Below are 288,358 nucleotides of genomic sequence, written 5' to 3' on the forward strand. Positions count from 1 at the left end.
GCAGAGATGCAGAGGACATCCGATGACAGAGGGAAGGAAGAAGGGACAGAGATCAGTGTTGCCTGTGGCACCCCTGACCATCATTCAAGGCACACCAGGGTGCCATAGCACACTGGCTGAAAACCCCTGCCCTAATATATCTATTTTTGTCCACAACTTTTGGTTGGAGGATGACAGCACAAAATTCAAAGAAAGACCACAACAGTTCAGGTCATGTATTACTTTGGGAAATAGGAATTAGGGAGCTTCTCATTAAATTGTGAACCAAGCAGAATCTCTCCCCTGTACATATCCCAAGTGAATTCTTCCCAATTGTGTAGCTTCCTGTGGCAGCAATATGAAGTGCCTGTAGAGAGAAATGGCAAAAATGTTGAGACAAAGCCAGAAATGAAATGAATCTTTTCTGTGTTTCGTTTCTCTTAATCTCTCTCAGAAGCATGTGCATTCTGTTTTTTATTTCTTGTTCTTTGTACATGTTGCTGCATCCCATTCTGTTTTCTGAGCAGTCTGAGATTCCAGGGATTCCAGGCACTTACCCAGGGTTTCCTTTGGTGAATGAGGCACAGTGGAGGCTGTGGTGTCATTATGATATATGGTTTATTTACACATATGTACACCTATGATGGAGGGGTTTCCAGCATTACACTCCAAGAGAGCCTTGCGTTCTCCATAGGCATAGTTCTGGATTCAAACAGAAATTGGCCGTGGCTCTCTCTCTGCATCTGGCTGACTTTTACAAACTGCAACTTTTCCCTTCAGCTCACATCACGGCCAAATGCAATCCTAAACTCTACTGTGCTTCATCTTTGCTAACTATCTCAAAACTCAGGGAGAGACCCCTCCCATTTTCCATCTCCCTCTCTTTGGCTTTCCTAATGGCCTGTTACCTCCCCTTTGTCTTTGGTTCATGGCTGAGCTTCTGGGCAATTTCCTGAACACAGGAAGCATGGTGGGCTTGTATTTTAACATGTTACTAAATCCAGTGTCTGGCAGCCAATTTTAAAACTGCAAGCATCCATTACATTCTATCACGAATCAGACCCAGAAATTTAGGGGAATCCACCCACAAACCTTGGCACCCGCAACTCATAACAATATATGTTGACGCATAATCTGTTGCCTGAAGCCTAGTTAAGATTTTCCAAATGTTGCAGTCAAAAATAAAATAAAGGTGGGCTTGTTTGTAAAGTGAACATGTGCAAGACCTCTGCCCAGATTAACAACAGGAGGAATTACTCCTCTTTAATGAGGTGTAAATTTTTGCCAGAGGCAACATTTCAGAAGGCCAAAGAGAGCTGGTGGGATGTAGAATTCAACGAAGCCCCCAAGCCTGCCAATGGATATCCTCAAGGTGGAATTGCTAATGCAAACCAACAACCCTTCACCCCACAAAACTGTACTTATAATAAGCTGTCTTTTCCTATTAGAAAAAAAAATCCACATAAGAACAGTAACAGTATACTAAGAATAGAGAAGATTTTGGGTTGGATCAAGACATCCCCTTCTGCAAATGGAAGAGTTCACTCCACGCACAGAAGGGACTTTAAGCCAGTTGAGGCTTTCAATGGGGAAGGGAGGGGGGAATTTTAACAAGTCCCTTTCCTCCTGCAGCCTCCCACACAACTCACTGCACTGTTCTGCATGGTCTCCCAAACCTCAAGTGTATATTTCAGTAGTATAAGTGTCTGTAGGAAGGAGAAAATGGTGAAAATTGCTCCCTGACTTTGTCCAGTGAAAGCATCCAGTTAGCAAATTTCCACTCATTATATAATGCTTGGTTGTATCCAGACTTACTAGGAGTGAATCTCCACCATTATATGTAGGTGTGTATGTGTACCTGTGCATCTGTGCTCGTGTGCGTATCTGTGCATTTTTGTACATATTGGTTGGAGAACTGCATTTCAAAATTCAAAGGATTACTCAGTTTCAGGTTGCACATTGTTTCAGAAAGTGCAAATTTTCTTGTTCTTTTTTCTTACCTTACCTTTTTGTCCTTTTGATTTTATTTGTTCCAGATATTATTTTGCAAATTAAGTGCAAATTAAGGAAGTTTGCCTTCCAGTGCAAACAATCCTATTTTCCCTGCATCTCTAATTGGTGGTGCCACCACTGTGATGGCAATCACAACTGAAACTTCAGCAGCAGAAGGAATGATTCCAAAGCCAACAAGTCTAGTTGAAAGAGAATGCTATACTTGTGTCTTCTGTTGTCTTGTGTGTGTCTAGAGAGCCTCTGAAACCCAGCTTCCACAGTGACAAAAAAAATGGTTGATCTTGTGCAGGCTTCCTCAACCTCGGCCCTCCAGATGTTTTTGGTCTACAGCGCCCATGATCCCTAGCTAGCAGGACCAGTGGTCAGGGTCTCAAAACATCTGGAGGGCCAAGGTTGAGGAAGCCTCATCTTGTGAATGCGCTGTGGGTTGAGAGGGAAGCCATGGGGGTGACATACCTTTCGCCAATGCATTGGTCCTTGTTTTCTTATGCACTGAAATTCTGAAGTGATGCATGCTGTCATCCTTTTCCAATGAGTGATCATAAAGTTTAATCAAATTGTTTGAGTACCTTGCTCGGCTGCTGATATAAAAACTAATCGGAACCATATGGAGGCAACAAAAGGTAACTGAAACCCCACAAATGGTGATTAATCCACCCAATCTGCCACCCGTAAACCAATTAGTGCTCCATGTTTCACAGCAGAAAGCCTCATCCAGAAAAAAGGGGGAAAGGAAAGTCTCCATAATTCAGTTGACAGCACATTTTCTTCTCAAGTGAAAATGTGAAAACTGCTCTTCACACCTTAACTACATTTTTGTAGGTATCTGAAAACCGTGCCAAAAAAATCCCTCAAAAATTTCATTTAAAAAGTTTCTGACCAGTTTTTTTGATGAAGCCCTGCTAGCCTACACAACAATAGTGCCAAGTGTATTTTGCCAGGGAGAGCGTTCCACAGAGGGGGATCCAACACTGGATCTTGAATGAAGTACACAGAGAAGGTCCTTTGATGAACGCCCTATAGAGTCTGGAACTCAATCTAGAAAATCAGACTTGCCCAAGAGAGCCTGCAGTTGGTTTGTGGCCACCTGATCACCCTGCCAGGGAAAGAGAGATTTCTAAAAAGTTGTAGAAGTTTTCAGTTAATCCAAATAAAATCCTCCACATTGCAAACTTAAATATGTTAATATATATGCACTCACTCCAAATCTAGAAGGATTCTGTTTAATAAGGATATGGATTTAATACATTTAAGATGGATTCTGTTGTCTAAAACACAGGGAATGATGCTATTTTAATTACTCCTTTTTTTTAAAAAAAATCCTTTTTATTGACTTTTTTAAGTATCGTAAGAAAAAAATTCATATGCTCATAAGCACAACAGACAAAAATAGACAACAATTTCCAAGCATTCGTGCTTGTTCTGTTTTATGGGTTCTGGCATTCTGCATCTGTAGCATTTGGCAGCAGCCTGATCTCTTTCTTTGTCTGTCCTGTATCATTGTGATTCAATTTGTTATTCCGTATTAGGGGAAAGGCCATAGCTCAGTGCTAGAGCATCTGTTTTGCTTGCAGAGGGTCCCAAGTTCAATCCTGGCCTCTCCAGGTAGGGCTCAACTGCTGTAATGCCTCTAGGTGGATTTGCTACAGATGAAGAGCTTCACAGATAGATGAGGACTATTGGGAGCTGGGGCAGGAGTGCAAGTGATGGTAATATTCCTCTCACCTTGCTCCCCTTTCAAAACAATGGTTCCTCCTCAGTGGGAAAGGGACTTACTTTTGAGTGGACCTGCATAGGCTTACACTGATATATATAAGCAGAAAGCAATTCTCATCATAAAGATTTGCTGAAAATGAGTGTTGGGACTAGCAAATAGAGCTCACTTTCAGACTCTACGACTTTCATATTGATCTGTTAGGAGGGGGAAATCTATGCCAATGAGCCTAACGGGGCAGATTGATCAAAAGAAAAATGGACAGATAGTTGTTTTTATTATTATTCCCTCCCACTTTTAACAAATGTGATTCATTAGAAAACTGAAAAGTAGATAAATGGCAAAATATGTTTTTAATGATGCTTTCTTGAGGCTAAATGCAATTCTGACCACCACCACCCCAGTTAGAGCTATAAGCTAATCAGATCAGCTTTGCCAAAAGCATTTTGAAGCAGTAGAATGTGGGGCAGACAGAGAGGACTATTCTTCATGCCCCACTTCATGTCAAGAAGTCAGTAGCCTCTCAGGGTGTTGTTGACACCTTGACTAGGCTCATTTCTGATGTGAAGTGATTTTATGGCCAGGTGTAAATCTAGGTGTAGACTAGATTTAGTAATTAGGAAATAAGTCTATAGGAAATGGCAAGCTGCAGACAGCGGGAGTCAAAAGCAAGAGAAAAATGTATTGGAAAGGGAAAGCAAGAGTCAAAAGCAAGAGAAAGCAAGGCAATCCTATATATTATATTAATTATATTATATTATATTATGGCTGAGAGGGGCATAATATGCTGCAATTGAAAGATGTGTGGGATAGAGCTTTTGAGTTTCATTTAATACCCTTCATAATTTTAGCATTACTTTTGGGTAACTATTAGAGGTGGTGCAGGGAAGTTCCCGAAAATAAATAGACTCTCCTCCCTTCAACCTATATTCTTTATTTGCAAACCATATCATACCCTCCAACATTTCTCTAATGAAAATAGGGATACCCTGCTGGAGGTGAGAGTTCACAAGGCCCTCATGCTACCAGTTTGCCACCAGGCCCGTGCGCCTCTTTCCTGGCTCAGGTTGGCAGCAGCCACTAAGGAAGCCACCATTGCTGCTTCCCCTTCCCGCATTGTTCCGGCTGCCCAGATTCTGAAGTCTGTGAGTAGCAGCAGGGCTGAGAGCACTAGAGAAGGCAGTGGCGGGGGACTCCTGACAAGAGACCTGGGTGGCGGCAGTGGCTTTCGGGAGCCACACTGGGACTGGAGCTGCCAGAGCCCATCGTGTGCCCAGAGCTGCCCCTCTGCCTTGGGTAGGTGGGGGGTGAGCAGGTGATTGTCCCCCCCCCAAGCCCAACAACTCATGGCAATCACCCCAAAAGTAAAGCTCAACAACTTCTTGAAATATGGCAATCCTAGCTGGGGGGATTTTCACTGGGATCACAGCTGGGAAAGGAGCATTACACTTCCTCTCCCCATACCCTGGGGTCCCAATCCTAAATGCCTTCCATGCTTGCAAGTAAATAAAATGAACTATTGATGTCATTGCATGCTACACATTTAATGTTATGGGTAGTTAGGTCCTAAGATTTGCATAGAAGTGACTGAGAGGGTATTCTCCAAGGTGAGCTCAGTTTATTGCCCAAGACAAGACTAAGGAGACTAATTTTGCTCCCCTACAATAGTTTGGTCTGTTGATCTGTTGCCATGACCCAGTTAGAAGAAAAACAACCAGCTTGATCTTTTAATTGGGCAAGAGCTGAGGAGTGTTAGAACCATCGCCTTGTTCTCTGACAGTAACACACAAGAAGTCAGCAGCAAGGTTAACAAAAAAAGAGTACTATTTGGAATGGCTTCATTCCTAGGCTATTAGCTTGGTAAATTAGAATGCAAGACTCAGTCCTAACCCTTAGTTCTGCGAGATGCCATCTATTTCCCAATGTCTATGCAGTTATAACCTTTTCAAGAAAAAGGGCCACCTCTATAGAATCCTAGCCCAAAGAAAATTCGTATCTGTATTTACATTATCTCAGTGCCGTACTTAATATGCTATGTGCAGTGTCTACATAAGAAGCAGAAATTTCAAAATAATGTACTTCTTTCCTAAAAGAAGTAAGGCACAGAGAGATTATTAGTGTGAGGTGCAGTGCAAGGTCATGCTGACAATCCTGGCATGGGGGAAACAGGGATTGCCCAGACATGAGCATGGTAGGACTCAAGGCTACTTATTGACAGATATTTGTTTGTTGTGGTACCTGTGCAATTTGTGCAGTATGTTCATGCCTTGTTCATTCCGTATGCACTGTGTGAGTACAAGAGTAATTTTATTTTCATAAGGGAGGAAAATGTGTCATTTTCATTTAGACTTTAAAAATATTTTAAAAATGGATATGCTTTGATTTACATTTATTAAATGATTTAAAATTATGCCTCTTAAATGCTTCATTGATTAAATTGCTGAAAATGCATGGGGAGAAAAAATACTTCTGCTGGCATTTCTGCTAACAACCGTTTGCCACCTCAACTTATAAAAGTACCTGAAGAATCCAGATTGCACTTGTATATTTCTTCAGCTGTCAAAATATTCATTTATAAATATGAATGGGCTTGTTCTGAGAGCTGTGATTGAAATGCAGCTCCATTTTAGCAAACATAATTTTAGTATTCATTTGTTAAACCAACTTTCTGGATTCTCAAAAAAAAAACGTGTGTAGAAAATGGAGTAGAAACCACTTCACTCTTCCGTGGAAGCAAATACCTGATTTTTTTAAGGAGGAAAAATGTATCAGTGGAAAAATAAATGCACTGCTATGTTTTGTTCATCCAATCTATTTGTATTTGCAGACTAAAGATCCTTAACCTGGACTTAGAAGATAGTAATAGACAGGAATCATATATATTTAGAAACAAAGATAAGCATTGCTTATAAGGAGCAACCTTTACTTTATTTTGCCAAAAGCTCCACTCGTATGGAAACTCCAGCACTGGGTTTTCATCTATTCATGTTGTGTGTCTTCTTGTAAAAGTCAATATGTCACTATTTTCTGTATGTCAGTATGAAGGCTGATTGGAGTGTTGACTTTAAAGACAGGTCAAAAAGTCATAGAGAAGAAAAGCAACAACCTTTACTAGAATGGAATGATGCTAAATGTCACAGAACAAAAGATTTAGATGCAATTTGGTGAAGTGACATGCAAAAATGTTTAGACGGCAATGCTTACAGGACATGCTTTAAATCATGTCAGACTTGAGGCTAACATTGCTACCCTGCAAAAATCACACCCAACACTGAATGCACAACTAGGCCATGCACTAATATATAGTGTTGTTAATTGATGACTTTAAAAAAATCAGCATTCCGTCTATTTATGAAGACTGAAGAAAAGATTGGCAGCACAGAGTCAATGGTATTATGCTTCCAAAGAGTGCCTGGTCCAAGCAAACCAGACCTTTCAATTTGCTTAATCCTCTGTTCAAACCATTCACATCTTGGCTGTGACCCAATAGCAAATTCAACTATTATCTTTCACTACACCTCTTTTTTGTCCTTGAAGTTGACTTAGCCCTTTTCCGCAACACCTGAACTGCCACCTGACAACTGGCCAATACAGATACAAGCCATAATTAGAACACTGATCCTTGATCTGTCTGGTTCACTGGGTGGAATCCTGACATATAGTATTTTAAAACCATTGCAAATCCTTGACCTGCAAATTGATAATCTCCCCCCCGCCCCCCCGGTTGTGGTTTGATCAACACCTTCATGCCATTATTTAGATTTTTTGGGTTTTTTGGTCCACTGATACAAATATGTTGAGAATATATTACATTGTGTTTAGAAAATAGAGAAGACAGCTGTTTACTTTTATTATAAGCCTATTCGTAACATGTTAATTGTATCCGCATATTTGAAGCTACAAATATACATAATAATAAAGGTAAAGGTAAAGGACCCCTGACAGTTAAGTCCAGTTGCGAACGACTCTGGGGTTGCGGCACTCATCTCGCTTTATTGGCTGAGGGAGCCGATGTTTGTCCACAGTTTTTCCGGGTCATGTAGCTAGCATGACTAAGCTGCTTCTGGTGAAACCAGAGCAGTGCACAGAAACGCCGTTTACCTTCCCGCCGGAGCAATACCCATTTATCTACTTGCCCTTTGATGTGCTTTTGAACTGCTAGGTTGGCAGGAGCTGGGACTGAACAACAGGCGCTCACCCTGTCGCAGGGATTTGAACCGCTGACCTTCCAATCAGCAAGCCCAAGGCTCAGTGGTTTACACCACAGTGCCACCCACGTCCCGTATGCGTAATAATAAGAGAAGATAAAGTGTTGGGATATACTTGGAGCACTGTGTCCAGTTCTGGGCACCATAATTTAAGAAGGATATTGACAAAATGGAGGAGGGCAACCAAGATGATCAAGGTTCTGGAAACAAAGCCTTAGGAGGCATGGCTGAGGGTGGACACTCCTTCAATGGAGGTTTTCAAGCAGAGTTTAGACATGCATGATCTAGTTGAGATTCCTGCATTGCAGGGGATTGGACTAGATCAGTGTTTCCCAACCTTGTGCCTCCAGCTGTTTTTGGCCTACAATTCCCATCATCCCTTGCCACTGGTCTTGCTAGTCAGGGATGATGGGAGTTGTAGGCCAAAAACATCTGGAGGCACAAGGTTGGGAAACACTGGACTAGATGACCCTCACTGTACCTTCCAGTGCTATAATTCTATGGTTCCATGGGTTTCTCTTAGCCATGGTGGATAATTTGTTTGTGTGCAAGTGCTAAACAGAGCAAACATAGTCTTAGGGTGTTGGCTATTGCATGCCTAAATTTCCAACTCTAGGCCAATGAATCATGAGCCTGAACTGCTGACATGCCCTGCTCCTACAGACCCCTTGTCACCCAGGGATGCTGTTGCCAGGAGGCCAGGTCTATGGCGCTATCCTCCTTGTTGGTTTCCCATCTAGGCACTAACCTCACCAGACCTGCTTAGTTTTAGTATAGTTTCCAAATCAGGTGCTCTCTGACCATACCCTTAAATCTAACCATAATAGACTGTTACAGCCAACACATAAAGGAGTCCTGTGTCACCTTAAAGAATTAAGGAAAGGTTACTAGATGTCCCCGTTTCCCTGGGACAGTCCCCAGATTTATAAATCAGTCCCCTGACAAAATCCATCTATTTAGTAGGAAGTTGAAAAGTGTCCCCGGATTCATTGAAAAATCTAGTAACCTTAACTTAAGGTCTCTAGTCTATGAGCTTTATGCCACACAACACACCTGTTGATTCTTAAACTGCTATCTGTTAGATAGACCAATGTAAATGTGAATTATGCAATACCATTTGAATGCAGATATTTCAAAGCTAGTTTTCAGAATTCTGGAAAAGTTTAGCTAATTTGGAGAGACAACTGCAATTATGCAAGATATTGTGCTGTGTACTCACATTTTTAAGTGGTATATTTTAAGGAAGAATATGTGCAATGTATTACCATAAATCTAATTTACTTTGCGAAACAAAATGCAAATCAATGTACCTAAACTGTAGGAACTTTATACTTGACTGTGTTGTGTTACTACAGCTGAGAGTTAACCGACTTAATATGGTAATAGATGCAGGAGTAAACAAATTCAGATACACATTCTGTGCTAGACTCAGAAAGCATAGTTTGGTAGCATTGTTTTTCATCCTGCCCATTCTAAGTAGGCTGTATTTTTGCACATGGATTTTTTTATAGCATAACTCTAAAGGGACTGGGATTTGAAAATGCACATTCAAACTTTTAAATAATTGTGGCAGCTCTTCTGCTAAAGGGGGTAAGTATTCAGAAGATCCAGATTGATGGAGACACTAAGCAATTTAAAAATCTATTAAAAATCATGAGTGTTATTAAATGAAACTATTTAGGCACCCTATTTAGACAGCATCTTAAAAAGTAGAGAAATCACCTTGTCAACAAAGGCCCGTATAGTAAAAGCTATGGTTTTCCCAGTAGTGATGTATGGATGTGAAAGCTGGACCATAAAGAAGGCTGATCGCTGAAGAATTGATGCTTTTGAATTATGGTGCTGGAGGAGACTCTTGAGAGTCCCATGGACTGCAAGAACATCAAACCTCTCCATTCTTAAGGAAATCAGCCCTGAGTGCTCACTGGAAAGACAGATCCTGACGCTGAGGCTCCAATAGGTTTTGTTTCATTTTGAAAAATAGAATTTTATTTTATGGTTTATTATTGTTTATATTTTGAATTTGATATATTCAGGACACCCAAATCTTTTAAGTACTTAGGGCCTCTTAAGGTCTTAATCTGGCCCTGGTCTACCTTGTCTAGCATTCTGTTCCCACAGCATCCAGCCAGGTGTTATTTGGAAGCCCATAAACAGAACACAAATTACAAGAAGGGAGATTCCAACTAAACATTAAGAAATACTTTCTGACCATAAGAGCTGATCAACACTGGAAGAGGCTCCCTTCAGTGGTGATGGACTCTCCTTCATTGGAGGTTTTTAAACAGCTTGGATGGCCATCTGTCAGGGATTCATTTGCTGTGATTACTGCATTGCAGGGGGTTGGACTACACTACATGACCCTCTGGGTCTCTTCCAAATCTACATTTCTATGATTCTTTGATAAGTCAAATACCCAGCAAGTGGTAGAGGCATATGGCTTCATTTCCTAAAGATAGCATGCAGCCATCACGACTAGTAGCCATTCTCAGTCTTATCCTCCATGAATTGTTCTACTTCCCTTTTAAATCTCTCCAGGTTGGTTCTAAAACCCTTCAGTAAGGAAATAAATCAGTAAGTAAACAAATAGGAAGCTGATTTAAGGAAGATCATAAGCACCATTCAATGACATAAATCATTGTATAAATGCACTCCAAGGCCAGATTTGTTGGGAGACAAACAACACTTGCAATAACCTGAGCTGATGGGGAGGGGAGCAATAGACAAAAGGGAAAACTATTCTTCCTTTGCTGATTCCTTCTTGAGTAAACTACTTGTAGATAATTTGTTTCTCGGGCTTTTTCTCCCTTCTTGCTTCTTCTCCAAGTACGTTAGGGTTAGACCTTGCTTACATTAAACTCATGATTCCATGTTGGCCGCATGGAAGGTTGTACTCAAAATAGCTCTGTTTTCCAGGAGTGATAAATCTTAAGTTTCTTTTCTTTTCTTTTTTGCAACCAGCAGTCTTACCAGGCTATTTATGTCTGCAGCCTGCTGCAATATATATGCCAAACTCCAACAAGATTTCTACGTGTGCTGTGGTGTGGTTGCTTCTTTGTAGTATGGTTTCCATTTTGCAGTTTTGATGTCTGCAGCTGGGAGTATCAGAAGAAATGAGCTGGTCATGTGGCAATTTTAGCAAACTGAGACAGGTACAGCTGGAATAGGGGATTCCAGTGTGGGTCACCTATCCCAAAGTATTGCAGATGATATCTCTATAGCGTGGGGAACAAATTGTCCCAAAGAGAATAAAAAGCCACATGTTGGAGGTAATTCATTGCTATTAAATAACTATAAAACAGGTTCACCACTGATTCTAAGCAATACCGAAAACAACTATTGAAGAGTTTGATCCAGCGCCCCTCAAAGAAATTTAACGCCTGCATGTATATCAAAGCTACTTTGATGAGGACTTAACATCACTATACTGGAAAATGGAAGCAAATTCTTTCAGATACTCTGCTTGGACCAAATCATGGTTGTTGTTTATTTGCTTGTGGGTTTTGCCATCTTTGCAACGACATATTCAAATGTAAATTTTTGTAGACATTGGAAGTTGTCGTTAGCAGTAGTCCTTTGAAATACGATGCTTTGAAATAGTTCCTCATTTAATTTTTCTCTTGGAAAAAAAAGGTGACTTTAAACAGCTCTTAGAACTTTAGCGGGATCTGTGAAAAGTTTCTTTTCAAGGCAATCAAAGGCAAGAATAATGGGTGTGGGAGAAATAATATATGTATGATATACTCTTTCTATAATTCGTATATATGCTACTTCACCAATCTATGGATATACAGGTGCAGAAGCAATTATCAATAGAATGAATCATATGTTTGAAAGAAGGGAAGAGAGGACTGAATTCAGTTCCTCTTACTTTCCACTTGTCATACACACAGATGGCTGACCTGACCCTGATACAGTGGTACCTCGGGTTAAGAACTTAATTCGTTCCAGAGATCCGTTCTTAACCTGAAACTGTTCTTAACCTGAAGACCACTTTAGCTACTGGGGCCTCCTGCTGCTGCTGCGCCGCCGGAGCATGATTTCTGTTCTCATCCTGAAGCAAAGTTCTTAACCCGAGGTAATATTTCTGGGTTAGCGGAGTCTGTAACCTGAAGCGTTTGTAACCTGAAGCGTCTGTAACTCGAGGTACCACTGTAATATGATTCTAAGGGACATTCTCACTCCTCTTGCCAGACACACCATTTATAGTAATAGCCAGCACAGAGAAAGCCGGGTCACACGGACAAAATGCAAGGATGTAAAAGTTCCTTTAAAAAATATATATATATTTATTAGAGTTTAACAAATACAGTAAAAAATACAATAAGAAAAAACACCAACAGTACATCAAAACATTAAAAAAAAGAAAAAACAAAAACATTTAAAAGGCAAAGACATTTAAAGAAGAAAAAGAAAAAATAAAGAACCAACAATTTCATATCCTTATCTTTCATTTACTTCTTTCCTTGACTTCCTCGCACCTCCCTTTTTTGTATTCTAGTTCAATTAGTTGTTTCAGCAAGTCCTTTTCCTCTTTCAAATTTAGTTCCATAATTAATCTTAACGCAATTTAGCTTTGCATTTTACACCTTTACCCATTATCAATCTATACTTACTTAATTCTTTATAACATTTCTACTAAAGCCATATAACTTCTTTCCAGCATCCTTCTAGCATTCATGGATGTAAAAGTTCCTCCCTCGCTCTGACCCATAGTCCCCTTCATTATTTTAAATGTTCTGTCTTGCTCCTTGGCAGCCTTGCAGACACCCCGTTCCATCCCACCCACTGCCAGCTTTCTTCTCCTTAGTTCCTCATCCTTTCCAGCTGTCACACCTAACCACCTCTCCCTCCTTCCCACATTCCCTCTTAGTCCTTCAGATGTCCTCTTTACTCCCAATCCATTCCATGTGCTTTTTCTCCTGTGAGTCACCACTTGATTTAACTTGTCATATTAACTTGCCCTTGCTCGCTTTCCTCCCTGCTCCCCTAACATTGTTCTCAGAGAAACCTTGCCCCACCCCTGCCCTTATACACTTGGGAAACAGTCAATGAGAACAGTGGTGATAGTCTTACATTCTTATTATATGTAAGACAATATCTACATTGACACAGTTAACATTCAAAAATGACTCACATCCCAAGAAGCAGCAACTAGGATCAGGTTGTGAGCCAAGTTTGGGAAGGTGGGGAGCAGTGAAGAGGATTCACATTTGGATCCAAAAATATCTGATTTGGAGGTGTCCCATATGGGACAGAATGGATGGATGTAGGATTGCTCCTTTGGTGTTCTTGAATACCAGCCTAGGACTATTCTTCCTTTAGTTGCTCACTCACTCACTCACTCACTCACTCACTCACTCACTCAAGGAGTACCAAAACGGTTTAGGTACTTGATAGCCCTAATTCTATACACATTATCCGAAGCATTCTAATTTCTAGAAAAGTATGGGACACTTTTATACTGGCACATACAAATCCCTCCTGAGATTCTGTACATTATGGAGCTATTACATTCGGGAAAGTGATGAGGTGTCTTTCAAAACACCATGTGAAACCTCCTTAGTTTCCCATTCTTGAAAAAAGATATGCTCCTTCGACTTGAATAGATATTTTATTTTTAAAGAGAGGGGTGTGTTGGGGCTCCATAGACAACTTTGGGTAACCTATAACTTGCATCCCCTTATTCTTATATAGGTTGACAAGGAATTTCTCTCATGGAAGAGGGAGTCCCATATAGATCATCTAACAGGGACTCCCTCAGGGATGATGTTAAGATCTTAAAGTGAGAGTTACTGAGACCATATTTTATATGCCACCTCTGAGAATACAGCTAAGGATAAAAGATGGATTTAAAACAAACAAACCAAACTGTATCTGTGTCTGCAGGACCATATGTAGGAAAAGCTTCAGTGAAGTTTCCCCATGCAGGCAAATTTCGAATGGGTTAGGGTTGTTGTTGTTGTTGTTTAGTCGTTTAGTCGCGTCCGACTCTTCGTGACCCCATGGACCAGGGCATGCCAGGCACTTCTGTCTTCCACTGCCTCCCACAGTTTGGTCAAACTCATGCTGGTAGCTTCAAGAACACTGTCCACCCATCTCATCCTCTGTTGTCCCCTTTTCCTTGTGCCCTCCATCTTTCCCAACATCAGGGTCTTTTCCAGGGAGTCTTCTCTTCTCATGAGGTGGCCAAAGTATTGGAGCCTCAGCTAAAGGACCCCTGACAGTTAAGTCCAGTCACAAATGACTCTGGGCTTGCAGCATTCATCTTGCTTTTCTGGCCGAGGGAGCCGGCATTTGTCCACAGACATTTTTTCTGGGTTATGTGGCCAGCATGACTAAGCTGCTTCTGGTGAAACCAGAGCAGCGCACAGAAACGCTGTTTACCTTCCTGCCAGAGTGGTACCTATTTATCTACTTGCATCTTTGGTGTGATTTCGAACTGCTAGGTTGACAGAAGCCCCATGTAAATTGTGCTGCAGTATCCACTTTTGAGGTAACTAAAGGATGAGCTTCTCAAGGAACAGATGCAGTTGGGCAAAAGCTCTACTGGACACTGACACCATCTGTATGCATCCTGCACCAAAGCTGGGCCAAGGAGCATGCCAAAACAGCATGCCTGATTCTTCAGGGACAGTGCACCCCATTCTAAACGCTGTCATCTAGTTTCCCACATGTCTACCAGGGCCATGCTTGCCTCATGTGGATTCAACTTTATTATTATTATTATTATTATTATTATTATTATTATTATTATCCCACATCCAGTCCTTCACTGTTTCCAGGCACTGCTTTAGAAATCACATAACCACCCTGTCATCAGATGGGAAGGCGGAACAGAACCAATATTGAAGGAAGAGACCACGTGCTGATGTTACTGAATGCCACATCTCTGAATGATACGTTTTTCATGTATTAAAGAGGGCAAGACTGAAACTTGCCAGATATTGCAACCCAATGAGCATGGCTTCAAGCAAAGCCCACTGACTCCTGGGCCATCCTTTGAAACTTACTCTCCAAGAGGGTGTGGGACCACTTTCTCCCAATTCCAGAAAATAAGTGAATATTGTGGAAACTGGGCTTTCTCACAACCTGCTGTTCACTTGGAGCACCTAATTCTGAACAGAAGCTACCTGAAGGGTGCAGGGACTTGCAACACTCATTCACCATGCTACTGCTGCCTGTTGAGTGTTAATGCTGGCACTTTTCCTTTCTCCACACGCCTCCAGTCCTTTCTTTATGTGTGTTGCTGTAATTGGTTTTGCACTTGTCAACCACTTAGAAGTCACCTTGGCAATTAAGCAGGATGATGATGATGATGATGATGATGATGATGATGATGATGATGTAATGGTTGAGCTTGGCAGCTCAGAAAAGTATTAAAGCACCTACCATGTATGGCTGTACACTTTCCATTTCCTTCTCCTTTCTCTTTCTTCCTCCTTTGCGTCTCCTTGTCAACACACCTGAGATAGGAAAGGAGAGGGCATCAAAGCTTTAGTAACACAGGATTGCAACATGCTCTGCTGACATGCAGCTTTCACCAACCTGGTCCCCTTCAGATGCTTTGGACTACAAGTCCCATCATCCCTAACTGTTGGTCATACTAGCTCAGACTGATGGGACTTGTAGTCCAAAAGATGTGGAGGGAAACAAGTTGGAGAAGGTGAAGATAGAGCAATCCACTGAGGCTTTGACTGCTCTATCACTTTCCAAGGCCAAGCAAACCTTATTTGGAAATATTTTCCCCCTCTAAAAAATGAATGTGCATATAACTTACACTATTGAATCTGTCCAAAATGACTATATATCAATATTAATGCTTTTTGATTGTTATTTTCCAGGTACTTTCATATAACCTGTCTTTCCACAGAGGGCTCATATAAAGTCTTATTTTGTCATTTTCTAAGAAGTTCTAGTGCTGATTCATCTTCTTTAAATCTTCTTTTCAACAGATCTTTGGAATTAAGACAAATGTTACAAATAAGGGATTAAACTAACAATTTATTTTAGTCTTCAGGGTTTTCCTCCTCCCTCCTCCTTGTTGGTGTGGTCTTTTTTGCTGATTCCCTCAGCGTTTGAAGATTACCGAGCTGCACTTGCAAAGGCTTCCGTTGTCTTTTAAATCTTTTCATCTCATCTCATCTGCATTAAAAATTTAAACTTCCAACATTTAATAATGATGAAGAAGATTAATACTGGAGCATAAAGTGTGCAAGGAAATGTGTTTCCATTGTAGCCACTGATGGGCTAATAGTTCTAAAGGATATTTAAGCCATCATTTTTAATCACTGGGTTTTTAGAATATGTTCCTCCTATTTGTCACTTATAACATACTTTTGATGAAAAGAGACTTTCCTGTCATCTCATTCATCCTCACAACAAATCTACAAGACAATTTGGTTTCAATGCTATTTGTGATTAAGCCAACGCTGACAGCTTTGAGCCAAGGCCTCCCACCTGCAGTGAGTCCCATGTGTGAACTGACATTTAAAATTGGACCAGTCCAAAAACTTGCCCAAAAGTTGTTGGCCTGTGGTGTGGGAGAGAGTGTGCCAGACTTTTAAATCCTTTGATCTTCTACTTTCCTATATATACACATAGCCTGGTATTGAAATGCTGGTAAGTTTGTGGTAAACTATCCTGTTGTGAAATTCTAAATACTGAAGTCCTGAACAGGCAGGGACAATGGACAAGCAACTGCTAACCCCCACCCCCCACCCTCTAATGGCTGTTGGAGAAAGAAGGCTGAGTTTTTCCATTGCCGAAACATACAGTATGAGCATCAAGGTTTATAATTTGGTAAGAGGAAATACTTGAAATTTGTCAATTGCTTAGGGACTGCGTTTGTCCCTGCTTAAACCCACTTTTGTTCTGAGTGGTGAAGCCATGGATCTGTGGGGATGATCCGATTATTTTGATAAGTAAGGCAGGCATCTTTGTCCCTCCAAAAATATTCTGTTGGCAGAAGAACAGGCGAATACACAAAATTAAAATGTTCCCTAGACTAGCACTGAAGAACTACAAAGAGGGATAAGAACCAAAATAAACAAGAGCTTGGAGAAATAACAACCTAAACATCGGGCAATGTGCTGCTGCTGTGAAAGAGGAACTGAGCCTATGAACAGATGAAGGCTTAGAGGATACAGTAGCCAGGAAGCTAGACAAGAAGTGTATGGTCTCTCCTAATCAAAAACACAACAACAACAACAACAACAACAACAACAACAACAACAACAACAACAACAACAACAACAACAGGAAACTGGTCTCCTCTCAGATACGACCGAGTCCTGGGATACCTTGTTACTGAACAATATATAATGCTATAACTGTATTACAGTAGTCACACTGCTGCTCCTCTTCTTTGCTCCTGTTGAGGCTTCCTCCTTTGGGGCAAATGAACAGTGAAAGCTATGAGAGTGAGGCGCCTTTTAGAGTTGGACTAGAAGAAACAAGAAATGAAGAGGTACGACCAGCTTCAGAGAGGCAATGGAATAGTACAGGCTGGAAGGTTAAATCACAATGAAGGTCTCTTACTTTAAAGCTCAGTAAAACAATTGTTGTTAGCTTATAACATAACGCAAAGGAAAACAGAAACAAGGGGTTGGAGCAGGAGGAACTTGGACTTGGCAATGGGCACTCCACTGATATGTGCCACACATCAGCAGGTGCCCAAGAATAGAAATCCTTGGCACCAGCCAAAGCCTTTCTGCTTCAGTCTTCCACTAGCGCCAGCACTTTCAGAAGGCCTCGTGTACTGTTCGGACATCACACCTACCTTTATGTTCCTCTCATGGGGCCACTTGACACACATCACTTCATGGTGTCAATCTAACCAATCTAACCAATATTGTCTATTCTGGCTGGTGGAAGTTCTCCAAAACCTCAAGAACACCTCTTGGCCATCCTTGCTACCTCAAATTCTGTTTTTAACCAGAAATTCTAGGGACTGAGCCTTAAGTCTTTCTGTGAGAGAAGGGGGTACTGCTTCATTTTTGTTTAAAATATCTATTTTGTGCTTTTATCTTGTATTTTATCTTGTGAACTGCCCTGAGATCCTCAGATGAAGGGTGGTTTGTTTGTTTGTTTGTTTGTTTGTTTGTTTGTAGGAGTAGTAGTATGGAAAGCATGTGCTTCAGAACTATAAGCCCTCCCATTCAAATGTGACTGCAATGTTCAAGCTAGGCATATAAGACAGGAGTTGGGATGTATTCCCTTATTGGTAACCTTCCATGGGGTATGTGCAAGCGGTGGCAAGAGGCAAAACTGGGCAGAACATCTGATGATTGATGCCTTTGGACAGTGGGCTACATTTCCACCATGCAAAAGTTACGGTGTTTCTGCAAACACACTCCACATGCCTATCTCTCCAGTTGTCACATCTAGGCAAGCATTACTGCAGTTCAAGGAAAGATTTCAGTCAATCAAGAGCACTAAGAGCACTCATAGAGGATCCAGAGCAGGGCCTGGGAAGAGACCTGAGGGCCAGTTAGAGTTATCTTAGAAAAAGAGAGAAGGAGGACAGAGACGTCCTAGTGAATAAGAAGAGCTTAGTATTTTTATTCCTGGTGTAGATTTAAGTTTGAACACCAGACTCTGACCATAAACTGCCTCAGTTTAATTTTAGGGGGATTGTTTAATTTGAACTTTTATGAAATTTTGAATCTCACTTGGGTTCTGTTTCCTAGCTGGTACTTGTATTTCATAATTTATGGTGCATTCATTATTAAATTTAGCCCCCAGGTGCTCAGGAAGGACTACATTTACAGGAAAATGATCATTGTCCAAAATATATATACTCTTGAGTAGCCAAACTAAAACCAATACAAGTTTTCCTGAGGATTACTGCCTTCCATGGAAATATCCAAAAATGAACGTTAACCTTCCAAGAAAAGGGATGGGTAAAAGTGTTATTATATATCCCAAAATGTGATTTAGCTTTTTCAGATTTGGAGCTGAATTATACAATGCAACCTTTCATACATTCTTGCAGAACCTCATATCTTTTACATACATTTTTAATATAGTGACACTTCATAATTTTCCTCACAGTGCCATTATTACTTTATGCCTCCATTTCAGAGGAATATCAGACCAGTTATTCAGGAAAGTACATGTAGATGACAATATTTTATGCTATTAAATGTCATGATCCCAAGTACTCTGGGCAGCATTCAGCTATGTTTACTCATAAACTGAAATTAATGAATATGACATTAATTTCAACAGGTCTACTAAGAAAAACCTGGTTGAACGCCACCTTCTTTCTATTGAGTAAGTAGCATTATTTTTCAATGGAGTTTTCTTTTAAACGGTTGTGCTTAGGACTGTAGCTTACATATTGTATAAACACTTGGGGGACAAAATACATGTTACAAAGAAGACACCTGACAATCTGCCAACTTTTTAAAAAATCTGAAAAGCAATTACATGAAGCTGCTACCACGAGCAGAGAAATGATGCAAGTTAGTGGGACTTCTTAACCCTTCATTTCCTGTTAAAGTTGTTTAGCTCAAGTTGTCTTTGCCAACCTATTCCCCCCCAACCCCCAGAAGCTAGAAGTTATGAGATCACCCTACGTTTTACATGATAAGTAATAAAGCAGTAGGAGAAGGCGAGGGTTAAGCAGCAAAAATGGAAAGGATCAAGCAGTCTCTCCCATCAGTACTCTTTATTATGAATCACAGCCCAAGGCTGTCTTTCAGGTTTCTTTTTTCAAAAAGTCAAAATATTAGACTCCTTGTGTGTCTTCTGTGTAATATCTGTATTTACCATTATATTCCCTGCTCTCTGTTACAATCTGCAAGGTTGTGCTCTATGTGTAGTGGAAAGTACAGGGTTTGTGTCCTAACTTTCTGTTTCTCAAATAAATGTTGAAAGGGTGCTGCTTCTGTTCTGGCCCACTTCTCTGTTCTATCACGGATGACTATGCATGCCTATTATACTCTGGAGGTAGTAAATTCCAGCTAATTAAACATTTATCACAACCCCCGATGTTAAATTAAACCATCTCCTGTGTGCTTTTCTTGACCTGCATATCAAAGAGAGTGCTGATAGGGCTAGTTTCTCACCCCCAAACCAGATTTGACACAATTTTCTGTAGATCATTTGCCGTGTACTGAACACAGACCTAGAGGGAGATTGTGGACTTGCAGAAATCATTATATATTATTGCCATTGTTATCATTATTATAACAGTGGGTTACAGCAATGCAAAATGTAAAAATACAATATTAAAATAAGTTAAAACAATTACAGTCCTAGTGCCTTTCTTATCAGGAAAGGGTGTTCCACGTTACCGAAGGCATGTTACCGAAGGCACCTCTGTCATTCAGGCTTCCCTGCCCAGGCCAAGAGACATTTGGCAATCAATATTATTGTTGTTTTTGTTGTTATAGTATGATATAAGCCATGTGGTCCCCAATTGGCTTACAACATATCTTCATAGCTATATAAACCTGATCATTCCTAAATCAGATACTGTATGCAATCAAAATCTGTATGGGATACACAGGCAGGACATTTGCAAGTACAAGCAACCCCCAGTTTGTGTGGGTGTTGAGTTCTGGGTCATCATGTGTGACAGTGGAGTGGGCATAAGCCCACTCCACCTGGTTATGCCCCCTTTGCCAGCAACTTCTGAGTTGCCACAATGCACACAAACATGGTTGTGCATCAGTTGGATCCGCATAAATTGGCCGTTGTCTGTATAGTGATTCTATAGAATGTAGGTGTAAATCACGCTGGTTCCAAAATCCATTCAGGAGTGGGGCTACTGCTGGCCCGACAGGCCAAAGCTTAGCAGAGGGGAAACAAGCCTTTATAATAGATTTAGTGCAGGCATAGGCAAACTGGGCCCTCCAGATGTTTTGGGACTACAACTCCCATCATCCCTGACCACTGGTCCTGTTAGCTAGGGAATGATGGGAATTGTAGTCCCAAAACATCTGGAGAGCCGAGTTTGCCTATGCCTGATTTAGTGTCTTAATATCTTTCCCCCCATAAACTAGGGTTGTTGAAAATATTATTATTATTATTATTATTATTATTATTATTATTATTATTATTATTATTATTCCCCAGCCACTCTGGGTTGCTTACAGTATATCTAAAAACAAAACAAAAACATCAAGCATTGAAAACCTCCCAATATTTCAGCTATTTCTATGGAAATTCGCCAAAAACTAGACTTCCGATATGGGTTGCCCTAAGTCCAGATTTTCCAGGACCCGACTGTCATATTCCAGCTCTGTGCAGGAAATTCCGGACATATTGCAACCCTAGCATAAACTGTAAACTGTGAGGGCACATGACTGGTTTTTAAATTTTTATTTTAATAGATGTTTTTAATTTTATAAAATTTAAAATACATTTTTATTTTATTTTAATTGTACTATTTTACTACCTTGTTGTTTCCCACCCTGATCTCCTTTGGGTGGGTGGGGGGGGGGGAGTGCAAGAGAGAAAATCATAAAACAAACAAATTGATAAAAAAGCTAAAAAAACAAAACTACAGGGACAATTCCTGTGGCCTTCTGCCCATAGGAAAGTTGAGTGACTTTCTTTTCTTCTGTTCCTTCCTGCCTTCCAGGCAGCTAATTCCTTGCGGTGGCAAAGATGTGCTCACTGAGAGACTGTCCTCTTCTACACCTGTGCTTCCCCGAAACTCTAAAGAGTCCTTAGTTCTCTGAGAAGTTAAGAAAATAATTTTATTGCCTAACAGGAGGGAAGGCTGCCTTAATTTTGTTGTCACTGGGAGTCTAAATGTGTAAGGACAGCTGCTGTGCTCTGGCGACAATGCAATCAGTTAATGCTTTCAGCAGGGAGACATTAGCCTTCTCTGCCTGCTAGGCAAGGGAAAAGAACTTACTCTGGAAACTTTTTAAAGAGGATTTATCTTTTTCTTGTGTTTCTTTAAACTGGAGAGAGATAGGAGGACCCCCAAATAGGACGGTCTAACACAATCTCTGTAATGTAGAGACTCATATTAAATTTGAAGAATAATTTTCCAAAAGGGAATAAGGGGTTGAAACAAATTCCTCCAGTTCTACAATCCCCAGGCACTATGGTCCAAGTCCAGTGCCTCCCCCCCCCCCCAATTTTCTTTGGTTGTAATGTTTGGCAGAGCATCAGTTTTCTGTAGTCCCCCTATCATTTCCCACGCTTTCACACAACAAGTTGTGAATGGGGGTGGGGAGAAAGAAAGGTTTTAACAGTACGGTGGTACCTCGGGTTAAGTACTTAATTCGTTCCAGAGGTCCGTACTTAACCTGAAACTGTTTTTAACCTGAAGCACCACTTTAGCTAATGGGGCCTCTTGCTGCCGCCGCGCCGCCGGAGCACAATTTCTGTTCTCATCCTGAAGCAGAGTTCTTAACCTGAAGCACTATTTCTGGGTTAGCGGAGTCTGTAACCTGAAGCGTATGTAACCTGAAGCGTATGTAACCCAAGGTACCACTGTAGCTGAGACTGAAGTCAAAGGCTTATTCCCTTTTACCAGCTTGCCAGGAAAATGGTTCCCCCAATGGGGGAGGGGTGTAGCTCACTGACCGAACACATGCTTATGCAGAAGGTTGCAGGTTCAATCCCCAGTATCTCCAGGAAGGACGAAGGATAACCCTGCGGAGACATTTTGAGCCAGTATAGCTCAGGGGTGGAAAATGTCAGGCCAGGAGGCTCAAATATGGTATTTCTAATTGGTCCTTTGAACCCAGTTCTCCATCAAATTCAGCACTGTCCCCTCTGCATGCTTGCTCTGTGAAGCCTCCAGGATTCACACAATATCGCTTAACAACATAAACAGATGCCTGAAAAATTATTTAGGTGTAATTCATGATATTTTCCAAATTGGAAGGAAATTCATCTCTACCCCTGCCATTTTTAGTATTTGATGCTCTCTTATTGTTACTCTCTTCATACAATATAGACTCTCAATATTTGGAAGGAAAGCGTGGCTGAAAAGGATATTTGATTCAATACCAAATGAATAGACCTAGTACTGCTAAAAACACCCACTCTTATTAATGTTGAACACTGCTGCTGAAGTATGGATTTTAGATCTAAACCTTTCTATAGACCAAAATAAACAGGTATCTCACATCTTCTTTTACGTATTACAAATTGTAAGTTCAAGACACAAACACACACACAAATGCAACTGCATTCAATCAAAGAAAGAAAGAAAGAAAGAAAGAAAGAAAGAAAGAAAGAAAGAAAGGGAAAGTATTCAGAAAGCTAATGAATTAATAGGTATTCCCAAAAGACAAGGTATCTGGAGATAATTGGGTGTGCTATCACCCGAAAGGTGTATTGGGGAGATGAATTAATCCTTAAAAAGCATATGTCAGTTAGAAAAAACTATAATTTAGGAATGCTGACACTTGGGGCACCCGCTGAATAAGAACCTGTCATACTGAATACCAAAGAGAGGAAAAGCACAGAGAAGAAGTACAAAAGAGGGGCTTATGGCTGTCTAAGGACACCTTTCCAAATTTTGCTGGAGCTGCGGTGACTGCTATAGTTCCGTTCCTTTCCACACCAACAGGTAATATGAGAAGCTCCAGGAAACTTCAGATGAGGACACACTGTAGCTCAACCACTAGGAACACCACATACTGTAAATTAGATTCACTTTGCATTTAAAAGTGAACTTTCCTAATTGTTCTTTCCATAACATTACTCTCACAGCTATCCTCCAGAATTCACTGAATTCTCTGAATTTTGCAATGGAAGTCTCCAGTCAAGTAAATATACTAGGGTGAAGTGTGCATAAAACACATAAAATAACATATGTAAATGCATTATATATGGGGAAATGGCTCGGCAAAATGTGTCCATTAGGCAAAGTGGCATACAAAATTGTGTCTATTGTGAGAAATCCACACTAAAATGTCAATGAGGACTTTTACAATCATCATCATCATCATCATCATCATCATCACAAAGTGTTGTGAAAATGTGGGGAATTGAACTGAAGAGCGGGGGGGGGGGGGAAACAACTGAAAGAAATCAAAATAATTAACTGAAAGAAATCCCCATGCCAAGAGTGTAACCCCCACCCCCAATATGACCAAGGTTTTTCTCCAGCAATGAAGAAAGGAGTGCAAGAGCAGCAGTTTCCTTGTTACTAGTGTAACTTCAGAAGCAGGTTGTAGATTTTGTAATGGGAACTTCTTTTCCGGGTTGTTGTTGTTTTTAAATCATAGGTAACCCTTTAAATATAACAGGTAGGAAAAGAGGTAGTAAGTGCCTACCTGATCCATAGTAAGAGGAACTTTTCGTTCTTCGCTTACCTCTGCCTTGCTTTTCCTCATCGCTTGCTCCCATTGCGCATCAACAGTAACAGAATTACAATTGCTGAGATGCCTTTTAATATACAGTACAGAAACACATTTAATACTTTAAAGAAACAATAGGACTGATTTATACTCTGAAGAAACAATAGAAGTGATTTAGTGTCCTTTCCTGAGTAATATATGGCAAGTACCTCATGGCTGTGAATTGAAAAGGAAAGTCTTTAGGACAATTATATGGAGTGCTCCTACAGCAGGGACTAAACTGTAGGTGGGAAACTGAAATTCTTTCCTGTATGAAATCATACATATCTGCCACAGCAGGGTATGCCACCTATTTTCTGAAACACTTAGTTTAATTTTCCCCCTCTTGATCTGAACTTAACAACATACTGTGGAAAATTAAACCTCTGTTTCCTGTAGCACTCCTGAAAACTGGAAGGGGAAGTAAAGTGCTCATCTGAAGTCATTTTAAGTCGTTATTAATGTTGAGGTGGAATTCTAAAACATCCTTACTATTATTATATTTATTTATATTCCATCTTTTCCCCTCAGACAGGGATTCAAGGAAGCTTATAGATAAAATAGAAACAGATAAAAAAACCAGGGAAAACATCATTAAAAAGCAATTATATATATAGTTTTATATGTTGAATTATTAGAAAATTGTATTAAAACATATAGGTAATTACAATTAAAACACCACAGCAGCAGCCCTTTCCTTAAAAGCAGTCAATTCCCAAAAGCCAGTTGGAATAAGAAAGTCTTCACTGGCTGGCAGAAGAACAGAAAGGAAGGAGCTAGTCTAATTTCTCTAGGAGGTCCTTCCTGAGGCTTAACTATCTAAATGGGAATAATAACTATTTTTATTAATACTGTTACTGATAAGTAGATGTACTTCCGCCCTGGTTCTGGAACAGCAGATATTTTCAACAGGGACCATGATACCTGAAGAACTGACATGAAAGCATTTGATCTACTTTGGAGATTCTGCTTATATCCTGCCTGCCAAGTCAATTCAGTTTTTTTCAGTGGTGGCCCAAAGACTGTGGAGCTTCCTTGCCACATTAATGCAGCCATCAATGCATTGGGACCAATTTCTGGTGGTTCTCTCTTAACTTATTAGGTAAAGGTAAAGGTACCCCTGCCCGTACGGGCCAGTCGTGTCCGACTCTGGGGTTGCGTGCTCATCTCGCTTAAGAGGCTGGGAGCCAGCGCTGTCCGAAGACACATCCGGGTCACGTGGCCAGCGTGATGAAGCTGCTCTGGCGAGCCAGCACCAGCGCAGCGCACAGAAATGGCGTTACCTTCCCTCTATAAAGTGGTACCTATTTATCTACTTGCACTTGGGGGTGCTTTCGAACTGCTAGGTGGGCAGGAGCTGGGACCGAACGACGGGAGCTCACCCCGCCCCAGGGATTCGAACTGCCAACCATGCGATCGGCAAGTCGTAGGCGCTGAGGTTTTACCCACAGCACCACCCACGTCCCCTTAACTTATTATTTTACTACAAATGTTGTTGTTGCTTGGGTGACAGATTTCATTGAGTTAGATGGATGTTTGAAAATTATTTTTAGTGTCCTAGGGTTTTTGGAATATTTTTAACACCGTATCTGCACTTCTATGTTGTTTTTGAAATTTGTGCTGTTTTATGACTCTGCAAGTGAGCTATGCCCAGAAAGGCAGCACACAAATGATTTTATAAATAGATAGTCATGACTGGTGTGTCTGAAAGTTCTTTTAGTTGAATAGCCTCACAAATCTGTTTGAAGCAGCAGAGACTGCACTGGACTGATGTCCAAGTTTAAATTATCTGAGTTCACAATCTGGGTAACTGCTTACTATTCAGCCTTCAAGGAGGCAATAATTGGCAAAGTGCTTAACAATATACCCGAACCCCCTTCAGATTTCCAGAAAATAATAATAATGAAATGATTTCTTACTACAGACGCTTAACAAATTAGATTTTGGGGAATGCCAATATGGACTGACCTGACCGGATTTACAAGCCCCAGACTAATGTGAAGATTATAACTCCATTTGTCCACGGGCCCTCACATTTTCAGCATGTGCTGCCTCATAAAACAATCAAAATATATTTATAAAGTATGTTTAAAAAAAGCAACAAGCCCCAAATCCTGTAAATAAATATTTTATAGTATGTTACATAAACTGTTTAGATTTTTTTTTTAATTAAGTGGTATAGAGATCTTGTTAAATAAAATAAGTAAATAATAAATATACTGCGTGTGAAAATACATACAGAAATTCAGGGATGGCCTTTGAGAAAGATTGGGCAGAAGACAGGGAGCCCAACAGTAGGTGGCGCTAGAGCCAATGACAGTGTTGCCCTATTCTAGTGTTGCCCTCATCTTCCCAAGTACTACATGGAGAGGAAGCTGAGAATCACGGCCACCTGCTGCGCTAGATGCAATTAGGAAGGCAGGCAGGTGAGAGCTGGCTGAGGTTGGTGGGGCATTGGCTCATTTGCCTTAATGGACCAGGCTCCAATGGGAATAAGTAGCTAAATATGTTTTTTAATTAACTTCTTTGGTACTGATTTTTTAGTTTTTAAAAAAGTCACAGATCCAGCGCTGGGATGGAATGAGCAAACACCTGAGCTTGTGACACAGATGAGAAATTCTCAGATTCACCCAGCTCTTTTGCTTACAACTGTGTAAGATGCCCGAGTTGGAAGTTTCATTTGGTGTGTTTTGATTAGTCTGGGAAGGTGCAATGGGAGTGTGCTGTCGCTACATTTTCTTAATCTTGCCACCGCATAGTGTGCATTACCGCAGCTCTCATTTGTATGCCGTTCTGAGGACAATGTATTTTACAAATTACCGCTGTAAACAACTTTTCTCTTCAGCGGTGGCGGCTTTCTTATCTAATTTCTCAGTTATGTACTTGTGCTACGAGGGAAACTTTAAAAACATAGCTGCTAAACAGATAAAAGTGAGTTAAGAGAAAATGCCTTTTAGCCAATGAAAAATTGAAAACATTACTTAAGAGTCTTTGATATTTTCACAATATGCACGCAGCAAACACATTTTTACCTCTCTTGTCTGGTTCTCTCAGTAAGGTGCTTTTGGAATGTAATAGAGACATTTATTTTCTAACGCAATCTGTTCCTTTCTGCTTTAGATGAAAATGTGAATTAACGGTGCTATTATAGCACATTAAAAATTGGTTATAATAGAACATGCTCATAACATTAATAACCATCATATGTTATTCACCATATGAAAGGAATACTGTAGTAAAGGAATGCATGTTCTTCCCTGCCCATCTTCACAGGAGTCCATCTTTGTAGAACAATGTTCCAACATTCCTTTGGACAACTTTGATTCATTTGCAATACAATTCCTTTGATGACTGAAGACACCAGGATTGGATAGGCAGGACTTACTGCATCAGGAATATTCAGTGGGAAAATAACCCATGGTTAAAACATTTTCCTGGCAACCACTGATTATTCATCTAGTGGTAACTCAGCCAGTACATCCCATGGCAATCATTTGCAACCCAGTGGAAAATCGTGGGGGTTTTAGGCTGTAACTTTTCAACTGTTTTCATGGATCACACCATGTGGTGAAACGTTGGGCAGTTTTTCGGCATACAGTTCTTTTCAGCCATTTTCATGGCTTGAATAAAGGGGCAGTGATCTGTTCAGTTACATCCACTGTTGTATCCCACCACACTCACTGCTATAAATGAAATTTAGGGTCACAAACGTTAAGTCCCTAAACTTTTAAAATTAACCCCCCCAAACATTTTCCCCAGTTTAAAAAAGTAAAGGTAAAGGACGCCTGATGGTTAAGTCCAGTCGCAGATGACTCTGGGGTTGCGGTGCTCATCTCACTTTAGAGGCTGAGGGAGCCGGCGTTTGTCCGCAGACAGTTTTTCCGGGTTATGTGGCCAGCATAACTGAGCTGCTTCTGGCAAAACCAGAGCAACGCACGGAAACGCCATTTATCTTCCCACTGCAGCAGAACCTACTTACATTTTTGGTGTGCTTTCGAACTGCTAGGTTGGCAGGAGCTAGGACCAAGCAATGGGAGCTCACCCCGTCGCAGGGATTTGAGCCGTCAACCTTCTGATCAGCAAGCCCAGGAGGCTCAGTGGTTTAGACCACAGCGCCACCCCTTTCCCCCAGTTTAGCAGCTCCTTAATGTTGACTTTTTGCTGCATCTCCTTGCATGATTTTAAGGAGTTGGCCAGGACTTGATGTTTTAGTCTTATCTTCTCATTAGCTTTCTAATAATTCTTTCTCTCTCTTTTTTATAACAATAACCAAAGTGCTTTGTGGCACCTTAAAGACACATTTATAGTGGAATAAACTTTCATGGCCTATAGTACACTTGATCAGATGCCTCTGTGTTTGTGTGTCTCTGTGTGTTCTAACCGAGGAAAACTCCCAGCTGGATAATTTGAACTCTAGTTTTTGCTTCTTATTTCTTTCTAAGAAATGTCATGATGGGGTACCATTCTGTTTGTCTTTGAGGTGCAATCCTATTTGTCGTACTTGGTGTAATATCAATTTATTTTAAACACAGAGCTCTTGGGGTAACTTACAGCAATTTAATAAACTACATTAAAAATACTGTAAAAAATACATCGATTAGCTAAGAAACTAAAAATAAAACATCAACCTTAAGCCAGTGACTTGCCTAAAATGTTTAGGGAAGTTTTTAATATTTAATGCTGTATTGTTTTTAACATTCGATTGGAAGCTGCCCAGAGTGGCTGGGGAAACTCAGTCAGATGGGCGGGGTATAAATAAATTATTATTATTATTATTATTATTATTATTATTATTATTATTATTATGACATTTAAAACAATTGAGAATCTTATGTCTGTTACAAAGGATCCATGACCTCATATACAGACATATGGTAGTTTGTTCCTGATGTAAGAAATGAATTCCCCTTTCTACCTTTCTAACAGAGGTTCAGCTCATATCAGGAGTGTGACAAACTGAAGGCAACCTGAGGGCATGCACTACTTTGTAGAAACAGATTGTATCTGGAAGAAAGCCCAGCTGAATGAAGGGATGTGCACAGGTGAAATGATGGAACCTAGATTTCTTTTTAAAAAGAAAAATATGTAGAAGTCTGTCCCAAGTGTTTATCACATTATTATTATTTTTATTTAACAAAATGTCTATATCACTTGGTTGCAATAAAAGCGATTTACAAATCCTATCCAGTGATAAGATGTTGTAGCCTATCCCGATCAGACTTTCAGATTCCTATTTGTGAGCAAACTCTGAGGGGTTATGCACCCCCAATCCTATATGGGGTGTAAGGAAGGATTGATCACGATTCTTCCAGAGAGAGAAAGACATGTTTAAGGCTATCTGGTAGGATATCAGAGCTATCAGAAAATTAAGTGCACATTTCATTTTGCAGTTCTAGTGGGAGGAACTGACAACTAGGAGTACAGTGGTGCCTCGCAAGACGAAATTAATCCGTTCCGCGAGTCTCTTCGTCTTGCGGTTTTTTCGTCTTGCGAAGCACGGCTATTAGCGGCTTAGCGGCTTAGCGGCTATTAACGGCTTAGCAGCTATTAACGGCTTAGCGGCTTAGCAGCTTTAAGAAAAAGGAAACAAACTCGCAAGAACTCGCAAGACATTTCGTCTTGCGAAGCAAGCCCATAGGGAAATTCGTCTTGCAGAACGACTCAAAAAACAGAAAACCCTTTCGTCTAGCGAGTTTTTCGTCTTGCGAGCCATTCGTCTTGCGGGGCACCACCAGTTAAGAGGCCCATATGACAAAGGAGTTACATTTATACAGATGCAAACACAGATATCATTTATCCCATTCTAAGCAAATGTTATGTGAGAGGTGCTGCAGGAAAATCTTACACGGGAGCAGGCTGTATGTTGTTAGAGAGACAATATGAAAACTATTCATAGGGTTGCCATACATTCGAAATTTCCCAGACACATATGGAATTTCCCAGACACATACTGTGGTTGGCAGCAGCATCCGGGCAGAATTTGGTCAAATGTGTGGGAAATTCCAGACATATGGCATCCCATGCCAGCACTGCCGTTTTTGTTGATTTTCAATAAAAAATAGCTCAAAAACGCTCAACAACTTTCCTGTCCAGATGTTCACTGTTTGAAATATGGCAACTCTATATTCCTGAATGATTAAGTAATGCATAGTGGGCTGAAACAAACAGAAAAAGATGGGTTCAGAAGGAGAGGCAAAGAGGAGAGTAAGGGGTTTAGAAACTATATAAAGGTAAAGGTAAAGGTACCCCTGCCCGTACGGGCCAGTCTTGACAGACTCTAGGGTTGTGCGCCCATCTCACTCAAGAGGCCGGGGGCCAGCTCTGTCCGGAGACACTTCCGGGTCACGTGGCCAGCGTGACAAAGCCGCATCTGGCGTTTACCTTCCCGCTGGTAAGCGGTCCCTATTTATCTACTTGCACCCGGGGGTGCTTTCGAACTGCTAGGTTGGCAGGCACTGGGACCGAGCAGCGGGAGCGCACCCCGCCGCGGGGATTCAAACTGCTGACCTTTCGATCAGCAAGCCCTAGGCGCTGAGGCTTTTACCCACAGCGCCACCCGCCTCCCTAGAAACTATATAGGAGCAATTAAATCAAATGTTTGATTTTATTGATATTTTAAATAAATATTTACGTTGTTTTACAGACGCTGCCTAGAGGTTTTTGTTGGTGTTGGTGTTGATTAAGCAGTATATAAAACTTGTCAAATAAATAACTGGATTTGGCTCCTCAGAATAGTTAATCTTTTTATTGATTGTGCTTTTATTTATAAGATTAACTAAGGCTGAACTATTTCCTATTGAAGGAAAGCAATGTTCAATGTCATTTTTCATGAATGAACTGAAAATATGTAAACTTTGATATGGCCAAGCAGTGAAAAAGCTACAAAACTGCTTTGCAAAATTAAACTCACTTCAGCATAACCCCTGGTGTTACTCAGTTTTGAAAACTCAAGAATACAATGAAGACTGATTGGACCATTCCCCCCCATACCTTTGATGTGAAAATAATACCTGTCAATTTTTAATGACATTGATATTTGGAGTTTAGCCCAAGCTCCAGTTCTTAAATGATAACACTAATCTATAATCTGATTTTAGGTGGGGTGTGTGTGTGTGTCAGAGACACACAGAGAGAGGAACTTATCACGAGGAGCAAAACAGACGTGTCCCCAGCCCCCTCATACACACACACACACACACACACACACACACAGTGGTACTTCAGGTTAAGTACTTAATTCGTTCCGGAGGTCCGTTCTTAACCTGAAACTGTTCTTAAACTGAAGCACCACTTTAGCTAATGGGGCCTCCTGCTGCCGCCGTGCCGCCGGAGCCCGATTTCTGTTCTTATCCTGAAGCAAAGTTCTTAACCTGAAGCACTATTTCTGGGTTAGCGTAGTGTGTAACCTGAAGAGTATGTAACCTGAAGCGTATGTAACCCGAGGTACTACTGTATTTGAAACTCTCTGAGAAACAAAATGATGGGTGGCGAAAGCATTTAAACTTGTGGCAAATCTACACAAAATAGGTAAAAGCCCAATTTCTTCACAGTGTGTAATAGTTGTCTTCTGTACTTCAAACACACTTCAATTTCTGTTAGTTCCAGAAATATCTGACAGTGAAATGGTAGGTCTTTATATGATGTAGTGATCCACATGGCAAGCTTCCCTCTGCATGAGTGCTGCCATGTGGTGGTCCATTATGAAGAGGGCGTTTCAAGTGGTCACCACATGGCTCTTAGTGATTGAGTGGGGATGGGAGTATGTCGCAAGAGCCTAAAGAAGAGCCCTACTGGATCAGACCAAAGGGCCAATCAGTCCATCATTCTGTTTCCTGCTGTGAGCAGCTTAATGCTTCTCGGCAAGCTTGATGGGAAGGCAAGAACACCCTCCTGTTGTTTGTCTCCAGCATCTCATATCCAGAAATGCCATGCTTCTGGACACATAGCTGGAGTTACCTTCAAAGGAAACCAGAGATCTGAATTCAAGAAATGGGAATTGGAAAGGATTGGGTCTGAAATGACTCTAGACACCTGTTCGTAGATGATGGTGGTGGCCTGACCTGGATTCTGAAATAGTCTGTCAGGAATCCCGCCTCCAGCTCGACAACACAGGGAGTGTAGTTAGGTAGAGAGAATGATTTATTGACCAAGTACACAGATAACACCTGACGGCATTAACCCAGCTGCAGCCCTCATGAATTACGATGACTCTTCTGCTGAGTACCTCCCCTTCCTCCAACTTAAATGGGATTTCTGCCCCTTATGTTTCTGCTTCCACCTCCTATCACACACTCTCCCTCAGCGGCGACTCCATGGGCTCATTGGATCCCCTCCAACTTCTTCCTGAGAAGGCAGTCTGTCAATCTTCTCTTCCTCACCTTTTCTCTCCTCCTGAGAGGCCTGGCGGAGATCCTGCTGTTCAAGATAGTTCCCTTGGCAACCTGCATTCCTAAGGGTGGGGAAGTTGGCGCTCCTCTAGGCTCCTCTCTTCTGGTAGTTGACTCTATCTCTTCCTGCCTACTTTCTCCACTGAAAGCTGGCTGGGCTGGCTCAGTCATGACATAGTCCTCATAAGATTACATTGGCTCCAAACATTGTTTTCCATTTCTACATGGCTTTGTCCATATTTTACAATCGGGGTGGCCTTAATAGCTCATCATAAATTAAGGGTGCTAGGCAACTTATAATCATCACAATAATTTTACTATTTGTATCCTGCCCATCTGACTGGGCTGCCCCAGCCACTCTGGACAGCTTCCAACATATATAAGAACTAATAAAACTTTTTTTTAGTCAGAGTAGACCCCATTGACTTTAATAAGTATGACAGGGGTAGGTTTCTTAATATCAGTGGATCTACTGTGACTAAAATTGAGTACCAAACCCAGTCTATAGAATTCAAGTTGTTTGGGGTTGTTGTTTTAATCAAAGCTCATTGTGAATTGCCTGTGTCTCAGGCAACAGGAAACTCAGAGGACATCAGGAGTGCAGCACTGTCTCTGTTGCATACTGACCAGCCTTCAGATAGTCTTCAGTGTCAGTCCTAAATAATGTTTGCTGCGGTGGTCAAGTCTATTATTACTCCCTCTCTCAGATTAGTGAGAGATAGATGATAGATAGATAGATGATAGATAGATGATAGATAGATAGACAGATAGATAGATAGATAGATAGATAGATTAGATAGATAGATGATGATAGATAGATAGATAGATAGATAGATAGATAGATAGATAGATATAGATAGATGATAGATGATAGATAGATAGATGATAGATGATAGATAGATAGATAGATGATATATAGATAGATAGATGATAGGTGGATAGATGATAGGTGGATAGATGATAGAGTAGCCCAGAGTGGCTGGGACAACCCAGTCAGATGGGTGGGGTAATGATGATAATGATGATAATGATGATGTCAAAGTTTAATTGTGCAAGCTGCCTTGGAACTAAGTATAGAGGTGCCTCGGTTTTTGAACATAATCCGTTCCAGAAGTCTGTTCGAGTTCTGAAACTTTCGAAAGCCGAAAGCGGAAGCCTCAAAATGCAAGCCTCAATATGGAAAACTCAAAACAGAAGCCGTGTTTCCTGTTCGAGTTCCGATGTGCTTTCGAAAACCAACGCATATACTTCGAGGTTCTTGGCGTTCAAGTTCTGAAACGTTCGACTTCAAAGGCCTTCAAGAACCGAGGTACCACTGTACTATGAAGTGTGGCATATAAAACATCTAGAAAATAAATAGAATGATCCCTGGGTACTGTTAGCAGAATGCAGTTCAGCAACATCAGTTCCTGGGAACTGCAGGAAGGGAGACAGCCCTTCTACTCAAATCCTGCTTGTGGTTTCCCACAGGCATGTGGTTGGCCACTTTGAGATTGCTGCACTAGATTGGACACTGGCCTGATCCAGCAAAGCTCTGCTTGTTTTCTTATGTAAAAGTACTGATAGGATAACGAGGTTTCACTAGCTAGTAGTAAAGAGCACTTTTTGTTACAGCAACTATCTGAAGACCTTTGTATATTGGAATAGATGTGTCATATGGCTTTAATTTATAAAAGGAACACATACCGTTCTGTCAGATGTCAGCATCAAGATCCTTCTCAGGGTGAGATGCTGAAAGGAGCATCTTGTTCACTGTGAATAATAAAGGAAACCTTTTTAAACATTACGCACCATGTTCGAGATTTGATTTAAAACAGACAGCACGAATTTGGTCCAGGATACTTAATGTTATTAAATGCCAGGCTATGTACCAGCACAGTTTGTAGAGCCTATGAATCAATAAGTCTTGGCAGCTTTATTTGGTTTAAAGGAACGAACTGCCTCAAAGTGACCAAATCATGGTTAATGTCTTTAATTTAGAGTAAAACAAAACTAACCCCAAAAATATTTGGCTGGCATAATAGTAAGCAATAGCCCCTGATTTAATATCACATTGTCTCTTAGAAGTTTTATTAAAATGTTTTCCAAACAGTTATTAAAGTGCAGGACACATTGTCATTTTTAAAATGTTTCCTTCCAGTGACTCAAAAAGTCACTGCTGTATTTATAGAAGAGATTTTCTAAGCGCTGGGGGTGTGAAAAGACACACACACACACACACACACACAGAGAGAGAGAGAGAGAGAGAGAGAGAGAGAGAACGAGAGAGAGAGAGAATAATGCTTGGAAATGATTGGGAGTCCATACTCATGAGTGTCATGCCAGAGATAAATTAGATAAATTATTACGCTGGGTATTAGATACAAATGTCTGCTGCTATGCACTGTCTAATAATTCAACTCCGTTTCTTTGATTTTCCTTCACAGGGAGAGAGGAATAATGAATAATTTATTCATCTCTTGACTCTGTGCATCTGTATACTCAGCTTCCAAAATATGCTTTTCTTTTCTTTTTTTACTTACTGGCTTTCCCCACCCCTAGGGAGGGGTGTTCAGGGAGGTGTAGCACCTCTGGTGAGGAAACGGCATGCTCCTTCTGGGTAGTTTGTTCACCTTTGGTCCCCACCCTGCACTCAGCTGTCACCTGTAACTTCTAGAAGCTGTCAGCATGAGACAGCGGCCACACCCCAGGAAACGGCTTTGACCGGCCAGCTAAACCAGGTGATGGCAGTTGATGGGTTTCAAACCCTTGATGAGTAAGGGACTGCCTCTGCTTGGAAAGACAAATTCTGGCAGATTGAGCAGACAAGACCAATAGTAGGCCCAATGGCCAAGAAGGCGGTTTCTGCAAGTGCTGTAGAGGGAAGTGAGGGGCAGATGGGGCTCGTCAACCTGGGAAGGTAGCCTGCCCAGGAGAAGGAAAACTTTGATCCTAAACCTCCGCTGCCTTGTGGAATATGTTTGGGAGAAAAAAGGCTAAGGAGTAAACCCTGCAGAAGTCCCAAAGACGTTGGATGACACCTTCTATGCCCCATTCCAGCAATTGCTGCCGCACAGCTGTACTTTGAACCACTGTTTATTTGCTGTTATTCTTTACTCTGCTGTTATTCTTTTCTAGGCTGGAAAGGAAATTGTTGCATATTTATGCTATAAACCATTGTATAGATGCATTGTGTAGATTTAGATGCAGACGTAGATGTATCTGGTTCTCTTTCTAATTGCATTGCATACAAAATAATCACCTTGCTAAGTAAGGTTGATCATAGGAGGTGCCAGAGCTCACTGAGAGATGGTGAGGATATTTGTTTCACGGCAGAATACATAGTGTGCATGCATGAAGTCAAAGGATCAATCCTTGGCATCTCTGGATCTTTGCTGATCCCTGGCATGTCCAGGGAAGGCTCAGTAAAACAATCTGTAAGAGACCCTCAAGAGCAGTCAGAGTTCACAGCACTGCACTAGATGGCCAAGTATAGGGTTTGTTTCCCATATTCCATTATGCATTTGGATAATTTTGCAGAATAACAGGGCTGGGAAACAAGTGAGGGGTGCTTATCTCCCTCTTGCTCTGCCAGTGAGTTTTTCAACAGTTTCTGCTGGAGAAAGTGTGCAGAGCTAAATGGACTATTGATCAGATCCTAATATAGACAGCTGCTGCATTCCCCTGCTATAAGGAAGGACCCCCTTCCCAGAGTGCTGTGCACAGAGAGTGGATGAACCCCAGAATGGCATTTGCAGAGCAAATGCCCCCAAGATGACCTAAACAAGTGAAGCAAGTTGCATACTGCAAAGCAAGGCAAGAAGAAGCCAAACAATCAAACCACTACAAAATCTCTGTGCATCCTCGCTTCGGTCTGGCTGCTGCGCATACACAAGTTTCCCAGTAAGAGTACATTTTGCAGAGGTTCTTGTTCGGTGTGAGTAGGACCTTCAGGGTGAACCGAAATGAATATTTATCCCCGCCAAAGCAAGGCTCTAGTCTAGAAGCTCCACGAACTGTTTGAAACAAGGGTATGTAAGATATGAGCTTGTAGTAATGAATGAAGATGCTTGCAGTGGGCGGTTGCGGGGCACAGAGGACTATGACCAGATGACCCTCAAATTCCTTCCAGCATTGTAACTTCATAATTATGCTGGCCCAGGCTATCTTAAACTCACATCCAGATCCCAAATATGAAGTGCACTTTTTATTCTTTAGTGTCAAATAGTTCTCTCTCTCGTTGCTGATTCTGCTACTGTATATGGAAATAGCACTCATTAAGACAGACATTTGGCTGGAAGGGATCTTCTTGTTAACCATAGACTAGCACCTGTTGTTCCCTTGCACCCCTCTTGACCTTGAGCTATTTTTATGAAGTCCCAATATGTTTCTTTCGGCAGTTTTAAGACAGTTAAAATTGACACATCTATAGATCCCGAGGCTTAGCAATGTTCCCCCCCTTTCTTATTCCCCCCTCCCCATGCCATAAAATGGGCAAATTTTAGAAGATACATTTTTTACTGAAACACATTTACCCTAAGTTGCAATGTTTTCCTTGTCCAAAGACTTCAGCAATCCACACAACACTTGCGATGGCTGGTCTAATATTTCATGGATATCTGCAGCATATTTGGCTTTCATGGTAACCGCTTTTCACTTCTCAAAATGAACTGTAGGGACAACTTTCATATGTCCCCCCCCCAAAAAAAACACATGAGCAGCTAATTTCTAAATGCTGTCAAGGACTTGATCTGTGCTGATTGAGGGCCAGGCCACTGATGGCAAAGAGTGTCGGAGTCAACAGGGATAGGAAAACCTGGGTTCAAATCCCCACTCAGTTATGGAATGTATTGAGTTACTGTGTGCCATTCAGTATCTCTCAGTGCAACCCACCTCACAGGATTGTTGTAGGGCAGTCAAAACAACCCTGAGGCCCTATGAGAAAAGGTGAGAAAGAAAATATGCTAAGTAAAACAAATAAGATTTGCTGTTTATTACCTTAGCTGCACTGTGTCTATCAAGGTGTGTCATTTAAATTGGTACTAAATTTTATTTCTTGAGGGAATTTGAAGGTTTGTTCTTGTAAAACTTTTCTGAGAAGTTGGGTCCTCCATCATGGAGGGCACGTGTTGCGGTGAGATCACCAGAAATTGCCTCCCTGTTGTGGGGCAGGACCGTTTGGATGGCCACAACACCCCATTGGTTGTCCCTCTGTTGCTGGGGCAGAAATTTGGTCAGTTGGGTTGGCTATTGGCTGCTGAGGGGCTACTTAAGCTGCTGCACGTCGCTGGAGAGTTTCACTTTCTTGCGACGTGCAGTGGATCACCCACCCACCTTTCCCTATATTTAGGGTTGTCCTTATGGCCTTGCTACGCCTGTCTAGGGGTCATCTGTTTTGGAGCAGGGCCCTGGTAGGAATTTTGCCATTTGGCTGATTGGCTGATGCCACTTTGTTTTTGCCTACCGTGTAGCTAATCATCACAACTTTGTACGGTTGGCAGTTAGGCATTTGGTTCAATGTTTTGGGGAGGGGACGTGGTTGGCTGTGCCTGACCCTCCATTGCTGCTGCCAGGGAATTCTATTAAAGGAATCCAGGGGCTTGCCTTGCTTTTGTCCAAACCCTGTCAAGGGGCTAGGGCCACGCCAGAGCCCCTGGGAGCATGTGGGGTGAGCTGTGAGATCGAAGGAGTTCTCGCTCCCCCAGGATGCTTTCCCTTACTGACATATGATGGTGCCCAGTGTCAGTCCTGTTCCTGCCAGGTTCAGGTAGTCTGGAACCAATGCCTAGGCAACCACTCACATGCTGTAATCAATAAAGTTGTGGCCAAAATTTAATGCCAAAAAACCTTAAACTAAAATCTGTATCTATTATGTCTTCATTTGGAGGTGATTTTGGGGGTCTTCACATGCAATAGCCAAAGTAGAATTAAGAAAGAAGGGGTGGAGGAAGAGAGGTTTTCATTCAATCAGGGAAAAAGCAGTGTGATTTCACACATCCCAAAACATTACTATTACCCTAAGAAGTTTTTCCATTCTTTAGCCAAATTCTACCTTGCAAAATTCATTGATTTTGTGTGCGTCTGCAAAATTCATTATAACTCTCATCTAAGCAGGAACCGGTGTAGATTTCCCTTAACATTTTACTTTCAATGAAATTCAGATGATTTTCAAGTCTTATCGACGTTTTTCTATTTTGGTGGAGATATGATGCACAATACTGGGGAGCGTGCCCTTGCAGAAAATATATTTTTAAACTCAAACAAAAAAGTAGCCAGTCCAGCTTAGACCTCTGAGGCCTGTGGCAAGTGTAACCAGCTGCCCTCTTCCCTTTGCATGGGCCTGCACAATGCCAGCAACAGTCTAGAAATCACATCATTTGGGGGGGGGGGAATTTGACTGATTAAATTTTGTCTCAAAATCTGAACTGAAAATTGATGATTATTCTATTGATATGCATCACTACATTGATAATATTATCCAAGATTATATGTGTCTTGTGGGATTCATGGGAGTTGTAGTCCAAATCGTACAGAGAGCATCAGATTGAGAAAAGCTGCACTCTCTGTTTCAGTTCCCCAGGTTTGATATGGAAATATTGCCAACCTATTCCAAGGGGTTGTGACAATGAGTGGAATTAAAAGGTCAATAATATAAGAATAAATTATTATTATTATTATTATTATTATTATTATTATTATTATTATTATTAACTCATTAAGTTCACACTGTTCTTCATGGGTTTAATACATTTATGTGAAACATAAGGGGCTAGAAACTGGGAAGTAGGAGACCATTCAAATTATATTCCATCTTTTCCAGAATAATACATGCAGACTGGACATTCAGTTGCTACTGGCGACTATATATATAAATATATGTATAAACAGTTTGGCTGCAAAAATGGTGAAAGTAAGACTGCTACATTATACAGTATTTTGGATCTTGTTTTCTGTTTCCTTCTGAGTCTGTTTTTCTCTTGCAATCGTTGCGGTAAAAACTTGGAATACAAAACGGTGGCACTTGCTCACTCAGAAAGCCGATCTGTATCAGCTCATTTTTGTCAATAAAAAAAGAAGTCAATCACTATTGGAACACAGCCTCTTCCGGCATAGCTGTACGCAGCTGGCCAGCACACTCAGAGTGTGGCTCAATATCCTCACTAATCAATAGGTTGTAAAATGCTGATTTCGGTGGATAAATTGTGAAGGATGAAAACATGTCTTCAAATAATTCACTGATCATTGGTGTCCTATTTACTTAGGGCAGAGCACTGATGATGAAGTCCTTGCCTACTTGAAATGCCAGGAGATGCAATTGATGCACCCTGGCAGGCACCTTGAAGAGTGGTAAATCCTAGTATTCGTTGAATTAGTAGTTAACTCAGGTGGTTGACTCAGGTAGGGGTGACTTGGATATTGCCTTTACCATGGCAGAGCAAATCCTTCAAAAATGAGCATTGCCAGTGCATCTTTAACTTTTGTTAAAGAGCAGGCTCCTGAATGGGATCCTGCTATCCCGGATAAAGGCAAGAAAGCACTCTGGTGGCTTAGAAGTCTTGCTGGTCCAAAGGCAGTCCCCTGGCCACCCATCCAAAATACAGCTTACAAGATCTGACCCTGACATCTGAACCTAATGTTGAAGGCTTAGCACAAATGAGTCCTTAAACATTTGTCTGATCTCACATTAAAGGTAAGGTGGGTGACATGGGAATGCTGTGATATGTAAATCTCAGCAGGAAAATCCATCATGCTTTGGGCAACAATTCCACCTGCTTTTCACATGGATGCAGACCTTCTTTAGATTATCTTTAAATTGTGTTTTTAATATTTGGTTGGAAGCTGCCCAGAGTGGCTGGGGAAACCCAGCCAGATGGGCGGGGTATAAATAATAAATTGTTGTTGTTGTTGTTGTTGTTGTTGTTGTCCAGTCAGGACCAGTCCCTTTCTGTTCCAACTTCCTAAGCCTTCTCTTACTTGACACACACTGCAGAAGTCTAGGCTTACATTATTTCTCTGTAAGAATCAGTGTGTTCATAGACATGAGTATGTATATACCATTACAATATATGTCAGACTGGTGTCATTCCACAACCATAATGCTTTGTAAAATGGTGCTAGCTTCTTATTAAAATGTCACCACCCAGCAGAATGAAAATCTATTTTCATTTTTTGTGTCTGCTGTCCACAGTCCCTTTACCTTTGAAAACTTCATCCCCACTCTACGGATATCGCGGTTGCATCCTCTGTCTCACTAACTCTTGTATAGGTTCATTGCCCTGAACATGTCTAGAGATCTGTGGCAAGGTCATTCTGGACTGATTAGATGCATGTCATTTTAATTCCATAGACGAGTGTGCAGAGAAGCAACTGGAGCCAGTCTGCCAAACGCTGATGTCCAGGGGGAACGTGACATGCAATTAACTGGCACCAAACCATTCTGATGTGACATTGACATGAATTTTAAGATATGGTAAAAAGTTGCATCAGAAATGGCCCTGAGCATAATCTGGAAGCCACATGAGGCATTTCAAAGAGGGATGGAAATTAAGGGCTATATAGCTCATACACAGGTACTAAGTCAGCTTTTGCTAACCTACTGCCCTCTAAATGCTTTGGACTGCAATTCCAATCAAACCCAGACAGCATCATCCTCATATTCTAATGTAGAGCAATGTAACCAAAAAGGGTCTACTTGGAAAGAAAAACGATATACCGTCACTTCAAAGTTTGGAAGTCAAAAATTAACCGTTTCTAATGTTACGAGTTTGTGGGTACCAGTTTGGGGTGGAGGAAGTAGGTTGTATGCAAAACCCTTCTAATTCCTGGATCCAGCACAGATTCAATTCCTGGAATAGCCAGGCCAGGCTGGGTAATAGGCTACTAGGAGAACAGAGGAAAGGGGACTCTGTGCCAGAGAGTAAGTGGGTGGGGCCCCTGTCAATCACAGGTCCTAGAAGGGGAAGTGCTCCTAGAAACCTGCATTGCTTGGAGAACGAGGCGGCATGCAACAATATTTAATTTCATATTGCAGTAGATTGTGTGTGGGTGTGTGGGTGTGTGGGTATCCTCTCCAGACTGGAGTTTTATTGTAGGTGTATTCAGCAACATGTTCTTGACACAGTAACAGTGCAACTCATCATGGGTTTATCAAAAGCAAGTCATGCCAGACAAATCTCATTTCATTTCTTTTTCTTTTTCTTTGATAAAGTTACAAGCTTGGTGGATCAGGGGAATGCTGTGGACATTGTGTATCTTGATTTCAGTAAGGCTTTTGACAAAGTCCCCCATGATATTCTTGTGTAGAAGCTGTTAAAATATGGGCTGGGTGAGGTTACTGTTAGGTGGATTTGTAGCTGGTTGACTGATCTCACTCACCAATGGTTCCTCCTCATCCTCCTTATTATTTATTAAATTTATATACCTTATTTTATCTGAAGATCTTAGGGCAGTTCACAACATAAAAATACAATCTAAAAACACCAAATACATGATAAAAACAAGAGCAAAAAAACAAATTGACAACCGCTCCATGAATGAATAACTTGTACATTGTCCACTAATAATGAGCCATATGTTGAGATATTACTGCAATTCTGTTATGTTATTTTTTGTGATGTACAGTTGACATAGACATATTTATTTGTATCATTTATTATTCTAATGATCACTGTTTATAAAACCCAACTAAATAGTTGTTGTTTTTAAAAAAGTTACACTCTAAATACTCAGTGGCGTTGTGGAGGCAGGTAGTGGGAATCAGATCTATCCAGCTTTCATATTTCATATTTAAACCATAGGGCACCAGGTATGCGACAGAATCATCAACAAGCCTTTTGTTGGTATGGAAAGCTGATTCTGGCAGCATATTATGCCTGAAACGGCAATGAGAGGTGATAGCTGGAGGCCTGGCAGCTTGGTAAGACAGCCTTGAGCAACCCAGACCCTTAGGAAAGCTGAGTGTGCAGCACATGCTTAGTTATAAATGTCAAAATGTGCCAGGAGAAAGCCTGTGGCAGATAGGCACTGAGGAAAGGGACATATGTTGGGGAGGGCAGCCAAGTTGTGTGGTAAGATTCCTTCAGCTTTATTTCTGGAGATGCATCTCATACATACCGTTGACAGCAGAGAACATGCAGTGCAGATGGAGCCTGAAGAGTGGATAAAGTTCCTTCCATACTTTTTTCTTAGCCACTTTCAGGAAACAAACCTTCAGGATTTGCATGCTTATTTAGTTGCAATATTTATATGCTGATGCTCCTCCTCTTCCTCCTTCCCACATCATTGGTTCCAGGTGGTTTCCAGATATTGAACCACACCATAGTACAATCAAAGTAAATGTATAGAGCACAATTGAAAACATCCTCAAGACAACAGGCTGCTAACCGACAACAATACCCAAGGTAGGATTCACCTAATGAACCCCATCATCAGAAGCCCTTCCCAGGGACTTCCACTTGTACAATAGGGTTTTTCCCCCCCTCCGCCCACCATTGCTTTCTTGGCAACAGGGGTGCAAAAGTGAAATCAGTGGCACACTTGGGGTTACATTCTGTTTATTTCCCCCTTTCTCCCTTCTCAATCCAGTCTTATTTTTACTGTGCCTGGGACACCTCAGGGCAAAATAACAAAGGTATCTATGACTTAGTCATTATAGCTTATTTATGAATAGATGGATGGATGGGTGCACATTATTTTGATTAGGAGGGAGTCAATTTTCAAGAACTGTTTTAAAAGATGCCCACCCTAGTGTTGGCAATTAATCAAAATAAACTTCTTGGTGAGAAATTCTCATATCTAAATCGAGAAAATTAAGAGTAAGTTGTTTGTAGACACAGACACAGACACAAACACAAACACAAACACAAACACAGAGATACGTCCATTTAATAACAAGTACACAGTATCAAAAAGTGGCTAAATAAAGGCATTCAAGTGGTTGATGGAAATATGCCACTGTCAATCTTGCTAGAGCTATGTTTAATGGCTGGATGGGAATGTAGGAAGGATGCACAGACCTGCCAGCCTCCAGGTGCTGCTGGTGTGCTGCTGGGTCAAGTCATTGTCTCCAGGCTGCCTTGGTTCACAGCTCTGCAGACTTTGGCCATGACACGCCGCTGGTGTGATTCAAATTTTATAAAGGCACCAGTCCCTGCTACTTACTTATGTGCTAATGCAGACTTAAGGGACTCATGGCAGGGCAGTGCTTGTAGGAAATGCTCATTATTGTACAATGGTACCTTGGGTTACATACACTTCAGGTTACAGAAATACCCAGAAATAGTGCTTCAGGTTAAGAAATTTGCTTCAGGATGAGAACAGAAATCGTGCTTCGGCAGCTCGGCAGCAGTGGGAGGCCCCATTAGCTAAAGTGGTGCTTCAGTTTAAGAACAGTTTCAGGTTAAGTACGGACCTCCGGAACGAATTAAGTACTTAACACGAGGTACCACTGTATTTCTTTAGCAGTTAAAATATTCCTTTTTTTATTATTGGGCTTGTTTTTCCCACCAGGGCAGTAAAAATGGCACCATGTCACCACCATTTGCTATTTTTTTTAGCACCACCACTGTCGACTCAGGTTCATCTTGGGATCTAGATCCTTTTCATGCCTGCTGCAGCCAAGCCAGGTCACCCCCATCCTATACTTGCTGCTTTTCATTCTTGGTCCCTGAATGCAGGACTTTACAGTTATCTCTTTTGAATTTTGCCCTGACTTGCTAATTTTCTTTGCGCAGCGAAGGATATTCCCCTCCCTTCCATAGGAAAGCAATTCAAAGTTCAGTCCCCCAAACTTGTTGTTCAAGTGCTATAGTCTATGAACAAGGTTATCATGTAACCTCCTGTTTGAATAGTCCAGTTTTAATTATAAAAAGCCCTTTTGCTTCATGATCTACCCTTATTTTGCTGCAATTATAGAAAGACCAAAAACCTCTTCAATTGGAAAAATGTAAAAAAGAAGAAGAAGTCAATAATGTTGTACTAGAGAACAATATTTCTGATTCTAGGTTTAGACAGACTTGAGAATGCTATCTTAAAAGAAAATCTAACAACTGGGTGCACAGATTTTCAACTTAACACACCCCCATATATGTTTTCCTAAAAGTTTGTGACACATTGAGATTAGAAAAACCTGAAATTGTTATTAGCATGGGAAGCTATGGTGTGAATTGTAACCTGCCTGCTGTGTCGATAAATTGCCAGGCATAGCACCAACACCGACTATTCAAATTTGATGGAACTAATTTCGCATATCTTCATTTTTCAAATGTCAACTATCATGAAATATTAACCAGTGCTAAACAGCGTTCTCAAGGCTCTTCGAGCTTAGCGTCTGCATTCAGATGCAGTCATTTCATTGCATCAGATTCAGATGCACGGAATTGCTTTTATTAAAGTATACCAATAAAGGGGTAGGGAACCTCTGGCCCATGGGCCTGATCTGGGCTCTTCATTTGCCCCCTCCCCCAGCCCATTTTGGCCAAGCAGTGCACACCTGCTCTACAACTCACTTCCTAGAACATGTCATTAGACATTTCTATGCTTAATGCTCATACGTTTGGCTTGAATTTAGATTGTAAATCTGACTTCAGTCACTTCCTGCAGAAAAACAACAAACGACAATTCTTGTTAACAAGCCTTCTCACCACTTTCTTTTGAAATCCTTTCTTTCTGGGGCACTTTTTGAGGGAGTGGGGAGGACTAGCAGCTACTGCATGGAGCATAGAAATGAAGGGGGAAGCATGTAGAACGTTGTTTAACCTACCTGATTATCTCCTTGCCCTTATATTCCTGCCTGATCACCGAAGTCTTTGGAGGAGTCACTGTTAGTGACCCCCCCATGAATGGGATGCACAGCTCCTATACACCTTGAGCAGCGTGTTTAGTATTATGTGGTCAATTTTATGGAGCACCCTTCCACTGCGGTCAGACAAGCCCCTCCCTACAAACTTCCAATGCCTACTGAATACTTTTTTATTATTCCAATAGATTTTTAATTGAAGCTTGATCTTATAGTTCTATTTTTGGTACTGTGTTTTTGTAAACAGCTTAGTAAATTGTTTAAATAAATAACGTAACATAACATAACATAACATAACATAACATAAAACATAACATAATGAATGCACATTTATAGCACATGATAGCTTTGACTGCTGGAAAAGTATTAGTTAACATACATGTCCTAGCTGTAGGCAGCTCTGAAACCGAAGGAAGGGTGCATTAAGGGAAAATGCAAACGGACAGGATTCTAGGTTGTTCCACTTACCCCCCCCCCCAAGGTTGGGATTGTTCTTTGTGTAACCTAGAGCCTAGATCCAAATCTGGGGTTCTTAGACAGTGCTCTGGTATGACAAAGGGTTTGACAAAGTCAGTGTTGGGGTATCAGTGGACATTTGTGTGCATTCATGTTCCCTCTGATTTTCAGAAACGTGAAATACAAATTTTGTGATCTGTTATTGGAATTGGAATGTCAAGTTTGCACAGCGCCTATTAGAAATTTCCTGAAGAAAATATTTCATTTCGTATCAGAATGTGATGGTAGTGTTACTATTATATTTATTTCACTTGAATGCCAGTTTCAATTTATTCCAGGCTTTCCTCATTGTATTATGAGAAGTCTGCTAGCTCTGAATTTTCAGCAAATGGCTCACCATCGACAAGCCCTAGGCTAACATGTGTGCTGTGAGGCAGTGGTCAGAAAGAGCGCTTCCACCCTGCCTTGAGTTCACCTGGGATTGCTTTTAATCATGTCCTTTACTATTTGCACATTTCTGCTAATTCATTTGACAGCTTATAGTCAATGCTTGAGGTGATGTGCTTGAGATGATATATTCCAGTGAATGACAGAAAAATGAGCCGTTTGTCAATCTAGACTTATTTCTGAGGAATTTTATATATCCACTTATTCAAGGTCTGAATTACAAACTCAGTAGGTCAAGAGGTTTAATCAGATTTGCACATGCGAAGATGAAGATGGAAATGAAAAGCTCATTTCTCTTTCCTACCAGAAAAAGAAAGAAAGAAAAGGTTATTCCATGGAGGCTGCAGCTTAGAACAGTCAGCTGGACTCTGTATATTACTGCCTCACTTACCACATTTGCTCTTGAGAGGATGAACAGATCTGTTGTTTTTGGCTTCCTGATATACTAATGGGAAGTGTTAGGGGAAACGATGTAGCTCAATTGTAGAGCACATGTTTGGCATGCAGGAAGTACAAGGTTTAATTTCTAGCATGAGTGGACGGTCCACTAGATATTGCATTCTTGGAATTTTAAAAAGCTTCTGATAAAGTCTCTCACCAAAGGACTGGGTAAGAGGAAAGAGACCCTTATGGGTAAGTAACTCACAGAACAAGAAGTAGCAGAGAGTAGGAATAACTGGAGACTTTGCACAATAGATGGATGTAACAAATGGGATCTGCTTTGGGACCAGTGCTTTTTAATATGTTCATAAATGATTTGGAGTCAGGGATAATCAGTGACATGGCCATGTTGGTTGGTGACACACAATTATTCAGGCTAGTAAAAAACAAAAAGTGATTTCAAAGAACCTCCAAAAGATATTTCCAAACTGAGTGAACAGGCAGCAAAATGGCAGATGCAGTTCACTGCAAGTGATTATGAAATGATGTACTTTGGAGCAAAAAATCCTACTGTCACTTCTATGTTAATGGGTTTGAACAGGCACCGACAGACCAGGAAAGAGATCTTGGGCTTAATGAAAATATTGACCTAGTCTGTTGCAGCTGTGAAAATTCATGTTTGGGAATTTTGGAAATAAAATTGATCCCTTTTGCATAATACTGGAACTTGAGGTCATCCAATGAAAGTGAATATTGGAAGATTCAGCAGGAAGGACTTCTTCAACCATAGTACAGTTAGCCTATCATCCATGGAAATATCTGATGAAAATCTTGTATGAGCACCCTTCACAACTACACTATGACTAGTTTTCAAACTGTATTTTCAAAATGCAGGCTACGGGTATAATCTAGAGAAACAAAACAAGCCCATCCTTATGTGAATATGTCTATGGGACTTCAGTATCCTTAATATTCTGATTTTAATGTTTATCATTGAAAACAACATCCATGTTAATTCATTTGGCATGGCTTCTTCATTTTAAATTTTAAATCAGAATATACACATGCTACGAATGAAGTCTTCAGTTAGTCCAAGATACTGATAAAAATGGGGGAAATTGTAAAGAAATATTTTTTATTAAATCTGAAAATGCAGTAAACAGTGTTTCATTACAGACCAAAGTGAGAAATACAGATCAGCTAATGTTATACATCACAAACAACTGCAAGCCTTTTTCATATTGATCACTGGGTTTTGTTGTTGTAGATATCTTGTACATCTGCAACTCATACAGATATACTGGATTTTCACAACAGATCCCTGCAATACAAACTAGCTTTCTTTTTCACAATTTTGGCTCTGTTCTGTTCAGTTTGGGGACATCTTAAACGCAAATATGCTTTAAAAAAAGAGAAAGAAATCAATTATATTTACATTTTAAAGGGCAATTCATTATCTTTCTCAATAGAATCCATTTTCAGAGATGACAGGTGCCAATATGTGAAAGGGAGGAAAGTCTCTGACCATCAATGGCTGCTTTGTTTTCAAAAGTCCAATGGCTGCTTGCTGGCTCCATTCAACAAAATACTCAGGAGCTGAGTATATAAACCAGAATCATAATCTTAGTTGTCATTATGTAATCTTCAGAGCCGCAGGTATACATCCCTCTGGAGCTTAAACCTGCAAAAAGAAACAGAGATAGAAAAGTACACTCAAATCCACATACTCGAGGCATTATTGATAAGAGCTGGTTTTAATGTGCTTAATAATCACCATGCTTTGCTTTGCATGTTTCCCTCCACCCATCATGTTGATTATTTTTTTTCTTCAGGAGGATGAGGTCTAATACTATTAGTTGACTATGACGGCACTTTGAGGAGCACTGTTTCATTGTTCTGTTTCATTCCACCGTTGGTGAAAGACATGCAACCGTACAGTTCAATGCATAAAGTATAAAGTACCTAGGACAGGCATAGGCAAATTCTGCCCTCCAGATGTTTTGGGACTACAACTCCCATCATCCCTGACCACTGGTCCTGTTAGCTAGGGATCATGGGAGTTGTAGTCCCAAAACATCTGGAGGGCCGAGTTTGCCTGTGCCTGACCTAGGACATTCAACCCACAAACCAGTTAATATTTTGTGTTTGGATTTCAGTCAAGGAAAGCAGTGGGGCAATTAGATTATTCTGAACTCTTGACTTAATTATATTACAAGGGAGCCCCACCCCCCTTAAGCTGGAAATGTATATCACTTTGCTTACAGCATGCTTGCCAGGTGTTGAAGTATTTGGGGCTCTCATGTTTATCCAGCTGTGTAGGAACCTGGATTTCTGCCCCAAAGTCTTGTCCTGATGGTACCATTCAATAGAACAACACCAGCTTTGCAACCTAACTCTACCCATATGAAACTGCTCACCCACCAAAGTCGTTGGAGGGTCTGTGGTCGGGTTACTTGAAATGGGTCATCATGCCTCCTGCCTGGGGGGAACGAGCCCTTGCAACTGACTTTCTCAAGATGCACATTTCATAACTTCTATTTACTTTTCCTAGTGGATGGCCATGTACTGCCCCCAGGCCTTCTATGATAGTGGAGTTGGTTTTCAGTGCCCCTGATGCTGTATATTTTTTTTAAAGAAACCTTTTAATGCACTATTATTTATTTAATTAGACCATTTGCATCTGCCCTTCATCCAAATATTTTAATGTGGCAAGTAGCAGAAATCCATACAAAGTGAGATCGCTGCTTTGAATTTGCATTTTGTAATGTGCCTCTCGTTCCTTTACTTACATTTTATGCTTGCATTTAACTTTAGTGAGCCACTTTGGTGGTTCTTTGGCTGAAAAGCCACCCAGAAATAAACTTTGGCATGACATGACATTGATGTGCAGTGGAGAATGACGGCTAAGCTCCCAGCCCTGGTAACGTATTATCTCCTTATTCCAGCGCTCTGTGCATTCTGATTCCCTATGCGGAGGCAGAACCAGCCATCAGTACCAGACTACTAGAGCTGGTTTAAAATAACAACTATTTAAGAATCATTGGAGGGCAGGGAGGACGTGGAGAGGACACCTGGATTTGCCCCCATGCTTTGCACCATATCCTGCCCCTGCCCCAAATCCCCTTAAGGCCCTCTTCAGTAGCTTTGGTTGAAACATGTACTGATTAGTACAGTGATGTACCCTACCTAAAGCTCCGTGTAAGGGTGTTCCTTCACCTCAACGAACTAAGCTCTCATCTCACTTCTGTACACTCTTTCCATTTCTTCTGCTTTTTATCTTTCTAGTATCAATCTTGAAATCATCCATTTTCTATCTCTTGTTTCTTGCCCCTTTCGCACAGATTTGCCCCCTAGTCTCCATGTTCATGTTATTCCATCTTTATCTTTTGCAATACCCTCTCATTGTTTCTCCTTTCGCCTCCCTTTTGTTTCCTTTCCAGTTGAACGACTCCCTGTTCCCACAGTTCACACATGCCTGTTGATAAATTGATGGCCGCAAGCAATGCTTTTTTGGGGGGACGGGATGCATACCCCTAAACATTTTGTGAATCTAAGTTTGGTCTCAATATGAGTAGAAAAATGAGAGTACCCCCTAAACATTTTTTAGCACTGGCCGCAGGTGTGAATAGGTCATGAGATTTTTTTCAGTTCAGTTAGTTCACAGGTGCAGGTGCCTATAATTGTGTGGGGGGAAGGAAACCAACCCCTTGTTTTGCATAGGAATAGGCAAACTGTTTCTTCGTCCCTCCATCTCCCCTCCCCTTCAGTTAAAATAAATAACTGGGAGCCTGTGGGCAGAGACATTGGCTGTTTAAACCTATACACAGTCCTCAGTATATTTTAGGAACCTTTAAAATAGTAAATAACGAGGATTATTATGCTGAAGAGTTTAATTTCAACCCAACCCAGTAACTGATTTCCACACAGCTGCAGCCTCCACTTAAATCAGCAAGCCGCAGATCCGCAGCCCCCTGAAAATTCTGCTGCATTTCCCCCCTCATGTTAATTGGTTTTCCTTTTTCCCAACCAGGCACGTAAGAGACTGTTCCCAGGTTTACCTGGTACCATAATATCAAGTTAGTGTCAAAGGTCTATCCAGCTTTAGTTCTTCCCAGCAGTCAAGGGACCACAGCAACAGTGTTGGGGAAGGGGGGGGGTGAGGTAACTCACTGGACATGGTTGGAATCCTAATTTCCTCACTGCTGCTCCCTTCCCCTCCATCGCTCACAGTTCTTATTTCTACGAGATAATCTTCTTCGAAAGGTACCAGCAGCTCAGCGGATGTACTGTTTGTCTCCAATATATGAGTGGTGCTTTGTCGGTTTTGCCTATACAGAATCTAAATATAAAACAAGAGAAGGGCAGGACCTGTTATATTATTGCTGCTTGCTTTTGTTAAGGCTTCTCTGCATGGTGGGTTGTGTTCTCAAACATTTCTGCAGTGTATTTTCAAGCACCCTGTGGGCACATTCAGCAAAAACACAGACCGCTCCAGTTGCTTACAAGAAATCCCTATGGAGATTCCCCATGTGGAATCTGAAGAGGTGCACGGATATGTTCACAATGCCTCCCTGTCTTTCATGCAGCGGCACATCTTCAACCTTATAATCCAGCACTTCTCGCTGTGTTCCTTGGAGCTTCTGGGTCCCTTAAAGCAGCCCAAAGGGTTCCACAATGTAAAAAGTTGCCGTTGTGGACACATTTGCATAATGTGTGATTTCCATTGCGCTGCAGCCATGAGAGTTAAATGCACTTATTTCCTTCCTTCTCAGAGCTTTCCAATGGCTAAATCAGTAGCAGCCAGATGGGCTGTGCGGGCAGAGCAAATCTGCTTACCTGCTTTGCCAGTGCTACACCAATCTGATGCTCTCCACCACTTCACCCCTCTTAGTAACTGGCAGTGGAGTGCAGTGTTGAGAAGTCAGGTAAGCAATGCAACTTTGCCTGCCCCATTTGCTACTGAGTTGAGTGTGCTGCTCAAGCCCTTATCACAGGAATTCCTTGCCTCCTTGTAAGTGCCTTCCATTGGAGCCAACTCCTAGGGACCAAGGTCCCTTTGAACCCACCCATAAAATGTTTCAGGGGGCACCCCTCCCCCAAAGTTAATGGCCATTGTCATTCAAATGGTGTGTGTGATCAATGGTGTGTGTGATCATCTTGTGATCAATTATGTGGGGTAGGGCTTACCTTCCCCCCAAATAATATTTCATTCAAGCTGGCACCAGCTCAGCTAAATACATATATTTCACGGGGCCAGATACAGGAATACTATTTGCAAAGTAGTAGAGATTTGTTATTGCCCCATGTCAGAAAGAATGGGGGAACCAGTTCTTTGATAATGGCACCATTTTTATGTTGTGATTAAGAATTAAAGAAGGCAGGCACAAAGTCAACTTATTTATTGATCTCACAGCTGACCTGTAGAGAGGGATGTGGTGACAGATCATTTCTCAGTTGCCTAGCTGACAATTCCATTTTATGGAAGGTGGAATAAACAACAGGGAGAAACTGATTAACAAAGTGGAACTACTGAGAACTTTTGGAGGAAGTGATCATGTCTTCTTGGGTTTCATTATACCTGTGGTTCTCAAACTTTTTTCCTCTGGGCCACACTTTCAGAATAAAAAAATGGTTGGGCTACACCAGTGTTTTTTTTAATGGATAAGAAATATATTGGAAAACCAAAAGAAGCAACTCCAACAGTACTTGATTTATAACACAGAACATAACTACTTTGTAATATAATTGGACATCCAGAAAGTATAAAACATGAATCGTTCCCAAAATAGAATTATAACCAAGTCTCTTACATATGTACCTTAAGTATGTATACAAACTCAATAAGAGATGTGAGCTTGTAGTATCACTTGATGCTCTTGCTCTCATTTTGAAAAGTTTTCTATTCATATTTTACAAATAAAAACAAATTTATACTATACTACACTGAAATGTTCAAATGTTTCTTTGATTATCTTGAATCTTCCAACCGCACGTGCCATCCTCTGCTGCCTCACCAGTGTGACACACCACACTCTTTGAAAACCACTGCATTATACAGAGACAAGGGAAAGCTGAGTGAAGTCGGACACACATTCTGGACTTTAAGAAGGCTGATTTCAAAAATCTTAATGGAACTACTGGGTGAGATCTCATAGTCAGAAATACTGAAAGAGAAGAGAGTCCAAAATGATGAGAGTTTCTTAAAGCTGAACTATTGAGAGCAGAAATGCAGGCAATTCCAACAAGAAAAACGGAAGGCATCTGTGTCTGCATAAGGAGTTTACAGATAAGCTGAGATTTAAGGAGGACATGTATAAGAGGTGGAAGAAAGGGGAATCATGAAGGAATAGTATACACGAGTAGCCAACAGTTGCAGGGAGAAGGTCAGGTGGGCCAAAATTCAGAATGCGCTTAGTGTTGCCAGAGAGGTTAAAAATAATATTAAAAGGTTTATCCAGCTATGTTTGAAACAAGAGGGAACAACAAGCAAGTAGTAGGTTCTCTGCATGGAGAAGATGGAGAAATGTTAATGGGTGTCAGAGAGAAGGTGGAACTGCTCAACATCTACTTTGCCTCTTCATCCAAAAGGAAAGCAATGCCCAATTTGGTGATAATGGAATAAACAGTGCAAGGAGGAAGCTGCAGCCCAAGATTTGAAAAGAGGTAGTAACAGAACACGTAGCTACTTTAAATGAATTTGCAGATGACACCAAACCGGGGGGGGGGGGGGTAGTTAATGCCACAGAATACAGAATCAGAATTCAATATGAACTTAACGGATGGGAGAACTGGGCTCAAACTAACAAAATTAATTTCAGTAGGGAAAAATGTAAGATTCTAGGCAGGAAGAACCAGCTGCACAAATACAAGATGAGAGACACCTGACTTACTGAAAAGGATCTAGGGATCTTAGTAGACCATTAACTTACATGAGTAAACAGTGTGATGCAGCAGCAAAAAAGCTAATGCTTTTATAGGTTGAATCAACAGAAATATAGTTTTTGTATCAAGGGAAGTAATAATACCACTCTATTCTGCCATGGTCAAATCACATACAGAGTAGTGTGTCCAATTTGGGGTGCTACAATTTAAGAATAATATGGACAAGCTGGAACATGTGTAGAGAAGGGCAATCAAGATGATCAAGCATCTGAAAACCAAACTTAGGAGAAGTTGTTAAGGAAGTTGGGTATCTTTTGTCTGGGAAAAAGGAGATAGGATAGCCATCTTCAAAAACCTAAAGGGCTGTCACATGGAAGATGGAACAAGCTTGTTTCTTCTGCTCCAGAAGGCAGGATCTGAACCAATGGTTTCAAGTTACAAGAAAGAAGACTAGACATCAGGATGAACTAATAAGAGTGGAATGGACTCCCTTGTGAGGCTGTGGACTCTCTTTCCTTAGAGGTTTTTAAGTAGAGGTTGGATGACCATGTGCCATGGATGCTTTAGTTGAGATTCTTGCATTGTAGGGCTTTGGATTATATGACTCTCAGGGTCCCTTCGAACTCTACAATTCTATGATTCTATTGGGTTAGGCAATGGTAGCAGATGCTGCCGCAAAGGCTTAAGGCATGTTGGATGGAGAAACAGCTGAAGGTACGAAGTAGGTGGCATGGAGGGAGGGCAGAGTATGAAAAAACAAGCCATAGTTACTTTGATAATCTGCAGGTGATCATTAGACCATGTCTTAGGCATGGTTGAACCTGATGTGCAAAGCGAGCCGATAACCAGTCCATCTAGTTCAAGAGAGGAGGCAGAGATAGAAACCATACCCTTCCTTGTTCCCTCCCTTTCCATAGTACATCTCCACATGGCAACTGCAGGTGATAGCCATGTATCAGAGACAGAGAAATTGGTCAGATGTTTCCTCAGCACACTCTGATCAGATCATGCATAGGGATAACAAGAATAAAGGGATCACTTCCCTTCTTATATTTGATGGCTTTCAACCCAGTTTGACTAACATGACTAACAAGATAAAGAGTCACATGATAAAGATCCTGTTATTTTGAACTGATTTACTTATCTGATTCTCTTATAGACTGCCCTTAATCCATTTAGGATCATAGCATGGTTCATAATACAATAATGCAATAATATAAAATACCATCCATAAAACCACGGACTACTAAACTGTAGATAAAATCAGGAATTTACAACTCCTCTTGTGTTTCCTTGGGAAACCCAGCCAGATGGGTGGGGTATTAATAATAATAATAATAATAATAATAATAATAATAATAATAATAATAATAAATGTTGCCAAGTTCTCATTGCAGCCTTAGATGGCAGAGTGGGGTGCATATGTATGTTCTACAAACAAACAAACAACCTATATATGTAGAGAACTAGATTCTCAGGGGAAAGGGTTCTAGCCTACATTTACCATTCGAGTTTTCTACATGGAGCAGTGATGGATTTTTTTGGAGGGGGATATAGAAGGCCACTTAGTCAAGTTAAGCCCGCAATCTGGAGAACTGGTACAGCCTCATAGATTCACCTCAATGAAACCTATGTCTTCGACTGATGTGACTGATGACATAGGATATCTGTCTGATCTTCGATGTATAGATGTGATGATGAAGAATAGCCTTTTGGTTCTTAATTTACATTGTGGTCAGTCATCTCCTTTGTGGTTAAAGCCTCTGCATATACCATAGTCTTTGGAATGATATTTTCCATTTCAAAAATAACATTTGTGGCAGCATGATTTGCATAAGACTCATTGACATTTTGTATTTACGTTCACCACTTATGTTTCATGTGAAAACAGTTTTCTGCACTGACTACAGAGTCAGTTATCTAGATTCTCTGGGATCTCAGGATAGTCCACTTTTGTTATCTGAGTGCCCATCAAACATAGCACATGCTCTGTACTTCAATACATTTCACGTAATAAGATGATGAAGGAATATAATTGCTTTTTAGATCCAAATAAAAAATAGCAATACTTTACTTAAAATACAGCCACTCACAGGAGTTCCTATGTTTAACATACTTACTTTGTAGCCTAGTACTTCAGACTCATTTTCCATTGTTTTCACATGCTCCCAGTTCAAGCATATCTTCGAATTTGTCAGTTTCCAGGCAATGTTGGCTGGGCGTTGACTTGGGGCTTTAATAAAAGATAAGGACAATATGCATCATTTCCAGACAGAAGCTGCACAAACTGTTAACATGAAAAGTACTCAGATATGACTGATTCAAACTCAAAGTAACTATTTAAAGACTCTTATTGCAATCGCCTTTCCTATGTGAAGCAAATTCTATTCATAACAGGCGGGGAAGAACAGAACCCACTGATCAAAAAACTGTATTAACAAATTACATTATTAATAGAGCCCACAATCTGGCTAGCTGTATGCTTTTGCACCCAGATGCTGGGAAGATATTTCATTTCAAGTTCCACAGTTATTCCACAATCATTGGCCTGGGATGTACCATGTAGCTCAAACCAGCTAGGGAATGTGATGCTTGCCACACTCACCAAAAGCATTTGACTCATAAAACCCCGCAAGTGTCAATACGTTATGATGTTCTTCCCGGTCCTGGGAATTGTATAGTGAAATAGATGCCAACCCTCATATACCTATGTGGGTACCCTTTCTTTTTGTGTACAATGTCCCTAGTTGGTTTTCAGGGGTGCCATATGCAGAGGGAGGGAAGGTGGCCACCCCCATAGGCATATGGAGGTTGTCATCTTTTTCTCAAGGAATGTCTTTTAGAAAGAACAGATAAGAGGAGAACCACCTCACTAAAAAAATAAAAGGGGGGGGGGGAGAGAAAGCAAGCTGGAACAAATCATGCCTGGAAAGGTTGTACACATGTGATCTAAACTGCATGTCCATGTTTCAATCTGAGCATGATTGGTGGGCTATAAACCATGCAGGCTTGCTACAAATTGTGGAGGAAACCAAAATCTTCTCCCATCTCTAGTGAACAGAAGTGCCTGTTGTGGGTGGGCGCAGGGCAGGGTTGTTGGTTTTCAGGGAAAACTAGTAGGGTGGTAGGGACAGTGGAGGCATCTGGAACAGATGATTTGGAGCCAGGAACTCTTCTTCAGGTCAGACTTCAACAGAGATGGAGAGGGGCTTGTTTAATCCTTTGAGCACCTGTTGCTCATTTCCAGGCCTGACTCTGGTAAAAAAAATTCCTTAAGCTCTGAATGCCCTGTGTGTGCCATTTCTTGGGGTCTTGGTTCAAGAGGTACCGAGACTAGATTCTTACTGGGTAGCCACTGCCAACTGGTGAAATATATTATCTACAGTACATGCCTGTGTAAGTGGAAAGGCATAAATATATCTTATTCCATAAATATTTATTTCACAAAGATAGCTGGAAAATTCTAGACATATTTCTTAGCTCTGATCTGATTTTATTAAAAAAGACACAGAAGAGTTTTGATGAGCAACAACTAAGCAAATTATTAAAGGCAATTGAAACAGTTTCTTTTTGTCCATATAAAGACTGACCACAAGTTCACAGCTGGAAAAAAATATACAAAGTATAACCAGATTTCTTACTATCTCCAAAGTTATATGGTGCACATTCCCACACATCATTGTTCTGTGAAGTAGGAAGATAGAACTGTGTGGAAGGATACTTATTTGAGCCTTCTATAGCTGGCATTTCAGCCAATGACAAGCTTCCCTCAAGATGCCTAATTTTATTTCATTAAGTCCTCTTCAGAAATTTCCCTCCATCCATTCCAGCTCCACCCTCCCAACTTCCTTCCATTTGGTGGAGGGCCTGCCCACCTATATGCATTCAGCTGTTCTCCATGTAATTTGGAATCCCAGTGGTGCAGATGAACCTTAATTGTGTATTCAGTTAGAGGTGTATAGGTTCTCCCTGCTGAATATGTGCAGTTCAAAAGACAGGAAGAAGATCAGACTGCATGGAGATTAGCAGATGGTCCACATTGTCCCATTCCCACACAACTCTCCCATCAATGCATCCATGAACATGTGAGAATATAGTTCTTTCTGGAGAGGACTATATTACATTCTACTATGTTATACTGAACTTAACTATCCAATAGAAGGATTGTGATGCAACAGATGACCTTGTTAATGAGTCTTCTGCAATTTCAGGTACCATCTTGTATGAGAGGTACACTTCATATACCTGTGAAAGACTAACAGCACAATCCTATGCATGCTTCCTAAAAAGCAAGTCCTGCTGTGTTCAGTAGGCTGATTTACTAGCAAGTGTGTTTAGGATGCAGTCTAAAAATATAAAGCTAGAAAAGGTGAAATCGAAACAATCCATAGTTCACTTTGCTATGCAAGTTAGTCCACAAGTAAAATCCATTAGTTGTGTTGTTGTTGTTGTTGTTGTTGTTGTTGTTGTTGTTGTTGTTAATAGTTTGATTTTTTTTGGTCTGATTCTCACTTCCATGTCCTTACTAAAATGCAATGGGTTGCATCTGGGAGTGAGAATATAATAATAATAAATGTAAAAATCACAATTTGTTGCCCTTTCCTGATGTCAAATTCAGGTTCCTGAGGTGGCCATCTCATTCTGCCCAATGATAGGGCTGGGCCAGGGAGAAGGGTATCACCTCCCACACTGTTCCAGAGTATCCTCCAACCCCACAGAACAGTTTTTCTGGACATACAGGGGGCTGCAGGGGGAAGAAAGAACTTTCCTCTGTTGAAGCACCCCAGAAGCAGCATTTGCTCATGGAGACTCTGAAGCCAACCCATTTTATGGATTTGTTGTTCCCCCATTTTATGATACTTCCTCCACCCAAATTCTATATTCTCTTCTATCACTGAGTGTAAGATATGGAAAGTGTTTGAAGTCCTCATCCCGTCCACTCCCTCTTTGATGTGCACTATGCAGAAGAGTGTTTATAAGGATTCTGCATGCATTAAAAATGAATAACCACAAAACACCCTTTACCTGTGCATTAGTGGCCACCTCTCCATACGTAACCTAAAAAGGAGAAAGAGTTAAACGAAAAAGGGCAAGGTGATGTTCCAGTTAATTAAAAGGTATTACTGGGGACTCACTATTTCTCGTAAACCCAAGGTGATTTTGAATGAGAAGGATGAATTGTAGGCTCATCAAATCAATGGAAGATAGGTGGAGAACATTGAGATATTTTCACAGAGGACTATGAACACCATTCCAGCTCTCATGCATTTCCAATGATGCTTAATCAAAGAGGGAAACTGAGGGAATATTTACACCATATTCTAATTTTTCCTCTGGAATTTTAAGGTATGTCAGTTTAGACTCCTCACAATACATCACAGTTCAAATGTGATGTGATTCTTCTTGACTGCTAGGATATTCTCTTTCCACACTATTTTGAAGTTACAGGTTGTACCAGGCTTTTGTCTGGCACTACTGGGAGAAACTGAAAACAGATATATACTCATTAAACCCCATAAAAACAATCCAGCATTCAGGTGCACAAAGGCCTATTGAAATGAATGAGTGTGGAACACTTCTAACCCTTTGATGAACTATAGATTTTCTGCAGTAGTGCTATAATGAAGCAGCCACGCTCCTTGAGCCAAAATGTTATTTTCCTCCATTTTTAACAATGGAAAGGAAGAACAAACAAAAGGACCATCTCATATCCTCACCCTTTTCTTTTTCCTGCTATTCTTAAGGTGCTGAAATTTCTAATGTTACATGCACCTTGTTCAACTGAAGGTTAGTAGAAATTCCAGCTGTAAATGTGATCAAGCCTTCAAAATGACAAAAGGAGTATTTCCCAAACAAGTAACAAAATCCATCAAATGATACACATACTAGATCATGGGTAGGCAACTTAAGGCCTGTGGGCTGGATGCGGCCCAATCACTTTCTCAACCCGGCCTGGGAATCAGCGTGTTTTTACATGAGTAGAATGTGTCCTTTTATTTAAAATGCATCTCTAGGTTATTTGTGGGGCCTGCCTGGTGTTTTTACATGAGCAGAATGTGTGCTTTTATTTAAAATGCATCTCTGGGTATTTGTGGGGCATAGGAATTCGTTCATATTTCCCCCCCCCCCAAAAAAAATATAGTCCAGCCCACCACATGGTCTGAGAGACGGTGGACAGGCCCATGGCTGAAAAAGGTTGTTGACCCCTATACTAGATTCTATTAAAAGGATTGGACTTAATTCATTGATTTAGAACTGCTTCCTGTTAGCAGAGGTGGATTTAGGGGAGCACGACCAGTTTGGTCACACAGAGGATGCTGCAATTATTATTGAGAATGGAGCATGAGAAGCAGGGTGTGTGTGCCGAATGTTGGTGTTGTATTATGAGACCCCCTAGTCTGCTGCTGCTATTAAGTGCACATATCTTCCATGCAGGAATTTTGTAACACGAGGTAGCCCTCAATGAGAGTTGTGCAAGAGAAGAATAGAAGAGTATTCTGGCCCATGCTTTCGAAAAGTACAGCTCATGACACAATCATTCCCCCACCTCCCCAGAGGTGCATCTGTAGAGAGCTTTTGCAATAATTCCTTTAGAGAAACTGCAGACCTGTGGCAACTCATTTCCTAGACAGGAGCTGTTGAAAATTAGTCCAAGACTCGAAACAGACAGAGGTGCCTGGCATTTCCATCTGAGTTGGTTGTCTCCCAATCCAAAGTGTTGCTTTCTTAGGGGTCTGCCTTGCATAGCTGCCTGTACTTCCAGGAAGCAAGGGCAGCACTTGGACAGCAAAGAAATATGGTGGGCTAGGCACTTCATGGTGACCCACATTAATCCCTTTGAAATTTTGTAAATTGTATGGTTTACTTCATGTGGTGAAGTGAACTGACTGGTTTACTGCTTGCGATTATTGTTTTAATTATGTTGGGAAAGCTGGGTGCCCAATCAGTCTCTGAATGAAGGGGAGGACTTTTCATTTAGTAACACACAGACATATATCCAATACCCATGCAGTACTTAAGCACTGCATTTTTTTTTAAAAAGGTGGCAACTTTATCAGTTATTGTAGTTCAGCATCCAGTATCATCACTTCCTTTTGAAATATAGGACAGACATACTAGTTGTGGAACTTTATGATGCTTTTCTACTAGGAAAAGTTGTGCTGCAGCAGGTTACTGTGAGTCAAGTGCACTTGTGCTTTTTTAAAAAAAGTCATTGGCTGTTTAAGATACTCACGTGCTTTTTTTGTAGTGACGTTAACTGGGACACTGGATGGTCCAGTCCCAGCTGTGTTGAAAGCCCTCACTGTGGCAAAATACATTGTATTGGCCCTGAGGCTGGTGATATTTTTGGCCGTGATGTTGCCATTGACTCTGACTTTGCCAGTTGCAGAATCCTTTGAGTCGTCCGTCCAGTACAAGACCTAAAGTTTAAAAGCAAGGGTTCATTGCTTTTTCTCCAATTACAATCTTGATTGGAAAGAAGACAAGCAGACAAGTAATGCTTCAAGAGGGACACCTGATTTTGTAATTGAAGCTGTCAAGATATAACAGCAGGCATGAATATTTATAGCATTTCTTGCATCCTGAATACAAACCACAGGTGGGGGGAAACCTACACATAAACAAATTAGGACTCCTTTGCTTTTATAGCTATCCAAAGGGGAAACTTTGATAAGGTGAGTAATGCTTAAGAGCTTGTCGATCTATAATTAAACCATGAAGGAAAAAGGAAAAAGAAATGAAATGAAAGAGGATTCCTAGAGAGATCTTAATTATTATGTTTCTTGCCCATGTAGTTACAATTCAATAACTATTGACTTAGGCCTCCCTTTGAGCTCTAACAGTTGTTTGATGTGGAAGAGCATGTGCTTTCTGAACTAGACCATCCACTCTGAGGTTCAGCAGCAAATGTAGTTACAGTGGCACCATCCCCACACAAGAGAAGGTTTCAGCAGGCTTGGGAACATAGGAAGCTGCCTTATACTGAGTGAGACCCTGACAGCAGCTCTCCAGGACTTTAGACAAGAGTACCTCCCAATCCTACCTGGAGAGGCCAGGGATTGAACTTGGGACCTCCTGCATGCAGAGACCATTAATTAGTATTGAGCCAAGACCCTTTTGGGCCCTTTTTGTGTGTGAAGTCAAGGTTTGCAAAACTGCAAACTATCTTTCCACAAACCCTGCAGAACAGCTCCCCCTGCCTTGGGGTGGGGGGAATGGGGATACAAGAGAGAGGGAAATCATTCCATGAGTGCTACGACAACATTGGATGCAACCCATAGCTATTAAAAGCTACTAAAGAAAGGAATATAAGAAAGAAAATGGTTTATCTGGTTTGAGATAATAGAATGCACAGACAGTGCAATTTGCTACCTCCCATTGCCAATCTGTAAGCTGCCCTCCAGTGAATCATGGAATATTTAAAGGTAAAGGTAAAGGGACCCCTGACCATTAGGTCCAGTCGTGGCTGACTCTGGGGTTGTGGTGCTCATCTCGCTTTACTGGCTGAGGGAGCCGGCATACATCTTCTGGGTCTGTGGCCAGCATGACTAAGCTGCTTCTGGTTTGGCGAAACCAGAGCAGCACACGGAAACGCCGTTTACCTTCCCGCTGGAGTGGTACCTATTTATCTACTTGCACTTTGACATACTTTCGAACTGCTAGTTGGCAGGAGCAGGGACCAAGCAACGGGGGCTCACCCCGTCGCGGGGATTCGAACCGCCGACCTTCTGATCGGCAAGTCCTAGGCTCTGTGGTTTAACTCACAGTGCCACCCGTGTCCCCATGGAATATTTACAGAGATTCTAATTGCACAGGGCGAGTTTGTCTAAAAAACAACAACCCCAAAATGTTATTCAAAGTTGAAAGGAGACCAATCTGTCTGAAAATAATCACATGCAAGGCATTGGACTAGAGGATATGTATACAAAAGCAGGAGAGGTTGAGGTTGAAAAGCTGTGTTGCAAGAATGCTGGTGCTCAGGAGGCAAGAAACCAGAAAGGCTATTAATGAAATAGCAGAGAAGATGGTGTGTTGGAAAGGAGGAGTCAAATAGAATAATGGGATGAAACGATCTTGAAAATCAGGAAAATAGCAGTTAAAAGTGGAGCTTGACTGGGAGGCTGGAAGCAGAGAGGGACAAGAAAGAATGGACATGAAATGTTGGCATACAGCAAGTGAACAGAAAAGGTTACAGTAGAACCTAGGGAACTGTGGGGCAAAAAGAAAAAGGGACAGAAGGGTAAGGTAGTATATATCTATATATGAATGAACCAGCTATATTTGACTACAAAAATTTAATATGAAGTGTCCCACCTCATAGCCAAGAACCCTTCCAGTATGTCTGTTCCACACAACAGGATTCCAAGAGACTTCTATTTCTGAGGCTGAGAAACTTTGTACAATGGTTCCAGTTGGTGCTATCTGTGGCTCTGGGAGAGCAATAGTGGCACAGAAAACATACATTTTAGAGACCACAATGTAATACCAAGTTGTTATAATGAAAAATAAACAGAAGGGGTTATAAATCTGTAGAAATCATGAAAAGTTTGATATCTCACAACTAAAGACTTCCTGTGGCAACCAACTTCTTATGATGTAGTGAATTTAGCTATTGAACCACCATGACATTATTGCACAGCAATGCATCCATGCCACTGTCTAGGATGTGATGTCAAACGCTTCACAATATGCTTCGGATATCAGTTACACCAAAGTAAGAAGACCCAACAATGTCAAAAATGGTAAGACATGGATGATTTTGCTTACCGTCTTCTCCAGAGTACACAATATATATTGGGCTCATTGTGCCTACTCCTTCATGATTGAAGACTCCCACTTTCACTTCAAAAGGGAATAAGGGTGTGATGCTTTCATTTCTATAGATGTATTTGGATGCCTCGACTGAGGCAACCACTGCCTTTGTCCAGCTTGCAGAGCCCAGAGGCCGGAACATAATAATATAGCCAAAACCTTCCCCGTATTGTAGTTCCTCAGGAACTGACTGCAAGAGGCATAAAAATCAATCAATAACCACTTGCAAGCACTGTATATGCTGTTTTAATTGAATCTTCTCTCTATCAGTATATTTTAGTTGTATTGATTTGGTTGACTGTGCTTCCAAGAAGATAATAATGTTTGCTCCATCAGTCAATGTAATATTGAAAATAACAATAAAAATAAATCAATTGAGGCAATCAATTTAGAAACAAAAGACCTAATCAGCAGCATTAAAAGCATGCACTACATTTTAAAAATTAGACTCATTTCATTATCATCTTAGTTTGCTTTTGATTTTGCACCATCTTACACACACTTTGGAGTGCTGAATTGCTAATTTTTAAAGAATGACAACAGAATGGAAGTGGCTATTGCTATATAAGTGTGATTGCAACTTTGGGCCATGCTACATGAGGCACACTAGATTCATGAATGGACCTCCTGGTATTTCTATTTTACTAAAAGCTCACATGGGAATGCGGTCCAAATTGGCAGGTCTGGGGAAAGGGTTAATCATTTTCCCATTGCCATTTCCCAGATCATAGTGCCCCGATATTTGCATGTAAGTTTAGTGTGTGCCACCAGAATATAACCAGTATTTTTTATTTTATTTTTGTAGTTTTAACATTCTATAGTTTCAACATTGCCATGTTTCTGTCTGTAAGTATGGCCAAAGCAATCTTTCTCTTAATAAACCAAATGGACAAAATATGCACTGGTGACTATGTTGATATTATTTTCATGAGGGCGTCCTTTTCCTTATACATACTTTATGGAAAAAGAAACACTGGTGGAATATTGGAGCCATTAAGGCTTCATCTGTGCTCTTTAGTCAAACATCATACCCATAATCACTTCAAAGGAACCACTGCTTCAAAGGTAGAGGAAGAACATTAAAAGCCAACTAAGTTGGTGAATTCCGAAATAAATTAGAGGAACTAATCATCTTTAGGGTTCATATAGACACTGCGGAATATGAAGGTATGTTCATGGGGATCAATATACAATGATACAATAAAGCACTGAGATATTATCACAGTAAGAAAGTACCAATACTATGCCATTGAGAATTGGATATGGATGGAAGTAGCTAAATGCATAGATAGAATGTTTTGTTTTGTTTTTAATTGCTTTTAGCATTCACTGCTTACCCTTGTGACAAGAAGTGAGTATACAGCAGTAATATTTATTTATTTACTGGACATACCAGAAAGGTAATCACACCTTTGTGGTTTTTTGCTGCTGTTCTTTGTTCAGACTTGCAATATATAGCAGTGATTGATATTAGAGAGACAGGAAATGTGCATATCTATCATCTGCCCATCTACCTAATGTCTCATACTACTTGCTGGATTATTTAATTTTGGAGAGATGCTCCTGTAATATTGAATTTATCCTGGCTGGTTGATCAATTAATCTCAGTAAAGCAGAATTGTGGTGTTCTGTTTTGCAAAATAAAAACTCAAGTGTTAAAATCCGATTAAAGTGCAGCATTTTTGAAACTTGCATGTGCTCTGAGTCACTTTTCTAGCATAAAGCAGTTAGAGAAATATGATAAAAGAAATGCTGCAGTGTGCACTCTGGGAAATACATTTTTTTAAAAATAACCCATAATTTATAATGTGGCACAATTTTTCGGTATTCATATTCCTTTAAACCGAAAGGTACAAAAGTTACTGAATGCTAAAGAGAGAGAGTCTTTTTTGTCATTTCTGGAAATCTTTCTGAAACCCCAAAAGTCCATCTTCCTGCCTAAGCTCTTTTCCTTTCTCTCCCTAATAAGTCAAAATACTCTCTTTGTTCCTGGTCTCTTTTTCTGGAGTGATGCACAGAAAGCAACTGTCAGTTGTCAAGTCAATGGGAATAAAGGACTAGCACATTTTACATGTTCCCTGTCACATGCTGACAGAGAAACATTTTCTCTCAGAAAGTGGGGTGTAATGCAGCTGTTTGTTAAAAGAACACAGCTCAAATGATGCACTGGACTCTTGCCATACCGATCTTTGTAAAGTAAATTCCGAGAGTGAGGGCAGCATAAGTGAACTACGGACAGAAAAAGAAAAAGTTTGCCACTTTATTTGTGCCAATTTACACATTTTGCAATGAAGAGTGTTCTTTTTCTTTAACTTTGGGGAAAAATACTTGCAGAAAGAACCTCTTAGGTTGGAAACTCAAGTATTTATCATCTCCTTTTACTATATTTAGTGTAGTCAATTTTCTGGCTTAAAAAACTTGACATAAGAAGAGCCCTACTGAATCACCCCAAAGGTATGCCTAGGCCATCATCCTATTTCAGAAGCAACCAGAAGCTTATGAGGTTCCCATAGCCAGAACATGACTCTTGTGTTCCCCAGCAACTGGTATTCACGCACAAACCATGAGCAGGACTAGTAGCCTCTGGTGACCCTCGCCTCAGTTAATTTGGTTAAATCCCCTTTTAAAGCCATCCATGTTGATCATCTTGCCATTTTGAAATCTATAGTTTAGTTATGTGCCGTTTGAAGAAGTACTTTCATTTGTCTATACAGAAAATCTCCCACCATTCAAACTTACGTGGTAAATCGTATTCTCCTCCCAGACAGCATGTGTTGTGGTGAGATCATCAAAACTGACCTCACTGCTGTTGTGGGTGGGAGCGATTGGATAGCCACAACAACCCAATTGGTGGTCCCTCGGTTGCTGGGATAATTCTGGCCAATGGGATCGTTTCATGCATTAACCGAGGGACCTATATGTACTGCTGCACGTTCCGTTGAGCTTTCTCTTTTCGCCCCGTGCACTGGATCACCCACCCTCCCTCCCTATATTTAGGATTCATTATCACTTTGCTATGCCTTTATGGGTTGTCTGTTTTTGGGACAGGGGCCCGGTAGGAATTTTCCCATTTGGCTGATTGGCTGGTGCCACTTGGGTTTCACCTGCCGCGTAGCAAATCATCACAACTTTGTAAGGTTTGGTGGTTAGGCATTGGTTCAATGTGGAGTTGAGGGGAGGTTGTCACACCTGCCCCTAACAATGTGCGATAGCATATTCCGTTAAAGGAATCCAGGTGCTCCCCATTCTTTTGTCTGATCCCCTTCCAGGGGTTAAGGCCAAGCCAGAGCACCAGGGAGCATTTTGGGGTGAGGTTGCGTCTGTGGTAAGACCAATGCTCCCCCAGTCTGTTTACCCTTACTGGCTTCTGCCAGTGTCCAGTTGTCAGTGCTGCCCTGCCAGAGGTGTAGGTGCAGCTAGTCGAACCAATGCCTAAGCAAACCACTCACATTCTGTAATCAATATAGTTGTGGCCAAAACTATGCCAATAACCTTAAACTAATATTGGTGTCAACTGTGTCTTTCTTTGGAAGGTCTTGGGGGTCTTCACACGCAACCCTGGGTTCTCGGTATGATGAGACAGGAAGAAAAACTTAACCTTATCCATTTTCTAAGCCACACATAATGTTATAAACCTGTTTTGTTCAAGGAACACTATTCAACTCAATATAGAATGGCGTTACTCACTGTATGATGGCAAACACTTTAGTTTTTTTTGTATAATTGTGTATTACGTTGTCATAACCCACCCTGGGTAAGAAAGGGCAGGTGAGAAATCCTATCAATAAATAAAAGACATGCGTGCTTGTAGTCAGACCAGCTTTGGGCCAAATGAACAGTAATTCATGTACCTGGATAACAGTAATTCATGAGCCTGGATAGCTCAGTTGAGCCTGGATAGCTCAGTTGGTTAGACCATGGTGCTGATAACACCAAGGTTGCAGGTTCAATGCCTGTATGGACCAGCTTCATATTCCTGCATTGCAGGGGGTTGGACTAGATGATCCCCAGGGTCCCTTCCAACTCTACAGTTCTGTGATTCTGTGATTCTACCTTGTAATGTTTTAAGTGAAACTTGCTCAAGGGGAGTGCCCACATCCTAGGCATAGCCTGTGACAATTCCATAGCTGTCAACTTTTCCCTTTTCTTGCGAGGAATCCTATTTGGAATAAGGGAATTTCCCTTAAAAAAAGGGAAACGTTGACAGCTATGGACAATTCCCATTTGAACATTTAAAGGAGATCCACCTCTGGACTGCAGAAGTGATTGTGCATTTGGTTTGGGAACTTCTCCAGCTACCTCCAAAGCCACTCTTAGTTGGAACTACGTCTCAGTGATTTCAGCTGAACTTATTTCCTTCAGCATGAATTATCCTTTGGGTATTTGATTTTGCCTTCTAAACATACACTGAGTGGTATTTGATACTGAAAGGCCATGTCTCCTTTTATGCATGACAGGGTATGCCTTGGCAGCATAATATTCCAAATGGGAGAAAACAACAGCAAGAGACATGCAAACAAAACTGTGTGGAATGTTTAATGTGCAAAATACCCAAACAGATTAGAGTGTTAAGCTGCCTCCTGCATAATGATGATAAGAGGGCTACAGATGACTTCTAAACATCTTTATAACATGCTGCTCACAGTTTACTTCTCTAAATTGCTACCAGTGGTGCAACAAAACCTGCTTTTGCTACACCTGTATTGTAATCTCCCTTCATTATATTGAAGAGCTGAAGCTGATTTACAAATTACCTCCCATGTTATGACGAGCTCAGACCGGCTTCCTCCACCTCCACTCACATTTGCTGGTGCCGCTGTAGGAACTAGGAGGGTAAAGCAAAAACAAAAACATCACAAATTTGCGAAATTAAAAAGGCATTCATAATTTTGTAAATCCTTCTTTGAATGACCATATGAAAAGAGAAATCAATACATGAGATCCAAAGTCCATAGCGAGGTTTAGCAGCATGGTTGGCAATGGTTCCATTGCTCTCTGGACCAATGCAGATAAGTTCCAAAACTGACCATGGCTGAACTACAAATAAGTTCTCAACTGGGCTATGGGTTCCCTCAACATTTGGGGAGTGGATTCTATAGGGATGAAACTAATGTGCCTGTATAGATCATCTCATTATAGTGGATCTTGAGATAAGCTGGCAGTGGCTTAGATATGTGCAATGCCACAGGAACGATCTACATGGTAAGCCACTAAGTACTTTAAATTAGTAGTAGGCTGACCATAATAGACTCAACTAGAAATCTACACAGGGTCGCTGACTTCTTGTTTTGTTGAGTTATTTTATTTTCAGATATGCCATATTCATGAAAATAGCACATTATTTTGGGAATGGGGGGGCAGCCATTATCCTTTTTCATTGCTGCCGTTCACTTCAATTGATTTGTGTTAGATCTGCAAAAGTTTATGAAGGAAAAGGAAATGGGGTGGTTAACTAAATGAAGAATTAAAAGGAGACTTTCAAGCCAAGCTCAACTAACATTCCACTGTTCCATGAACCAGTTAATGCTCAATTAGTGCTTGTGTTAAATGAGTTCAGTATTTACTGTATTTGCATGGGAAAGAAATTTATACTACTGCTCAACAAAGCCTCAACTGGGTCATAGTTGAGAAGCAGATGAAAATTTACGGTTAACTGCATCGGCAGAAGCGCAATTAATTCTCAGCTCCATTTTAATGAAATGAGCAGTGGCTCATTTGCCTCCAGGAATCTACAAATGCTCGATCGAGTTTTAGCTGGCAATGTAGACCTTATAAGACAGACTTTCTCATTCACCCTTTCATTGCTCTTTATTTGCCACACCTGTTACTCTGATGATGATTTTAATTAGTAATCTAGAATCTTAGCAGCCAGCTGCACAACAGAAATGTTTCCCTTTTGCCTATGGGGCATCTGAGTAGTGAAGTGAGTAGAGTTTATCCAAATCTGCAGGACTCTTTGGTTCAATACTTTAACCTGTACACAACACCAGTGACTCTGTTCTATTTCTGTATCATCTACTCTACAGAATTTGACAGTCCTAATGAGGGGATATCGAAGCCACATGAAGCTGTCTATGAAAGGTCAAAGTTTAAAGGAACTTTGAAAACCCTATCGTTTTGAATTCTACAGTGTATAAAATAGTCTGTGCAGCATAATAAGAAACATACTTTCCTTATCCATTCATTGTACAGTGATAGAATTATGCTCTCCCAGTACTTAGCAATAAAAAGCTCTGTGCATCATTAAAACAGGGATGAACTGCCTTCTGACTTCTGCATTTAATGGGGCTTACTCCCAGGACAGATGCCTAAGGAAGTAAAAGCTAATCGGCAGGAAGGGGTGATGCATCCAGCCATTCTTCCTTCACACCTGGACTCTTGGGAATCAGTTGGGAACCCCTTCAGAATAAGAGATCAGAGGGAGGAGAGGCTACTGTCAAACACCCTTCCATTGTTCCTGGACACCCCCCTCCCGCAAAAACAAACAAACAAACAAAAAAAAACCCCACTCACAATATTTTGAATTGCAAGTCAATTTTTAGCTGATAACAGGGATACAAAAATACAGAAGAACGTAACATTTGAATAACGATCTCCAAAGCCAACATCACTGAGCAGTAGAGGTGAGCCACTATGGCTTACAGTGGTACCTCAGGTTAAGTACTTAATTCGTTCCGGAGGTCCGTTCTTAACCTGAAACTGTTCTTAACCTGAAGCACCACTTTAGCTAATGGGGCCTTCTGCTGCTGCCGCGCTGCCGGAGCACAATTTCTGTTCTCATCCTGAAGCAAAGTTCTTAACCTGAAGCACTATTTCTGGGTTAGCGGAGTCTGTAACCTGAAGCGTATGTAACTTGAAGCATATGTAACCCGAGGTACCACTGTACTTTTGAAATGAACAGTGTTACATTTTTTAAGGAGTTTCTCAACCCTTCAAGACAATTTCAGGAAACCTACTGGATGCTTTAGTTCTTAGTAGCTCAGATGGTGTGCTTGGCTCTCCAATCCCAATACTATTGCCAGCCACAACACGAAATTCATATTCAACCCAAGGGTTCAGATCAACCACTGTTGCCGTGTGGGTCCTTCCATTAATAACTTCAGGAACTAAACATAAAAGCGAAAAATGATTAGCGATGGAAGAATGTGAAACTATAGCATAGAATGTAAGTCAGAAATGTGGCTGTATACCTGTTGAAGCTGCTTGCCACCCAACTGAAAAAGGGGTCCTTATCTGAATAGTGTATATTTGGATTGGACTATTATTATCTGTTCCTTGTCTCCAGTTTAGCACTGCCGTTGTACTGGAAACATGTTCAATGTTAACATCTTTAGGAGGACCTGGAGTGCCTTATTTAAAAAGGAAGAAAATGCACATTTACTTTAGCAGAATACTTTGAAATGTATTCGGTGCGGCTCTTTAGGGCTCTGTTGTGCATTTGATATCCACTACTAGATTGATTAGAGATATTTTTAGAAATCAGAAGTGAAGTAACCCGCTGGTTCAACCCCCTGCTCTAAGGCCATATGGCACAACACAGATGTCTGTCTAGCCATTCCTCCTAGATTACAACCTAAACTATACAAAATACTTCTCTCTTCACTTTCTTAATAATCCAAAATAGTTCTCTGCCATCTCTGGCCCCAAAGGCCACCAGCTCCCAAACCCAAACTTCTTTTCCTATTTTATTTAGCTTCTCCCTCTAGTAGGAGTGTCCTGTGAGAGGAACTCTTGAGAAGTCTGACGTCAATCTATAAAGCACATATACTGTGCAAGCAACACCCCTTACAATGCTATTCTCAGAGCAGATCTACTGGAATTAATGGGCCTAAGTTCATCATATCCATTACTATGAATGGGTCTACTCTGAGTAAAACTTTGTAGAATAGCACCCTGTATTTCTAACCTGCCCTTCATCACCCGATCTCAGGATGGGATGCGCACAAGACTATGTGCCAGTTCCTGCAAAATTAAAAAAACACCTGAATCCAATTATAAGAAACCAAAAGAGCAGGAAAATATTCAAATCACAACCACCAAGCTTTAAAAACACAGTGTGGTTTTCACACTCCTAATAATAATAAGATTAACTAAAATTGAGTATTCTACAGATGCCTGGAAAAACTAATACATTTTTTAAGCGGGCTCTGAAATGAAGAAAGTTTGAGATCCAAACATACCTTAGAGATATATATTTGTTTATGATATAGGATGCACAAACTAAGCATTCTCCTCTAACAAGATTATTGAGCAAATAATGGATTCGGTTTAACAGCTATGATATGCTATAGACATATATATCCTAGATTTTTAGAGTGTGAAAAAAGTGTGAGGAAGAAATAATGTCTGCCGGCTTTTGCATTTGAGTTGCTTAGATGCCCACTGGACAAATTTTACTCTGATGGGAATATATGGTGGTAAGAAACATATCTGAGATGTAGATCATGAGTTATTTACATTTCATTCAACCTCTTCTCTGATGCTGATGCATATAATATCATTCCCTGTGTTACAGTTAGCTGGCGTTTTATGGATAATAGACTTACCCCTTACAATAATTTCTGCTGTTTCAGATAGGTTGTCCATAGCTGTTTGTACTGTGCATCTGTATTTCCCAGAATGATTTAACTGAATGTTTCTTATCATAAGGTCCCCTACTGATTCCTTGAGATAAGAGGAGGAGAAATAGACAGCTAATGCATTTTCTATAGTGGATATTTCTGTAATTTGCGAAGCATTAATAAAATACGTAGTTTTAAACCATATACTGCTATCATCTGTTTATTTCATTTACATGCCTTTAATGCACCTTCACAAATAAAGCAAGCATTGAAAGCAAAAATATAAAGCAATAACACTTCTGGTGGGAGGATACCAGAACTGGGAGACTTCATGAACGCGACTATCAGATGTCAAAGAAATAAACAACTATATGACATTTAGAAGACATCTGAAGACAGCCCTGTTTAGGGAAGTTTTTAATGACTGATATTTTAATGTATTTTTAACCTTCTGTTGGAAGCCGCCCAGAGTGGCTAGGGTAGAAGTAAATTATTATTATTATTATTATTATTATTATTATTATTAGACAGAGTAGTGAGGCAGCCACCCCGGGCAGTTGATGCTGTGGTAGTGAGTGACAATGAGGCACTGGAACACAAAATTTGTGTGCCACCAAGCCTGCCCTATGCCCTATTAACTACCCTGCTTTTCTCAGGTGGGGTGAGGACAGTTGTCAGATCACTAGTGTTGAATATTCAGCTCCACGTTCAATTGCCATCCGCACATGGAATTGCTGGTGTGTGTGTGTGTGTGTGTGTGTGTGTGTGTGTATCCTTGTCTTTTGCCCCAGACAGCAGCTTCTTTTTGGTCACCTAAGACTTAAAACCAAGTCTTTTAACCATCAGAAAAAAACGCCATAGGAAGCTGCAGGCCCATAGAAATATACTCGTACTTGAAAGGACATGTTCCATTTCTTCTGGTGGGTTGAGAAATTTGGATTCATCCTCAGTTGTAAGAAAGACATTTCCAGATACCCAGGTTGTTAACCCTTTTAGGGATTGTTGTTAGTTAGAACTACCATGCTGGGAGCCTTCTGATTTTGATGTATATCCTAGTAGCTATTTCTTACTGTTTTAATATTTGGCCTTAACTGTAGACTTTGAGGAACCTTAACCTGACAAATCATGTCCAATAGGAACCAAGGGACCGAGGGACATGCATCCATAGCCATTGTAGGAACAGCACAGCGCAAGTTGGTGCTGACACACTGCACATTTATCACCAACTATTCAGCAATGGGCATAAATGGTAATGCAGATTTAGATCTATCATCTTTTTAAACACAGAGACAAAAACAAAACGACAACACTAATCACAAATTAAACAGACATAGCTTTACGATTTCCCAATGCATGTTACTAAAATATGTCATTTAGGGCAAGGGGACCCATGTGATTTATGAATGGTTAAACACACACACACACACACACACACTGATTATATGAAGAAGTGTCTGTAAAACTTACTCCTCCGGCTCTTTCAAAATGACTCATTCTTCTTTTAAAATCTATAACATCTCCATTGAAAGACCATGAAAACGCAACCTTGATAGATGGATCTTTGGATACCTGACAAGGCAGGACTACACTTTCTCCAACTGTAACATCCATATTGGAAGGTGGAGTAGTAATGATAGTCCTCTCTGTTGAAGGCAGAACAAGTCATTCTTGGTTGCATCAGTAGTTTACAAAAAATCAGTTACTTTAGAAAGAACTACCAAGATCCCAAAGGACTTGTGTTTACCCCCAAAAGCATCGGTTGAAAGAAGAAAAAAAACCCTTTCAAGTAATTTAGATTACACTCCCAGCCACTTAATTAACGAAAATTATAGTTTGCTTAAGGGACAAGGGAATGAGTTAGAGCTTTGATTCCCGAACCCCTCCATTCTCATTGGCATGATTGTCAGATAAATTAGAGATAACAACTTCCCTGTTATAAGCAGTTTAGGCAAAAACAGCTTTTGTTGATGAAAGCATTATACAATCATGAGGATCATATGCATACAAAAAAGAAGAAGCAACATCAAGCTTAGTCAAGATGATAAATACTGTATGAATTAAGTACTGGTAGCTAGTAGGGAGAAAGAGGTGTGAAATGAAGATATAAGGGATGTATTTTTTTATGATTAAAAATAGCGTTAAGGTCTTTAGAAAAGTGGAAAAAGTAAGCAGCAGGCTCCACTGTTCCTAATTTGTAGATGGTATGAAATAATTTGTCAGAAAATACCCAGATATAATATATCCTGCATGTTTTGGGGGGACAGGCTAGAAAGTGCAATGCTTTTCTCTCCAAATCTGTCATTCTGGGTGCCTGAATTGGTATTTTGTAGGAAGGACTGAAGCACCTAGTGAAATTTTAGGTTAGTGCATTTCAAATGGATCAAAGGGCTCTGATACCTTAGTGCAAAACATCCACACACACACAGGGTGGGAAAGGGGTGGGGCAACGTATAGAAAAGTATAGGAGGGATGAATGATTTAACACTCCACAAGCAAATGAATGAGTGCTTGTTGTTATATAACAGAAGGAACCAGTATTGTCAAATTAGCCCATCCCTATCACCATGTAAGCTTTGCGCAAAGAAATCAGGGTGGATCTTGAATGAAATGGTCAAGGCAGCCTGAACCTAAAAACTACAACGAAAGCTCCATGTAAATGCATGAATATGAATTGTACCCTTCTGTCAACCCTGATTCCAAACACAGTACTTGTGGACTTGGCCTTTCCTTCCTCCCTTTATGTAACTGTACTTTTGGTGCAGAGCTTCTTAAGCATCTAAGCATATTCTGAAACACAACATATCATTTGCCACAACGTACCCACTTAATACCTGGCTCCAACACCCTGAGTATATCTCAACATGGAAATATGAGGACCCACTGGCTAAATTGACATACAGACTGCGGGACAAGGACAACTGTGACTTTAAGGAAGAATGGGAGCTTTTTACAAATTATCTAAAATGACAACAAAATGAACTGGACTCCTTGGCAGGTTCTGAATAAACATACACAAATTTATTGGTTGATAACATGGTAGATAGATAATGTAAGGATATGTATAATTTTAGAACATGCAGAGAGTAATATGTGCTGAGAAATCAGAGAGAGGAGCTGAGGGAAGTCTCAGAGGGAGGGAGGGTTTGATGGGGGATGGGGGAAAAGGGGGGCAAATAATGAATATGATATGTTTTGATATTTTGTTATGTTGAAATTGCTAATAAAAACAATTAAAAAAGGGGAAATATGAGGACCCACAAAATCCTGAAGCCTAAGCCCCCATGCAGGTGTTGGAATTCAGAAAAGAGTAAATATGTGGGGGGTGTGGGTATGTGCAGTAGCTCCCCCCCATCATCGTTCCCATAGCCCTCTGTAATTAGAAAATGATGGGTCCATGGGTACAGGAGAACTCCCCACTTTACATAGATGCCCTCCATAAGTTATGGGCAACAGGAGCAAAAACAGAAGTGGCACAGCTATAATGCTCATCCCTACTGAGCCTCTCGCATTTACTCCTCGCTGCCTTGCAATGTGTGCATTGAGCTCCATTGTTCCATTTTGTTCTGTTGTTCTGCTTTGTTAAGCAGTTCAGCCATGCATTATCCAGAGTCTACGTGTGCATTCTTGCAGTCTTAGCAAAACAAAAAAGCATATTTTATAGAAGGCTGATGCTGGGTCTCTCTGGGTCTATCAGTCTAGCCAGATCACATCAAGTGCTATGAGTGATGCTAAGATGTTTGTTTCTCTTGGTGCAAGCTGTTGTCTTTATGAGGTTTTCCTTAAGATTTCCATCTCAAATCTTTCTAAATGCTTCTTAAAAGCTCCCACGTTCCCATTATCTATCTGTCTTGCTTACTAACTGCAGACATGCATTATGGAGCATGCCCCGTTTCCAAAGAGAAAAATAGACAATGCACTCAGCGCACTTGAGGTATAATAAAGACTTCTTATCATAAGGAATAAACAACTCAATAAGCAGCAATAAACTTAATTTGCCCATTAGATATGCTTTTCGGAATTCTGACATTTCAGTTGAATATAATGCTGAAGCAATGAGGCCTATAATTGAACAGCCAAAACTTATCCAGAGGGGAACCAAAACAAATGCTCCCTGCAAACACCACCATTATGATAGCATGTTGTTATTTTGATTTTTAATAAATGTTGCAATTGTCAAATTAAGGCTTTTCTTTACGTTTGAAAAATTTAATTGTCACATCATTCACAATTAGGATACATGTCCGCTATATGAAAAAATACAACACTTCAGAATATTTAAATGCTGGGAGGCATGCAAGTAACTTTGGGCACAGAGAATTGCTTGCACATATAACCTGGGGCTGGATTTTTTTTATTGAACAAAAATATACATGTGTGCACACTTTTGCAATGCCACATCTCTCACAGCATTTAAATCTGGTTTTAAAGTGTTTGCTACATAAAGTTGCTAGAGCCACCAATGGATAAGACAAAGATTCTAAGCATAAATGCATACATATATTTAAACAATTCCTGGTGAGATGTTATATACACAATCCAAGACCTTATCTGTTCCTTAGCTGACTTTATAAGCCCCAAACAGTTTTCTTAGGGAATAATAGACATTTAACAAAAAGGGGAAACTAAAGTTTGGATTAAAAAAAAAGGGAAACTAAAGTCTGGATGATAGTTTTCTAACTTCAGCAAATATATACAGCATATTGCTGAACATATTTATGGTGCTTGAAGAAACAGGCATGGCCATCTCAAAAGGAATGAGTAACAGAGCACCACTGTCCCTCCCTCCCTCCCTCCTCCTCCTTGCATGTGAGAGGAACTGGGAGGGGTTTGGATTGGACTGAGATGTTTCCCTCTGCCAGTCTTGCCAACTGGCAATGAGGCCAGGCAGATCACTCTTCCATCTGCTGCTGAATGGGCAGATGGGTGAGATTGCTGCTGGTGAGCTTCCTGCTAGCAGCAGCCCACAGAAAGCCCCTCATTGGAGGTGGCACCTACTCTCTGCCCCAGCCACCATGCCTAGCATGGCTGCAAATGAGGTGATGGCCTCCTGCTGGGTGGGACTTGGGTTTGCAGCCAAAGAAGGGCATGTCAAATACTGCCAATAAATATTCTGACTTTTGAACAGCAAAGACTGCTTATGTTTGCTGGACGGAGGGGAGACAACTCTTTTGCAAATGTTAAGCAATGAGTACCACATATTGTATAAAACAAGGGCCAAAGCCAAGTAGTTGTGGAATGCCTAGAGAGGTGCTCCTGTCTCCATCATTATTAACTTTCAGGATTCCTGTTTCCCCAGGCATTTAGTAGCTGAAGAATACTGTTTCCAGTATAAGTTTGGTACTCATTTTCATATTATTTGCGAATAGATTTCCCCCCCCCCCCCATGGAAATGAGCAGTAGACCTGCACTATTTTCCCCTATCATTCCAGAAGTGGCTTTTATGTTGTGTGAAAGCTCAAATATAATGTAGACCCTATCAAGGGAAAGTCATGAAAACAAAATATACTGCCATGTAAATGTGGCCTTCGGCCCTGACTCTACTTTGAGCTGTATTGGGGGGGGGGGGATTCCCCTCATTAGTGTCATTTTGTGTGTTATCTTTTTATGCATTGTGTATGAGCCTGCAATGCATTGTGTATGAGCACTGGGACACATGCAGGGTAGAAGAGTAGTAAAATGAGGCTGGGTTGTTGTTTTTTTATAAGAAGAAACAACAAAATTCCTTGGTCAATGGACTTAGCTGCAGCATTCCCTGGATCACAGCTACAGCTTAAATGCGGGCAGTTTTGCTCTATGCTGGCCAGGCTATAAAAGATATCCAACCTGCACTGTTACCACTTTCATAACAACCAAGTGAAATGTAATTCACTTGACTACTGGTGTTACAGTAACATGGCTGCTGGCAAGGTAAAAGTATTTTGACATTATAAAAATAAAACTAATCAGTGTGTATATTGGCGGGTGGGCGGGGAGAGACACGCAACTCTGTTATCACAAGCTATAATGGCCACTCCATTTTTCTTCAAAATACCATCATTGTTAATGTTATCTAGTGTCACCCTTTTTTTGCAGAGGGCTGATAATTACATTTAAAGCAATTTGCCCCTAAAACCCATTCCTCATTAGTTATAGCCACAATTTAATGTCAGAATGCAGAGCTTTCTGTAGAGAAAACCAATTATTTTAAAATGCCAAACAAGATCAGATTGAGGAAAAACCACACACAAATACTTAAGTTGCCCCTCTACAGCTGCTGTTTCCTGGCACTTAAACAACCTCTTCATGGGTTTATCACTGGGGGCTTAACCCAAGCCCTTAAGAATGCTTCTGTATCTTTTGAGCTGTAGGAAAATCTCTATTAGCTGGCAGCCATGAACTGCCCCCACTCTCCTATCTTCAGGCACAGCAGCCATTACAAAGATGACAGGATATATTTTAAGCCCGTCTGCAGCCAGAGTTCACCCATAGCTACAGAGCTGCAGAGTTCTTGTATGGCTACGCTTCCTATCTGCACAGTACAAGCTATTGTACAGAAGGCTGTCCACAGGCACTCCATATTTTGCTACACAGATACTTGTCACATCAGCTGATGAAAAGCTCATGTCGGCCCAAACCTTCATTGATATGGGTTGGATACAGACTACCTGTGCGCAGAAATCTGCCCTGCCCATTAAAGAGCTGCTCCAAATGGCTGGTACATCCTTGAGAATAGTGTGAGAGTGGGAGGGAAACAGGCTGAATGGAGAATTAGTGAAAAAAGCCTCCGACCATGCATGGGAATACACCTCTAGCAGAAACGTTCCCTTCATTGAAATGAACGGGAAAGCCATGGCAGGCAGATTTGTGGTGGTTGTATATTGTGGGATTCACCCCTCATGTTTAGGAGCTATTCATCAGAAAATAGGCACCCCTGGCTTATCCGCCCCCCCCCCCCCCGGCAGCATGATTTGTTCAGGAAGCAGCATAGCTCGGTGGTGCGCATGCGTTGCAGACAAAATGTACCAGGTTCAGTCCCAGACATCTCTCATGAAAACATGAAAGACCTCCATTTGAGAACCTAGAGAGCTGCAGCCACTCAGAACGGGATATATTGGCCACATGGAGAAGATGCCTGATCTGGTACAAGGCAGGCTCAGCAATCACAATGTAACTTCTCATTGTGTTGCCCTCATAGGGTCTCTGCTCTTGGTGCCAGATGCTCCTTGTATCTCCCTGATATGTTATTGAGTAGAACAAATCCCTTACCAGACAATTCAGAAATACAGTCGTACCTTGGAAGTCAAACAGCTTAATTCCTGGCAGTTTTGGCTCCTGAACGTCGCAAACCCGGAAGTGAGTGTTCCAGTTTGTGAACTATTTTTGGAAGCCGAACATCTGACGGGGCTTCCGGGGCTTCTGATAGGCATTCAATTGGAAGCCGTGTTTTGGTTTTTGAACGTTTTGGAAGTCAAATGGACTTCCAGAATGGATTCCGTTCGACTTCCAAGGTATGACTGTATGCAGTTACATGAGAGACATATACTCTATTCAGGCACCAACTTTAAATATGTGAGGGTGGATTGTGTGTGCTCCTCATACCAGTTCCTTCATGCCCTCTGCATGTCCAAGTGTGACCGTATGGATAAGGGAAGAGTCCTGAACTCACCATGGAGGATCCCACATATTATAGAACTCAGATTCCCCCCCAGGGTTTTGCACTGCACAAAAGCCTCAATGAGTTCAAGAGGCTTCCCCACTGAAGAACTATATCTTGGGAGTATGGAAGGACACTGGGAACTGGGATGAGGACAGAGCTAGTGCACTCATTCACACCCTTCTCTCCTTGTGTCTTTATTTATACCCCATTACAAACACCTACGTAGGGCTGGGTGTTTAAATTCTGAATCTGAGTTGTATTTCACCGCATTATCTCTTTATACTTTATCACATGTTTGGAAGAGAAGCAACCTATTTGAAATGCACCAATATCCAGACTGGAGCCTGAGAACTGATTGTGTATTTGTTGTCAGTATCACCATCTAAGAATGATATCAAAGCACTGGCACCTCCTGTAGTTTGGCCAGGCACCCTCCGGTTTGCCAAAGGCATCTCAGCAGCCCTGTTCCAGACAGGAGATTTGGTTCAAACCGTGCCTCTGACAGTACTATTATATTCTCTGACATCTCAGCATGGTTAATCAAATATGCATGTGCATTTTCAATATGCATAAAGCGCAGATGAAGACAATAAAGTACCTTTCACAATCAGGTTCCCTGAGTTCCTAGCAACTCCAAATTGATTCATTGCTATGCACGTGTATACACCTGCATCTGATTTGGTAACATTATATATCTTCAGGCTGCCATCCTCTAGGGTAAAGATTCTGAAGAGAAGGGGGAAAGAAAAGAACCACACAAACCAGTTATTAACAGGATATTGTTCTGAGCATTAAATGTAACGTTACTTTTAATATTTGGACATTAATCATAGTTGATGTTGTCTACAGCAAACTGAGCACAATCCAGATAGATTTTCATCTCGGTGTATCATTCGTCACTGTACTAGACACAACAGATTAGGCATACCAAAATTGACTAATAATCTATCAACACCAGTAGCCTGAATTCTTCTCTGCTCAGCATCAGATTCTTCTGAGGAAGGAATAAATCCACAACAAGAAGTCTAATTACATTGCATTTCCTCAGGTGAAGAATACTCCTGATCTGAGATAATGAACTATTTACAATATGAAGTATGTGACCTGTGTAATTTTCACAATATTAGAGAAAGTTATTAGTCATCTGGCATTGCTTACAATCTGACCAGTTAAATAACAAAAACAACACAAAATGATTGCCATAACTTTGGTGCATCACTATGAGCCAATCTGTGAATTTCAGCTTCACGTTTTTCCTACCCTAGTTCAGTTCTTCACGGTCCCACATCAGTTTGTGAACTATTGTTTTGTAAATCCTCGTGCAAATTCAATAGCCTTTTACTGTGACATTCTCCAAACAAGCACATTATTGAGTCCAGTTGTGCCTAATATACACATTTTGCAAGCAATATCTCCTAATATATTTTCGTATGTTATTTTCACTAATATGTGCATTTTTAAAACACATATTACTTAAGAATATAAGAAGAGCCTGCTGGATCAGGCCAATGGTCCATCTAGTCCAGCATCCACTTCTCCAAGTGGCCAACCTGCAAGTAGAATTTGAACACAAGAGCACTCCCCCCCTCCTGCGGTTTGCTGCAACTGGTATTTGGAAGCATTACAGCTCCCAACAGTGGAGGCAGAACATAAACATCATGGCTAGTAGCCTCTCCTCTATCCATTTGTCTAATCTTTACCCTAGTGTGTGCAGTTATGTATACATTCCTGGGTTGGAGAACTGCACTGCAAAATTCAGAGAAATTTGTATTTTGAAAGATGGCTGCTTTTCAGTTCCTGTATTGTTTCAGGAAGTGTAAATTACCGTAACTACAGTGGTACCTCTGGTTACAAATTTAATTCATTCCGGAGGTCCATTCTTAACCTGAAGCACCACTTTAGCTAATGGGGCTTCCCGCTGCTGTGGCTGTGCCGCCGCCGCACAATTTCTGTTCTCATCCTGAGGTAAAGTTCTTTACCTGAGGTACTACTTCTGGGTTAGCGGAGTCTGTAACCTGAAGCGTCTGTAACCTGAAGCGACTGTAAACCGAAGTGTTTGTAACCCAAGGTGTTTGTAACCTGAGGTACCACTGTGCGTTCATTTTTAAATGAGAACCAAATTAATTTTCCACCCTAATCATCATAGCCATATTCAAAAACCACACTGGGAGTTGTTAGGTTTGGCATAAATTTGTAAGAGTGCTCATGCACTACAGTTCCCACTCATTATTGTACCACGTCAGAGTGCATTATAATGGACAACTCCCCATCACAGTGCTATTTCATTCTAACTCAAACCCAAATACTTGTGGGTTGTTGTTGTTTTGTATTCATCCACAGAGGAACCAATTGCCATCCCTTCCCCTTATTTGACTGCAATCCTAAAATGGGAGAGGGCAGAGTCAAGTGACCCAGAGAAAATAATCCAAGCCTCATTTTTTCTGAAGAGAGAGAAAATTATTACTACTATCCATTGTATAACATTGTTGTGCCAGCTGCAAAATGCAAGAGCAAACTATAACGTGAGCAGAGCCAGAGAAACTAATTTGGAGTTAATTATCACAGGCTGTGTTCAACCAACTGTCAAACACAAGAGAATTCTCACACCTGTGCTTAGTGTTTGAGGTGATCAGGTGTCAGATTTTTTTATTTTTATTTTAAAAAGCTAACTCCCTGGGATTTGCTTTTCATGATGGCATCCCCTCCTCTATTTGGTCCCATTGCTGAATCAGTAAGTTGCTTTAGTACCTCCGCTTTGTTTCTCTGCCTAGACTCAACTTAAAAATCTATACCGTCCTCAGTTAAGTTTTAATACATTTATATAGGTAGAGAATTGATCAAAATGGGAAAAAGAATTGGTTTGGCACATGTCTTCTGCTATGATGCTATGTATTTTGTGATTTTATGTTGTAAAGCAACCTGTGAACTTTGGGTGAAGAGTGGGATATAAAATTAATAAATAATAACAATGACGTCTGTGCTTCAATGAATGCAGGAAAGATATCCCAAGCCCTATAACTAATGTGCAGCACTAAACACTAAATGTGCTTTGCTTCCAGTCTGTTCAATGGGGAAGTGCATTGCAGGGAAATTAAAAGTTGTGATGGCGCTGGTGAGTCCAGTCACGCAGACCCAGTTCTTGCATCAGTGCTGGGGGAGTTTGTATGTTTGTTTTTTTAAAGTGTGTGCTAGAGACCCAATGTCAGCTATGGCTGTAATACCTCCCAAGAACTCCAACCATGGTAGACTAGGTGCTGGTGCCCAACCTATCATTGGACTTGGCATGTGATCAGTTGCGCAGAGCTCTCTAAGAAGAATACCATTTTATCTATTTCCAAAGGATGGAAGTCTAGTTCCAGCCAGCGGTGGAGCTTCAGGCTCCGGCACCGGGGGGTGGAGAGCAGGCAGGGCTGGGGCTGGTGCACATCCTGGGGGCGTGGCACCCAGCGTGGGCGGAGGAGCAGCCACGATGGCACCCCACCGGGATCGCACTCCTCTTCCTCCACCAGTGGTTCCAGCCTGCATCTATGTGTTACTTGGGTACTGTAATGAAAGTTGGTTAAAGATCAAGGGTCTCTGGATAATAGGGGAACCCTCTTTCAGGAATGTGTATTTCTCTGCTGGGTGAAGAAGCAGGCCTGGCTGTTCACAGCAGTCACCTGCTCACACAGGCCCAACTCACTTCAGTTTGCGGCCTACCATAGTGAGCAAAACCCACTAAGCTTTGTACGGTGGTCTTCTAGGTGTTGTTCCTGGCAGGCAGCAAACAGGTTTACTAAGGCCCTGGTGGAGCACTGTGTATGGCTGATGGGCTGCTTTTGGCCTAGTGGAATCACAAATGGTAAAGAGCTGTATTACCGCATGGTTATATTTCATAAATAAATAAATGGGACCCTCAGAACCATTACTTAGGGTGACCTCAAACACACCACACCAGAACAGGGAATACATCCCTAAGCCAGAGGGCAGAACAGGCCAGAGGGCAGAACAGGCCAGAGGGCAGAACAGGCCACAGGGCTGCTTTAGTTGAGATTCTTGCATTGAAAGGGAATTGGACTAGATAACTCTCACGGTCCCTTCCAATTCTATAACTATGTGATTTTTAAAAATTTTCATAGAATTTATATGCCGTTTGATTGAAAAACAACAACAGCAACCAACCCTGAAAGCGCTTTATATATGCAGGTGCAGATTTAGAAAGAATTACTGTAAGTTAGGTATAAATCCAATACAGTGGTGCCCCGCAAGACGAATGCCTCGCAAGACGGAAAACCCGCTAGACGAAAGGGTTTTCCGTTTTGGAGGTGCTTCGCAAAACGAATTTCCTATGGGCTTGCTTCGCAAGACGAAAATGTCTTGCGAGTTCCTGCAGGGTTTTTTTCCTCCCCCCCCTTTTTCCCAAGCCGCTAAGCCGCTTATCAGCTGATCCACTAAGCCGCTTAACAGCTGATCCGCTAAGCCGCTTAACAGCTGATCACTAAGCTGCTTATCAGCTGATCCGCTAAGCCGCTTAGCAGCTGATCCGCTAAGCCGCTAAGCCGCTAAGCCGCTTATCAGCTGATCCACTAAGCCGCTAAGCCGCTTAACAGCTGATCGCTAAGCCGCTTATCAGCTGATCCGCTAAGCCGCTTAACAGCTGATCCGCTAAGCCGCTTATCAGCTGATCCGCTAAGCCGCTAATAGCGCTAATCCGCTAAGCCGCTAATGGGCTTGCTTCGCAAGACGAAAAAACCGCAGGACGAAGAGACTCGTGGAACGGATTCTTTTCGTCTTGTGAGGCACCACTGTACACAGAAATGCATTGTGGAGAAGACTGTGCCTGCTCAGTTTGCTTTCCATGTGCTAGCTATTGATGGGGCAACTCTGAGGAGGCTGCTGCTCTCCCTCCTTGGAATTCTTAGTCATTGAACAAGGTTTGGACCAGACAACACTTGAAAAAGAGGATGCCTTCGCATAGAGGAATGTCTTCCATGAAGCAGGACCAAGAATCAGCATATCAGATGGGAGATTAGTGACCAATTGTATGAGAAGCTGGAAAGGTAGACTTCACAATGCTATCAGCATGCTGGCATTTCCAGATAAGAATGTCTATGCTCTTCAAAGTAAAGTAATACTTTTTAATTGGCATCACTGAGCTCTGCATCAAGCCACCAAGATAAAGGTTTCTGTTCCCCCAATTTTTTTTTTTGTGTGACATCCAGTGACTAAAATAGATAAAGAAAGGAGCTTTTCAAACACTTCACATTGTCTGAAAATCTTGTATGGTTACCCTTGTGGAGTTGTCTAGTGCTTAAATGCTTGAATTAAAAGAAGATAAATGATACATTATCATTGGAAAGAATCACAGATTCTTTCTTTTTTTTCCCCTCTGAAGATGCCCTGTTTGGGATGCCATAATATATAAGGGTTGAACAAGGGGGAGGGACAGAATTATTAATATTCCATAAACTGCTACACACTGAGAGAATTACTGTAAGTTAGGTATAAATCCAATACAGTGGTGCCCCGCAAGACGAATGCCTCGCAAGACGGAAAACCCGCTAGACGAAAGGGTTTTCCGTTTTGGAGGTGCTTCGCAAAACGAATTTCCTATGGGCTTGCTTCGCAAGACGAAAATGTCTTGCGAGTTCCTGCAGGGTTTTTTTCCTCCCCCCCCCCCTTTTCCCCAAGCCCTTTTTTCCCAAGCTCAATGAATGTGCATATTGAGTGAATCTCTTATGGATAGAGTTTAGACCCTGCGGTCCTTAGAGTAAACAGTAGATAAAAGGCATTTTAATAACAATGATAGTTAATGTGTGAGTGACAAGATAATATAGATAAAAGGAGGAACTAAACTGAGTACAAGTAAGTAAAACTGGGCCAAAACTAACAAAATGAATTTCAATAGGGACAAATGTAAGGTTCAACACTTGGGCATGAAGAATCCGCTGTATTAATATAATATGGGGTACAACAATTTAAAATGGATGTTGAAAAGCTGGAAGGTGTGTAGAGGAGGGCTACCAAGATGAAAAGCTGGAAGGTGTGTAGAGGAGGGCTACCAAGATGGAAAACCAAGCCTTACGAGGAATGGTAGAGGGAGTTTGGTATGTGTCACCTAGATAAGAGGACACTGAGAGGAGATACAATAGCCATCTTCAAAAGGCTGTCACATGGAGGATGGAGCAAGCTTTTCTCCTGCTCCAGAGGGTAGGGCCTGAATCAATGGCTAAGTTATGAGAAAGGAGATTCAGACTAAACATCAGGAAGAACTTTCTGACAGAAAGAGCAGTTCAGCAGTAGAATGGACTCCCTCAGAAGGTGGTGGACTCTCCTTCCTTGGAGGTTTTTAAGAAGAGGTTGGATAGCCATCTGTCACGGATGCTTTAGTTGATATTCTTGAATTGCAGGGGTTTGAAATAGAGGAGCCTTGGGGAACTTTCCAATCCCAAGAATGAAAAAAAATAATGAAATATTGTGTAGTGTAGTAGTGTAAGTAGTTTTGTGAAAGGGCTCAGGAGTCCAGAGTTCAAATCCTCACTCAGCTATGAAGCCCTGGGCCAGTCATCCACTGTCAGCCTAACCTAACTCACACAGCTGTGAGGCTAAAGTGGGAAGTGAGAGAACCATGGACTAAATAAAGTCTATTTGTGAGGTGGAAACAACAAATGTCCCTCAACTTAGAAATGACACCTGATGTTTAGAAAATAAGGAAGTTTAGTCCACTTTGGTGCTGTATAGAAGTGGATGAAATATGCCAAAGAAGTGAAACAGACCAAGAAAGCAAAATACAAATATTCGTGGGGATATGCATGAAACATTAAAACATTGAATTGTTGTTAGAATACAAAATAATCAGCTTGTTTCCCATCTTTTTTTTTAGTTACAACATTTATATACTGCCTTTTCTAATGCATATTGCGTGGCATTTGCAATATCAGTTTTAAAGAGAGGGCGTGGTACCCAGTGATGACATCCTGTTTGTGCAACAGACATCTGTTCTACCAAATGGAGCTTCCCTTTTTTCTTCTCCATCCCCCAAGCCCCCTGTATGTTTTCCCAGAATTGCTCAGGAGGGATGGGGGACCCTCTGGAGCAGAGTGGGGGGAGCACAGGGGGATGCGGGGTGGGGGGGGGAGGGGAGGAATAAGAAGTCCCATCCTGGGGGAACTTTTCCTATAAATACAAAGGCAGAGAAGCACTAAGATGCTTAAAACCAACAGTGTGAGCTGCCTGACAAAACTGCCAGTGCTGAAAAAGTGTACGAGAGATAAAAGTAAGGACAATCAGCCATTCTGTCCATCTTCTATCTCCATCAGCAGAGTATGTGACGAGTTCATACTATGGAGTTTATAGAAAGGCCAAAAGTCACAGAATAGACTGCTCGATAGAAGAACAAAAAGTGGCCGATGTGAAGAGCCTGCTGAGCAGGAAATTAGGGTGGGCTCTGATCCTGGGAAGGATATGGTGTGTGAGAGGATAAAAGAGCAAATAAGTAAGTTAGAAGAGCAGTTCTTGTCTGCAAATCAGTGCAGAACTTGGGGGTCATATTCAGCCTGGGTCAACTTTGTAGGTCAAGTCTGACTGACTATTTTCAAGGTGAAGCAACCTTATGAATGCTCCAGCATGCATTGATATCTTAAGTAATTGCACCAACAAAAGTGATTTTTGTTTCTACACTTCTTTTTAATGTTTATCATTGTACATTGTGTTCAATTTCTATGAAATAATAATAATGATCCTGATCTTCTGACCAGTTTCTTAGATTACTTTTCTCACAAATTTAAGCCACTTACACTACAATCCTACATACAGTAAAATGGGAATGAGGCCCACTGAGCTCAGTGGAGCATGCATGTTTGTTTGTTTGTTTGTTTGTTTGTTTGTTTGTTTGTTTGTTTTGTCAGCTACTTTATCTTGCCCTAGACAACCCAAAACAAACAATCACACATAGATACATTAAAACAAAGAGGAAAAAGAAATACATATCCTACCCACTTCTAAAAGGCCACAGATAGTTAAAGGCCAATAGCTTGGTTATGGAGGAAACTTTTTGCTTGGCACCCATAGATACATAATGATGGCACCAGGCGAGCCTCCCTGGGGAGAGCATCCACAAATGAGGAGCCACTACAGAAAAGGCTCGTTTTGTGTTGTCACCATTCGGACCTCTTTTGGAGGGGGCACATGAAGAAGGGCCTCAGATGATGATCACAGGGTCCAGGTTGGTTCATATGGGAGAGAGGCAGTCCTTTAGGTATTGTTGTCATGAACTTGCATTATTTAGGTGTATGGGCCACATCTGACCTGCCAATGTTTTTCTGGGATGGAGGGGAGCATTTTCAAGGAAAGCCTTGGTGGGTTGATTATAGCCAGGTGTATTCCACTGTCACTTTGATCAGGTGTCAGTCAACTCTAGCTGGGGACAATTATTTGATTTAAAAAAATCAACAGTTCTTATTTTGCAAAATATATATCCATACAAGACAAACATGTTGCTCACAAAAAGGACTTTAGAACGGCATTTTCACCACAGTTTTTCTAACATAAATTCACTTTGGAACACTACATGGGAAGTTCTATGTTGAAGTCAAAGGTGCAAGATTTCATTATCAAGACATTCCAAACCATTCTGACAAATTTAATAGAGTTGAAAAGTCACCCTAATGAAAATTTTTCTTAATTTAGGAAGTCAGTCCCACTTAGAGATGGATTACTGATGCTGACTTATTCCCTGAACTTTAGCTTAGATTTTGTTTTTAACTATGCTCACTTTTACAAAGCCATGGCTCAGTGGATTATAATGACTCGGGCATTCAGGCATACAGTGGGCACTCACGTTTTTGGTTACCCTGCGCCCTTTGAGAGGTTGAGAAGATAAGTGTCTTGCTATGTTTAAAATCAACTGGTCCAATTAGAGGTAGATCTATTATCTTTGCTCCTGAAATAAATGTTTAATAAATAAAAAAAACACCGTGCTAGCAGTCAGAAGGAGTTCTAAAATTACTCCAGAATAAGGAGCTTTCTCTTTTTTAAATGTAAACATTGACAGTGAACCCGAGAATGGAAATACTGTGTTGCATGCTGCCAAAATTAACCACCATGAACTCTGCAGTAGGCTACACTTGCTGATGATTCACATTCTTCTGTGGATGCAAAATACAGCACTATTGAACACTCAGGCTCTCGCATGGAAAAGGCTTTCTATCGATTTTGTATATGACCAAATGTGTTCTTGTAGACCTACTGAGTTTTTGGTAAGCCCTGCATACTGATACAGTGGTACCTCGGGTTAAGAACTTAATTTGTTCCGGAGGTCCGTTCTTAACCTGAAACTGTTCTTAACCTGAGGTCCCACTTTAGCTAATGGGGCCTCCTGCTGCCGCTGCACCGCCACCACGCGATTTCTGTTCTCATCCTGAAGCAAGGTTCTTAACCCGAGGTACTATTTCTGGGTTAGCGGAGTCTGTAACCTGAAGTGTCTGTAACCTGAAGCGTCTGTAACCTGAGGTACCACTGTACACTATTGTTCTGTCTGCTTCTGCCATTTATATTCATGCAGATATTTGCTTAATTCCAAACTAGACCCAGACAGTATGTTATTTTAATAGCAGTTCCAATGGGGCTGCTGAGAAAGGCTGAGGTTTTTGGTCCATGAGGTTAAATCTCCCTCCATGCTACAGTCCAAATGCAGGGGCGGGGGGGGGGGGGGGACCTTACCCGAATAGGGGAACTGTGCAAATAGACCTTATTATTAAAGCTTGGATCTGTAACAATCTCTTGACCAAGCCTATCTCATACTGTCGTTGTGAAGATAAAAAGAACAGGGGGAAGAACACTGTATGCAATTCTGAATTCCCTGAGGGGAAGGGGAAGGTAAAAATATTAATGTCACAAACAGTTTATATGCAATCCATGTTTGGAAGGCAAGAATGTGGTAGAGAAGAATATTTTCATGACTATCCTTATAACTGGACATTACCCTCCCCCCCCAAATGAAACACCTAAAAAGAAAGAGGCTTAGGCTTTTGCATTTGAGGTTTAATTCATTTAGGGGCAAATATTAATTTTGAATCTGTGTTCTTGTTTATGTTATATGGATGCACTTTCTTCCACTGGAGCCATTGAATTAAAGAACCTTTACTCTTTCAGACACTGCTGCTAGTTTAGTAATGCAATATGGATTATGCAACACTACATCGTGCTAGGTTGACAAACATATTGGTTTTCGAATGCCGTAAACCCGGAAGTAAATGCTTTGGTTTTCAAACACGCCTCAGAAGTCAAACATGCCGCACAGTATCCGATGAGTGCAGGAACCTGAGGCCTAGCTGTCAGCTATTAAGTTTTTGGTTTTTGAACGTTTCAGAACTTGAATGGTCTTCCGGAATGGATTACGTTCGAAAACCGAGGTACCGCTGTACTTTGGACAACTGGGTTCAGGACCCACTTCCATTATGAATTTACCACATGAGCTTAGTATGATAATGCATGTTGAAACAGGTTTTTTAAAAAAATAAAAAATAAACTGTTTAATATTTAATATTTTGAAAATAAAAATATACTATCATTGACAGTACTGTGCATAAATGTATTTATTAGTAGAAACACTTCTCTTTAGACATTGCATTACCACATGGAAGAAATGTAGCATGACATTTCCCACTTCCCTTTCCTACAGTCACCTGTATATATATGTGTGTGTGTGTGTGTGTGTGTGTGTGTGTGTAGAGACACACTCTTTCGCTGTCTTTGACATAAGAGACCTTTGCTCGTACTATGCAGAAACACACCTCTGAAAAAGAACAACTGTGTTCATTTGGAAGAGTCACACACACATTTAAATGGAAGTGTGAAAGAAATCAAGCTGTGATCATATGTTCACATTTTAATTAAAAATGGGCCAAGCATCCCATCTGAACAAAATATTGTTAATGACCGATTCCCTTGATCTGCAGAAAATGAAAGCATTAGATCTGTTTAGTAAGGCTAATGGGAAATTCAAAAAATAGAAACTAATCAGCATGTGCTAATAGATTTTAAACAAAGAAGTTAGCTGGTATTATGCTTCTTCTACTCTGTTCTAAGCAGTGATACAAGTTTAATGTAGTCTGTGTTATTATTATTTTTTTAAAAAAACCTATAGAACTCCTCGTACAAAATTAATTCTTTAATAGCAAGAATGAAGAACCCGTGCAGCTCTCTTCAGGCCCAGCCAACATGGTCAGGGATGATGGGATTTGTAGTTCAACAATATTCAAAAGATCCCTATCCCTGCTATATAGAAAAATACTCCAGTGAATAAAAGCCCCCTGCTGTTAGGCAACCTAGTCTTGGCTCAGGGGCAGCTCAGAGCTCATCCAGCCATGAGTGCAATAGGAATAGGAAACCCCAAACTCCAGTGTTTCCTACAGAAACCATGTCAATGATTAGACATCACATTCTGGGACCAGGTTTTTCAGACTAGTACATTCTGGTGTCAAATACATATATGTATGCTCATCTGTGATATCCACATTGTTACCCATGTTAGCTGTTCTGAGAAGATAAACATTTATTAAGCAGGCATGTTACAAATAAGTTAAATAAATAAATAAATAAATAAATAAATAAATAAATAAATAAATAGTAATTTGTCTGCTGCAAGATACACTGGTATTTTCTGAAGCCATTTGTAGTATGTGGTGCTGCCCTTAGATGGAAGAACTGGTCTTTAGATACAATAGTATGCTTTTTTCCCTGAATCAAACTGCAGTGTATACTTCTCTGAACAGAGGCCAAAGACTATACACAGCTTTCATTCACCTCTCTTATCTCGGTCATTCTTCTGCTCATACCCCATTCAGTACATCTCATAAAAGAAAAGTCTACAAACAATTCACACAAAAGCATCTACTCTTACAGAAAAGAGTGAAAAGGAGAGTTTAACCGAATTATAGCTTCAGCCTATAGGCCAACTATGGGGAAAAAATAAAGAGAAGAAAGCAAATACAAGGGTAGATTTCATTGTACTCAGTCCCTCCAGTTTTCTTTAGAGGAATATTAAAATCATTAAATGAATTTATTTGTGTGCTTCTGAACTGACAGCATAATTAGGTCAAGTGAATTAGGTCCGCCTAATGAAGTATTTGTCAATAGTGCCGCTAGAATACATCTTAGACTCTTATGATTTTCATTATATTGTTGAGTTGGGGGGGGAGACCCCCCTGTAGTATCTACATTCAGTGAAGGGTTGAAATTTGAGCAAACTCCAAAATTCACCCTAAATTGTTTAGCAGGGGCTGGGAATAATCCTGGCAAGCTTCCTCATGAGGCCAGCCATACAATGGCTCTCTGGTGACTGTGTGGTTCAAGGAACAAAAGGCTGATAACAGCCTGGTTTGGCTGATAATAGTGTTGTTGTTTGGTCGTTTAGCTGTGTCCAACTCTTTGTGACCCCATGGACCAGAGCACGCCAGGCACTCCTGTCTTCCACTGCCTCCCGCAGTTTGGTCAAACGCATGCTGGTAGCTTCGAGAACACTATCCAACCATCTCATCCTCTGTCGTCACCTTCTCCTTGTGCCCTCCATCTTTCCCAACATCAGGGGCTTTTCCAGGGAGTCTTCTCTTCTCATGAGGTGGCCAAAGTATTGGAGTCTCAGCTTCACGATCTGTCCTTCCAGTGAGCACTCAGGGCTGATTTCCTTAAGAATGGATACGTTTGATCTTCTTGCAGTCCATGGGACTCTCAAGAGTCTCCTCCAGCACCATAATTCAAAAGCATCAATTCTTCGGCGATCAGCCTTCTTTATGGTCCAGCTCTCACTTCCATACATCACTACTGGGAAAACCATAGCTTTTACTATAAGGACCTTTGTTGGCAAGGTGATGTCTCTGCTTTTTAAGATGCTGTCTAGGTTTGTCATTGCTTTTCTCCCAAGAAGCAGGCGTCTTTTAATTTTGTGGCTGCTGTCACCATCTGCAGTGAACATGGAGCCCAAGAAAGCAAAATCTCTCACTGCCTCCATTTCTTCCCTTTCTATTTGCCAGGAGGTGATGGGACCAGTGGCCATGATCTTCGTTTTTTTGATGTTGAGCTTCAGACCATATAGTAAGCCATCAGCAAAAACACAAGACCCTCTGCCCAGTAGCTTTTGTGGTAGGATGCCTGATGCAAGTAACAGGGGACACTGTCTTTTGCAATGTGCTTGAGTTACAGAGGTTGCTACAGTGACCAGAGGTGGCAGGGGGATGTTGGAAGTGTAAAGGGCGGAGCTGTTTTGGGCAAGTGCTGCTGGGAAGGAGAAGGAAGAAGTGGGGAGGACTCCTTGTGGGGACTGATGGGCAATAGCCATGCTTGCCGGCTGGAGCAGGCTGTTAAAGAGAAACATGGGGATGGTGCTTAGGATGCCGATGAAGGACAAGCCCCTCTTGATGTAAATTCTGTCAACTCTCTCCATCTAATTTCCCCCTTCCCCCCCCCGCAAAGGAAACAGAAACCCTGGTTAATGCCAAGACCCCTGGAATCTTGCATCGCACAGCAGATATTGGTGTGGCCTGTAACAATATGTTAATGATCTTTCTACTTATCTGCATGTAATTTGTATGGCAATAATACCACAGTTTAATAAAACCCCATTTAACTATGTGTAAAAGAGTCTTCTCCCTATCTCAGAGCAGATTTTAATGAGCTTTGAAATCAGTTGCCACAATTTCACTGCCAATAAAATATATACCATTAAACCTGAGGTTAATTTGGATCAAAACAGAATTCCAAATTCCAGTTGAACAGGCTTATTAAAGACATTTGAGTAAATAAAATTATTAGCAACAATAAGTGAGAGAGAGAAATATTCCTGCTAATTAAAGAGGCAATTATATTCCATTTGTGTGTTTTTTTCTAAGCACACCTTGGGGTGTATAAACTAAAAATACAAATATTTGTCATTGGGGAAACACTGTGTAGATATGAAATGTGTCGTCCTTTGTGATTATCTCCTTCGCAATTCATTGAGAGGATTAAAGTGTGTGTATGAGAGAAAAAGGAGGGGAAGCGTGGAAAGAGGGAGTTAGACAGAAACAGAAAGCACAACATGCAGATGGTGTTGTCTTAAAAATAAAAAATAAAAGCACACAACAAAACATAAATCCTGAAGTTTAAAAGTTGAAGGCAATGACTTCCTATATCCAGCTATTAAGATCCTGATTTAGATTCATGGAGCAGCATTCAAAGAACCACACAACTAGGGAAGCTCTGGGTTTGTGTTCAAACAGCAGCAATCTCATGCCACATAACAACTCAAAATGGAACCCAGGAAGCCTTTTAAAAGGGGTTTATTATGGGAGACTACTGTTCAAGGGGGGGGGATGTCACTGGCTGTACTCAAATTCTTAGGCACTCCTAAATTAATCTCTTTAGATCCCAGTCATGATGCCCAGCTTCAAGAAATGAATAAAACCATCCACTTAGTAATGTGCAGTGAAATATTAGGAGTCTGGAGCTCAGGTACATTTCTTTTAGGTTTTAAATCTGTTTACCTATATATTTTATTGTACAAATTTAAAAAAACCCCACTAATCTCAGATAGTCACAACATCATTAGTTTCCAAGTCTAATATTGGTGCTGGTGAACTGAAATACCATTAATTGTGAGCCATGGTAAAAGACTCAAGTCTTCAATGAAACAATTAAGAGGTTTAAAGAGAATTCAAAGGGATTTTGATGACCCTTCTGCCTAGAGTGAATCACTCCTAATCTATCTTTATTTAGGAATATAGGAAGCAGGTGCACACCAGTCAGAACATTGATATATTTAGCTCCTTATTGTCTATGCCTATGAGCCATGGGATCTAGACAGAGGTATTTCCCTGCCTCCCTGGAGAAGCTGAGAAGGGAACCTTTCACATCCAACATAAATAGCATGTGCTTCAGTCCTGAGCTTTAACTCTTCTATAACAGTATCCTCAACAAGGGGGTGGGGTAAAAAACAACAACAAACAACCCACCTTTCTGGCTCATAAATTTCATATTTTTTGGTGAAGAAACCTTGTATGTAAGAAGTTACTGCCATGAGCACATCAAGGAAACATGAAGAACTGTGCCCATATTGTACAACCACGTCCTATAGTTCAGTCCATTCCCACCTCAGAGCCATGTTACTTATGCACCATGACTTCATGTGAAAGAGGCATCAAGCATTTACTGGGGTGTGGGGCTGCACTCTTCGCCCCATCCATGGTCCTGGCCCCACCTCAGACGCCACAAGTTTGTGTGGTCATCTGCATTTGAAGAAGCCCATGTGCAAGCAGTGCAGACATCTTCAAATCAGCCAGTCATTCTGATGCATGGACATGTAGCAACATGGCAAACAGTTGGGCCAGGGCCCCAGGAACATGGCTCCACTCCCCACATTTTTCCTTTGCAGGTCAGTTTGAATTCAATCCAGTCTGTAAAGGGAAATGTTTCATCTGACTTCATGATGATGTCATGTGACTGAGAGGTGGGCAGTTCACCTTGCACACTGACCCGCTGGGGATAAGTGATATTGTATATGGCTCTCTTAAGTCCTGTGAGCTGCTTTCTCTGTGTGTAGGTACTAGACATGGACACACCCATTTTTCCTGTTTGATAAGTGTTTCACAGTTGTCAAGTTAAATCTCATTCCATATTCTCCATGTATTGGGCAGTTAAATTATTTCAATAATAGGATTATATGACGCTTATATCACAGTTAATGTACATTTATATGTATATATTTACATATTCTTTTTTGCATCTTAACATTCTTTTCTGGCAACATCTTTAACTCCCTTGGATAATTGTCTGTGTCTTCTGATTGCTTTTCCTTCCTGGTCAGCCACGCTGCCTACTTTCTCTATGATTGCAACCCAATTACTGTTGCTGTAATCTAAGTTCCATAAAGACTATCTCTGCATATCTATGTACATGAACTTATAATAATAATAATAATAATAATAATAATAATAATAATTTATTATTTATACCCCGCCCATCTGGCTGGGCCTCCCCAGCCACTCTGGGCGGCTTCCATAAAAACCAAAAATACAATAAAATATCACATGTTAAAAACTTCCCTGAACAGGGCTGCCTTAAGATGTCTCTTGAATGTCAGGTAGTTATTTATCACTTTGACATCTGCTGGAAGGGCGTTCCACAGGGTGGGCGCCACTACCGAGAAGGCCCTCTGCCTGGTTCCCTGTAGCTTTGCTTCTCGCAATGAGGGAACCGCCAGAAGGCCCTCGGCGCTGGACCTCAGCGTCCGGGCAGAATGATGGGGGTGGAGACGCTCCTTCAGGTATACTGGACCGAGGCCGTTTAGGGCTTTAAAGGTCAGCACCAACACTTTGAATTGTGCTCGGAAACGTACTGGGAGCCAATGCAAGTCTTTCAAGACCGGTGTTATATGGTCTCGGCGGCCGCTCCCAGTCACCAGTCTAGCTGCCGCATTCTGGATTAGTTGTAGTTTCCGAGTCACCTTCAAAGGTAGCCCCACGTAGAGTGCATTGCAGTAGTCCAAGCGGGAGATAACCAGAGCATGTACCACTCTGGCGAGACAGTCCGCAGGCAGATAGGGTCTCAGCCTACGTACCAGATGGAGCTGGTAAACAGCTGCCCTGGACACGGATTTGACCTGTGCCTCCATGGACAGCTGTGAGTCCAAAATGACTCCCAGGCTGCGCACCTGGTCCTTCAGGGGCACAGTTACCCCATTCAGGACCACATAATTATGAACACATAATTACATTAAAAAGAAGTGTAGACTCAGCAAAAACCTTTAGTGGGTAAAGAACAAGGGAAAGAATTCAGGTTAGTTTTGTTGTTGTAGTGGTTATCAAAAAAGGTTTATTTTTTTAACAATATATAGAAGTTATGTATAGGGGAATTTAACATTTTCTTTAATAATTTAGCTTGCTACTGTTACTTGCTGGCTGATGGAGCCTAATGTTTGAGCAAAATCTGTGCTGAACTTTCCAGAGGTGCCAATGGACCATGCAGAAGTCACAGCTCTGAGAAGGTGCAAGGGCACTCATTAAAAAAGTTTCGTACACTTTCACATCCAACAAAGGAAAACTATGAAAGTTTTGATAAATTGAGGCCAGCAAATTGTCACTTTCAGCTGAAAAGTTACAACAAAGGAAGAAATGAGAACTAAGAATGATAGGAAAGGGAGAAGTGCAGACCTTCACCTTTCTTATTGTTACCTTGAAGAAAGAAATGTTTTGTTCCTCTCCTATCAGAATTTCTCTGTTAATGTTCTTGTCCACCTTCTCACATTTTGATATTCAGACAAAAAATATGGAACTTTCCCTTAAGATCAGCCTCCATACCAGTGGACTCGAAAATGATCCAACTAACACAATTTTTATATAAAAAGGGGGGATATTAGAAATTACAGGCCACTTAGCAGAAACCATTGTTAAAGACAGAATTACCAAGCATGTAGAAGAACAAGTCTTGCTGAAGAAGAAGCAGCATGGTTGCTGCAATGGCTAGTCATGTCTAGCTAAACCTTTGGAGATCTTTGAGGGTCTTACTAAGCATATGGATAGGGAGGATCTAGTAGACACTGTGCATTTCAATAATGCTTTCAATAATCTGTGTTTCCAAAGACTCAAGAGTAAGCTTAGCACTCAGGGGAGCAGTAACTTGTTAAAGACTGGGAAACAGTGAGTAAGTAGCAATACATTAACAGTTCTTACAATGACAGGATGTAAGAAGTTAAGTTCCCTAGGGAACAGTATTAAGACTTGTGCTTTTTAACTTGTCTATAAATGATCTGGATTTAATCAAGAATAATCACTATGTGACCAGGCTAATAGCTACAGCTGTAAATAACTATGTGTGTAATGATAGGGTACATCACATGGCACTATACATTAATACAAGTATTTGTACACAGGTCTGCTATTTTAATATAGAGCATATTAAAAAAAAATGCTACTGCATTTCACTTCAAGTAGAAAAAATATGGGCAAAACTGGAATTTAACAGAAGCAAAAGAAGTTAATAAGAACGTTGGAATTACTCAAATAAATTTTTCACAGCCTTGAAATTTTTAAACTCATGATCTTGAGAAGTGGAGAAGGAACTGATAGAGCAAAAGTGATGCTGCCTGTTAGTTCTACATAGTGTTAATGTGGTTTCAGCTGATGTGAGAAGCAACAAGAAAAAGATATCCAAGCAATTCTGCTGAGTGGCCTGAAATTTTGCATGCATTTTCATATCTCAATAGATACTGCAAAATGTGATGACTGGAAGCATGAAGGGAAATCTATGCCTTTGATTTCTGTCACTTCACCCATTAGCCAGAAATAGAGTTGAAGTGATTAATTAAAGTTAGCAGCTAAGGAATCAATCTCATTGGTCCACTAAGTAATACAAGTACGTCATCAAGAGAAGAGATCAATTTTTATTTATTTTGCTTTTATGGTGAAACTGTCTTCGAAAGCTTGTGTTGTCCTGATAATCTTGCATTGTCTCAGCTCTAAAAGCCAAAGCCCACAGAGGTCTATTTAATGAAATGAAAATGAACATGAACTTTCTGGTTGATGAGGACGTAATACAATGTTTAGGTAGGAGGACAACTTGGGTGCTGGGGGTGAGGAGGGAAAAAGGGGGGTGAAGATTCCAACTGAGATTCAGAACAGAAGGCAGTTTAATGTTTCACATAAGAGAAAACTAGGATCTGAAGGACCAGTATCAGATACTACTTAAAGAAGGTTGTAATAACTATGGTCTGGTTTGCATGACACTGTAAGCCGAAGAACAATCTTAAGGTGTGTTCTTGGATAGAATTTTTAGTTAGCAAGGGGCTAACTTAGTTAGTGGGACGCGGGTGGCGCTGTGGGTAAAACTTCAGCGCCTAGGACTTGCCGATCGCATGGTCGGCGGTTCGAATCCCCGCGGCGGGGTGCGCTCCCGTCGTTCTGTCCCAGCGCCTGCTAACCTAGCAGTTCGAAAGCACCCTAGGGTGCAAGTAGATAAATAGGGGCCGCTTACTAGCGGGAAGGTAAACAGCGTTTCCGTGTGCTGCGCTGCCTCGCCAGAGCAGCTTCGTCACACTGGCCACGTGACCTGGAAGTGTCTGCGGACAGCGCTGGCTCCCGGCCTCTAGAGTGAAATGAACGCACAACCCTAGAGTCTGTCAAGACTGGCCCGTACGGGCAGGGGTACCTTTACCTTTTACTAACTTAGTTAGTTAGAGCTTAACCAGCAGCCCAGATTCAGATGACATGCTAAGCCAAATGTTGGCTTAGCTCAGCATTGTGCAAGGGTAAAAAAGGTTGGGAAGCAGCAGCAAACAACTGTCCAGGAGTCTGCACATTCATGCTGTCTTGATAAGTCATAGTTTGGTATACTCCGTGGTATGAACCACTTCACTGTCTAAATCTGGTGCTTCAAAACGCAGAGCTACAACAACAAAACTGTTATTCACCTAGATTGCTAAAGTGCCCGTTTAAAAATTATTATTGCAAAATGATTTAAAATATTTCCAAGTATTGCCAAATTTACATTCCGCCTCCAATTCTACACCATTCTTATCTGTCTAAACAGAAAGCATAAGACAAACTGAAGCACTGGAATAGGCTAATGAACTGGGAATGAGAAAACGCTTCTTGTTTAAAGCCCGCTCTGTGGACTTTTATACATCTCTCCAAGGCATATATGGCCTTTGTCTTTATTATATTCAATTCTATAATAGAGAGCATGACTTTACTGCGTAGGAGTATTTAATTTTCTAGCTGAGGTTCCACCTAGCCCCACTGAAAGGCAACGACAGTGGAAACAGTTGCACATGACACTGTACTGCCATGAGAAACTTCCCAGATGAGTTTTACCACAACTGTATGATTAGAGTTTCTCTCTAAGGTCTCTCTAAAGTCATACTCATTTCTTAGTATGCACAACACCAGCTTGGATTGCTGCAAACTCTCTTACCTATTTTGAGATAGAAAAACTCACCTCTGAGAAGTCTGTCAATCAAGCACATTCCCCACCAGATTAAAATTAATTACAGAACCAGAACCAGAACCTCCCTTCAAAAGTAGAGCATCCAGCCCCTAGTTACACCTCATTAATATCAAATGTGGAACTTCTTCAAGTTTTCAAAGAGAGTGAAGGAAAGGCTTGAGAGGCATCAAAACTAATCCCCCTATAAAATAGACTTTAAGCACTGCTGTTTTTCTAGAAAAACAGGTGCCTGAACTCATCATGAACTTCTCTCTTGTTCTCTCAGAATGGCAATAGCACCCACCTGAGCTCCTGTGAGCAATGGCTGGAAAAAAGCCCTGGCTTGAGGTATGGTTAGGAGACCACCAACAACTTTCTGAACTACAGTGGTACCTCTGGTTATGTACTTAATTCATTCCGAAGGTCCGTTCTTAACCTGAAACTGTTCTCATCCTGAAGCAAAGTTCTTAACCCGAGGTACTATTTCTGGATTAGCGGAGTCTGTAACCTGAAGCGTATGTAATCTGAGGTACCACTGTATTTAAAACATGGGGTCATTTGGTGATACAAGAAGTTATGAATGAAAGTCTCCTGTGGTTCAAAATTAGGATTCAAGATTTTTTGCTACTAACAATGCATATCATCAAACTAAATGAACCAAACAACAGAAGAATTGTCTGCTGAATACATTAGTAGAACATTTTAAATGCATGTGACACTTTTCGGATAATAAAATATTTTGGCTTAACATTATGCACCACTTTTAATATCCCATATAGGTCATCTGTTAGCAATCGGTAGATAGTCTTTATTTGTTAGTGTGTAATGCAGCAGTTACAACACCAGTTCAGTCACTTAGGTTTAGGTAAAGAGCTTCTACTGTTTGTCTTGTTTGATAATGTACCATGGAAGAAAAATAAAAGAGGTGACACATGCAATTTTCTCCTCCACATCCTCATGGGAGATGTACTTTTCTGCTGATGATGCTGGAGCTCCTGGCTCCTATTTGTGTTTAGTAGCCATCAAACTCAGAATTCAGAAGTTTTCCAAATCTGTATTTCCAACACATATCTGGCCCCTGTAGGTAAAGGGGATACATTTCTCCTCAGATACCAAAAGATGGACCATTAGGTAAAATTATCATTGTCCAGTTAAAGAGTGGGATTCAGGTTGAATAAACAATGACCTGATTTATTTAACCTAATATATTAAAAGGTGAAAATAATAGGCTTAAGTTTCCCTGTAAGACTGACAAACGTACAACTTAGAAAATATTTATGCCATTTTGGCATAAAAGCGGTGTACAGATTAATAAATAAAGACAAAAAAGTTAGAATGCTCTTGTACATGCAATAGCCAGATTACCTAGAGTCAACTTCAACCAGATTTATCATTTTGTATCATTTAATTTATCTGATCCAGCAGCTCTACTTTATTTTGGCATGTTTCTTCAATCATCTCACCATTTTTGAAATGATTTTGCTTCTACTTTCCCAGGCTTCTCCTGCAGGAGAAAATAACAACCATCGGATACACCCAATGATCTTTAGACTTTTTTTCTATTAATGAACAGCAGCCCACTATGTCACATGGCATTGCTGTTGATACTTGAGGGGTTTGTGACATGACATGGATTTCAGCCGTTTGTTTTTTCAAAAAAAGTAAAAAAAAAAAAATCAATGAAATAGTGAAAGCTCCTTCCAGGTGCCCCAGTAGCTCCTTGGATCGCGCCAAGATTTGATAAACAGTGTTCCAGCATTAATCACTTAGAAATAAACAAAAAAGGGGTTACCTTTTGCTTTGCCGTAGTGTTTCAGTGCCTTTCTTCCAGCTAATGACAGCCTTGGGAGAGGCCTCTGGCTTGCATCCAATCGCAACTTGGCCTCCCACTTGGACAACTGACGTTTTTTTCACAGGATGTTTGGAAAAGTCAGGGGCTGAAACTACAAGTAAGTTAAATTGAAAAGTGGGTGTAGAAATATGTGGCATAGCAGTTCAAAGAAAATGAACTAATGAGTTTTTATTCTTTAGCTTTGAAATGTATGGGTCTTTCCTCTTGGCTTGTCTCCTCCATGACTCCCTGCCCCCCTTTCATTCTCAGAACTTAGTTGTTTACATCATTCCAGTCTTCCCATTTGAAGGAATAGTTAACTTACCTAATACTCTTAACTCGGCATTGGAATAGATGGAATCGTATTGGTTTTCTGCAACGCACTGATAGAAGCCAGAGTCTGAAATGTTCAGCATAGTTATAGTAAGAGTTCCATTTTCGATTTGAAATCTTTCCTAAAAAAAAGAAGGAAGGAAGGAAGCCAATATTAATACCATGAAAACCATGTTTAAAATGTTTTTATTTTATTTAGTTTAAGGAGAAAGAGAAGTTGTCTCTGCTAGAGTGAAGAAAGAGCATATGTCTGTGTACACAGCCTCTGTGTCAGGGTTGTCAAATTCAAATCCCCAGGGGCCACACCTGTAGTTCTGCCCTCTGACACATTAGGTTTACCTGAATCAGCCGCCAATACAATTCCAGTGCACCACCCTGTATTTCCGTCATAGATACCAGACATTATTCCTTTTAACCTGGGTTCCAGATCAGCAGGAAGGCTGGGAGTATGATGACATTTTGTACAAGCGAACCCCTGACATGATTCAATATATTTTAGGAGTCGGCATGGGGTGTTGCAGGTTGTATTGGGGATCCTTTGAGGATCTGCTATATGTGGCCTGAGTTATGATAACTTTGTTATATGTGTTAAAAGACTTTCTGGCCAAAGAATGCAATAGCCTTTTGACTGCTGCTGATGCAGTAATCAGTTTTGTGTGTGAAAGTCTGGATGTGTACTCTGAACTTATCTGAATACAAGAGCTCCCACGTACATTTGAGCAAGTGGTATTTCCAACTCAATTGGGCACTGTGGAGTGTTCCAGTCGGAGGCACCGATGTTTCTGAATACCAGCTTCTGGAGGCTGCAGGAGGGCATAGGGGTCTTGTACTTGAATTCTGCTTGCAGGTTTCCACAGACATTGGGCTGCCCCCGAGGGAACAGGATGCTGGACTAGATGGGCCATTGGCCTGTTCCAGCAGGCTCTTACAGTTTTAAACCAAACTATTAGCCATGCTTCTTTTGGAATACGCCATTCTATCTCCCATCTTCCTGGTTTTCTGTTTCATTCTCCTTTGTCAATCAGTCAGAATTCTATAGCCCCTGAGCTCAAGCTCTGGTAGTTTTCCCACCCTAAATCAAGGGTGCCTCTTGTGCATGGATGGTGCTGTTTGGCTACATCAGGTTTCACACTCGAGAAAGTGTGTTCTTCTTCATGGAAAGCACGTGTTGTGGTGGGGTCTAACAAGACACCCCCTCTAGGTTACTGGGTGGAACCATTTGGATGGCCATGATTGTGATTGGGCCAAGCCGGGTTGTTGGGGAGATTTTGATGTTACCATTTAGAGGGGTGGCCAAAAGGTTATATATTCTTGGCACGCAGTTTTTTCAGCCTCTTTTGCTGCGTGATTTATTTAGGGGGTGGCTTGGGGACCTCAACACGCAAATAAGGACAAAGCGTATTTTCAATTCATTGTTTTGCATGAGACAACAGTTATGTTCACCCAATGCCACACACACACACACACACACACACACACTGCTGATCTCTCTGCACCCTACACAAGTAGTGTCTCCAAGCCAGTGAGCACCCTAATTCCACAGGCTCCAAATATAGGAATGTATGGAATTGTCTTATATCGAGTCAGATCATTGGCCCATCTAGCTCATTACTGTCTACACCAGGGTTTCCCAAACTTGGTTCTCCAGCTGTTTTTGGACTACAACTCCCATCAACCCTAGCTAGCAAGACCAGTGGTCAGGGATGATGGGAACTGTAGTCCAAAAAAAGCTGGAGAGCCAAGTTTGGGAAGCACTGGTCTACATTGATAGGCAGCGGTTCTGCAGGATTCCAGGCAGGAGTCCCACACAACACTATCTAGAGATGGTAGGGATTGATCCTGGGACCTTCTGCATGCAAAGCAGATGCTCTATTGCTGAGTTACAGTCCTGTCTCTTTACTTGTGGAGATTGTATTCACCAAATATGCAGGCATTGGGGTCAAGGCCAGCATCTATCTCTCTCTCTCTCTCTCTCTCTCTCTCCTCTCCTCTCCTCTCTCTCTCTCACACGTTTGTTTTCTAACTGTTGGTCCTGCCCCTCCCCCCATGTTTTCAAGCTGTTTTTATTTTATCTGGAAGCCAACTTGAGTCCCTTTCAGGGAAAAAGGTGGGATATAAAGAAATATGATAATATTGGCTGGCTCAGTCCCGCTGTCTCTTCCATGTGTCAGATTTGTGGAGGGATTTGAGTAAAGACTTCTAACATTCCCTTCTGTTGAAATGAATAGAAAGGACCGAATGCACAAGATGTCTGTGTGATCATCATGATGTGTGTAGCTCTGGTTCTGGGCATATGTGTTAAGAATCAAATGTGCATAACTGCAGAGTTTTTTAATAGTTTAAGATGATGCCAATCGAGAGAGAGAGAGTAGGGTAGCTGAAGAAAGGGTGACTCCTACTGATCTTTTTTAAACCGATTCTTCAGCACTCTGGATTTTCCTTAGAGGATTCTCCCTCAAGTATTGACCCATCCCAACCTTGCTTAGCTTAAAAATTTGATGAGGACACAGCCTCAGGTTGTATGGATGGTACACAGCAATCTAATTAACAACATTCCATTACTTCTCCACTTTTTACTTCCACAGAGCTTGCTGCAAATATCTTCTGCATACTTAGTTCAACCTGCAGGCTGTTGCTGTCCTCAGAGTGAATCTTACTCCTTCTCTCTATTTTCCACCCACCGACCCACAAAATCATATGAATGTGAAACACATCAACATAGGCATTTTATTTCAAATGGAAGCTCTGTTTCCCAAGCCTTTTCAGCTGCTTTTCTTTTGAGTCATATAACCAATCTGATCAATAATCACCCACAAATAAAAAAAGCAATGGACAAATGAATGGACGTTGTACTCTGGCTTGATAAAGGTGTGTAAAACACAGATATTTTGTTGCAGTGCTACTAGGCATTCTCCTTCAAACCACGGAGTGGAAATGGTGGATGGTGAGATATTGTTCACCTTTTTTGTCATGCTAAAATTTGGAATCACTCAATGGAACCAGTTGCTGATTGATTCAAAAGAGAGTTAGATTTTCAAAGCGACAAAAGAAAAGCAGGAAAGCTTCACAAAAAGCAGAATTGGTTACAAATTTTGAGCTGAAGCCAAAATGAACCCCAGATCTTACCTCTGATGCAAGGGGCTGGCCATTTTTAAACCAGCTATATGAGGGGCTTGGCTTCCCAGTTGCTTCACATTCCCAAACCAATGTGTCATAAAGAGAAAGAGAGGCATTCTCAATGCTTTTATTCCATTCAGGGGGTGCTGTTATCAATGGGGAAAAACCACGAAATTATTGTAACTTTATTGTAGGTGCCATTACCCTAAAACTTTGGAACAAGAGACAAATTAAAAACATAAATTCAAATAAATAAGCTTATTAGAACAGCCTACTGTATACTTCTTCAGGTGAAATGTTGTGTGTTAAAGACTTTGCATTATGAAGATGGTCATTTCTCTGTTGTTGACTTTCTTTGTCTGTGACATTTATGTGTTATATGAGGAATTAGTACAGAAATATACATTTAACAGTGGATATACAGCATAATAAAACTTAAAACCCCATTCGGAATGGCAGCAACCAGGAAATCTATGCTAAGACATATGCACACGTTACCCTTCACTCTGACTTTAGTGCATTTTCACCCTGGTCTTTGAATCCATGTACACAACGTCACCCACAATTACCCACAGTCCACTGGGATGTATCATGGAGGAGCATCCCACTTCCCACCCAGCTACCACTTGCAGCCTGCCCACTACAATCCCCTTCATGTTTTCTTAGAATTCAGCCCCATTAAATTCAAATTCAGCCCCTTGTAAGTAGGTTAGGATCTCATTCATTTTAAAAACAAGAGGAGGCAGTGAAGGGGGTGGGGGAGAGATGCAGACTAATCTCCGCAAACAAGAATAGGGGGGATCTGTCTCACTCACTCATTTTGATTATGGGAAGTGCCAACACCAGATGGAGTGGAAACACATCATATGTGACGTGTGTACTAGGATTTGTAAAATCAAAATGAAATGCGGCAAGGTAAAAAAAAACAGTCTCAATGTATTTTAAGGCTGTGATGTGTGCTACCCTGGGTTGTATCCCATTGTGACACCTGCTGATATAATGTGTTCCTTGATCAAGCAGAGGTTTCTGTTAGCGGAATGAGGCAGGGGTATGATTTTTGCTCATCTCCCTTCACTCTGCAGTGCCCCTGCCCTCCAAAATCTGCTCCATAAGGCTGGGGGAATCTTTTAAACAGCATGATAGGTAGGAATAGTCTAATAACTGAGAAGGAAAGGGGAGATTCATGAAAATTGCATCCTACACCTACATTTTTTTGTCTCATTACCCTTCTACTGAAAGATCCTCCTTTCCGTGGAGAAACACAATTGGAGAGTATCTTCTTTGTAAGCATTTGACCTTAGCTTTGCTTTCTGGCATATGCAACATAATTTTGGAGTATAAGGAAAGAGCATAATTTTAAAGGTTTGAATACAAAGTGATTTCCTATACAGTGGTGCCCCGCAAGACGAATGCCTCGCAAGACGAAAAACTCGCTAGACGAAAGGGTTTTCCATTTTTTGAGTCGTTCCGCAAGACGAATTTCCCTATGGGCTTGCTTCGCAAGACGAAACGTCTTGCGAGTTCTTGCGAGTTTGTTTCCTTTTTCTTAAAGCCGCTAAGCAGTTAATTGCCGCTAAGCCGCTAATAGCCGCTAAGCCGCTAATAGCCGTGCTTCGCAAGACGAAAAAACCGCAAGACGAAGAGACTCGCGGAATGGATTAATTTTTGTCTTGCGAGGCACCACTGTACATCAATTGACTTTTATTGGTTACATAGAATCATAGAATTGTAATGCAGGAATCTTTTGCCCAACTTGGGGCCCGAACGCATGACTCTGAGAATAAGAGTCTCATGCTCTATGAACTGAGCTATTATGTTCAGTAATGGAGCTTTATGGAAATATAAGCCTGACCCATAGACTGTGGTGGGTGGGGTGGAAATAGAAAATCAGAATACAAAAGTGAATGCTCTTCCGAATACCATGCCCCCTGCAATAATTTCCCAGCTCCTTCTCCCAGCCCAATCATCAATCCATCCACTTCTTTTCCTTGCTTTGAACACTGAACTGTTTTAAGCATGGGTGGCTCTGAATGGTGGCAAATGTGGGTATTTTCTCAGGTACCAATAAAAGGTCCACTGCCACAAGGTTTCTATTTCCATTTTGTACCGGTTTCGCTCGACCTTTCCAAATCTTTATATAATTATCTTGAAATAAAATATATAAAGAAATAAAAAAATTGTCCAGTAGCATCTTAGAGACCAACTAGGTTTGTTCTTGGTATAAGCTTTTGTGTCCATGCACTGAGAACAAACTTACTTGGTCTCTAAGGTGCTACTGGACATTTTAAAAAACATATACCCGTATTTTTTGCTCTATAAGACGCACCAGACCATAAGACGCACCTAGTTTTTGGAGGAAGAAAACAAGAAAAAATAATATTCTGAATCTCAGAAGCCAGAACAGCAAGAGGGATCGCTGCGCAGCAATCCCTTTTGCTGTTCTGGCTTCTGGGATAGCTGTGCAGCCTGCATTCGCTTCATAAGACGCACACACATTTCCCCTTACTTTTTGGGAGGGAAAAAGTGAGTCTTATAGAGTAAAAAATATGGTATATATTTTGACTGTGTAAGACCAACACGGCTACCTACCTGTATCTTGAAATAGATTAAGATTCCTTGCAGTCAGCCATATCCCTAAATATTTCACCTTTTTGCCTAATTCTTTTTTTACCTTCCCCGTTTCTAGAAGGACGTGCTGGCAGTGCCTTTTCCAAGAAGCCCACACCACCACCACAAACCACTGGGATCTTCTTCCTTGTTTAGTCCTGTCTTTCCCAACCTGTTGCCCTCTATCTGTCTGGGAACTCAACTTCCATAACCCCCAAACAGCATGGCCCATGGTCAGGAGTCATGGGAATTATAGCCTGAAAATCTGCTGGGCACAAAGGGAGCTCTGCCACGGATAAACAGGGGGAAGAGGAGATGACAAAATTTCTCTCTGCCACTTAATATTTTCTATGTATGAAACCACTTTCCCCCTCCATTTTTCTTTGTATTTACCTTTGTAGCCCTAGGATGCTATGAGCTACATTTTTAGTCTACCACTGATGCATAATATTTCATATTCACTGAATTCTGAACTACATTTTAGCTCACCAGTCATTTTATTATTTTTGTCCTTGATTTCTTCCTGTGAGGACCTAAATAAAGGGTGTAAATAGTATTTCTCAATAATGCTGGTATTCTATCTGGAAATAATTCAATTTTCTCACCATATATAAGCAGCTGGCCTTTTGCAGCATTCCTTCCCCGAATGTTTCCTGCAATGCATTCGTAGGAGCCTTCATCTTCTTGCTGAAAGTCTGGGATTTCAAGGATTCCTTTGGATGTGTGGATTTTTCTAGCCAATGGGCTACCATCAGGTTTCCTCCAGATGATACTGGGAACTGGACTAAATGAATATAAGTCATTAGACAATGTAAGAGCCTACATAATCCCTTTTATGTGAAGGGAGAATGTAAATCCTTGAACTTTTGAAATTATCAGCAACCACCAAAAAACTTAAGAAGTTATTGTGCTGAAATGATCCCAAACTTTTCTGTGAGTTTTAGCCTTTTAGATAATTGTGGGATTAACACTATATATATGATTTTTAAAGATCATAAAGTCCTTTCTACAGATCAGTCATATTTGATGTGAGACTTTGCTATTATATACAGTATAAGGTGTGTGTGGGGGGGGTTCCATTTCAAACTGAAATACACAACTAGTCCTAAAAGCTGTCAAGGCTCCATTTTCCAAATGTTTGGTGCTACTGAGAGCCTGTGAGGTGTAGTGATTAGAGTCTCGGCCTAATATCTGGGAGATACAGGTTTCAAATATCCCCCTTGGCCATGAAGCTAACTGTGTGACCTTAGGTCAGTCACTGCCTCTCAGCTTAAACGACCTCACAGTGTTTGTTGTGGAGATTACATAACGATGGGGAGAACCATGTGCCTCATTTTGAGCTCCTCAGAGAAAAAGGTGGGATGTGAATGCAATAAGTAAATAATTTGTAGGGAAATTGAAAAGGGAGAGCAGCTGTTTGCAGTCATTGCACAAAACAGACTTGAGAAGGAATCCAGAAATATACTTTTACCCGTATGGTAGAATTTCCAAAAAGCTCTAACATTGCAATTGTAAATTGCCAAAAGGTTCTAACACAGTAAAGACTGTAAATTGTAAAGACAGTTGACGTTATCCAGGCATGAGATTTGATAGGATACAGCTTACTTTGTCAGGTGTAAACTGCAATACATGGATTTCCACACACACACACACACACACACACACACACACACACACACATGCTTGCAAACATCACATGAAGCATGATGTTTTATTTTCACAATAAGCCTGCTTAACGATAAGATCTAGGAGTAGAGATCCTAGAAGCCTTGCTACTGTTGCTGAGATGCACTTGAAATGTCTAAGAGGAAGCAAAGCACAGCGTTGAAGGTGCCTTAAAGATAATCTAACTCAAATCCATCCCCTCAGGCAGGAACAAGAAATGTGAATCTGCAGAGAGAATAGCGCAGAGAAGGAAACCACACACAAACTTGCCTCATACTGGTTGCATTTTACAACAAACAAAAGCTTTACTCTGTTTGAGTGGATCACTACAAATCAAACCTATGGAACATTAGACATGACACTAAAAGAGGAAGCTGAGAATTATAAATTACAAGCAAAAGGCAAAGGAGTGATGAGCAGAAGGAGGGGACTAGAGACACTGGAATAAGGAGAACTTTTATCGACTAGGGAGAGCAATGCTTTGTTTTGCATTTTTATAGCTTTTTATCATTTTAATTTATATTTAGATCAATGTTCTTTATATGATAAAACACTCAAGTGTGAACATGGCTATAAATACTTCTAGAGTTTCTGGCAACATCAGAAAACACACAAGGCTCACTTTCTTGATTTATTATGTCACCAGAACACTTTGAAATATTAATAGTCTTGCATTTCACGGCAGCCTTTCATGCTCCTGCAAAGGAAAATAAGCTGCTTTGCTGCAGCAGAAAGACTGAAAAATGCCTTCAGAACAGCTTTTAACAGAGACTTTGAGGCAGTGTTGGCAATAACGCTGTTGCCGCCGCTGCCACCACCACAGAAAGAGATATGCAAAGTTTCAGATGCGATTCAAATCTATCCGACACAAACTGTTCTGATTCATGTAAATAATAGCAATAAAAGGTGTTGGTTGGGTAGATGGTGGCCATTGTCTGGCTTTCCATCTTTTATTGAGCAACTTGGGGCTTTGAGTTTGCACAATCCACTTCCAATGTGCAGTAGGAAGTAGGCACATGGGCCTGTGTCCCACTGCATGGAATCAGCTGCAGGTTTTACCAGTGTTTGAATCCTGAATAATATTGTATAGAAGAAGTGGTTCCCAACTGGTGATTCATGGACCACAGGGGGGCCTTGTAACCCACCCAAGGGGGTCTGTGGCACCATTCACATAATAAAAACTACCATAGAGATAACAAAATTTTCAAAAGCAGGAGGTCCATGGCTTTGCTTTTGAAAAACGGGGGGGGGGGGGTGTCAGCCTACACTTGAGTAGACATGTTCTCTCCCTCCTGGTCGATTGTTCGGGAGCTTCAAAAACTTTCTTCAGCCCGAACATCACAACGGCCGATGCCAACAGACACCAGCACACTTAGGAATCCACAGAGTTTGCGCATCTTGCGTGACAGACCTCAGCAACTAAGCATTTTGGCTAATCTACTTTATTTACATATAAACACAAACGGAGCACTGCAACATGGCTCCCTCTCTCTAGCATCAGACAGCAAAGAGAAAAAGAACAAAGGACAATAGTCCCACTTCATGGAACACAGTAATACAAACTTCCTGTCTTCGTCACTTCCCACTTTGTGGAGTCAAAACATATACCGTCATGTGAAAGACAACAATCCCATGACTGCAATCATGGAGCAGGACTTCTAACACTTAGCTAATTGGGAACCACTGCTATATGGAGATAGAAACCAATAAGCAGAAGGAATATTATTCTTGTAGCAGGTGTGCATTTGTTTTTCTCCTTCCTCAAGGAAGACTGACTCCCAAAGGGAGCAGGTTGAGGGGAGGACCATGTGGGGGGCCTGATGGATCTTCATCCCAAGCTCTTCAACCTTTGTATAAGGAGTGTGGGCAGGTGAGGTGGTTGGGGAAAGAAACAGCAGGTTCACTGAGGCATTATTGGGTTAAGGATACCCTTTAGTGATCTGCCAGATAGTAGGACTGGTGGGACTTATGGGGATGTCCTTTAAGGCCTGACATGCACATTTTGTGTGAATGCGGGACAGTAGCACCCAGATGCATGTGTGGAATTCACATTCAAGGCTCACCTAGTAATCAAGCCCCCCGCTGCTGCCCAGTTTGCTGGGGAGTCACCGTCTGCAACTGTATGACATGCTAAAGGATCTGAAGGGATGCTGTTCTACCAGAATTAACTAAAACTCTCACTTGTCTGTACTGTCTGAATTTGGTTGATTGGTTAAACTGTTTGCAGTTCTTCCAAGCTGTTATATTAAGAAATATGGCCATTATCTTAATGTTTCGTCTCATGAGTCTTCTTGGCAGGTGTGATCCATTGTAAGTACAACATCTTTCCCTGAGACTCTGCAGTTTTGAAGCACTCTGATATTTAAACTATCGGAAGTACTATCTTCCTATCAGTTTTGTACAGTGGATGCTCGGATTGCGAATGTGATCCATGTGAGATGCACGTTCGCAACCCGCGTCTGCTCATGCGCGGGTTGCGATTTGGTGCTTCTGCACATGCGCAAAGTGCGATTTAACGCTTCTGTGCATGCACGACCGCCCAAACCCGGAAGTAACCCATTCCGGTACTTCCGGGTTTCGGCGGTCCGCAACCCAAAAAAACGCAACCTGAAGCCGCTGTAACCTGAGGTATGACTGTATAACATTTGAATTATTTGTGTTTGTGTTATATTTTAGGGGGGTGTTACTGGTTGCTCTGAATGCTATGTTATAGTGGAATGATGGGGTATAACTTGTTTTACTAAATAAAACAAATACAGTTGCTTAACCTTTTTGCTTTTTGCTTGTGGAAATCCAAAACACCTTTCCACTGGAGCACTGGGGTTCATGCTACCTTGGCCCAGACCTAATCAATGTCTGCAGAATTGAAAAACCCACAACTCTACAGTATTGTGATCCTACAAAGCTGCTTTATACTGTGCTAGACAACTAGTCTATTTCAGGAGCAAGGAACCTCCAACCCACAGATGAAACTTGGCCCACCAAGAGTTTGAATTTGGCCCAGAAGGCCTTGTTCCATCAACCATACCCATGTATCTCACACCTGACACAAGAGCATTCTCTCCTGACGCGTCCAGTAGGATCTATTCTGACTGGCAAACATTTCAGACAGACATATTGTTAGCACCGGTACCTGCAGGGACAACTCAGATAATATTGCAAACTTGGGTAACTATTATGCTGCCCACTGAGTGGAAGAGCTGCTACTCAGAAGTAGGGCACTCCATGCAAAAGGTCCCGGGTTCAGTTCCTGATATCTCCTGGTAGGTCTGGGGTAGACTAATGCCTGAAACCTAGGAGAGCCGCTGGGCTCTTCCTTAATCCATAAGTGGATGGAATGAGGGGGGAAAGACTGCAGTATCTGAAAAAATGGCAGGGGAACTGTTCTTGGGTTCTGTGACCAGGGAAACTCTTCCGTCTGTGAGAGTTTTCAAGAATAAAATGGTGCCTCTTGAATTCTAGCATTTCATGCCATTGTTGGTACTACCTATTGGGTGTGTTTGATCAGTCCCCAGCTAACGCTTTAACTAGAGATCCTGGGGACTTGGCTTGAAACTTGATCTGTGCAAAGTTTGTGTTCCATCCAGCCCTTCACTGTCAGTTGTTATTTTTCATTTCTAATGTAGACTTTGGCATCCATACCAAGAAGCGCTGCTCTAATTGGAACTCATTTTTCAAACTTCTATCATCTCTTGTATGACTGTGAAACGTTTTCTGATCAGGTCAAAGAAGAGATGTAATTGGAGTAGACTTGTAGTAGATTGATATAGATCATGGGTGGCATTCATGAGAGTATTACAGGCTTTTAAACCAATGTCACATATTTTAGCCATAGGCAAATGACTTCTTCTCATTACAACTGGTTACAGAATTTGATTCCAAACCCATCGTTGATTTTGATGGTGTTTTGTTTTGTTTGTTTAAAAACAGCAGGAACTCTTCAACAATTAAATTAAAAACACTCATTTTAGTAGAGGATGGGGGAAATTAAGAACTCACCACCTACACTTATCTTACCCAGAAATGAACCATTTACATACTTTTCTAAGTTCTGTAAACTGCAGAGTCTTTTTTTAATGTAACTTCTGGAATAAGACAAAGTTGGCAATGAACCACCAAAGCTAGAGGCAGCACTCCATGAGGAGAAGCCTCTTCTGTCAGGCTGTCAGCTCAGGTTTACTGTGTCCTGCGATGAGGCTGTCCTCTTGTTTTCCTTTTCCATATCAAATACTCATAATTACTTCCTCAGGGATCTTTCCCAACAAGTCCTTTCCTCCTCCTCCTCCTCCTCTCCCTTCTCCCTTTCCTTCTTTTGTGTGTGCCTCTGTATTTTTATTCTTTTCCATGAGACTAAAGCTGTCTGACACATAAAGGCAGTGTGTGCATTACCATTGCTTTACTTAGATAAGTTGTTGCATTAAACACTTAGCTGTGCTTTATTCTCTCCCAAGGATAATGGCTTTGTGCTGAGCTGCAAGAAATGATACAAGAATCAAGAGAGTGATAAGGAATTCTAGGCAGGGGTGGATTATCAATTGTGCTGCAGAGTAGGGCAGCCCCAACTAAACCAGGACACTTTGCTGTGGTATAATATCTGGAACTCCCATTGCTGCCTGCATTCGGTTTCATGAATCTTTGCTGCAACTCTCCATGTGTTCCCTTTGCGTTAATAGGAGGCAAGCAGAAGCCATAATCCCAGTATGACAGTGTATAGAGAAATGGTAGACTGCTTATCATGAAGAGGAGAATATCTTTTGTACTGCAGAAATATTTAGGTCAGGCTGTAGTAGACAGGAACAAAGAGGATTCTCTCTGAATGTGTATGGATATGCCCATTTGGCAGGTGAAGGCTAGCAAATGAGAACTTGTGGTGCATGCTGCAAAGACAGGAAGCCTTTATATATGGGTCAACAGATGGATCAACAGCTGATCAACAGCTTTCAATATTATCTTGCTGAAAAGAAACCAAATCCACAGGTTCCACAAACTTCTTGTTGCCCCACAACATCACACCCAAAATGCAGCGTTCACATGTTTTCGTGTGTGGAGGAAATGTACAAGATGCTGACAATGAGAAAGCTTGTGTGTCTCCTGGACAACATGAAGGCTGTGTTTTAGTTCCAAACAGCTGGGGAAGAAAAGAAAGTGAAATGTATTTGTTCGTGCTGTTCAAAGAAAAGCCCAAAGCCAACACTACGTCACTTAGCCAATCCTCAGCATTTCTGGGTAGAGACTATTACCACAGAATGCTGTGTGGGATCAATAAGGATGCCTTAGGAAGTTGATCTTTATGAATTTTGATATGAATTGACCTGATCTGGTGTCAGGTAGCCAGGCAAGGCTTATCTTTCCCCTCTCTGTAGATAACAGCACAAAGCGAAAGCGGTCTTTTGCAGCAAGAGAGAGGTTTCTTGAACACAGCACAAACATTCAGCGTCCGTTCTCCTCACCACGTGATTCCTCCACCACTGAGCCTTCCGAGAAGCTACCCTATCCAGATGCCGGGCTCTAGGGGCTCATGGCCTGCACACTTTCTAGTGAGGGAGATTCAACCAGCTCTCTCTCTTCCCGTTCCTCTCCCCTTGGTTGTTCTTCTCCCAGCCCAGCCCAACTGTCAGTTTCTGAACTGTGTCCTTCCGCAAACCGTTGCTCTAGGTCGATACTATCCTCCTGCTCCAGAGGAGCTTCAGGATCAGGCCCTTGCACGGGGGGGGGGGGGGGGGGGGCTCCCACCATTCTTCCTCAAGGCAAAACCCTTCAGTCTGGTTCCTGACATCTGGTCAGAATCTATGAACTGATCTTCTGGGACTAATGTACAGATCAGAACTGAATCTGCACTTCTAAGATGTTTCTATGAAGTTCTTGACTGATTATATATAATCAAAATACACTTCATAATATGTATTCTGTGAGAAAAATACAGTTAAAGATGCTTATTTTGAAATTAAAAAAATACTTATTTAAAAGTTATTTAAAGGCACAATTTTGACAAAAAATAAAGAATAAATAAACCCCATGTTAATGCAGAAATGGGATGGAGCCAAATTATGCACACAGGTCATATCTGCACTATACATTTAAAGCAGTATCATACCACTTTCAACAGTCATGGCCTCCCCCAGGTGAGAGCCAGTGTGCTGTAGTGGTTAAGAGCGGTAGTCTTGTAATCTGGGGAACCGAGTTCGCGTCTCCGCTCCTCCACATGCAGCTTCTGGGTGACCTTGGGCCAGTCACACTTCTTTGAATTCTCTCAGCCCCACTAACCTCACAGAGTGTTTGTTGTGGGGGAGGAAGGGAAAGGAGAATGTTAGCCGCTTTGAGACTCCTTAAAGGGAGTGAAAGGCAGGATATCAAATCCAAAACTCTTCCCCCAAAGAATCCTTGGAACTATAGTTTGTTAAGGGTACTCTTAGAGTTGTTCATACATTCCTAGAACAATATAAGAACAACTACGAAAATAATGGCATTCACCTGGCCTCGGGTTCATGTGAAGAGGTTACAGTCATTTATACCCTTACATGGAAATGTCTTATATGAATCAATTGGGCTCCTGAGTAAACATACTTGGAATGAGATTTTGGTTCTGAAGCTGTGGCGACACATGACTCTCAATTCATTATGAAAGGCCTGCTTAGCAGTGATCCATTGCAACTAAGAAGTGGAAATATTTTAACAAGGGGGAAAAAAAGAACTCTTGCAAAAAGACCACATTAAAATTTCATATCCAAAGAGAGAGGTTTTGCTACTGTTCATTTTAATAAGAGTCCATGTTTTATGTGATAATTTAAAGACACTGGAAAAATACAGTGTTTGAGTTAAGGGCAGATTTCACTTTATTACTTCAGTTCTACAAATACCCATTAGTAAGTAATTCCATACTCTAGTGTTTATACGTTGTGTCTAATAATATAATCAGAAAAAATAACCTTTGCTAACAACAGTATATTGTATGTTTCCCCCCGATACTGGATGGGATAGTGATTCGGAAGGAAAGCATATAACTGGGCAAAATATGCTTGAAATAATTATGGGATGCCTTTTGACATGAAGTTAATATTTGCAATATTCAAACTTTACAGGATTTTTCAATTATGCCAGTCCATTTCTTTTATGAGAAATTCCAAAGCAAAATTTCAATTCCCATTTTGAAGAACAAACCCTGAAGACATTCAGAACTGGAATTCTTGCCAGAAGCTTGACTGCTTTGATTTAGGCCAGCTTCAACTTGAATTTCCCACAAGCTGTCAACTTTAAACACTAAATTGTTATTGCAATGTACCCAATGCTGGTGAAGTCTTGTTCGGCCACCCTAAGAACATTAGGGGGTTTCCCTGAACCCTATGTAGTATATTTGGAGAGGAATTGGGAGGGAGGGGACGCACATGAGAAGTGGGAAGAGAAATTTTGTTGCATAGCCAAAAGTCCCGGTGCAAGTACTTCTAAAATCTTAAAATGGTAAATGGTATACTCCTGCTCCAGAAAGGACTCAACACACCTCTCGAAAACCTGTTCCCAATTTTGGCAGCCATTTTACTCACCGAAATATTCCACTTTATCACTTAAACAGTTTGGTCAAATCTTTCCCAACCACACCAAGCTGCAAGAGTGGCACAGCTGTATATCTTTATTTCCTACTTCTTGCCTTAAAGCACTAGCTTAAGACTTTTAAAAAAATAATTGTAATATTGTCCTGCCATGTCCAGTCCGTAAACTGTCAATATGGGTAGAATCATGTTTCACTACTTTCCTGGAGATAGCATACTTTCTCTATGGTAATTTTTGAATAATTTGGGGCATTTTGCAACTCCTTTGTAGTGGCGCAGTTGTACTACCATAACTTGCTTCATTAGTGTACTGTACTTTTTTATTATTCCCTGTGACAACACAGCACATGATGCCCTCTGTCCTCAGTCTGACCTGGTTTTTGCATTTGCATTAGTGTAATCTGTGGTTTGGTTGCAAGTTGGATATAATTGCAGATGTCACTGTGGTACTGATGTTTGCATTATGCTAATAATAGTATTAATGAGGCCATGTTTCCTCACTTAAAAGATGCAGATAAAGGGGTGTTTTTTGGCATGATAGCCACTGATGCAAACATAGCTTTGTGTAAAAGGAATTACAAGATCTCAAATGTGTTATGCTTCACAAATAATTAAGACACCCCCCCACACACTTCAGCATGAATAAGTGGACACAGTGCAGAAATGTGCATCTATGGCAGTGAAGATAAATCTATAATTTTTTTGCCTGAACGCTCCAAAGCATTGAAAGAACACTGGCTGCAGTCACTATTTTATTTATATCCTACAGAACAGGCAGCAGGCCCAGGAATCCATAAGCTACCAAATTAAAACAGAGAAGAAGAAAAATATTTTCTTCGAAGTGACAAGTCTAGTCACACTGGGCATCAATTTCAGTTTGACTGGAACAACGCAGGAATAGCCAATAAGCAAACCTTGTCTCTCCCTTCAAATGAAGGCGCATGCAGAATAACCCTCAGTCAATCATACAGTATCTGTGCTGCATCATTCATGTCACTCCTCTCAGGATACTTCACAATAAAATTAAATTTGCAGCTCAGATAATTACGACCATGCCTGGTTAAACAAATGAGACAAAGCAGAGATGAGAAAAGCTGTGCCGGTGGCTTTTGGCACCAAACACTGACATGGGGTGGGGGAAATAAGTTCCAAAAGGGCATAATAATTAAGTGGTTCTGCCTTCCAGTTTTCCTGCTTGATTATTTAGGTCTCGGCCCTGAGCAAAATTGCATGTTTGCAAAGAGCTCTAACAGAATAAGGGTACTTAAGGGACTTCCTCACACTGCATACTCCTGCCTAGCAACAGTGCTCCTATGCTAGGACACAGTTAGGAGGGCCGCATGCAGAAGAAGCAAGGCCAACACACAACAACACAGGAAAATGAAAGTAACCACAACAAGCTAGAAGGTAGAGTCTTCGCTCCAACCCATAATAACTGGATACAATATTTAACTCTACAGTTACCAATTACTACAATAACCAAGTAAAAGAAAAGGGGGGGGGAAAGCTGTCACTGACCTCCCACCCTGGCCAATGCGCCCAGCAGGACTTAGGACATTTTATCCAGCCTGGACTCTCTGCCCAACCTCCAAAGGATTGTTCTGTCCCTTTTTTCGACTGAACCAAAACCCTAGGATTGGGTTAATTTCAAGTTTATCTCTGTTGCTACATTATATTCTTGGCAAATTCAGCTCCAGCTGTGATTTCTGTGGTCTATTATGACAAATTGTTGCTTTCTTTTTAAAAACCTAAACTCTGCTGTGGTTGTAATTTGGGTAAGTCTCTCCCCCCCCCCCGCTCCCTAATTGGTCTTTGTTCTGTCAGGTATTTCACTATAATTGTGTCTTCTGCTGTCAAATAATATAAAAGACAGCAAAAGCTAAATTAATCCTTTGACCTTCAGCTTTTGAAACTAATTCCACTAAGAGATAATGCACACAATTTGTGTTTTCCCTCATAACAAGGAATAAGAAGAAGGCAGGGCTGAAATAGCATTTATCTGCTGGACTCTCTTTCCAAATATTCCATCTAACACTTATGAAGAAACTTTTATGAGGAAAATTTACTCTCTAGAAAATGCTCATTGTGGAGTTTTTGTTTTTTTAAATCAGACCAAAATATTTAGTCATAATACTCTAGAGAAGTCACAGTAAACCTAAATATATCTAGGAATCGGAACAGGAACCTGACATTTCAGATGTGGTGTTTTGCCAAGAGGATTGGAAAGAAGCAAGCTAGCTGGTGAGAAAATGCTTCCTTATTTATTTTTCAAGCATTTCACATCTTAAAGATGTGCAATTTAATCTGTTTCCTCACCCCAGTTTAAGCTTTTCATAATGTGGGTCAACTTGAAGAGCTGACACTACATTTGCAATGATGTTTAAAAAAACAAAGCAAATTGATTTTATGGTTGCCCTAATTATTTCTTATTTTAAAAATGAATAAGAGATGGGCACATTTCCCCTAAACCCAAATGAAGATGTGAGACAATATATGGGTGAATACGGCTACAACTTTATTAATACAGCACATTTGTAAAATAAATAAGGCCTCTTCACTGCTGTTAAAGGTGATGACAAGGATGGGTCTCATCATCCTTGTTGGGTACCCATTGATGGTTCCTGGCCTGAGAGAAGTCGCTGTATGATCCCTCCTCCTCACAGTCCTCTGCTCCTCTTTTTCAAGGAGCTGAGGATGCTACAAGTAACAGCATTAACCACACACTGCCAAACCTTTGCGGGCAACAATGCTACCTATGCCTAGGGACATGCCTGTCCCAGTTCCCTTGCACCAGGCAACCATGATGGTTGGGTCAGACACTCCTCCCTGTACTGCAATGATGGACCACACTTTCTGCCTGTTGTGTAGGCCAACAATTTCTCTGCTTAGAAAACCCAATGGTGATAATATACCCATCCGTCATGACAAGAGGTGGACAGACTATTCAGCACAATTCAGAATGGCACTCAGGAGCTTTCTTAGCGCTTGGATAAAGCCACTCCCGAACTAAGGAGGGGGGAGTTGCGGGCTCACACCCCCATCCACATTCTCGCGGGGCTGGCGCCAGCCCCGCAGGACTCAGGGATCCTCATTAATATTCATATCCGGCAGTGCCAGCCAATGGGGGCAGGGCTACCTGAGGGCACTTAGGGTCAGGGCAGCCCAGGCTCGCCCCTTTTCCTCCTTTGCAGCAGCCGCGGTTTCCCACCCTCCCACCCTTTAGGTGTGCATTTGGACTTTGCTATGGGCTTCGGCTGGTCGCCGCAAGGGGCCTGGTCGGAGTTTTTCCATTTGGCTAATTGGCTGAATTTTGAAGCCACTTGGTTTTTTCGCCTACCTCATAGCAAAACGTCACAACTCCTTGGTTTTGGCGGTTAGGCATTGGCCGGGGTATTGTTATGCAAATGAGGTCAGGGTGGGGAGGATCGCCATCACCTCCCCCAATGCTTGGAGGATAGTTCGTTAAAGGACTCCGGGGGGCGTCGCCTCGTCCGAAACCTACGGAGGGTAGGGCCTAAAGCGCGCTCCTGAGCGGTAACCCCTTGGGGAGCGCCTAGGGATGTGCATCTCGGGGGTTCCCCCTGTTGGTGCTTAACCCTCCCTGGTTAGACTGGATAGTCTGTTAGGGCCAATGCCTAAGGCCAATACCGCTCTTACCTGTAATCAATAAAGTTGTGGCCATTTTTCGCCCATCAACCTAAATTCTGGTGTCCGGTGTCTTTATTTATTCCATCTGTGGGAGGGGGCGGGTATCGCCACGCAACGCTAACAGCTCTTTCCCAGCTTGTTTGGTAAGTGTATATTTGCAGGTGATGGAGAGACAACACACATCACAAGCGTCCAGAACTCTGAGTTGTTCCTCAGAGTGAGGAAGAGGAAAAGAGGTAAAGTCAAGGCACAGGCACTTCTGCTGCATATCAGATAACAAGTAAAGTGCTGGGAAGGTGAGGGAAATTAGATGTAGGAGCCATGGCAAGGATGGAGAGAAGGAGTGGAAATTTGTCATCCCCTCACCCACTGCCTGAGGCAATTGTCTCCTCTTGTCTCATGACAGAGCTGACCGTGATTTTAATGGCATTGACTTTCACTCCAAAACTGTAATTCAAGATGGAGCGGTTTCCCTTGAGAAGTTGTGGACTCTCGTTCCTTGGATGTTTTTTCATGGATGCTTTAGCTGGGTTTCCTGCACTGTAGGGGGTTGGACTAGATGATCCTTGGTTCCCTTCCAACTCTATGATTCTATGATTCTAAGATATCCCTGTTTAAGGGATTAGTTACCTTGCTTAGTTACCTTGCTTAGTTACCTTGATCTGAAGAACTAGTTTCCATATTGTAGTTATTTGGATCAAATTATCAGAAATTAAGCCTTATATGTTGAAGCATAGGTGTACTCTGAAGTTTAAAAGCCACCAGTTTTGCCTAAATGGAACATAAACTGGGACAGCAGAAGCATTTGCAGTAGTTTGCATAAGTTTCTCATACTGAAGGATTTAATACCATTGGTAAAATGTGTACACACACACACACACACACACACACACACACACACACACACACTTAAAAATCAGCATTCTTTCAGAAAGATATATTATAGTTTTGTGAGAATGAATGCTTAGCTGGAGGAGCTTGGTTATCAGGAAACTGCTAACAACCTATTAAAAGTTGAAATGAAAAACCAATGACTTGGTGGAAAATTCACGCATTCCCCACAGCCTAACAGCAGGGATACAGCAGGAAGGGTGTTTGGGCAGCCTCCTGCTCTGGTGAGATGGTATATTTGTCCTCTATAAGGCAGACCTGCAGGATTTCTAGGTAAGGTAATTTAAAAAACCTTTCTATGACCATGGGATATCACTCAAATCCAAATCAATACCCATTTGGTAGACTATTTGAGAAATGTCCTTATTTTATTACAGCAAACAAGCATTGCGATTTTTTATTTTTATTTTAGAAAAAAAGAAGAAGAAGAACCTTACTTTCCAAGGGCAAAGCATTCCAGTTTAACGGATGAGCCTTTTGCTGCCAGTGTTGTTTCTGGAAAACGCACTTCAATCTTTGGTTCGTACTCCCCCATCACACCTGTTGAACATCAAAACAGGGAGTGCTCCAGTTGTGCCTCAGACCTGTCTTACTACAACAGATTATCAGTGTGACATTAAAAATTGTGGCCTTACTTCTTCTTATGGAAGCTAGTAAATGTCTTCCAGTGAGAACAAGAGCAGGCTACTGTGGAAAACTTCATCACCATGCAAGTGCTTAATATGAAGTCTACAAATCAAATCATACAAGTGACTTCCTCTTGACCTCCTGAACCATATTGTGAAAAAGAAGCTAGCATTCGGCAGTTGTCATGCAGCACGTTACATTCTTTTTCAAATTCCTAAGATGGCTTGATTTCTGTAAAAATGCAGCCCTAAAGTCGGATGTCTTGCACACTCCAACCCTCGTGAGAAATGGGTTTCCATCTGAGAAACTGGGCAAATCCCTCATTAGATGGAATTGCAAAACACATTTTTTGTTCACACCTTCCACCGCATATCATTTTAAGCTTTTCTTCAACAAAACTAGCTGAATAGATCCCATTTCCACTGAATTTAAAGTATTTTTTATGCTTTATTCTCTTTTTAAATACATATTCAAATGCTTTAAAAATATTTTTTTCATATAGATGTAACAGTATGCCACCAGGCTGCACAACTTATTACTCACCAACCACATTAACCATGTAATATAGATGTGCTGAACAAACACCTATACTTGCAAGGGACGCGGGTGGCGCTGTGGTCTAAACTACTGAGCCTCTTGGGCTTGCTGATCAGAAGGTCAGTGGTTCGAATCCCCATAACGGGGTGAGCTCCCTTTTCTTGGTCCCAGCTCCTGCCAACCTAGCAGTTCGAAAGCACGTCAAAGTGCAAGTAGAAAATAGATACCACTCTGGCGGGAAGGTAAATGGCATTTCTATGCGCTGCTCTGGTTTCACCAGAAGCTGCTTAGTCATGCTGGCCACATGACCCGGAAAAACTGCGGACAAACATCGGCTTCCTCGGCCAGTAAAGCAAGATGAGCACCGCAACGCCAGAGTCGTCCGCGACTGGACTCAACTGTCAGGGGTCCCTTTACCTTTTTATACTTTATGCAGGTTAAAAAAGAGGAGATTACTCAAACTGCTGGTAAGAAAAATCTCTGGCATCTCAAGCATCTGGTATATATCTGAAGGGGGAGCACATCAGTGGGCCTGACAGATCTCCAAAGGTGTAGGCCTGGTGTTCTGCAGCAGGGAGCCAATGCTACACATGTAGACTTCCTGTCTGATTTCAGGGTTCTGACTCACGCAGGTAGTCTATACAAGTTTTGCTGCTCCCTACACCACATACCTGCTCCTGCTGCCACCACCTGTTCTGCCACCATTGCATGCCCTGCCACGTCCCCTGCTGGTGTAGAAGTGGCACCACCATCGGCACTGATTTTGGGCGAGATTGTCAAGATTTTGCATGATATCTTTCCCAAAATTGTGTGAGATCTTGCACACTCTGCCTCAAATGGCTCTCTCCTCCACCTTTGGGTTTCAATCCTCCTGAGTCATCTTTGAGGAAAAGGCAAGGGGCCAAATATGCCCCTGCTACAGGAACAGAAATGATTTTTGTCCTCCTGTAATGTAGCCAGTTGTACAAAGTCACATACATTGCTTTTCCCAGTTAGGCCAATCGTCCTTGCCACTGTTGACATGTGGTCCCTGCAAGGTCCCCACAGGAGAATGTGCCCTTGGGCTGAAAATGTCCCACAGCTTTACAGTATGGAACATAACGCCTTGCAATAGTTGTTGCTATTTTATGAGAGCCCTTTTGGCTACACTTAAGAGGGGCCATGGCTTGAAGGAGCCAACCCATTTCAAAAACACTTCACCAGAAGATTTCTCCGCTACGTATTTTCAACTGCAAACAATTAAAAGCTTTTTTTAAAAATGGAGTGCCTTTCACTTCAGTGACTAAACTGGATTAAATCTAGTGTTCTGCTTTGTAGCTCTAAACAATGAAAGCCTGTCACATCTGAATCTGAGCATTCTTGGAATAATAACATTAGCATGTGGATTAGGATTTATTTTATGCCTCTTTCCCCTGCAATGTGCTTGGTTTACTGCTGACATATCTTCCTTACAAACTGACTGGCCTAACAGTCATTTGCTCTTCCCAGAAATCCCAGGGACTAGCAATCTCTAACAAAGGATTCCTAGCATGTCACCAAAATAAAATTCATTTTAAAAAAATCAATGGCATTTGAAAAAAAAAACTTTTGCAATGTATTTAAGCCACTCTATTGTCCTTTGCTTATTTGCTCAATTATTTCATTTTAGCAATGGTGGGCAGACTCAAAGTATAGACTCAAAAGGAGCTCTTTGATTAATGTAAATGGGTAACACAAATGTTGCGATAATCTATTGCCCTTCAAAAATATCAAGGTGATATCATATGCAAGTATTTATAGTTCACTCTTCATTCAAGAGTCCCAGTGTGGCAAAGGGTAACATTAAAATCACAGTTAACAATAATAAATAATAAATAAATAAGCAAGCAAGCACCATAACATTAATAACAATCACAAATTACGCAGGTGGGAGAAGCAAATAAGTGCATCTAAACCTGGCTTCTGAATGAAAATAATATACAGTCATGATTCACTCATGAAAGGAGGCCATTCTAAACCTGCTTTTCTACCACGGAGAAAGCGCTCTTTTGGACCCCTCGACTGCAGACTGTGTGGGATCACCAAGAGAGAGTCCTCTGTAGACCTTAACAAGTCGGCAGGCTGCATTTTTAAGGTGGTTTAATCGAGATTGTATGCAAAACAAGCCTTACCATCACTACGGAGTACAAGGGGTGTGGGTGGGCCCTGCACACTTTGTTTGGCTTCTGTGTTGGTTACAACACATGTGTAGTTGCCCACATCAGAAGGTTCCACTTTGGCGATGTATAGATTTCCTGTCTCTTGAGATACAAATCGACGACTGTCCTCCTGAACATATAAGGGATTATCATTGAAAATCCAAGCATAGGATAAATCTGGAAAACATCAAACACTTATTACACATATTTTCCTAGCAAAACTCTGAGAGATAGCACTATTGGAGGCAAACTGTGATTTCAGTTTTTGAGAAAGTTAACTAACATAGAAAAGCAAGGCTCTAACGGTAAATCTTCAAGTAGTGTTTCATTCATCCTGATTCATTCATTGTCCTCTTCCTGTTCAAGTGGTTTTCTCCCCACTCTTTAAATAAAAATAAAATGCTGAAATAACACCACTCTCTTTGCCATTTGCAATGAGAGTGCCTTAGGGTTAGGGAAACATATAGATGCAGTGATGTCAACAGTCAACAGCAAATCATGGATAGCAGAACATTTTAAAATCCAGCCAGGGTTCTAGGTGGCAGGAAGACCACCAGTTGACAGATACATATTCTACACCTGTTGAATGCAAAATCAGTAATGATTTGAGCCACCACAAATCACCCATTTTCATCTCCAACGGAACAGTTTTTAATGGAAATGAGTCACACACTAGAATGAGTTGTCATCAAGTATAGCAGGTTCGAGAGAAGCAGCCCTGGGGATAATGTGGATAGCAGTGTAGAGGCAAGGAGCCTATGTGTTGGGCTACTTTAATAGCTTCCCTTTCTCCTTCTAAGTTGCTAGGTACATTGCAATGGAACACATTTTTATCAGATAGGAGGAACTGTATCCTCAACGGGTTAATATAATACTGTCAGTCCTTGGACACACGTACATCTGCAAGTACAGCTGATAATTATATGTAACAACTGATTTTGAATTAGTTCTAAGGAAGACAAATACAGCAAGTGGGTGGATTACATTACCCTTGAGAAAGCTCCAAACATTGTTTTCCAGTTCTAAGTCTTCTGTCTTCACACTGCTTTCTTTGGAATGACTTTATAAAGTCTGGCAAAACTCACCCTTCCCTTTCTTTCACTACTTCCTTTGGAAGGACTTCATCTAAGCAACTCAAGACTAAAGGGTGTGTCTGGAGGAGGCAAACTTTTTCACTCCCTATCTTGGCTCATATGTGTGGGACAGGAAGTATAGGGATAGCAGTACTTAAATTCAGGCCCAACACAGTCCATTTAGAAAGGGGCCCACTTTTGATAGACCTTTGTCTGTACAGCACAGTTGCCTTAGATCATCATATGCAAATAGCAATGCCAATTTGCAAGTGAAAACAAAGGCAAACAAAAGTGGATGGTTTAGGCTCAGTATGCTGCCTCAATTAGCCGATAAAAGCCATTGCACTTGTGCGGACTCGGAAAACAGTGAACATACTTAACACTCAAAAAAGCAAAACAAATCCCAAGTATTATGTTCCGCGTGAAGGGTTCTCGCTGTCATTGTGCCAACCACAGGTCGTTCCCCCATTAAGTTATGAAAACACTTGACCAGACTAGTGGGGAAAAAGAGTCCTTCAGAGTCCAAAACCAAAGAGGGCTCCCTGCCTAAATTAACCCCATCTTCTCCAGTTCCATCCAATGAGCTATGGATTGGTTTTTAAAACTTTGACCTGATAGACGACAGTCTGCATGGGCATTTTAAGTGGGTTTATACAGTACTTTTAAAAAAGGCTATCATAGGCATTCAGAGTCTGCACAACCACACAGGTGATGGTAGACATTCACAGACACCCTCTGCACTTCAAATACTTCCCTCTTTGGGAGTTACACTTTTTATTTCTTTTGCACTGCTGTGCTTTGAGGACCGACAATTCATATGCTAACTTTTCCTTTTCCTCTTTCCCCAGTAGCTGCTTCCTAGTGGGCGCTGGTAGCTCACCTCATTTCTGATCCCCCAGCAGCTCTGATCTGTCTGACTCACTGCTCTTCTGTCCAGTGGCTTCTGTTCACCTTCTGTCGCAATTGTTCCTTCCTGCTGTCTGCAGTTTGACAGCTGACTGCCGAGCTCTTTCTATCGGGCTCCGGCAGTGGCAGGAGCGGCATGGAAATTGTATTTTTAATAAAACATAGTAAATCAGAAGTTTTGAAATCTAGCAGTTTAGCATCCCTTAATTAAATGTATAATTCATGAGCCGAGCGACACTCTCTGCCAACTGATTCATTTCAAAACGTCGACTCTTTCCCCATTCCAGCTCCTTGCCATCATCAATGCCATTTTACAAACATTATTTATGTTCCAGTTGCAACATCAGCGTAGTATGATAATGAGTCTGTAAACACTAGTGGTTTCTCTGGAACTTTATGCTGACTTCCTATAATATTATGTGACTATAATTAGAAACAGCATGTCACTTGGGATCTATCAAAGATGCTTCCCTTCTGAAAGTATCCCTCCCCCTATAAGGTAGTTAGGAAGTTAATAAAATCTAGGGAGGGAAATGGAGTATGTGAAATATTGAAAAGGTGTGTTAGAGTAGGGATGGGGCTAGCACAGGAAGCTGGCATCCTCAAAGAGGGATTATGTCTGGGAAGAGAAACAAGATGAGGAAAGGCAGTGCGATTTTCCTAGAAAAAGACGTCGGAACTCACAATGAATGCCTCGTTTGTTCTCTTATAACAGCAATCGCACCCACCTGAGAGGTGCCGGAACTTAGTTCCGGCAAGTTCCAGCTGAAAATAAAAACCCAGAGGAAAGCCAACTTGCACCCCCCCCCTTCTCAACACACACAGTTCTGCGTGCACATCAACTCTGGCCAGTTCTTCCACCCATTCCTCCTGTCTGGGAGTCTGCAGCAATTTTAAATCTGCCTGTTACAATCTATGGAGACCTCTGCATTCTGTCAATTTAAACTGACACATTAAAACCCATTGAATGCTCCGAAATGGCTGGTGGGGGATTAAAAAGTGATAAAAGGGTATTTGGGGTAAGTCACTTTCTCCCTTACCCCACCCCCTGCTCTGAAGAAAAGGACAAGCAAAATGATCAAGGGCCACACCCCATTACAACAGTTGGGCTTTGTAGGTTAGAAAAAAATAGTGAGGGGGTAGCTGTTGTTGGAGGAACTGGATGTAGAGGAAGGGGTTAATTTCCTTCATGAGCACAAATTACTCTAAGGTTGAGATAAGCCAACAGGTGGATGGTCAGCAAAGCCAGTTGCAACAGTCCTGTGATGACTATAGAAGTGATTAAGGCGCGTCAGTTTATCAATCCGGGGATTTGTGCTGTCTGTCAAGGTCAGTCTTGAGAAGTGAGCCAGAGTCTGTATTATGTCTTGAACTGCTGGAACAACAGAAATACTTTATAATTGTCTGTATCTGTATCTGTATCTGCAAAGCCTACAAGCTATATGTATATTTCAACTTTCAGAACTGTACTACTGAAGCCTTATATTCTGCAGCATGGTAATGGGCAGGTTCTCTAGTTCTGATCATAAACCCTATGCATACTGAATCTGCATGAGGATAAATCATGCCCCCATAATGTGTTGCACATTCATCAAATTACAGTATACAATTACTGGGGGGGGGGAGCAATAAGAATGTCGTATACTACCTCCATAGTGTGGTGGGGGTCCACAGAGCAGAACGACTCCTTGTCCTTCTCTGACTGATACGGTGCTTCTTGCTTTGGTTTCAAAGTTTTCAAGATCTTAAGGAGAGAGAAATAATTAAAAATCTGTCAGGTACTTCTGTTTCCAAACCATGGAGACCATTTTGCTGTTCATACTGGGAGGAGTCTGGAAGAATAAGCATGAAAATGATTTGCCTAGGTCCTTATTGGCTCTTGGAAAGTGCCTGCTGTCTTGGTAAGCTTCATTTGAAGTATGCCAGCACCACACTGGTAAGCTTCCTATTAGCTGAAAGCTGAGAGCTTGGCTTTTTACAATTTTTGTGTTCTCATCTCCTTGAAGATATTGTCTACTCAGAGGTGGCTGAATTGAACTGTAAGCAGTTTCAGTCTCATAAATACACTGTGCATCGTCTTAGGGTCGGAGATTATAGCTATGTATTCATACAACAGTTAACATGTTTAAAGTTTATGCTCATCCTCAGTTATATATATATATATATATATATATATATGCAGGTTTTGGTGTCCTCGGGTATCTTCCCGTGTAAAAGTTGGGGTGTCTAGGCGACGTTTCGACGAGGTCTCACTCGTCATCTTCAGGCTGGTGCTTTCGGCTTCTTGTTACTGGAACAGAGCTCTGTTGAGTGAGACCTCGTCGAAACGTCGACGAGTTGACGAGTGAGACCTCGTCGAAACGTCGCCTAGACACCCCAACTTTTACACGGGAAGATACCCGAGGACACCAAAACCTGCATTCCTGTACCCGTGAAAATCTACGAAAGCATATATATAGAGCAATTTGGAATCTTTAACATGGAACATCACCACAAGAGAATAATCATGGAAGCCATCGAGATAGAGAAACACCCTCACAACATGAACAAGCGTGACGACACATCCCGCTTGCCAGACATCTGGAAATTAGCCCTCCCCACAAAAACTGACACCAGAGCCAGAGGCACACAGAACGCCATCACCAATCAACCACACCAGACCCAAACCCAGACCCTCTCCACAGATAAATTACAGACACCATCCAGTAGCCAAACCATGGTGGCACCTCCGGATGCTGCACCCCCCTGCAATCCCTACACAGATCTGGCTGGCACAAGCCACAAAACCACAGCTCGCCCCTATACTCGAAGCCAAGCCAGAGCACAACTAAGTGCAGTACAGCCATCTTCTCAGAAAAACTCTTCACAAAGTTCAAGAGGTCAAGACACAAAGGCCTTAGCAACTAATCCACACCTAATGACCCACCTAAGTGGTACTCAGGATATCACTCAAGAAATCACTCAAGATATCCCTCAAGTAATTAAGGAACAAAAGAAGAAAAGGCACACTAGCCTGGGAACTTCCTCTCTGCCCAGAACATTGGAGGCTATACACCACACCTCCTCAACAGTATTTATAGGAACTCAAACACTGAGATCCTGCTCTGTTCCAGTAACAAGAAGCCGAAAGCACCAGCCTGAAGATGACGAGTGAGACCTCGTCGAAACGTCGCCTAGACACCCCATCTTTTACACGGGAAGAAACCCGAGGACACCAAAACCTGCATTCCTGTACCCGTGAAAATCTACGAAAGCAAATATATATATATATATATAGATCATCCTCTACCACCTGCTTTGAACATTCAGCCAGTTTTGCAGGAAAAAATGCTAGTCCATTTCTCCTAGGCACACTGAAATCTGAGCATGACCTCCCCCCTCCTTTTTACCATATTTTATTGACAAAGGAAACAACAATAACATTATTACCAACTCACCCCCCCCAAAGTATAGAGACAGCGTTAAAGAATAGTACATTAGAATCAAGGCATAAAGTGATGCCGTCCAGTGAGAATAAATCAAACAAATGTATTGTTCCAGAGTGTCATGTGAGAAGCTGAAGTATGGAAGCCATGTTCAATAGATTGCACATATTCAAGTAAATTAAACCCTGTCATACAGAACGTTGTGGTGTCCCTCCCCCCAAAGTACAGTGTTCTCTTTGAGGTGCTGCTGGCTTATCCATAAGAATTATGTCCCATATCTCTACTACCATTCTTCATAAAGGTCTGTATTAAGAGTTCTCCAGTATCTGGCGAAAAAAAGTTATGAGCCGTTAACAGGTGAACAATAAGATCTTTATTAGACAAACCTGATTCTCCCTTTTTATTCTCTGAGATACTAGTTTAGACCATACTAACTTCCTTCCCATAGCTTTTTGCCTGCCCTCAATGGAATACTTTACTCTTATGTTCATATTAAACAGAAATTGGAGAACAAAATGAAAGGCTCAATATAAAAGGTAAAGGTAAAGGGACCCCTGACCATTAGGTCCAGTCGCAGATGACTCTGGGGTTGCGGCGCTCATCTTCCTTTATTGGCTGAGGGAGCCGGCATACAGCTTCCGGGTCATGTGGCCAGCATGACTACGCCACTTCTGGTGAAACCAGAGCAGCACACGGAAACACTGTTTACCTTCCCGCTGGAGTGGTACCTATTTATCTACTTGCACTTTGACGTTCTTTCGAACTGCTAGGTTGGCAGGAGCTGGGACAGGGCAAAGGGAGCTCATCCCATCATGGGGATTTGAACCGCCAACCTTCTGATCGGCAAGCCCTAAGGATCAATATATTTTATTATAAATCTAAATTTCAAATAAGCAGATCTAATGGACTATATGGCCCATTTTAATCTTGAAGAAAATCAAAATACACTACTCCTATATGGAGCTGGACCCAGACTTTAGTTCTACTAATATCAAGAGTCATACTCCATATACCAGTAAGTATCAACAATCTGGATCCACAATAAAATAAAAGTGAAAACTAAGTGAAGGAAAAACTGGAGTAAATGTATAAACTCAAGTCAGACCAAGATAATGATGCAACCAAGCTGGTGAACTCAAATGCCCTTGTTCTTCTAGTAAAGCAAAACGTTTGGATGTGTCTAAAGATTAAAAGGAAATTTCCATTAAGGGAATAAATTGAACAGTGTTCATATAAAACAACTTTCTACAAAACAGGTAGAACAACACATGCTTACATTGTTTTGTTTTGGACTTCAAACTGGTACAGTTGCTCAAAAACAACTTCAGGGGGGTGGATATGTGTGAAGTCTAATGAGGCTACATACTGACAGTAATTTCACAAGTCCCAGAATCACATGCCCATTGGCTGAACATGGGTCTAATTTATTGGATTGCTTTGGATGCACACATCATGAAACAGGCATTGGTATTCCTCATGCTGGGACAATTGGGCTTCAATTTACTAACACAGGAAATACACCTAGAGACTGATCTTTTATTTTTATTTTCCTGCAAAAAAGAAAAGTATTCCATGCAGCTTGATATTTTAAAATAGAAAAACCACTGTAGGTTAAGAGTATCAGAAGAAAGCAAATAATTAAGTAGTATTGACTTTTACAAAAATACAGCCACGCTGAAAGATGTGCATTCCTATTACCCCCCCCCCCCAGCTAAAAATGTTTACTATGACATATCTGTTGGAAACAAAGTTGAAAGCCAGATTTGTAGCATATTGAAAATCATTAATCAGCTTTTTAATGGCCAAAGTGTTAATGATGTAATGGGCTCCGGAAAAAGCAAAAAAGAAGAAATCTACATGATCGTTTACAATCTCATATTGTTATTGCATTACCTAAAACGATACTATTACATAACATTACATAAGCTATTAAAGCAATAATGGTTTATTTTGTTGTTGTTATCAAGGAGTGTGGAGCAGAGATCAGGTGTTCGGAGTGGATTGCAATTGCTAATAGACATTTAAGGAACGCCAGCTCTATTTCACAGATGGTATATTTGCTAACTGTGCTTTCCACAGAAATCTATGAATAAGTTATCACCTGACTCTCCATAATTCTCCTTTTCCTCTGCCTGCATTTGTCTTACGTTGTGAGCATCGACTTTGCTCACATTGCATTTTGCTGTCGGCTGCAATTCTGTTCCAATTGCCCCTTCCTCTCTTTCCCTGGCAATCCTCTTTGATCATTGCATTCTGGCATGTGGCTATTGGCAGGGCGCTGGCTAATCAGTCAAATCTGTAACGGTATCATGTAGACTGAGCAGAATGCTCAGGTGCGAATGTGATCCTTCCACGTGTGGCATGGCGACGCCAGGGCTCAGCTGCACAGGGTGGCAAGTCATCACCATCTGAGGAAAGCATTCGCAGACCACAAGATATGCTTATGGCAGGGAAAACATATGTTTCCTTGTGTTAACCAAATTAGATTATCGCAAGAACATTACTGATATACACTGAACCATATGGGGACAAAGCTAGAGAAGGCTGGGAAGCAAGTTGACAGAACAGGCAAGTTGTTCAGCTGGCGTAATTGAATCTTGCCAACTCTGGAAATTTCACTCAGGGCTTTCATGATGAACATTGCTTTTCTTAAAACAACACGACGGGTTTCCAATCAGAGACAGGCGCAGCCAGAGTTGACAAAGAACATAAGCCAGCGTTCTGGATGCTAACAACAGTTGAGCCCCATTCAGACCTCCCTCGGAAAGCAGGGAGAAGAGACACAGGTGGTGACCGAGTGCAGTTAGGCTGCAAATGCATTACAGTGGTACCTTGGGTTAAGTACTTAATTTGTTCCGGAGGTCTGTTCTTAACCTGAAACTGTTCTTAACCTGAAGCACCACTTTAGCTAATGGGGCCTCCTGCTGCCGCTGCGCCACCGGAGCACGATTTTTGTTCTCATCCTGAAGCAAAGTTCTTAACCTGAAGCACTATTTCTGGGTTAGCGGAGTCTGTAACCTGAAGCGTATGTAACCCGAGGTACCACTGTACTACTTTAAAATGCAGCCTGCTCCTTGTTTTACACAATGTGTATCAAAGCTGGGGTGGGGGAAAATGCACTGAAACAAAGTAATTTGTAATAAACGGCAGGATAGGTGTGAATTGAGTCTCACATTGTGCGCACACTACTTCTTGAACCAGAGCTGGGAGCACACTGGATTCAGAGCCAACAGGAGTGTTTACACAGCTTTAGAACCACTACCCCTTCACTCCTTGCATCTCAATGCAAGAAGATCCGAAGTAGAGCTGGCAAGTGTGCAATGAGTTAGGCATGGGGTTTGAATGTGTGCTTCTGTCCTCTCCACGCACCATACACTTTTATCTGAACATGGCTTTAGAGATGGGGTTGTAACCTCTTTCCTGAAAATTGCCACAAAGAAGTCAGATTTGCCACTGGCGCAAAGTTACGGACTTTAGACCCATACCCATTTTATAGGATGGGGATTGTCCTGGGCCTTTTACACGGAGAGGTGGGGTGCATTATCACTGATCATCAATATTGATCGGTTAACATTGCTGCATTGCTGCCTGCTTCGTCACTCCAACTCAGATCCCACTCCATAAATCTCATGGGGGGGATTTCAAAACAAACTCTGCCACGCTAGCATCCTTTTCTCACAAATAAAGATACCTTAGAAGCACAGTTAGTGCATCACAAACCAGATTTAATGTCTTAGAAGTGGAATCAGTAACTCTCAAACCTTGCCATTTATGTGTCCCCCCCTTTTCTTTTTGTTACCAAGGAGTGCCTTTCTCCCTTTGCTTTGAGGAGTCACTTCTTAGATACTACAGAGGGATGTGATGGATCTAAGACTACTACAAATAAGATTTTGAAGATCAGTTTATAATAAGGTACTTGTTGAAGCTTTCAGAAATGTTACTATAGCTTCTTGCTTAATCTAACTCTTCTCATTCCAAAGTGAGAAGGAGAAAGAGCATTCTCCAAATTACCCTTTATTAAAAATAAATCATGGCGAACAATGCTGCCATTGAGACTGACATCTTTATCTGGTCTCTCTATAGAATGGGATCTTCGGAGAGAAATTACTTTTGATAAGCGCATATCTGGATATGCTGCTTAAAAATTGAAAAATGCCTAATGTTAGTCATATGCATTCATTTCAGTGGGCCTACTCTGAATATGACTTAGTTGGATATCACCCAATATAACATTTACAATAACCTGAACACAGTTTGTCATTATGTGTGTGTGGTTTTTTTAACCTTCAATTTTCTCCCTATCTACATAAAAATGTCAAGATGTCATTGTGAAGCCTCCATTAGAGGACCTGTAGTGTTGCATCACAATCCCGGATTTGCATGAAGTTGGGGGTGGAGGAGAGGGGAGCAAAAGAGGAGGAAGATTGTGCAACAACAGCAGCCAAGGCATGAGAATACGAAAGAAAGGACACTGGCAGTGGGAAAGGGCAGGGGGGAGATTAAAACAACAGCAGAAGTTGGAGTAAAGCAGGTATGGGGGAAACTGAGGGGAGGAAACAGTGATTCTAAACAACAGCAGAGGTTTGAGTAAAGTACCTTCATACAATGAAACATTTGAGGGCTTCACATCCTTTATGACTCTCACATGAGGCAGCTGAGGAATTGAAGAGGGAAAACTTTGAGTCAAGCAGTGGTGGAGACCAACGGAGAGGGAAACTGTTGTTTTAAACAACAGCAGAGGTTTGAAGAAAGCAGGAATGGAAGGAAACTGAAATGGGAAAAGTGGTGATAATATTTTAAAAAATGGCAGAGGTTTGAATAGAGTTTAAACTGAAATGGGAGTTAGGGAGTTAGAGAAAGAATGCTGTGTTATTTCTCATTGTTAAAATTGGTTTGTTTTAGGTTTTTTATAAAAAAAAACTTCAGTGTTAGCCCATCTCTGCTTTACTCAAACTTTTGCCATTGTTGAAAGTTACAATTTGCTGCAGAATAGATGAGAGATGTGGCTTCAGAAATGGGGTTGTAAAGGTGAAAAGTGAGATTAGTAGTTGGCATGGGGTGGGAAGAGGAAACTTTCTGGGGTTAAATTGGGGGGTGGGGAATGTCAGAGGGCTGTTGAGTGGGATGAGAAGCGACACAGACCCTGACCCCTCAAAACAGTACCCAAAGTTCTGCTTGCCCTTTTTGAAGCATTTTTGCTTCAGCCCCACTGCCCTTCAAGGGATTGCAATAAGGACCATTTGAAGGTGTAGCACAACCTTGTGGAAAACTGAATGTCATGCTTACAATTTGGCATCTGAAAGGAAGAGTGAAAATATAGACTCTTGTGAATATTTGTATGCATATGTATACACGAGAAATGAAGCACACATGAGCTTTGCATTTTGTTGGACATGCATTGGCCAGTTTAAAACTGGCAGTGGAACCCTCCCATTAAAAGGGTTTCTTGTGCTAAACTTAAATATTCAAAACAGCAACACTTTAATAAAAGAAATGGCAACAGTAGTAAAGTGAGAAAATAATCAACAATTTGAAGCACTCTAATTGCCTTGAACTGCAATTATCAAAAGATGGGCAAATCCTCAGTGATTGCTGAGGTGTTTGGTTAAGGTGATAAACAACTGTATCCCAAGAAATGCTCTAATGTAACGTAAACAGACATTTCCCTTTTCTCTGTGTTGGTTCCATTAGTGTTAATGGGAATAACAATCTGCCACAGAGTAGAGAATATATCTTTTCTACCTCCCCATCCTCAGCACCAGGAGTTTATCATTCAGACTTAATTGGATGACAAAACATTAAAACAATAAAACAAAGTTTGTTTGCTTTTAATTTGGAAGAGTAATTTTTTCATACTGCCTATTAGCACCAACTTTCTTCTACTAAGACATGGGTGGGGAATCTCTGGCTCTCCAGATATTGCTGGCCTGGAACTCCCACGACCTATGACCATTGACTGTGCTGTAACAAAAGTAGTCATAAACCATAAATAAAACTGTAAAAGTACACAAATTGAACAATTTCCACATAAATCATAAAGGTAAAGGTAAAGGTACCCCTGCCCGTACGGGCCAGTCTTGACAGACTCTAGGGTTGTGCGCCCATCTCACTCAAGAGGCCGGGGGCCAGCGCTGTCCGCAGACACTTCCGGGTCACGTGGCCAGCGTGACATTGCTGCTCTGGCGAGCTAGAGCCGCATACAGAAACGCCGTTTACCTTCCCGCTAGTAAGCGGTCCCTATTTATCTACTTGCACCCGGGGGTGCTTTCGAACTGCTAGGTTGGCAGGCGCTGGGACCGAACAACGGGAGCGCACCCCGCCGCGGGGATTCGAACCGCCGACCTTTCGATCAGCAAGCCCTAGGCGCTGAGGCTTTTACCCACAGCACCACCCGCGTCACACATAAATCATAGTAAGATCTAAAATATAGATGCAAAAATTAATCTAAAGAATAGCAAGAACAGCTCCTCTTCCTTCTGGCAACAAACCCTGCTAAAAAATACCCCAGCCCAAGAGTCTGTTCAGCAGCCTCAACTTTTGTAGCTGGAGTCAGTCAGGGCCCTAGCCTTTCAGGTGAGGTGGGAAGAGGCCTGCAAGGCAGGGAGGAGGTCTTCTGGGATTCACAGCCAAGATGGTCTCTGGCATAAGGTACCTTACCCAGGACCTCCTCAAACTTGGTGCCAGCCCAGCAGAAATGCAAGAGGAGCTTGAGATGATCTCCACCTTCAGTGGTGCCCTCAACAGAGCCTCCTCTCTAAGATCAGTGACTACCAATTGTTTCACTGGTTGAAAACTTGGTTAGGAGATACTGTGTGGGACAGAAACGCATTTGTGGGAAGACATGGTCAGGGCTGACCCAGGACACTTTTCCACTTCAGGCAAAAACCCCAGTGCCACCGCCCCACCCTTAGCACCACTTTTTATGCTGCCCTGAGCTCCTTGGGTGTAGGGGCATTTAAAGATAGTAATGGTTGATTCAAATAAATGATGGCAGAATCAACAGAACCAAGCTATATGCAGGGTGCACGTCCCATTGTGATGTTTTAAAATTAATGAAATAAATATGTTAACTTATTTTAGGAAGGACTTTTAGATAGCCATGTCTTCCTAAATACCAAAGATATAACAACATTCTCATACATGTAATAGATAATTAGGGGAAGGCAAAATTCATCACCTTGCATAATTACTAACAGTTCTTTGGAATTAATGCAATTTCATGCTTTCTTGAACTTTTGATTCCATCCCACAAATGTTTTGTCATTATATAATCTTAAATATTACTGTTGTAATTATAGTCCATTATTGAATAATGGGGGGGGGGGGAGCATTAGGAGCAGAGACACTTTTCAAGCTAGAGACATCTCCTAAAGGGAATGGGAGTTGGGATGGGGGAGATCAATTCCTTTGAAGAAACTCTGCTTTATACAATGTGATATATTACAGCACAATGACTAATGCAACTGGTTATGATGGATCACAATGCAGTTCTTCACCCAAGCAAATATAACAGGAAATTATGAACTTAGCAGTTTTCAAAGTGCACCCATTGTTAAGATTTGCATAAGTAACTGCACCGTCTGTGTTCAGGAGATTAACAATTTGTTACCTATATTACCCTGTGATGCTAATTACACACAAATGCCTTCCAGTCAAGGGAGAACTTCTTTTCTGTCATGCTTCTTTTGTTTCCTGACTTGTTTCTTAAGGCTATTTCCCTGTCTTATGTTTACTAATATGCCTGGATTTACAGTTGGGCAACTGAAGCAATTGCAAGGGGCCCAGATTCTGAAATTTCTGTTTATTTATTTTTTAAAGAAAGCCCACTTCAAAGAAAGTTAGAAAGAGAAATGTGCAGAGAAATGGCCCAGCCTGCCTTTTCCTACCTTTCACTGTTTTAAGCCAATGAGTGAAGTCCTAAGTTGTGATTGATGGGTGAGTTATTTTACCCAACAGGATTTGGGAATTTCTGGGTCCTAAAAAGCTGCTATTTTCTATTTTCTTTTAGTGATCTTTCTAGCACAGTTTCTAGTCTGGGGAATCTCTGTTGTTTTTCCAGAGCTAGCAGGAGGGGGCAGCTGGTTAGGAGGAAAATTAGTACATTTGCAATATAGTGCAGACTTACTTTTCCTAATTGCTTTGGAAAACTCTTTCCCTGCCCTCCACCCAAAGTAATTGAATAAATGGAATGAAAGTTTGAAGTTTTGGAAATAGGAAGTGATTTATAGTGTTCTGTGTGAATGAATAAAATAGTTTGGCTAAGTATGATCTGAATAGGGTTAGACTTTAGATGTTCAGGTTCAGGTTTGATTTTTGTGGAAAGTGACAATTTCCCACAGAGGTACGTAGGGAAAAAAGACAGCTAATTTTAAAGGTTCATTGTTTTATCACTGCTTATTATTTTCCTTATTACTGATCTGTATAAGCCTGGAAGAGAGGTTTTTTTTGTTTTCTCGTCAGTTGTATAGCATGCAAAATGACAATATTGCTGCTTCAGGGCAATGGACTTTGCTTGGTTTCTTGAAGCAGTGTGTGTGTGTGTGTGTGTGTGCGTGCATGCATGTGTGTGTGTGTGCATACCCTCAACATTTTTCTGATGAAAATATGGAATAATAATAATAATAATAATATTTATATCCCGCCCATCTGGCTGGGTTTCCCAATCCACTCTGGGTGGCTCCCAACAGAATATTAACAATAATAAAGCGATAAAACATCAAACATTAAAAACTTCCCTAAATAGGGCTGCCTTCAGATGTCTTCTAAAGGTCAGATAGTTGTTTATTTCCTTGACATCTGATGGGAGGGCATTCCACAGGGTGGGTGCCACTACCGAGAAGGTCCTCTGTCTGGTTCCTTGTAGCTTCACTTCTCACAGTGAGGGAACTGCCAGAAGGCCCTTGGAGCTGGACCTCAGAGTCTGGGTTGGACGATGGGGGTGGAGACACTCCTTCAGGTATACTGGGCTGAGGCTGTTTTGGGTTTTAAAGGTCAGCACCAACACTTTGAATTGTGCTCGGAAATGTACTGGGAGCCAATGTAGGCCTTTTAGGACCGTGTTATATCATAACAACAACAACAACAACAACAACAACAACAACAACAACAACACCCCACTCTGGGTGGCTTCCAGCATATGTAAAACAAAATAAAATATTAAACATTAAAAAAAACACCTTTGCTATACAGAGCTGCCTTCAAATGTTTGCTAAAGGTTGTACAGTTACTTATCTCCTTGGCTCAAGGGTCACACAACTCCATACACTCCAACATTTCTCTGATGAAAATAGGGACATCCTAAGAAAAAGGAGGACATTCCGGGATCAAATCAGAAAGTGGGACGGCTTCTATAAATCTGGGACTGTCCCTGGAAAATGATACTAGTAGCCTGACTACAATTTTTCTGCCTCCACAATGCCCCAGAACTACCATGGTTCCAGGTCATGTTGAAGGGGCTCCACATACAAAATGGTGGTGAATACTGAAAGGAAATTCTACAAAGTGACCTTTTTGTTCTAGAGGAGGTAATAAAAGCAGAAACAAAAACAGCACAACACATTTTTATTTTGCAAAAAAATGTATTCTGAGCAATTTTAGCTCAGCTCTACTCTAAGCCTCTGGAGTTGAAAGCAATGGGCTATGGAATAATTTCTCCTATTTTAAATGCAGATTCCTGGCATGTACATTAATGACACATACCAAGGAGTATTTCCACTGTATTTCCACTGAATCCTGCTTTAATATTTAATAAGCTGTAGGCCATATAGGTCCTTTGATTTATTAGCATAGCTTCAATACATTGATTTAGGTCCAAGTCTAACAAATTGCTGTATCCCCCTCTGCCCCTTATTTCATCAGTATCCATGAAATCCAAGGGATTTCAGTGTCAAGCTTTGCACCGATAAAGCCAGCCTTGCTCCATGTTTTTTTATGATGACAGGATAACAAAGAATATCACAGTATATGTAGAAAATCCGTGTAGTCAGTGAGGCCTAATGGTAACTACTCAAGGATTCTGAAGGTGTTAGCTGGTGAAAGCTGAAAAGCCTAGGGAAGAGTGAATATATTATCTAGGCTTTAAAAATGAAAGGGAGAAGACTCAAGGAATTACAGACTGATTAGCTGTTCTTCAATACCAGAGACAAAATTAGACCAAATCATACACACTATTTGGTTTTTAACCACTAAAAGAAAATATGGGTGATGAGTAGTAATCAACATGGATTTGTTAGGAACAATCAGGGCAAACCAAAATAGTTTTATTCTTTTATGAAACTTCCTTCTGTGAGGCTTTAAACTACTCCTAAATGACAAGCTCCCGCAAATGATTGAGCAATGTCTATAATAAGATGCTTTCTATGGCACTGATACACACGTGATAGGAAAGTTATATTCAAAGACCAACAATTAACGCATCATCACGAAAATTCAAAGAATGATCAACTGGAATCTCTGTTGTTGCTCAATGCTTTCGCCAATTGACATGTCTCAAAAAATCCTGAGGGAGCCTCAGCTGTGGAGCATTGGAAATAGGGTAATGGGTAGGAGATCTTATCAAGCAAGACAATACTACTACTTACAGGAACATGTGTAAATTGCTCCACTTGGTGTGAAACTAAATGTTACAAGTTTGCTCACTGTGTCCAAGGGCTGCAGTGAGCAGTGGAGAAACTCTGAAGGATGACTAGCTCAGTGTTAAGAGCACACACTTTGCATTCAGAAGCAGTGGTGTAGCGTGTGGGGGCCCACAGGGGCAGTTGTCCCGGGCACAAAAAAATTGTTAGGAGGGAAGGAGGAGGGCTCTCAAAGCATGGGAAGTCAGCTAAAAAATAACAATAATTTATAATTAGGCATAACATTGGGATTTGTTTGATTATTGGATAATTTGTATAATTTGGAATATATAATTTTGTTTGATTGGAAAATTTTAATAAATATTATTTTTTAAAAAAAATTGGTAGGAGCACAAAATTTCAACACCTGTGCTGCCTCAATACAGCTACACACTTCCATTGCTGTGCTCCGTTGAAAACGGCTTTTCCATGCAAACAGGAAGCAACCTTTCCAGACAACGGAACAACTCTTCTTTTCTTATCTATGCAGCTATGCTCTCCTGGGTAACATGAACACCTTAGGTAGTTGAATATGCATGCATACTCCATCTGTTTTCCTTCCTCCCGCCCACCATGCAACCCATGTTACACCACTGTCAAGGTCAAGATTTCAATGCCTAGAATGTCCTAGGAAATTTCCCTGTCTGGAACCATGAAGAGCCACTGCAGTACAAATTTCCTGGTCAATTTACCTTTAGTCTAACATAACTCACTAATAATTTCTATATTCTTTGGTCAATATGCATACTGTCCAGCAGGCCTTTTGGAATGTGCATACCTCACATGTTTGTATATTCTCTAGGCCCTGGAAAATGTGCATATTATGATAGGTTTTGTTGAGCCTCCCCCATCCTACAGTCCTCCCTCCCAATGCTTCCCCGTTGACTAGCAGGAAGGGACACCATAAATCACATGAAGTTAGACAATGGGATGCATGTGGCTTGTAGGTGACAGGTTGCTCATCTCTGACAGGAACAAAGGGTATGCTTATTGGAGAGTATGCATATTGCCCTGAGAATGTACAAGCATGCAGCTGAGCTATTAGGATTCCATTTACTGGGAAATGTGCACATTTCCCTTTTCATTGGCAAATTATGTGCACACTGGGCTAGATGGACTTGGTAGAAACCATAAAGTATGTTTCAACGTTCCTTTCCACCCACCTATGCAATGATCCATAATAGTAGAAGTAAAACTGAAAATGGGTTTCAAGTCTGTTTCAGTTGTATAGCAGACAGACATGCTGCAGAAATTGGGGGCAGAGGAAGGAGCCTGGCCAGTTTCACAACCGCTCTTTGCTGGTTTTGAGTTCTTTGAGTTTGTCCACACACTATCCAAATCAACAGGCCAAGAGCCTGCACATCCAGCAGCTGATGATAGTCTGTCATGATCTTGGAGTCCAACTTCCCCTCTTGAGGGGACAAAGTGGGGAACTTGGAGGAAGAATCAGAGAGTGAGGAGGAATTGTCCACACATTCAACCACATGGTCCCTACTGCACCAAGAGCTCCAGCACAGGAGGTCAGTCTTTTAGCAGCAGTCTGGCAGAAGGTGATTGCATTGCCATTCCAGTTTTGAAGCTCCAATGAAACCACTGCCTCCTCAACACTGTAAGAGTTGAGAGCCACTGAAATAGGCAAGTCCCCCTTAACTATAGGAAATTCTGCTGCTGGGAGTGAAACTAACTACCCAGATTAAGCTGCAGCCTTATCTGAGGCTCAGTCTAGGACATGCTAAACTTGCATCCTTCATAGAGCTGACTACCAACATGGTACATCTTGCCTGCCTATTAGAGTCATCACAAAGAGCAGCACGCAGTTGTCCCTCTACCTCTTGATGGAAACTAAATGAGAAAGTGGCAGACATGAGAAAAATGCAGGATACTTCTCAAGACCAGCTATATGGCAACATATACATAGGTGATCAGGCTTGGCAGATTACTGTGACATCCCTGGTTGCACCCCAGAAACATTTGGACACTGATTTCTGTTGCTGTTTTGGAAGATTGAGATCCAGGAATGCAATGACCTCTTTCATCTTCCTCAGCAGCAACAAGAAATACCTGCAATAATGTGTGAGGGTCCTTCACTGGGTCATGGCCTGCACAAAAACGTGCTGTTCCTGCTTACTTTTGCAAGAGGAGTGTTCCTGATGAAACCTTGCTGTTAAATATATTATTACAGGAAAACCTTCAGTTAAATATATTTATATATGATTGTAGAGTAGTAGACCCACCTAGCTTTCAAATATATATATATTTAAATCTATTGCCATCTATTGATTTTTCCTTTTTTAAACAAACCTTTCCAATCTTTTGTCTGAATTGTACCAAAAATAAAATGAAAAGCTCTGGTGGATATGGTAGAAATTACATTCCATAATTTATTGGAACCTTGGACAGTAAAGGGAACTTTACCAACACTGCAAATAAAGAGACTGGCTTTAACCTTCAAAAATATTAAATTTTATCAATAAAAATCTAACTGCTTTGAGACCTTTATCTGTTTTCTGCCTAACAATATCTTGCTAACACATATTGCTTTTCTAAGAGCACTTTCTGGAGGCTGTATATGACTAATATTATATGTGAATGTTACATATAGAATACATATCACTCACAAAAAAGGCCTCAGGGCCGGTCCATGCTAGGGCTGCTTTATGTCCGGAGTTTCCCAGACATTACTGGGATTTCAAAGGTAGAATTGACATCTGGGGGAATTTCCAAAAGGCGGCGCTTTGTCTTGGCTCTTAGGCAAGTCAATCGGAAAATCACATTTTCTGGGTGCTTTTGTAAAGAAAAATGTTCAACAATGTCAGGGGTTGTCTTAAAAAAGCTCAACAAGATCGAGGTATTCCTAAGAAAAGCTCAACAACTTTTGGGGTTACAGATGGGTAGCCGTGTTGGTCTGCCATAGTCAAAACAAAAAAAATTCCTTCCAGTAGCACCTTAAAGACCAACTAAGTTAGTTCTTGGTATGAGCTTTCGTGTGCATGCACACTTCTTCAGATACCTGAAGAAGTGTGCATGCACACGAAAGCTCATACCAAGAACTAACTTAGTTGGTCTTTAAGGTGCTACTGGAAGGAATTTTTTTTGTTTTAACTTTTGGGGTGTCCTGGTTTTTAACTTTTTGAAATATGGCAACCCTAGCCCATGCCATCTTGCTGTCTGAGGTGATGGAGAAGATGGTGTCCCTCATCACAGCCAATTGGACTGGCAGTTTAATCTTATTTCAACACTAGAGATGGGAGAGCTACTTCCAGTGCACCTATGGAAAGCAAGCTAACTTAAGGGGTGCAAGGCAGGCTGTGTGGTATAAACAGCTTTGTTGTCCAACATTGTCCTCACTGCTGCTTCTGCACCACAGCATTGGCTCCCTCACTCTGCCTGATGGGAGGGCCAGCAACGAAAACTGAAACTTAAGTAGGGCACCCCAAATTACATTGAGATGAAGTTCGTCCATGGTGAAGACTTTATTCTTTTTGATTTATCATGTTTACATTTAGTGTTTCCCCCTGCATGTTGTAATGTTCTGCATGCGCCACTTCCAAATCTGAGGTAAAATTTCATATGAAAATTTAAAATGTTGTCAAATTATTCATGTTCGTTAAAGAGAGATATTATGGAAGGAGGCATATATATATATTTATCTGAATCCGATTTATCAGTCCAGGAAGCGCTTTAGGCTCAAAGATTGTGAGCTGACTTGGCTGTGGCTCACTTGGATAGTGGATGTGATGGAAAACCCAGGAATAGGAGTTAAAGACACCCAAAATTATTGTTTCTGCTCTGCAAATGGCTGGCTGTAAACAAACAAGCAGGAGTGGTCCAAGTCATTTTGCCGCCTGAGACAGAATGACAAATGGAGTCCCCCCATGTTAAAGTGAACAGTACCCCTGAAATAAAGTGACTAGTGTGTGGCCAGTCATTAAGTTTCAGAGTAAGGATTTGAAGCTGACTACTCAACATCCAACACCTTGACATTTTCATAGGAGGACTGGAATCAGGATATATACATAACAAATTAAAACAAATGGATGGATGGATGGATGGATGGATGGATGGATGGATGGATGCTTCTTCATTTCCCTTTCCAAATTCCCCAACCACATCCAATTGTCCTGATGGGACTTTACCAGTAAAGATCAGTATACAAACTCTTGTAGAGGATTAGCTTACCATGACTGTGATAGCACAACTTCCCTACATACATGAGATCTTTAAATCGCGATGAAATAACAGCACTAACAATAATTCCAAACCAGAACTAGTGTGTAACGCAGCAGGATACCATCTGAACCAGAGACAGAGAAGCCAAGAGGAAAGAAATTCATGCATCCTCAGCTTTTGTACATTTCAGAATATCTGATCTGATTTAGCTGCATTGATTTTCCCATTTTCTGCTTCCAAACATATGCTACAAGTTTTTAAAAAAACACACCAAAAAAACCCAGGGTTGTGACATTCTGAGCTATGCTGTATTGCTTTCTGGTACTCATGCAATTTGTGTGCACTCAAAGGTAAACAACATGATGAAATAATCAGGGGGAAAGTGAGCTTTTATGTTTGCTGAACAATTCAAAAGCTCCATCTCTGCACATACACATTTATTCAGTACTTCTACATTGCCAGGCTATGATTCAGCATCAACTGCAACAGCTTATCAAGTGACTTGTCCAACTGTGGATTGACCAGATCTTACACTCTCAAATTCACTTGGCTGTTGGAATGCAGCTCCCACTAAAAAGCATCTCTGAGAGTCATCCATTATTATATCTTTAATACGCATTCCCTTTTTTATATATTGCCATTGTTCCTCCTTAGTCCCATTATTTTTAATAAACAATACTTGTTTGCTTTTTTACAGTGCCTCTTGAAAACCCACTAACGTTGTATTTATACCACATATGTTTTTCTTGGTATGAGCTTTCGTGTGCATGCACACTTCTTCAGATACACTGAAACAGAAGTTGCCAGATCCTTCTATATAGTGAGAAGGTGGGGAGGGGTATTACTCAGAAGGGTGGTGGGAATAGGTGATTGGCAGATAGCTGTGATGAGCCTGTTGACGACTCTTAACGACTGCAGTAGGTCTTACAGGAAAAAGCAAGGGGTGAGAAGGTGAAAAAGAGAGACATCAAGAATCACAAGACAGAGAAACCAGTAGGAGAACACTTCAATCTCCCAGGACATTCTATACAAGATCTCAAAGTAGCTGTTTTACTACAAAGGAATTTCAGAAATAGACTGGAAAGAGAAGCTGCTGAATTGCAACTTATTACCAAACTTAAAACCATGGAGAGACCTGGTCTGAACAAAGACATTGGATTCTTATCTCATTATACATGACAAAGCCATTTTTCACCTTTTCACCCCTTGCTTTTTCCTGTAAGACCTATTGCAGTCGTTAAGAGTCGTCAACAGGCTCATCACAGCTATCTGCCAATCACCCATTCCCACCACCCTTCTGAGTAATACCCCTCCCCACCTTCTCACTATATAGAAGGATCTGGCAACTTCTGTTTCAGTGTATCTGAAGAAGTGTGCATGCACACGAAAGCTCATACCAAGAACTAACTTAGTTGGTCTTTAAGGTGCTACTGGAAGGAATTTTGTTTTGTTTTGACTATGGCAGACCAACACGGCTACCTATCTGTAACTGTGATTTAAGTGTACTTTTTGTGTATTCTTTTTTTTAAAATCCATGAAAAATGGGACAGAACAGACCAATGACTGGAAAGTGAAGCTGAAATGGAACAGAATTATGCTGCTCAGTACCTCCCTAGTTTCCTGTGATTTATTTCTACACTCTGGGAGAGACTTGGGACTCCTACACGCTTGGAGGCTGCATGTGGCTCTGCTACAAAACCAGGCCTGATACCTGGAGGTGTACTGGACCCAAGGACAGGAGTTTTGGTTGCCTAGAAAATTCCAAAGGTTATGGCTAAATATAACAATTAAAATATCACTCAGTATCTGGGCCCACTGGAACCCAAATGAGAGCCAATGGAGTGGTTAGAGTGTTGAACTAGGACCTGGGAGACAAAGTTTAAAATCAGCACTCAGCCATAAAGTTTACTTGGGCCATTCTCCATGTCCATGGCTTCTGAATGTTGTGAGGGTAGAATGGGGAAGCAGGAAGCTTGTATGCCACCTTGACCTCTTCAGAGGAAAGGTAGGACCCTTTTGGCGATCCCTCCACCCTCAGAGGCTCAAGGGGTGGGTGGCCCAGAATACAGCATTCTCTGTGGTGGCCCCAAAGCTTTGGAACTCCTTCCCCATAGAGGTGCATCTGGTGACTTCATTGTACAGCTTCCTGAGTATGTTGAAGACACTTCAGGTGTACAGTCGTACCTTGGTTCTTGAACAGAATGCATTCTGGGAGTTTGTTCGACTCCCAGAACCATTCAAAACCAAGGCATGGCTTCTGTTTGGATGCAGGAGCATCCTGCAGCCAATTGGAAGCTGTGGTGGACTTTCAGCTTCCAAACATCGTTCAAAAACCAGAATACTCACTTCTGGGTTTCAACCGTTCAGGAGCCGATTTGTTCAGGAGCAAAGGCATTTGAGATCCAAGGTACGACTGTATATATTTTATGACCCATCTTATTTTTATGATTGTAACTTGTTTTAAACTGTTTTCTATGCAGCCCTGGAACATTTGGGTAAAGGGCAGGAAATAAAGAAATGAAATATTCTCAGTGCTTCATCGCTCAACATTAACAATCAGTTCATTTCCCCATTTGCAGAATGGAAAGTCAAGTCCTGAAGAAAGCGCCTCATTTCCCTATAAGCCACCATTATCAACATGCTTTCTGAGAGATACCTGCCGTGGCTAAACCGCAAAGAATACGTCAGGGCACTCAGGCATCCCAGGTTCCTTGCAGCGCTTCTGATCCTTGGTATGGATCCAAGCTTCCTCAAGCATGCTTGCCAGCACAGCACTTTATTCCTGGACAAAAGGATGGGGAATTATTGTGGAACTTCATCGGCTTTCCTGAGGAGCAATTAGCAACAGGCTTCAATGCAGCTCCCTCAGCGAGGAATGTTTTTGCTTACTCTGCAAGCTAGCCCATTGAAATCTCACCCTGAGATGCCAAACAAAAGCTCCTTTATTAACAGCTCCAGCCCTGTTTACAACAGGAGGGAAAGCTTTTTACAATGTGGACAATTTACAAGTGTGAAAGGGCTGTCTGACTCTGGGGTATTGCTTCCCTATGCAGCCCATTAATCTTGTATGTGAATTAAAGCGCTTGTCAATATCTCTTGAAATTAACAAGCTAAAATCACAGTTGGTGACAGACAAGTGACTTTCACGTGGCAATGGAAGTGAACTGAGTTAAATAGGAACCATCATCCCTTCCTCTGATTAGTGACGGAGCCTGAGACAGAATGATTTGCATGTATTAGAAGGAACCTCATTTCACATCCCAGACAAATTGGTTATTTTAAATAATATTTGGTCTGCTGTTCTTACCCTCCATGAATAGTTATGAGTGGTATTTTTGTTTCATGCCTGCGCTCTTCCCCACTTCCATCCGTTCCTCAACATTATTTTCCTTCTGTTTCTTATCATATGAAAAAAAATATGTCTGAATTGAGGACTGAAGGTTAGGTTGTTGGTTGTTGTTTTTAAGCCATCTATAAAACAGACAAAACGTATGTCTGCTTAAAAGTAAGTCCCACTGATTTCAGTTGAACTTACTCTAGAGTAAGTTAGTATAGAATTGGATCCCACAAACCTTTACCCTGCCTTTCATCCAGATCAGCCTATATGGAGTCTTGTAGTCATTTAAGCAGTAAAACATGAACAGGAGTACATCCATTAAAACTGATGAACATGATTGGCTTTGAGTCATTCATTTCAATGGGTCTGCTCTGAGTAGGGCTAGTATTGGTCACAACCCCCAAATAAATATCCCAATATAAAAACAGAGAGCTGAACAACAGAGCCTGCAGAAAATATAAGTGGAAGGAGGGGGAAAACTTAACTGGGGAGGGTGTTCCACCACAAACCTAGTATACAAATGTCTTGTGACTACAGAGCCTCTGATGCCCTTCTGTTCTTTGATTTCCATGGAGGAGGAAATTTGAAAATACAATATACTCTTGACATTAAAATAAATGCACAACTGACCCATTTATGAACCTTATGTACCCATCAAAGTGCAGATTTGGCTCTGTGTGGAGAAGCATGTTTACTGTACATTAACTTCAGCTATCAAGTCACCGCATGGTTGTGAAAGACCGTTACCACAAGCAAGTGATCATGGGATGCAGTGCTCATCCCAGGAGGCAAGCTTATGAAAGGTGCCAAAAATGAACACAACTTGTGACCCACCAATCTGGTCTGCCAGTACTTAGCAATCTTCTTGGTTTTGTCACCCTAGGGCAACTATAAATGGCTGGTGGCCTGTATTTAGCTGGAAGGCTTGCAACCTTTGTAATCTTGAGCTATCTTTAATTGGTAACAACAGTGTAATTACATATAGCCTGGCTATTTAGGACAGTGGAAAAAGAAGTTGCGATGCCCCTGTTAATATTCAGCTCGATGAGGATATTTCCCTTACACCTATTTATTTACATTGACTTACTTTTACATAAAAGTGGTGCAATAATGAAAACATTCCCTAGCATTCTAATGAATTTTTGTGCGTTTAAAAACACCATTTAAATTTGAGTTATGTAAGCTTCATTCATAATAATAGGCCTACATTATGCACAACAAATTAATATTCATGAAGATTGTGCCTCTCAACTGCATTTCAGACTAAGGGGGGGGGGAATCTACTTTAGAGTTCAAATATTCCCAGACCCTTTCTATTTTCTTGGCATTGTTGACGTCAAGAATGCATGGCTACTATTTCTGACAGTTTGAATACTGAATCTAAATGGGGCCTTTTTGTTTCCTCTATGACATTTATATTTAATACCATTTTCCTATATTACCGAGGTAATACTGAAAACAGCAGGCCCCTAGATACAAGATGCCTGTGGACAATGCCACTGTCGTAATCAGGGAAAGAAGCTAACAGGAAACAAAAAAATGCCTGCGAGTAAAACCTGCAACATTGCTTTATCTAACACCTTTGCTATAAAAAAATAGTTACAGTGGTACCTCGCAAGACGAATGCCTCGCAAGACAAAAAACTCGCTAGACGAAAGGGTTTTTTATTTTTTGAGCTGATTCGCAAGACAATTTTCCCTATGGGCTTGCTTCGCAAGACGGAAACGTCTTGCAAGTTTGTTTCCTTTTTCTTAACACCGTTAATACAGTTGCGACTTGACTTCGAGGAGCAACTCATAGAACGCGGTGTGGTAGCCTTTTTTGAGGTTTTTAAAGACTTTGGTATTTTTGAAGCTTTTCCAAAACTTTCCCGACACCGTGCTTCGCAAGACAAAAAAAATCGCAAGACGACAAAACTCGCGGAACGAATTAATTTCGTCTTGCGAGGCACCACTGTATTGTGCTTTAGGTATGCATAGCTGTTCAGTACTCTACACATTAATATGAGTTTTGGATTACTCACACAGCTATGTACCTATGTATCCATATACTTTAATCTGCAACTGTACCAAATTAGTGCCTCTGTCTTCCTTCCCCTTTTTCTCCTTCTCCTTCAGATTGCATGATGCAAGTCCTGATACGTTCTGCCTTGGTCAATGTCAATGCCAACATAATCTAATGCTGAGCCATTTAGGAGAGCTGCTGCCAATCATAGAATTGTAGAGTTGGAAGGGACCATGAGGGTCATCTAGTCTGACTCCCTTTCATCACAGGAATCTTTTGCCCAAGGTAGGGTTCAAACCCATGACCCTGAGATTAAGAGTCTCAGGTTCTACCAACTGAGCCATCCCAGTAGACAATACTGCCTGAGATATCAGAGGTCAAAAGTGTAAAGCAGCTTCCCATGCTCTTGTCTCCATGTTCCAAAGAGGTCACTGGAGGCCTCTTTGTTTTGGTGCTCATTCTTCAGGTTGTCTGTTTTCTGTGCAGGAATCCTAGTTTATTTCAATCCAGATTGCTGGTGACCTGAAGCTTGGTTTCTAGATGTTTCAGCAATAAAGGCCATTTCACACAGAACAGTTTTGCTGTATCAAAGTGATGTCCATGTAGGAGACCATCTTGTGTGAAGAGTTCTTGATGACAATATAACTCTGGTAGCCAGCTGACAATAAGACACCCTGCTATTATATGTGGACAATTTTCTTCTTGCATATTTAATGTATTCTAATTGTGTTGTTATGAGTTTGGTGGGGTAGGCTGTATACTTCTGCCCACCTCTTGTGTTGAGGTGATCACCTGGGTGATGGGCCATTAAGGCAGCAGGGAAAGTGGGTTCTGTGTAAGACAGCAAATGGGTGAGGCCCCTCCCACAAGTCAGAGATGGTTAGAAGGACAAAGCATGAGTTTAGAGTTGAGTTTTGCCATGGTGTGACTGAGAAGCAAAGCTGCAAGTTGGAAAGCCAGAGAGAAATAGCAGTGGTTGATTTCTGTTTGAAACCAAGGCTGCAGCTAAGGGAGAAACAAGACTCTTTTGGGATGTTAATGCTGTTAACCCCTCCATTGCAGGCTCAGGTTGTATATATGTGAAAATAACCCAAATATCATAAAGACACCACAGTTTCAGCTGTGCCTCATTCCCAAAGAAAACACAGATCCTGGGTAAGGATTTAGGTGGCATGCAACAGTATTTTCAAGCTCTTACTATGCAGTCTACATTCCCTTATCTATTTCATCCATTTTAGTGTGTGTGTGTGTGTGTGTGTGTGTGTGTGTGTATTACAACATTTCTAAAATACAGTGGTACCTCGGGTTACAGACACTTCAGGTTACAGACTCTGCTAACCCAGAAATAGTATCTTGGGTTAAGAACTTTGCTTCAGGATGAGAACAGAAATTGTGTGGCAGCAGCAGCACCGATTCAGGTTAAGAACAGTTTCGGGTTAAGAACGGACCTCCAGAATGAATTAAGTTCTTAACCCGAGGTACCACTGTACAACACTTGAAAACAAACTCGATTAAAAGGCTTATGACCCAGGTTTGTTTGTTTTTTTCAGCCGGAACTCGCCAGAACTCAGTTCCAGCACCTCTCCATTGCCATTATAAAAGAACAAGGGAGGCACTCATGGTGAGTTCCAGCATCTCTTTTTCTAGAAGAATAGCGCTGCTTATGACTGAATTTAGCTGAAACCAGAAATGGAGGTCTTATGCACTACTGGGATAACACTGAAAAAATCTTCCCTCTGCGAAGTTTAGAAAAGCTTGCCATATGCTCTGCTGCGCTGTCATCATATTGCACATTTATTTCTGCAGTCTCAAACTTGCTTACTGTGTAACAAGTAAGCTTTACACAGAGCTATTCTTGAAGAGTGTTCAGAAGCTTGAAGTGATATCAGAACACAGCAGCTTTCACTGAAGGAGGCATACTGCCAATACCACATAGTGGCATGGCATCTGCATTGAATGCAGAAGGTCTGAGGCTCAGTTCCTGGCATCTCCAGGTAGGGTTGAAAATGTCCCCTGACTGAAAGATGCTAAACACTGCAAGTCATTGTAATCAACACTGAGATACATGGATGAGTTGTCTGATTCAGCATAAGGTAGCTTCCCACATAACACCACTTCTAAAGGACTGGGAAAGGATCTGAAGCTGGTCTGCCAATGGGCCTGGTGCCTGAAGTTAGCCCACCGTAGAGCACGTCCTTGGGAATCCTAAGACACAAGTGCAAACATGCTGAGAATGTGGGCTTGGGAGAGCACATCTTTGTTTGAGATTCTGTCCTGCCATGTGATACCCAAAACCTTCCTGATGCAGCACATGTGGAAGGTGTTGAGGCATCGTTCCTGCAGGTTGTAAGTTGCCCACAACTCACTTCCATAAAGCAGCATGCTCAACACACAATCCTGGTAGACCTTCATCTTGGTATTGAATGTTAGCATCACATTCTCCCATACCCTTTTGAATAGACGAGCCATTGCCTTAGCTGCCTTGCCAATATGCTTGTCAAGTTCAGCAGGGATGGAAAGATTGCTGGTTATGGTGGAACTCAGGCCAACAAAATCGTCTACCACCTCAAGCATGTGGTGAGCATTGCTAATGTGTGGAGTGCAGGTGATGTTCTGACCCAAAATGTTGGTCATCGTCAGGCTGATGGTAAGGCTGAACTCCTATTAGACCATTAATATAGTATATGCTAAATATAATATAGTACAGTGGTACCTTTGCTGTCAAACATAATCTGTTCCGGGAATCCGTTCGACTCCCGAAACCATTTGAAAACCAAGACACGGCTTCCGATTGGCTGCAGGAGCTTCCTGCATTCAATCAGAAGCCACATCAGACGTTCGGCTTCCACAAAATGTTCACCAACAGGAACACTCACTCCTGGATTGGCGGTGTTCAGAGGCCGATTTGTTCGGGAGCCAAGCTGTCTGAGTACCAAGGTATATGGTAAATGGCGTTTCCGTGTGCTCTGGTTTCTGTCACGGTGTTCCATTGTGCTAGAGGTGGTTTAGTCATGCTGGCCACATGACCCAGAAAACTGTCTGTGGACAAACGCTGGCTCCCTTGGCCTGAAAAGCAAGATGAGCATCGCACCCCATAGTTGCCTTTGAATCCAGGGATTCTTTACCTTTACCTTATATGCTAATATTATTATTACTACTGTCATTAAAATTATTTTACTATTTTAAAGTATCATTTAAAAATAGCTCTCTGGTGGTTCTATTTTATGACAATACAGAAAAAAATAAAATTAATATTAAATAACAAATCCCTCAAAAATGATGATGAATGTACAAGTTGAAGTTCAGGCAGACATAACAATTTTTAATTACACTACTACAAGACACAATTGGGAAATGTGACATCAGAAATGTTGTTCTGTCTTCAAAAGCTCAAGCTTCTTAGATATGCAGACCTGAAGATTTTGCTCTGAATGGTGCAGTTTACATCTAGTTGCAGAACGTCTACAGTTGTCATCTATAAATTCTCTTGATCTTGTGACCATAAAGATTATTAAGAAAGCTTAGACTCTGCCACAGATGATATCATTTAATCCAGCGCAAGGGATCAATGTGCCCATATATTTATATGGCATTTGAACATTATTGCACTGCAGGGGACAGTTACTGTGATCCTGGCTTCTGCTAACCAACAGTTTAGGAACTAGTACTTGAAATTAGCTCCAAGCTATACTTTTACCAGGCTTCTTGTGATTTAAAAAACATTAGTAAGTCCTTCCTTCTATGCCTTTTATCTAAACTAATATCAGTTCGTTCTAATCCATTGGCTTAAAGCCTACAGTACATGAGGGATTCATGGATGATCGCCTTGGATTTCCTTAACCGAGGGGACCAAACTGCAGATAATTGAATGTGGTCTGGTATGAACAGTAAATTTGCACAATGAGTCCAAGGCTTCTTTCCTCATCAGAGACAGACAGACAGACAGACAGACAAAGAACTGCATAATTTTTTGTTTTTCCTTTGCTTATAATTGATCCTCTCTATTTATGTGTCACTTCTCTCCTCCCCATACTAGCTCAAGATGGAACCTGGATCCACAAAAGTGGATAAGCTTTTTGCTCATGGAATGTACAGGTTATAACCAAATAAGCCATATACAGAGTATATATAATTACCCCTATCACCATGGCTCTGTAAGAGCCCTTAAAGCAACATGGCAGTACCAAGAATGAATGAGCAGAGTGGTAAAAATGGCTCCCTCTTTGTTTTCTTTCTGACAGCAGGCTAAGAACTTCCTGTTCAGAGAGGCTTTGGAAACATAGGCACAGATGATGCTGTCAGGACAAATTGTAATTTAATTGCTGGTTTCAACTTTGTTGTGATGTTGTTGTTTTAATTATTGCTTATAACTAGTTTATTTTTATTCTTCTGTATTCTATAATCGGTGCTTTTAAATGTTGGAAGTTGCCTTGAATTCTGACTTGGGAGAAAGGCAGGATATAAATATAATAAGTAAAATAAATAATTACAAATAAATGAACTGAAAGCAAACCAGTGCAGGTAAACAGCAACAGAAGTACCAGGTTTTGGTTTTGGTTTAAGTTTTATGATGGGCAATATTGATTACTTTTAAAAGATTTTAGAAAGCTGCAGAAAGTGGCTGGGCCAATCCAGTAGTATGGGCAGGGTATAAGTTTAATAATAATAATAGTAATAATAATAATAATTTTTAAAAGTAATAAATATGCCAGCTAAATGTCTCCAATATCACAGATCCACAACTGGGGTACTGCTACAGAAAAGACCCTCTGTCTAGGAGAAGGGATGGGAAGATCTGACAATTTTGGTTCTCTAGGTTTCTCATTTTTCCAATCCTAAATTCAGTTCTTCACATTTTGCAGAAAATCGTGTTTGTCTAGTGTTTTTTAAAATATATATATATTTATTAAAATTCATCAGCATGCAAATTTCTCCTAATAAACACATTTTTATATGCAGTTTTGGGTCATGTACATATTTCTGTAAGAGTTTCCCCTGATACAATACATTGTGGACTCCCATTTGGACTAAGTCATTCAGTCTCATATTGCATATGTCAAAACAAACCCAAGGATTTCTCAGAATGCATTGATAAAATGCATATAAATCTCTTTCGTAATAAGAAACCTTTCAGCTTCTTGCCAGCTTGAGGTTTTTCCTTTTTCTCATGGCGCATGTTTAAAAAGAAGCCTGCTTCCTAACCCAGGATGACTGGAAACCACCACCAACCACATATAAATACACTCACTCTCGAGTAAGCGCCTGGATACAAATTTATCACCACTTGAATACTTTGAAGTGGGCTACACATTATAGTCTCCACAGGAATTGACATCCCCCTGACCAGCTTTCCACAAACGAGCCATAATGCTGAGCAACACGAGTCATAGTGTGAATTATGACAGTACGTTTCCCTACAAGGGATAACACAGAGTCGGGGGTAGAGAAGTTCATTCTGTGCTGGTTCCACAGAGAGCATTAAAGCAGACTGTTCACCAAGCACTTCATGTCTTGATGGCTCCAGTCCTGCTTTGATAGCCATTTCCATCAGTCAGTTTGCTTTTACCTTTGAGCAGTCAGAAGAAAAATGACTTAAGACCATGGCAGAAACAGACAGGAATGACCACCTTTGCACACATGCACAAGTCTGTGAACCATCACCGCTTCTACAGCCTCCTTTCTATGACCTCTGTGACAGGCAATTTGTAATAGGAACAGAAAAGGATTAATAATTAATACCAGCACCGATGTCTGAAACAGCTCCATGAGGCTGCCTTTCGAAGTATATTTTATTAATGAGCATTAAAAACAATTGCTCTCTGAGTGCGGCAGCCAGCCCAGATGGAGGACGACGAAAGGAGGATGGCAGGGAGGTGGCGGCGGGGTGGGGGGTGGGGGAGGTGCAACTTTCTCCAAGCTGCTTTTTGAAGAAGAGCTGCTCTCACAAGAGATGCAAGAATAAAAGGGCAAAGGCTGTGATCTAGAGCCGTCCGCAGCGGAGAACCCTAACGGATCGGTCCAATGTGTTGTTTTCTCATAAGCGACCGAGTTCAGTAGGGCTTTCACCCTTCTGAATGTGTTTAGAATTGCAGTCTCAAGCTTCCACAGTGGGGGGAGTGCCCAATTTGATAGATGAGGCTGTCTGGCTGGATTGCTGCCGATGGCTTGGATCAGACGTTTGCCCCCCATGAACACAATAGCCTTCTATTCAAGGAAGAGCTCTACACACTGATGTGTCCTCTAAGTAGAACAGGTTCGTCCATGAGCAAAGCTCTCCTTTCGTGAACAGTGCCTTGTTCTGTTCATGGAACGGAAACTCAGGACCCAGTGTCTGCAGCAGCGCTATTTGACTTCCCTGGCTTATACTTATACCTAGATATGCTTATACTTCTCTGGTATAGGGAAGAATGTGGCTGCATAAATTTCTTCTATCTTTTCCATCTCTCTCTGTGTTTGTGTGTGTGCGTGAGTGTGGTCTACTGGATTTTATTATTGCTTTCACTATGTGTGGGCACACATACACCTGTGCTTAAAGGACAGCTACATATTTTAGGTGCAAGCAACAATGGCATGCCAATTACAAAGCAAATGTGCGGAGGTGTATATTCCTGTTAATGCAACTAAATGTCAGTAAGGTAATTACCATGTGTGACATTTCTGTGACTCTGCTGGACATCATTATACTTTTGTGATTACTTCATTTTCCAACCTAGATCGGGGTGAGGAGCAGGTATCTTACAAATAGCAATCGGACCATGAAAAAAGGCATCCCAGGGGGTGGGGGTGGGATGAGGGAATAGCAACAGCTCTATTAAGCAAAACCTAATTGTGTTCATCTTTCTTGACCTTTCCCTTGATTGTAGATAATTGTTGTGGACCAGTATATCTGTCTCATTATTGCAGTTTACTGGGGAAAGATATTGGAATTCAGCATGAAAAGGGAAAGATGAGCAAGTTCAATCATTTCATAGCAAATTTCATTGATGTTTTAATTGCCTAATACATTGTTTGCAAAAACAAAATTGATGAGGAAATAAAATATCCATGCAACTTACATGCAAACTGGAGTTTTGCTTTCCTGCTCAGAATTGTTCCAAACGAATTTGTGACCAAACACTGGTATGTTCCAATATCCTGTTTTTTATGTGGGTTATTGATTGCCAAGCTGCCTCCAAGCAGCCTGTAGTGATAACTCATGGTGAGATCAATATCTGTGCCATTTTGCTTCCACCTTTGAAGGAAAAAAATCAAATTATACTTATAATTTACGGAGGCTATTCAGGTTTCTTTTTTAAATAGTGTGCTGTAGCTTACCTGCAACAATAAAACCATGGTTAAAATATTAGAATATCATACCATATTTCACAGCAGACTGGTTTTTATATCCATCTTGTAAATTCCCCTGTAAATTTTACTGTTTGAAAAATCCTCTCTATTTAATGCTGTATCCTAGGCAAGCATCCAAATGTCTACAAAAAATAATTATAACTTATTCATACATACGAAGTTATACATTCAAATGCAATAGGAGGATGACACAACTACATCCTTTTCTTACTATAAAAGGCACCTAGAAATATTTTACAGTCTTTGCCAGTGATGTAATAAATTTGCTTATAGCAATGATTTCAGAGATATAAATCAGAACAAATTATACTTCAAAGGGCAAGAAGAAAGCAGAAAAGGAATGTTTTTATACCACTAGTTTGAGATTGATAATGTAATAATGATAACACTGTTATTTTAAAACATGATTTGTCTCTGTTAGCCCGTTAGAGAGAAAATGAATCGTGTCTGCAACATATCACAGCTATTTACAAATGCCAAAATAAATTGTGTTTCATAGATAATCATATTTTCCACAAGAACAAAAATGTCCTGTGGATTAACCATTTGTTGTAGCAAAACAGAATTCTCATCACTTATGTAAAATCACATTCCTGGCACTGCTGACATTCACAGACACAATCCTCCAAACAACTATGCATGGCCAGTGTAACTTCTGACCTGGGTATTATTATTTCTGATCATCCTGGTGTCTTCCAACACTATACCAGAGACCACCTCAGCTAGCTCGGTCAGCAACAGAGTGCTCTGCTGAGCCACAGAGTGGTTGATAGAACAACTGTTTCCTTAATCTGGTCCAACATCAAGTGCAGATCTGCTAAACAGCCCAATATCAAAAACTTTTCTGGTAGCAGAAATAGTGCTTCTATGGACAATAGCAACACCCCACCACACTTGACTCCCTGTTCTAGTCTGGTGCTGCACAGAGTACCCAGATGGACACAGCTGATGGACACCCAGTTTACCCACCTAAGTCTTGGTAATACACATCAGGTCAGCCCCTTCATCCACAACCAAGTCATGGATGAGAATGATCTCATTATGGACTGACCTGACATTCAATAACACCAAACCAAAGGGATCAACAGGTAAGATACCAGAAACCTCTGGGAGAGTAGGAGGGCTGAAATGGGGATATGGATCAAATATCTAGGTCTCTGCCCCAGATGGAGGTCAGCCACTCCACTCCAAGTATAATTTCCTCTGCCTATCACTTCTGAAACTGAGGCAACATCTTCACAACTCCTTGCTACCTGTCCTCCCTGCTAGTATCATCATCCAATGTCACACTATACAAGACAGAGATTAGGGCCACACATAATTAAAAAGGGTCCAGGAATAGGCACATCCCCAGCTTCTATAGACCATTAATGATAACCACACAAATTCTTTCCCATCTCAACCAACTCTCACAGGCACACAGAACTGTAGCCTTCTAGTATTGGTAGTTAAATGACCTGTCACGAAATGTAAGGGAGATCAGATCCCTCCTCCAGCTCTTCCATGTAACTGGAGCCCTGCTCTCTTGCAGGTTGGAGCGATATTAGGATTGGGCATGGTTGGCCACCTGCTGAGAGGCTCACTGGTGTTTCTCCTTTTCTGTCAGTGGCAAAAAAAAAGAGATGAGGAGAGGTACACTAAATAAGTCTTTCCGAATTCCCCTCCTGAAACCTTGGAATGTCAATGAATGTCTGTAGCCTAGTTGTATTAGTTCCGCCATCACTTCTGTTTTACCTGGATTTATTCCACTAGAAACAAACCTGAATTAAATGTTTGCTCCTCACCACTTTTGTAGCTTAGAATGCATTGTTGTCCATAAACAACATCACTCATGAAGGAAATGGTCTGAGCTGGTCAACAGCGAGTACAAAATTGCTGGGATATATGACCTCATAAAAACCACCACTCTCTAATCTACTGTGAAACTGGAAACCCCTACTGATTTATGAATGTTGGAGCATCAAGCAGTCATAAGGTATCTACAGCTCATCAGTACAGTGGTACCTTGAGTTACAAACACTTCAGGTTACAAACACTTCAGGTTACAGACGCCGCTAAACCAGAAGTAGTACCTCGGGTTAAGAAATTTACCTCAAGATGAGAACAGAAATTGCGCAGCGGCGGCAGTGGGAGGCCCCCATTAGCTAAAGTGGTACCTCAGGTTAAGAACGGTTTCAGGTTACGAACGGACCTCAAGAATGAATTAAGTTCGTAACCAGAGGTACCACTGTATTGTAATAGTTGGCTGCAGTTGCTGATCATTTTGACTCCTCTCCCCATTTATTTCAATATATGTGCAATTAACATGCCCTGGACCCAAAACTTCTTCTCAGTTTTCCAGCTCTAGATGTACTGGTGTTTAATTTGCCAGCTCACTTTAATTTCAGAATCAATCACTGAAATAACTGCTGTCATCATTACATGGGCTCCCAATTAAGGTCTATAATTGTTTCTCAACACAGATGCAAAGTTGTTGGCTTATTCGCGGCAAATGAATTTTTCACAGTGTCCCCCATAATCATTCTAATCACACAGTATGATTATTATTAAACTGTGCATATAGATCGGGGAAGGAGCTCCTGGTTAGGGCCTTTTCTTAATTAATATGTTTCAATCAATGAAGGAAAGCTATTAATGGATGCCTATGATTGCCAGGTGAGGTTTAATCATATCATGCATACTCCGGTGAATTACTTAAGATTAAAAACAAAACAAGAAATGGAAACGATTTCAGTTAATTCTTAGCTCAAGAGTAATTCAGTATAGTTTAATTATTTTAGACATGATTTTTAAATGCGAATGTATAGCTTTCTTACTTTTATTTGTGCAAACTGTGCTTTAGAAAGAACATAAATCAGACATGAGGCAACGGGATACTTTGAACAATTAGAGGGACATTGGCTTAAATCTAGCAGAAAGTCCAGTTTGCTCAAGTTTATAATACAATTTAAAATTAGACAATGAACAATGTTCAGTTTTATTGAAAAGAAATGTTTAAAACTGACATTTGATGGACACGTGAGAAGTTTTAGAATTTTTCAGAACTGATCATTGAGAAATGGTTGAATACTACATACATATGACATTCTTCTAGGATAACTTTAAAAAATGTGGCATCAGAACAATGAAATTTATTTTGGGGTTCTATTAACTGCTACCAAAAGCAAAGCAAAAAAATTAAAAACGATTTCAGAGCATCTAAATGGAGTGTTCCAATAGTCCCAATACAACAAGAATGGTTTAATGCAGTTTGATATCTTGACACAATGAGCAAATTAACAGAAATGGTACACTTAAGGAAAGGTAAACAAAGAACAATTTGAGAACCTTATCATCTCCCTTTATTAAATTTATGAAACAAGAACATCAACTAGTATAATTAAAAACCTTTTAATACATTGCATTAAAGTTATGCATTTAAGGCTTGATGATTTAGAAATAAATTATACATTTGATGAATATTAGAGTGGAATATGGAATATGTCATTTTTGGTCTTTGTATGTTTATAATTAAACCTTTTTAAAAGCTATTATTATCATGGATACATTCTCTTTTAATAAACTGTTCTGACTCATCTTGAATCTATTGGTGTTCCTCATTTCTGTCATAGAATCCTAAAGTCCCACAAATTTCAGTTTCAAATCCATATCCATGGTTGGTTTAGGCTATGTTTAAAAGATATGCTAGGAGGAGTGTTTACTTTCCCCAGAAATTATTATTTATTACAAGTGGGCCCCAACAACAACATGGAACGATGAACCCATGGTGTGTTAGGTGTTGTTGTTTTTCTACCTGAGCTTCTGACTATTGGGGTTGATAAAACACAAGTTAATAGCAAAGATAGGAATTCCTCCTCTAACTTGGGTCTTACTTAATGGGCCAATTTTATTTTTTACTTTTTAAACTTTTAAAGGTGTCACCAGAAAGCATGAAATGCATGCAGCCGACTGCCTAATATTGCAGGGCAGTTGTAAGCTGCTCGCTCTCAGCACAGTTATTCAACCTACAATTGGTATGTAAGAGTGAACTCCACTACCGGGTTGTTGTATATTGCTCTCTCAGCCCAACCGGCAATTGGGGTGTGGGGTAAAACCAAAACATACAATTGCACTGTTGTAGTTTTTCAGCTTCTGTTGAAATTCCAATGCCGCTTGACAACACTGCAGGCTTGTCATAAACCACTCAGAGCCTGACCTGCAGCATTCAGGACCTACAAAGAAAGGCTCTCACTCAGGACCACAGGCAATTCCAATGCGTAATGTGGAGAATGAACTTCATTGTTGTGAAATTTGTCCCAATATGTTTGGTGGTGGGTTTTGTGTGTGTGTGTACGCGGGTGGCGCTGTGGGTTAAACCACAGAGCCTAGAACTTGCCGATCAGAAGGTCGGCGGTTTGAACCCCCACAATGGGGTGAGCTCCCATTGCTCGGTCCCTGCTCCTGCCAACCTAGCAGTTCAAAAGCACGTCAAAGTGCAAGTAGATAAATAGCTACTGCTCCGGTGGGCAGGTAAACGGCATTTCCGTGCGCTGCTCTGGTTCGTCAGAAGCGGCTTAATCATGCTGGCCACATGACTGTACCCCGGCTCCCTCGGCCAATAAAGCAAGATGAGCGCCGCAACCCCAGAGTCGGCCACGACTGGACCTAATGGTCAGGGGTCCCTTTACCTTTACCTATGTGTTCTAAAATGTTTCACACTAAACAAGAACGGACTATGAAAGAACAAGAATTCCTTCATTTGATGTTACTCGGTGTGTTTTTCTGGGGGGCTGGGGGCACATACCCCTAAACATTTTGTGAATCTAAGTTTGGCCTCATTGAGAGGCAGTATTTCAATATGAGTAGGAAAATGAGAGTACCCCTAAACATTTTTTTAGGAAGGGGGAAAAAAAGCACTGGTTTGTTTTACCTCTTGGTTTGTTTGTTTATTGTGGGTAGGTGTAGAGTACTCAGCTACATTAAAGTCTTGGATTTTTCTACTGATTTCTATATCTATACAAGTCCTCACGTTTCTATTCCAGGAGAAATTTAAAATAACTTCTCAGTGCAAACCTGGAAACGACCTATTGAGACAATGAGATGGCTATTTCTGTACCCTTTTTATCTCCCTATGTCTCATATCTGCATTGCACGCTGAAGGTGCAAAGTTCAGTCTCCAACATCTTATACTGGGACTGGTGAGGTTGCAGTAAAGGAGGAAATTCCTTGCATTAGGGTTTTCTTTTTGAAGATGCCAGTTCCTTTCCCTTGTGCATGGCTATCGCCAGTTTAGTTACAAAATGGAGGACTTTCCCCTGAAGTTTAAATATGGACTATAAAATGTATATACCACCAATACTCTGCATGGTGCTCTACATAGTACAAGAAGACACATCCTTGCCCAGAGAAGCTTGCAATCTAAAATCTAAAACAGGTGAAAACATAGCAGAGGATGGGTACCAATAACAAGATCCTAAGATCTTTCCAGGCAACTGCCTCAGTGCAGCATTTCATAGCACAAAATTGAAATAGCTTTAAAATCACTCTGATGGGAGATGCTCAGCTTGTTAAACTGAATGGATGGTTGGTATTGAAGAATAAATTGTAGTTTATGCAGTTTGCTCACAAAAAATTATTATTTTTAGTGATGGATGAGATGAATTGCCTTCCACTAGATTCAGAATTGGACTTGGGGGCAGGGCATTTTCTCAAAAAACTGGAAACAGACAGATTCTCTTTAGCCAAATATCAAATTTTGAAACCCTGCCCCATTTCTGATAATGTTACCAGGTGCATGAAGGAATCAAAACACCCATCTATTGCCTCCTATATGTTTCCCCAATTCCCAGTGAACCCTTAAATCAGAATTTTGGGACCTGTGACCCTCCAGATTGTTGCTGGATTCCCACTCATATCAACCCTTAGCCAGCTTGGGCACTGGGCAGGGATGATGAGAGATGTAGTCCAGCAAATTCTGGAGGGCCACAGGTCCCCCTTCTCTGCCCTAAACCCTTTCCTAATACCTTTTTCTTACACAGTTACCTGAGGGTGGCAGATCAATAGTGGCCAAGGGCAGTAAAAACAGTCTCTCTGGATGCCTTCATGCAAGGCTTCTTTAATTCATTTACACCTAGAAAGCTGCAAACACGAGTGTCCCATGGCACTACTAGATAATAATAATGGTTACAAAATAATTTTACAGGGTGCCTGGATCTGCCATCATGACTACTGCCCCACTCCACCATCAGATGAGTTGGGGGCTGAGGGAATGGGGTGGCAGGACAAGGAAGGAAGGCTAGCTAGCTTGAGGTGGTTGAGGAGACTTAAGCTAAGCGCACACTATATGTTTAAAGTACATGAATTCCCCAAAGATACCAGGGAATGATAGTTCAGCCTGCACAGTGCCAAGCTCCCAGCATGCTTAACAGTTCCCAGGATTCTTGGTTGCGGGGGGGGGGGGGGAGTCGTCGTGTGATTTATATGTATGGCGTATAAACAGCCATTTTGAATGAAACGGGTCCAGACTGAGAAGAAGGGGAACTTTATTTATGTGTAGCTTACAAGGGTCAGTAAAACACAATTAAACCCAAATCATTAAAACAATTTAAAAATGTGCCAAAATAAACCACAATACAGCAGGAGAGTATTGCCAGAATAGGAGTCATAGATTAAGTCAATATCCCTGAAAAGTCTCCTTGAGTAAGCATGCCAGTTGCACTTCAGGCTGAGTACCTCAACTATGTGATCCCTGCTTTTTGCCCTTTTGTTTTGTGGCACAGAAGAAATGCACCACAATAATAATTTCTCCAATTCATGGGTGGTGTGGGCATGTGGATTTATACACCCAAATTGGAAGGAAATGTGTTGTTTTTGCATGCAGCAAAATTTGTGGCCGGGGTGGGAGTGGGAGTTCTTTGAAAATTTTCTTCCCTTCAAAATGCTTTCTGCACCCAAATCCCATTTGTACAATAGAAAAAAAGACTTCAGCCAGCTAAGTTGACCTGTAATTGTCTTTGGTATGTAGTGAAACAGCAATCTATTAACTTAACAGGATGTGGATTGCACCCATAAAGGCCAAGTTTGACTGAGAACAATTTTTTTTTTTGCAGAGTTCTCATATGTAATAATATATACAGTACTTTATGCTTATAGTTTGTCTTCTGTTTTGTTTTCATTCTAGTCAGCCCTTTTATTCTGTAGTTTGTTGTACAATGCAGGATTTAATGATTCATTTTTACTTATTCTCCCTGTGCTCACTTCAGTGCCATATTTTTTTGTAGTAAGGTCGTTAAGCATTATGGGTTTTTGAAATGAAGTTGCAAAAAAATTATTACTGCAGTCAATAGGCTTTCCTTAAATGTATAGTATCACCACAGAAAACAAACTTTCATCCTCACTCTGCAAAAACATAGTGGGATGGAACTTCCCAATACAACACTTTCTGCGTATTCTGAGGGATTCTACTGCATGCATGTAAACCTAGTAGGATTAGGAGGTTTTGGCTTTCCCCTCCAAAGTTTAAAATTACGGTGTCAGGGGTTAGTGATGGTCAGACCCAATGGCTGCACTGCTCAACTCCTGTACCAGTTGGAAATGAGCACAGCTGAGTTGGAGGTGGAATCAGGTACTGATGAGTGAAGCTGATGGATACCTAAGCTTCTTCAGCATATAGTGAGGCAAACAGGCTGAGAGAAAAAGTCAGCAGCAGCAGCAGTGATTATTCCAGAGGGAGGCTTCATCTTTCTCTTTGCCTCAATGTCACCAGCAATGGCAGAGGGCCTTCTCAGTAGTCATGCCCACCCTGTGGAACTCCCTCCCATCAGAAGTCAAGGAAATAAACAACCAGCTGATCTTTAGAAGACATCTGAAGGCAGCCCTGTATAGGAAGTTTTTAATGTTTGATGGTTTAATTGGTTGGAATTATCGACTGGGGGAACCGATTCAGATAGGCAGGAATATAAAATATATAAAATATAAAATATAAAATATAAAATATAAAATATAAAATATAAAATAAATATAAAATATAAAATATAAAATATAAAATAATATAAAATATAAAATAATGGCAGCCTGTGAGGCAGTAGGGAGGGATTGAATAGTTGGGCAAAGCTCGGAGTGAGGAAACCACATCACTTTGATAAAGTGCTTTGAGATGGTGGGGCAACTTAACTTAGTTAATATTCCCTGGCTTTTGGCAGGGGTCCTAATAGAAAAGTTCCAGGTTTCCTTGCTAAGGGAATAAGGCATTCACCAGCTTTCCCCTGGAGTAAAGACAGCAGATTTGGGACTCTGAAGGAACCCTGTAGGGCTGGTGCCACTGCTGCCCTGCTCCCCCAATCAATGCCCAGCCCAAACTAAGTGCCAGGCAGGATTCAAGCAGTGCTCTAGGACCACAGAATTCTGTAGTTGAAAGGAACAGGAGGCCTTGTCGTCAGCAGCAAAGCCCAGCCTTTTCTGGTAATCTCCTACTGTGACACACTGGGGCAGGCTCAGATCTACCTGGGTCTTTTGCAGTGGAGTGTTGGGAGTCAGAAAAAGCAATGCCACATCCTTGAGCCCAGCGGGTGGGGCAGTGGCTCTGCAGGTTCATCTTGTAGCAGTTCATCTGGACCTGGGTCTGCATTCTCTTCTGCTTCAGATTCCTGGTCCCTGAGACCTCCTACATTTCTTTTTGGAATTGTTTTCTAACTAGGTTGTGGGTTTGGGCCGTGGACTTGGCACTTGATTTAAAAAAGATAGTCCAAACCTTTCCCTCCATTTTTTCATGAAGGTGTACCCCCACCCCCGCTGCATTGCTGAAAGAAAAAAACCCCTGAAGCCACATCCCATAAACCCTGTATTTCACATCTTGACTCATTTGACTCATAGCCAATTATACCTGTACTTAAGTTTTAAAGTAAGCTTTTGTTATTTTGTGGAACACCAAAATGGAATTTAAAATAACTTTTGAAAATTTAGCTTAGTGTTGTAAATGGGCCTTGTCATTATCACTTCACTACTGTTAAATGAACATATCAAATTATGCTTTTCTACAGAGAGAGAAATGAAGCTAGAGTAAGAGATGAGAGAGAAGGAATGGGGATGATGCATAGAGAGTTTTTGCATGCAGAATTTATGACAGGAATTCCTTGTTCCCATCACAAATGCCTATTGTGATTAAAACTAAGAGGTTCAACCTTCTTTCTTTTTGTCTGTCACCACATCAATGTTCATTTCTTACATTTTTGCTGCTGAGTCTTCATTTGAAAAATTGTAGAGTGGAGTGATATTCCATTAACCTCTTCTCAAAGCCATTCAAAATGGTAACAGTTGCAAAACCAAAACAAAAACCTTACCTGTAGATTGGCAAAGGATGTCCTTTAGCTGTACAGTTCAAAATTACTTCTGGATCTTCAGAACTCACTGAGTAAATGACATCAAATGGCTCTTGAATAAAAATAGGTCCATGCGAAGTTTCTTCATCTGTGAGATGAAACAACAATTGAAAATAAATATTCTTTTTCCAGTTAAAGCCTAACTAAATGTGGATTCTGTGTTACACCCTTGAGTTCCATTGGCCACTTTTTACCAAGGAAATACTTTCTGCAGAAAGTCTCCCCCATTGCTTTTGATGCATACATTGGGGTGGTACAAAAAGAAATGACTCTTCAACAGCATACAAGCAATTGCCTCATTTTATTATCACAACAGCTCTGTGAGATGTTAGGTTGAAAGATCAAGTACAAGTTGTTTTATGACAGTCAATGACCAATATCAAGATAACCCCTCCAAGCTTCTAAATTCAATGACTGGACTTTTCTGGTTGAAAGATAATAACTAGCTTCAAAACCATGGATTTGGTGAGGTGAACAGCTGATAAAGCTTATGAATTCTCCCACACTCTGTTCCCTGACCAGGGGTAGAAAAGCTTAAGCTGGTTTGAATGTGACCCTCCAAACCACTCTGTTTGGCCCTTAGAGTTTTTCCCGTGTCACATGCCTATACTGACCCTGCAGTGCACTCTCCTTGAGTTTTTGCCTGGCTGAAATGTCCTTGAGTTCTCATAATGTCATAATGCTTTTTCCTTCCCTGGATGAAACATAGAGAGGAATAAAACACCCACCACTGCTATGCGACCCCTGGAAAGTTGCCCAAAAGGGAATGTGGCCTTCTGGATGAAGAAAAAAAAAATCTCTACCCATGGGATGCAGGTGGCGCTGTGGTCTTAACCACAGAGTCTAGGACTTGCCAATCAGAAGGTTGACGGTTCGAATCCCTGCGACGGGGTGAGCTCCCATTGCTCAGTCCCTGCTCCTGCCAACCTAGCAGTTAAAAGTACGTCGAAGTGCAAGTAGATAAATAGGTACCACTCTGGCGGGAAGGAAAATGGTGTTTCCATGCGCTGCTCTGGTTCGCCAGAAGCGGCTTAGTCATGCTGGCCACACGACCCGGAAGCTGTACGCCGGCTCCCTCGGCCAGTAAAGCAAGATGAGCGCCGCAACCCCAGAGTCATCCGCAACTGGACCTAATGGTTAGGGGTCCCCTTTACCTTTACCCATGCTCTAGTGTCTTTCAATATGCTACAAAAAAACATAAATAGGTTGGTATGCTGTGGGCAGAATGGGGATAGATTTCCATCTCCTATATAGATAGTATGAGAAATCTGTGCCCCCCCCCGCCCCCATTATTGGACCTCAGCTGCCATCAGCCCCAGCCAGCATGGTCAATGATTGGCAAGATGGTCCAACATAATCTGGAGAGCCAAAAGTGCCCAATCCCTGCTGTAAGAACTTTATAGCTGTGCAGAAGTCCAGGCAGGCAGGCAGGCAGGCAGGCAGGCAGGCAGGCAGGCAAGCAAGCAAGCAAGCAAGCAAGCAGTGTAAGTCTGAACACGATTCAAATATCCAACATTCATGTGCCCTTAATACCACATCACCTCCCTGCTTTCATAACCAAGGTTTTATAAATATATGGCACTCAATGCCCTTTATTTCAAAATCTTACATGGGGAAATTGCCTCCGGCCTATCCTAGATAGTCTGCCGGCAATTTCCTCTTCCCACACAGCAGCAAACATTTCATGTCTGATTGATAATAACACCTCATTTCTTGAAGATTTGTGGGGCTTATTTACATAATGAAGGTGAGGAAAGGCCCTTGTTTGTATCCCTGCTTCGTACAGATGGCTCTTACCTCCACCTTGCCCGTATCTTGCTCGAGCAGAAAGATCCTTGAGCAAGTGCTGGAAGGCAAGGCAAGGGGCTTGCTCTGTCAAAATGAGATTGATAGAACCAGCCAATCAGGCAATTATGCCAGCGTAGATTGTCATGACCTTAAAATCCAGTGTTAGCAAGCATCCAATTTTGTTTCCTGCATGCATATTTTGAATTCTGTAATCCACACTATAATTTAAAATGTTCAAAAACCAAGCAACCTGTTGTTGTTTTTTCCCTGGGTTTTTCACAAATCCTGTGTCAAATTTCATGGAATTTGTAACTTAACTCTCTCTATATTTACTTTAAAGTAGAACTTACTAATTACATAGGACTTACTCCTAAGAATGTATGCCCAAGACTACAGTCTGGAAGCCATAGCGTTCCACCGTTGCTCAATGAATAATCCACAGACCAGGTTGCAGCATCCCTGCCTCTGCTTAAATACCACTAGCGAAGGAAAGCCTGCCACATACTGAGGCTGTCATTTCCACTGCTGAAATGCTTCTTCTAAAGCTTAGTCAAAATCTAATTCCTTGCAATTGTGTTTATTGTATGCTTATTCAGGAATAAATTCAATTGGGTCCTTAGAATTTGTAAATAGGTGAGCAAAGAGTTCCTCATCTCTCAATGATTTTTTTTCTACTGTACTAACAACCACATTCTGCATCCCCAGTTTGCCCCATGGGAAGACTTGCAGCAGTAACTAGGACTTGCCACTTAATCTGTCCACCTTTGGCTTCTCCCAGTTTCTCATTTTTTCCTTTCTTAAGTTCAGTTCTCCACATTTCTGTATCACTTTGCAAAGTTTTTTCTTTTTTCTTTTAAAAAGAGAAGTGTGCATGAAAATGAATCAGCCTTTTATGTGTCATTTTCTCCTTATACACTTTTTGTATGCAAGTTTGCCTAAAATACACATTTTCGCAAAGCACATTTCGCCTAATATTTATATTTTCTCTAATATATAACATTTCCCACTAATATATTCATTTTACACACACTTTGGCCCAGTATTTGCATTTTGCACATATTACTTGGCTGGAGAACAACACTGCAAAATTTGGAGGAGTGTGAATTTCAAAAGATGCCCATGTTTCAGTTCACATATTTTGGAAATTGTAAATTAGGTATATTCATCTTGATATGTGAACTGTTATTGCTCTGCAAAAATGGGGAAGGAAGAGAGAGTCCTCTGCTTTCACCACCACATTACAGAAAGCAGAAAGCAGATGTTGAAACACCTTCATAATTTTGAAACAGGTACGGGTTGAGGAAATTAATGGGTATGACCAAAGGAGTAATCATAAGTACGGGAGGAGGGCTTAGGTTATGCCAGTGTAAAGGACACCAGATCCAAACTCCATGGAGGAGCAGGGCTACTTCGGGCTGAGTCTAAGTCTGAGTCTTAGACTTGGGCTGAGTCTAAGTCTGAATCTAAGTCTACTTTGGGCTGGGTCTAAGTATGGCAGAGGGCTTTAATGCTGGTTGAGCCCACAGACCTGCTCCATCCTAATGGCATTATGCCTTAGTCCCCCACTGTACTTAACAAGCTTGTTATTGGAGGCTTGAGTGCTCCATTTCCAAATACGGTGGTAATTTGTTTCTTTTTTTAACATTACTTATATCAAATGAATACTTACATCAGTGAAAGATCATTCAACGGCCTTAAAAAAGCTAAAAATTACTTGTGTTCTACTATATCTCCAGAGCATTTAATGAGTTCAGAAATTTTAGTGACTAAAAGTTCCGCATTGGAGGATGTAGATTATGAAAAGTTAATTTACCTTTTTATTTTATTTTTTGCAATGGAAGTGTCAAAGAAAATATGTGTGAATTTTATGAATGTTTTATGAAAATCTTTGAATTTTCATTCCTTTTGTTCCTTCAAAGAGAGTTTACTTTCAGTTGGAGGTGTTTTCATTTTTACTTCTACATACACATAAATCATTAATTAGAAATGGAAAAGTATGCTTTAATAATATAATAGTTAAAAAATATAACCCATGTTAATAGCGAACTCATTCTTATGCATTTAGTTCGGTCATATTTTCAGACAGTCACATTTATGTAGATGAATGATTATGCACCTCCTCAAGGGCCCTACAAACCATAAAGTTGCCAATGTTGTCTTTTTTATACTACATTTCTTATCCTTGTTAAATTTAGCAATCATTTGGTGTACCTAAGCCCATGTGTATAAATCTTGATACTACAGAACAGAATACTTCTGAAACTCATTTATCTAGTGGCCCTCTGTAGCAACTGAGCATTTAACAATGTCCACAATCCATAGAGCTACTGCATTATCTTCTTAAAGAAGAAGCCAGTTAAGAACAAATACTTCATTAACTATTGAAGTATTGAACTGGGGAGAGGGAGCAGGGACCACAATAACTTACTATCTTAGACCTGGATCTGCCTTGCTGTGAGCTACCTCATCTATGTGCCTCTTCAAGCAGGAAGTGGGTGACTCTGTCACTGTGTGTGAGACCAGCTTGATGGTCCAGCAATTAGTTCAAATGTATCCAAGGGCAACAGAAGTTTTCTTAGGTGTCTTCAACAGGGTTGCCTTTCCCAAACTGGACAAGAGACATAATGCCATGTGACAAACTACTTTGGATTCTCTGCCCCATAGTTTTAAAAGTGGTTTGTCGTGTAGTATAAGAAACTAACATTTAAGAAGCATAATGCTAATGCACTAGTGGGTGTACACTGCTAGCGTTCTGGGATTGTGAGATATGATTAATATCCTTTATGGAATATATGGTGAAAGTAATGTTGACTATGGCCCCGTTTAGTTGTCTTCTTGTATGCAGTAAACATGACAGTCAGGAGCAACTTCACCAGCTGACATTGATGTGTCCCACTGGCCCCACCAAGTAACTGAAAGGGTTGAAAGGGGTAAACTCAGAAGCGCCTCTTTTAGAGCAGGCATAGGCAAACTTGGCCCTCCAGCTGTTTTGGGACTACAACTCCCACCATCCCTAGCTAACAGGACCAGTGGTCAGGGATGGTGGGACTTGTAGTCCCAAAACATCTGGAGGGCCGAGTTTGCCTATGCCTGTTTTAGAGCTTGCTTCCAAAGCACAGGGGTCTGTGGGTCAATTGGGCATGGCAATGTTGGCCAATGCTCTCCCTTCCATGCATTTGGTGGATTTATTTTTTATTTACTTCATATAATTTATTCATGGTAAGAAACATCAAGGCGGTTTATAAAAAGATAACACTATAAAACCAGGGGAAATTACAATTCATTAAAACATACAAGAAGTTTAATGTTAAAGCAAATTAAAATTCACATCATGTGTGGGTTGTAGCTCAATAGTAGAGTATCTGCTCTGCCAGCAAAAAGTCCCAGGTTTGACCCTGAGCATCTTTAGGTAGGGCTGAGAACGTCACCTGCCTGAAACCATAGAAAGACCCGGTCAGTCAGTGTAGACAATACTAAGCTAGATGGAACAGTGGTGGACTTTCGTGTCTCAAATTTCAGTGGGGCCCTGTGTGACATCATAATCTGGCGTCCCTCCCCTTCCATTAGTGGCCACACCTGCTCCAGCCACCTCACCTGCCGCACTCCCCTAGTCTGGATGGACTAATGATCTGATTTGGTATGAGACGTATTCCAAACAGGGCATTAGATATGTGCTAATGACAGCATTAAGTTATATTCAGATTCGCGATGGCAGATTTCTATTAGATAATGCCGGAGAACCCATTTGTGTTGCTAACATCTTCTTTTAAATGTAGAAATCTGCCCATGAACAAACTCTAGATATTCTAACTAGCTTTGTTTCTGAGAAGAGAAGCATTTAACAAACTAGAAGGTGGGATGATGCCTGGCAATCGTATTTTCCCTCATAATCTCAGAGGATATTGGAAGAATTCTGACTAGGCACATGAGAAGAAGGTCTAAATCCAGAAGGGCAATAATTGCTGCAGGCCAAGGGTGGGGAGATTATGAAGAGAATATCAAAACATATATACGTTTGTTATAAAATAAAGAAAAACCTGTCTAAGGGGAAAAAAAGAGAGCTGCCACCATGTAGTGTGTCAGATCAGTAAGAGGCTGAGATGAACTAGAGGCTGTAAAGATATAGCATTAAACTTGTCTTAACAGGATGGCATGTTGTAAGTGACATAACAGGCCATAAAATGTAGTAAATCATATATATATTTTAAATGCTGTCTATTTCCATAAAGTCTCTTTCAGCCCACCAAACTCAGAAAGCTTTCGTTAACTGGAATGAGAACTCCCAAGCATTTTCTGATTTATCTTTAACTAATGGGCATGAATTAGGTCTACACTGAATCAAGTTAGGTTGCCACCTTGATTCTGGAAATTGATTTGTGGGCCTTTAACAAATGCGTAACCACCTGAAATACTTTTCTTCTCTCCCTCTCTCGCCCAAGAGCAGGATAAGCCCTAGTTTGAAGCTGCCTGGTTTTCCCTTCGGGTCTTCATCTGCTGTACTCCAATCCAGGGAGATGCAGAAAATCACACTTAACATTCATATCAGCTCACCAGAGGTCTAAACACAGACTACTACAATAATTCAATCCTGTAACAAAACAGCCCTAGTCTGCTCCCTGCCTTCTTCTTTTAAAGCAGCAGCAGCACACACACACACACACACACACACACACACACACACCCTAATTGTGTGTGTGTGTGTGTGTGTGTGTGTGTGTGTGTGCATGTGTTTTTCAGCAAAGTAGACAGGCCACATGCATCACCAAAAATAAAAATGCATATACTAATTTTTATATATAGGTGCATATTTAGAAATAATTGCTATAATTTAATACTATAGTTAATAGAAAACACTATAGAATGGAACACTCAACCACACTGTAATAATACAGTGGAGTATATTGCCTCCTTCTGGCAAATCGTGCAGCCAAGCTGGTGCCAAATGTATTGCTCTGCTTTCCTTTGGACTACATCAGCGTGGCTAAGACGGGGGTATTGTCATCTGGGCAACCCAAGACTTCTCATACACACTGGCCAGGCTTGTACCCTGAGGAGGTCACAGCCACAGCAGGCGCTGTGATTCTCCAGCGGTTTGACTTCATGCCTAGAGGCACCCTCTATTGTCTCTCGAGACAGATGGATGCCAACAACAACAATATTGTGGGGGCAGAGGGACAAAGGGGTGCACGACCTGTTCCCTAAGCTGTGGATTCACACCCTCCCCCTTTTCCTTTTGGAAAATTGCCTTTTTAATTTGTGAAATAAGAGACAATGACAACCTCCATTTCAAGAATGGCAACTTGCTTTAAGAACAGGCACAGCTTAAGTACAGGACCTCTTAAAAGTTCGGTGAATAAGGCAGAGCAAGTACCCAACAAAAGCCTCACCATTTGGAAAAGCCTTCAAGAGTCTGCTCATTCAAGACTTTCCCTGATGATTTTTTCATTATCACAATCACCCAATAATTACTTAAGTGGTCCTGGAAATACAGCAACAGCCTGTATAGTACACTCAGACACATACACACACACAACAGCTGCCAGCACAGCCTCCGTAATGTTCCTGGACTTTTAATGGACAAATTTGGAAACCTGATGGACGTCAAACAGTGTAGAAAATATAGGAGCATATGGACAAAAGAGGACATCTGCCCATTCTTCAACAGTGGTAGACTCCAAATTAGCAGTAGCTTAAACTATCGTAATTGCACTTCAGACAAACCATGTTTCCTTGTCATCAAAGAAGAGTTTCTTCTCGGCTTCCGTAGGGTATAATATAGAATGGATTCTGCAAATGAAACATTTATTTTAAAGAACACGTTGGGGTTTTTTTTTTAAGAAGAAAGCAAAGCAAAGCAAAACACCTGCGTGGAAACTAGAGCTAAGCTGAAAGACTCCCTCCCGCCGAGTCCCACCTCTCTCTTTGACAAGCCAGAAAAAGAACTTTCTCTGAGCATTCTCACTGTTGTTTTTTTAAGAAGCAGCTGTCATTTCCCCTACACAGTGCCCTGGAGTGATGCCAGGTCTGGGACATTGTGGAGGATGCGAAACAGTTACCGGGCTGCCAACACTGTCGGTGCTACTGCTGGTTAGAGTGGCAGCAGGGAGGAACCTCAGGAAAAAAGAAAGAAGCTGTGCAATTGCTAAGGGTAGGTCTCACCCCTGAGAAACTGAAAGAGCTTCTCCCCCTTTCCTGCAAGAAGAAAAATCTGCCCTCAGATAGGGGAGAGAATTTGTTTGTTATATGAAACCGTCTTAAACCAATATAAAGATTAACAGAGTGAGACTAGCATATGGAAAATCGCATTTTGTTTCATAATCATAAATTGTCAGAGGATTTAATTATGTTTATATTCCCTTTTTGTTTTGTTTTTTGCATAGGCTGCAAATTTTTCTTTTGTATGCAGTTGTGGGAATCAGTTCCAGTTCATTTTGGTTTTCTGCTCCGTTGCTATTATTGGCGCCTACGATACAGCAAAAGCAAATGTATGCAGTACTAAATATACTCATATTCAGGCATTCATATAAACATGACTAACTGGTATGAATATGTATGTTGTACACTCATTCGGCAATGGCCATGCTGGGCTCAGACAACAGTGGGTCCCTATGGGTCAGGTTGGATGGGGAATGAGGCAGGCATTAGGAGGAAAACCCACAAAAAGCCTGAGACTTACCTCACTGATGGCTGCATCTTCCCAGGAGAAGGTTGGCAACCATCAATGTGTAACTTTCCCACTTGCCTGATGCCCTACCCTGCACTGATCCTGTGGAGCAGAGGGATTGATCATCTGGGGTGCATGCTTAAATAGGCTTTACCCTAATTAAACATTGCTCCCACTTCCTGAACTAACTGGAACTGGATCTGAGGTGGAACGGGTGGCCCCTGGATTAGCCAATTTTAGGGTAAACAGCAGGGGTGTGAAATTTCTGGCAGGCCAGATGTTGTGGGACTCCAATTAGTCCCAAGGGAATGTGGTCAGTGATCAAGGATGATGGGAGTGTTTATTAACTGCACATTTATAAAGCATTTTTGCAGTCAAAAGTTACCAAAATGGTATACAATACAATGAATTAATAGAGAAAACATTGCAAGCTTGGTACGCATGTCACCGTGAGCTCCTTGGAGGAAAAGTGGTGTAAAAATCAAAATAAAACATACATTTTGAAAATAGTTTAAATATAACTTAGAATAATCCTTTTATCATCTGATAGCTCCCTGGTACAAACAGGAGCTATTGTTGAGGTGCAAAGTGTAATCATAATTATATGGGGAATATCAGGAAACAATACAATTTTTCAAAACGTAGCCTTAATGAATGTCATCTTTGCAGTTCAGGCAAGCTAGTCCCTATAATGTGGTTTGCTGATTGAGAGAAGATAAAGAACACCAGGAATAGCTTTCTAACATGTTCCATAATGATACACTTTGTAAAAACATAACAGAAATGGAAGCTTTTACAGCTGCCCACAATGACCTACAGGTTACGTAAATAAATACCTAATACACTCTCAATAATTGTTTCTGTTCCCTCCCCCCCCCAACAATGTCATCTTTTGAACTTTTGCCCATATTATGAATAAAAATAGAAAATGATCTGTTCAATTGATTGTGTTGTATTTTTTAACAGTCGCCATATAGTAAACATTTACTAATAAAATCTAATAAAGGGAGAAAATGCTGCTTGAACATTTTTTTTATTAAGTGAGTGTAAAGACGACAATATAGCTTTGCAGTGAAATTTCAAGAGCTCATTCTCCTCCATCTCCTTCCCCAGTAGTGGAAGATTACCAAACAAACTAGGTGCTGTGCTGAAAAATTCTCACACTATCCCACCCCCTGCCCCAGCCAGTCACCCCTCCACCGATTAATGGGAAAAGAAATAGCATTAAGAATGATAAAGGAGAAGAGAAAATGTTGGTTAAATTCTCATCAGCAGAGTATTTGCTGACCTTACCTTACCTTTGAGTTGCCCAAGAACTGTTTGTGTCAAGTCTTTCATTCTACAAATCATCTTACCAGCAGTCTGTACTTTCCTAGGTGCTTGCCCTTCAATTAAAGCCCATGGGAAGCCTGTGGGGTTTTTTCAGATCAGGAAATGCACACCCACCCCATTCTTGGCCACCTTGCGTTGATATGGTACATTTATGAAAGTATATTGGTTAATGTCTATGAATTCTACCTCTGATATAACCCATCTAAGTGCATCCTGTGCCTGTTTAGCCAGAAATGTGCACTAAGACTAACTCTTGGATAAAAATGCACAGGACTGCAGCCTAAAACTTACATTTGAATTTCACAAAAGTGTTTGATATTCATGTCCAGGAAGATATCAATTTTTCACATCCTCAAGGAAAAGGTGTCATAGATCAGAATCTGGTGATGCAGTGCTGCAGAATTCCACCAGAGGGCTGGAGCCTCTCTCTGATTGGCTACCCAGGTAGAGATGGCACTTTGGGAGGGAGAATAAAAGGAGCAGTTTCTGAGAGAGGGTTCAGATAGATGGTTTTGAGAGAAGAGAAAGAGTTAGAGAGTTGGTTCTGAGTGGTCCACTCTGAGGAGAATATCTACAACTAGAGAAAGGAGTCTCTGAACTTAGAAAGACAGTATGCAGTGCCTTGTGAGAGTGCCTTGAAAAACAAGAGTTAGCTGGAGGGCTGGGTTTGAGCCAGGAGACTGTGAAGATGCAGCCTACTAGGGTCTCATTTCAGTCAGGAGGGCGTGATCTTCTAGAAAGAAAAGAATCCCAAACCAGAAGAGTGGTGTGGTGATCTCCTGGGTCTGTTATACTGCTAGGGGTACCTCACTTACTAGTGTTTGCCTCCTCCTTCTCATGAGTAGGCTGAGGAAGGAGAAGTCAAGCTCTTAAATGGCTAATGTGTCCCTCGTGCCTGAAAGCTTTGTTACCTCTGGACCTGTGTATACATAACTCAGGAGGACACTTCATGCGTCTGCTGAAGTGGAGTGGAGTTCATGAAAGCTCATGTCATAATAAATGTGTTAGCCTTTAAGGAATCACAAGGGTCTTTGTGCTTTCTGCTGCAGCTAAGTACTGATTTGCACCACATAGTTAAAACACACCCAGCACACATTTAAAGCACATAACACCCCCCAAAGAATCCTGGCAACTGCCGTTTCCATTTCACAGAGTTGCAATCTTCAATACTCTTAACAAACTACAGTTCCCAGGATTCTTTGCAGGGGCCAGGTTGTGGTTTCAGTGTGCCTTGGATGTGTTTTAAATGTATGGTATGGATCTGCCCTAACACTAGCACTGCTCTGGAAATTATTTAATATATGGCTGCAAGTAAGTTTTGACTATCCGTTCAGCAGACAAGCATGCATGCAAACTGTACATATGGAGCAAAGATGAAATAATATAGGATTTGTTATTATTATTTTTTTAAAATCTTGTAAGACCACATATAAGAAAGCCCAAAATGATATTTCTAGCTACAATGAAATTCCATGATATCGCTACATTGACTGCACAGTCCTTTACTACTATTGTGCAAGATGCATGAAAGATAAAGTCTTTTCTTTTGTGCAGGTGATTTGTTTTATGTCATGAACTTGGCCATGTCCTTCAGACACCAAAGTATTGCTGAAGCAGACATCTAATTACAGAGACAAATCTTCACCAGCAAGTTAGGGGGATGTGTCTTTATGATGTATAGTAATCCTGACATGAATTCTTCTCAATGGAATGTCATTAGTTTTGTGTTCCCAGTCAAGACAAATAAATAATAATGAACCCTTTTTCCAATCTACTGCACAAGCATTTTGTTCCCTGCAATCCGACTTATAAGGGAGACCTAGATTTTGTGGCAGATACTGTGTGCTGCATTGTACTGTCGTAATATTCATCTGCCACTATTGCCAAACTAACTGAAGGTTTAATTCAATAATTTACACTGCAGAAAGAGATAATAGCTATAACATTTAATACCCTGTCAGTTAAATAAATCCCACACTTTATACTTCAGTTACTTTTACAGAGTAAAAGACAATTGGGTTTAGTAATATGAGAGGGAGGATAATTTAGCATCCCCTCCCCACCCAATAGAGTGCATCTATTTTTGATTAAGGTTGTCAGAATATCCTCTAGCTAAGGCTAAACAAAAAACCCCTCCATGGTCCTGGAATGTAACCCATTATTTCAACTTCTTCCAGTCAATGAATAAGAAAGGAGCCATAACAATGGAAAGCAAAAACATGGGATGCTGTCCATCTTGAAAAACATTGTGTGTAGCCTATGATCACAGATGTAGTTGCCATCAATGACTACTTGGCTGGCAGGTGAGAAGTGAAAGCAAAGCTCCTTGAGGGAACTGGAAATGTTGAGGGAACTGGAAATGTGAAGAATTAGAGCCACATGCAAGAAGAAACAATGGGCTGCTGCCAAAAATTGGATGCTTCTGTCATACTGTCTCCTTCTCATCCATAACAAGTAGTAAACAATATTCCGGCCTAGTTCATAAATATGGCAGCATTCCCAATTACAGCCCCAGTTTGCACACCATGGTAAACCACAGTTCGTAGTTTACCTCAAATGCTCAGACAGCATCCTCTTCTCTCCAGCCCATGGGGAAAGCAAACGCCAATCCCTGGTTTAGTGCTAATCCAAAGCAGGGACTGAGGATTGTTTCATTCCAAACAAAGCTACTAAACCAAGAACAGCTTTACATTATTGTTGTTTGGAGTGACATAAACCACAGTCCCTGGTTCAGGGATCATGGTGTTTTGCTTCTTCTTACACAAACAGGGTGGAGCAGGATCCACCTGCACATTCAGAGTATTTATCCAACAAAGTCATCTTGTTGGTGCAATGACTTCCACCTGCACAATGAGACTTCTCCTTGCTCTGCATGACCCTGTTCTGGTAAAGGTAAAGGTAAAGGTACCCCTGCCCGTACGGGCCAGTCTTGACAGACTCTAGGGTTGTGCGCTCATCTCACTCTATAGGCCGGGAGCCAGCGTTGTCCGGAGACACTTCCGGGTCACGTGGCCAGCATGACAAAGCTGCTCTGGCGAACCGGCACCAGAGCAGCACACGGAACGCCGTTTACCTTCCCGCTAGAAAGAGGTACCTATTTATCTACTTGCACTTAATTGTGGTTTCGAACTGCTAGGTGGGCAGGAGCTGGGACCGAACGACGGGAGCTCACCCCGCCGTGGGGATTTGAACCGCTGACCATGCGATCGGCAAGTCCTAGGCTCTGTGGTTTTACCCACAGCGCCACCCAGAGAGTTGGGGAAATCCCCAGACCAGATTTTGAGAGCGTGCAGAGAGCAAACAGGAAGTCCTATTGCGCAGGTGGAAATCCTTGTGCTAAGGGAATGATTTCAAATGAAATATGGAATTGTTTTTTTGTTGTTGTTTATTGCCAGTGTTTCTACAATGTTCCCATCAGTAGAATAGTGATGACATAAGGCTTGTCACTGGGCCAGTTCATTAACCAAAGTCAGCACTGGCATGGAGTTTTCAGTGATTCTAGTGTTTGTATGAGTTCAATATAACAACCAGCTTTTGAAATCTTGAATAAGCCCTCCATTTGGAGGCAATTAATTTTGCAGCCCAGAGTACCGTTCAAGAAAGAAATCATCAGAATGCACAAAGATACATTAAAGATTTTTCAGACAGTAAGTCGTTGATTGCTTGTAGATAATTGACAACTGGATGTGGAAGACTTGAAAAGTAAATCATTTCAAGCAATTAGGGCAATGTAAAACCAAGCAATATTAAAGGCAAGCCTGCATTTTTTTACATCTATAATTGGGGGAAAATGCAAGTGATATTAATTTTAGAAATAGTACAAGACCCTTAAGATTAATAGTTAGAGTGTTCTATGAATATTTATCTGAGCAATGGGATGCTTCATATGATCCCATTGATACAAGATAAAGATTGATTACTCATTGAAAAATAATTGAACCAAAGCAATTCAAATCTTACGTGTCAAAAGGAGGAAAGGAACAGAGCAGAAAGGCGCCCACATTGCAAACTACTCTAGTAATTTGAATGCTTTGCCAAATATGCCAAAGCATAATTGTGTACTTTTTCATATAATACATAATTAATATATGGGATTTATTGCCACACAGTATACTAATAGCCATTAGTTTACTTTGGAGAAAGGCCTAAGGCTTATCTATGGGTCATAGATCTGAAGCAATAAGCTGAGTCTTTTGCTGACCGTTATCTTACTAGAATCACAGAATTGTAGAGTTGCAAGGGACGACAAGGGTCATCCAGTCCAATCCCCTGCAATTCAGGAATCTTTTGCCCAACATGGGACTTGAACCCATGAACCTGAGATTAAGAGTCTCGTGCTCTACCAACTGAGCTTACCCACCACCCTCACATATGGGAAGACCTGCGACCTCCCCAAGGCAAATCTGCCACTCCCGCAGTGGGATAAGGTGAAGCAAAGTCTCCATTAATCATCATGATGGACTCAAGGGCATCCTGATCAAATTTGCAGATGACACCAAACTGGGAGGGGTGGCTAACACCCCAGAGGACAGGATCACACTTCAAAACGACCTTGACAGATTAGAGAACTGGGCCAAAACAAACAAGATGAACTTTAACAGGGAGAAATGTAAAGTATTGCACTTGGGCAAAAAAAATGAGAGGCACAAATACAAGATGGGCGACACCTGGCTTGAGAGCAGTACATGTGAAAAGGATCTAGGAGTCTTGGTTGACCACAAACTTGACATGAGCCAACAGTGTGACGCGGCAGCTAAAAAAGCCAATGCAGTTCTGGGCTGCATCAATAGGAGTATAGCATCTAGATCAAGGGAAGTAATAGTGCCACTGTATTCTGCTCTGGTCAGACCTCACCTGGAGTACTGTGTCCAGTTCTGGGCACCACAGTTCAAGAAGGACACTGACAAACTGGAACGTGTCCAGAGGAGGGCAACCAAAATGGTCAAAGGCCTGGAAACGATGCCTTATGAGGAACGGCTAAGGGAGCTGGGCATGTTTAGCCTGGAGAAGAGGAGGTTAAGGGGTAATATGATAGCCATGTTCAAATATATAAAAGGATGTCATATAGAGGAGGGAGAAAGGTTGTTTTCTGCTGCTCCAGAGAAGCGGACACGGAGCAATGGATCCAAACTACAAGAAAGAAGATTCCACCTAAACATTAGGAAGAACTTCCTGACAGTAAGAGCTGTTCGACAGTGGAATTTGCTGCCAAGGAGAGTGGTGGAGTCTCCTTCTTTGGAGGTCTTTAAGCAGAGGCTTGACAACCATATGTCAGGAGTGCTCTGATGGTGTTTCCTGCTTGGCAGGGGGTTGGACTCGATGGCCCTTGTGGTCTATTCCAACTCTATGATTCTATGATTCTATGATCTATTCATGTGCAAAGCCAATCTTTGTCTGAGTATCAAATTCTAGGGACAGATATCGGGGAATGACCAAGACGCACACAATCGGCACCATAAAGACAGCAGAAAACCTAGTTCAAGAAGAATTACCGTACTTTTTGCTCTATAAGACTCACTTTTTCCCTCCTAAAAAGTAAGGGGAAATGTGTGTGCATGTTATGGAGGGAATGCAGGCTGCACAGCTATCACAGAAGCCAGAACAGCAAGAGGGATTGCTGCTTTCACTGCTCAGCGATCCCTCTTGCTGTTCTGGCTTCTGAGATTCAGAATATTTGTTTTTCTTGTTTTCCTCCTCCAAAAACTAGGTGCGTCTTGTGGTCTGGTGCGTTTTATAGAGCGAAAAATATGGTAACTTCCTGTGGTCCCATTTCTTCTCTTCAAAGAAGGTGACATCAAGGAGTGTTCCTGACTCTAGTGCAGTGTTTCCCAACCTTGTGCCTCCAGCTGTTTTTGGCCTACAATTCCCATCATCCCTTGCCACTGGTCTTGCTAGTCAGGGATGATGGGAGTTGTAGTTCAAAAACAGCTGGAGGCACAAGGTTGGGAAACACTGCTCTAGTGTTACCCAGCACATAGTTAAACTATGGAACTTGCTCCTACAGGAGGCAGTGATGGCCACCAACTTGAATAGCTTTTAAAAGAGGGTTAGACAAATGCGTGGAGGATAAGGCCATCAACAGCTGTGAGCCATAATAGCTATGTTCTGCCTCTATGCTTGGAGGCAGTAATGCTCCTGAATATTAGATACTGGAAACTGCAGGAAGGGAGACTGCTCTAGTGCTCATGTCCTGCTCGCAGGTTTCCCACAGGCATCAGGTTGGCCACTGTGAAAACGGGATGTTGGATTAGATGGACCATTGTTAGTCAGGGAGATAATGATATACCCTCTAGGACAGCACTCATAGAAGACACCCTCTAAGCTCAAGAAGCACTAGTTTCATCTGCAGTGAGTGGCACAATTCCCATTTATTTTCTGAGAGCTACATGGCACATCATCATAGCTGGAGTCCATCAATGAGCTGTAAAATTGTGTCGAGAAAAATTCAAATGTTGTATTCAAGCTGCTTTCAAAAGTCAACTACCCATGTGTCGCTCTGATGCTCCTTATTAAGATGGTTGTGTTGAAACAGCATTTTGGTTCATTTCATTTGACTTGTTACATGACATGATGACTTGAACAATGGCCATCCTAAAAACTAGAATGTGTGTGTGTTCATATATCTCTATATCTATCTGGCCCTGTGTTTAGAAGCACCTTAAAATGCAGACCAATACTTCATAAATAATAGAGCTTATTAGACAATAAAAAATCTACTACATTTGGCAACTGAATATTGTTATATATATATATGCATTACTGCTAATTATACAGCAAAGGCCAAAATACAAAGTTTATAAATCATTACACAAAGAAAAATTAAAAATCTAAAACGCTACTTTGCTTAACATATTACTTTGCTTTTATATGTTTCACCATAGACAACAAAGCTTTATTTCTAAGATAATTAAAAAATATAATATTAATGATCACAAATATAATTGTTTCTCACAAACTATTAGTAGATAAAAAGCAACTTGAGAAAACCATAGATTTGTATGGTATTTCATTTTAGTCTGAGTGAAACAGGATGAATATCCTTTTATCAGGCACTGTATTAAAACCTTAAATTTCAACTGAAGCTTTTATTCAGCTAGGTATATTGCATTTGCTCCAGTAAGTATGTAGGCTGGACTCTTTACAAATTTTGACTGGTTTATAGAGCTGAATTCCTTCAACAAAGTCTATGGTGTGTGTGTGTGTGTGTGTGTGTGTGTGTGTGTGTGTGTGGCAATTAGCAAAAAACAAAAAGTGGGAAGGGAGAAATATACAGTGTAATCCAGCAAAAAATAGGCTTCCCTTTGTGTATTGTCCTCAGGATGCTGCAAGGGGAAAAACCACAAGCTTTTCCCTGCCTCATCCCAACAACCTGTGGTTCACATGGTGCTTCTGTTTTCTGATCACACACTGGAAAAGGTAATCCTCTGTGTGACAGGGAACACAAGCATATACACATGGACACAGACAGACAGACAGACAGACAGACAGACAGACATGAACACCTCTGGCAATACGTGCCTGCTCAACCCTTTGTCAAAAGTAAGCCTCTCAGATGCATATAGGGTTGCTACATACGGTAAGTCCTTCACATCAGAGTCTTTATACATATCTGAGCAACACATCCAATTATGTCTCCCCATTAGGGCAATGACTTCTGCCTGCACAAGGGGATTCCTTTTCACTATCTTCTCCCCAATTGCCCATTGTGCCACCTCCAATCAGCTCTGGAGGCTTGTAGGATCCCAAATAACAGATTGTAGCATTCCGGAATGAGGAAAGGGAGAGGGAGTCTCATTGCAGAAGCAGAAGTTTTAGTGTTAACAGGACGTCTTTGTTCGCTAAAACCCATGGATTACCAAGCAAGGTATGCATGCTGAAAGGTGGCTGGGGAGACAGAAAAATGTGCTAAAGCTTCAGCATTGATCCAGGATAAATTCCACAGATGGAAAAATAAGGTGTAGGATTCTTCTTCTACCTCTTTCTCGTCCTCGTGTTGTTGTACCAGTACTAGGACCAGAAAGTGGGTGAGAATCTGCCTTCTTCAGCATATGGGAAGGATTAGGCGTTCCTCAACCACAGGATAAAACTAAAGGAACAGCCCTCAGTTGGCCTGATAAGTTCAGGAAGTAACTTGGTTTGGCATGGCACTTTCATTAACCATAGCAAGCAAAGTGATAGCCATTGGCAGGACCTATGATGTTAAGTTTATCCCAGTTGAAAATGCTGATTATCTGCATATGATGGAGAAGCTCTTTACATTTGAAATGCCCATTTTAAGGAAAGCATGGGAGCATTTTGAAGAGTGTACATTTGGTGCTATACATATCATTAAATGGCTTCAATTTAGGTCAGTAATGATTCCAGTATCTAAGTTTTATTACAAATAAGGGCAATAAATTATTGACTAAACCTTCTTAAGTAATAGATTACCAAAGCTGTGTTAGATGCACAATAAAGATCTTAGGCAACTTCATTTTCTGCTTTAGATGATTTTTAAAATGCCTTTAGCAAAATGGGTTAATTAATGTGATTGAATGTGATCCAATTCCTCTGAAGTAACTTTTTTTAAAAAAAGAAATTGCTCAGCAGTTAAAAGAAACTGATATAGGAGTTAGGGGCTTTCTTTAAATCTTCATTTTCTGAAGTGTGTCAAAGTACGATCTGGGTAGGCTTGCATTTGTTAAGTGTAATTAATTCCATGCTACTGCACAAATTCTCTCAAATTAAATGGTGTTCCCTCATTGTCTATTTCACGTTTTGACTTTCAATCTATAGAGGAAGAGAGAAGGGCATTCTGGTCCCCTTGCATGCAACCGGAAGGATGATCCAGAAGGAGTGAGGCGAATATTCAGGCTGCCTTAACCCCCCCCCCCCGGCAGCCCCACCCATTCACCACTCACCCCCCCCTTTTACCTGGAGAATGGGATTATCTGGTTGCCTGACAAGGCTGAGCAGGATTTTAGGGAGGTTCCCCCCACACCATTTTCACTTCATGATGTATGAGTTTTAGGGGAGGGAAATCAAATTTGGCTGATTAGGCAAACTTTGATTACAGCAGACAGTTAAACTTGGAGACTAGAGCTCCATTCCTACTGTCATGTTGCCAAAACCACTCCAAAACAATTAAAGTTAAGATGGTAAGAAGCTCCTTTTCTATTATTTTTTTTTAATGAAAATTTATTGGTATTTTCAGCATACATATAAAAATCAAAAACAAAAATAAACAATATAAAAACAAAATAAAAACCACCCAAAAAACAAAAAGTTCAAAACTTAACAACAATTAAAAACACATAAAGTTTCAATTACTTATCTTCTTTAACCTTATTTCTCAGACCTCCTCACACCTCCCCTTCTTGTATTCCAATTTAGATTGTCCGTTCAGCAAGTCCTTAACTTATTTCTCCACTTTAACTTAATAATTTGTTCTAACATGCTGTTATTATACTTTCCTTTTTTCTACCATTTCCTCAGTTTACTTTTACGACCCTTATTTCTATTTGATTTAAAAAACCAATTTTAACTTATCCAAATTTACATCAATATTTATACCTCATTCATTATTCTTAAACTTTTTTCCTGAAGTCGACCAAAATTTCCCTTCCACGGTTTTCCCAATTTCCATACAACTAGCAAAAATATAAAAACAAAACAGATTATATTTGTATACCCTTTGGATTCCCAAACTCCACCCCCCCTTTTCCCGGTTCCAGTCCCCAACCAATATCCATCAGTCTTTATATGTTATTTAGCCTGGAGATCTCACGTCCGAGGCCCTTAAGTCTCTCTCAGTTCCTCTCTGCCGGTCTTTTTGATAGTCTTTGATATTAACCCCCAAATCTCGGAGAGGCTCTGGCCCAACAGGATCCATGTTGCTTCCAGCCAGACCTCCATATTTGGAAACAAAGCCTATGGGGTACTCCAACACTTGTTTCATATTCCTTTCAAATCCAAAAGTCCCCAAAGCTCCAACTTTCACCTTCAGCAAATTTGTAATCCTCAGGTCTTCGGATCTCCACAAAAGGAGATCTCTCCATTTTTCAGTCACCAATTCAGGCCAGGCTTTCCATATCAAATTTTTCTTTTCCTCTTTTGTCATCCTGTCAGGCCTCAAATTGCAGTTCTCCTTTGACATCTGCAGAACTCCAGCTCCTCCTTCATTTCCTTCTAAAGCGACATATTGCTCCATCTTGTCAAAACTTTCAGTTTCATCTATTTGTTCAGTTTCATCTACTTGTTCAGTTGAATGGGCTTCCTGTTTCAAATCCTTATCAAATTCAACACTGTTATTTACTGTCAGGCGTAGTGCTGAAGCCTCTGTAGCCAAAACATTGTATTGATCTTGTAACTTTCCCAAGAGAACAAATGCTCTGTCCAGCTCTGCTTGAATTTTCCATCCTCCGGCCATTCCTGTAATGTCACTAAAACCCCTCTAGGGGGATTTTAGTTCCTTAATATTCCTTTCAGCTCAAAACCAAAAGTCTAGTTATTTTGTGTCAGCCCTTCCTTATTTTCAGCAAATTGTAACAAATAAACCAGCAGAGGCAACAAAAACAAAGTTCTCTTTTTCCGACTGACAGCTAACTGTCTGACAGCTAACTTGACAGCTGTCAAACTCTCCAATGTTACATCAGCAGGCTTTCTTGCGGGACGCTCCCGGGTCTGGGGTGTGTGTGAAATTTCAGCTCCCAAAATTTATCTTTTATCCTCCAGTAAATCTTCTTATAATGTCAGAACCGTGAAGTTAAAATCTTGTGCAAAAACAAAGAAAAGTTCTCTCGACCTCAGCTGACAGGTCCTTTGCTTTAGATTGTTTACAAAGGGGGGGGTGTGGACTTCCTTTTTAATCCTTCCCCGCTCGTTCCTGATCCCAAAAAAATAATTTTAAGGTTCAAATCTCCGTATTACTCACGGGTTGATGTTTTAAAGTCCGATTAATCCAAGGAAAAAGTCAGCGCTCTCCGTCAATGGCTTGCGGCTTCACTCCGTAGACGAGTGAGTACTCTCAGCACCACACCTCACCCCGTCCCCATTCCGAAGCCTTTAAAAAGGCTCCTTCACGGATTGGGGGGGCGCAAATGGTGCCCGCCGAGTCTCTGTGTTCACAGGCCTTCGCGCCTGTGATTTTAAGGGTCCCCGCTTCGCCGCAGCGGCCAGACCCAAACTCTACGGAGCCGATTCCCTCCGGAGCTCGGAGGGAATCCGCCATTAAACGATGGTGCCAACCCGGAAGTCGTAGAAGAAGCTCCTTTTCTAACCCCTCAAACTCTTTCAGTGGTGAAATCATGATCTCTGAAATGGCAACACCTCCTCTATCCAGGGCCGTAGGAAGGGGTGTGTGGTCCACCCTGGGTGTCATCCCTGAGGGGGTGACAAAATGGCACACTGTGGGCACTGGCAGAGGAAGAGGAGTGCGGGGGGAGCGCCCCGCCCCTGGCAGCACGATCCCGGTAGGGTGCCATCGCGGCTGCCCCCCGCCCGTGCTGGGCACCTCGCCCCTGCAGGTGGGGCGCTCCGCCCCTGCCTGCTCTCTGCCCCCCCCGGTGTCGGAGCATGAAGCTCCGCCACTGACTGCGGGGGGTGGCACTTACCACTGGGCCTGGTCTGTAGTGTGCCCGAGCCACGTGTCTATCCTGGGAATGAAGCAGTGGCTCAGGGCCCTGCACTGCCCAAAACGGCAGCGTGGAGTTTGCGTCTGCCAGGTGGACTCCATGGGCAGCTTGCCACACCACCTCCCTGACGGATCACCGTGCTGCCCTGTGTGCCGATCACCATGGTGCCCTTGAGGGTGCCAGAGCAGCTAGCTACGTCCCTGCCTCTATCATTGGTGGAATAGTGTAGCAGCTTGCTAAACGTAGTCTATGCTTTTTGTCCCAGTTGTGCTCACAGAAACTGGGCAGGGCTGCTTGCCTTTATGAGCAGCACAGTATCTCATGGCATTCCTGGTGGGGTCTGTGTGTCTGCAGCATGATGCTAACGAAAGGAAAAGGTGCAAGGCAATGTTACATTGATCATTTAGAGTTTTAGAAATGTTGAGGCTGAGATATGCTCAGAAATCCAAAAAAAACAACAACCATTTTTTTGATTAGTCAGTGCCATTAGTGTAAAGAAAAACAAATAAACGTTTCCCCAGACAGTGAAAAAAGAAAGGCTCTCTGTGGGCAATCCGCTTCAAACAGCAACGGAATTCTGTTGGGGTGAATGATCATGCTGGAAACATTAGGAATAAATCTCTGACAGAATGGTAGGATCTGTAAGGTTCTGTGGCAAAATACAAAATTATGACAGAATTTCCAAGAATTTCATCAAATCTGTGATACAAACTAGTATATGGAATTACCAGAAGGTGTGAAAATGAAGTATCTGTTAGCTGTGGAAGTATGCGTTGCCCATTTTTGTGGGAAATGATTGCGTCTGTTGGGGATTTTAGCCACCCTACAGCAATTACTCATAAGGAACACTGCATCTTATCAACTGGGTATTTTGAATCAGCTCTAGACTGCCTGTGGTTCCTATGTACTTTAACTGTAAATCCTGTAATTCTTTTTTTTTAATGTATCGCTATAAACTGCTTTTGAAGTTCAAGAAGGCCAAGAGCAGCATCCTTGGGGCAATCATTAAAACACTATCAGTGGTATATGGACCTTAAACAAATTTCCAACCCACTTACCTCGGGTATCTGAAACTTCAACCCCTTCTGCCCACATAAAGGAAGAACTCACCAATGTAGCAGGAAGTGGAGAGTTTCCTTGAAAACAGGAAAGACCTCTGTTTTCTGGATTGAAGGTAGTAAAGGCACTGCCGGAGAAGCAGCAGAGATCACGTGGGTCAAATTTACTGGCTTCTCTTTGGCTGTAAATGAGCTCAACCCACATAATCTTGGTCAAAATTGAAAGAAAGAAAAGCTGCTGCCAGAATCACGGCGCCTGTGTCATTGTAGTGACATTCTGTAAAGAAAAATGGTTGCTGAAGCTCTGTTCCAGCTGCCACAGGAGTGAAAAAAAGAGAGGTACCACAACTATGAGAAGCATCGTTTTGGAAAGCAGGGGTAGAGAGCCTATGGCCCTTTGGATGTTGCTGGACTACAACTCCCATCATCCCCACTTGTTGGCATTGCTGAGTGGGACTGATGGGAGTTGTAGTCCAACAACATTCAGCAGGTATCTGTTTGTCCACCCCTGTGGGTTTTTTAAGCCACCACAGTAAATTTCCCCTCTTTGCTCAAATTCATTTGAGCCAATTTGAGTCCTGTCTCAGATACACATTGAAATAAGCCCCCTGATTCTCCACCTGCAAATGGCTCAGCCCTAAGACATGCATATCAGTGTTGGAGGAGGAAGAAAGGAAATGGAAACCTGCAGCATAATGGGGACACATGTAAAGGTAAAGGTACCCCTGATCATTAGGTCCAGTTGCAGACGACTCTGGGGTTGTGGCGCTCATCTCGCTCTATTGGCAGAGGGAGCCGGCGTTTGTCTGCAGACAGTTTCCGGGTGGCCAGCATGACTAAGCTGCTTCCGGCGAACCAGAGCAGTGCACAGAAATGCGTTTACCTTCCCACCGGAGCGGTACCTATTGATCTACTTGCACTTGACGTGCTTTCGAACTGCTAGGTGGGCAGGAGCTGGGATCGATCAACGGGAGCTCACCCCGTTGCGGGGATTTAAACTGCTGACCTTCCGATTGGCAAGCCCTAGGCCCTGTGGTTTAGACCATGTAACTCTGTACAAAAACTGAATAATCTTATTTACAAAGTTTGCACCTAAACCATACCTCTCCTCCTGTTACCTCTCCCTCTTCTTCTTCATCTTTTACAAGGGGTTAGGAGGCCATGCTCACAACAAATATCAACAATTAAGGTATAGGAACAGCTTAGAGAAAGCTCCTATTTTCAGAACCTTATTTTGTTATTATTGTTTTCCTTTTTCTTATGCTTTCCACTTTTGCAAGGCTGTTGAAGACGGGAGATAATGCCTTTCTTCCTGATTTGTTTGTGAAATAAATACGTGGCATACTAAACAAAAAAATCCCCTCGGTTTATCTTTATCTATGTAACTCTGTACAAAATATGGATAAGCACACACAGGGAATAGAACAAACCAAATATTCCTAATGCACCATTTCAGAACCATGAATAGGTCATACAGAATTCCAAATGTCAGATCCACATCAGCATCCCACATGGTGTCATTTGAGAGTTTTCAAAAAATAAATAAAAAGCTGTTCTTTTTTGTTGTGGTTTAGTTGTCCAGCAGTTCTTTGAACCATGTTGCCAGATGGTGTCACAATGTATAAGAGTCTGTAGATGAATTTTCAAACATATATTTATCCCGGAACTTTCAGAGAACAATCCCAGTACTAGTTGAAGCCTGAGGGTATAACTAACCTCCATTATGAAGGCAAAGTGTGTACTATGACCGTGATGTCTTACTAGAGCAAAATAAATGAGGTAAGCAATTAGCATTTATAAACAGCTGAGCATCCTTCCCAAACATTATCTGCATAATCCTAACACAAGTACCATGAAAGGCAGAACAGCATTATTAAGTGTAGAAGAAGAGCCCTAGTACATCAGACCAAAAGGTCTTGCCAACTAGTCTTGTTCTCTTCAATGCCCACTAGATGCCTCTGGGAATCATACAAGTAAAGCTTGAAGGTAATAGGCCTTTGCCTACTACTGTTCTCCAACTGCTGGCATTCAGCGCCATACTGTCTCTAAACTTGGCAGTCCTATATCGCTATTGTGGCCAACAGCCATGGATAGGCATGTTTTTCTGGATTTGTCTCAACCCCTTAAGGCTAGGGGCGATCACTGCAAACTCCACAAGCTAATTCTGTATGAAGGAATACTTTCTTTATCCTTCCATTATACGTTTTCTTTCAAGGTAGAAGAAAGAAAGAATGAAGAGGTTGCTTAAGGCCCCACCTTGTGACTCAAAGCCATCTAGTGAGATTTGCCACTTACTCTTGCAAATCTGAGGTGAGATCTGGATCGAGGATTTTCCAGCTCATGACTCACATTTCTGAGCTACTACACAACACCAGTCTTCTCACTATTTCCTCTGACAAATGTGTAACATTTAGAGGGGAAGAGAATTCAAAAGCAATTCTCCCCCCTTAACTGCAGTTTGAAATCTGAAGGGTGCTTCTTATCATTGCCGTGGTTGTACCCCAGGAAGATCAATCCCTATATTTTAGGGGCTTTTGCTTTCTCGGTATATGGGGTTCCTTTGGTGGTTTGGGATTTATTTTAAATTTTTTTTCTGGGTTTGTTTGTTTCTAAACCCCTTTCCTGTGTTTTCTTTTCCATACATAGATGAGGCCCTAAGCACTTGTAAGTGGGAATTGCTAATAGACCGGGTTTCTTTGTTGGTGTTATATTCATGGATTCTCAAAGAATGTATTCTCTCCCTTGAACTGAAGCAGCTCAGTCTGGCAGAAGCTGAGAATTCCTGCTGCAAACAGCTGTCAGTATCTACAGGGCCTTTATTCAAACTGACTGCGTCTCTTTCCCCCCACAAACAAAAGGACGTTTCATCACCTCTCCCATCACAACAAGCATGCTGTCTTCACTAAAAGGTACAACACAGAGGGAGCTCTTTGACCTGACTAGAGGGTGAGTTTGTTGATGAATTATCTTTCAACTTTTCAAGGATTAGGCAGTACACGCCATAGCAACACTCACAATAGCCTTGTTCAGGTGAAATCAAATGAAGTTGATAAAGCACAGTGAATAGCCCATATGGTGATGGCAGTGAATGAAGAGGATATTCAAAAGGTTACAAGCTAAATAGTACCAATATTCTTTTAATTAGGAAAAGGAAGAGACTTTAGCTGGTTGCATGTAGGGAGGGGTGGTGGTGGTATTCTCAAATAGATAAATTCCTGAACCCTAAGATCCTCTTCAGAGGTCACTTCTTTGGTCACAGCCATTGTATTTCCCACCACAGGGTTCTGGAATAGACACATGGGCATCTTAGCCAATCAGATTATGTTTAATAAGTGAGTTTAGCACTTGGATGAAAGTGAGTAGCTTGGTTTTCCCAGGAAATGGAAAGCAGTTTGCTTTAGTTAAGGCAGGATATGCTTCTGAATGGCTCTATTGCCCACAAGGGATAATCAACAACACCCAAATTAGAGGCTTTAATTGCATTAGGTATGGCATTGAGTTCTGGGGACATCATTAAGCAAATGTGATCACAATATTGGGCACTGTGAGGAAATTCCTCTCTACAGTAGGGATGGGGAAGGGATTTGTTTGGCCTACGTTTCACAGTAGACCCACCTGAGTTGATACTTCTGAACTTGCTTCCACAACAGAAGACAACTCCCAGTCAGGTGACAAGCTCCTCCAGTTTTTGCCACCAAGGTTTGGTGTGGCAAGTAGGAAGTGCATAGACACAAGGATAGATACAAAATGCACATTTCACAGATAAATGCATCAAAAGCATTGAAAAGTGTGTGCTTTCCATTTACAAGTGTGTACAAAATGTATACAATTTAAATATGGAGCTTTCATGAGATCTTTCAGAAAATTCTGCACAAAATAGGACAGGAAGGATCTGTGATTGAAAGCCAGTGAGATTGAAACAGGATGGATTTTTTTTTTTTTTTTTTGCCAAGTCTTTCCCTTCTCTATAGAAGCTATACTTGGTAGGACCATTGGTGGGAATCTCTGGAGCTTACCCAGTTTTAAAACAAGAAAGCAGCTGAACTGCCCAGTCCAACTTGTACTATCTGGTATGATATACTTGTATCATAGTATCCTCTCAACCAGCGATAACAGCCAATGATGGGGAAAGGGGGCAAAGGAACTGCTTCATGTCATGACATCAAGATATGGGAAAACTTCAGTCATTGGGTGGTGAGCTACATTCATGGTCACTATTTCAGGCACCTTAGAGTTCCCTATGAACACTTTGGCTGGTGCTAGTTTTTCCTCAGTTAACTGCACATTACCTAAAGATGTTCAGATTATTACAGATTTAATTATTTAAATTTATTTTTCCTCTTAAAAGCAATAAAAGTTGCACCAGGTATTTCAAATACTTGATCACCTGTGCGTCTCAGCTTCATAAAAAGAGATAATAAAAGCAAAATAGAATTTTTCTTTGAATCTGTTATGTACCTAAATGAAAACATTAAATTATTTCTGAACTGCCCGAAGAGTATCTCCTCAAGTTAATAAGCCTTTCATAAGCAGAGGTGAAATTATTTGATATTTAAAAATAGGAGAAACCTATAAAAACCCAGTAGTTGGAAGACAAAAATGTACTTCCTCTTACATAAAGAAATTCATTGGAGAGGTCATGAAATAATAATGGTGTATAGGTTTTGAAAGGATCTCAAAATTGGATAAATGGAAATACACCAGGCACCAATGGAGGAAATCTTTGCGTACGCAGAAGATGTTAGAATAGAGAAGTTCAAGGACGGGGTCAAGACATTTCAGGGATGGCTCACTTAACTTTTAAAAATATACATACAATTGTTCTGACAGGTGACTCAATTCAACCCCAAAATATGAGAGAACTGAGCCTCAACAAAACAGCTGTTCTATTACCTACCTATACACTCTGTGAATAAAAGGGATTTCATGTTGAAATGAGATAGTTTTCTTTTAAATGAACTATGAGGAAAGGGTTGTGTTGGAACTGCAACTAATTCCTTTATGGAGTGGGTGAACTGGAATTGGAACTAATTTGTTTTTAGAATGAACTTTCCAAGCACTGGCAATACTCCCTTCCCCTCAGCTCATCTACATGGATAAGCTAAGGAGGGGTGGCTTTGGGTGTCCTGTGTGTGAGACAGAGAATGCAAGTTTATGTAGTTAGCCACACCTACCACTGTGAATTTAGTCCTCAGGCCAAAACAAGGTTTAGCCAAACCTGCCATACAGAGTTTGTTTTGTTCAATTTCTGGAGCTGTTCAGGAAGATGAAAAGGGAATGTTCGCTTCTGAGATTCAGTGCCTGTCTTCCCGTTACAATTGGCACCATGTGATTCTGTTGTCCTCTCCTTATTCTCGAAATGTTTCTTTCTTTCTTTCTTATGCAGCATTAATATATAACACTGCCATTTTACCAATAGTGCAAACGGGAACGATGAATCCAAATAACAAATATTCAGATTTTCAAATAATGATCTCAGAGTTTATCTTCATCATACGCCTTGCCTCTGGTTATATGTTTACATCAGATTATCTCATTTAAGAAGCACTAGGTTATTAGAGGGGGAAGGCAGAAGAAAAATGGGGTCCATTCTGTTTCCTTACAATGTCATTATCCATGGATGCATTATTTATTCCTTTTGGCATAAGCAAAAAAGACTTGTTGAGACATAAAAAATAAGTGCTCTTTGAGAAAATGAGAAGAATAGAGAACATCAGTTTTAATGGTATGAGATGTACATTTCTCGGGGTTGGGGGAGATCTAGTCATATTAATTGAATTAAAATATCCTTGAAAGATTTATTTCACCTTATTTTTGCTTCATTGTGCCAGTTCTGTGGTAATGCAGTTCTTTTCAAGGAATCAAAAGCCTTTTCTTTTTCTTTTCTAATGGCATATTTTATGGCCACACAATACAGATTTTAGATCAGACTGGGGGGGGGGCAAACTTCTGTATTATGACAGCAATCTCAGCATCTAATATCCTTAATGGTTCAACCCTATAATACTTACATGAGAGTAAGTTGCATCAAATTTATTTGGGGCTTCCAGGGTCCTTATGTGATGGAACAAGTTGAAGTAGATATCCCTAAGCTGCTTCATGGCACATTAGCAACCCAGACATTTTTTTTAAAAAAAAAATGCTGTGAAAAAGGATCTGCTGAAATAAAAAAATAAGATTGCAATAATGACTATCACAAATGTAGGGTGGTGGGGCTTTGCAGTGAGCCAATGGTTTTATCAGTGTTTTTCAATCACAGTGCTTTGCAGGAAGGAGTAACTTTGCAAAATCAAAGTTTAAGGAGGACACCAGGATGGAGAGGGGAAACTTCCTTGCGTTGGACCAGTCAAGCTTCCAATAAGAGGGAATTAGGGTGTCCACAGGGTGAATCCCTTTGGTTATTCCTATTCCAAATCAACTGTACAATGTGCCTAGAACAAAAGCCTATGGTCCAGGGCCGGATTTAGGTTTGATGAGGCCCTAAGCTACTGGAGGTAATGGGGCCCTTTATATGTCCAGCTGTCCTTTGTCAACAACAAATTGTCACTGGTTTTTTGTGTTGAATATATGCTACATGGTAATTTAGGGACCTAATACACAACACAAAACACTGTTGCTGCTGTGTGTAGATTTTATTTTATTTGTTTTTTATCTTATATTTTGGAAATGTACATCCAGTTTTTTTCTTTAATTATTTTGGGGCCCCCAAGAGAGTGGGGCCCTAAGGTATAACTTGTCTAGCTTATATGTAAATCCAGCACTGCTATGGTCCCATTTGTCTGAAGTTTGGCAACTTTCATTTCCGGGAAGGAACCCACAACTGTGAGTCTAATTGTCCACAACATTCTAAAGGAGATTAAATGATTCCTCTTTCACCCTCCACCACGCTGAAAAAAGGTGTAAAGAAAATAACTGCATCTCCCCCTTTGTTGCAGCAGGGTAGAATGACTGTTGATTATGACAATTCTGGGGAAGAAAGTGTGAGTCAAGACATTTGGGTGCCGGACTCTGCTGCCTCACTCTGCCTAATAGTAGGACTATTCCTAAGAAAATCTAAAGGGGAGTTGGTCCTAGTCAGGCTGAAGAAGGTGCTTTTGCAAGAGCATCTCTCCCACTGAGGTAGCCATATATAAAGGCAGTTCCTAGGGGAGCACAACCAGCTCAGTCGCACTGGGTGCCAAGCCTCAGGGACACCACAGCAGGCACTGCAGCTATGATGTCCAATTGAACATGAGAGGTGAGGGATGGCAGATTCTGGTGTCGCACAAGGGCTGCTGAAATTTAAGGTACTAAGGTCCACCACTGCCATGTAGAATGTTTGCTGATGGAGGAGGCCAAGCAAGGACAGTCGCTGTGTCTCCCCTGAAAGATCCAGTGGAATGGGTGTTTTAGGATGTTGTTTAGTAGTTTAGTCGTGTCCGACTCTTCATGACCCCATGGACCAGAGCATGTCAGGCACTCCTGTCTTCCACTGCCTCCCGCAGTTTGGTCAAACTCATGCTGGTAGCTTCGAGAACACTGTCCAACCATCTCGTCCTCTGCTGTCCCCTTCTCCTTGTACCCTCAATCTTTCCCAACATCAGGGTCCTGTCCAGGGAGTCTTCTCTTCTCATGAGGTGGCCAAAGTATTGGAGCCTCAGCTTCAGGATCTGTCCTTCCAGTGAGCACTCAGGGCTGATTTCCTTCAGAATGGATAGGTTTGATCTTCTTGCAGTCCATGGGACTCTCAAGAGTCTCCTCCAGCACCATAATTCAAAAGCATCAATTCTTCGGCGATCAGCCTTCTTTATGGTCCAGCTCTCATTTCCATACATCACTACTGGGAAAACTATAGCTTTAACTATATGGACCTTTTTAAGATGCTGTCTAGGTTTGTCATTGCTTTTCTCCCAAGAAGCAGGCATCTTTTAATTTCGTGACTGCTGTGATCGTGGAGCCCAAGAAGGTAAAATCTCTCACTGCCAAATTTAAACCAAATTGATGCTGTAATTAGAATTATATTGTTTGCTTACTTAGGTTAGTTACTTTGTTGGTACTTAGAAGAGATTTTCAGTTTTGCCTAAACTCTACTATGAACAATATAGCTTAGCTTTGTTTTAAGTTTTGTCCACCCTGTATTTTGCATTATTTTCTGATTCATTATTCAAAGAAAAGGCAGCTGCTGAGTCATGAATCATATGATTAATTTAAGGCTCACTTGTAGTTGCTATAATTAGCATAACCATATCATGAGAATATGACTAAGATGAGACCAGGGTTGTTGTTTTTTGTTTTTGAAGTATAACAAGTTCAGTACATTAGTTAGAGGCCGATGTCAGACAAATGTCTACACTTGGGAACTGGATAATGACCCTATAAAAGTCAAAGCAGCATTAATTGGAGAAAAGACCATTTCTTCTGAACTGTCCACACAGAAAGCAGTACATGTTTTATTTATATCTGAATATTTATAAGCCTCCTTTTTGGATCATGTCCTTACCATCATGTAAGCAGAAGCGGGGCACATTGATGCACGGGGCACATTGATACACCAGCAATATTTCAATACTGAGAAAATTTTTTAGTTGGCTGTGCTAAAAACACACCTACTCTCGTCAAACGCCAATGGCTAACTGGCGGGCGGTGTGGTCACAACTATTGCACTCACACATGTATAGACACGTTTTAGTGATGTTGCGACATGAATAACGTGTCTATACATGTGTGAGTGCAATAGTTGCGACCACACCACCCGCCAGTTAGCCATTGGCGTTTGACGAGAGTAGGTGTGTTTTTAGCACAGCCAACTAAAAAATTATGTGAAATGTAAAAGTGTTCCAACACTGTTTTACGTCATTTAGTTAAGATTTAAAAATACCAAAGGTAAGTTATTCCACTCAGTAATCAGGATTACACATGATTTTTAAATAAGTTCAGTGGTTTTATTAATAATTGTTAGTTTTTTTGAAAATGTCTGTTGGGGAACTTTGATACACTAAGACACGGGGCACATTGATACATATAAAACTGTCCCGCTAGTGTACAATAGTGCCCCAATATACAAGTATGCATGAAATCTCTAAACTCATTAAATTTGAAAAGCAAAAAACTATTATTTACAACAACAACAATCTTTATTACGGTCCAGAGACCCAACAAAACATTAAATATGTACTACGTGGCCAAAGTCACTTCTAAATATAATATGTCCGATGATCAAGTGTCATATCTCAGGAAAAAACCAGGATCTTGTCTTCCCCATTGTAGAAGATAAGGCAAGCATTGGTCACAGGGCCTGGCTCCTGCACACACACCTGACAGCAGGAATCTCAGCTAAAGCATCCATGACAGATGGCCATCCAACCTCTGCTTAGAAACCTCCAAGAAGAGAGACCAGCACCTCTCGTGGGAGTCTGTTCCACAGCTCTTACTGTCAGAAAGTTTTCTGAATGTTTAGTCGGAATCTCCCTTCTGGCAACTTGAAGCCATTGGTCTGAGTCCTACCCTCCAGAGCAGGAGAAAACAAGCATGCTCCCTCCTCCGTGTGGCAGCCCTTAAGATATTTGAAGATGCTGGATGATAGAGCTGTGTGATTCCCATGCCCTGCCTTACACACCCTTAAGTCAGCCTACTGTTCTTGGGCAGGGTTAAGGCTACTACCTCATCACAATTAAATCAGTGTAAAAACCATTTCCAGAACCATAATGGCAAAACATAGATAAAACAGCAGCATTACCAATGAACTTAACTTTCAGTTATACATTTCTCACTGATATTTTCCACGGAACATAGACACTATCCTTCATTACTAGTTGAGAAACACCACAGGATTAAAGAGCTAAAGCCCAGGAACCAGACGGTTATCTGATCAATTTCCTTATACCAAGACAGGATCAAATAATATAAAAATTGCTGTACCAAGTCAGACTAATGGTCACTCAAGCTCAAATATTGTGTTGCTTGAAGGATGCCAGTAATCCTTGGCACAAGAAGACTTCCGATTTGATCTCATTCTTTCTTTCTTAACAGGGACCTGCCAGGTGCATATGGGAAGTTTACTAGCCAGTTATGCTTTTGAGAAAGTCCCCCATGATATTCTTGTGGAGAAGCTGGTAAAATGCGGGCTGGACAAGGTTACTGTTAGGTGGATTTGTAGCTGGTTGACTGACTGAACCCAAAGAGCAACTCACTAATGGTTCTTCATCATCCTGGGAAAAAGAGACATGTGGGGTGCCCCAGAGTTATGTCCTGGGCCCATTGTTGTTCAACGTTTTTGTAAAAGACTCGGATGGAGAAAATTAAGGAATGCTCATCAACTCCTAACTCTAAAATTTGATGATTCTATGACAAAGGCAATGTGTCCTAGCATCTGCATTCATAGCTACAGTGCCCTAAATTTTGAACTTTATCTACCTGGGGTGATAACTTTTCTAGATCTATTAACTGTGACTTTTGGATGAATGAGCTGCATACAACTAAATCATAGTCCTGGCAGAAGCTAGTGCAAGGAAACCTAGTAGTACAACATGATTTGTCTTCTCTCGTTTCCCCAGGCAACCCTGCATCCTCCTCAAATCTGCTCCAGAGGCTCAGGAGAATATTCCATGGAGAGGGCAGGTGATAATAGTTCCACCAGGAAGGAGAAATGCTTGCGATGATGGAATGATCTCATTACCAGTACTTTGCATACAAGCCACAAAACAGTGTTTCCCACAAAACTGACAAGTGGAACTGTTTGTTGAACATATCCAACTTCAGAAATAAGCTCATTCTCTGCCTCCCCTTCAGATGTTAAGATCTTCCATTTAGGGCTTTTCTCCTTAGATAAACCTTCCATTAGAGGGAAGATGAAACTGGCAGGTGGTTTTTCAGTGCCAGTTACTGAACTCTTTCAAAGGTGCTTGTTTAAATTTTCTGAAAGGAACACCCTTGACGCCTGTTGTGTCATCTTTTAGATGCCAGGCAAAAATACTACTTGCCATTTTACTGTGCAGTGTACTCTGTTATTTTAAAGAGTATTTCATGCTTTTCTGATTTTGCTTTCATAATTCTTTCATTGAATTTTAGAGTTCAAAGGGGCCATCTAGTCCAACCCCCCCCCCCTGCAATGCAGAAATCTCAGGTAAAGCAGCCATGACAAATGGCCATTCAACCTCTGCTTCAAAATCTCCAAGGAAGGAAAGTCCACCACCTTCCACGGGAGTCCGTTCCACTTTTGAACAGCTCTTACCATCAGAAAGTTATTCCTGATGTTTAGTCAGACTCTCCTATCATGAAACTTGAAGATATTGGTTCACGTCCTACCCTCTGGGGTAGGAAAAAACAGAGCTTGCTCCACCTGGACATGGTACACCAGGTGTCGTCTGACCAAGGCAGAATAGAGTGGTACTATGCTTTCCCTTGATTAGGACACTATACTTATGTTGATTCAGCCTAGAATAGCAATAGCCTTTTTTGCTGGTGCATCACACTGTTGACTCATGCTTTTGGTCTACTAAGACCAGTTCTCTAATATGCTAATGACATGCCAAGAAGAGGTAGCAGGGAGGGGCAAAGAAAGCACATTGTCAGATCTCCAAGGGAGTATTTATTAAGGCTCTGTAAAACTAATCATGTCAAGAATTGCAGAACAAGATGAGCTCCTAAGAAGACAAACCAGAGAGGAATTTTCTCCTAATTCCAAACAGGGAATCATCACCTCCCAAATGCATTAGATGCATACTGTTTTCTCTTGCTCAGTATAGTTTGGACTGAAAATGTTCAATTTCCCACTGTCTACTGAATTCCTTTTAAAATATCCTTTCTAACACTTAAAGATCAGAACACCTGGAGCTGTTGATGGCATACACACAGATCATCCTCACTCAACTCAGTCCTTAGCAATTGGTGGCTTTCACATTCCCGGCTCAGCCCACAACAGCTTCAGTAAAAGTCAACAGAAGCTCACAAAAAGCTGTAGTTGTGCCAGAGTTAAATGGCTTTGGAATAAGTAACTGTAGCTGACATCTTAATGACAAGGTGCTTAGACCAGTGGTTTGTGCAGATTAGTCCTCTTAAGATGCATGCATTTCTGTTAAGAAATAAAACACAGTGATATATTTATCAATCGACTTCTACAGAGTAATAATTGAATACTTCACCTGCAAAGCAGCTCAGAAGTAGTAGCAGAAATACGAGTTTCCATAGCAACATCATCTCCACGTTCCAAGGTCAGAAATTCTTCCCATCCAATCATCAGAGAAACTATGTAGATCTTCCTGTCACTACTTTATAGCCTGTAAAATAGTGAGATAGGTTGGTGGTATACATGCCAAACAAATATGTAGACTTGTTTTATTTAAATCCACCTTAAGGCCCTAATATTGTATTTGTCCTCCTTTTTTTGTGTGCTGTGGGACGATGAGTTCTTTCCTTGGAGGAAAAGATGTCATGATTGTTTGTCCCAACTTACATCTGTTTGTAGTTACCTTGCTTTTCACACGGCTTATAAAACCTCTGATTGCTTTCAAGAGGAAAAGCTAAACGCCCATCAGTTCATTGGAATTTCATAAGCTACACTCCTACACCACCAGCCTAGTGGGGCTTTATGGAATCGCAGGGCCACTTCTGCATCTGCAGCCTTCCTGTGCACAGTGGATGGGTGGGAATTGGAAAACAGGTAGATCAGGCCCAGCTGGGGGCCTATGTTATCACGCGATGGCAGTGGGGCTGGCTTTGGATCCAATGGGTCCTGGACTAGTGAAGCTCCACCCCTTCCCTGCCCCAGAAATCTATACCCCACAGCTTTTTGGAAACAGCATTTGTAATATCAGTTCCAAGAACATAGCTAGGATAACTTCCTAAGCTACAAACCAGCATGAAAAAGGCCTCTGGAGATATAAGGAGAAAAACCAAATACATTGCCTGAAAATAAGAACTAGTATCCAAATGAATCATTTATTAAACTAGGGGGGAAATGAGAAGGGAAAAGAGATTCTGAGAACGAATGGTATTTTAACTTCAGTTAGGAACTCTGAAATGGAAAGCGCAAAAATAATAATCAGCTGAACCATTGGAGGTCACAATTCCATGAGTAACGTCCCACCAATGCCAACAATGCAGTTCTTCAGAGCTACAAAAATTGGGGAAATGCTGAAACTGAGCTATGGCCTTACTTGGTACATTCCTCATGTGGATGGGGGAAATGGTTTCAATGCAATGTGTCAAAATCCAATTTAAATCCAATATGTTTTGAATATTTACAGATGAAGGAATGTTAGAGTGAGCTTGCTTGATGAAATCTAGTTGAAAAGGGACCATTTAGGTGTTCCATCTAGGAGGTCCCATGTCAGGGGCTTTGCCCAAATATTAAATGTCATAACTAGAGGTGACTCCTCTCCCCGAAAGCCTGAAAAAGCAATGGAACTTCCACAGTCCAACTTTCTGCTTCATGGACACCTTGGCTTGCCTTGTGTGGAAATGCTGGCCTCTGTTATATATGCCCAAGTTTTAAAAGCTGCAAAAAACTGTAACTTTCAAACTCTTCTAGTAATTAATTTCCACTTGGGCTAGGTATGTTGCAATACATTGACTTTTGACAGCGCAATGATGAACAACAAAATTCTGTATGCATCTTTACTCTGACGTAATTCCCATTTCATTTCAAGAGGTAATCAAGTTTAGGATTGCAGACTATGTGGACATCTTTAACTATACAGATGTGTAAGCAATGGAGGTTTTGTGGTAGTGGAAATCACTTCTACTCACATTCAGGGAGCCCCGTTTTTGCTGAACCCCACCTACTGCAGCTTGCTATTTCTTCTGAAAGCTTTTCCTGAGGGTTGGGACAATATGGAGTAAGGAGTGAACTGCTGAACTAGATGGGGGCAGAGGAACTGACAGAATCAAATGTCCCTGTCTTGTGTGTGTTGAAGTACTTTTCATCATTGCAAAGCGATGGTTGAATGCCCCTATCAGATAAAAGTGCTATCCTTAAGTAAGCAACATGTTTCCCAAGGGTTTATATAACAAGTTGCTCTAATTTCCTTTGACATTTCAGCCACTGTATGATTAAGTAAATCAAGAAAGGTGTCAACTTGGCCTTTACTCCCAAAGGGCAAACTAATAATTTACTGTTGGGAGAAAATTTGTACAAGGCTGCAATGAGGAAGCTTTGATCACACAGACCTATCAAACGATAAAACTATTTTGGATTGACTCTTGGTGCACATGGAAAATCCTCATTAAGGAGGATGGATCCATTAAATCTTCTCTTGATTCAAATTCATTTGGCCACAAAGCAAGATAAAGGCTGCAATCCTATATCATACTTGGGAGTAGATCCTATTGAAGACAATGGGATCACTTCTGTGCAACTTTACATATGATTTTGTTCTAAGACTGGCAAAAGAGCTATTGGGTGGTCAGATTTTTGGGAGTGACTACGATGAAGAACCCAAAACCAAAAGTGATTGTTTAGTTCAATGCAATACAAGAAGAAAATAAATGCAGTACTGTGCAAGAAAGTAAGTGTAAAGCGGTATTCAGTTGAATGCATTCCATCAGTGCAAGGATTTCTGCTTCCACAGCAGGACTTGCCCCTCTCCTGCCCCCATACATGTCCTGTGCCACCCCCAAAACTGTTGGGGAATCCCCTAGAAGAGATTTAGGGAGCTTGCAGGGGAGGAGAAGGGAAGATTGTTCCATCACATAAACAGAAATGTTTGCAAATTTACAATTTACTTAAGGGAACACTGCAAACAACTAAAAACTTGGGCAGGATTTGAGTAACACTTGTAATGTACTAAAAACTAAGGTAAAAATGGATTATTTTAAGAAAAATGGAGAAATTATATGATGAAGTTGAAAAAGTTTGAAAATGGAAACCATGGAAGGGTGGAGGGAAGTCTAAGGATTCAGGGAATACTAAATGTTGATGATTATGACTAATGTTTGAATTCAAATGTGTAGTGTAAAACTGAGTAAAAAATAAAGAAAGAAAAGAAAAAGAAATGTTTGCACTGAGGGAACATTCATATAGTGCTGCATTGGATACAACCCATAGTGAACATTCAAGGAAATGACCTGATTGTATCTTACTGAGGTCATTCAAAGTTACTGCAGGGTGTGGGATGACTGGGTGAAGTGAAAGAAAGACTGAAACATGCACAGCATGTGCAGAAGAAGAAGGCGGTAGAATCCTGAGGTATTAAAGTGAGTACTAATCACTTTGGCATGCAAGTGAGGAATGCCATGGTTAATATTCTTGCACAATAAAATAAAGATCCCTGTTAATAAAAGCTAGGATAATGGAAAAAGGTCTGTCCCAATTTGTTCCTTGCTATATCAGTTTCATAGGAGTAACTTTTAATGCTGGGCAACCATCAAAATATGAGTGTATACCTCATGCTAAAGTGCTGTACAGTGGTACCTCAGGTTACATACGCTTCAAGTTACATAAGCTTCAGGTTGCAGACTCCACTAACCCAGAAATATTACCTCAGGTTAAGAACTTTGCTTCAGGTTGAGAACAGAAATCACACAGTGGTAGTGCGGCAGCAGCAGGAGGCCCCATTAGCTAAAGTGGTGCTTCAGGTTAAGAACAGTTTCAGGTTAAGTATGGACCTCCAGAATGAATTAAGTACTTAACCTGAGGTACCACAGTATCACCTAGGTAGGAGATAAAGAAACCTAGTGTCTTGGGGGTCTCCAGCATCATTCTCACCCATCCCATATTCCTCATAGCACCTTCGCCCCAGTCATGGTTTGCAGAGAAATAGGGTTCCAGAAATGTTTCACATTTGGCATATGACACCAATCAGGAACTAAAACTGAACAACCACCAAGTATCCATTCTACATCCTTATATTCAACCAATATCCAGTGAGCATCCACCACATATTCACAGAGGGTGGTTGTTGTTTTTTAAATCAATTTTTATTTGATTTTACATATCTATGTCATCTTTACATCGTTCACATAACAAAAAACAAAAACAATGCTATCCTCATAATACCCCCCAACGACTTCCCTCAACTTCCTCTTTTGGTTTTTTTTTTACAGAAAAATTTCTTCTGCTTGTTTTTTTATTCTTAATTTGGAGTCTAGTATAATGATTATTGTTTTCTTGTTGTTTTGAGATCATTGTTGTATTTTCTATATTTATTTTGATAGTTTTGTTTAATCAAAACCTGCTAAAGAGTCCATTTCACTACATTGTTTCTGCAGGTATAACATAAATATTCCCAATCTTAAAGTCTCTGTTGTCCTTATCTCGTAGTCTTCCAGCTAGTTTTGCCATTTCAGCGTATTCCATCAATTTTTCTTGCCTTTCTTCTTTTGTTGGTATTTCTTTGCTTTTCCATCTTTGGGCTAGCAGCTTTTTTACTAGGCATTTCAGGTCAAGAGTTGCCAAAAGAGAAGAAAAAACATTTTATGTATGCCACAACAGCAGCTAGGATGCTGCTAGCCCAAAGACAGAGGGTGGTTTTGATCAGATTATTTTTTTTTGAATTTTTAAAATTTCCCCCTGTAGTTTGTACCAGCGCAATCAGTTTTTAAGGTGAACACATTGACTTGGGAGGCTTTTATCTTCCATTCTGTATCATTGATCTAATACTCTGTGTATGTAAAACTAAGCCATTGTGCTGGGAACATCAAAATCCATAATGCAAAAATGTGCTGATACTATCGAACTGTCTATTTAAATTACAACTAAGCATGCGCCTTTTGTGATCAAGACAATGCATGGTTCTGCCACTGTGCAGCTGAATATTTAAGCCACATGTTTTTAGTGTACTTGGTGTTGCTTTTAATTCATCCATTCTGACAAAGAAAAGGGCAGCACAGTCCTATTTTATGTCTACACGGAAATAGAGATGGGAGAGAAATGTGGCTCGGTTCACATTTTTTATGCAAACCTATGTAATCTGCACTTCCCAAAACAATGTGTGAGCTGGAAAGCAGCTTATCCTCTGCCATTCAAACATGTCTGAATTTTGCAAAGCAGTTCTCCAACAAAAACAAAAAAAGTACAGTATTAGTTTGCATAAAGGACTAGTGCTAGGGAAAATAACATCCAAGATGAATTATGCTGCAATGCCTTGCTTGTAAAAAATACTTTAGACACAATTCCAGGCAAAAATGTACATATTATGAGAAATGTGTACCAAAATGTTGGTGAAGTTGTGAGGCAGATGTTGAAATATGGGGAGTGAAGAAAGAGGAACAGAGAGGAACCACAATTTGTCTATCCTTGCTCAGAGTCCGGTATAAAATTATGCCCAGGTATAAAATTGCAGCTTGTGACAAGAAAGAATAAAGATAGATGTTTTCTTAGGTATTATTGTAACTTTATTTATTAAATGCCAGCAGACCCAGAAACCTTTCTGACAAACATAAATACTTGTTAGTATTACAGCTGCTAATACTGTCTTTCATATGATAATTTACTGTCAAACTACACCAAGAATATTTTTTTTAACAAAAGACTGGTAATATTTATTGTATGAGAATGCCTGGTTTAAATTAGAGTGTCTTGCCTGTTTTTTAATTCTGGTGAAGTATAAAGATAAATGGTGCTGTCAGATCCTTTGTTTTCTGGATATAACTATTGCTTAAATTAATTATTATTCTCTAGCCATCTTAAGCAAATGGACAGGGAGACAACAAAATGAGTTAATGGGAGTAGAAGTGCCTATCTTGTGTAGAACAGTTTAGATATTTACTTCTTAATGGAATAAAATGTATACAAACATATCTCTTTAAAAGCAGCTATTAAAGGTGTTGTTGTTTTTTTCCTGTTAAAGATGCTCCCTCCATGATCTTTTCAAATCAAACTCATTCCCATATCAAATTTTCCTGTTAATGTGGCATTCCCACTGTGAAATTTCCTTTTCTTCCTCTGATTGGATGGCACTCCCATGAGAGGGTACAATCTGCCTAATATTGCTGGGGCGAAACATTTTCCGAAACTGGTATTCATCCAAGGGAAATTTGGTGTAGCAGATATGCTATGGTTTGGATGGATGGGCAGATACCTCCTCTACTTTGAGCATTCAGTAAATCCCCAGCTTTAAAAAGTCTGCATGTATTTTCCCCATTTTGTGCATGTCTGTGTGTGTGTGTGTGTGTGTGTGTGTGTGTGTGTGAGAGAGAGAGAGAGAGAGAGAGAGAGAGAGAGAGAGAGAGAGAGAGAGAGAGAGAAATTAAGGAGCCATTCTTCTTGGGTGTGTGTGGAAGGACTCTTGTCAGGCTATCAGTTGCGTGCACAGTGCAACAGTGTTAGCAATTTCACTCCTCCGATGCTGCAGTTGTAAATCGCATGCCTGTCTGGGAGCCTGTCTGGGACGAGTCTGGGAAAAGAAGACAGTCTTATCTCTTCAGATGCGGGTACTATTACACTGCACTTTCGCTTTTCTTTCTTTCTGTCTGTTCTCTTGGAGCTGGGGAGAACGGACGACATTATGCTTTTGTCTGTACATAGTGTGTAAATAAATACAGTGGACGATTGGGCTGCAAACGTGATCTGTGTGGGATGCACGTTCGCAACCCGCAGCATCCGCAACCCACAGTGGCGCATCTGCGCATGCGCAGGTTGTGATTCTGCACTTCTGTGCATGCGCAAAGCGCGATTTAGCGCTTCTACGCATGTGCGACCGCCGAAACCCGGAAGTAACCCGTTCCAGTACTTCCAGGTTTCGGTGGTCCGTAACCCGAAAAAATGCAACCTGAAGCGTCTGTAACCCGAGGTATGACGGTAGTAGATTAGCTCTACAATATCTCATTCTTCTTGCTGTGTTATGCCAGAAGATTAGTGTGCATATACCAGCTGGTATATGTCGCTAGGAAGCGCACTGGAAGAGAAGGGAGATGCCTTTTCCAGAGCTGCATGTACCAGAGGATGCTCAGAGTTTAGGGGGCTTGCAGGCACCCCCAGGGCATTTTTCCAGTGTGTTGAGTTGTGAGTGGGGCTGTCCTTTTAGCCCCACCCCCTGCACCTGCTTGTTTCAACAACTATGTTGTGTAGGGTAGGGAAGACCCCAGTGCAGACCTCTTGCACACATGTATGGGCTTCACATCAGTGGGGCACTGGCGGAACTGGGTGTCCCAATCACATGGAGCCCCTTAGCCTGCACCTTAGGCTCTTCTTAGACACAGCTGTAGGCGTGGTGACTGAAAGAAGCAAATCTAGTAACATTGGCAACATGGACCCATTCCCAACTACCACACCATTGACCCAACTTATGCATGGGGTTAATGCCAGGACCGGCCCACTCATGAGGCAGGCAGCTGCCTTGGGTAGCAGATTCCCACAGGGTGGTGCCCCCATACAAGTTTCACCTGCCCCTGCCACCACCTCGCGAGAGCTTCATGAGAGCTCTGCAAGATCTTGTTAGAAGCGGATCAAGACACACGACCCTGGTAAGCAGGGGGCAGGGCAGAGGGGGCACCTTCCTGATTTGCCTCAGGTGGCAAAACAGGACACGACACCCCTGGCTAATGCATAGGTTGGTTCCAAACTTCACTGCAAAGAAAATGATGTGATACTGGAGGGAAGGAAAAGCACTGCTTCAATGCATGAATATGGTGAAAATAAATGATTTAAGGAAGGGGTCAATGGGGGATGCAGTCGGTTCAGGGTTTATTTTGTCCTTCTTAAAGCCTTGCAGATATTACAAACCTGTTTTTCCCCACACCCATTGTCACCAAAAACCGCGTTTAGCCTCTGATCCCTGCCTTTCTCTCCTTCTCTCATGCTCATTCTTTGCTGTCTGACACTACAGTATCTCGCAAAGTCCCAGCCAGGGATACAGCAAACCTCTATATATGATCTCTCTATTCTCTGCTGAACACCTGATTTGCAGGCAGCTAATGTGAGCTTCCTCATGAATGCCAATTGTATTCAGCGAGTATTTTTCTTTTCAAACTTTTTTTTTATCCCCCAGGCAGTCTCTGTGCAGTTTGACTACTTGAACTTTCTGTATGCCCATAACAGGGTGAATTGCAAATGCTTTTAGTGGTGTAGAGTAAGGCAGAGGGCAGCTTGACTGTGTCTGAGATTTACTAGCATTTTGCTGCTTTTCAAATTATTTCCTAGGCAGTCTTGGGAGAAAACACACTTGCTATTTATCTCAGCTTTCTTGATGCAGATAATTTCTGCTTTCTCCTTGTTGTAAATACTATGGCTTCACCTCTCATACGATCTTTTATGTAATACCCTCAACACTGAACTGAATCCTGTTAGTCATGCTTAGAACAGACACGTTGAGATCTATAGAAATTTAGTTTAGTCATTAAGTTCCATTGATTTTAATGATCTGCTCTAAGCATGACTAAGTTTGGACCAACCCTATGAAAATAGTTCAGCACCAAAGCTTTGCACTTTTGTGTCAAGTGAGCCTTCCACATTCAGAAGACAATGAAACCCTCTATTACCACCTTATATATTTCTTAGATTTGTCCGTTTTTATTTGAGGAATGTCTATGGTATTTATGGAAGCCAGTCAAGGAGTCCCATGCTTGTGGCAACTGTGGTCTTGCAATACATGCTAAACCAAAAAATCAGGATATGTTAACACTATTTTGTTAGTTGCTTCATCAAGGTATTTTGCACATCTACAGCCAGTTTAATCAAGGTCCTCCAAGGCTAGAAACTTGCAAGGACATTCTCACATGCAAACACCCTGATATAAAGACACAAATCTCAGAAAGTCTTCAACATCCTTCAGTTAATTATGCTCAACTGTGACATAACTAGTTGGTGATTTTTTTAAAGTGTAGATGACTGGTTACCAACAATGCCTCTTCTTCCTTATTTGATCAGTAGTTACAATTATTTGCACTGTTTACCAGTACTTTTTTTAAAAAAAAATGTTTAGGGGTACTGTCATTTTCCTACTCATATTGCCCCTCAATAAGGTCAAACTTAGATTCACAAAATGTTTAGGTGTATGTGTACCCCTGCATCTTCCCAGAAAAAAGCACTGATGTTTACTGTACGTATACAGTGGTACCTCAGGTTACGAACTTAATTCGTTCCGGAGGTCTGTTCTTAACCTGAAACTGTCCTTAACTAGAGGCGTGCTTTCGCTAATGGGGCCTCTTGCTGCTGCTGCGCCACCAGCACACAATTTCCATTCTCATCCTGGGGCAAAGTTCTCAACTCAAGGTAACTCTTCCAGTGGAGTTTGTAACTGAGGCGTTTGTAACTCGAGGTACCACTGTGCCTCAGTGTCATGTCAAATAGGTCACGACTGCATTTTCAGTACCAAGCCAGTATGCCTTAGTGAGGTCATCAGGGTCCAAACCTGAACCAGGTCCCAGGGCATCCAAGCCAGTAAGCAGTGAGAAGTCTTTTGATCTGCAAAAGACTCTTTTCACCATATAACACCTTGAGAGCTCACCAGCATACTCTGTCCTCACCCTGCTCTCTGACTTGCCTGCTGTGATCAAATTTAAGCAGTGAATTGTTCCATGCTAACTGGATGTTATATTTTTTTAACCTCTAACCTAACAGTGAGGAGCCACAGTGAAAGACAAGGAACACCAATCCCCAAACTGTTCAGAAGGACGAGGAAATTGGATCTTTTCCAAAACAAGCAACTGGATGTCTTGGGAGGGAGGCCTTGCATTTCCCCCCTGCTGTTGTCTCAGGGGTGTTTCCTGTTAAGCACCTAGTTGGTATAAAATACATGCTAAATTGTTAATATGAAGTAAGTTGTTTTATTCAGAATAATATATAAAGAGGCAATTTCTCTGCTGGGAAATCATTTACAGACAAACCATAAAACCTGTTTTAGTAATAAGTCATAATGAATATAGTTGTCATAAGCACAGAAAAACCCATATCCTCTGGGCATAAGTAATTCCTAGAAAAGGCACTATAAAAATACAGAGTTATCTCCTAAAGTACAAGTTCTCTGGAGCTGATTCATGGCTGGCGTTGCCATCTCTCTCTCTCTCTCTCTCTCTCTCTCTCTCTCTCTCTCTCTCTCTCTCTCTCTCTCCCTCTCCCTCTCCCCCTCTCTCTCCCCCTTGCAGTTTATATACAATATGCATGATCGTAATCATTCTGAACATGACGTCTCTTGGGCACAATAACAATTTGCTTCATGTACTTGGAATTCATTAATACAACCAGTGTTAGATTGCCCCTCCCACCTGTATTTTAGGCAACGGGCATGATCAACGTGCCAGCATGTAGCTTTTCACAGTGCCTTCTTTCTCCAGGTGTAATCAGGAAAACTTGAAGATGTATCAGCATTGACGTCTCACTGTGATTTTTTTTTTTTAAAGGCTAAACAATATCTGAGGTGTCTAGAGCAGAACAGGCCAGCTAATTAGTCATGGGTACACGCCTAATTTTAATCCAGCCTTCAAAGCAGAGCATTTGAACATGGATTGGAATAATCTACAAATAATGCAAATTGCACATGGAGAGCAATATTTGGGACTCCTGGGAAATCTAGACCTTAGAGGGAACGAAGTGGATACATACATTTGTTGGAAGTTCACACACACACACACACACACACACACACACTTACTTCAATCCAAGAAACCACACACAACTTAACACACTCTACTTTTTCACAAGTTGAATCTATGCATTTTACTCTCCCTGTGTATAGGAACACAGAAAGCTGCTTTATACTGAATCAGACCCTTGGGCCATCTAAGTCACCCCATTGGACCATCTATACTGACTGGCAATGGCTCGCCAGAGTTTCAGATAGGTTGTCCCAACCCTACCCGGAGATGCCAGGGTTTGAACCAGCAGCATAACGTGGGTCCCTGGCCAGTGTCTAATCAAGGGAATCTTTTCTTGCAAATTAGGCCCAACCTGGGAGCAGAGATAAGGCAGAGAAACATGAAGCCAGGAGCACCACCATGTTGCCTTGCCCTCTTGACCTTACAGTGAGGCACTCTGGGCAACACACATGGCTCAGGCAGTGCTTTCTCACCTTCCTTTCCCTCCCTATTCATCCTCAGCGGGCAGTGGAAGCAGACTCCCCCCCCCCCTCTTGACATGCAAGTGTCCCTTTGCCAGCCATGAGGAGAAGGAGGCACTGCCGCCACCTCAGCAACAAAGGCCCAGTCGGACATGGCTTGCCTCCCCATGGCTCCTGCTGTAGTGAGGGAACCTGTTATGTGGGCCCTCAGAAGTTTGCACCTGGCGGTCCCATGCCCCCCCCCCCCGGCTCCCCCACAATATGCTTTGGTTTGAACCCAGGGCCTTCTGATTCCAATGCAGTTGCTCTACCACCAGCTACTCAGAAAGACATTATTATCATTATCATTATCATTATCATTATCATTATTATTATTATTATTGGTAGTAGCAGCAGTAATGTATCCTACTCTTATATCGCTTCACAGTGAAGGGCAGGCGACAATTTCTTAAAAATAAATAAATATGCATTTGCACCACTGTTCCAATTTTCTATACTTCTATACCAGCAGCAAAAATTATTTGTGTAGTTCTTTACCTTCTTGACATCTGACGGGAGGGTGATCCACAGGGAGGGGTGCCACTGCTGAGAAGGCCCTCTGGCTGGTTATAAGAGGCAGAGAACCAATAGAACACAGTCCCATCCACCGCATTGCAGCTTGGACTCTCTTCCTTGCCTGAGCAGCAATTGTACTTGCGCCCACATACGCATGCCAGCTCCTTAAACAAGCCTTAAGTGTTGCTTAAGTGACACCATCAGTGGTTCCCTACCCCTTCTTTGTCTTTGGATCAGTTAAATAAAAAGCAGGATTAAAGTGTCATTGGCCTAGACGGTGGGTTTATGGGTTGCAGCTCTCTCAGTGAAGTCAGATGGAACTGAAGTGAGGCAAAACACAGTAATTATATACCTGAGTTTGCTTGTTACGAAGAAAAAGAATAGGCACGCAGTGTCACACAAAAGCTTCCCGGGGGTAATGTGAATAACCTTAATGACCATTTCACAGTGGCGATTGCAGGTGTTTAGCCGTGTCGGCTGCACTTTTCGCAACTGAAGGAAGACAAAACAAATTCAGGCCCATGATGGCAGTATTACGGTGGTTTAAGTCACCCTGTGAATTCTTGTTAGCTTCAGGCACTCTGAGACTGATGTAAATCTTAAGCCACCAGCGTGGCCAACACCTTGAGAAGTTATCTAAAAACCATAGTTCTATAAAAAGAACCGTGGAGAATATCTTACTATCCAGCGGCAAAGTTTGGAAAGTGAAGAGGCCAAGTTTTTGCTTATCCTAGGTTAAGGTTTTCTCTCACTCACATGTTTTTCCATAAACTGCATGTTTCCCCCCACTTTACAGGATGATATTAGAGCAGGGGTAACCAATGTGATACACTCCAGGTGTTTAGTGCTACAACTTCCATCAGCCTCAGCAGTCAGGGTGTATCTATTCTGCTATTTGTGTAGGAACCTGCTGCAAGCTGGGTTAATGGTAAATCAAACTTTCCTCTGGGTGAGGCCTGGGATGGAAGTTGTAGCTGGCAGCATCTAGAGGGCACCCTGTTAGCTAGTTTGTATTAGAGAGACTGGCTACAAACATGGATATGTGTAGATGAGAGTGAGGGCCAGAGAATGAAAGCGAATTACATTCTTGAGAAATGAAATATTAGACATTGGGATTTCCATTTAACAGCTACAATTTTAAATCCATAAAGCAATGCATTATGGTCATACTAATGCTGATTCAAGTCACGTCATGTTTATGTGCATGTAACCAAAGTCACACTACTCATGTGGAGGGGAGGAGGGACTCAGAATAACCCTGAGGTTTCCACAACACACACACCAATATTGCACATTTTGCTTGTGAATAATAACTGCATTCATCAGTTTTGTGGTCCCAGATCCTCCTTCTTCAGATGATGATTATCTGCTACTTCAATACACAAGAAGCAGCTATTTATGTATGACATTAACTTCTCAGAGTTGCAATTGAAAAATGGTGATCATTTTACCGAGATAAGTAATTATCCCATCTTTATTTCTATTTTTGCTGCGTTTAGGAGCAAGGAAGTGTAGCTCGGCAAAGAGGTAAAGAGCTGTAAGTCTTTTGTGGCTATTTTTAGATGCAGTCCTTTAGGTAGACTAAACAGGACTAAGCAGATTGTGTTTTACATGCCAGTGATCCCACTCCCTTTGATTTGCAATTTATTCAGCAAACCACACCAGCATTTGCCTTCCACCCTCCAGCCATGCACTGAGCTAATGGCTGAAGGGGATTAGCTTGCAATAAGTCACAAATCTCCAGTTCTGAACAATGTGCAGAAGACATCTCTCAATTATTGTGGCTCTTCATTTTTATTCTGGGCACGGGTGGCGGGATGTTTCTTTTGCAGGACCTCGTGCTGTTTATTATTCTTACTTCTGAAATGTTCTTTCTGGCTTTTGCAGTTTTTTTAAAAAAAAAAATTAATTATGGTTCCTTCAAAATACAAAATGTAACTTAGATACTCCACTTTACATATGCATTATATGGGCTATGGGACAAATATCAACAACACTGAGCTTCCCCCACCTCCCACCTCTTTCTCTCCGTCCAGTAAGCACCAGCAACACACTGTGTTTGGAAACTGGGAGAGCAGCGGTGCCTCACCTGTGTTGCTGCATCAGTCACCTCTCTCTCTCTCTCTCTCTCTCTCTCTCTCTCTCTCTGTGTGTGTGTGTGTGTGCACGCCCAAATGTGATGTTCATTTTAGCAAATGGCCTCTGAGATTCTAAGAGGCATTGCTAGGGTTTCTCCAAGTGTTTCTGAGTGGGAAATTAAATTAGAGAAAATGGATCTGGGAATGATCTTGGCTATGGGCAGTGCTTTTTTCGGGGGGGGGGAGCAGGGGTATGCATACCCCTAAACATTTTGTGAATCTTTGTACTTTTGTCCATTTACTGTATTTATTTTCCCCGATTTGAACTATAAAATGGTGATTTTCTTGAGTCAAAATGAGAGTGCCCCTAAACATTTTTTTTTTTAGAAAAAAAAAGCACTGGCTATGGGTAAGACATTAATTTGGGGAAATAAATTAATTTCCGACGATTTTATCCAGAGATGATTTGGGGAGGTAATGAATGGAAGGTGGTGTTTGTGTGTTTGTTTGCTTGCTTGCTTGCTGTAAGCCACCCTTTGATCATTGGATGAAGGGTGGTATAGAAAATTAATTATTATCAGTGATGATAATGTTGATGATTAGGAATTGTACCAGGATCAGTTGGGAACTGGGAATAATTGAAGTACAGTGGTACCTCGGGTTAAGAGCTTAATTCGTTCTGGAGGTCCGTTCTTAACCTGAAACTGTTCTTAACCTGAGGTACCACTTTAGCTAACGAGGCTGCCGCACCACCACTGCACGATTTCTGTTCTCATCCTGAACCAAAGTTCTTAACTCGAGGTACTATTTCTGGGTTAGCAGAGTGTGTATCCTGAAGCGTCTGTAACCTGAAGTGTCTATAACCCGAGGTACCACTGTACAAAGGAACTGATTTGGGGTGATGTATATTAACTGAAGAACTTAGCTGGCATTACTCAGATGTAAAATTGTTGACTTTCAAAGCCAAAATTTGCATCTAGCAGATAAATAATCATTTGCAAATTTTAGTCTATGGGGTTATGCCCCATATCTTTTCAGTAACTAGCAATGCCCCGGGGACTTCCTTTCTGCCAATAAAACATTTAAATGTGTTATAACAAATTATCAAGGGCTTAGTTATTTTTTTCTACTTTTTTGTTATTTCTTCAATGAGTTGCCTTCTGTAAACGGAGTCCTTCCCTTAGAAGTGGGATCAGAAAGGCCACGTGTTACTTCTAACACCTGCAGTCATGGCTCATAGTCTTTATTTGCAAATCATTTTTTTAACAATGAAATGAAGGGGTGGGCAGGTCAATTTTTGCTTCTCAGACAAGAAATTGGAAACCTGCCAGCTTATTAACCACCAGAACTTCAGCCTGGCAGCCTTAATTCCAACATGAATACAAATTCTAAGTCTCAGATTTCCCCAGAGAATTGCCAGGAAATACTCTGAGCAAAAATAGAGCTTAAAAAAATGAGTCCATTTATGCATTGGAGAGGATGACTCTCGTAGAGCTTTAATCATCTGTCAGCTGGGATGTGCAGAATTGTAAACCAAATATTAGGTAGCTGTACATATTTTCTTGCTAGCTAGGATGCTTTCACTGCAGGGTTAGACTACAGTCAGTCAGCATTATGTGCAATGAAAAGAGCTATGTAAATAATAATAATAATTAATAATAATAATAATAATAATAATATAGAATTCCTAAAGAAGTCTTTGTCAATAGTTATACAAAGAAGATAAAGTTTGGCAGGAGGGTTTACCTTCTTTTGATTAAGTCTGAAGTTGGTGCAAGATAAGATCAAAAAGAAAGAAAAAAGCATGTGCCAGCTTCTAAATATGTCCCACATGTTAATCAAGTTTGAAAAATCCAGCTTGCTAAAAGCATAGTGATGGTAGACTCTATTTACACTGTAGACACTTTCAGACAAACTCAGCCAGTGGATCCAACCAGATAAAACATTAATCTCCAGAACTTCAGAGGAAATGGCCTTTAAAATATTGCTTGCGAGCATTTTAGACTATACAGGGTTGATCCTGACATCGGGTCCAGTGAGATGGCTGCATCAGGTGGCAAATTGCTTTTATTTTATTGAAAGATTTACATTCTGCATTAATAATTTGTTTTTCCCCCTCTGCCTATCGTCTGACCTATTGATTTCAGCTTTAATTACCACATAATATCCCAAATATTTAGTGCTGAGTAATGGACAGTGGGCAGAAATGAGTTACTCAGGAAGCTTGCCTGTGTCACCTGGAAGGTTAACCCCTATAGGGCAAACCTTGTGTGGAAATGATCTGGTAGAGTATCTAAGCCCTATTCATGCATTTGAGTGAATGTGTATGGGTTTAAAGGAGGGATAAGGTGTGTATGCAAGCATCACTTCCCCCATGTCCATTCATGGGCTGCCTGCACTTCAGACCTTCCTGTGATAAGTAAGAAGGACTAAAGCAAAATTCTCTCTAGAGGTACGCAACAAGCATAAGATTTGCCTTGTCTCTAGATCTGTAACCTTTGGGAGCAGCCAAACTGATTTACTGAATTACACTTTGTCGTCATTCATTATTTGGGTACAAACTTGATTAGTTAAATCCAACACTGTTTCATCCCATTGACTACAATAGCCATAACTCCCCTACCCTGTTTACAGAAGTGGATGAAATGTGCAGGTAAGCGAGCCTTTCCAGAGTGAAGTAAGCCTGTCAAGTTTTAAGCAGAGCTATTTGAGTGTTTTCATGCAGCAAACTTTTTAATAAAAAAAAGAAAAGAAGATGAAAAGTCTCTAGCTTTTAAAGTTTCTGCTAGAGTTGGATGCAAATTGTAGGCTTTTTAAATCTCTTTTAAGGGGATGAAGCCGGGTCTATATGAGTAAGTTAGATGGAAAGGTTCTGCTATCATGCTAAGTGATTTTACCTTTGTTATATTAAAAAACCTGGGGGGAAACTGTTTTTTCCCCTTTCCTGGAAGTATCCTCCATTAAGCAAAAGGAAAAAAATCCTGCCCTTAATGCCCAAAACTAAAGAATTCATTTAATTCCTTTAGAGAAGAGACCCCATCATCATGAACAAAACTGATTACATCCAGGAGGCTCACAGACAACTTTCCAATACCGCCTTTACATAAAATTGGACTCAGACCCCACACAACAGTGCCCTTCAGCTCTCTATATTGGACAAACAGGCCAAACCCTACGCCAAAGGATAAATGGACATAAATCTGACATCAGGAATCACAAGACAGAGAACACTTCAATCTACCAGGACATTCGATACAAGATCTCAAAGTAGCTTATTACAAAAGAATTTCAGAAATAGACTGGAAAGAGAAATTGTTGAATTGCAACTTATTACCAAACTTAAAACCATGGAGAGACCTGGTTTGAATAGAGACATTGGATTCTTATCTCATTATACATGATAAAGCTATTTTAGCTATCTCACCCCTTGCTTTTTCCTGTAAGACCAATTGCAGTTGTTAACAGTCGTCAACAGGCTTACCACACCTATCAGCCAATCACCCATTCCCACCACCTTTCTGAGAAAAACCCCACCCCACCCTCCCACTATATATAAGGGTCTGGTGACTTCTGTTTCAGTGTATCTGAAGAAGTGTGCATGCACACGAAAGCTCATACCAATCACAAACTTAGTTGGTCTCTAAGGTGCTATTGGAAGGATTTTTTTTGTATTTTGATATAAAGGCATCTTCATATGTTCCAATGTTAAAATGAGTATGTTTAGAATAATTTGGGAGCCCTCTGAATCAGAAGCCTGTAAATTAGAGAGTCCCAGTGTTGAGGTTAATCTCTGCCATGAACTCATTCTTCAACTCATTCCCCTTCTCAATCTGCAAAATGAGAAAAAGAAAATCTCCTTTAAAGGGTTTTTGTAAGGGCTATAACACTCCATGCGAATATTCAAAAGTCTTACATAAGTGTATAATACCATACCATACCATATAATAATTATATTGTATATAAAAGTCTTACATAAATGTTTATAATACAATACAATATTATATTGCCACCAGATGAATTGCCCCTTTCACAATTCACTTTACTGTTCACTTTCACATTCTTGCTGCAGGATGGCTAAGGGTCCCCTAATTAATATTAGAATAAATAACTTTCTTTAACAACTTGTCACAGACTGTCTTGTCAAAAAGGCAGTTCTTTGTAGCTAATTTTAAAGCAAGTGTCACCAAACATATGGAAAAACTTACAGATAACACTCTTGTGTCTTACTGAATATTTTTGGAGACACGTTGTGAAACATTTCCCCCCCCAGTTCAAAGTGATATTGTTAAAGTTACAGCAGATTGTGTTGTTTCAGAGGTGAGCAGAAAAACATGTTTAAAAAATATGCTGTCCCCAAACAGAACCAGCTGTGTGTAGTGCTTACCACTGCCTCTCTGTCCATCTCAAGATGCTGAAAGTCTCATGCTCCTGTGCTAAAGGACTAGAAGAGGAGCACACTTGGATTTGGTGCAAATGCGGTTCCAGGTGTGCTAAAAAAAAGTTACCTGTTTAGGAGTCTATAAGCCAAACACTTGGTGTGCTAATGCTGGAGAAGCATACCCTAGCTGTGTTGCTCATATGTGACCAACAGGTAAGTTTTTAAAAGATTCCCATCACTGTGGCTAATCTGGATCCCTGTTTATGCAAAGACTTGAAATATATTCTACTAGGTGTTTGGGAGATAAGAAGGGAGAGCTCTACATGCTGTTTTTGAAGTTGACAGGAGAGCTAGCCCTATCAATAGGCAAAGTGATGAAATAGTATTGAGCTATGAGCTATGAAATAGTATTGTTATAAAGTGGTTTGGGTTATAACTTTGTTTGAAAAGTTATCAAATAAAAGAAAATTGGCTAGGGAGACAAAGGAATAGTTTGGGGCCACGTTGGAGTGATTTTGAATAAGAAATTGAATAATGTAATGCTGCCATCTCAGTATGCCATTTGTGGAATCCATAGTTGTTTGTTTTTGCTGTAGGCTGTAGTAACATTAAGAACATCTCTGAGTCGGTAAAGCGTGAGACTCTTAATCATAGAGTTGTGGGTTTGAGCCCCATGTTGGGCAGAAGATTCCTGCTTTGCAGGGGGCTGGACTAGATGATCCTTGTGACCCCTTCCACTCTAAGATTCCATGGAGGGTGGAAAAGAGGAACAAGAGTTGTGACAGGGTAAGAAATGAACCTATCCATTCTTAAGGAAATCAGCCTGGAGTGCTCACTGGAAGGACAGATCCTGAAGCTGAGGCTCCAATACTTTGGCCACCTCATGAGAAGAGAAGACTCCCTGGAAAAGACCCTAATGTTGGGAAAGATGGAGGGCACAAGAAGAAGGGGACGACAGAGGACGAGGTGGTTGGACAATGTTTTCAAAGCTACCAGCATGAGTTTGACCAAACTGCGGAAGGCAGTGGAAGACAGGAGTGCCTGGCATGCTCTGGTCCAGGGGGTCACAAAGAGTCGGACGCAACTAAACAACAACAGCAAATAAATGAAGTGCTGCATGTATTTTTAGGACCCATCTTATTTTTGTGATTGGAAGTTGTTTTAAATTGTTTTTCATATTGTGTTGTGATATTGTTGCCTGCCATAGGGACGTTAGAGTAAAAGGAAGGTAAATGATAAAGATGATTATGAAGAAGAAGAAGAAATAAGTATAGCTTTAAAAGACTTACTCTGTGCCTGGACTGACTCTGGACATGCACAAACAGCAGGAGAGAAAAAGCACAGGAAGGGCCACCAGAACTGATGTCAATCCTATTAGCCTTCAGCAGCTACTGCAGCTAGGGATTGCTTTGTGGATTGCTTTGCTAGTTACTGGGGAGACAACACAGAGTGCAAAGGAAGGCTTCAGTTATGACTGAGCAGCCACAGCTCTTCTTCAAAGTCACACACGGAAGACCACCAGTATGAGGTTTGGGAAGCTCTGTTCTCGGTATATTTGTGGAGAGTAAGTCTTGGGCCTATTAGTCTCTGGAACCGAGTTACATTTATGTTCAGAATTTTGTTTAAATTTTGAGCTACGTTCTTTGTTTCTATGGAGATATAGATATTAAAACACAAAGGTCTACCACTTAAATGTAATTCAGTTGGATCCAAAAAGCTTTTTCCCCTTTTTTTTCTTTTATTTTCTGTCTGCCTAGTTGGTTTAAGTTAATAGATTGAAAGCAAAACAATTAATTTACTGGAATCTTTAGGGTGTTTTTCCATCTGGCATATTTGGTTAATTTAGGCTGCATGCAATCTACGGCTGCATATTTGGAAGTAAGTTCTTTGACAATAATGGCACTCCTCACACCATGTGAAAGACTGGAATGTCCACATATTACTTTGTTAACATCTAAAAAATGCCCACATTCTGTTGTTTTGTTATTGGCATCAAAGGCATTTCAAATGCCATTGTGTTTTCACAAAGCTCTTCCAAGGCTGTCGTTCCATGATGAATATCTGAATGCTTCAATACATCAGAGATTTGTGGGTACTTTGGTACTCACTGGGCAAGGTTACATTACATGCTAAGTGCAAGATGCATTCCAGCAAGTATAGCCATGTAACTATGTTCTGAATAATGTCTGCTTGATATTAAATGGGTTTCTTCAGTACTTTTTCTATAACACTAGTCTTTCCAAATGGCTACAGTGTTCATAAAGTGGCGCCATCACCACCACAATCAACAATAGGGATATGTTTCAAAATGTAAAATTATCCACCATGCACAGAACAATGGTTTTATGGGTTCATTCACTCTACAAACAATTCTGCACAATTTTATAGGGACCCTAAATCAAGAAGCAATTTTCAGCTTTTGACAACAACAATACTGAAAAGTACCCGTTCCCCACCTGATCACTTTCCTGCTCTAAACTGTTTGCTCAATCTAAAATAGTCCAAGCTTTGTTTGAAGAGTTTGATGTGGTTATAGCTAATCTTTTAACAAGACAGGAAAGATTTATGTATCCTAAATCAAATGCAATCTTTGTCTTTCAGCATTACTGTTGAAATGTTTCTCCATATATCCCGAAAATGGTTTGTTTAGGCACTACAGGTGCAGCTATCTTCCACTTCTCTGATGTGTGTTTGTGCCTTTTTATATGTGTGTTTAAGCAGCTAAGGGAGTGCATTGTGGTCAGAAAGACCCCAGTTCACATTTCACCCAGGCCACAAACTCAGTAGGGTGGCTTTAGGCAAGGCAATAGTTGCTCTACTTCTTTATTTTTTATTCTGCAGTTGGGGTCCATAATACTGGCTTACTTTACACTACTTATGATCATATGGCTAAGGTGCTTTAAAGACTTAAATTCTGCTGTATAAAAGACAGGCTATTATAATTATTATGGGTTAAAATCGCATGCTCACTAGAACCTGGAGTAAGTCCCTTTGCATACAGTGGGCTTACTTCCATGTAAATTTGCACATGATTGGACTACACATTTAGAAAAAAACATAAGATGCAAACATAGAAACTAACAATCTGATCACCAAAAGGGCATCATAATTTTTCTGTCAAACATAAACCATTGCTAAATGGTTTGATTAGATATTCTGTTTATTTCTGAATCAATAAAGCTCTTCTCGGATGAAAGCTTTAGCCCTGATAATCTCTCTTGAAAGTTTCCAAGTTCATGTTCATTCCTATTTCGTCACCAATTTATTTCAAGTTGGTAGTGTTACAATTTGCATGCCATGGTAATTTCAAGAGATAAGCAAATATATCTATGGCTACAGCAGCAGCTGTGGATGACCAAGAAGAGCAATGAGCCAGTGTGTGTGAGGCGTTTTGTGTGTGTTTTAACTTTGAACACCAAAACATCTTCATTGCAGGGAATAGCCACCAAATTTGGTTTAAGATGGTAGACTTAAATAACCCAAAAAAGGTTTAAGGGGAGTGAAGTCTGAAGCATTTGCTCCCTCCATTTCTTGTAATGCGATCTTCTGAGACCCCACAATGTATTTGATAAGACACCCAGGCCCTGTCAAAATTATACAGTACTCAACCAGTTGTCAGAGCTGAATGCAACAGCTCTAGTATATATAGTCAGTTCCCTGTGGAGATTTATTAGACAGTGTAGTTGCCATGACCCCATCCTTAAGGCTCATGGAAGGAAGAGTGTGATCCAGTTTTCAGAAAGGTTTTTCCTACCAAGCGAAGAGCAGAACCAGGTTTCGGCTGATGGCTGATGGCTGTGAACCCTTGCTAGGGACTTCACAGACATGTTTCACTGAGCCAGATTCACCTGAAAAGCCAAACACCTACAGCTCCACAATGCCTACCCAAGGACACAGGGAGCATACCAGATGAGAAACCACAGAGAGGAAGAGAAGTTCTCACTTTAAGCTCCAGGAATTGTCCAGAGAGAGAGAGAGAGAGAGAGAGAGAGAGAGAGAGAGAGAGAGAGAGAGAGATATCAGTGTTCCACCCCACTCCATTACAGAATCAATGACCCTCCATATATTTGTGTGCATGTGAGTGTGTGGAGGGGAGGGGATAGATTTCATAATTCAAAAGCTGCCCAAATTTCCTTTCAGCAGCTTGTACAGAAATCCTGACTTTATAGTACATAACTCTTCTAGTCAGTGCATGATCAATTTGACCATAAAAAAGAACAGTTGAGGATCTTCTCAAACTTGAAAATAGATTGAGACCATTGGAGGATGTGAACCATATGTACAAGAAATAAATCTTTATGAAAACACACGAGAAAGGAACAAAAATAACGTTATGAGAATGAACACAAAATCTGTTTTATTGATTCAGCCAGCTTTAATAATGAAGATATGCAGTCTGTGATCAGCTGAGAAGAAGCATAGAACTAGATTTTTTTGTTCATCACAGCTTGTTTGTAATGTTCTAGTGACACCAAGCAGACTTAAATGGGACATATCCCCTAGAAATTCTTGCCGTTTCCCTTGCTTAAAATGCAGTATGTTTCCATCCAATAGTTTACTAAAGAGTGATGTAATGCAGATAGAAAATTTACCAAGACTGATCCTCTAGCCTAAATAAAACAAGCACTTCCTTCTTATGAAATATATGTCCTTATGGAGGCAATGCACATTATATATTGTTCTGTAATGCATTATAAGCGGCATTAGCATAGCAAATGGCCTGGTACTGTACAGAAATAATTCTGACATATCTGATCCTCCAAATGATCATCCTTCATGATGGAGTGACAGCAGGAAACAAAAAGGAAGGATATGAACCTCAAAAAGTGTGATATATTAGGTACTCGTGCACTGTTCAAAACATCATATTGAATACAAGTAACCCAAATTACTGGCTCATATATATACTCCATTGTCAAGGTAATGGTTTTGGTTGGCTGTACCAACCTCCTCCAGAGCATCTCCAAAGAAGTTGCTCTGTGCCAAAGAACAAATTGCTTTCCTCCCACCCCTAAACACCTGGCTGGTATATAGGAGAACAATAGCCAGAGCTGTTGTGTGTGAGAGCTGGAAGCTTGGGAGAGAGGCATGTCTTGCTTGCTCTGTGCTGGACTTTGGGGGTCCCCTGGAAACCTAAAGGGGAAACATGATCAATGGGAATGTTAACACAGTGAGCCCCTCCATCCTATGCTCAGCTTGTATATGTGTGTAAATAAAATCATATATCCTAAAGACACCACAGTGTCCATGGACCTTCATTTGAAGAAAACTGAGCCCTGGGTAAGCACAGGACCCCCTGGAGTCTCTCACTACTTGGATATTAGGATGGCACGTTACCAGACATCCCCGTTTCCTGGGGACAGTCCCCGGATTTACAAATCAGTCCCCTGACAAAATCCATCTACTGTATTTAGTAGGAAGTTGAAAAGTGTCCCTGGATTCATTGGGGGGGGGGGGAATCTGGTAACTTTAATTGTAACAACACATTGCAGTTCTACATATCCTTAAAAGTAACACTGAAGTAGCATCTTGCACTGCAGTTTTACACATCCTGAAAAGTAACACTGAAGTAGCATCTATAGCACATGGAATACCTCTAGCTCAGGGTTTGAAACAAGCCCTCGGGGCTTCTCTATCCAGTCCATGGCACATGACCCAGGCCACGCCCAATTCTCTCAAGCTGCTGCCCTCACCACCCCTGACCTGCACCCTTCTTGAATGTTTTTGCCTGGCTTGGATGCACCTTTGAACTGCGATAATGCCTCCTGCTTGCCTGCATGGAGGCTGGAGAGATGTGGTGGCAGGGATATACAGTAGACCTGAAACTTACATGTGATTTACTTACATGATTGCAGCTTTGCACTGGTGGCAGGAAAACAAATGGAAAAGGAGGGGGCTGTATGAAGGGGCCATCTGAGATTTCAAGAAGGCCGCACAAGATCTCACATAATCTTCCCAGTGGAGGAACTCCTGCCATGGAAATAATTTTTAAGTCCTCCACTTTGCTTACCAGCTTCTGGAAGGTAACATTTGTTGCTGGCTCCACTCTTGCTATCCAACTAAGGCTGGAACATCCTAGCGCTTCCTGGACAGATATAACCTGGTTATAGTTTTCCATGCCCTTGAACGTGATTAGGTTATTTCCAGTTGATGTATGTGGTGCTACCTATTGGGTCTGCATTTGGTAGGTCCAGCTTTAGCCTTTAGGAAACAGCTCAGCAGTGCTTAAACAGTTATGCTAGTTGCTGGTTTGTTTCTTGGCCCCAGCCCAATGTGCTGGTTGTTATATATAAAAAAAGGCAGTAAGTAGTTTGGGACCTACCACCCTTGACTCAGAAGCCTACCTGAAGCTTATGGTCATCATCAGGCTTTTATCCCCCAAGAAGGACCACCCCATTCAGCTGAAGAATGATGAAAAAGGAGCTGAAGGGGTAAGGGGCAGAAAAATAAGGAATGAGACCTGTAGCTGCTATTAAGCCTATTAAGTGGAACAGGCTATGTAAGAAACTCCCTCTTTGGCAATATGTTACTTGAGAGGTAAAAGGGAGGGGGAATAGGCAAAAATAATCTTGATAAAATGATATTGATTCATTGTGGCATCAAGTTGGCCCAGCTATTTCTTTCTCTTTATTTCAGTCTCATTAGACTGCTTCAACATGATTAATGGCTTGCTTAAAGGGTAATTTAATTTCTAACATAGTATGTACAAAAGATTATTCCTTGTTATGCCCTAGTCACATAAACTCCAACTTTAGAACACAGGGACCTTTAGTGTTTCAGTAACAAAAACCACAGAGAAATTTCAGGACAAATTATATAGTGGACAACAATCCATAGCCTATTATTAAAACTGGAGATCGGATACATATTGATCTGAATTTGATCCTGAAGCAAGAATTACATTCTTTTAAAAGTGAATAACAAAAAAGATGTAATATATGCAGTGGGTTCCATAGCTGTGAATGTGACCACACAACTGAACATAAGAATATAAGAAGAGTTGTGCTGGATCACACCCAAAGTTGATATTGTCAAAGACAGGTATCCTGCAATCTGGCCAGTGTGCGCAACAGTCCTAACCTAACTTTATGATGCCACACCCACCCCATCTAAGTTCCTTTCTATTTGTTGCTTCCCCTCCCTTTCACTTAATTGTGTGTGTGTGTTTACACACTAAATTTAGAAAGAAATTACTTTCACTTACTTTCCAAAATAGTTGCTATAGTGATTGGTTTTATTTATTTATTTTTAAAAAAATATCCAATCAGCAGTCATCTCTATCTATCTATCTATCTATCTCACTCTATATATAGGAGAGTAACCTCACAAAATCAAGAGGGACTTCCTTCTGATTAGACCTGCATAGGATTCAGAGTTCTAAGCTGAAGTAGTCAGGATGAAAACTGGAGCAGATCTTCATTCTGAATTCTAATTCGCAATATTTATTTTTCTGGTTGTGTCAAGCATCTGCTCTAGCATGCAACCCCAAAATGATTGCCCCTCAACAGAAAAAAAAAGTTTATCCACTCTTGAACTAGTCCAACTATTCCAACTATACCAGTATGGTATAGTGGTAAAAGTGTTGGATTAGGATCTTGGAGACTAGGGTTCAAATCCCCACCCAACTGTAAAACTCATTGGATGACATTAGGCCAGTCACAGCCTCTCAGCCTAACCTACTTCACAGGGCTGTTGCAATGATAATGATAAAGGTAAAGGTAAATGACTCCTGGATGGTTAAGTCCAGTCAAAGGCATCTATGGGGTGCAGCACTCATCTCACTTTAGGACGAGGGAGCCGGCGTTTGTCCACAGACAGCTTTCTGGGTCATGTGGCCAGCATGACTAAACTGCTTCTGGCACAAAGGGACACCATGATGGAAGCCAGAGGGCACAGAAACACCGTTTACTTTCCTGCAACAACGGTACCTATTTATCTATTTGCACTGGCATGCTTTCGAACTGCTAGGTTGGCATAAGATGGGGCAGAGCAATGGGAGCTCACCCCATCACGCAGATTTGAACCACCAACCTTTCGATCGGCAAGCCCAAGAGGCTCAGTGTTTAGATCACAGTGCCACCTGCATCCTTGCTGCAATGATAAAGGGGGGAGGAGGAGAACCATGTATGCCACCTTGAGCTCCTTGGAGGAAAGATAGAATGTAGCTCCAATAAATAAACTCACTAATCCTGATTCCATGCTGGTCAAACAGATACCTCTGCGTGTACTTCCTGGGAATATTTAGTGTTTTAAGAGCTCAGAAACGACATGCTGTTCAGATAATTTTTGTTGTTGTTGTTTCCTGAAATTTGCACCTGAACATAAAAGATTGTAGCCAGTGCTAGTCCTGCTCAGAGTAGACCCACTGGAATTAATAAGCATGACTAATTAATTCTACTCTGAGAAGAGCTTAGTTGGGTATAGTGCTTAGCAGCTAGAATATTGAACCAGTGAGACCTGTGTTCAAATCTTTTGAAATAAAAGCTGTAAGCGTTTTTCAGGGTAGACGTATGGAATAGAAAAGAGATAAGCAATCTGTGAAGCAAGCACACACTAATAACCGAAATAACTAGTTTGTCATTCATCTATATTTGAACATAGAACAATGTGGATGAAACTCAATAAAAGAGCAGACTGGCATTCCACCAAAAATAACTTGGCTGCCTTTATTAAACTTTGGGGTTTTGCTGCTCCCTCTGTGAATAGTGGCAACTTCTCTTGGTTGGCAGAATGAGTTTTTGTTTCTCTTAACTCCGCTGTTTTCCATCTTTCTTAATAAGAATGCTGCCAAGAAGAATGAATAAATCTGGCAGTGTTTCTGACTATCTTTCTCAATTTGATCTTTTTTATAAAAGAAACAGGCTGTAGGCACATTATCTGGTATGAAAAGTAAAGAACGTACTCCCATCTTCCAGAACGCTGTGGTAACCCGATTTCCTTCCACTTATAAGAAATCCATACAGATCCCGCAGTGCGAATCTGATAACCCCAGAATCTTCTCCTAGAAAAAAAGCTAAGGGATATTAATGATATCTTGCTTTACACACACATACTCTCTCTCACAGAGAGACACGCAAGTAGAGCAAGCACAGCCGAGATTGAACTGATTCGGATTTCAGCACAAGAAGTGCTAAAAAGCTATCATTGCACAGGGTGCCCGCGATACTGAGAAACGCTGGCCTAACTGCCTACAGGTGGCCTGATCAGATCCATATTACATTTCATTTTGGAGCAAACCTCCCTGTTCTGCAAAGTCTTGTGAAGATTCTATTAAGATTCCTTAACGGACTATACCAGATCAGACTTTCTGGGGTGGGGGTGGGGACAGAATCTCATTCCTGAATGCTACTTCACATAAAATAAAACCATGCACACAGAATAGCACATTATTTAGACCCAAAGTGAGTCTTCTCAATTAAGACAAAAAAAATTCCTTCCAGTAGCACCTTAAAGACCAACTAAGTTAGTTCTTGGTATGAGCTTTCGTGTGCATGCACACTTCTTCAGATACACGTGTAGTTCTTGTAAAGACCAAGAACTAACTTAGTTGGTCTTTAAGGTGCTACTGGAAGGATTTTTTTTTTGTTTTGACTATGGCAGACCAACACGGCTACCTATCTGTAACTGCTTCTCAATTAAGGAAGCTCTTCACTCTTCATGGATCACTGCCTTGCCGTGGCGAAGGGGCTTGAAGAACTCAGAGAAGCTATGAACTACGCCGAGCAGGATACACAAGATGAACAGGTCATAGTGGAGAGTTTCGACCAAACGTGATCCACCTGGAGGAGGAACCGGCAAGCCACTCCAGTATCCTTGCCAAGAAAACTCCATGGACAAAGACAACAGGCATATAAAAGTTATGACGTTGGAAGATGAGCCCCTCAGGTCGGAAGGCGTCCAACATGCTACTGGGGAAGAGCGGAGGGCAAGTACAAGTAGATCCAGAGCTGATGAAGCGGCTGGGCCAAAGCCGAAAGGACGCTCAGTTGTGGATATGCCTGGAAGCGAAAGGAAAGTCCAATGCTGTAAAGAAAAATATTGCATAGGAACCTGGAATGTAAGAACCATGAACCTGGGTAAGTTGGAGGTGGTCAAAAATGAGATGGCAAGAATAAATATTGACATCCTGGGCATCAGTGAACTAAAATGGACGGGAATGGGCGAATTCAGTTCGGATGACCATCACATCTACTACTGTGGGCAAGAAACCCGTAAAAGAAATGGAGTGGCCCTCATAGTCAACAAAAGAGTGGCGAAAGCTGTACTGGGATGCAATCTCAAAAATGATAGAATGATCTCGATACGAATCCAAGGCAGACCTTTTAACATCACAGTAATCCAAGTTTATGCACCAACTACTGGTGCTGAAGAAACTGAAATCGACCAATTCTATGAAGACTTACAACACCTTATAGAAGTGACACCAAAGAAGGATGTTCTTCTCATTATAGGGGATTGGAATGCTAAAGTAGGGAGGCAAGAGATAAAAGGAACAACTGGCAAGTTTGGCCTTGGAGATCAAAACGAAGCAGGGCAAAGGCTAATAGAGTTCTGTCAAGAGAACAAGCTGGTCATCACAAACACGCTTTTCCAACAACACAAGAGACGACTCTACACATGGACATCACCAGATGGGCAGCATCGAAATCAGATTGATTATATTCTCTGCAGCCAAAGATGGAGAAGCTCTATACAGTCAGCAAAAACAAGACCGGGAGCTGACTGTGGCTCAGATCATCAGCTTCTTATAGCAAAATTCAAGCTTAAACTGAAGAAAGTAGGAAAAACCACTGGGCCGGTAAGATACAATCTAAGTCAAATCCCTTATGAATACACAGTGGAAGTGAGGAACAGGTTTAAGGATTTAGATTTGGTGGACAGAGTGCCTGAAGAACTATGGATGGAGGCTCGTAACATTGTACAGGAGGCAGCAACGAAAACCATCCCAATGAAAAGGAAATGCAAGAAAGCAAAGTGGCTGTCCAACGAGGCCTTACAAATAGCGGAGGAGAGAAGGCAAGCAAAATGCGAGGGAGATAGTGAAAGATACAGGAAATTGAATGCAGATTTCCAAAGAATAGCAAGGAGAGACAAGAAGGCCTTCTTAAACGAGCAATGCAAACAAATAGAGGAAAACAACAGAATGAGAAGAACCAGAGATCTGTTCAAGAAAATTGGAGATATGAAAGGAACATTTCGTACAAAGATTACCATAATAAAGGACAAAAGTGGTAAGGACCTAACAGAAGCAGAAGACATCAAGAAGAGGTGGCAAGAATACACAGAAGAATTATACCAGAAAGATATGGATGTCTCGTACACCCCAGGTAGTGTGGTTGCTGACCTTGAGCCAGACATCCTGGAGAGTGAAGTCAAATGGGCCTTAGAAAGCACTGCAAATAACAAGGCCAATGGAAGTGATGGTATTCCAGCTGAACTATTTAAAATTTTAAAAGATGATGCTGTTAAGGTGCTACACTCAATATGCCAGCAAATTTGGAAAACTCAGCAGTGGCCAGAAGATTGGAGAAGATCAGTCTACATCCCAGTCCCAAAGAAGGGTAGTGCCAAAGAATGCTCCAACTACCGCACAATTGCACTCATTTCACACGCTAGCAAGGTTATGCTTAAAATTCTACAAGGAAGGCTTAAGCAGTATGTGGATCGAGAACTCCCAGAAGTGCAAGCTGGATTTAGAAGAGGCAGAGGAACCAGAGACCAAATTGCAAACATGCGCTGGATTATGGAGAAAGCTAGAGAGTTCCAGAAAGACATCTACTTCTGCTTCATTGACTATGCAAAAGCCTTTGACTGTGTCGACCACAGCAAACTATGGCAAGTTCTTAAAGAAATGGGAGTGCCTGATCACCTCATCTGTCTCCTGAGAAATCTCTATGTGGGACAAGAAGCTACAGTTAGAACTGGATATGGAACAACTGATTGGTTCAAAATTGGGAAAGGAGTACGACAAGGCTGTATTTTGTCTCCCTGCTTATTTAATTTATATGCAGAATACATCATGCGAAAGGCTGGGCTGGATGAATCCCAAGCTGGAATTAAGATTGCCGGAAGAAATATCAACAACCTCAGATATGCAGATGACACAACCTTGATGGCAGAAAGTGAGGAGGAATTAAAGAACCTTTTAATGAGGGTGAAAGAGGAGAGCGCAAAATATGGTCTGAAGCTCAACATCAAAAAAACGAAGATCATGGCCACTGGTCCCATCACCTCCTGGCAAATAGAAGGGGAAGAAATGGAGGCAGTGAGAGATTTTACTTTCTTGGGCTCCATGATCACTGCAGATGGTGACAGCAGCCACGAAATTAAAAGACGCCTCCTTCTTGGGAGAAGGGCAATGACAGGCCTAGACAGCATCTTGAGAAGTAGAGACGTCACCTTGCCAACAAAGGTCCGTATAGTTAAAGCCATGGTTTTCCCAGTAGTGATGTATGGAAGTGACAGCTGGACCATCAAGAAGGCTGATCGCCGAAGAATTGATGCTTTTGAATTATGGTGCTGGAGAAGACTCTTGAGAATCCCATGGACTGCAAGAAGATCAAACGCATCCATTCTTAAAGAAATCAGCCCTGAGTGCTCACTGGAAGGACAGATCGTGAAGCTGAGGCTCCAGTACTTTGGCCACCTCATGAGAAGAGAAGACTCCCTGGAGAAGACACTGATGCTGGGAAAGATGGAGGGCACAAGGAGAAGGGGGCGACAGAGGACGAGATGGTTGGATAGTGTTTTCGAGGTTACCAGCATGAGTCTGACCAAACTGCGGGAAGTAGTGGAGGACAGAGGTGCCTGGCGTGCTCTGGTCCATGGGGTCACGAAGAGTCGGACACGACTAAACGACTAAACAACAACTTCAGTCTACCATTACATAGTAAGGTGCAGCAGGACAGATATCTGTGATATTACCTGCACTTGCCCCAAGCTCTTGAGGCAACCATATGGCAGATGGAATATCAACTAGGTCAGCTCATAGATCTTGATGTCTACAGGCGTTCAAACATGGGTTGGGACAATGATTCAAACTGGTGTAGAACTATTTATAAGCTTGGGATGCAGAAAGGTATCACTTTAAAAGGGGATGGCACCATATTGGGGGAAATGGTCATGTGAGTCTATCCCAGGGCGCTTTTTTTCTCTCCAGCAGGAACTCACCAGAACTAAGTTCTAGCACCTCTCAGGCCATTGCCATTATAAGAGAACAAGGGAAATGTTTGTGATGGGTTCTGGCACCACTTTTTCTAGAAAAATAGCACTGGTCTATCCTATGTAGAGCTTAGTTCCATATTAACATGAAAATAAGGACCCATTTAAACTCACAGGCACAGAGTCTGCATGTTGTAGGAAGCTATACACAAATAGTTGCGATGGAAATGAAAACAAAATTCAAATTATTAGATGTAAAGGAAGCAGAACATATACACAGTCCAATTTTGTGACAGATCTCCCCTAATTAAACAAGGAGACAAATCTATGCTACAAAGATATCTTGGGGGGGATGACTCCCCTTTCTGACAACTACAGATATTAGATGGCTGTGGTTTCCTTTTATTCTTTATCCCTTTGTTGCTTTGTTGTTTTTAGGAAGTAAAAATCACACACAATAAATCATCCTCGCTAAAACAACACCATGCTGAAAGAATATGTGTCTGTGAAGATGGTGATACTCATGGGGCAAGCTATTAAAGAGGCTAAAATTATTTGTGGTGGGAGAATTCGCTGGAAACAGTAGCATATGGGTAAAGAAGAGATAATTTAACAGAGAGCATGAGAGAATGGGATTTGACTGTTTTATTAGTCAGGGGATTAGAAGCCATGGGCCAGGGAGAAGGAACAGGTCTTTTATTAACAGTGCTAATACCCATTTAGTTTATCCAAATGTGATTGGAAAGAGCTACAATGTATAATCCTGAGAAGCTGAGCTTATGCTGAAAACTCCAATTCATCTATAATTAGTCCAATTCAAGCAGCCAGTTCAGGATGATACAAGAAACTTTATGAGATCTGTTAAAGCTATGCAAAGCAGTCTCTTTAATGTATTCAAAGGAAAGTAACATATATTATGGGAGGGGGTAAATCAAGTACAGCATATGTAAACATCTTCATTGCATGCAGCTATTAGAAACCTGCTTTAGAGACGCTTGGGATCCAACATTTGCTTGAGCCAAATATTGGACAATATGAAATAGTGGACTGCATTCTTCTTGGCCAAGCCTTTATATGGCCTTGCTTCTCCAAGACTGATCTTTCTAGTGTCATGTTTAAGAACCTCTTATTCTACTTTGAAACTTACAGCTCTCTCTTATCCACATTAAGTGCTGCAATGGTGCAAGCAGAGGCTTAAGTCACAATACCTGCACATGTACCTTTGCAGGCACAGACATAGACATTTGAACGCATGCAAGTTATGTTGGAAACTGCTCCCACCTCCTTATTATGCCTTGGATCTCAACTTTCCTTCCATGAACACAACAGAGTGATTGTTCACAGAATGAGGTTTCTGCTGCCCCCATTTCCATCTGCAGCACCCTACAGCCCCCCCAAATGCTTCGGGGCACTTGGATACCTTTAGGATTGGGATGGGATATGATGCATGGCACTACATATAGAGGGGGCAGTTAGCAGGAAACTCTCCACTACAGTGGCGTAGCGTGGGGGGTGCAGGGGGGGCCGGCCGCACCGGGCGCAACATCTGGGGTTAGGGCAAATCCATGGGTTAGGGGGCGCAAATCCACGGGGTAGGGGGCGCAAATTACTTGCCTTGCCCCGGGTGCTGACAACCCACGCTACGCCACTGCTCCACTACATACAGGAATGGAAGATGCCTCCTTCCGGAAGCTCTTGCAGCCAAACTGGTGCCAAATGTATTGTTCTGCTTTCCTTTGGCCCCAGAAAGGTCACTTCAGCACTGCTAATGCAGCAAAAATAACACGGGAGGCAGAGGTTATAAGCTCAACCTGATTGGCATAAGGTATGAGCACTACAGGCTGTCTTTATTGGTGGGAGAGATCACCATGTCTCACTGGTCAGGTGCTGCCCACTTTACGCAGGGCAGCCCCCAGTCAACCTTCCACTATCTGCCTGCTTCAGTGGGTGCTTGGAGCTCAGAGTATTACTCAACAAGCAGACCAAACTACTGCACTAGGCACCGTTCAGTGGCACACTGCTCCATAGTCTCTCGAGACAGACTGATGCCAACATTGCAGGAAGGGCTTCCTGTGGTGCATACTTCCAGTGCATGAATACCACCTAGTCATTAGAATTATGCCCAAATCAAAAAAGAACTATTTGCTACCCTTGTTGGGTGTCAGAAATCTCATCAGCACCATTTATGGGTCATTTGAAACTGCAGAAATCAATCACAAATCCCTCGAAAGCATACTAAAGAAACCTCTAACTTCTGCTCCCCCAAGTCTTCAGCACATGATCTTAAAACTGCAACACTGCAACATAAAAGTAACATATAAGCACGGGAAAGACATTCCCCATAGCTGATCTGCTCTCACACAACTGTGCGGAAAATGTCAATGGGAAGAAAAGAAAGACTTAGAAGAGCATGTGCACATGATATCACACCTGCCTGCAACCACAAACAAACTGGAAGAAATAATGCAGAAAGAAGAGAGAGAGAGAATGTAATGAATATCTTGAAAGCTAGTGGAGATAAGTAGAGGATGGTTTAGCAAGAGGCATCGAGTTCCTTTGGCTATAAGAAAATTCTGGAATGATAAGAAGGAATGAACAATAGAAAATGATGCCAAAAGCAATTCCAGAGAAGCTGGAAGGACTCCACAAAGGACACCTTGGGATGGTATTGTGCAAGAGGAGAGCAAGGGATACACTCTACTGGCCTGGCATGAACAGAAGATGGTTGGAGACAGTTGTACTTGTTCAAAACAACAAAAACAGAACAAAGAAACCATGATAATTAAGAAGATGTCCCGCAGAATCTGACAGCAACTGGCTGTAGCAACTGGCTACAGAACTATTTGAACTAGAAGGAAAGCATTACTTGCTAGTGGTTGATTATTATACTGTAGCTGTTACATTGAAGTAATTGAAAAGCACCTCATCCAGACAAAGGCAGGACGCTCAAGGCATGACATTTGTGATGAATTATTTCCTGACAATGGATCCCAATTTGAAGAATCCCATGGATTTGCAAAAGAGTGGGGTTTGAGTCACACTACCAGCAGTCCATATTACCCACAATCCAATGCTCTGGCAGAGAAATGTGTTCAAACTGCAAAGTAGATACTGACCAATGTCAAGCAACATTGACAAGATCCATACTATAGGTGACTAAACTACCCATGGAATTGGGATACTTGCCCTCTCAAATGCTAAGGAGAAGAAGGCTCAAATCCAGGATACCTGCCAAAGACTCATTTCTGAAGCCTAGAGCGGCAGATCATCACAGGATGAAACAAAGCTGGATTGACAAAAAAGAAAAACAGAAATTCTATGATAAAAAGCCAAAGTACTGAGACCACTCCTCAGAAATTCAAATGTAATGATACAAAGCCAAGACAGCAAATGACACCCTGGAACAGTCTCAGAGACTTCAGGATATCTCAGGTCATACAGAGTACAAGTAGAAAGCGAACAGTCACTAAGATGAAATTGCAGACACCGAAGATTTACTCCCAGAGTCACTTTTGCATCTGTAAGAGCAGTTGAGCCATAGGGAGAAGCTGAGAGGGATGAAACCATAACTAGTTTGGATACCCCAGCAAGACTGTCCAAGAGGTAATGGCACAAGAACCACAGGAAGAATAACTGTCATCACATGACTCTCCAGAGACAGCAGAAAATATAATCAACACTCACTCAAGGTAGGAAAGAAAATTCTGCCTAAGCAGCGGAAAGAGTATGTTACACAATAGAAGCAATTATTAGCTCCGTTTGTAATTTGTAAAAACAAACCAATCTCAGAGCAGTTCATTAAAAATAATAATTATATATTGTCATCTAAATATATGGCAGGCAGCCCATTTAAGACAAGCAGTTGTAATTCACTAGGCCAGCTTCTGAAGTTCTGATTCAGAGGTGTGTACTGGATGGAGAAGTTGGTTAATACTCCACGCAGGCTCCCGGGCCTCATCAGAAAGTTGTTTTTTAACCATTTATTCAGCTTGTGGTGAGTTTCTATATAAGCAGCTGGCGGCAATACTCATATTGGACTTCTCTTTCGCTCTCCGTAATGTGTAGGTCAATAATGATGGGCTCTATATTCTTTAAGCCTCCCTTTCATAGAAGCCAAATGAGGGCAGTCATCTGCCCGCTGCCACAGCCTAGAATACCTCTGGGAATTATCCTACCCTGTGACATAGTTTGACATAGCAGCAAGGCTTTTGCGGTTCTTGGTTTGGGGAGGGAAAGCGGAGGAACTTTAGTTACCTCACATTTCTGGCGCACGTCCTGGGGGCAGGGCACGTGTCCTGGGGGCGTGCCATCCAGCGCAGCCAGGGGGCAGCCGCGATGGCAACCCACCGGCATCATGCTGGGGGCGGTGCACTCCCGCCGCACTCCTCTTCCTCCGCCAGCCAATGGGTACATTCACATCGCCCCAGCTCAAATTCTAATTCACGCACCAAATATTGATGCACACACCAAAAGCGTCATCATCATCATCATCATGAAATGTGGCTCAGTGTGTATTTTTTTAAAAAAACCTAGATTCTGTGTAGAATGAGAGCCTTGAATCATTTACATGAAGCCACTGAACACCATAGCAGAGGCAGCTGCTTCTCACTGATGAAGATATATTGTGGCTGTGTTGCCTTCATGCTCAGCATTCCAAGTGGACATTTCAGGGGTAGAGTCTCTCTCTCTCTCTCTCTCTCTCTCTCTCTCACACACACACACACACACACACACACACACACACAGGTTACTTTAATTTCTCCCCCCCTTTCCTCTTCCCACATGATACAAATGGCTAAAACTAAAGGGTCTTTGAGAACGGACAAATTACTCTATCTCCTGGTAACCAACAAAAATAAATAATTTTTATTTATTTATTTTTTTGCAATGGAAACCCTTTTTGAAATGCATGTAAAAATGTAGTTCTCTTTAGTTAATAAACAAATGATGGGTGCATTAAAAAACAATACTCCAGGGCTCTGTCTGAAGCTCCCTGCTGCTTCCCGCTCTTCCCAACTCACAGGACACACCTTTGTATTTGCCTCATCGGCAAGTTCAATGCAGTCGGCAAGTTCGATGCAGTTCAGCGCTAAATGAAGGGAGCTTCTTAATCAGCATATAAACGACCACACCTTTTCAGCAATTCTGAACTCAGTGAGGTTATGCCAATGAACAGGACCACTGACCTGGCCTTCGATAGCTCACGTGCCTTAAGGCCCTTATATCAGGGACAGCCAACATGGTGCCCCTTAGAGGTTTCTGGATTAGAACTCGGACCACCCCTGGCCAGAATGGCTAGGGTTGATAGGAGGGGCTCCAACAACATTTGTGAGGGCACTACATTGGCTTATGCCTGCCCTATACTGTTCACCGTGCACTAAATGATGTGTTTGAAAGGCGAGACTATTTAAAGAAGTAACAAATTTCTGAATCCACACAGAAGCCATTATCACACCCACTTGCAGAAACCACAAACTGCTCCATCAGGCACTGCATGCACTTTTGGCATAAAATGCACACACATCTTCTAGTTTCTGGTACTGTAAGCATTCCAAACTTTTCATAACATACAATAGCTCATCTAGCATACAAATGAAGTGACAGAAACACAACTTATTGATCTCTAAGTGGGGAAAAACAACCACACCAATCCCCCGCCTCATGAACTTCAGTTCATTTTAATTTGACATTTTGTTTTCTGGTCCGAATCTTTAAACAAAAAAAGAAAAGAAAAGATACACTGGGCACACTCCTAGTGAGGATACTTCCTCCTTGAAACTCAGTGAAATGAGCTGAAAAGAGACATTTAGTGCTTTGCATATGTTGGAACAGTTGGAAAATGAAACAAGCCACTGTGATCTTCCTTACCTTTTAAACGCGAGGGTCTAAAGCCATGTGCAAGTGCTAAAATCAGCACTGTCATCCTGTGTGCTACCCATTAAATGCTGCACGCGGGCACACCAACACACACACACATACACACACACACACAGGAGCTGTCGGAAGATACTCAGAAATATGCCTATTCTGGTGTCTGGGTATCAGCACCCTCTTTTATAAAGGTTTTTCCCCTCGCATGAACACAGATTTAAGAGAAACGCAGCAGACCCTTCTCTTTCTCTATAAAATGCAATGGTTAAAGATAAAGAGAAGGGCAATCAGTCAGTCTCCTTTATTCTCTATCTCTCTTATGCTAATGCAAATCACTACAAGGCGGCGAGGGGGGGGGGAGTGTTGGAGAGACAAAAGAAAATGAAGCTTCCCTTCCAGCATTATTCACATTGCAACAGACAGCCCAATTTTGTACTTACAGATCTTAGCAGCCAAACGTCTCAGGATCTTTCGCAGTTTTTTGCCAAACTGCTACAAGCTCTCGGAAAGCCACACTGCTCATCCAGGCAAAACCGAGCCGTGCAGAATGTCCTATGCAGCTGGGAAATAATGGAACTCTTTCCCCAGCTGGGACTGCAAGCCTTTTATCCGCTGAGCATCCTCTATCTCTTGGCTGGGATTAACTGTGAAAGGCATGGCTTTCCCACAGCATCCACGACAAGGACCCGCACCATTAGGGCACAGGGACAAAAATGTGGCTAGCGCTTGGAATGCAGGGATCCAAAAATCCTACACATTTTCAAATTAGTTCTCTACTTGGCTCCCTTGCAATACAAGGACACACACACAGACACACACACACACACACACACACACAGAGAGAGAGAGAGAACACAAAGCTGTATGTCACACCCTCAGCATGATAGATCAAATGTTCTTACCATTTTTTCCACACAGATGTGAGCTCCTGCCAGGTATTAAAAGCTCCTTCTCGTCTTGAAATCTGGGTCACTAACTAATGTATTAAATTTCTAACAGGAACAGGGAGGGTTTTGCCTGGTCCCTGTTCATAAACCTGCACTGTTCACTATAAAGGATTAGGTTTGTCAAGCATGTATCTAAAATAAAGCAATACTCCAGTCCTCATTAAATATTTAATCCTACTATGGTGCGTGTATCTATCTTCTATTATATCTCAACCTGTTTTATATACAGTGTGATGTGTGTGTGTGTATGTGATAATGTTCTTGTCTAAATAATACAGTAGCATACTGACATGCTTCCCACATTAATTATATTTATTTATTTATTTATTTGTCACCTTTCTACCCCAAGCTCAAGATGGCATTCATGATTTCCCTCCTCCCCATTTTATCCTCACAACAACCCTATATGAGGTAGGTTAGGCTGAGAGGCAGTGACTGGCCCAAGGTCACTCACTGAACTTTCAGGCTGAGCGGGGACTTGAACCCTGGTCTCCCAGGTCCTAGTCCAGTGCTCTAACTACTACACCACTCTGGCTCTCCTTATATTACATATATAATATATAGTACAGTCAGTGCTATTTTTCTAGAAAAAGAGTTGGCAGAACTCACCGTAAACACTTCCCTTGTTATCTTATACAGTGGTACCTTGGGTTAAGTACTTAATTCCTTCTGGAGGTCTGTACTTTACCTGAAACTGTTCTTAACCTGAAGCACCACTTTAGCTAATGGGGCCTCCTGTTGCTGCCGCGCCGCCGGAGAACGATTTCTGTTCTTATCCTGAAGCAAAGTTCTTAACCTGAAGCACTATTTCTGGGTTAGCAGAGTCTGTAACCTGAAGCATATGTAACCTGAAGCGTATATAACCTGAGGTACCACTGTAATGGCAATGGTGCCCACCTGAGAGGTGCTGGAACTGAGTTCTGGTGAGCTCTGACGGGGGGGTGGGGGGGAGCCCTGAGTATAGTATAGTATAGTATAGTATAGTATAGTATAGTATAGTATAGTATAGTATATATTATATAACCTTATACTGAAAGTTGCATATAGATCTTTAACAATGCAATTATATAGAATTGTACAGAAACAAGTCTGACTTGGGCTTACAGAAAATTGGTAGTAGGTGGTGGGTGGGTGTGTTTATGCATCACATCATTCTCCCTTGCTCATGGTTCCATGGCTCTGAAAAAATACAGAAGCAGTGAAATTCTGTCAAGTGTAAAGGTGTCACTTCTACAAAACAATCCAACAACCCCACCCTCATAAATGTTGACAATCTTATCAAAATCCTGTCAAATTCCTTCAAAATCCCTATGGCTACTTCTCCTGAGACAGGATCCTCCAAATTCATTGCATCGGTGGCAGTCTTCATTGTGTGGAGGAATTTCTGCTGGGAAGGTGCCATACAACTTAGAGGCAGCTTGGAGGCCAAAGCTCACAATCTTTGCGCTTAGCTGATAATAGGTGTCCAGTATCCTTTAAGCACTATGTACAAACAATCAGGGGGCCGTTCCTCACTTTTCAAGGAGGGAGAATCTACTCACTTTCTGTTCCGTCCCAATCCTAAGCGAATAGGAAAGTGAATAGGAAAAAGAAAGTGAAACACATGAACAGTCCAAATACGAAGGCTTCAGCTCCAATCCAATATAATGAGAAGTTAAAATGCAACCCTATAACATCCCAGGGCTTACAATAGGGGCACTATCAATGCCTTTTGGATTTCTTTGATGGTGGTCAAAGCTAAAATCGGTGAGTCTTCTTGGATGCTGTGTAAGAGAGGAATTTCCATGCTGGTAAGCATTTGCTGATCGTGAAGCTGAGGCTCCAATACTTTGGCCACCTCATGAAAAGAGAAGACTCCCTGGAAAAGACCCTGATGTTGGGAAAGATGGAGGGCACAAGGAGAAGGGGACGACAGAAGACAAGGTGGTTGGACAGTGTTCTCGAAGCTACCAGCATGAGTTTCACTAAACTGCGGGAGGCAGTGGAAGACAGGAGTGCCTGGTGTGCTCTGGTCCACGGGGTCACGAAGAGTCGGGCACGACTAAACAACAACAGCAACAACAACAAGCATTTGCTATGGGTGATCATTTTCAGTATTATTGCATTGTGTCAGGGGTGGCCCCTCTTTGGTGTCCCAGGTGGTATGAGGACAGCAAATCCCATCAGCCCCTGTCAGCATGGATATGGCAACATCTGCCCCAAGGTTAGCCAACCCCGTACTATTGATGTAATATGTATGTATGCATGTACTTTCTTGCATTTGTATCTTACCTGTCTTTCGTCATGGGTTTCAAGGGAATGTTTGTGTGGTTCTCAGGTGGTCTACTCAGATCTGCTTTGCTTTAGTACGTGTCAGCCACATATGCCTTCAGACAACACCTTGAGGCCATGGTTGGTATTATTTACAAACTACTTTAAATATCTTGCCCAGATCCTTTGGGTATAGGTGCACTGAGACCACCAGCTTCCTGAAGCTAAGTAGATGTGGTCACTGCCTGGATGGAATGCTATCTGGCACCTCCATGTACGTTGCATTGAGTTCCATCATAGAAGAAAGGTGGATATAACTGTCAGGCTATAAAACTTATAAAGTAATGGATGGATGAGTGAAATAATTATAGGCCAGAAATGGCTCATCCAATGGGGTAGAGCCACATTGCTAGCTTCCTAGCTGTGAGGTTGCTGCTGTTCACTGGGATGGGAAGGTCGGCACATCGCAGGCTTGCTGAAGGAAGTGTCACTTCTGCTACAGACTACTAATAAACTTTCAGGTCCTCACAGGCCTTCCACTCAAAAATGGAATGTGTCAACCTGCCACTACAAAAGGATGCCCTCCTTTTAGGAATGAAATAATTTGTATTCACAGTGGAGGGAGGCAGAAAATGAGAGTTTAGAGAACACTTGTGCCAAAAAGAAAGGCCCTGTTTTGAACCCTTCGGCTCACTAAACATTTCTGTGTAATCCCAATGTAAATCCATTAGTTTGTAATAGGATTAATTGCATGCCTGCCTGAACAATAAGATATGGAGAAGAAATGGAGCACTGGCAACAAGAGATACACGTGTGCCTTTCAGACCCAAAATGACAAGCTGGTAAATAGAACCCAGGAAGGCTTTTATGGTATGAGAGTAGAGCAGATTTATTCCAGTCATATAAAGAGAAAGGATATAAGTTAACCTATGGAATACGGGTTATTCAAGTTTCTGATGCAGACCAAAGTATGGAATAGAAGAGGCTGTGGAAATACCAAAAACTCAAATTCTAGTGTAAAGTTATATTCTGATTCCCTGCTTACAATGTATTGGGCTTGGTAGTGGTGGGGGTTTGATCAGCTGTCTGAGTTTTTTAAAGGTACCAATCGCATAATGTATCTGTAGGCAATATGAACCTCCAGTATATAATGATCTGTTGAAGTCAGTGTGGTTAAAGGGAGTTGTGACAGTGATCTTAGTGGGCTGCCATGCAAAAAGTGGAGAAGACTTGTTCTCTGTTGCTTCAGAAGTTATCATTAGAATCAATGGGTGGAAACTTCAGGGAAGGAGTTTTTGGCTAAACATTAGCAGAAACTTCCCAACTTAACAGCTTGTTGACAGAGGCATAGTTTGTCTTTGGAGATAGTGGGCTCTTCTTTACTGGAAGTATTCAAACAGCAGTTGGGTGGCCAGGGAAGCTATAGTTGCATTTGTATATTGCAGATCCTTCACTGAGCATGATGATGGGGTGATGTGTAGGGTTTCTCAATGACCTACTTTATGGCTACGCACCTTAGTAAAAGTTTGTTAACATCCAGCATCAAGTGATCTATGAACATCCATAGAGAAGACTGTGTTGAAGGAACAAACATGGGCATGGTTAAGTTGCTGGATTCTCTTTGAGTTCCAGATGACACAGAACTCTCTAAAATGAAGGCTATTGTGGGGGAACATGGACACACTGCCAAACTGGGTTCTCCCAGAGCCCTCACAAACAGGTATGAAAACAGAATAAGATAGAGCCATCAAATCTAATCAGATTTTGCCTCTTAAAGATTCCAGTCTTTGAGGGTTTAGGACTCTAAAAAGCAAATTCAATAGATGTATCGTGTGAAGTTTAATTAGATTGGATCTAGGTAGGGACAGAGTATTTGCCCTTGTCCTCGTCAGCAGAGAAAAGCTGGTTTATGTTTACATCTTGACTTGCCCTGTGAGGTCAGTTCTGCACTAGAAGTGCTATTTCAGACAAAATGGAAAATTGCGTGGTCAAAGGGTTAGGTAGACACTCCAATATGATTTTAGAATTTGGCAATCTTAGCTACAGCTGGCATACAAAGGAGCAGTTTGATGAAGCTGCATGAGGCAGATTCGCTGCTTGGCCTCCTCTCTTCATGGCCTCAGGATAAAATCAACCCTGTCCTGTAGAAGGTTGGCTAACGAGCAATAGATTTTGGGTGTTGGTGGTGAACGAAGCTGTATTGAAGCATAGCTATAAGCATAATATATAAAAAAATTAAAAAAAATGTCCAGTAGTTGGTCTCCAAGTTAAAAAATTAACTTACTTGGTCTCTAAGGTGCTACTGGACAATTTTTTTATTTTATTTTTTTATTTCGACTGCCTCAGACCAACACGGCTACCTACCTGAATCTATAAGCATAATGTTTGAGTCAAAGTACCCAAACAATAATTTTCTCCATTTTATTTTGTTGCGAAGGAAACTAATAATAGGAATTCTAAGAGCTGGGATGCCGACATTCAGAGGTACAAGCCCCTCTGGCATGAGACACAGAAACTCTGTCTAATTGCTTGTGGCGCTTGTCATAAAGTTATCTGAAGGCTTTGGTGCGTAATGTGGAGGTGATTTGAAGCATAGGGGAAATCTGTCTACCCTTTGCTTGCAGATCTATTCCTGACTCTCCCTCATTCAGTCCAATCACTAGTGGAGGGGGGGGGGCAGCCTCACACAGCTGGGGCCTTTGATCCCCATTCTCAGACTTCTCTATTTCTCCACCTCTCAAATCGTCATGCTAAGATACTGAAGTGGCATACACCACTTTGTACAAAATCCGAGATGGCTTAATGAAGACTGTTGCAGTACACTGTTCTCTCTTTTTTAACATGTACACTGACAAGCTGCAGAAATGGGGGGGGGGGGGAATAAGGAAATGCAATCTCCCCCCACCCTTTTTCTTTTCTTTTGCCAGGTTTTGTGAACTTTCAAGAAATTGCACCAATGTTCACATAAAAGCTGTGTGCCCAATATTTTGCAAACAAACAGTGTGTTAGGTTATCAACCAAATTATTTCAGATTAAATCAACATAAGATGATGCTCTTCCAATCAAAATAACCTGCCCCAAATGCCTTTATTGGCTCATGCATTTCACACAGCTCTTTGTTCCACTTCATCTGCACTTTATTGCTGCAGTCTACATCTCATTAACTCCAGGGTAGTCCTATTAAAGTCAATGAGACTACTGTAGAGTAATGGGAATGGAGACTGTACAGCCCTTTTAGGGAAATCTCAAAGATATGAAGCTCAGAGACACAAACAGTCGTGACAACCAAACAGCCCCATAAATCCTGCCTCCCTCATTACTTTTGTCTAATCTTTTCCCAAATGACTGAGACTATGGAAAGGCATTCCCCAGTAAGTGAGAGATCTGTCATATAGGCAATAGTAGGGTGATACACTCCGATTGTACCACCTCCATAACACACATCCCCATGAAAAATGCATGTCAGAAAGAAAGCTAATTTTCAAGGACTTCCTCTGTTGTGTAAGATATTCAAGTGGCTGAATGATATAATAAATGTACATAGCAGACATTTCTAAGTGGTGTATTAGAGCCGTAATCATATAATTCTTTTGTAGGGCAGTGCTGCCTTAATCAGGGGTCAGAGCTGGATTTTTAATGCATCCTCAAACATTGTGATAGTAATAACAGTAACAACAACAAGAAATTATTCCACCCTTTATTTGAAGACCACAGGACGGTTTACAATATAAAAACACAAATATAACAAACAAATACAATACCCCCTCCAAAGGCCTGGGAAAAGAGGGATGTTTTTGCCTGGTGCCTAAAGAAGATATGTAACAAAGGTGAGCCTCCTTGTGGAATGCATTCTATAAAAGGGGAGCCATTGCGGAAAAGGTCCTTTGTCAACAGCCACGAGAGCAGCTGCTGATGTGTAGGGGATCAGTGTCTTCAGGACACAGGAACAAGCAGGGATCCTTGCTGCACGGAATCCCTATGCACAAGGAGCTGCTTGTGAACTGGAGCTTCTTTGAAACCATGTGCAACATGCAGTTTTTGAAGAAAGGAGACATGATGTTGGGCTGGGGTAAAAGTGCAGCCGCACTCCCAGTTAAACATAGCACCACCCTTCTGTTTATTTATAGTTATCTGCCATGAACCAACGGGAAAATATATATTAAAAAAATGATGCAATTTTGTTGTTTGTTTAAAATGTATAATTAAAAAAAAAATATGAATACATCACTTGCCATGCAATCCTACCTATGTCTACTCAGGAGTACACAATTTGAATTCAGTGGGGATTGCTCCCAAATAAGTGGGATCACGATTGATTAATATTATGCAGCTTTCTTAGAACTAAGGCCCATTTGTTTCAAAGGCATTTCCCTTTCAGAAAAAAACAAAAACAAAACCTAACCCAGGTCTGCATAACTTATTTATCAGGGTATTTTTCCTGTTGCTTTTCTGACAAAGATTGCCTCCTAAAGCCACCCTTATCAATTTACAAAAATGAAAGACAGGCATTGCCTTCAGAATTAACAATTAAACTGATAAAGGCACACAAGGGGAAAGGGAGAGGAGATGGCAAAGGAAAAGGAAAGAGACCACTTTGACATTCCCTGGACAGAGTTGTAAACAGGCAATTTGGAGCCTGGCAGATCTTCCCTTGCTGGTGCTCTTCCTTAGATTCAACAGCCTTTATTCCTCTGGCCAATGACAGAAGCCAGCTTGTGTCTTCTGTTCTTCAGGCAGCTGGTAGCTGAAGCCAAGTGTTCTTTCAAGCAGGAAGTAGGAAAGCAGGCTCCCTGCAGTTGCCCTAATTCTAGACCAATCATAACTTGCTGTGTGATGTTCTTTCTTAAAGATGGGGCGCAGCCTCCCAGTGGTCAATGGTCCGTAGCTGATGACAGAGTCCAAAGTGTGTGTGCCTTCCACTCTGAAGTCTTAGGGCAACTCAGTGACAGTGACAAGATGCAACAAGCTAAATGCAGTCCAATGGCCACTTATCAAGGTCTGGCAGATGCTTGGCAACCCCCCCCCCCATTTTTGTGGAACCAGGTGGGCAGCGAAAACAGGTCACTTTTTTGGGTTCATGGTGTTCCTCTATAGATGACAGACTGCACTTATCTTGGTGGGTCACATGAGTTTTGCCAGGCTTAACTAATTTACAGAGAGAGGGAGAGGAGAAGAGAGGAGAGGAGAGGAGAGGAGAGGAGAGGAGAGGAAAAAAGGGAAGGGAAGGGAAGAGAAGAGAAGAGAAGAGAAGAGAAGAGAAGAGAAGAGAAGAGAAGAGAAGAGAAGAGAAGAGGGATATCCTTAGTACATAGAGTTAATTATGTCCAAAGGACCTAATAAAATGGGCTCCAATGGACTCATTTGATCTGCATTGGCTTCTTTTGCCATTACAATCATGTCACTGAGCCCCAGTATTTGAAAACTTTCTGCCCTCCACAGATAGCTAGTTCCAACCGAAAGGCGGAAAAGAAAAAAAAGAGTGAGAGAGGCTCACTCAAATCAATATCCCTGAGCTTATCTATAATGAAACTGCAAGCTCTTTAACCCTGGAACTGAACTCTCAGGCCTGATTGGAGATAATTGGGCAAGGAAGTTCTAAAAGTCTTCACAGAAATAATCAGAGGAGCTTTTTATTAAAGTTATTTTTAAAACAGCTGTGGGTGTTGTATCGAATGTGGCTTCTGCTCCGAGTGCCTGTGTGGCTGCAATTTATTATCGAGCAGGCTTTAGGCATGAAGACAATTATAACATTCTTAGCAATCCCATTTTTGTGCCCTCAGGATAGCTCTGTGGCTATCGCTAACTCAATTTCTCATTCATATCATGAACCTTAACAAGTTGGTTTTTTTTATTAGCAATCAACAAGGTGACAAAGGGGTAGTTGGCCTTTTTGTTTTCTCAGAGGTACACACACACACACACACACACACACACACACACACACACACACTTTCTTCATTTATGGCTGAGGTTTCCTAGAAGTGAAGATATCAGATAAATGGGTCACTACTCAGATTGATTTTCCTTATGGGAGAGAAAACTAGAAGAATAGAGCATGGCAATTACAATGAACCTGGAATGATGCACTTTGTGAGCTTGCTAAATGCTCCTCGGATCAATGTCCTCCATCTGTGCTGTGTGGAAGAGAAGCCTACAAAGACATCAGATTGGCTATAAATGTGGGGTGCTGGATGGCGCTTAATGTGCATCAGCTGGAAGTAGTTAATCAGCAGGGAGAAAAAGTGAGGGAAAGGCTAAAACCGGTTCATTTACCAAATATATAAGAACCTGTTGTGGTCTTGGACCATTTCTCCTTACCAGCAGACTAAAGCAAACTGAAAGTAATTGCATCCTTATTTGCAGGAAAATGTAGAGATGGAGGCAAATGGCTGTTCAAAATTCCTTGCCTTATTTGTGGACAGATAAGTTGGGGGGAGGGGAATCTTGCCATCAAATTTCTTTAAGGGGAGGAGAAACTTTCCAGCAGGAGATGACTCACCACACGTAACGGCAGCAGCACAGCTTCTTTCTTTTTCAATTGTACTTTCAAACTTCTACAGTGCTCTGAATCTACTGTCATTCTGGGCCACTATTATTATTAGGCGGAGTAGCAGTAGTCCTAAATGGTGGCTGACATTTAAAATTGTGGAGAATTGTATTTATGAAGGCTAAGGAGAGGGGAAATATCAGTATTTTATCAGAAATCGTGTCATCTGATACATTTTGACTGAACTCTAGAAATATCCTAGTTCAAAAGCCTATGTATCAAAAATGGATATGAGAAGTCTCCCTATTTAAAAGAAAACTGGGGGTGAAGGAATCAAAACTTTTGTTGTTGTTGTTGAAAGACTGAAATTAAGAGATACCACTATTAACTTTTCTGGAATATTGAGGGTCAGGTTAACACCTTCCCACCAGTGGCGTAGTGTGGGGGATGCAGGGGGGGGGCAGCCGCACCGGGCGCAATATCTGGGGGGGGGGGCACGCGCTCGCAGCTCTCTGCCCCTACCTGGCTCACTCACTATCTCTCACTGCAGTGCTGGCTGTGCGAATCCGAGCCGAGCCGCCGGGTCGCCCCCCACTGTGGAGGGGGGGGGTGCCAGGCGTGCGGTGCGGTTAGGGGGCGCAAATTACTTGCCTTGCCCCGGGTGCTGACAACCCACGCTACGCCACTGCTTCCCACTCTTATTCTGTTCAAGGCAGTAAGTTCAACCAGACTGAGGTTTGGTCCTAAGCAATGGAAGGCAGTTCGGAGATCAGTCAGGAATTTGAGTACTAGCAGGAGGTCAAGTACAATCAGAAGCTCAGGTGAAAGTAGGGCCTTGGACAGCTTTTCAGTGGAGCTCAAAAGAGATCAGGCTATATATGCAATAACACACAAAATGGGTTTTAGCTGTTTGTTTTAGCAGCAGTCTAGAATTCACTGAGGATTAAGTCAGGTTACAGCTCTGTCTGCATGACTAGTTCCAGCTCTGCTGGAGAAATCTACAGGGCCTTGCCAAATTAGAAGGTTCATGGCTCAGAATGGTTTCCTTGGAATCTGAGGGTGATGGTAGCTCAACTATCTAAGGCTAGGAACTCCAAATAATAACCTTGGCAATCCACAATGCATACCTTGATTTTAAGGTGAGCAGCCACAAATCAGTGCCAGGGAATGACTTATGCCTCCAACCTACTTACGGTACTTACTGTACTACTGTTCCAGAAGTGGTTGCAATGCTAGTAGCAGGAGGGATGGAGACCATACTGACACTCACTATTCCTGTATCCTCCACCTTCTTCTCCTCATTCTCTTCTGTCTACATGGACACTGGGGAATTGGGTTCAATGGGAAAACTACCGGTATATTTTCTAACATTTCAGAGAGGGACAACTATATTTTCTAAGATTTCAGAGATGGAAAACAGCTATATTTCTCAGCTGGAAAGAGGAGCAGAAAGAACTCCTTCCTTCCCCCTACCACTTTCACAATAAGGGGAAGAGTAGGGGGAGTGGGCATACTATCAAAGCAATAGCAGCTATTGTAGCAGCAGCTGCTATCAGGTAATGTGGCTTGGGAGTCTATGGCTATGATGTCAGTTCTGAGAAATTCTAAGCATTCTCCAGTTTTGCCTTCAACTGAGAGTTCCAAACCAAATTGAACCTTACCTATTTCTGCTTCCTTTGTGTGCCTGTCTTGCATCTCCATTTGCAGCAGAGACAGTAGATGATACCCTCTGGGGCCAGTTCCTATCATAGAGTGTTCGTCACTGGTTTCGTCTTTTGCCTTTATCTCCCTGATGACTCAAGAACATCTAGATAGAATGCCACATCTAGATAATGATGGCCATCATTATTTTAGGAGTTGATTCCTCCCAACATAAAATAAGCAAATAGATGCTAGCTGCATTTTTGCATTTCACTTCCACCCCTTCCCTCCCCTCCCCACTCCACTGCTTTCTACACATATTCAGAACAGGATGACACTGGAAACATATTGGAGATCCTGAAAAAGAACTGGCTTAGTCTCACATGTGGCTTGAACACCCACAGTTTTGTTTGAAAAGCTCAGCTCCTTCTTCCCTTTGCCTCGAGGACTCAATATTAGTTTCACCTGGCAGCCCGGACAGTCTTGCTTTATCAAAACTGTAGGGGTCTGATTGTCCCATTTAGTGCAAATACGCATGCAGGAAGAAAGGATGCACTCAGCAATTTGCTTCTGCAGGGCAGCATTTACTGGCTTCACCAGCAACACACACATGCACACAGAGTTCTAAGTGTCAGTAATGCTGCGTCAGGGGGGAAAAATGAAAGACTGAAGGACAAAGAAGTACCATAAACTCCTCTGATGCACATCTCAGTTTGAAGGAAAAGGATAGTACAAGAGACTCAAAACATAAAGAACCCTTGGCATTTCCCACTTGTGTATGGGTACTTCAGTTTTAAATGCATATTTGTGGAAGGCTGAGTTTTTACAGAGATGCGCCTCATAAAATATGAAAACAAAAAAGGGGGTGGGGAGAAGGCACTTGGTGAAGATGAAATGCCCACTGCAAGAACGAGAGTTCTCAGAGTTCCAAAACATTTTATCATGCTCAACACATTCATATAGGGTACTCGTCAGTGCTATTTTTCTAGAAAGAGAGATGCCGCAACTCACCATGAACGCCTCCCTTGTAATGGCAATGGCGCCCACCTGAGAGGGCCTGGAGCTGAGTTCTGGCTGAAAAAAAGTGCCCTGCTGCTCATGCATATGATACTCATGCATAAGTTCTATGTCCACTGTTGGGGAAATAATCTCTCTGAATACCAGTTGCTGGAAAGCACGGGGGGTGGGGCTCTTGTGCCCAGCTTGGCCCCTGTGAAAGCAGGACACTGAACTAGATTGGCCATTGATCAGATCCAGTAGGGTCTACTTATGTCATTAGGTAAAGGTAAAGGGACCCCTGACCATTAGGTTCAGTCGTGGCCGACTCTGGGGTTGCAGCGCTCATCTCGCTTTATTGGCCGAGGGAGCCGGCGTACAGCTTCCAGGTCATGTGGCCAGCATGACTAAGCCGCTTCTGGCGAACCAGAGCAGCGCACGGAAACACTGTTTACCTTCCTGCTGGAGCAGTACCTATTTATCTACTTGCACTTTGATGTGCTTTTGAACTGCTAGGTTGGCAGGAGCAGGGACCGAGCAATGGGAGCTCAACCCATCATGGGGATTTGAAGCGCCGACCTTCTGATCAGCAAGTCCTAGGCTCTGTGGTTCAACCCACAGCGCCACCCGCGTCCCTCTTATGTCCTTAGGTGCTCATATTTACAGTATTTCCCCTCTTTCCCTTTTCCCTTTAGGTGGGGATAGGTGAAGTGTCCTTACCTGATGTGTTAGAAAGTTGCAGAAACTGCTTTCTTTATGGTGAGAGCCTGCCATTGAGGATGGATTCTGCCACTCCTGCAAGTGAAATTAGGAGGACTGTTTGGAATAAATATTTTACACCAGGGTGTATCGGTGTACTGTAGCTTGCTTGCATGTCAATATCTGTCCAGGGTTGTCTGGGTCTCATGGAGTAGACAAATGAGTGGGTTATTGACTGAGGATGAAAATTATGGGAGTGGTTGCAGAGTATGGTTTGAGGGTGTGCTAGAAGAATGAAGTTTGAATATATTGGTTTACAGTGCTTAAGTGTTTGATCTGAATGTGTTGAACATGTAAGTGTGTGCTTGAATGGGATGTATTTTTATCTGTGGTTAGATTAAATTGCATTTATTGTTGTATAGGGGGCTGGGAATAGAACTGGATCAGTTTGTTTTATTGTATGATTAATTTGGCATATGGTGGTTGGGAAGAGTGAGTTTGTTTTTCTTTGTTAATCATGTTGCTTAAAATTGTTGTCTTCAGAATAAAGGAGGCAGCTTGAGGACACTTCTGCAAAACATGCACTCTCTCTTGCAGGGATTTTGGTTGTATTTATGTTTCCTTGTACATAATGCAAAGTTTTGGAGGGGAAATAATATCTGATATTATTGGAAGAGAGCCATAGTTAGGGTTTATGCACCCAAGAACTATATATGCTGTTCAGCTCCCTAAGAAAGAGCTGTTGAGAGATTATGGCTTTGATTTCCACTGTTTAGAGGGGGAAAGCCTGCTGGAAAAGTTAATACATCTTTAATGCTCAGCACAAACTACAGCAAAGCAAGATCCATCACCAATAATATAGTCGCTGGGGCAGCTGTTTGCTTTCTTTCCCATCTGGATCACAAGTGCAGAGAAGCAGATAATTGTTGATTAGGGAGACACAGGTTGAGGAATTAAGAAATGAAACAAGGAGGCACAGTGGCCAACAAAATAGATTTGCTTAAATGGGGGTGGGGAACAACAATCCTCAAGAAGCACTAATGACTCAAGTTTGCATCAGCCAGCAAACAGAGGAAAAATATCTCAACACATGGCAATCCAAGCATGGAGAGGCTGTGTAGAGCTGCTGAGGGACCATAGACGATGGAATATGTAAGAGGGGGCGGATTGCTGAAAGGATGGGGTGGGACTGAGCCACCCCAAGCAACACTGCCCACAAGCTACACTGAAAAAAGATAAAACACAGTTGGTTATCAATGCACTTATTGATCTTTCCACCTGCCTTGCCCCACCCACTGGCCCTAGGACTCCTCATGAGGGAGCTGTGCCTGGAGGAAGAACTGTGAGGGGAGAGACTTTGTCAGGCAAGGCCTCTTTCCACCTGCCTTGCCCCACCCTCTAGTCTCTGCTTCTCAATTTGTATTGTATTATTTTATGTACTGCGGCTTGCCGTTGTTTTATTGATTATAGTTTAGAAATTATTTACTGTAACTGTTGAGTGGATTTCTGTTTAATTTTTATATGTTGATATTATTATTTTGTACTATTCTAAAAATTGTTGAATGTTACTTTTTGATGTAGGTTGCTTATTTTAAAGTTTGGTTTTATTATCACATATTTGTATTGCATTAGATTGTTATAAGTTGTACATTTTTTGTTTCTTCAGCTTGTAAGCCCCCTTGAGTATTGTAAGATAGAAAGACGGTATACAAATAAAAAATGATGATGAATGATGACATGTAGAGAGGGCAACCAAGATGATCAAGGGTCTGGAAACCAAGCCTTCTGAGGGACAGTTTAAGGAGCTGGGTATGTTTAGCCTGAATAAGAGGAGATATGATAGCCATCTTCAAATATCTTAAGGGCTCTGATTAGGAAGATGGAGCAAGCTTGTTCTCTCCTGCTCTGAAGGGTAGGAGTTGAATCAATGGATTCAAGTTACAAGAAAGGAGTAATCACCAGGAAAAACTTTCAGTCAGGAAGAGCTGTTCAGCAGGAGAATGGTCTCCCTCAGGAGGTGGTGGAGTGTCTCCTTCCTTTGAGATTCTTAGGTAGAGGTTGGGTGGCCTTCTGTCATGGATGCTTTAGTTGAGATCCCTGCATTGTAGGGGGTTGGACCTTGGGGTGCCTTCCAGCTCTACAGTTCTATGATTCTGTGATTTGAAGGAGAATGTTTCCACACTTTCCCAATATGTGTGTGTGTTTCTTTACATGCAATGTATATATTCCACCCTTCATCATGGCTTGTGTTGTGAACTGCTCTGATATCTACAGATGGAAGGGTGGTCTACACATTTTATCAATAATAATAAAAGATCAATCAAATTTTTACACTCACTCTGTGGCCAACTATTTCTCATGAGTCCTATAAAATCATGTTATTACTGGAACAGTTCATATCCTAGACATCTGCAAATGTGCAACTGTTAATCACTTTATGCAATTCTACATACCGTATAGGTAGCTTCAATCTCTACCCCTCTTTTCCAGGTGCTGAAATTTGAGTGACTTTTGTAGCTGCATTTTTTTCATATATAAAAAACGTGAAATAAGTGAGCAAGCTTGTGCTAGTGATTAGGAGAACGAATGCCTTTGGGACACAAAGGCACACAGGGGGTATATTGAGACTAAATTGTGTTTTCTGATATGTATGAGGTTTGGAGGCTCATTTGGTCCAAAGTTAGCTCCTTGCAAATGTTTTCAGGCTGCTTCAGGATAGGCATCCATAAGATGTGTATCCACTGACCCTTTTAAAACAATCTCTGGTCTTTTTTCCCCCAGGAGCTGCAAAGAGGCCACTGAATCTTGCTTACTCTTACATTTGGTTCCCCACCCCCAAGGAAACAGCACATAAAACCCACTTATTATGGATAGATATGAGATACCAGTGACTGAAATTTTATAGCTTTGGTTTTACTGTTGAAAATGTAGTTATTTTGGGATCTCAACAGCAATAAACACGTATATAGATTTCCCTCCCTGTGCTGAGCAAGCGGGGGTAAAATTAAAACATAAACTCTTTTCTGCATGCTTCTTTGGAAAGGCTGTTCATTTAGATAGCTGTATTTTCAACTAGCAAGTACGCGGCACCATTTTCCCTTCCAGAGATAGCCAGAATTAATGAAATTAATCTCGTATGTGGAAAGGAATCACTTGGCAGATATTTTGTACTGTGATATTCTAATTTGAGATCCTGATTTCTTATTTTCCAACAGGTGTACAAATTGCTTTAATCAATATTTATTTCATGTAGCCATCTTCTTGGAAAGGAGGTATGTTTTCTAAACTGTATCAAATTTCATTATGAAAATAACTTACTCGTATACAGTTCCATTGACCTCTGTTATGGGGGAAGTTTTAATTAAACCTAATAACTCTTGAATGAGATTTTCATTTGGGAGTTTTAATGAAGATACGTGTCTAACCTTTTCTATTATATGGTGCAATGGATTCCCTTTTGTTGTCAAATTGAGTATCAGAGAGGGACGTTTTAATTAAGAGTTAGTTGTGTTCTTGGCTTAACACCCTGTTCTTGCAGTAGAGGAGATAACAAAACCTTGAAAACAAATCCCCTCTTGTCCAGAATTTCAGTATATTATAAATTCATTCTGTGTTTGACTACCACATATCCTTTCTGTGGATACAAAAGACCTGATGTGCTATCACTCTTTGCCAACATGAGCCTTCCATTAAAGAGCTGTCAGGCACACCCTTTCGGCCAAACCCTGTTCTCTGCTATAGTAGAAGGAAAGAGAATGAGGCATTGCTATCCACTTTCACAAAAGCACAGATAATTCACCCAATGTTCCATGTGGTTTACTATGCAGAGGGTCGAGCTTGGGTGTGGGAAAGAAAGGAATTCAGTAATGCTCAATGTTCTTTACTGATCATAATATCTACAAGTATTATTTATTTTGCTCATTATTATATGCATTCAAAATAAACAAATACCTTTTATGAATTTCTGGGAATCTCATGAAGTTGAGATGTTACTTATTTATTTATTTATTTTTGATATATTAAATTATGTTGTTGCTGTTTTTTGTTGTTGTTGTTGTTGTTGTTGTTATATTTATTATTCACACTTCGCCTTCAGGTTCCAGGGTGGCTTACAGCATTAAAAAGAACATTAAAAACAACTTAAAACAACTTACAGCCATAAAATAAGGCGGGTCCAAAAAAACCATACACCTTAAGTATCAAAAGCCAGGATAAAAGCCAAAAGTGTGTCTTCATTTCTTGCCTTTCCTCTGAGCCTCTCAGTGCAGCCAACAAGGTTGTCCTTCCATTTTATATCTTGACAACAACATTGAGAGTTAAATTAGGCTGCGCAAGAGTGACTGGCCCAAGATCACACAGTGAACTTCTTGGGTGAATATGAATTTGACACTCTACCATTACTCCACGTTGGCTGTCACAGTATGTCAGTGTATATTACAACAAGAAACAGCATGTAGTGTTGCATGTCGTTCTATTTGTCTTGTCATGCCTGGATATAAAACCCAGTGCCCCAGTTGGTTGCCTCTTGAAGAATCATCCCATCCAATATCTGAGTCCACAGGCCAGTTGAGGGCAAACAGTAGTATTTACATCACACTGGATCTCATGGAAGGCTTGCAGATGCTATCTATGATTTCCTCCCGGTCCAGGAGTGAATTGTTTAAACTATGTCCAAGGGCTTTGTGTAGTGTCTCTTTCTCTTCTCTTGAATAGTCGTCCCTGAAAAATGAGAAACATCTCAAATGAAGATTTTCTCACTGAACATTTTAATTTCTCTACATGCTGCCTAACTCCTGATAACCTAAAAACAACTTGACTGCTATTTCAACTGGTAAACAACATTCATTACCCAGTGCATATTGCTGTTAATAGCTTGTACATACTCCTTGAGGCTATGTGTATTCTCCTAATAATTAATTTATTAATACGATTCCTGCAGGAGCAGCGGCAGAAATCTAAAGGCTTCAGAAAGAGAGGAAAACAGAGACAGTACAATTCATTGTGTGTACCAAAGATCCTTCATTAAGAGCACATCAAGCTCTGATAATTGAACTCAGGGGAAAATCATTGCCTGATTTGTGTGTGTGAAATTGTCTTCTCAGAATATTCTGAACTCTCCCTGCACTTTTTTTCTGCCTCGTGCATAATATTGTTAACTAATCTGACTTGCCAGATATACTGAAAATGTGAGTTGCATCTGAGAAAACATGCTCCATGGAGATGGTGACGTTAGGCCATGCCCTTCACCTCCCCCACTTTAAATCTAATTGCCAGCCTTCAATTCCAATAAGGGAAGTGATTTGAAACTCTCATCATCTTCTGTAAAGTTAATGCAAATAGAAAATGCAAGAAATTATACACCCTGTGGTTCCTTCCTAGACCAGATACAAAAAAATAAGAAATTATTATTCTTATACTATAAACTTTATTTTATGGAAAAGCATGCTCTATGCTTCCTTTCTCAATGCTGCCGATTACTGCTGATGCTATGGCTGTATTTCTCTTTAAGCAAGCATAGCTGCTGGCAAAAGTCCCAGGTGAACCTCTAACAGCCAATTTCATCAGCAACCCTAAACAAACCTGCTGAGGAATCAGCTCTGTTAGATCCAATGGGACTCACTTCTGGGGGGGGGGGGGAGGAATGTATAGGATCGTACTTGCTCATGCGCTCAGAATGGGCTGGTTTGACAAAGGCAAATAGAGAAGCCACTTGGGCAGTTGCTAGGCATCGATCTACATACCCACTTCTGCTTCTGACAAATATCCCCAAAATGTGGGGAGCAGCACCCTCCTGGAATATTAGAAGAAGCTGAAGCCTGCACACAAGCAAGCACCCCACATGGTTCTGAAATGCCTTTGCCTCATGAAGAAGCATTTTTCCAAAGCGGCTGTGACAAAGTGAGATGTTCCACAGTTTGTGTGGAACTTTTCGTGTGCTTCTTTGGATCATGACCAAGAGAACTCTTGGTTTTGGGAACAGTGAGATTGTCTTCTGCAGCCTGTTCTTCAAGAACAAGGAATTCGGAACTAAATGGGTTCCACTTGCCGCCACTCCTCCACCGCTGCCCCTTTTCACACAGCCAACTCAGCAGTGTGTGTGTGCTGGTGGGGTTCCCTCATCTTAATCCTTACCCAAACAAATAAAGAAGAAGATGAATAGGAGGATAAATTATTGGGGGAAACCTGGCAGTTAAACTGAGTTTGCTTTGATCAGAAGGCCGATGGAAATATCTCATTCTCATTCTTGTGGACAATAAGTTACCGTATGTCTATTATACCAACCCATCTAGTAAGAGATGAGCCTTGGAGATCTAGGTCAATTATGAAGTTTCCAGGTCAATTATGAATACCACACTGTACTAAAAAGCTGTGCAGAATACCATTAAGGATGCATAATGTAGTCATGGGAGACTTGTCAGACCTGCAGCTGAGACAAGAAAAAAGTTTACATATGGAATCATATTGTTCTCGAATAATCCTCGTGAATAGCCTTTCACCAAGGAGTGTCCACAGCTACATATATGCATCCATACATAAAGTGTCCATAAATTCAGTTAGCTGTGCTAATCTACCCTATTTACCTGGCTAATGTGTAGATGAAACCCTATAAAATAAAAGGAAAGAAGTATGGAGCCTCTGATTTCTCTCCCCCTGCATTATTTGACATCCTCCATGATAGTGTCCCTTAAACAGTGGGCCAGAGACCACCACAGAGCCTCACACCACTTTCGGGTGGGCCCACCCACCCAATGCCTCTTCACTGGGTTTGTAGTAATTGAATATAATAATAATGAAAAGAAAGACGAGGAAGAAGAGTTAGAATCCATGACATCTGGAGGGCACTATGTGGCTATCCCTGCTCTACAAGGTCTTGCTGCCTCTTGCTGCATCACTTCCTGCCCATCTATCCCTCTATTATGATACTTGGTGTTCCTTTTTTCCTGCTGCATGGCAGGTCTGACCCTGCCTCTAAAAGGGAGAGAAACAGACTTGTTCAGTCTCCCCTTGGACACTGTATATGGCTTCTGGGCTTTGTTTGGTTTACAATGTCAAAGGATGTGATGGGTGAGTGTAAGTGAATCTGCAGGTCTGCAAAAACCTGCCATAATCTAGATGATGAAGAGGCAAATTAATAATGTGTTGTCATTTTTCTACCTATGATCACTAGAGCTCAGCTGCCTAGGAAATTGGAAATGAGTGGAGGGCATAGGCAAGAACTATAAAGTGCATATCTCACAGATGTGTGAAAAGACATGCAGCAGAGATAAAAAAAAATATGGAAATGCAGTGGCCAGGCAGAAGTTTTAAAAAGCGTGCATAGCCTGGAGACAATGAATAGAGTCAAATGAGTCATTCTGTCTTGGAAGCATTCACTAAAACCTCTGGCGTTGGACTGGATGCACTTCAAAGTTTTTCTTTTAAAAAGTTTGATGAGCAAAATGAAGTACTTATAAGTTCACACAATACATAATCAGCCTATGGAAATGATTGTAACATAATGCTTTTCTTTTTTAGGATTTGGCTTGGGATTATTTTTTTTAATGCATGCTGACTGAGCCCTATTCTGATAGCTTGAGGTTGGCAGAAGCAGTGACATAAGCAACAATTCAAAGAACAAAAGAGCAGGAACAAGGGGAGACTAGATTTTAAAATATTGACCTTAACAAAACACGTGGGATATGTGTAACAAACTTTGGTCCATATTGTGAGGAAAATATTCAACTATTCAACTTCCAGCAGTTATAGCAGCCGCTGGAAATGGCTTCAGCTGATGACCCCAGGGAACAGGTTTGGGAGAAGATGCCCCCTAAGGCAACTTGGCCCCACATTATTTAGGGCCTTATCAACTTTTCTTGGTAGCAAATTGACAACCAGTGCTGTTCCTTCAACAGGGGTGTTACACACATGCAGGTTGTTGTCCAGCTAAGCAAACTTATGCACTGCTTGCTGCACCAGCTGCAGGTTCTGGACTAATCTCTAGGGCTGCCCCATATAGAGTACTTTGCTGTTGGCCAATAGCAAGATCAGGGAACCTTTTTGGCCACACAGGTCAGATCTTTATCTCCTTACATGGGTCAGCTTTGACCACTCACTTGTCTATCATCTGCCATCCTAATAACACCAGGTGATGGATACCTGTCAAAGCAAAGCATTTTTCAGAACATTTCCCAAATGCCTATCAATCAGCTGGTTGTTAGATGCTTGGGGAACACTGTGCATGGGGCTTTGCAGGCACTGCCAATCAGCCGTATCTGCAAAGCCACTTTCGGCCACTTCCTGTTCCACACCTATATCTGACATCAAGTGTAGAGTATGTGGCCATGGGCCTGGAAGCAAATGGGAAGGTCTGGTGAATTCCCCTTCCCTGGCCTATAGTGTACTCTGCCCTTTGCATATTGGGCAGAACTTAATGGTTTGACAATTGTTGTTCCATAAAATCTTCTCTGTGCAGGACATGACTGTTCTTATATTCTGCTTAAAGTTTTGATCTTTCTTTCTCTTGGGTGGTAACACATGCTATTAATGCGTTTAGTCCTTAGACTCCATATAACTACTAATAGACGCATGGCACCTTAAAAACTAGCAGATTTATTGTAGCATAAATTTTTGTGGACTGGAGTCCACTTCATCAGGTGCATGAAGTATTATTATCAGTTGGCAGCTTCAGATGGGGGGAAAGGAGCCAAATGGCAATGAAGTGCAAAAAGTGCAGCATGTGACAGTTCTGTTTGAAGTTGAAGGTAAACAAAGCGAACATTCACAACTGCAGAAATTTGTGACAACATTGTCATGCCAGTTTTGCTATGTTAATGAACAACTGTGGATCCATTGTCTTTGTTAAAACCAACACAAATGGCAAAACAACAACAAAAACCCATTGAAATTTTATTAATGTGTTTATTATATTTCTGTTCTACCTTTCCTCCAAGGTACTCAACAGTCGTTGTCCCCATTGTATCCCCATATCAACCTTGTGAGGTAGGTTAGGCTGAGGGACAGTCACTGGCCCCAGGTCACCCTGAGAGCTTTGTGTCTGAGTGGAGACTTTAACCTTGGCCTTGGAGATACAAGACTGCACCATCTAGCAATTTGTAGTGCAGCTCTAAAATTATTTTGCAGGAGAATAGCAGCTTTCTGGTCTTCAGTAAAGCATCTTGGAAGACTCAAATGCTATCTCACCCACTGACTTCGAATGTGGCAATTTCTTTACCTGCATTTATTCTTCCAGTCAGGGACTGTTGTTTGTCCTTTGTGGAATTCAGAAGACCATTGCTGGAGGGTGGTGACATATACCCCACTGGAAGTTGAAGAGGTGAATGAAAACTTGATATGAGGACTGACATGATTAGCTCCTCTAATCAAGTTGCCATATTGGTTTCTTTCCCCAGGGTTTGAGCCCTGTATTGGTTCCTTATTTATGTGGTTTCTTGTTTCTGGTGAGACGTTGTTTTAGATTAGTTGGCTGCTTAAGCAAGAACAGGGTAGATTGATGATCACTGCTGTGGTTTTACCTGAGATCTGTAGGTAACAAGTGGCGTTCTGTCGCGTTCTTTCTTGCTGGTTTAAGCAACACAACAAGGAGCAATTCTGAAAATACTGTCTATTGCAAAATGCCTGGCTCCTCCACCATGTAACTTCATACATGTGGTTTTTTTAGAATTTCCTGCTAGGATTGAAACATGAATTGTTCACAAGTAACCACATTAGAGAGACACAATGCAGTGATCAGAGGCAGACAAGGAAAGTCACCATAGTTGAACAGAGCCCCTGAACTCGCAACATTTCTATTTCTGACCAGCTCAAAGAATCACTTGAAATTTATGTTATACAGTAGAATCATACAATAGAATCATAGAATCATAGAGTTGGAATAGACCACAAGGGCCATCGAGTCCAACCCCCTGCCAAGCAGGAAACACCATCAGAGCACTCCTGACATATGGTTGTCAGGCCTCTGCTTACAGACCTCCAAAGAAGGAGACTCCACCACACTCCTTGGCAGCAAATTCCACTGTCGAACAGCTCTTACTGTCAGGAAGTTCTTCCTAATCTTTAGGTGGAATCTTCTTTCTTGTAGTTTGGATCCATTGCTCCGTGTCCGCTTCTCTGGAGCAGCAGGAAAAAACCTTTCTCCCTCCTCTATATGACATCCTTTTATATATTTGAACATGGCTATCATATCACCCCTTAACCTCCTCTTCTCCAGGCTAAACATGCCCAGCTTCCTTAGCCGTTCCTCATAAGGCATCGTTTCCAGACCTTTGACCATTTTGGTTGCCCTCCTCTGGACACGTTCCAGTTTGTCAGTGTCCTTCTTGAACTGTGGTGCCCAGAACTGGACACAGTACTCCAGGTGAGGTCTGACCAGAGCAAAATACAGTGGCACTATTATTTCCCTTGATCTAGATGCTATACTCCTATTGATGCAGCCCAGAATTGCATTGGCTTTTTTAGCTGCCGCGTCACACTGTTGGCTCATGTCAAGCTTGTGGTCAACCAAAACTCCTAGATCCTTTTCACATGTACTGATCTCAAGCCAGGTGTCCCCCATCTTGTATTTGTGCCTCTCATTTTTTTTTTGCCCAAGTGCAATACTTTACATTTCTCCCTGTTAAAGTTCATCTTGTTTGTTTTGGCCCAGTTCTCTAATCTGTCAAGGTCGTTTTGAAGTGTGATCCTGTCCTCTGGGGTGTTAGCCACCCCTCCCAGTTTGGTGTCATCTGCAAATTTGATCAGGATGCCCTTGAGTCCATCATCCAAGTCGTTGATAAAGATGTTGAATAAGACCGGGCCCAAGACAGAACCCTGTGGCACCCCACTAGTCACTCTTCTCCAGGATGAAGAGGAACCATTGATGAGCACCCTTTGGGTTCGGTCAGTCAGCCAGTTACAAATCCACTGAGTGGTAGCATAGTCAAGACCGCATTTTACCAGCTTCTTTACAAGAATATCATGGGGCACCTTGTCAAATGCCTTGCTGAAATCAAGGTAGGCTACATCCACTGCGTTCCCTTCATCTACCAGGCTTGTAATTCTGTCAAAAAACGAGATCAGGTTAGTCTGACATGACTTATTTTTCAGAAATCCATGCTGACTATTGGTGATCACAGCATTCCTTTCTAGGTGCTCACAGACTGTTTGCTTAATGATCTGCTCCAGAATCTTCCCTGGTATTGATGTCAGCCTGACTGGGCGATAATTATTTGGGTCCTCTCTTTTCCCCTTTTTGAAAATAGGGACAACATTTGCCCTCCTCCAGTCTGCCGGGACTTCGCCTGTTCTCCAGGAATTCTCAAGGATGACTGCCAGTGGTTCTGAGATCACATCTGCCAGTTCTTTTCATACTCTTGGATGCAGTTCGTCTGGCCCTGGAGACTTGAATACATCTAAACTAGCCAAGTATTCTTGTACTATCTCCTTAGTTATTCTGGGCTGTGTTTCCTCTGCTGAATCATTTGCTCCAAATTCTTCAGGTCGGGCATTGTTTTCTTTATCGGAGAAGACTGAGGCAAAGAAGGCATTGAGGAGTTCAGCCCTTTCTGTGTCCCCTGTTTGCATTTCACCATCTTCTCCTCTGAGTGACCCCACTGTTTCTTTGTTCTTCCTTTTGCTACGGACATACCCATAAAAGCCTTTTTTGTTGCTTTTAACCTCTCTAGCAAGCCCGAGTTCATTTTGCGCTTTAGCTTTTCTGACTTTGTGTCTACATGTGCTGGCTATTTGTTTGAATTCCTCTTTGGTGGTTTCCCCCCTTTTCCATTTTTTGTACACATCCTTTTTAAATCTTAACTCAGTTAAAAGTTCTTTAGATAGCCACCCTGGCTTCTTTAGGCACCTTCCATGTTTCCGTCTCATTGGTATTGCCTGAAGTTGTGCTTTTACTATCTCCCTCTTAACAAACTCCCAGCCATCATGAACTCCCTTTCCTTTTAGTATTACTGTCCATGGGATCTCACCCAGCACTTCCCTAAGTTTTACGAAGTCGCCTTTCTTAAAGTCAAGAAATTGAGTCCTAGTATGCTTGGCTGCTCTTTCCGCTGTATAGTAAACTTCAGAAGAGCATGATCACTCACGCCTAATGATCCTTCCACTTCTACCCCACTAACCAGGTCATCAACATTGGTTAGGACCAGATCTAAAATGGCTGTTCCTCCTGTTGCTTCTCCCACTTTCTGGACAATGAAGTTGTCTGCAAGGCCAGTGAGGAATCTGTTTGACCTTATGCTCTTGGCTGAGTTTGACATCCAACAAATATCCGGGTAATTGAAGCCCCCCCATTACTACTATCTCCCTTCCTTTTGCATGCTTGGCCATCTGTTCCAGGAAGGCATCATCTATGTCCTCCGTTTGGCTTGGGGATCTATAGTAAACTCCCACAATGAGGTCTCTGTTATTCTTCTCTCCCTTAATTTTGACCCAAATGCTCTCACTTTGGCTTTGAGGTTCTAAATCCTGGATCTCTTCACAGGTATACACATCCCTGACATATAACGCCACTCCTCCTCCTTTCTTGTCTGGTTTGTTTCTCTGAAATAGATTGTATCCCTCCATTATTACATTCCAATCGTGGGACTTATCCCACCAGGTTTCAGTGATGCCTATTATGTCATATTTAGTTTGCTGTACCAAGAGCTCAAGCTCATCTTGTTTATTTCCCATGCTTTGCGCATTAGTGTACAGACATTGAAGTCCATTAATCATTCCCCTGTGTCTCTTATTTAAGGATTTTTTCCTCCCACCACTAGGTCTGCGTGCTGTTTGCTCCATTTGGTCTATGACATTTGGATGATCATCTTCATCAATTGATAGACTCCTACCTTCAGGAGCACTGTCTCCCTCCCCCACATTAGTCAGTTTAAAGCCCTCCTGATGAGGTTTCTGAGATTTTTGGCAAAAACATTCCTCCCAACCATTGCTTGCCAGAAGTTCATCTTCAAGAAACTGCAGTCCGTGATCTAAGAATCCAAACCGTTCCTGTTTACACCATTTGCGAAGCCAGCTGTTCACTTCCACTATTTTTCCCTCTCTCCCTGCCACGTCGTTCAACTGGGAGGACAGATGAGATGACAATTTGTGCATTTAATTGCTTCAATTTCCTGCCCAGAGCCTCGTAGTCTCTTTTGATCTTCTGGAGGCTATTGCTTGCAGTGTCATTGGTTCCCACATGAACCAAGAAGAAAGGGTATTTGTCAGTGGGTTTTATGATTCCTTGCAGTCGTTCAGTTACATCTTGGATCTTAGCCCCGGGGAGACAGCACACCTCCCGAGACATCTTGTCAGGCCCACAGATCACTGCTTCTGTTCCCCTCAGTAGGGAATCCCCTATCACCACTACACACCTCCTCTTAGGTTTGGTTCCGTGAGCTGTCCATTCCAAGGTCGCCTGCACATTCCCTGAGGACTGACTTTGCTGCTCGTCTTCATATACCTGATCTACTGTAATGAGGGAGAGATCCTCAAATGGAGTCTGTTCTTCGTCTTCCATGCTAGTGAGAGGACTTCAAAGCGATTGTGTATTTCTAAACAATCAGAGCGAACCCTGGGCCTACTACTTCTTTGAGTCACATTTCTCCATATATCTGGCACCTGTGTTGGTGAACTAGCCTCCTTCTCAGGGAGAAGGGCATTGCCCTTCCAATGCCGCTTGGAGGGGAGCACTGTTTGGAAGGCAAAAGCTGGAGAAGCAGAAAGGTAGATGAGGTACAGATCAGGACAAATCCCAGAATTTCCCTTCATGGCTCATGCTGGTTTTGCATTCTTCACTTTTTTGTCCACACTGCCAGGGGTCCATCCCTACTGTGGGATCCTGGTGCTGCCGGCATGTGTGTAGCACAGGCTGGGATATAGGACACAACATAGCCTAGACTGAAACCCACTATAAATGCTTTTGAGGCTAAGGAAAGCTGCTTTTGACTTCATCAGAGCATTAGCCCATTTAGCTCAGTAATGTCTGACCAGCTGTGGCTTTCCAAGACTGAAGACTTTCCCAATCCTACTTGGAGATGCCAGCGACTGAAAACTGGGATCTTCTGCATGAAAAACATGTGCTCTACACACCAGTCTCTCCCAATGTGATCTTAGTTCCATTATTAAAATAGCTCACTCTTTTTGTAGCCCCCCCCCCATATTCCCTCTGCTTTGGGGTGTTTTGTGTTCTGCTTCCTTTGTTATATTAATGTCTCAGGGAATGTTTCCCAGAATCCAGGTGCTGGTAAAATTCCTAACTGTTTGTTGCATTTGATCTATCATTTTTGCAATATTTTTCTAGGTACTACTGTGTCCTCTTGGTAGTGTATTTTTGTTACAAACTTAAGTAATATATTCCCTGTGCACCGGCAGATTCTCGGAGAAGACAGATTGAAATTTCATTAGAAGGTCTGAAAAGGCAGAAGAAGAATAGCTGCCTTTCCATTTTCTAAGTCAGTATGGAATAAATTCTGTCAATCTCTCGTTGCTGTATCTTCTTGCATAGATAGTATGGAACGTGGCAAGTCCTAAAAAATATATGTGTTGATAGTGTTTTTACACCGGTGCACTGGGCAAAGTGCCTGAAGTAGAATCTGTTGGCCCCATCTGTGGCTGTCTTCTCTTTGCTGTTGTGCCTGAAGTCCTCCTTAGGGCAACAGTTATGGAGAGCTGAAGAATCATGCTCTGCTTGGTGTGAGTACAGTGCTCAGAGGCTACTGAGGAGCTCTAGACTCACCACACATTGTGACTTCATTTAACATACTGCACCTCTCTGTTCCACCAAGCCGATGACCTATTGGTTAAAGACCTGTTTTCCTCTCTTTGTCTTCATTCTTCCCATAAAGTGATTCTACCTGGAATTTAAAACTCTAGAAGCAAAAACCTTTCCAAAGACAAACCAACAAACCATGTAACTGCAGAAGTGGCTTCAATGTAGGATGCAATAAAGTGAGGAAAATGTATGCCCCATTTGTTCCAGTTGTAGATTTCGCGTTTTGAGTCTCAGAACCTAGAGCATGCTTTCTCCATAATTTTGAAAGCAAATTGCCTCTGTTTGTTGGCACATGCAGGATGAAAAATAGAAACGGAAAGAAATAGAAACTGTGAAAAACTGTTCTCTGGGTGTTAGTGTCCACGCATCACACAGCTCTTGTCCCAACATAATATAGTCAGTTTAATGGATGATACAGATGATTTGCTTGTTCTAGGATGAAGGTGGTACATCAGATTCCACAAGAAGTCATTTTAATTCTCACATATTTGTGTTTTTGCTGGTTCCAGTGGCTGATAAAGTGGCGATGTAAAAAACAAACAAACAAACAAACAAATAAATAAATAAATGTCATATACATCTACCAAACTAGCATGTTCTGTATTGAGGACTCCAAAAGCTATTATCAGAATTATGCATCCCACTTGCTATGTTGTAACTATAAATATTTTCGTGTGTTCTTTTCTGGGGATGCATGATTTCGGCTCTGGCAGAAGAAAGATTAAGCGAGTGTAAATAAGTGTTATATTCTAGCGTAGAAACGACAGACTGTTATTTAACCTTTTATTTCCATGTCAAATTTATATTTAATATAATCTAAATCAGGGACGCGGGTGGCGCTGTGGGTAAAACCTCAGCGCCTAGGACTTGCCGATCGTATGGTCGGCGGTTCGAATCCCCGCGGCGGGGTGAGCTCCCGTCGTTCGGTCCCAGCTCCTGCCCACCTAGCAGTTCGAAAGCACCCTTAAAAGTGAAAGCAGAGAAATAGGGACTGCTTTATAGCGGGAAGGTAAACAGCGTTTCCGTGTGCTGCACTGGTGCTGGCTCGCCAGCTGCAGCTTTGTCACGCTGGCCATGTGACCCGGAAGTGTCTTCAGACGGCACCGGCTCACGGCCTTTAGAGCGAGATGAGCACGCAACCCCAGAGTCGGACACGACTGGCCAGTACAGGCAGGGGTACCTTTACCTTTACTATAATCTAAATCATCTAAATTGGGGGGTCCTCTAAGGATAAATTCAAATTTGCACTCACTGATTATGGTTATCTTACACAACTATTCTATCTCAGAATTCATGGGGGTTTTATTTTTATTTCATTAAGTTTATACACTGCTTTATTCTAAAAACAAACCTCAAAGCAGTTTACCAAAAAATATATATATATATACAATAAAGTTTATTGGAGATTAGGGTTTGCAGATTAGTAATACCTGGTGGTTGATTTTAGACTTGGAGTTGGGTTGAATAATCTTTCAAACTGTAAGGGCCCACTATTTTCAAATGTCTAAGATAATTCCATGGACTGCAAGAAGATCAAACCTATCCATTCTGAAGGAAATCAGCCCTGATTGCTCACTGGAAGGACAGATCGTGAAGCTGAGGCTCCAATACTTTGGCCACCTCATGAGAAGAGAAGACTCCCTGGAAAAGACCCTGATGTTGGGAAAGATGGAGGGCACAAGGAGAAGGGACGACAGAGGGCGAGATGATTGGACAGTGTTCTCAAAGCTACCAGCATGAGTTCGACCAAACTGCGGGAGGCAGTGGAAGACAGGAGTGCCTGGCGTGCTCTGGTCCATGGGGTCACGAAGAGTCAGACACGACTAAACAACAACAAGATAATTCCAGAAAGAAGCTAAGGCCTGGGATGTTGATGCATGTTGATAATGTCAAGCCTTTCAACTTGCTTCTGGTGAGAAGGCTCTTTTCCAGAAATGAACCGGACAATCCAGTAGACCACTTCTGGAACAAATCCATTTCTACTAGAAGGTGTGTTCCAGCATAAGTCACATTAAACTTGTAGAGGGTTTACATGTCATTTAAAGAATAGGAATAACTATTGCCTTTTGCCCCAACTGGAATTCTCTCTAGATTCAAGAGTTCTAGATGGGACAGCGCCAGCCTCAAACAAACCAGAATTTACTGTAATCCCTGAAGACGGTTATGTTTCTGTGAATAGTTGCTTAGAGTTTTCTGTCTATAGTTCTTTCTGATCTATGATGACTTCTCAACGTTTTGATCTGCCCACCTTTATTGCTGAGTTCTCTTGGGCATATGGTGCTGGCCGTCATTTTAGTGTTTCTTCTTTGCACATTTTTTCTCACCAGGCATCATGAGATATACCTCAAAGAACCCATTTTGTTGTTGTTTAGTCGTTTAGTCGTGTCTGACTCTTTGTGACCCCATGGACGCCAGGCACTCCTGTCTTCCACTGCCTCCCGCTGTTTGGTCAAACTCATGCTGGTAAGCTTCGAGAACACTATCCAACCATCTCGTCCTCTGTCATCCCCTTCTCCTTGTGTCCTCCATCTTTCCCAACATCAGGGTCTTTTCCATGGAGTCTTCTCTTCTCATGAGGTGGCCAAAATATTGGAGTCTCAGCTTCAGGATCTGTCCTTCCAGTCAGCACTCAGGGCTGATTTCCTTAAGAATAGATAGGTTTGATCTTCTTGCAGTCCATGGGACTCTCAAGAGTCTCCTCCAGCACCATAATTCAAAAGCATCAATTCTTCGGCGATCAGCCTTCTTTATGGTCCAGCTCTCACTTCCATACATCACTACTGGGAAAACCATAGCTTTAACTATACAGACCTTTGTTGGCAAGGTGATGTCTCTGCTTTTTAAGATGCTGTCTAGGTAGAAAGGATTATGTATCCTTATATGGTTGTTTTTGGTAGTGAAAGCAAGCTAGACCTGGAAGTCTTTTGGAGCTACTGTAGGCATTGATATGACTCCTGACTCCTGGCTTTTGCTTTTAACACCATTTGTGAACAACACTCTGAAACTGTGAATCAAATAAAAACCTGGATTAGAACTGGCCATTGAGGCTCCATGTGAAAGATGGCTGTATATTTTACAGTATATAAGTTATACTGAAGTGCTTGACCTATGCTACAGGGTCACATGATTATACCACAGGAATCTATGGCCAGCTCATTGATTTTTATGCATTTGAGATGCATTGGTTATAAAATAGGTCTCTATGTGCTAAGTATATTAGAGTTGTGCACAGCAAAATAAATCTCACTGCAGCATTTCAGACAGGAGGCCAATTCACCCCAGATCAATTCAGGCAATACCTTCCAAGGGAATGAAGCCTCCAAAATTCAGAGAGGTAAGCTACAGATAAATGGAAGCCCATGCAAAGGAATTTTTCTGGAGCCCCTGCTGAATCCTGCTTGTCTTAAAATCTCATGTTTCTAACTGAAACATGAGGGAAATAAATAGCACCACATTTCCAAAAGTCTCTGTATGTGTATGCATGCCACCTGTGAATGGCTGTATTATCAAGGGCTTAACATCACTCTATCAGCCTTTAAAATGACCTTTGGTCTTACATGTCCCTCAAGCAATGATAATTGTGTCTGAATTCTGAAAGCCTTTCTTTAAGCACTCTAAAGAAACAGGATTGTCAAAAATTGTCCAATACTCAAGACTTGACCTCATTTATGCCACTGACATGCTTGCTGAATTAAGAGGTTTTCAAGGTCAGAGCATTGAACAAATGCCTAACTATATTCCACAAACACATTGAATAGTCTCCCCCCACATGCTGTCTGCAAAAGTTGAATCAAAACTGGTCTATGAGAATGTGTCAAGGGGGAATGGGATGGCCTTAATGAAAATCAGACGTAAGGAGAACTGATTGATTGATTGATTACTTCATTAAATGGAATGGTAGGTGCTATTCTTAAAGTGCTATTTAGCGATTAAAATATTGTAAGCACCCAGAATGACTATTGCCTTTTCATGGACCAAAGGTTAGAATCTGCACACACTGAGCTGGGAGCAGATACCTCCAGCTTGAGATGGACAAATGACAGAATTGTAACATTGGAAGGGAGCCTGATGGTCATCTTGCCCAACCCCCTGCAATGCAGGAATTTCAACTACAGCATCCATGACAGATGGCCATCTAACCTCTGCTTAAGATCCTCCCTTCTGAGGGAGTCTGTTCCCCTATTGAGCAACTCTTACTGTCAGAAAGCTTGCTCAGTTCTCCATGTGACAGCCCCTTAGAGTTTAGGTACTTGAAGATGGCCATCATATCTACCGTCAATCTCTTCTTATCCCTTATAAGCACACACAACCTCCTCAACTGTTCCATATAAGGCTAGGTTTCCAGACCCTTGATCATCTTGGTTGCTCTCCTCTGTGCACGTTTAAATTGTGGTACCCAGATCTATTTCTATTTCATGTCATTTTGCATGTGTTAAGTCTGTTCCGTCCTGGTTCTGTGAAGCAATAAAAAAGGTTACGTTTATTTAAATGCTTGTTTTAAAATGTATTTGGATACTTTAAAATGCATTTTGATACTGCTTAGAGCTGAGACCCAAGTCACAACATTCAGACAAGCATGAAATCCACAGCAGCATTCCAATCTGCCTACTAGTCTTGTGAATCAGTTCAGTTTGCTTTGGAATTTGCACACACACTGAATTCCTTAAGCATCTCGAAACCCCGTTCCACAGTTCAATTTTGGATAGGAATAAGGGAGAAATTTAGGTTTGGTTTGCATTTTAATGCACACCTAACTTAGGACTTAACGAAACAATAAACAAGCTGAAACCCTAAAAATTCAATGTAATTTCCAATCAAAACACAGGTATAAAATGACATAAACATGCATATATTAGTGAAAAATGTGCCTTAAAATGCATATATTAGTGGAAATAACATGCAAAATGCATTATGTTCATTTGCTTGCCCAAATATGCATTTTTAGGACCAGATGCGTACAAAGAAATATTATAAGAAATGCACTCGAAAATGCTGTTGAATTTTTATGAGGCTTTTATTTAAAACATAAATGGGCAAACTGATGCGGGATTATGCCATAGCTCGGGAAACTGAGAGAAACTTGAATTGACGCTTTGCGTGCAGAAGGTCCCAGGATTAATTCCTGGAATTTCCACTTCTGTTCCTGAGACCCCAGAGAACTGTGCTAGTCAGAGTATATAGTACTGGACTCGATAAACTACAGTGGTACCTCTGGTTATGAACTTAATTCATTCTGGAGGTCCGTTCTTAACCTGAAACCGTTCTTAACCTGAGGTACCACTTTAGCTAATGGGGCCTCCCACTGCCGGCGAGCCGCTGGTACGCGATTTCTGCTCTCATCCTGAAGCAAAGTTCTTAACCCGAGGTACTATTTCTGGGTTACCAGAGTCTGTAACTTGAAGTGTTTGTAACCTGAAGTGTTTGTAACCCGAGGTACCACTGTAATAGTCAATCCTGGCATATGCCATTCAGCAAGCTGCTTTCAATGGGAACTTTGGAAATGGCTTCTGGTTTACATCAAAGGGCTGAAAATGACTGGGAGGAAGTCAAGACACTGGCAAGCATCTGCAGATGGATTTGCATGGTGGCCTTGAATCTGTGCCAAAGTCAGCCATCTTCCACATCACCCAACAATATATAAAGGTAAAGGTAAAGGTACCCCTGCCCGTACGGGCCAGTCTTGACAGACTCTAGGGTTGTGCGCCCATCTCACTTAAGAGGCCAGGGGCCAGCGCTGTCCAGAGACACTTCCAGGTCACGTGGCCAGCGTGACAAAGCTGCATCTGGCAAGCCAGCGCAGCACACGGAAACGCCGTTTACCTTCCCGCCAGTAAGCGGTCCCTATTTAGCTACTTGCACCCGGGGGTGCTTTCAAACTGCTAGGTTGGCAGGTGCTGGGACCGAGCAACGGGAGCGCACCCCGCCGCGGGGATTCGAACCGCTGACCTTTCGATCGGTAAGCCCTAGGCAATGAGGCTTTTACCCACAGCACCACCCGCGTCCCACCAACAATATATACACCTCTCTAATTATGTGACCTGACATTAAATGCTTGAGAACTTTTCTTCTTCTTCTTCTTCTTCTTCTTCTTCTTCTTCTTCTTCTTCTTCTTCTTCTTCATTGCAAGAGGACACAAGACTAATTTAACCATGTGAGTAGGGCATGGGCTTAGGCTCTAGGTCATTGCACTATGCAGAAGCAGCTCCTCCACCGGTAGAGGTAAATTTGATTACGGCCAAAGTACCCGAGGTCAGTTATCAGGTGAACACTTGTGAACTCCATAGGCTTCTAACCTATGCAGCATCCTCAAAGTCACATTCAGGGAGACATTATAAAGAATGGTGATGACAAGGCACCAGTACCCAACTTCCTGTCTTTCCCTTAGTCTTTTGTAAAATATATTTCAGGTCGTGATGGTAGATAATTTATGTGTCTGATGCAGACCCTGGCATGCCTTTGTCCTACAGCAGGATACAGTAATGTTTAAATACTTGATGAATATTTAACTGAATGTGGAGCCAAACCTATGACTGATTACTAGGAAAAAGATTCGTATGGACATTGGGGGCACTGATTTAGATACAGTCATCTTTCTGCAGCAGCTCAGCATTGCTCCCCTTTCAATAATGTTGAATAATGTATGTGTGCATCAAAATGTCTATTGCAGTGGAAAAAAAGAAGAGAGGTAGTAAGAAAAGGAAAAAGAAAATCTCGTTACTGCAAATGCCAGTGGGCCCCATACAAATTCGTGAAAATGCTGTTGAACAAGAATCCATTTTAGCTCTTTTATTACAGATCTAAATCTACATTTTTAATGCAGCAGTATCCCAAAGCTGTATCACTTATGCATGTCTACTCAGAATCAAGCCCTACTGAGTTTGGTAGGACTTACTCCCGGTTGTGTGAATAGGTTTGCAAACTTAACCACTGCAGGAGATGGGAAGGTATGTGCTGTTGCAATGCCTTAGATTATAAATGATCCCAAAGATCTTTTATGTTGCCATTACAGGTTTTTCTCCCTTTCTCCATACATAATTTAAGGGTCCAAATAGAGCTACAGAAACATTCTACAAGAGCACAACATCCTTTTTATATCTCATGTGGGACAGAAGAGATTTATGAATGAAGGTTCAAGAAGTTTGATCTATAAAAATGACTTTTTTTTTACTTTAAACAACTACTGCCCAACTTTACGATGCAGGTTCTAAATCAAGTGAACAACACTCTGCCGACTTTATTCATGTTTTGTACGGAAGGAGGAATTTCCTAGACTTCGTCTTCATTTTACAGTCCAATCCTATGCTTATCTACCCCAAAGTAAGCCTCAATGAGTTCAGTGGGACTTCCTCCCAGGTAAGTATGTAAGAAAGAAAAATAATCTCCGTCATGAAATTACTGGATAGCCTTAGGCAAGCTATTCTCTCTGCTTTTTCTTCTCGCTACAATATGGGGCTATTAATGCTAGCCATCCTTAAAGGGAGGGTGAGATAATAAAGTGCTTTGAATACTAAGACCATGTCTGTGCCATATATTTAAAACATAGCCACTCTTAATATTTCCAGGGAGAGGACTGCTTTCCCTAAGGACACATCCACACCATATATTTAAAGCATGATTATACCACTTCAGTGGTCACGGCTTTCTGCAAGGAATCCTGGGAACTGTAGCATTTTAAGGGTGCTGAGAATTCTTAGGAAACCTCTATCCCCCACCCCACCATGGAAGCTACAATTCTCAGAATTGGAAGAAGTAATGATTGTTGAACTACTCTGTAGTTTTGTGGGGGGTTGGGGTTTCCTAGCAACCCTCAGCACCCTTAACAAACTACAGTTCCCAAGATTCTTTGGGGGAAGCCATAATACAGTGGTTCCTCTGGTTACGTACTTAATTTGTTCCAGAGGTCCGTTCTTAACCTGAAACTGTTCTTAACCTGAGACACCACTTTAGCTAATGGGGCCTCCTGCTGCTGCGCCGCCGCCGTGCGATTTCTGTTCTCATCCTGAAGCAGTTCTTAAGCTGAGGTACTATTTCTGGGTTAGCGGAGTCTGTAACCTGAAGCATATGTAACCTGAAGCATCTGTAACCTGACCACTGTAGTGCTTTTAAGCTTTGTGCTGTTTGTATAGAAGCTGTAAGGTGACCTTCTATAGGTGTAAGGTGACCTTCTAAAAGGGCATTTTAATGTCATTGCTCCTGCACTTTGGGATGCCCTCCCCTCTTACATACATGAAACACCATCTATCACTTGCTTCAGATGTTTTGCAAAGACATATTTTTGGCCAAGCTTTCCCTCACTCATGAGATTGGACCTTGTTATTTCTGAATTCCTGATTTTATAATGCTGCTTTACTGCTTTTTTTAATGTCACACCTCTGTTTTTTTATGATACTCATTTATTGCTTTTTATGTTGCATTTTTGTATTCTGCTTAGAGATTTTCACATATGAAGTGGTTTAGAAGTGCTGTTCAGTAAGTAAAAATAAGGAAAGGACTTTCGAGAGAAGCAGGTGGAAGTCTCAGAAGCTGATCATGCAACAGGAAGGTTGGGTGCCCCTCATGAGCCAAAGTAGGTCAGTGACAAATCAAATGGGATGCGAAATGCATGAATTGACAAAATTCTAAACAGGAATTGGAATTGGGACTGTCATCAGAGGAAGTTTTACCCTCCCCCCCCCCCCAACACTCCTTCAAGCTGGTCCATTTCACTCAGCACTGTCTGCAGTGATTGGAAGTAGTTCCTTGGCCTTTGGCCAAGGCACAGTCTGACCCCCTCCTTTGGTAATCCTCACAGAACTCTAGCCCAATAATTTGATTTTGAATTGATTTTAAAATGAATTGATTTTAGAATGCTCTGTTACTTTTATTGTTGTTAGCCGCTCTGAGCCCGGCTTTGGCTGGGGAGGGCGGGATATAAATAAAGTATTATTATTATTATTATTATTATTATTATTATTATTATTATTATTCTCCAGGGTTTCTGCAAGGGAACAATCTTCCCTTCCTGGAGATGCCTGGGACTGAACCTTGGACCTTATGCATAGGTCCAATGAGCTACAGCCCATTACCCTTAGGTGTGATGCTCCCATTTTGTCACCTGATTTGGCCCTCAGACTGAGGGAAGTTAGAAGATCTGGGGATAGTTATATCAGCCCATGGCACTGGATTGGCCTGTGAGGCTCATATGACCCTCCAAGCATTGACTGTTGTGAGAATGGCACAGCTCGAACCGCCTACCCGACCAGCTGAGGGAGCCAAGGTTTGACAGGCAGGCTGCTGGTTCAAGTCCCACCAAGCCAACAAAAAAACCCCAGGATTTATAGGCAGGTTGCCACTTTTTAAACACAAGAATGCTTTCAATATACAGGAGCAGTCTGCCTCAAGAAACAGCATTCCATCTGGATTAAATGTTTTAAAATCATGCCCCAATTTAGGAGGTATAAAAAATTCTCTCTCTCAAACACATTTTCTCAAAGAGCTCCTAAAACATGAATATCTCATGCTTGTAGCCTGCTGATTGAAGTTATTTGCTAGTGGTTATTACTGAGCAGTTTTTGAAGAAGAGGGATTGATTTGATGGAAACGCTGGCACTTTGTTCTGCTCCTCATGCTGTGATGACATGTTTTTGTCAGCTCCACCATGCTACCCCTTCTATATTAAGGACTAATCGCAGATATGGAAACTGCAGCTAACACCTACAAATAGAAGGATTTCTCCCTATGGGGCAGGAGCATTCCTTAAGCAATTTTTCACCTTCACACAGGTTTTCAGCTTCTAACCATCTGCCGTGCAATTAAGTTATTTTAAAAGTGCTCACATCAAAGCACTGCTCTGGATTTCCACAAAGAGAAGCCAATACTGTACTAAAACAGAACAGATGAAAATAAATAAATCTATCCATTTACTTAGCCCACGGCAAAGAAACAAATAATTTTTTCTCCCACTATTTCTTATTGACAAGACACAGCACATTCTGAAAGTGGTTTATAAATAAAATATTTCCTGCTAGCACAAGCCTCTGCCAAACAATGCACATCATCTCAGAGATCTCCTCCCACTCCTTCCTTTTAGGTAAACCTTTTCCGATGCACACTGCTGGGAAAGTGATGGCAGTCTATTTTTGCACATAGATGTTGATAGAAATTAAAACCAAATGCATCACTAGATCAGCACTTGCGTGTGTGCTGAATGCATGCCAGTTTGAAAAAGGGAGTCCCAAAAATCATTTTCAAAAAATGAGAGACTTCCGCTCGAAAGCACAGGCCAAGACCAGTGGCTGAAAAGTTCTCGTCGTCAGAGATCCCATCTTCTCATATTCTGAGCTGTCACAAAACAATCCCAGAGACCTAACCCACTTTTCCTTTTTGCTCCTGTGCCTTGATATTTCCCCCCTGCCCACAACCTTCCCCACCATGAAATGTACCCTGTTCTCTTAAAAGACTAGTCCCTTCCCTCTCCTCATTATGTCTGGAATTTTATTTGCATTGTTTTCCGTCTTGTACCCCACACCACCCCCAATTTAAAGCACACCTCTTAACGCAAATTTTGGCTTAATCTTGCATAGGGCAATCCTATGGAGGTGGGAGATGTGAATCTGTAGACGATCTACAGGAGCTGCAGAATAGGAGAGAGGAGGAGGCATGGCAGCGGGGGCACGAATGAGCAGCAGCATTGGAGGCAACAGTGGCTTTGTAAATGGGCAGAAGGCGGAAAGGGTGCTTAGTCATTGCAATGTGTGGGAGAAGGAAGATGCATGAATTTGTACATGGGGTGGTTGCACAAAAGCAGGAAGATTGGGAGGTAAGGATATTGGTATGAAAGTGAAAGCAGAGGTGTATATTGAGGCTGCAGAATAGAAGAAGGAAGTGGTTCTGGGATTGGGGCTGGTGATGCAGGCAGCATAAAGGAAAGTATCCCCAGCTTTGGTGGGAATGACCAAAGCCTCCTTCTGGGAAACTGTTTCGTGAAATTAACCAAAAGACTTGTTACCTGTGCCCTCACTGGCAGTGCTAAGTACAGTGGTACCTCGGGTTACATACGCTTTAGGTTACATACCAGACTCTGCTAACCAGAAATAGTGCTTCAGGTTAAGAACTTTGCTTCAGGATGAGAACAGAAATCGTGCTCCGGTGGCGCGGCGGTAGCAGGAGGCCCCATTAGCTAAAGTGGTGCTTCAGGTTAAGAACAGTTTCAGGTTAAGTACGGACCTCCGGAACGAATTAAATACTTAACCCGAGGTACCACTATACCGTATTTCTGGCAGGCAGAACATCCTTCCAGCTACTCTCCTTGTTTTGAAATATTGCCAACAGGATTTTTGGGGCCTGGTATGCTGTATGTGGATTGGGTCTCCTGCAGCACCCACAAAGGACGATATAAACTTGCATAAAATGTGCATGAACTTATTTTCAGATGCAAATCTGTACCCTTTTTCGTAGGTGGTGGTGGTAGGGAGGAGCAGCCTAAATAAATCAGGATGAAGCACAAGTAATAAGATGCCTGACAGAATACCAACAGAGGAAGCTTTCCCCATGATTGTCATTCCATACTAGAAAAGCCTTACTCAGTTTATTATCTGCCTCCCACTTAGTTGTTTGTTTGCATCATAAAATGTATACACTGCTTGAAACAAAACTCAAGGCAGTTGACAAAACGATAAAACAATAAAATCAGGAAATATTCACAACCATACTTTCAAGCATACAAAAGCTAGAATACTGTTTTTTGTTCGTAGAATACTAACTTGTTGTTAAAGGCATGGCAGCCCTGCTCTCCTCCAATACCAACCTTAATCCATGCAAAGAGCTCAAGTACCAGGAGGTGTAAAAATGAGTTATGTTATGGCAGGTATTTCATCTGCTGATCTTTGGTTGGCGATATATTACAATCAGTGCAAGTCCAGGTGCGGAATTTCAAATGTAGGGGGTTAAACGTGATTTAGGATCAACAGCAATTCTGCTCAGATCCTTGTGCTTGGATAAATTCAAGATTTACCTGGCTAAAAAGGAAGCACTCTATTCATTTGCTGTGGTTTTGGAACAGGGGTATTGGCAAAGAAACTTTCTCTCCCCATTCCACTGATGGAGGCTTTTGCTGGATCAGAGATTATGCTGATTATGCTGGGGACGATTGTATAGACATATTAAAGAACGCTGTGGTGTGTAGCTGCTGTGGCTCGAAAGGGGGACCACATTATGTACCCAAAGCAGAAAACAAAGATTAGATGTGATGCTACAGCCAGCAAGCTGTCTTCCAGCCATGATAATAAAACAACAACAATGGTAGCTCTCGGCAGAAATAATTGTCAGAGATAAGAGCCGCATGTCAGGAACGAGCCGCAGCCTCCACGTTTCACCCAGCGTACAACATCCCGTAAATGTAAAACATGGTACCTACATTAGACCCAAGCAAAGGTAAGATGAGAGCAGAGAGATTATGTCACTCACATTTGGTTGGCTGGATGTGGCGGGAGTATCTGTGGTTTGCAGCTGAAGGATTTAGAAAGCACCACTTTAGTAATAGACCACCAAAAAGTTCAGCAGCTTTCCTTTCCATATTTTTCTGTTTTCTGGAAGTAGCCTTGAGCACCATTCTTCAAAGAAAGGAAACATAAATCAGAGCTCAGGGTAAATAAAACATTCATAAGGCTATGCTGTCTATCATTAGCCAAACCACTTATTGTTATAAGTACCCCGAGTGTCTTTGTATTGCAGCTGAAGCAACATATTTGTGCCAGTCAAGGATGTTAGAAGTATCCAGTAAAGCCACTGTACACAGCTTTTAAGTGGTTACCAATGTATAAATACAGAATAGTTAAATGCTATCAGACACACTGGAAATATTAATGAGCCTCTCTTACAAAGGAATTGAAATATTACATAGTCCATCATTTAGAATGAGAGAATTGTAGAGTTGTAAGTGATCCAAAGGGTCATCCAGTCCTACAAATAAGGAATTCATAACAGATGACCACTCAACCTCTGCTTAAAAACCTCCATGGAAGGAGAGTCCACCAACTTCCAAAGAATTCTCTTCTACTGTTGAATAGCTCTTACAATCAGACAGTTCTTCCTGATATGTAGTGGGAATCTCCTGGTTCAAACTCTACCCTACAGAGCAGGAGAAAACAAGGTTGATCCATCTTCCATGTGACAGCCCTTTAGCTATTTGAAGATATCTCCTTTTATTGTCATCTTTTGGAGGCTAAACATACCCAACTGCCTCAACCATTCCTCATAAGGTTTGGTTTTCAGACCCTTGCAGGAATTTCAACTACAGCATCCATGACAAATGACCATCCAACCTCTGCTTAAAAACCTCCAAGGCAGGAAAGGCCACCACCTTCCAAGGGACTCTGTTCCATTGTCAAGCAGCTCTTACTGTCAGAAAGCTTGATTCATTTCCCATGTGACAGCCCTTGAGATATTTGAAGATGACCATCACATCTCCTCGCAGTCTCCTATTATCCAGGCTAAGCATACCCAACTCCCTCAACCATTCCCCACAAGGCTTGGTTTCCATACCCTTGATCATCTTGATCACCGTCCTCTGCCCATATTCCAACTTCTCAATATGCTTCTTAAATTGTGGTGTCCAGAACTGGATAAGGTACTCCAGGTGGGGGTCTGACCAAGGCAGAATAGAGTGGTACAATTACTTCTCTTGATCTGGACACTATACTTCTGTTGATGCAGCCTAGAATAGCATTACATCAAGGAGCTGGCAGGTGAACACAGGCCATCAACAGGGCAGGAAAGAACTTGAGACACAAGCTTTTATTCGCAGAAAGTGAATACAGAACACAGTAGAGTTCTACCGGCTTGTCACATCTAGCTGGCAATGTTGCTGAAAATGACCACTGGCCCCACCTTTCCCTTTGAGCTTCTCACTCTGGATCCTTCCCAAGCAGATGGAGACTGCAGTGAGGGGTGGGCTCCTCCTCTGGGCCCATCTGGCCTGTTGCTCAGTAACATGCAGGACTCTCCTCAAGTGGGTTATTGGGGTGGGGGGTGGGGAGAGAGCCAGCAGAACTGTCCTGCTGCTGTGTAACAGGGGCAACTCCTGACTCCTTTCCATCTAAGTCTGTGCTCAGATGGAGACTTTCAGCCTCCAGGCCTGTCTTGGAAGAGGAGGCATGATAGAGGTTTATAAAATCATCTGGAGAAAATGGATAGGGTTGGGGTTTTCCCCCCTTCCTCTCTCCAAATGCTAGAATTTGCTGTCAGCCCAAGAAGCTGAATGTTGGAAGATTCAGGACAGGGAAAAGAAAGCACATAATATAACAACAACAACAATTCTTTCGCCCCCACAAGAGGTAAAAGCGGCTACCAACTTGAATGCTGCACTAGACACAGAACAAGGCTCCCATTAAAAAACAAAGACTGTTGCATTAAGAGAATGACACCAACTTGGACTAGATGGTAGGCTCTTCTTATGTTGTTAAGAAGATGTGGACAAGGAGCAAAGAAAGATGGTTACAAAGATAGGACTTGTGTTTACATCCACACACAGAGGACAGACCTTTACACATTCCTTTAGGTAACTACCCTTATCACATGGTGGAGAAGCAGCCTCCACTCCATCCCTTTTACAGATAAGAGTCTCCTTCACCAGCTTGCCTGTATCTGTGGGAAGGCTCTTTAAGGTACCACAAGGACATCATTTCTGCTGCAGCTGACTAAAACACAGCTATTCCACTGGAATTCAGTCCGGAGATGTAGTCATTTAAGTCTCAGTTGAATCCTGCGAAGCTTAGATTGGAATGCCTACGGTTAGGCATTACTGCTTGAAGGTAGAACTATAGAAAAACAAAACAAAACCCTCTCGTCCCTTTATTCTCTTTACCTTGATCTGCAGCTTCAAATCCTCTGGCTGCCCACTTTCATATTTAAAGGCTTTATGCCTACCCTTTTCTTTCAAGGACAGTCGTAATTTCACCAGTTGTGTTAACTACGGGGGGGGGGGGGAGGGAGAATGCATATCATAGCAAGACGGTATATGCACTTAGTACATGTCCCAAGGAGAAGGCGGCCGCTGACTCTGTCCTGGAGCACAAAAGGAAGAAGGGAGACGACGGAGCATGCAATTTCGTGTTGCACACTTCAGAAAGCACCACAAGGACAGCGCTAGTAATAAAAGTGGAGTGTAAACTGCTGAATAATTTATTTATATTTTTTGTTTTGTTAAAAGTGGTGTCTCCTTCTCTTTTTGCCTCAAACTAGCTGCAGTCAATTATTATGAAAAGCTGTGAGCAAGACAAGCCGGTTGTGATGCTTTTGAACTTCACCTGAGCAGCAGCCCTCCCTAGGGGGAAATCTTTCTTGAAAAGCACTGAAAAGGAAGAGAAGGTTAAAATAAAAGTTACAGGGCGTGGGGTGTGTGGAAGGTGGGGGAAGCATAACAAAGCCACAAGAAGTAGGACAAAAAAGCAGCAATTCCCCCGAGACTTTTAAATGAATGAAGAAAAAGGCTCAGTAATTCATAAGCGAAAGGTGGTTTGAAAAGCTATAGGCATGGCAGCTGTAGCTTCCATTACTACACCTTTATTAACCATCCAGGATGCTGGAGGCATATAATTCTTAAAGACTGAAACCCACTCGATGCCACAGTTATCCTCGAACATAGCTGCTAACACTTTGTAATGGGAGCATTATGCGCTGACAGCTTCCTCTGTCAGAGTCTGGCTTCTGTTGTGGGCAGCCTTCATATCCCACAGAGTTGGGGGAGGGAGAACATTCTAGCCAGGCAGCACCTTGTGCGGAAAGGTATGCACGGCTGTCTGTCACAGGTGAGGAGTGCTGAACAGCAATCAAATCTCATCATACTCTTCCTTACACTCAGGGATTCTTTCCCCCCAGCGTGAATTCACCAGCTGAAATAAATTGTATTATCATTACAACCTGCCCTTCACCCCTAAGGTCCCAGGGTGGGTTACCACAATTAAAACACAACATTAATATTACACCACAATTATCACACTATTTAAAACATTTTAAATTACAACAACAACAAATATCCAAAATGACTTTGGCTTACTTTTCTCAACTTCATGAGATGTATGAGAAGCTTTTGGGCTTTTTTTATTATTATTTGCTTTAACTTCTTTTTCTTTGGGGTCATTTCTAAAATATAGTCTTAACATGTTGAACCTAAGAAATCCTTTTTCTCGCTTAGGTGTTGTGGATGTGTGTTGTTATTTTTATTCAAAAGAAAGCATACTCCCAGAATTGTACTGTTTTCTGGATTTCCAAATTCAGTAAGTGTTAGCAAAATTGTATGTCGCTGGTTCACAAAATAAAACAATGGGGGGGGGGGCTATGCTGGCCTTTCTTCCTCTGCATCTCCCCCCCCCCTCCAAAAAAAATTGGGATACCTCTGCAAAATATGGCCTTCACATTATTATTTTTAAAGTGCTATACTAATACTGTTGCATTGAATACCAGGTTTCCAGATCTTATCCTGGAAAAATAACCCTAAATTTTTTCACTACTACCAAGTTCACTTGTTCTCTGTAGATTTGGGACAACAGTGAGTCACCTCACAGGACTTGGAACATAACACAGAGGGTAAAACACTTTTTCACAATAAAAGCTCCATATATATGATTTATAATAGCAATATTTGAAAGTTCCATATAATATTTTTTTATTAAAAAACACACTAAAACAGCATTAATAAAAGAAATCAAGAATGCTATTGGCAAATTCCTCCCTGGAGACCCAGTATGGATCTCTTTAAATAAGATTGATAATTATCCATTGTTTTTATTGCATAAAGAATTGATCTTGATACTCCTCGTGGCTGCAAAAATGCCTTTAGCTTTAAAATGGAAATGTTCTTTATTGCCTACTAAAGCCCAATGGTATGAAAAAGCCTAGGACTTATTTGCAACAAAAGAGGTAACAGATCAAACAGAAATACTCAACAATATAGCTGGTATTTGTTCTCTCTCTCTCTTCCCCTCTCTTCTTATTTCTCTGTAGGCTGTTCACCATAGTAGATGCTTGTGGCCACCAATTAAAGTGTCCCCAAAAGTATATTGCTGTTTTCCTAGCAATGTTACAGTGTTCAATTTTGTATGAAAAATACTAACACTTCAGTTGTGGAAGGGAGATCCATGCATGGTGTATGTTCTCATTGGCATTGTGAACCTTATCCAGGCTCCATTGAATTGGCTGGATGGAGATGTGCATTACCTCTTCATAGCTACTAGTTTACAGAGCTGGAGATGGGACTATTTGTAGTCTACACTGCTTGGGGCTAAACAGTTTCGCATTGTTCACAGCGTTGTTGTCCTTCTTACCTGTCAAAACGCAATGACTTGACTGACATCACACATGACCCAAGCATAATTTTTGAGGGCCCACAACCCCATGATACAGGTCTCTTCCCACACACATGCATCTTATCCTCATGAGTCACAGATAAAGTCTATGGTTTAATTCTGAGATTGCATTTTCTATGTTCATGAAATTGCACCATGGCCCACCTTTTATTTTATTTTATTATTTTATAACATACTGCATTCAGTTTTCCCCAGATGCACTTTCTTGAAAGCCATGGGAGCAATGACCGTTTTCGGCATGTCCGATATGTGTGTGACTGCGCACGTGTGCATCGCGCCGTACCCAGAAGTGAGCCGAAGGCATTGCAGAAATGTCACAAAAAGGGGAGAGCAGAGATGTAATGGGGTGTTTGAAGGCTTCTTCAATGGTGTTTCAAATATACGTGATTTCACTTAAATGTCATGCATACATGAAGGAGTGTCTCCACTCCCATCGTTCTGCCCAGACACTGAGGTCCAGTGCTGAGGGCCTTCTGGCGGTTCCCTCACTGTGAGAAGCAAAGTTACAGGGAACCAGGCAGAGGGCTTTTTCCATAGTGGTGCCTGCCCTGTGGAAGGCCCTCCCACCAGATGTGAAAGGAAAAAACAATTACCAGACTTTTAGAAGACATCTGAAGGCAGCCCTCTTTAGGGAAGCTTTTAATATCTGAGGGACTATTGTATTTTAATCTTTTGTTGGAAGCTGCCCAGAGTGGCTGGGGAAACCCAGCCAGATGGGTGGGGTATTGTTGTTGTTGTTGTTGTTGTTGTTATGGCAATTGTCCCACTGCAAGAATTTTGACTTGCCACATGGAATGACACCCACCCCACTTTTCTCCCTACATGCTGTTCTGGGGTTTCTCTTGACCCATTCAGTGCAAATTTGGGGGGACTTAGGGAGAGGAAAGGGAGAGAAAGCCTCTTTGAGCAAGCAGAGGTCCTTGCTGAGGGTTTTCACTGAGAGGACTCATTAAATGAATCCTGCCTTTCTTAAAAAGGTAAAGGTAAAGGTAAAGTCCAGTCGCAGACGACTCTGGGGTTGTGGCGCTCATCTCGCTTTACAGGCTGAGGGAGCCGGTGTTTGTCCACAGACAGTTTTTCCGGGTCATGTGGCCAGCGTGACTAAGCCGCTTCTCGTGCAAAGGAACACTGAAACCAGAGCAGCACACGGAAACACTGTTTACCTTCCCGCGGGAGTGGTACCTATTTATCTACTTGCACTTTTGGGCATGCTTTCAAACTGCTAGGTTGGCAGGAGCTGGGACTGAGCCACAGGAGCTCACCCCTTCACGGGGATTTGAACTGCCAACCTTCTGATTGGCAAGCCCAGGAAGCTCAGTAGTTTAGACCACAGCGCCACTGTATTAATTAATACAGAAAATGTATATTAATCTAGATGCACATATTACAAGAATCAGAAAAGTTGTGCTAAAAATAAAAACCAGAATCCAGGCAATCCATAATAATAATAATAATAATAATAATTTATTATTTATACCCCGCCCATCTGGCTGGGTTTCCCCAGCCACTCTGGGCGGCTTCCAACTGAATATTAAAAACAGTACAGCATCAAACATTAAAAACTTCCCTAAAGAGGGCTGCCTTCAGATGACTTTTAAAAGTAAAATAGTTGTTTATTGCTTTGACATCTGCTGGGAGGGCGTTCCACAGGGCAGGAGCCACTACCGAGAAGGCCCTCTGCCTGGTTCCCTGTAACCTTACTTCTCGCAATGAGGGAACCGCCAGAAGGCCCTCGGCGCTGGATCTCAATGTCCGGGCTGAACGATGGGGGTGGAGACGCTCCTTCAGATATACTGGACCGAGGCCGTTTAGGGCTTTAAAGGTCAGCACCAACACTTTGACCATATTATGTGGTAAGAATAGCAAGCCTGATTCATGTACTTAATCTTTGGTTTTACATTTGTGTGACCTTTCTTGCCATATTATTAGAGTAATTAATAAAAGAAATAAAGAGTCTAAACAAACAAAAAGTGAAGTTATTTGAATTTTCTAAGAAATGCTGTAAATCCTCACTCCCAATCATGCTCATAATTTCAAGGTCAAGATTTATCTGGTCAAGCAGTGCTAGGGTTGCAAGCAATATTTCCTTTTCAGTTACAATCCTGTTCTCAGTTTCATAAATTTCAAGGCTACAACCTTAATCATAGTGTCTGCCGCTCATATTATTTCTTCACGTAGCATTTTGTGCATTGCCAATTAAGAGTACTTTTTGAAGAATTTTATGCATTGGGTGGTGTGATTAAACATTGCTATGACATTTATAACAGTTAGTGTGCAGTGCTTGTAAAATTTTGCTAGTTAAATGCAATTTGAATCCTTTAGGCTCAGTTGTAACTAATTATTCCAAATATTATCATAAGTAGGTGAAGGTAAATTATACTAAATCTACAGTGTGGATCTGATGTCTGCATTTAATACTTATGGATACATCTGTCATCATTTCATATGCACATAAATTTTCACCAACAAATATTGCTATGCATACGGCAATTACATGGTGATAATTTTGCAATATTAATCCTATAACATTAGAAATAATGATGGCTGTAATAAAAGGAATGCCTTGCAGTGGAGTCTGATCCACTGATAGACTATTATGGCCTGTTCCTGGGAGTCACTGCTTGAATGGGGCTTGTATAACGGCCTTCATTTCAACTTGTCTGTTCGTATTTGTCCTCTTGCACCTTAAAAGTTAATAGATGTTGCTGTAATAGGATTCAGAAGAGAGCATAGGAAGTTGCCTTAAGCTGAGTCATAATCACTGCGTCCATCTAACTCTGTACTGTCTACAGATTCCTGTACTGGAATCAGCTTTCTGGGGTTTCAAGCAGAATTCCTCCCAGCCCTCTTGTCCCAGAGAGCCAGTCAGTAAATTTCAAAGTTGGATTTCACTCTTTATTGGCAAAAAACGTGATCTTCACAGACTTAGCTGAGTTTCAGGCCTAATGAGCACGGCAGCTCACTCCCACTGGGTCTTCCTCCATGAAATCAGTTGCTGAGACTTGTGGGATGTAATCCATTGGTGCAGTCAAATGCAACATTTCTTATTTTCCTAGAGTGGGCACAGGCAGGGGGACATCCAGTCAGTGTAACTTCCTGTTCCACTGGTCTGGAGCATCCTCCACTTGCATGTGACCTGGGAGATGGGTGTGGCTCTGACTGACGCCATAAAAGAGCCGAGTCATGCAGCCATTTTCTCAGTCTTGATTCTTGCTGGCTTGTTGCTGCTCTCATGCAGCCATTTTGTAATAATAATAATAATAATAATAATAATAATAATAATAATAATAATTTATTATTTATACCCCGCCCATCTGGCTGAGCTTCCCCAGCCACTCTGGGCGGCTTCCAAAAATATATTAAAATACTGTAATACATCAAACATTAAAAGCTTCCCTAAACAGGGCTGCCTTCAGATGTCTTCTAAAAGTCTGGTAGTTGTTGTTCTCTGACATCTGGTGGGAGGGTGTTCCACAGGGAGGGTGCCACTACTGAGTAGGCCCTCTGCCTGGTTCTCTGTAACTTGGCTCCTCGCAGTGAGGGAACTGCCAGAAGGCCCTCGGTGCTGGACCTCAGTGTCCGGGTAGAACGATGGGGGTGGAGACGCTCCTTCAGATATACTGGACTGAGGCCGTTTAGGGCTTTAAAGGTCAGCACCGACACTTTGAATTGTGCTCGGAAACGTACTGGGAGCCAATGTAGGTCTTTCAAGACTGGTGTTATATGGTCTCGGCGGCCGATCCCAGTCACCAGTCGCGCTGCCGTGTTGTGGATTAGTTGTAGTTTCCGGGTCACCTTCAAAGGTAGCCCCACGTAGAGCGCATTGCAGTAGTCCAAGCGGGAGATAACCAGAGCATGCACCACTCTGGCGAGGCAGTCCGCAGGCAGATAAAATTTTGCTGTCTGCTGGCTCTCAGCCAGCAGCACATGAGTTCAGTCTCCATATGAGATTAACTCACACTTGGTTTGTGTAACTACTAAGAAAAGCCTGCCTTTCGAGGATCAAATCGTGAACGGATATGTGAGTAAACTTTTTGTTACTTTACTCAGAAAGACCCTTGTATCTTTATTCTTTTAGGAGGAATAAAAGGGGACACCAGAAATAATCTTAACTAAGAGATTCAAATGAATCTGCTAACTAGCTTCCAGGTATAATGAGGGGAATTTGCTCTGCTACTTCACTCACTAGCATGAGTGAAGGATGGATAATACTTATTCAATACTGTATATCCTTTCCTATTATCCTTAACATTCCCACAAGACTGAAGGTCCCTGCCTTCCCACAGCTGTCGAAATCCCTTCCTCTCCAGGGCTTATCCCAAGCCAATTAAGACTGTGCCTGCATGCAGCTAAGACCTCCTTTGCCCTTTTCATGCCTCTCCTGGTTCTGTAAGTCAGTGGGGGGAGGGGAGCTTGGTGCAGCAGAAGGGGGAGACACCCATGACCAACCGGACTCATCTCTGCCTCTAGACCTCCCTCCTCCCACTCAACTGCTTCAGCTTCTGCCTCTACTTCACGACTCCTCTCTGGTATAGACTTTCCCAATTCACTGAGCCCTGTAACACCTTCAGCTCCTTACACCTCCTCTTCCTAGTTTTCTCCTTCTTCTCCTTGTGACCATTCATCCTTGTTCCACCACCACTTCCTGGGATCTGAGCCTTCTTCCCTTGGTGGTTCCCCAGCTGGTTCCGCTCACCATTCCTCTGTCCAACCAGTCCAACCGGGAGATGCTAAAGATTGAACCTGTGGCCTTCTGCATGCAAAGCAGATGCTCTACCACTGAGCTATGGCCATTCCCTGTAGTTTGACCTTTAGGAGGAACCCTTAAGTGGCATCTTACTGACTGATGTAACCTTCTGAAAAAGATGGGACTTCTTCTCCTCCTCCTCCTCCTCCTCCTCCTCCTCCTCCTCCTCCTCCTTCTTCTCTCTCTCTCTCTCTCTCTCTCTCTGGCCTTCTATAATGGAAGCCATTCAGGAATATGCATGTTACTCAAGTAGATAATCCCTTGGGCCACATGAGGCTTTCTACATTCTCCAAAGCCCCTGTATATTACTGCAACTCCTGCCACTGCTGGAAAATGCCATCCGATGCTTTGTAGTCTTGCATGCATCTAAGAGGAGGTGCTTGAATCATGA

The 288,358-nt window shown here is 41.5% G+C and overlaps 1 protein-coding gene across 4 annotated transcripts; it reads right to left on the reverse strand.

The window, feature by feature from the left end:
• Window positions 1–48,016: 48,016 nt before the first annotated feature.
• On the reverse strand, window positions 48,017–238,945 carry LOC114590892 (contactin-6-like). Of its 4 annotated transcripts, none has more exons than XM_077925020.1 (23): window positions 238,559–238,944; window positions 201,285–201,419; window positions 166,673–166,799; window positions 157,064–157,239; window positions 128,108–128,203; window positions 124,454–124,657; window positions 121,577–121,679; window positions 107,997–108,175; window positions 104,794–104,930; window positions 101,660–101,789; window positions 101,296–101,446; window positions 80,170–80,297; window positions 73,403–73,578; window positions 71,921–72,038; window positions 70,565–70,723; window positions 70,331–70,480; window positions 68,129–68,199; window positions 63,330–63,564; window positions 62,877–62,992; window positions 60,796–60,982; window positions 55,682–55,794; window positions 50,850–51,018; window positions 48,017–48,360 (listed from the first exon to the last, which is right to left on the reverse strand). In XM_077925020.1, the coding sequence occupies exons 2-23, from the start codon at window positions 201,337–201,339 to the stop codon at window positions 48,269–48,271; spliced, it is 3,072 nt and encodes a 1,023-aa protein (XP_077781146.1). In that variant the 5' UTR covers window positions 201,340–201,419; window positions 238,559–238,944; the 3' UTR covers window positions 48,017–48,268. The 4 variants fall into 4 exon arrangements, 3 of the variants coding, with proteins under 3 accessions (XP_077781146.1, XP_077781147.1, XP_077781148.1); XM_077925021.1 differs by lacking the exon at window positions 238,559–238,944 and adding an exon at window positions 212,613–212,669; XR_013392004.1 differs by lacking the exon at window positions 48,017–48,360 and adding an exon at window positions 58,587–58,619 and having other exon boundaries at window positions 50,997–51,018; window positions 238,559–238,945.
• Window positions 238,946–288,358: the final 49,413 nt, after the last annotated feature.

The sequence above is a fragment of the Podarcis muralis genome, chromosome 2 (assembly GCF_964188315.1).
Source record: "Podarcis muralis chromosome 2, rPodMur119.hap1.1, whole genome shotgun sequence".
Taxonomy (NCBI): domain Eukaryota; kingdom Metazoa; phylum Chordata; class Lepidosauria; order Squamata; family Lacertidae; genus Podarcis; species Podarcis muralis.

What these genes read in the sequence shown, in the direction of transcription:
- LOC114590892 (XM_077925020.1), bottom strand. Translation starts at nt 201,339, where the DNA reads ATGATGTTGCTATGGAAACTCGTATTTCTGCTACTACTTCTGAGCTGC. An exon ending in CATCCTTTGCCAATCTACAG is followed by an intron (nt 157,240 to 166,672) that starts GTAAGGTTTTTG and finishes TTTCCTTCAAAG; the next exon opens with GTGGAAGCAAAATGGCACAG. An exon ending in TGCCGAGTTAAGAGTATTAG is followed by an intron (nt 101,447 to 101,659) that starts GTAAGTTAACTA and finishes ACTTACTTGTAG; the next exon opens with TTTCAGCCCCTGACTTTTCC.